The sequence below is a fragment of the Pipistrellus hanaki genome, assembly GCF_964339955.1.
Source record: "Pipistrellus hanaki genome assembly, chromosome: 7".
Lineage (NCBI taxonomy): Eukaryota > Metazoa > Chordata > Mammalia > Chiroptera > Vespertilionidae > Pipistrellus > Pipistrellus hanaki.
The window spans coordinates 46,864,653-47,153,010 of record NC_140509.1 but is presented as its reverse complement, the minus strand read 5'-3'; the positions used below and the strand labels follow the sequence as shown (position 1 = coordinate 47,153,010).

General features: G+C 38.7%; 2 protein-coding genes and 1 pseudogene across 15 annotated transcripts; 2 read left to right on the top strand and 1 right to left on the bottom strand.

Moving 5' to 3' along the window:
* Nucleotides 1-739: 739 nt before the first annotated feature.
* On the top strand, nt 740-96,157 carry MMS22L (MMS22 like, DNA repair protein). Of its 3 annotated transcripts, none has more exons than XM_084890824.1 (25): nt 740-850; nt 1,441-1,619; nt 3,033-3,158; nt 4,534-4,583; nt 8,294-8,381; nt 8,475-8,652; nt 12,859-12,949; nt 14,680-14,810; nt 16,652-16,765; nt 23,701-23,877; nt 25,890-25,952; nt 28,449-28,568; nt 30,756-30,979; nt 34,234-34,740; nt 65,810-66,003; nt 70,519-70,669; nt 74,010-74,161; nt 74,991-75,133; nt 77,726-77,885; nt 83,620-83,789; nt 86,229-86,437; nt 89,405-89,568; nt 93,784-93,880; nt 95,047-95,214; nt 95,918-96,157. In XM_084890824.1, exons 2-25 carry the CDS (start codon nt 1,456-1,458, stop codon nt 95,997-95,999), a joined length of 3,723 nt encoding a protein of 1,240 aa, XP_084746950.1. In that variant the 5' UTR covers nt 740-850; nt 1,441-1,455; the 3' UTR covers nt 96,000-96,157. The 3 variants fall into 3 exon arrangements, with proteins under 3 accessions (XP_084746950.1, XP_084746949.1, XP_084746951.1); XM_084890823.1 differs by having other exon boundaries at nt 740-854; XM_084890825.1 differs by having other exon boundaries at nt 744-846.
* A 3,053-nt stretch (nt 96,158-99,210) lies between these two features.
* On the bottom strand, nt 99,211-271,861 carry KLHL32 (kelch like family member 32). Of its 11 annotated transcripts, none has more exons than XM_084889267.1 (11): nt 271,454-271,861; nt 233,113-233,205; nt 225,556-225,736; nt 204,925-205,032; nt 185,088-185,186; nt 157,401-157,616; nt 131,867-132,593; nt 118,217-118,275; nt 114,726-114,918; nt 112,605-112,699; nt 99,211-103,344 (listed from the first exon to the last, which is right to left on the bottom strand). In XM_084889267.1, exons 2-11 carry the CDS (start codon nt 233,133-233,135, stop codon nt 103,183-103,185), a joined length of 1,863 nt encoding a protein of 620 aa, XP_084745393.1. In that variant the 5' UTR covers nt 233,136-233,205; nt 271,454-271,861; the 3' UTR covers nt 99,211-103,182. The 11 variants fall into 11 exon arrangements, with proteins under 11 accessions (XP_084745393.1, XP_084745398.1, XP_084745389.1 ...); XM_084889272.1 differs by having other exon boundaries at nt 157,401-157,454; XM_084889263.1 differs by lacking the exon at nt 271,454-271,861 and adding an exon at nt 259,817-259,914.
* On the top strand, nt 188,962-192,615 carry LOC311625706 (small ribosomal subunit protein eS27-like; annotated as a pseudogene). The gene is made up of 2 exons: nt 188,962-189,045; nt 192,376-192,615. The product of its transcript is annotated as a small ribosomal subunit protein eS27-like (transcript).
* Nucleotides 271,862-288,358: the final 16,497 nt, after the last annotated feature.

Below are 288,358 nucleotides of genomic sequence, written 5' to 3'. Positions count from 1 at the left end.
CCTCTGCAGGAATTAAATGCAGGACAAACTGTCTTGTGGAGGAATGTGCACTGGGGAATACTCAAATTATAGTAGCAGCACATATGAATGCGAAATTCTCATGTTTCTCTGGACTCTGTAGACAGGGATATACTGAAATGTGTTACCTCTGACTTAGACGGAACAGTCTTCTGAGCAGATTTTACAGAGCACTTAAAAACGTTGCGAATGGGCTACATGTTTACGTTAAACGACTGAAACTTGTCCGGATGTGTTGCAAAAAAAAAAAAAAAAAAAAAAAAAAAGTGGAGCAACAGTTTTCATACCGGTGTTTCCAGAGGCTGGATTAGCCTCCTTCTTGCACTTGCCTGGTCCACCATCCAGGAGCCACAGGCATCCTCGATCCCAGGGAAGAGTGGGTGGCACCGCGCGGCTCCGGGTGTGAATGTCACTTTGAACCAAAGTGCTTTTCCCAAACCCCACCAGGAAGGTAGCCTCCCTCCCTGGGCGCGGGTCACTTTCTCGGCGCGGGATCGCGTTGGTTGCCTTGTGAGGCCCCGCCTTCCGGACCAACGCGCCAATGAAAACGAAAACCGGGGACTGGAGGGGCGGGAGAGAAATTGAAGGCGGAAAGCAGCGAGGAGTGCTTGGCTGGAAGACTCTCGCGAGAACTCGCCAGTGCCGGCCGTTCCCGCGGAGGCCTCGCGAGCGCACCGCGGGGGGGCGGGGGGGGCGGGCTCAGCGGTGGCCCCGCCCTCCCAGTGCGCGCGCTCTGCGTGGCGGGAATTTCGCTTGTTCGGGTTTGGGGCCGCATGGAGTCCGGGGCTGCGCTGGGGATCGCCGGGGCGCCTCTCGGGGAGTGAGAGCGTGAGTAGGTACGACGGGCACCGGAGAGGGGGTGCCCTGATGCGCAGGACTGTGGCTCCTCTCGCCGGGCTCCTCCGTGCTGATTCCGGGGGAGACTTGCTCCGCGACCGGGAGGAGTAGTGGGGGTTGGCGCGGGGCCCTGCAGGTCCCCATTCGAATCTGCACAGGAGCTTCCCCGCGACGCTGCGGGGCGACTGGCGCAGTGCGGTTTACCAACGTGGCGCGGGGTGCCGGTGCCGGTGCCGGCGGGCTCGGGAGGGGAAGCAGTATCTGTCCCGCCGCCAACATTGCTCTCCTCTGGACCCTGCCCCGGGCTGCTGCAGGGTCAGACCTGCAGGGTTTAAGTTCCCGATGCAGCCTGCCGTGAGTGCTTTCTGCCTAAGTCCTGACAGCCTTGATCACAGCCTTGATCTTGGGGAGCCGCTGGGAGAAGAGTTGTGGGGAATATGGTTCTCGGTTTTCTTTGTGCCGGGAGAGGGGGGGGCGTTTGGGTAAGTTTCTGACGTCACCCGCCCCACCTCCAGGCATCTCCCGCAACTTCTCTAGAGCCCTTCCTGATCCTTACGGCGAACCTCCCATGCTTGTTTGTTTCAGGATATGAAGTAAACAATGGATATCGGTTCTGCCGCGCCGACGTACCTGACCGACAGCTTGGAACTGGAGCTGGGGACCGAGTGGTGCAAACCCCCCTGCTTTTCTTGTGCTTTTGACCACAGAGCAGGAGGGAAACGTTTTTCTGGAGAGTCCTACCTTTCCAGCGGAGCCCTTAAGCGGTGGGTAAAACACCGGAGGCTGTTTCACCCTCATCAGATTTTTCATTAGTTTGTTAGGAATGTTATTTAGTTAAGATTTCAGGCGGCTACACTTTTATGTTCAAACCATCTTTTTTGTAAATCGGCTTGGTATATCAGACAGATGGCAAGCTATTGCTAGCTCTGTTGTTGGCTTTCTGGTTCAGCGAATACCTAAAAGATTTTGGGTATGAAGGAGAACATTCTTGCTCCCTGATGTTCTCTTACTTCGCTGCTACCTCAGTTTGGCGGTATGGAGCTGGGCTTTAATTTTCCTTTTACTTAAAATGAATCCTGAACTTCCTGGGCTTTTTGAAGTGATGTTTCCTCCTAACCTAAAACATGGAATAATATTTTGGAGCTTCTTAGTAATCCTAAGGAAGACATGCACATCTTTTGTTGCCCCAGTTCCTTCTAAGTCTGTATTGTTACATATAGAAGTCTTAAAAAATTCTTTCCTAATAAATGCACTACTTTGTCTAAGTTAACAGGGGATGTTATTTCTGAAAGTTCTTGCCTTGGGCAGTTAATTATACACATATTTCTGTAAAACTGCTGTTATTGAAATATTTTAGGAATGCCTTCTGAGGCAATTTCAGTTAGAAAGGAAATAATTTTTGTGGTTTTATAGTTGCACTTTTTTTTTTGAATAATATATTTTATTGATTTTTTACAGAGAGGAAGGGAGAGAGATAGATAGAAATGTCGATGAGAGAGAAACATCGACCAGCTGCCTCTTGCACACCCCCTACTGGGGATGTGCCCGCAACCAAGGTACATGCCCTTGACCAGAATCGAACCCGGGACCTTTCAGTCCGCAGACCTACGCTCTACCACTGAGCCAAACCGGTTTCGGCTACAGTTGCACTTTGAGACCTAAAAAGACATTACCCAGTTTGATTATGCTCTTCTCCAGACAGGGCTCAGAATAACTTAGCTATTTTAAAAATTAAATGTCCCCTCAAAGGATGAATTCTACATCTGAAGGCTACTGTTCAACACAGACAAAAGTATATTCCTATTTATTAGTAAATAGTCACATCTATTTATTAGTATACTATAAATTATATACTAATTAATAAATAGTTATATTACTATTAGTAAATAGTTATATCTATTTATTAGTATATTCCTTAGACTTCTTTTTATGTTTTACACATAAGTTACATTGCTCTTTAGTTATATTTTTTTATTAGTATACAGGACTGGATTTTTAATATAGTATGCTTTATGCCTTTACTAGTATGTATGCATAGTACCAAGGCATATCCTGACTTTATAATATCATTGCTGCCATATCATGTGTTATAAGGGTTCCTAAAATGTCAAAAAAGACATGCTAAGTATGGGACTTAGTATACTTTTCATGAGATTTAATCATAGTTTTCATTTCAGATTAATTTTGAATCTTGATCCTTTACCAACTAATTTTGAAGAGGATACAGTGGAACTATTTGGCATCCAGTGGGTTACTGAAACAGCATTAGTGAATTCTTCTAGAGTGTTATTTAATTTATTCAGGTATGTTTTTTACATTTCCTTGGAGTAGAGATGCCATTGTTCACTTTTGTAAGTTACATTGCTGTGTGGTTTCTAATACTGATATTAACGGAAGCACCAGTAGAGTTGTGGTTGTAATTCACTTGATTATATTATCAATAACAAAATTAACAGTAACATTTTATGGAATAATGGTTTTAATGAAATGCTTTTTAGTGAATCTATTCTTTTCCAGAATCTTTATTTGACATCTTGTGTTCAAGACAAATCTTTAAGGCTTTAAACTATGTTATAGTTTTGGAAGAAAACCAAAGTACTTTCGTTGCTTAATAATCATAGTCTTAAATGATTTTGAGAGAATGAATTTAGACTTCTCTAATATATTTCAGACTGTGTAATAGAAGTGTGATTAATTACAATGATAAATTTGAACAACATTAAAAAATTTTAATGAAAATTTTCAAACATACACAAATATAGAGAATAGTATAATGAACCTCTACCTCTACCCCCTTCAGTTACAATAACCATCAAGGTATCATCACATTTCCTTCATCTGTACCTCCCCTCTTATTTTTTTGCTGAAGTATTTTTAAGTAAATTCTAGGCATCATGTTATTAAATGATGTATAATTATTAAATGATGTATTAAATGAAAAATACCTTTTTTCAAACATTAACATTGTTCATTATCACAATGAACACAGTTGAAATAATGTTTCATTTAAAACCCAGTCCATATTCAGATTTTAGATACTGTTGAAATAGTCAGTTATTGAGGGCAAATTAAATGTATCATATATGGTTATATGGTATATTTAAATGAAAATGGAAAGGTGCAGGAATTTCTCCTACCCTCATCCCATAGACCTTGGGAAGAGACATTCACTGTATGTGTGCCATGATGTGTGCTTTATTGGGAGACCAGGCTGAGTGAGTGATTTTCTAATTTTGAACATTTAGAATAAGTTGAGTCTTTATCTAGGATACAGATAGGAGTTGAAAGGGAACTAGGAAGATTACTCTCAGGAATTGAGGTGAAACATTGTAAGTATAACTTTTCCTGATTACTCTGATGTACCTTATTCCTTTTTGAACTCCTTGTGTGATACAGCTTAGCATTTTATTATATAACTGTTAACCTAGGATATTTTATATAAGTATTTTAAACTTCTTGAAGATTTAAATAGTATCTCATTGATAGTGACATTTATGACATTTGACATAATTTCTGAGATATATGCAGCTTTTAATATGTTATTTTTATATTTTCTCGAAGTCTTTGCTACTGAAGCTGATCCTCATAAACATTCATGAAGTATTGGGAACATTATCTGTGTGATTATTACATGCTTTAAAGTAATCTAAAATTCTCACTTTACTTTTTTTAAATTAGGCAACAACTCTATAACTTGGAAACCTTATTACCGGCCAGCTGTGATTTTGGTAAGTTGTGTATTTAAAGACTAGTTACGGTGAATTGCACGTGAGTTTTATGATGCATAATTGGGATATCATAATAACATGGAGGAATTGTTAAGTAAGAAGCTCAGGATTCAGTGTATGACACTTTCTGAACAATAAATACAATTTTGTTATAGCTGAGATTTACAGTATTTTTTCAAATCTAGGTAAAATTGATTTAAGGCTAAATATCTCAGAAATGAATTAGTAACAAGCTTTGGAGGTGGGGAGTGGGATAGGAAATCATAAGAGAAATAACACTTGACCTTACACTATCTTCTTGTTTTTTTTCTGCTTTCTTTTTTTTTTTTATTTGTTTGTCTGTTTTTGACATTTAATGGATTACTGATTTTTTTGGGGGTGGGGGCAAAGGTTACAGTTAAGGTAGTGAAAAGAATTGAAGGGCAGTCTTTTAGTGCAAACCAGCTGCTGCTCTTTTCTGGCAGTTTTGGTGCAGTTTGTATTTAGAATCATGGCTCTGTAGTCAGCCTGAGTTCTACCCAGGCTAATTATGGGTCTCAAATTAGGTAAGACTTCTCACCTCATCGAGTTCTTATGAAAATTAAATGACATAATGCAGGTTAAGTGCTTAGCCTAATATCTTATTAGTGATGTTTAGCAACTAAAGATTACCTAGAACACACTTTTTAAAAATATATATATTTTATTGATTTCTACAGAGAGGAAGAGAGAGGGACAGAGAGTTAGAAACATCAATGAGAGAGAAACATCTAACAGCTGCCTCTTGCAAACCCCCTAATGGGTATGTGCCCACAACCAAGGCACATGCCCTTGACTGGAATCGAACCGGGGACCCTTCAGTCATCAGGCTGACGCTCTATTGACCGAGCCAAACCGGTTTCAGCTGGAACACACTTTTGATTAAAGAAAAAAGGTTTAGTGGCTTACTAATATAAAATACTAAAACAGAACATCCTCCCCTTCCAGTTAACATGATTATTGCTTCTTAACTAAGTAGAACCTCCCTAGACTTCCTTTATTTGTCCTGCCTCTGTATAAAAATTAACATAATCATCAAATTGCCCCCGCTTCTTAACAATGTCCAATCCAGAACAAAGTCCTTAAACTCCCCCAAAACTCAGCTGGCACAAGCCCTAACCCTGTTACAATCCCTCCCCACTCCCTCTTATTGAGAGGCCCCAACTGTTCATGATGTAGATTTAATCTTTGCAGCTGTATCAGGGCTCTTAATAAACTCATGTAGCTAGTTTTGGCCTTCAGTCCTCACCAGAAAGCCCTTAGGACACTTAGTGAAGTGTATATGTTCTTTTCATTATGCTACCCGAATAGCTTTCCATTTGAGGCAGAACAAACAAAATAATGTATGTTTTACTGATCCCTGTCCTTAAATGTAGCTGTTGGTGTTATTCCTTTTTTAGATAATGTTTTGTTTGTTTTTTTGTCTACAGACATTATATTTGGATTTTTTAAATTTTATTTTCTATTGCTATCCATATATATATATGTATATATATATATTTAATCTAGAATATAAAGAGTGTATATATATATATATATATATATATATATATATATATATATATATATATATATTGCTGTTTTTTTAACTTTGTTGACTACATATTCTTTAATCATTGTCATTTCTGGGCCTGTTTGTATTGATTGATTTTTCTCTTATTTCTGTGTTACAGTGTTCTGGATCTTTGAAAATCTATCAATTTTTTATTGTGTGGTGGACATTGTAGTTTTTACATTGCTGCTTTCTGGATTTTAGTGTATTTCACTAGCTATTATTAAACTGTATTCTTTCTGGTTTGCTGTTAAGTACTTATAATCCATTGGACCTTTCAAATCTTGGTTTAAATTTTGTTAGGACTCTTAAAAAGTAGCCTTTAGTCTAATGTTAAGTTAGCTCTAATAAAGCTTCTGATGATTCTTTTCAGTGTGTTATGATTTTTTTAATTTTTATGTTTTCTGGAAGGAACTTGAACTATTCTCTGGCATGTGTAAGCTTTGTAGGGAATTGTTTTCCTATGTTCTTACCTGGTCTTGGGTTATTTTTTCTCATGCTTGAATAGATCAGTACTCTGCCAGAAATTCAGTGGGGCCCTCTACATTTCCAGAGCTTGTTTTTATTATTTTAATGTAGCTTTTTTCTTCTTTGGTACCTTTTCCCTATAAATTTAAACCTATGTCTCCTCAGCTCAATGATTTGGGCTCTTTTTGGGTTCTCTCTCTCTGTGCTGCAGCCTGGAAATTGTATTTGGATGGGAAGCTGGAACAGTCTTAGGAATCACCTTCTTTCTGGGATAGCAATCCTGCACTGCCTTGTTTCTAGTGTCTGAAAACTTTTTTTTTTTTAATGTTGATTTATTTTTATTTTTTTAGTTAAAGATGGGATATTTGTAAATCTGATTACTTTTTCTCTGTCTTGGCTGGATGCAAGAGGTCACAGCAATTGTAACAGAGTACTGCCTTTATGAACTGAGAATTGTGAAACAGTGATGATGTGATTTTTGTAGGTGAAATATAATTAAGCTATGAAAATGCCCTGTACTAATATGGAAATGTTTGCATTAACATATCCTGTTGGTTTTGACAAAGCAGTGGTCATGTTTACTTAAGTTCAAATTTAGAAATAAGTTTTGCTTTATGTGTAATAAGGTCGAGAATTTGTTGTCTTAAGTTTCATCATGGTTTTTTTTTCTGCTTTTGTTTAGTGATTGTTTCTTACTCATTTTTCTTATAGTGATTGTCAGTAATATGCATATAGTAATGTTACAGGTAATTTTTGCTGATATAGATGTTCAAGTGAGGGGAAGATGGCATGGGTTGAAGTTGGGAGAATGACAGACAATATTAATACATCATTTGGGGCCTTATAAATCACTACAAGAAGTCTTTATTTCCTTCTAAATGTAGTGGATAACCTTTCAGGGGGAAGGAATTGACATATATTTAAAGCATTTTTGTAATTAGAGTGTAGAGGGACAAAGGAGGAGAGTATGGGAAGACCTATTGGAATAATTTAAGAGATTATAGAGAGATGGATAGTTTGAAGGTATATTTTGGTCATAAACTTAAGTAGGACTCTGGTGGGTAAATATAAGTTTTAAGGAAATGAAAGAAGAAAGAATGAAATACAGGTAACTGTTGGAACCAGTTGTAATGAGTGGCAAAACCATGGGCATGAACAGGTTTTGGAAGAAATCATGGAAGTATTATTTGCAGTGTCTGAGCATTCTAAATACAAGATGTTAGGCAATCTCACATGCAAGGTCTGGAGTGCAGAATAGAGGTTTGGGTTATAGGTAAACTTTTTCAAGTAATGGTTTTGAAATAAAGTAACTAATCATACAGGAAAAGAGAGACGAGGACTCAGGACTGAGTTCTGAGGAGCCCCCATACTAGTGGTAAAATAGAGGAGGAGGAGCCAGTAAAGGAGAGGCAAGAGAAAGAACACATGAGGAAGAAAGAAGACTGGCACTGTATGGTGTCAGTGAAGCCAGGTGTAGTCAGTGCTACTGAGGGGCAAGTTACTTGTGCCCAGGTAGTATATCCATTGATTAGGTGACCTTCATAATGGATTTTTTTTTGGGGGTGGTAAGAATTACATAGAAATCAGTAGACAAGATTAAAAGAGAATTGCTGCTTGTATGTCACTGCTCACTAATTATTTAAGCTATGACTAACTTCTATTTTGGTTTCAGGGAAGATATCAACTCTACACTGCAAAGCAGACAATATTAGGCGTCAATGCGTAACATTTCTTCATTATGTTAAAGTTTTCATCGTCAGGTAGGACATCAGTTGAACCTTTTGACTACTTTGTGAATTTTTGAGTATGTAATCATCCAGACTGGTGGCTTATTGTGTCTAATTGTTTTTTAGGTTCCTGACAGTACAGAATACTGAGAATCATGGTCCTGTTCATCCCTATGAGGTTTTGGAGGCTCAGCTTCCCTCACTGTTGGTTGATGAGCTTCATGGATTACTCTTGTATATTGGACACCTATCTGAACTTCCCAATATTAATCCAGGAGCATTTATAAGTCAAAATCAGATTCAGGTTTGTCTTATTTAATTTTTAGGTTATCAGTTTTTCTTCTTATAAGGAATATTTATTCAAGAATGAAGGAAATTAGTTAAGAGTGTAGCTCTTCCAGATTGCTTGAGTTGAAATTCTGGCTCCTCCTTTTATTAATTATGTGCCGTTGGGCAAGTAATACCTCTTGTCTCATTTTCTCCATCTGTATAATTGGTATAGCTTCCTAGAGTTATTGGGAGAATTAAATAAAATTAAAATGAATAAAGCATTTAAAACATAGTATACACTAAATCTGATAACTTCTCTATTCCAATTTATAATAGTGCAAATGTTTAAAAGTTTCAAATCAAATAACCTTATTTTCTAAAATATGTGTCATCTTTCCTTTTTAAAAATATTTTAAAATTGATTTTTTGAGAGAGAAGAAGGGAGAGGGAGAAATATCAATGTGAGAGTGAAGCATCAATTTACTGCCTCCTACTCGGGGATCAAGCCCCCAATCCTGGCATGTGTCCTAACCAGAATCCCAACCAGCAACCTTTCAGTGCACAGGACAGTGCCCAACTAACAACTATACTGGCCAGGGCTCCTTTTTTATTATAGTAAATTCAAGAAGATTACCTTGTAAAAATTACACCTTCAAAACCACATCATTTTGTCTATTCTGACCTTTGAGACTTTCAGAATATGATTGATTTTTTTTGTTTGTTGTGTGTGTGTGTGTGTTTTTTAATATATTTTTATTGATCTAGGAAGTAGGAGAGAGAGATATAAACATTAACAATGAGAGAGAATCATTGACTGGCTGCCTCCTGCATGCCCCCCACTGGGTATCAAGCCTGCCCTTGACCAGAATCAAACCTGGGACCCTTCAGTCCCCAGGTTGACGCTCTGTCCACCAAGCCAAACTGGCTAGGGCTGATTAAGATGGTTTTGACTGCCCTGGCCAAGTGCCTCCATTGGTTGGAGTGTAGTCCCATAAACCAAGAGGTTGTAGGTTCAATTTCTGATCAGGGCACGTACCCAAATTGCAGGTTTGATCCCTGGTCAGGAGACAACCGATTGATGTTTCTCTCTCTTCTTTTCTCTTTAAAATCAATAAAAACATATCCTTGGGTGAGGTTTAAAAAAAGATTGTTTTGACTAAAGCCCCTTTCCCCCTACCTTTTATTATTCCATCTGAAGTTTTTTTTTAAATTTGTATTGTAGCATAACCCAGCTTCCTGATATAATTAACAAATTTTCTATAAGATAATGTGAGTTTAAGTGGATGACAAATTATGTTTCCCCATTGATTCCCTGAATTTTTAACCTCTTCCATTCTATTTGACCTCATCAATTTGAACATTTAGTTTTTAGGAACATATATTTGTCAAAATGTAAAGTACAATTAAGTGTTTATATATTTCTGTGAAATTTAACAACAACAAACAAATATTGACTCTTTTTAAGGGGTCAATATATCTAACAATAAAAGTAAATAGGGTTTCAGTTGAACTCAGGTTTATATGTATAATCCATAGAAAGCATATAGGTAATTGCCTTTAATTATATCACTTAATAAAGACTCATAGTTAGATCTTGGGGGAGGGATAGTTTTCCTTCATTTTAGTCTTTGTAAATTAAAATCATTTTTATTTTATGGACATCCATTAAATGGTTAAGAAAATAATTTAGGAGCAGAAATAAAGATTGTGTGCTCCGGTTCTCAAATTAGGTTTTGCCCTTCATAGGCTTTTCAATTTAGCAAACTTGAAAAGATAGGTTATTTGAAGATCAGAAGACTGAATTTTTAAAGCAGGGGAATGTAGTCTTCAACACATAAAAAATAAATTATACACTAAAATTCTCTTCTAAAACAATAGCAAAAACATCTTACACAATAAAAAGCATCTTCCAAGATTTTATGTATTTCTTCTATTTTACCAGTCTTATTTATATATGAAAAGTATTGATTTAATTGGTATTTTCTGTTGAGTATGTTTTATTTAGTTTTTTTTGGGGAAACTTTTTAGAAATATTTGGGTATTATGTATTACAGATATTTTATCTTTTTCAGCAATTAAGCTGACTTACTAGGTTAGATTGAAGTTTTTTATATATAATAGTTATTTTTTTTTTTTGTATCTCTGTGCTGATGTTAGAAATATACTTGTTTTTACATTTATCTATTTGATTTATTTTTTTAAAAATAATTCTGTGAGATGGGAAGTCTAACTTTAGTTTCTTACAAATGAATAAGTTAATTCTGTCTTATTAAATGACCCATGGTTTCCCCACTGATTTGGATATCACATTTATCCATTTCTCTTCCCTATGTTTGCTGTTTTTTATTATCTATTTTTGAGCCAGTATTATTTATTAACGTAGTGTTTTACTTTATTTGCATATTTGATATGGCAAGTTCCTTCTGCATCATTCAGTTGTTTTACTAGAACATGTATCATTGTGTGTGTGTGTGTGTGTGTGTATATATATACACATATATATGTATATATATGTGTATATATATATTTAAAAATATACTTTTATTGATGTCAGAGAGTTAGAAACATCAATGATGAGAGAGAATCATTGATCAGCTGCCTCCTGCACTCCTCACACTGAAGATCGAACCCATAACTCAGGCATATGCCCTGATAGGGAATCGAACTGTGACCTCCTGCTTCATAGGTCAACACTCAACCACAGAGCCATTCCAGCCAGGCCTCATTTTATTTATTTTTATAGTGATACTAAATGCTGACTGGGAGTAGGTTATTGATAGCTAATAGCACTGGCTTTTTATTTTATTTTTTTTTTAAGTATATTTTATTGATTTTTCACAGAGAGGAAGAGAGAGGGATAGAGAGTTAGAAACATTGATGAGAGAGAATCATCGATCAGCTGCCTCTTGCACACCCCCTACTGGGGATGTGCCCGCAACCACAGTACATGCCCTTGACCGGAATCGAACCCGGGACCCCTCAGTCCGCAGGCCGACGCTCTATCCACTGAGCCAAACCGGTCCCGGCAAGAGCACTGGCTTTTTAGTCATAATTAGATTTGAATACTAATGTGAAAATTGAGATATAATTTATTTACCTCTTTTAACTTAAAAGGCATAACAATAATGTCTGCATGATAGATTAAAGTTCTCTTGTTAACATTCTTTATAGGAGTTCCTGGGTATGTATTACATTTTTAAAGAAAATATGTTTTTATTTATTTCAGAGAGGAAGGGAGAGGGTGAGAGAGATAGAAACATCAATGTGAGAAAGAATCATTGACCAGCTGCCTCCTGCATGCCCTCCTACTGGGGATTGAGCCCACAGCCTGGACATATGCCCTGACTGGGAATCCAACCATGACATCTGGTTCATAGATCTATGCTCAACCACTGAACAACACCAGCCGGGCTAAAAACATACTGCTAACTAAAATTTAAAATTCATGCACATAAGTGTTTTGTTTTGTTTTTTTAATATATTTTATTGACTTTTTACAGAGAGAGAGAGAGAGAGAGAGCTAGAAATGTCGATGAGAGAGAAACATCGACCAGCTGCCTCTTGCACACCCCCAACCGGGGATGTGCCTGCAACCAATGTACATGCTCTTGACCGGAATCGAACCCAGGACCTCTCAGTCCGCAGACCGACACTCTACCGCTGAGCCAAACCGGTTTCGGCCACATAAGGGTTTTTAAAATTATTTACTGCTTCGCAGCTGTGATAGAATCAGAAGTTGGTTGCAAAGGTCCTTTACAAATCTTTTCAGCAGCCCCAAGGTGGGTCTGTCTTAAATTAGATGAAAATATATCCTATCCTGCTTTCAAAATCTCCAGTGAAAGGATCTTCTAATGAACATGATAAAAGTTTTTCTTAAGCTTAGTGGTAGATTAATTGATACAATGTCATGGTGCTGATAGAGGGTTTTTTGTTGTTTTTTTAAAAAATATATTTTATTGATTTTTTACAGAGAGGAAGGGAGAGGGATAGAGAGTTAGAAACATCGATGGAAGAGAAACATCAACCAGCTGCCTCCTGCACACCTCCCACTGGGGATGTGCCCGCAACCAATGTACATGCCCTTGACCGGAATCGAACCTGGGACCTTTCAGTCTACAAGCTGATGCTCTACCCACTGAGCTAAACCGGTTTTGGCTGATAAAGCGTTTTTGTGATATGCTATCAAGTACCTTGTAATGTATTATGAATTATCAGTCACAGTTGATAATGTCATTCACAGCTTTTCCCACCATCCTGGCATTTATTACATCTCCACTTGGATATCCATTGGCTGGTGCTAGAAATTCTACATATGCTTGGTGTAAAATTGAGTAAGTTGATAGATACTTGATTTATGTCCTTTTTCTAATCTAAACTATTATTGTGTTTTTTTTAAATTACACAAGTAATATGTTTTCTGATTTTTAGAAATCAAATAGTAACCTAAGTAAAAAGTGAAAATCTCACTCCTTTTTTCCAGAGATAACTACTGGGAACAACTTGGTCTGTTTATCTTTCTATACTTTCTATTTTATATATATATATATATATATATATATATATATATATATATATATATGGAAACTCATTGGTAGGATTTTTGTTTTGCTTTCTAACCACATATGCTGCTGTCATTGTTCTGTGTAGTGTTTTGTTTTTTTTTTTTTTTTAGAAATTTGATCATGTTCATGCATATGGTTTTACTTTATTTATTTAAGGGCTGTATGTAAAGGGTCTGTCATAATGTATTTAGCCAAGTTTATTTTTTAAGTATTTCAACTATTTCCATTTTTTGATATTATAAATAATATTACACTGACTATCCTTGTGTATATATATACATTGTTCAATATGTATATAAGTTATGCTGTGGAATAGATTCTTAGAATTGGGGTGGCATATTGCAGTTTTAATATTGTATATGCTCTTTGTTGCTGTAGAGTACATTTTCCCAATTTGTATACATTATCTGTGAACATTCCTTGCCTCATACTATTTCTAGTAATGGATATTATCAATTATTCTTTTTTTGCCAACAAATATGTGAAAAATGATACTGAATCTCTATTTTTGCAATTTCTTGATTACCAGTGAAGTTGAACATCTTCACATAATTTTATTGTCTCTTTATAATACATTTCCTTTATTACTTAGTTATTCATGATCTTTTGCAAATTTTTCCTTTTTAGTATAAGTTCATAATAAGATAGTAAACTTTTATTTCATATGTTGCTTGTTTTTTTCTTGGTCTTGCTCCTTGGCATGCTTAGGTTTTATTTTTTTAATTTAATTTTATTGTTTAAAGTATTACACATAGTAGTACATATATCTCCTCTCCCCCCTTCCCCCCAATTGTCCTTCCCCCAGTTTAGGTTCTCTTTTTAAGTTTAGTGATATTCTGGAAATATTTAGTTGTAAAGTAATTATTTAGGTTATAAAGACATCCATTATCTCAATATCTGCTTTTTAATTAATTAATAAATATAAAAATACATATATGTATTTATCTATGTGTACATATATATAATATACGCACACACACACAAATATGCAGCGATGTACACAAATACATACTTTTTTTCTCTCAGGTGAACTCTGTATTTTAAGTATTTTCTTAGAGCAAACTGGTGGATTTACTCTGCTCTAGGTAAAATTTTGGTATCTTACTTTTGTTTGCTTTATTTCATGCAGTTGGATATGGCTACTTTATCATTGTTTGTTAAAAGAATGTACAGGCTTTATTGGTTAGAAATGAGGGTGAAGAATTTCTAGTGTTTACCCTCTTCTTTAATTTATTTTTATTTTTTTCACTTAACTAATCTTGGATGGTTACTTCACAAAGATGGCCACATTAACAACAGAAAAGCCTATTTAATAGTAATTGGAAGGATTGAAACTTTTTTACATGATGTTTATCAGTGTTCATATAAGAAAGGAATTGTAAAATTTAACTTCTGCTTGCAAAAATTTGCTTTCAACTATGTTACAGTCTTGTTATAATTTAAATGTGTACAGTAATTCTACTGTAGATTTAACTAAAATTCATTTTATTACATTTTAGAACATGTTGTATATGGTCATCAGTTTATGAATCTGGCAGGTGACAATTTAACCAATGTCAGTCTGTTTGAAGAGCACTGTGAAAATCTCCTTTGTGATTTAGTAAGTTTGTCACTCAACAGGTATGACAAGGTAATGATTTAAGAATTTATTTGTATTTTTGTTACTTAATGGAATAGTCCTTAATCTATGTGATTTAAGCTTTAAGAATTTAATCTAAATTAAAAAATTATCTGGGAGTTGAATGGGAAAGAATTGATTTTAAACATTTAAAAGAGGCTGGAATTAGTGTTTTAGAGCTGTTTTAAGCCTTTTCATCTTGTCAAAAATAAATAAATGAAAACAGGATGTTTATGGTAATGACTGGAATTTAACTTTTGTTTATATAGGAGAGGCCAGCCCTTTAATCGTAGTATATTGCTATTGGATAATGAAAGAGATGAGTAATTAAAGTTGGTTGGCAAGCTTAAAAGGTGGTTTTTGCCCTAGCTGGTTTGGCTTAGTGGATAAAGCATCAGCCTGCATACTGAAGGGTCCCGGGTTCGATTCCAGTCAAGCACACATGCCCAAGTTTCGAGCTCGATACCCAGTAGGGGGGTGTGCAGAAGGCAGCCAATCAATGATTCTCTCTCAGTGATGTTTCTATCTCTCTCTCCATCTCCTTTCTTCTCTGAAATCAATAAAAAAAATACATATTTTTTTCAAAAGTGGTTTTAGTTGACAAATTTTAAGGGTAGTTTTCATGAAAGTTCTGGCATCATGGTGGAAATTACTTGTTTTTACTAAATTGTATTTATATATAGTGTTTAATAGAGACAGATTTAAAGGTATTATAGTACACATTCATTTTCAAGTAATGGAAATATATAGATTGTCATTACTTACAAGCAATAAACCTTACTAATAGAAAATCAGGATTTATAATTTTTTAAAATGTAGATTGTTTTATGTATTATCAATATCTCTTAAATTTAATCTACATATTTATAATTAACAGGAATGTATTAATCAGATATGATATAGTAATATCTTAATGTATTATGTTAGAAATGTATATGTAATGTATGTGAAATAACATATATGAGTTTTAGAAGTTTAGCTATAAGTATAGACAATATTAATATTCTCTGCATTATTTAGGGTCATTGAGGATATATTTTTTTATAAAAATGGTAAAGCCCAGCCAAGAGATCGCTGGTTTGATTCCTTGTTAGGAATGCACATGCCCTGGGTGCAATCTTGATCCCCTGTGGGGGCCATGCAAAACACAACCGATTGATGTTTCTGTGTCATTGGTGTTCCTATCTCTTTCCCTCTCCATTCCTCTCTAAAAATCAATTAAAAAAAGAAATAACAACAGCTTTAAAAAGAATATGGTAAAATTGCTTAACTTTTAGATAGCCCTAATAATTGTATTTATTCTGACTTGTAACTATTTTTAGTCTCAACAGTGAATCAAAGTTATTTTCTAATATTTTTTTATTACATGTCTTTTTATTATGTTTGATGAAATCGATCAAAGTTTGGAAACCATGAAGCTGAGGTCAAATCTAACATACCCCCTGTTTTTGTAAATAAAACTCTACTAGAACACAGCCTCATCCTTTTTTTTTTTTTTTTTTAATGAATTGTTAGTGGCTGATGCACAACAGTGGCAGAATTTAGTAAATATACAAAGACTGTATCATGAATAAAACTTCAAATATTTATTACCTAGCTTCTTATATACACGATGTTTGCTGAACATTAGACTAGATAATTAAAGCAGAGGGTTTTTTTAAGTTGAGAATAAAATTCTGTACATTTGGTTTTACAATGGGAATTTTTAAAAGTTAATGAAATGGCACATTTTTTTGTAAATAATTTTTTATAAAGCATAAATTTTAAGACATCTAAATAATTCTTTAAAAATGTTTAGAAAAATGTGTGGCATGTAAGATTCTTCTCTAACTCATTTTGGTTATTTTCTACAGGTTAGGCCTTCTGAAGCATTAACGAGAGATCATTGCCCATGCCCGTGCATTAAAGAATTATGGGTTCTACTCATTCATCTTCTAGACCAAAGAAGTAAATGGTCTCTCTCAGAAGTAAGTTGTAAAATTGATGTATTAGTTATTGTAACTAATTATATTAAATTTATGCAGTGGTTTTGGCCAGAAAAACCTACAACTTTCCTTCTTTATAAGACAACCACCACCATCACCAAAAAGAGCATTAACTGAAGACTAAATACCTGATACATTTTTAACCCTAAATTGATAATATGAAATATCTAAGAGAAGTGTAAAATATGGTTGTCTTATTTTCTGAAGGGTTTTTGGGGGTGGTGTTGTTCTATCAAGAATCTGTTAGGCTAAAATACCTATTAATCCCTTCAATAACTCAAGAAACATTTCTGTTAGGAAATGTGGCAGATTTAGATTTGGGAGGAAATAAAACAGGTTTCTGTTAATCAATTTTTCAGTATTATTTCATGGAGGGATGAAGAAAAGCGCAAAGAGGAAGATAGGACATTTTCTTTCACTTCATTTTGAGCAAAGTCTTCATAATGGGGCTTTATTTAATTTCGAGTATTATCGATTAGGAGAAAAAGAGAAATATCCATAGGCAGAAGTAAGTATAAACAATTCATTGTGAAATGATACTTAAAATGGTTTATGTTACATGAATAAGTACTTTCAATATTTTATGGGTCTTTTAATTTTCCCAACTTTTCACAATTTGGGGTTTGGTTACTGCTATCTAATTTTAATAATAAGTATTTTTACAGATTTACAAGCACTGTATTTATTTGTTGCTTTTTAATTGTTCACGTATAGTTACGCTTATTGATTTTAGAGAGAAGGGAAGGGAGAGAAAGAAAAGAGAGAAACATTGATTTGAGAGAGAACATCATTTGGTTGCCTAGACTGAGGATCGAACCCACAACTTGGGTATGTGCCCTGACTGGGAATCAAACTTGCAATCTTTTGGTATGGGATTACGCTCCAACCAACTAAGCCACCCCAGCTAGGGTCCATACACTATTTAATCTGAGTTATCTTAACAGTAAATTTGCTAAATACAAGTAAAATAAAGTAAGTTTACTAAGTATAAATTTCTTATATTTTTACTTTTGAGTAAGGAAATTTTTATTTCATGGTATTTTGAATTGTTAGTACAGTTCAGCTTTCTGCGAGATTTAAATATTACAAAGTCTTGCCGAAACCGGTTTGGCTCAGTGGATAGAGCGATGATGGCCTGTGGACTGAAAGGTCCCAGCTTTGATTCTGGTCAAGGGCATGTATCTTGGTTGCGGGCACATCCCTAGTAGGTAAGGTGACCAGATCGTCCTGCTTTTGGCGAGACAGTCCCGAGTTTTAACAATTTTAAAACTGTTTTAAAATGCCACGGGACGTGGGACAAATTGCTAAAAATCGGGACTATCTTGCCTAAAGCTGGATGATCTGGTCATTTTACCAGTAGGGGGTATGCAGGAAGCAGCTGATCGATGTTTCTCTCTCATTGATGATTATCTCTCTCCTTTCCTCTCTGTAAAAAAATCAATAAAATATATTTTTTTAAAATATTACAAAGTCTTAGGAATTTCCCCCCCCCCTTTGATTATTTGCCAGGGTATTTTATTTCAATGACATGGTAAAAATCAATTTTCTTATTTTCTGCAAAGCATCTTTATTATTTAAGAATTTTATATTTTTTAGAATTGTCCTTATTTTATAAATTTCAGACTTGAAAGTGTGAACCACATAAAGTGTAAGCATGTTTATACTTGTTATTAGAATTTTTTTAAATTTTAAACAGAGAGTAGGCATAATTTAAAATATTAATTGTAGAAATTTGTGTAGTAACATATATAACCTAAATGATTTGTATGCTCTTCATTTTATGTAATAACCATACTTATTCGTCTTAAAGTAATGTCTGAAGCCAGTTTCTTTTTAAAATAGTACTAAAATTAAGTTATATTATTCTCAGATTTCAAGGCCTTATTTTACTTTAAAGTCAAAGTAGAAGTTTATATTCTTGATAGTAAGGCAGTTTTATCTTCTTGTTAAAAATATATATATAATCTAACATAATGTTGGGTATCTTGTCTGAAGCATTTTAAGTGTGTCAGTGAGCTTATAGAAAGTAAGATGTACTAAGGCCAAATACTAAATATAGATGGGAACTCAGGTCAGTTGAACACTAAAGCTGCCTTGTCAATTTAGAGACAGTTGCTGAATTGTATATATAAACTTGAACAGTAGCTTTCGTAGATTATAAGGTACAAGACAATAAATCTCAGAGTTTACCCAAGTCAGTACCCTACTAATATACCACTATTCTTAAATCTGAGTTACCAAAAGAATGAACTCAAAACTCAACTAAATTTGTAAGGAAGATTGTCTGTTTTTTACCTGTGGTGTATTGCAGTTTAAAGTTATGAATTTATTACTGTAAGCCAGTGAGTTCATGATTCCGTAGATGGTACTAAAAATTTAAGCCAGTGACTTCTAAACCAGTGTCTAAAAACCATGGAGAACAGGTGGGTGCTTAAACTCTAAGCTTATATCCTAACCTCCAAACCATAGGACAGCAAGAACAAATAAAACTACACAAAAAACATGTTGATAGCATAACTACAAGATAGGGATATTCAAAGCTGTAAATTAAAAGTAAAAGCCACCAAAGCTCTAGTACAAAACTTTCTAGCAAGCAAGGATAGTCAGAAAAATTGCTCAGAGGAGAGAAGAAGGGAACTAACAGTAGTCATAAAAGTTGGTTTAAAACCGTTGTCAGAATGTGAAAATACTGAAAAAGTTCCCTTATAGATCAGAGAACTGATTATAGGATCAGAACATAAAAGTGTGTGCATTACATGAGGAGGCAGTCTTTGAAGGCAGAGCTTCTGGAGAGTACAGAGGCAAAAAGGAAATGCCTCCGCTTTGCTGACTGAGTGGTGACAGTGACAGGAAGTAAAAGCAGAAAATGTAGGGTCTTATAAAATAAGAGAAACGAAAACAAACAAAAGTAAACAAAACTAAAAAAAATAATAATGACTGAAACCCAATAAAGAATGGAGTTTTGGTACATTGACAAAAGAGTGCTCCACTGAACTAGGAATCTTAAAATAGTCCAAATCTACAAAATGAAAGGAAGGAAATGAAACAGGTCTTTCTAAAGTTACTACACAAAAATAGAATTGATATACTTTAGCCTATAATACCTTTTCTTCCAGAAATAACTATAAAGCAGAAGAAAATTATAAGACAACACTTCAGACTGAATTTAATAGACAGCATTTGGGTCTGTAAAAAAAAAAAAAAAAACACACACACACACACAAATGCCAAAATACAAACAAACAAACAAAAAACATGCCCTGAATGAGCTATTCCATTGTTGAAATAGATAGAGCAAAAGCCAGGAATGAATGGAGTAAATTAAATGCAACAGAGAAATGGAAATAAAAATCATTTAGAATTGACTAAATTATAAAGTCCCCAAGGAGGATAGTTCAACTGAAAAATGTAATAAGGGGCATATAAGAAAAGCAACCAAAGGAATAAAAATGAGATAAAGGAATATAAAGGGTTAGAGAGAAAATGTTTGAAGTTGAAGATAAGCAAAGAATAACTGTCTGTTTAAATGGAGTCCCTGAAGAAGAAAAAGCGATGGGACATAAACTGACATTCAAAACAATGAGTGAATCCAAGAAAATATTCTAGAAATAAAGAACTAAGTCCACATATTGAGAAAACCTACTGCTAACTAGAAAGATTAACTCCATATAATCCATGCTAAGACATATAGCCTGCTAAAACTCTGACCTCAGACATAAAATGTCTTCAAGTCCTCTAGGAAATCTGTGAATCTTCCAGGCAAAAAAGATACAATAACTTATAATTGCAAAATAATGTGACCTGCACCAGACTTCTCGGAAATGACATTTAAAAACATGACAACTGTGAATATATAAAAAAAACTCATGAAACCTTCCTCCTCAGGAGGACAGAGGCAGAGTCTGTGATCCAGAAAAAATCATCTAACCATGCTGACACTCTGATCCCAGACATTTATCCTCTAGAACTGAATGAATTAATACGACACAACAGAAAAAGCCTCATCTTAGAAGCAACATAGGTCCCACCTTTTACTCTGTGGAGATCATGTGGACAACTATGAGGTGCTCTCTCAATAAAAAGCTCAGGACTAAGAAAAAGGGACAAAACCAGAAGGAAACAAAAATGTTCTAAACCAACAAATAAGCAAGTTAAAAATGACTCTTCGCACTGACTAACAGACATGCAGTGGCTTTAGGGACCAATATGGATATGGATTAGCCATGAAAGAAAAACAGAAAAATCATTTGAAAGCTTCAGAAGGAACAGAGAAGCTTCTATGTTCATCTGCCTGGGAGTTCATGGTATCACAGAATACTGATAGTAAACTAAGGCTCATAGAGGGCCATTCTTAGGTTTCCAGACAGCGGAAAACAAATATTTTCTTTTTTCTATCTTATCAGTATACAAGGATTTAAAACATTTACAGTGTGACAATACTAATTTATACAGTATACTCAGTTTATTTTTACAAAAAGAAATTATATCTGTATTTGTGTGTACACTTAACATTCTTGCAGAAAGAATTATTTAATTCTTCCTACCCCCTGCCCCTACCCCATCCCTGGAAAGAAGGCAGGAAATACTGAATGAGATTTGAAGTTTCCCATTGAGAAAGGGACATTTTCTGCAACCCGACCAGTGTTTAAAAGATTAATGCTCTAAGGAAATTATCCAAAGGGGTGAGGCAGTTCAGGGTCATTAAGTTATTTCAGATGTCTAGGTTGCTACTTTGTGAAGGCAATAGGATGTTGCTTATCTCAGGATAAGAAACAATTGGAGAAGCCTATGAAAGGCTTAGGAATTTTGGGAAATTCACACATACCCCAAATTATGTGGGAACTCTAAGAATGAATATAAACTAATTTAATCAAAGACATACAGTGTCCCAGAAAATATTCCAAACATGTAGTTAATACTGGATGTATCTGTATGAGTGTTTTCCTAAAAACCCAACCCTCATTATCCAGTAGATTTCAATTAGACTTTAATTCAATTTCCCAGAAGAGAAAGAAAGCTAATTATTCCTTGAGTGATATTGCTTATGTGCCAGAAAACAGAATGGGTGTGAGGTAAAGTAAACTGTTCAAATATCAGTCAAAATATATAAAGGTGGGTTTCAAATGTAGATTTATTTGATGCCACAGACCATGTTATTTTTTCTGCTACATGATTATGTAAGGAAATGCACATTTTAATAGTTAGAAAAAGAAAATGAAGGAATAGCTGAAATAATTTACTCTTTTTGGGGAAACAGACCAACATATATTTTATATGCATGCTCATATTCCCCAAAGTGCCATGAATGGGTAGGGGACAATATGATAAGAGTTTTGGGCCTGTCCACATTATATTTCAGCTGCCTTGAATATGTGTATATGTATATACTTTGACACCTTTAAGCATTACAAACAGAATGTTGGAAAAATTTTCTGTAAAATATCAATACATAAATGCAAAAAAAAAAAAAAAGACTCAAAAAAGTTGAGATATTGTCAACAACCTTAGGCCTAATGTGAATATATAAAGTGACAAATACCTAGAGAAAAATCTTACTAAAAGACATAAAGTGTTCAATGTAAAGTAGGCAAATTGTTTTATCATATAGTCATATATTGGAAAATTCTGTTGAACTCTGATTGACCCCATTAAGTTGGATGTATCTCAGAAACACAATGTTGAGGAAAAGGGGCAAGTTACCAAAGAATAGAAACAGACCACTAAATAGACACTTCCAAAGAGGACATAACAGATGGCCAATAGACATATGAAAAGATGCTCAATATTACTAATCATCAGAGAAATGCAAATTAAGACCACACGAAATATCACCTGACACCTGTCATAATGGCTATAATCAATAAATCGACAAACAACAAGTGTTTATCCCTTTGGAGAAAAGGGAACCCTCATGCACTGTTGGTGGTAATGCAGATTGGTGGGAAGCAGTTTGGAGTTACCTCAGAAAATTATAAATGGAACTTTAGACCCAGCTATTCTACTTTAGGGAATATATCCAGAGAAACATGAAACACAAAAGAATAAATCCACCCCTGTGTTTATTGCAGTGTTGTTTACAATAGCCTAGATTTGGGAGCAGCCCAAGTGTCCATGAGTAGATGAGTGGATAAAAAAGCCGTGGTATATTTATACAATGGAATACTATTTGACTATTAATAAAAGGAAGTCTTACCCTTTGGTACAGCATAATGAACCTGGAGAGTGTTATGCCAAGTGAGATAAGCCAGTCAGAGAAAGACAAATACCATACAATTTGACTTACATGTAGAATCTACTGAACAAAATAAACAAAATAGAAACAGCTTCAGGTACAGAGAAGAGATTGGCAGCTGTTCGAAGGAAAAACAGGTTAGGGGATTAAGCAGATATACAACAAACAACACAGAAAACAGAATGGTGATTACCAGAGGTAGAAGAAGGTAAAGGGGGATAAATGATGGAAGGAGACTTGATCTGGGGTGGTAAACACACAATACAGTATACAGATGATGTATTCTAGAATCGAACATTTGAAATCTAGATAACCTTATTAACCAATGTCACTCCAATAAGTTCAATTTAAAATAATAAAAAACATGCATTAAAAACACACAAAACCACAGGTGAAGCCAAAAATAACATGATCTGGGCTTACATATGTATGTGGCAAAACTTATAAAACAGGGAAATGATTTATTATGGAACTCAGGATAATAGTTACCCAGGTTGGGAAAAGAAAAATACTATTTATGTTCTAATTCTTAAGATGGGTATTTTCTTTTATTCTTTAAGTTTTGTATATTTTATATTTTCTTTTGCATGCACAGTTCATTATAAGAATGGAGGGAAATACCCAAGTCAAAGGTTATTGGATCAGTGTCTATTTTAATTGAATCATATTACCTCTGTTTCTATAGTCGTTTTGGAACTGTTTGAATAAACTACTCAAAACACTCTTTGAAACACCAAGTGAGCAAAGAAGACCTTCTGTGCCTACAATCCAGTCCAGGGATCCATTAGGTTTTAGTTTGTGGATTATTACTCATGTAGCATCACTTTACCAATTTGATCGCCATGGAACACCAGATGAAATGGTAAGATATAATCTTTATGTTTTTATTGTTTAAGAAAAACACTTTGTAGAAGAGTTGGGATCTCTGGGCGAGTCTATTTTGAAGAAGTGGCATTAGAAGAAGTTTAAGTATAAAACATTTGGCTCTCAAAAGAAATTTCAATCGTCGTACTGTTGATATTTGGCTCTGTTGACTAATGAGTTTGATGACAACTGACCTAGGCCGAAGCTCAATTTGGTGTTTAGTTTTTTAAAAAATATATATTTTATTGGTTTTTTTTTTACAGAGAGGAAGGGAGAGGGATAGAGAGCTAGAAACATCGATGGGAGAGAAACATCGACCAGTTGCCTCCTGCACACCCCCCACCGGGGATGTGCCCACAACCAATGTACTTGCCCTTGACCAGAATCGAACCTTTCAGTTCTTAGACCTTACGCTCTATCTAATGAGCCAAACCGGTTTCGGCTGGTGTTTAGTTTTGATAGTGGGCTAAAAAATGTAAAACAGTCCCAAATTCATAACTCCCTACTTCTGTTTTTTTCCTCAGTGGAGTTAAGTTATGTATCATTTAGTATACAGAAAAATATGCTGTAGCTGTTGAAAGTTAAGTTCTATGGAAGAAAGTTTTAGAGTATAACCACAATATTGATCCATAAAGTTGAAATTCTTTGGACAAAAGTTACACTCCTTTATAATTCATGTGATTCAAATGCCTTGATAGAACATAATAATTGAAATATACTCATTGACACTATCAAATTATGAAGCTAAAAACATCAACCTGTCATGTTCCTGCCTATTTGGGCCTAGTGGTACTGTTTTCTTAGTACAGAATGATAGAACAGTAAATTGTTCAAAGCTGAGAGAAGGTTTGTTAGATAATTAGTTGCTGATAACTTGTTATAGCGGAAGGAACACTGGCTTTAGAGCCAGACCAACTTGCATTAAATCATATATATATATATATATATATATATCTTTCTGAGACTTAATTGTGTTATCGTTGAAATGGGTAAGATTTTTCTGAGGAAGTAATAATGTAAAGACCCTCCTTTTTGAGAACCTTTTAGGGCCAACTACTAAGCTTTAGAGGACAGTCCTTAAGGCTGCTCTCATTTCTGACACCAACTGCAAGCTCAGGAATTCCCAAAACTGTATCATTTACTTGGACTTAAAGAACTTATTGAATGCTATTATACTCACAGCTATGGTTTGTTACAGGGAAAGGATTTAAGTTAAAATTAGCCAAGGGTACATAATGCAGAGATCAAGGAAGTACCAAATGTGGAGTTTCTGTTTTCCTCTCCCCCTGGAATCAGTACATGCTAGTCTCCTGGCATCACTGTGTTGCAGTGCGCAGACTGAGTGTCAGTGGACTTAGTATCCTATGAGAGGTCTGCAGGCTTTTCTGTTGGAAACGTGGAGTCACTTTCCGTTTCTAGCCATTGTGGAATATTTTGGCTCTGAGAAAGCTCTTTCTGGCTCTCTTCCTTACTTCGGAGAATCTATTAGATAGTTATTGTTTCTACTCTAGTAAATGACCATTACCTAAATAAGAGCACTGTGTAAATTTTTTCTTTATTTTCTGTAAATTTTTTAGTTACTTGTTTACTGGAGTAGACTGTCTTTAGGTTGTTAATGCATAAAATGAAGGAAAAAGTCTCTGGTGAGTAAAGTACCAGAATAAAGGAAGAACATGCGGGGAATAAAAACTTCAAAATAAATAAATAAATAAAAGCTTTTTTTTTTTCCTGTTAGATTACATCTGACAGCAAAAATTAAATATTTGTCAAAACATAATTTTATAGAGGAACCATTGTTTAATGAAACAACTCAAAGGACTCTATTGAATTGGAATAGTTGTAAATTTTTCTTCTGAGTCTTAACTAGCTCTGCCCAAGTAATTTAAACATTTAAGAAGTTGTAGTGAGGTGTGATGTTGAACAGAATGTTTGTACTTCACCCTATATCATAATTTTAATTTATAATTATAAGTAGTAATTTTGATGCAATAATATTTTCTCCCTTCCTAGAGACAAATGGAATCAAATTGGAATTTTGTAGAAGAACTGCTGAAAAGGTCCATCAATGTACAGGTATTTACTCACTTAAAATGAGACGATTTGTGGGCTTTGCTAAATTTTTAGGTTACAGAATTTATTTGTAAGAACCAAGCAAACTTAACATGATTTAAATAACATACTTAGTTTACTTACTAATAACCTGTGATAGAAATCATCATTCTTTATCAATGAAGTATCAACATATAATAGTTCCTAATAGTGACTATCTTTTGAAGGTTTTTTAGTTTTAACACTGAGTTGCCAGTTAAAGGACAAAGATAATTATCCTAGTTGGTGACTTTGACAAAATGTATTTAAAGTAGTAGATGCTTCAGAACTGAGCCATTCCTTGACTGTATAATACCAAGTCTAGGAAACAAGATGAGGGAGATAGCCAGTGGCATTGGAAATTCAGCTCTGTTCTCATCACAGCAGGAAGGAGACTTGCCTTGCTGAGCAATTTGTCTTACAGGCCTGAATCATACTCTAGCTGATAAGGTCCTAGTTTTTGAGCCTTCATTTCATACCTTATCATTTTTCTTTCTGCAAAGCTGTTAATGTAGTGCTTTGTGGCCCACAGGTCAGATTTGACCTCCTTTTAAAATAGTTTTAAATGTGCTGTTCATCACATCTTTAAACATACTATATATTGTAGTTCTATACAGTTTTGTCATACAAATTATTTATGTAAGAGTTTAAGGGAAATTTTTAGTAAATAATTTTTTAAATGGGAAATAAATTACTTTTCTGTTTGAAAATAAAGATTGTTAAAACTTGAAAATGAATAAAAAGGAAATGTGGTAGTAAAAGATTGTTATATACATAGCACTCACACAACACAGACATGCACACCCATTTATTTTATAGCCATATCTTTGAGAATCATTTCAATAGCTTGACATTTTCTTTTCCCTTTTATCTATTAACGCTTAATATTTTTAGGTGAAACATATAAGTGCATTTAGTTATAAATTTTCTAAGTATGAGCTAAGATTTCTGGGTTAGAAAACCAAAGACCCTTACATCAGTTGTATCAGAAACAAAAGAGCTATTATCCCAATTATTATAAAAGTTTTTGTTTATATTTATTTTTTGTCATTTTAATTGGCTTTATTCTTTGTTGTTTTTAAGAATATGCTGACTTAGTAACTCAAAAGTTTCTTGCATGTATTTTTTACTTCAAGGTAATAGGGAATCACTAAAATTGGTCATTGTTTTTTTTTTTTTTTTTTTTTTTACAAAAGCTACTAATTCAGTCTTAATACCTTCGGATAGGTTAGAACCTCATAAACTTACTTTAAGCTCTAACAGCATTCCTTAAAAGACTGCAAAGATTCATATGGATACATATCCATTTACCTGTAGTGGTCAGGGACGGCAGGATAATTTATCATCATCTTTTTCCACAGAAAAGTTCTTTCTCCTGCTGCACTTCCTAAAAGTTTAAAATATATGTACTCTGCCAATCCTCTGGTTTTTAAATGAACAATTCTTAGCCTGGCCGATGTGCGTCAGTGATTGAGCATTGACCTATGCATCAGGTCACGGTTCCATCCCAGGTCATGGCACATGTCCGTGTTGCAAAGCTCAATCCCCAGTAGGGGTGTGGAGGAGGCAGCCAATCAAAGATTCTCTCTCATTCATGTTTTTCTCTCTCCCTCTTCTTTCCTCTCTGAAATCAATATATATATATATATATATATATATATTTTTTTTTTTTTTTTAAGAACAGTTCTTGTATTCTTACAAAGAATTTGTTCTAGCCTAGTTGATGTGGCTCAGTGGCTGAGCATCAACCCATAAACCAAGTGGTAAGGGGTTTGATTTCCTGTCAGGGCACATGCCCAGGTTGCAAGTTTGATCTCCAACAGGGGGCGTGCAGGAGGCAGCTGAGCGATGTTTCTCTCTCAACAATGTTTCTCTTTCCCTCTCCCTTCCTCTCTTTCTCAACATCAATAAAAACATTTTTTTAAAAAGAATTTGACCTAGTACTTAAATATGATCTTGGGATTTGTATACATCTTAATTATTAAATCATTTTTGTTACCTCTTCCTGGTTTGGGTTTCTTTTCCAATCTCATCATGAAAGACCTATTGTAATCTATAATAATAAAAGGGATAATATGCAAATTAGACCAGATATCCTTCAGGAAGAAGCCAGGGCCGGAGAGAAGCTGCCTGGGTCCCAGGTGCTGGAGCAAAGACGGTGCCGGCAGCTGGGGGAAGGAACGTCTACTCTTGCACAAATTTTCATGCATCTGGCCTCTAATTTTTAAATAATTGAGTTAAAAATCAAATTCAGTTAGTATATAATTTCCATGAACTGAATAATTAATAGTCTCTAAAGCATTTTTAGACATATACCTTGCTGACTTAGACTTTCTGGTCTGAAGATAATAGTGGATATGATTTGTTGATATGTATTCATGTTCTTTTTAGAAGCAGGTTATTTAATGCAGTATCATGTGATAATAATATTCATGTTGCTATTGTCCATTTACTTCTTCACAATTTAAGTTTATTTTTTAGGATGGTATACTAGAAGAGCAATTACGAATGCATCTTCACTGTTGTTTGACACTTTGTGATTTCTGGGAGCCAAACATTACAATTGTCACCATTCTATGGGAATATTATAGTAAGAACCTGGTGAGTAAACAATGTGAATTTGAAGCAGGAATTTGAAGAATTTGTTCATGATATTTGAGGAATATTTTTATAGCTTAATTATGAATAGTTAAAGATTTTTCTTAAATAATTAATTTTTCAAAGTAGATTAGGATAGCTCAAGAATAATTTTATCTTTCACAAACATTATCTAGAGCATTGTCATAAAGGAACAGAGCAAAGTAAGCAAAGTAGCTGAAATTACAAAATCTGCCATTAATAACCAGTATATCTAGTATACCAGAAAGATTTTTTTAATCCTTATTTATAAATATTTTTTAATAACTGTTGATTGCTTACAACACTTTGAACAATTAATGTTATCCTGACTAAGATGCAGTGTTGGCATTTGAGTAACCTATACGCTGTTTAGACAAAATAGATAATACTGTGGAACTCCAGAAAAGGGAGTATCTGATCTAGTGTATGGACTTTTGGAAGAATTTATGAAGTCATCATTTAAAACTTGGCCTAGGGAATGAGTGGAATTTTCCAAATACAGAAGTAAAAAGCATCCAGGCAAAGAGAAAGTATGAACAAATGTACATGAAAAAAAATAAATATGTTTATACAAGGTTTAAGAGTTTTGAGAGCTGTGTCTGAGATGGCTTTGGAGAGAGACAGGAAATCAGGACACTAGAGAGAAAGGTAGTCAGGGGCTAGAGTATGAAGATAACCATACAGTTGAATTGTGATTTATTTTGGAGATATTAGAAAGCAAGAATGTGGCATACTAAGTATGTGTTTGAGAATTTTTCTGAAAAATGGTGTAAATGAATTGGGGGCAGATAAGTTAGTAGTCCAGTTTAGTAGTTTACGCAAATAATGCAGTAAGAGACCTAAAATACAGATAATTGATTTAGAAAGGAGAGGATAAATTTTGAAGATAAAAATTTGAAAGATAGACTTAGAGGATTTAGTTACCTGTAGTGTGTAGAGACAAGAATTGGTATGTTTGGTTTTCTGAATAAATAAATAGTGAACCCCTCAAGACAGAAAATGGAAATGGAATATTTACAAGTAAATTTCAACTTTGGGTTGTACATAATGGAGCTTAATAAAAATGAGGGGGAAAAATACCTTTCTCTGAAGCATGATGAATGATTGAATTTAGTTCTGAGGCAGAATGTGTAAAAGGTGAGTATAGGTTGGTATTTTGTCATAACTGAAAGGAAAGGTTATCAAAGTAAACTGGAGTCATGTCAGAAGCACACAGGAGCCAGCCTGAGAAGCTCTCGTTACCCAATGCTGGCAGAGGAGGGCAGTTGGGGGCTAGCAGGCCGGCAGGGAAGGGTACTTGGGGGGGTATCAGGCCTGCAGGGGAGGGTAGTTTGGAGCAACAAGGCCTGCAGGGGAGGGCAGTTGGGGGCACCCAGGCCGGTAGGGGAGGGCAGTTAGTGATGACCAGTCTGGCAAGGGAAGGCAGTTATGGGTGACTAGGCCAGCAGGGGAGGGCATTTGGGGGTGACCAGTCAGATAGTGGAGAGCAGTTGGGGGCAATCAGGTTGGCAGGGGAGCAGTTAGGCATCGATTAGGCTGGCAGGAGAATTGTTAGGAGGTGATTGGGCTGGCAGGCAGGCAGGCAAGTGCTTTGGAGCCAGCAGTCCTGGATTGTGAGAGGGATGTCCCATTGCCCATTTAGAAACATCAATGATGAGAGAGAATCATTGATCAACTGCCACCTGCACGGGTCCCCCCCCCTCCCCGGGTTTTAGCCAAGGAGTGATAGCTTTATTAAGCTCCATTATGTACAACGGGCAGTTGAACATCTTTTGAGGAGTCCCAGATTGAGAGGGTAGTTTGGGCTAAGGGACACCCCCTCCTCCCCCCAATGTACTATGAATTTCAAGCACCAGGCCTCTGGTTGGATATAAAAATAAATGGTATGAACAAAGATTGGAAAACTTACAGAATAAAAGAGCTTTACATCAACCAAATGCAATGTATGGATCTGTATGAATCCTAACATTTTGTGGGATAAACCAGGAATTTGAATATCCCTTCATGTTTTATACTTTAATGGAATTTTTATTTTGAGGGAATATGTGGTAATGGCTATGTAATTTTTGTGATTAAGATGAGTTAGACATTTAATGAGCTAAATGGGATTTGCAGCTTTCCATTTTGATTTACTCAGACTTAATACTTGTTTTCTTTTTTGGCTTTTAGAATAGTTCTTTCAGTATTTCTTGGCTTCCTTTGAAAGGCCTTACAAATATTAAGTCACCCTTGTCTATGCTAGAAATGGTGAAGACCTGCTGTTGTGATAAACAAGATTCTGACATTTGTAAATCCAGAAGTAGTTACACCATTTTCCTTTGCATTTTGGCAAAAGTCGTTAAGAAAGCCATGAAGAACAATGGTCCTCATCTTTGGAAACAAGTCAAAGGAAGGTGTGTATAGTATTTTCTTTATCATGTTCACTTACATCTTTGGAAAAGTGTTACTCTTGGTATTTTTTAAGTTAACTTGTGCTTGGAGGTCTTTATGGTTCACACACTTAAAATGTATATCTTATGTAGGACAGCAAAATACGGAGTTGTTTGAGCCTGCCAATTTTTTATAGTAAGGAACAAAATAATATCTGTACCTTGTAGAGGATTTTAGTTTCTTATTTATCTCATCAGTCCTAAAAATTGAAATTTCATATACTATATGCAAGGATATTAGAGAACGGCTGTTTTTGTTTTTTCTTACCAGAATTAATTATTATGTTATAAGCATATTAATACTTCTATTTTATTAAAAACGAATTACATACAAAAATAAAAACTGTCTCCAAATCGTACATTGCAAGTAATACCCTGTTTCCCCGAAAATAAGACAGTGTCTTAATTTTTTCTCCCAAAGTTGTGCTAGGTCTTATTTTCAGGGGATGTCTTATCTTTCCATGCGCTAGGTCTTATTTTCGGAGGATGTCTTATTTTCGGGGAAACACGGTAGATTCAATCTCTAAATTCTGTGTTCTTTAGTGTCCCAAAACTTTGCATTCTTGAATGAAAACTAACCAGAGCCTAGTAGAACCAAATAACTACCCTGTTTCCCCAAAAATAAGACAGTGTCTTATATTAATTTTTGCTCCCAAAGATGCGCTAGGTCTTATTTTCAGGGGATGTCTTATTTTTCCATGAAGAAGAATACGGTACACATTTATTGTTAAATGAAAATAAAGGAAATTTATTACCTGTTTACGGTATGGTAGTATGGTAGTTGTCAACACAAACCAGACAAACTGTGAATCCTACAGTATCAAGAATTTACTCATTTATTCAATGACAATCATGTCATCGTCTTCTGGAACATCATCATAACAATCCAATTCCTGAATTTCTTGGTGAATTTCTTGTGACTCCCTTTCTTTCAGAATCAGTGGACCAAATCTCTCATGTTTAGCCTGGGGGGGTGCCTTATTTTCAGGGGATGCCTTATATTTCACTCAGAAGGAAACCTGTAAGTAGGTCTTATTTTCGGAGGCTGTCTTATTTTCGGGGAAACGGTAATATTTTCTTTTGGAGAGTGTGCCCAGTTTTAATTTCTGTGGTAAAATAAACTTTGGTCACATTTCATGTACTCTTTATTTTTTTTAGAGTTTTGCCTGTTACATGGCTATGATTTTTGTCTTCCCATGTACTATTTCCTTTGCCTACTGGCCCTTTTTCAAGCTCTCTTTGTGCACACACTGCCATCTACCACTTCCTCACCTTGTAGGGTAGGAATTCTCACAACAGAATGCTTCTTATTCAAGGTATGGACTTCTCAAAAATAACTAAATGAAATTCCTACTTGATTTTCACAATGAATGATTCTTGCAAGGTTATAGTGATATAGTTTAGGTTTTTTATTTAGATTATACTTTCTAATGGAAGTTTCTTTGTTAAACCGCTAGTAATTATGTGCCTCAGACAGTAGTTTTTTTCTTTGTTGTGTTTGTTAGTTTGTTTTTGAACCTTAATTCATTTTGTACAATACACTAGAGGCCCAGTACATGAAATTTGTGCACGGATAGGGTCCCTAGGCCTGTCCAGTGATCAGGGCCAATCTGGGACAACCAGTAGGATGATCGGGGGCCCCTGCTCGCACCCACCTAGGTTGGCCTGGTGCTGCCCACTTGCTGGCCCTGTACCTCACTGCCACCGCTGGTCAGGGCCTGCAGACTGGGGCAGCTCCTGCATTGATTATTTGCCCCCCAGGTGGTCAGTGCACGTCATACCAACTGGTCATCCAGCCAGTTCTGCCAGTAGGGTTTTATATAGATAGATCATCCTTAGAACTTTATTGCTAAAAGGAATCATTGGAATCCATTCAATAACAAGTCTCTTCATTAGGAAACTAGAGGCCCATTGCACAAATTCGTGTACTGGTGGGGTCCATCTGGCCTGCCCCATGGGAGGTCATTGGAGGCAGGCTGGCTGGAGCAAGGGGCTGTAGATAGTTTGCCAGCCAGCTCTGCCCCTGATTGGGGTCAGAAGCCCACTCGGGGGCTGAGTGGTTAAGATGAGGACCCTAGGGCGGTTGGGGTGAAGGGCCCAACCAGGGGTGGGGCCAGCTGGGTGAGGGGCTGTGGGCGTTCGGTCATTCTTCCGTTCGGTCAATTTGCATATTACCCTTTTATTATATAGGAATAGGATATTGTATACCAAGCACTATAGTTGGTGTAATGGAAGTTTTAAAGTTAATTAAACATTTTTATTTTCAGGAATTTATCAATTTTATTATTTACAAACTAGAAGCCCGATGCACGAAATTAATGCACTGGTAGGATCCCTAGCAGTTGCCTGCTGGGTATGCCATCCCTTCCCCTGGCCAGCCCCGCCCCCTGGTTGAACTCTAGGACAACTCCTGGTTGAGGGGATAATTTGCATACTGCACTTTTATTATATGGGATAAACTTAACCACTCTTGAACATTAATCATTTCTATCTTGACTTTACTAATTATAGAAGCTACAAAACTTAATAGTTTGTAAGTAGGATTTAACATGAATGATTTCCATTTCTAATCCCATAATTGTTGAAAGAAAAGACTATCAGTTATTAAAATTATATTACTAAGTAGTGTTGATGAGATTTTTAAATGGCTAGTCTTAGACATTTTAATAGGAACAATTTCTCTCTGTGGGTAGGTATGTGTGTATATAAGTCACAAAGAGTTGCTGCTATATATATATATATATATATATACACACACACACACACATGCACACACTCACATATAGCAAGTCTTTGTGAGAGCTAGAGTGAGAAAAGACTTAAGGAAAATTGTTATATAAAATTGTCCTATTAGGATTTTTGTAAAGCACATCAAATTGTACTTAAAATATGATATATTCTTTCTTATTTGTCAATAAAAAATTTGAAGGAAGCATGATGGGGGACTAAAAGGAAGTCATGTACTTTATGCAAAGACTATTTCTACTGTACTTTGACAACACCCTGAGCCCTTTGATTTACTTCTAGGTGATCTGCTACATCATTGAAATATTTGAAGGTTCATTTGTTTTCTAGATAAACAAAGTGATATGGCAGCATTGTAATGAATTAGCCAAAAATTTATGGTAATGAGATTCATGATATTAAGTGAAATGTTATTTTAAAAGATAGATTTTGGTGAATAAAAAAGTAATAAAACCAATTTTTATGTTTTACAGAATATATTCTAAATTCCATCAAAAAAGAATGGAAGAACTAACTGTAGTTGGTCTGCAAAACTTTTTCAATCTTTTTCTACTGTTAGCAGCTATTGCAGAGGTAGAAGATGTAGCAAGTCGTGTTTTAGACCTGCTGAATTTCCTCAAGCCTGCTTTGAAAACATCACCTCTCATTTGGAAGGGTCAGGCAGCTTTCCTCTTAATGTATACCCAGAAAAATCTGGACATTGGTGTTTTGGCTGAAAAATTTTCAGATGCTTTCCAGGCAAAAGCAAGGGAGTTCTTGCTTTTATCTAAGAATGATGAAATGGGACAAAGACAGACTCTCTGGACACTTCTTTCCATCTATATTGATGGAGTTCAAGAAGTATTTGAGATAAGCCATTGTTTGCATCCCTCCCATGAAAAACTGCTTAGTGATGGATTTAGTATGCTTCTGCCAGCTTGTCAAGAACCTGAACTTAGGACGGTATTGCACTTTCTACAAGCTGTTCTGGCTAGAATCAGGTATGTTTTCTAGTAATGTGCTTACTTATTAATTTGTTTATTATTGTTACCTGTGTTGATTCTATTACTTTTGACTTAATCATGAAGTCCAAATGTAGAGAAAGGAGTTGGTTTTAGTACTACATTGGCATAAATCAGTAGTTTTCAAACTGTTGCTTTAACAGTAGCTCTTTAAGAGAAAACTTATATGCAAACACATTAAACTCGGAACAGCTCTAGTACAGTCCCAGACCTGTGCCTTTTCACCCCTCCTTTCCTTTCTCTCTTTCCTAAAAGAGTGTTAATTATCTAGAGGTATGTTTTAGATATTCTAAGCAGGACCTGAGCTCAAATCTGAAGTGGCTTTTACTGAAACTATGTAATTTATTGCATATATGATTTTTTTAGTACCATTAAAAAAAGTAAGTTTCTTTATTTCGCTACAGAGTTAATAGCTTCAACTGCCTCAAATACAACTAAAACAATTTATTCTGAGTTTAAGATGGGATTGTTCCATTTGTAATGCCAATCGCCTATACAAAACTTAAGTTTTAAGATCCACTTAAACTATACAAATGTACAAATGCACTCAGATCTGAACAGTAATTAAGAGAACAGTGGTAATGAAATATATTTTCTGTAAGGCTGTTTTTACATAGCACTTTTATCTTTGAAGTACATGTTCTTAACAAGTTAGATGCTACGACTCATTGTACTTAGTCACTGTCTCTGAAAAGTTAGGTAAAAGTTATGTATAGAAATACTTTATTTTTTAAATTATGTCTGAAGTTAATGAACAGACTGCTTTCCTCTTCCTAAGACCACGTTACAAAAGTAGCATCTGTTTTTCAATGGTACTAAGCTTGACAAGATTTCCAAATTATGGAAATTTATTTATTGCCAGTTTTACTTATTGTTATTTACTTAATGTTGGTCTGTGTGTCATACTGATTAATCCACAGGTTTTCATTTCTTATTACATTTTATGTATCTTTATTGTTTATCTGCACTCATCAGTTTAGGTTCTAAAGGTTTATTTAGACTTCTTGATCAGACAGTCACTCCCTTTTCCCCCCAGTGTCAGATATATTAAAGTAACAATCTTAAAGCTCTCAAATTTTTGTACAGATGGATGGATGGAAAGTAAATGAATAAGCAACTTTATTAGAAGAAGCTTTTACTAATTCTGGATCTTCTCTATGAACTGTTTGTTTTTAGTCTAATAGAGTTTGTTAAACATACTTTCCCAAATGTCAAATTCATTTTGTTTGTACAATTTTTAAGTAAGTGGTAAGTAGTAATTTCCCTGTGTTTCCTGAGCAAAATTAGAAAATTTGTACCACTATTTCTGGCACCATTATTGCTTTATATTTGTCTGAATATATAAAATAGGTAGGAACAGGATTTGCTGGCCTAAACCATCCTGGTGATGAGGAACGATAGCCCCCAAAAGCTACAGCGTCAAAGGTATAGAAAATGAAGCTGGAAGTATGGGCATCTTGGGAAGAGGCAGTCATGGAAACTGTCAGAATCTGTATATTTTTCTGCTTTTTCTACTGAAGATGGGATAAGTCCCTTTTAATCAGTGATTGCATTACTTCTTATTAAAAATTTCTTAAAGACATAAAATTTATTTTCCTCAGACTGGCCTTTTCTCAAGGATTTAGTAAGAGAAGGGAAAAAAAATTCTGGTATCTAAAGATAAATTAGAACTGTATCATATTTTGGAGGAGAGGAAAGGGATGATTTTGAACTATCATTTTAATAACAATAGTTTATGAATAGGGTTGCATTACTTCTTACATATGTTTTTGTGTGTGTGTTTTTAGAAGATTTATATCCCACAAATACTGATGGTTTCATTTTCTTAGAAATTTGGAGAAAGCTTTTTGTTAAAAATTTTCTTTAAATTGCAAATATATTGTTATTGGTAAAAGAAAAAAATATGAGGTATATAAGGTGACAAGTAAAAATTTCTTTTCCCGCCTTTATTCCTATATTTTCAACTAAAGGTGAATTTATTCCAAAGGAGACATTTTGCAGTGTCTGAAGGTTTTGATTGTCACATCTGGAGGCTGGGGTTTGTTGCTAGTAATGGGTAGAGGTCAAGGATATTGCTAAACATTCCACAGTGCATAGGACAGAACACACAACCAGCCACAGTGGTACTGAGATTGAAAACATTCATTGAGTTCTACTCCACAAAAGTAAAATGGTTTCTATAGAACTTTCCAGATTTTTTCTCATTTATAAGCTTAAAACACAAAATGGATAATCTTTATTCTTCAACTTCTTCACTTATTATAGTATTTCCTCAGTAACTTTCCATGTGAGTATATGAAGCCTAATTTTTTTTAGTGGCTGCTTTAGTATCTTATTGTATGGATATACTAAACTTTATTTAACCAATCCTCAAATAATGGATATCTATATTGTTTAATATTTTATGTTATTAGAAACACAGTTTTGTTTATACATCTTTATACATGCATTTTCTGTGTACTTGGAAAGTATATCTATAGATTAATTCCTAAGTGTAAATTGAATTTTAAATGTGGATGGATATTACCAGATTCCCTACAAAAAATTTTTGCACCAGTTTTCACTCTTTCTAATAGTGTAGAACACATGTGTCAAACACAAGGCCCGCGGGCCAAATCCGGCCGGCCAGGCCTTGCAATGTGGCCCGCACCGCGCTGTCATCACTGCACTCCGCTGTCAGTTTATGACATTGTCAGTTTATGACTGTTCAGTAAACCATTCGGCCCGCGATTTAGGCTGGATTTTAGATTTTGGCCCCTTCTCTGATTGAGTTCGACACCCCTAGTGTAGAAGAAAGTATTCTTCCTCATTTTTATTAGATTAGTGTATGGAATATATTTACAAAGCATGCATTCTAAGATATTAAATACAGGAGTCTGCTAAAAATGTTAATGGAAACTTGGTGAAAGAAAAATCAGACAAAGTTTGAATAGGCTTTCAAAATGTAAATACAGCCATAACCGGTTTGGCTCAGTGGATAGAGCATCAGCCTGCCGACCGAAAGGTCCCAGATTTGATTCTGGTCAAGGGCATGTACATTTAGTTGCGGGCACATCTCCAGTTGGAGGTGTGCAGAAGGCAGCTGATCGATGTTTCTCATCAATGTTTCTAACTATTCCTCTCTTCCTCTCTGTAAAAAATCATTAAAATATATTTTAAAAATGTAAATATAAAGAAAGTAATAAAATGGAAAATTAGTTTTTAAAATTTCATTTTCATTTACTAATTTCTTTTTGTCTTTAACCTCCTAACTAGAACATGGTTCTTCTGCAAAACTGGTATCTAGAAACACAAGAATAATTCTTTCATTCTTTAAAAATGTTCAATTTACAAATATTATCTCATTCATGTCTTGACCAACCATATCATACTTTTTATAGATGAAATGAAAACTTGGAGACTTTTTATGATTTCCCTAAAATAAGGCCATTAAGTTTCAGAATTGGCAATCTGACCTAACCCACTATACCATAGGCATATTCTTATACCATTTTTATAATAGCTCACAAATAACCAAACAGAAATTAATCATACCACTACATTTGTTTAAAAATTAAGAGATAATTATATGAATGAAATCTGTAAAATGTTGCAAACCTGAAAGTATTACCACTACTCATATAAAATAGGTTTACAATTGTGAGTACACAAACACAGTTTATTTTTGTATTATTTTTTATTGTATTCCTAGAGGCCCGGTGCATGAAATTTGTGCACTGGGAAGTGGAGGGACGGTGGGAAGAGGGAGGGCAGAGGATCCCTCAGCCCAGCCTAGGCTCTCTCATGGTCTGGAAGCCCTTGGGGGATGTCTGACTGCCACAGAGGCCAGAAAGGCTCCCACCATCGCTACTGCACTTGCCAGCCATGAGCCCGGCTCAGGGCTTCTGGCTGAGTGGTACTCTCCTTATGAGAGCATACTGACCACCAGGGGGCAGCTCCTGCATTGAGCGTTTGCCCCCTGGTGGTCAGTGAGCATCATAGTAACCATCTTGCCATTCCATCTGCATATTAGCCTTTTATTATATAGGATAGGATTTTTCATACACTCTATTGTAAATCTATTTTTGTTCCAACATGTATACTTTGGAGTGTTTTGCCTTTTTTGCTACTAAAAAAAGGATGGTTGCTTATTGGGGAACTTTCATTACTATGTTTTCATAATTTTGCAAGTTGCTTATTTTTTAATGAGTCATTAGTTGGAAAAAATCAGAGAGGGATGTGGACACAAATCACATGTTATGTATAATAATAATAATTCATCTTTGGTTTATTAGAACTGTGATAACCATCTAGATTTCATTTTTTGTAATAAAAACAAATATTTGCTCTTTAAATTCAATTTCATAGAAATCCTTTAGCATTAAAGGAGTGTTGGAAAATATTGCTTACAAGTATCTTGGAAGCTATACAGCATCTCTGTTAATCCATGGGGATCACTATTCAGAAGTACTGAAGTAGGAATCAAGAAGATAAAGTAAAGAGTGTCAGTTATATAAGGTGAAACTAAGTTTACATTCATGTTAGGAGTATCTTTTAACTAGAACAGGCTTGAGTATATAGTTTGCTGTTATCTCGAGCCTGGGCAAGAAGTAAGATGTTGATCTTTAAGACTAACCTATGAAAAAAAGGACGTTTATGTTGATATTGCCTAATTCCTTGCACAAATGTTTTTTTTTTTTTTTTTATGCTGTTCAACTGTAATTGAAAACAATTGCTGTAAATGCATATCAAGTCATGTATAACGTTCATTGTCAAAATTGTAGATTGATTTTAGCAAGGAAGTATGAAGTCAGTGTGTAAGAGTGAATTAGTGTGCAGGTCTTTATTAATGCTGTCACAGTTTAGTCACTGTCATCTGTTAAATTTCTGAAACTATGTAGTAATTTGCACACAGTTCTTCAATGAGACTAATTATAATAAACTAGTAGCCCTGCTCATGGATGAGTAGCTCGCTGCCCCTTGCCTCAGCTGGACTGCCAACTCACCACCACTGGTAACTCCTGCAACTCTCTGCTGACTACTTGTAGCTTGCAGCCCCGACCCCTCCCTCCAGTAGCTCTGCGCAGCCCACTTGTAGCTCACTGCCCCACCCTCCCGCTGATCCGTGATCCGGTTGTTATGCAGTTGGTTGGTCGTTACACTTCATGGCATAACAACCATTCGCATATTACATCTTTATTATATAGGATAATAGGAGGGGCTGTGACTTACACAGTTTAATTTTATTCCGTCAGTCTTTAGCACTTCCAAGGTAGATAATGTCAAGGCAGACTTCCTTTCAGTTTGGAATCTTTTGTGGAAAGGTCCCAGAGATCATTCAGGATTATTTACCTTAAAGGAAAGAAAGAAGGATAGGAGACAGAGAGGGGAAACGGGAGAAAAAGTCCTTCAGATATATGATCATAGATACGTGTTCCTAATTTCTTCCCCCAAATCAGGAGCCTCATTGAAGATCTTTCCATAGGAGTCTTTTTAGTATGCTATTAAATTATTACTTTTAATATTATTAGAAAGTACAAAAACAGTTTGGATATTTGTTAAGCATAGGTTTCTCCCCCTTTTTAAAGTTAAGAACACAGCTAAATTCTTTGAATTTTGATTTAGACAGGGAAGATGAGTTACATAGATTGATGATATTTATTCCAGGCTGCATCCCTGACAAGGGAAAGAATGAAATACTTTACCTTGGCAATCTCTTCTGTTTTCAAATTCAGGTGGGAATAGGTACCAGTCCTTGCATAAATATGTGAGCAAGATGTGTGAGTCTGTATGTTGAACAGGGTAATAGTTTTATAACTGTATGACAGAGAAATTACAGGTAGGCAGGGACTAAGATCACTGATTAAGGGAGAAGCGGCTCCCTCTAGGCTGTTAAGAAATAATAACTTCATATGCCACTTTCCGCTAACTGAAGCTGATGGCTCACCAGAGCATTCTTTATTGCTGATTAAGTAGCATTATGAAAATACTGACTTGGTTATGTTAACTAAATGCCTCTGTGTGTAGAACTTCAAATGTCAAATAGTTTTAGCAGTCATCTTTAACATTTCACATTACCTTTCTGGAATCATATTTCTAGTTCTCACTTGCTGTTATTTGAGGTTAATGTAAAAATGCCAGTCTTTCATTTGTGGAGTTAGGTGTAGCCAAAAGCTTTCCTTTAATTATATCCATTCATGCTGCTATAGTTAAGGGTCTGTCAGCATTTCCATTATAAACCTCCATTTTCAAGGTTTTATAACACAGCTATGAAAATTAGCTTTGGGCAAAAACTTGACATACAAGGTCTCATGAAATTCTCCCTCCTCCCCATCCCCCTTTTTCATTTTTACTGAAGTAAGGGTGAGTGATTTCAAAATGCCTTTGGCATCTGCAAATATCATTTGGAGTTTAAAAAGAAACAAATTTTCAGGCTTTGTATCTGTTTGTTCTACCATTTAAGGGGGGGTTGTATACTTATGAATTTAAGCCAAATGGATATTGATCAACTGATAACCTATTTTGTACTAAACAGGAGTCTAGTTTCAAAGAAGTCTAAAGCAGTTGAAACTTACCTAAAATGTTAAATGTTGAGGCTAAGAAATAGTTCAAAAGGAATTACATATATATATATACACACACACACTCTATTTACTCAAAAAGAACTTCTTAAAAGATTAAAACTCTTTTTCCTGGCTCTAAAATACACTTTGAAAATAAATATATTTTTAAATCCCTTTTTTTTTTTTTCTTTTCCCTTGAGCCTAGAAGGTCATCTGTTTGTTATATATTTGTTTTGACATTTGGGATTGGTGTGTGTAAGAGTATGCATGCATAAATATCTGTTTATTATTTCTCAAATATTTTCCATGTTCAATAGTTCTAGTTATTTTAACCTTTATTGTATGGTATCATTTATTAAGACTTTTTTTTTTTTTTTTTAACATCTCCAGTGAGAGAACTGGGGGTTGTCTAAGTAGGTAGTACAAAAGGAAGACATTCCTCTCACAATCTTGGACTTAGTTGCTCACCTGCCTGCCGACGTGTCGTCCCCAACTGCCCCCCCACACAACCGGCCTGGTCGCCACAAGCAGTCTGCTGTAAAGTCGTTTGCTTGTGCTTTACTAACCCCCCTCCAGCCTGGTTGCCCTATGCAGCCTGCTTGTTCAGTCATTTGGTTGTCCCTCACTAACACCCCAGCTGACCCTGGGCAGCTGGGCAGCCAACATCTGAGGCTTGCCTGTGTCTCCAGCCTACCCTGGGCAACTGGGGCACTGAGGGGACTAGGCACTGCCATCTTGTGGTTGTGGGCACCACCATCTTTGAATGAGTGGTAGTCAATTAGCATATTCCCCCTTATTGGCTGTGGGTGCCACCTTCTGTGAGGTGTGATGGTCAATTAGCATATTCCTTCTTTATTAGACAGGATTACCCTTTTATTAGTATAGATGCCTGTTGTATGGGTGGGGGCCAGCTGGTCTGCCCTGAAGCGGATCCTGGATCAGGGTGGGAGGTCCTCTTGGGGGATGAGGGGCTTGGGGTGGTTTGCAGACCATCCACGCCCCCATCGGGTGGGGGTGTGGCCAGCCTGGATGAGGAACTGAGGGCCTTTACAGGCTGGTCACACTCCCTTCAGTGTGGGGTTACTCGCTGGCAGCGGGAGGGAGGAGGTGTGTGGCTGGCCTGGCCAAGGTGCTGAGGACCATTTGGGGGCAGTTTGCAGGCCAGCCAAGTCCCCGGCTTTGTCTGAAAGGTCTCTGGAAGGTCTTCTGGTCTGTTTTGCTTATTACCCTTTTATTAGTATAGAACAGTGGTCAGCAAACCCATTAGTCAACAGAGCCAAATATCAACAGTACAACAATTGAAATTTTTTTTGAGAGCCAATTTTTTTAACTTTTTCCAACACCACTTCAAAATAGACTTGCCCAGGCCATGGTATTTTGTGGAAGAGCCACACTCAAGGGGCCAAAGAGCCACATGTGGCTCACAAGCTGCAGTTTGCCAACCACGGGTATAGAAGATTTTTTTTTTGACGATCACTTCTGGTTTTAAGTAGGTGAATGGAGCTTTATGACCTCTGATAGTTCTTTAAGTTTGAAGTTAATGAAGATGTTTTTTTCTGAGATGAAACAATAAATCCACCTCTTACATTTAGAGAAGAAAAGAAGGGAAGGGAGGAGTAGAGAAAGAACACTGAAATAGAAATTGGGATGAAAGGACAAGGAAAACCAGAATTATACTCTGTAAAGGAAACATGTCATTCTTCTGAAGTGTATCAGCTCAGTTGTTTAGGGAACAGTAGTGCCATGAATATTTTCTGTACCAAGCACTGGGATATTTCTCTTTAGCAAATGGTAATAAATCAAAAGATGTTGGGGTGAGGTGAAAGCTACTTTTCCCTATCTTATTTATGTCACTGTAGTTCCTTGTCTGAACCCCATGGTTCACAATAGGTATTTAGACCCCCCAGATCTTTGAAGCTTTGGATGAACTCAGCAATGAGTTTGTAAGAAGGTATCACTACTTTGTTCTTGCATGGCACCACACTGCTCTGCTTTTTCAACCAGAGACATGTTGTCATAATAAATAGTGAAGGCTGGTAAATCCCATTCGTGACAGGATTGCTAAAGTTAACTCTCTGCTGTAAAAACAGTTGAAATTGTCATTTCAGTAAATGGACCCAGGCTAAGGAAATTAAGATAAATTGGTTATTGTGGCTTTTGGTTATCAAAGGGAAATAGAGGAAACAAATAATAATTTAAACTTTTATGTCTAATAAGTGTAGTGCTACTAGATGTATTTTTTAATGATGTGATATGTCAGTGAGGGAAGGAAACTTATCTCTTAATTATTCCATTAATTATTTTTGGATTAATAAAACCTCCAAAGGCACTATAAATTGTAGAAAAGTATATTCATTATAGTTGTAAAATATTTCTAGGTATCCTTACCATGTTCTGGTAATTACTCTAAAGTTATTTTCTTTAACTTGTGTTTCTTAGCATCAAAGTACCTATTTGTTTCAAGATATGAATTTACTTTTGCCACCATATGGCCTATAAGAACAATTCCTTACCTTTCTCCATGTACCTTGTGAAGTAGGGTGAGTAATTGCTCTGCTTCAAATTTTATTTATATTTTAACAAAATTGAGGACAAATATAAAGAGTGAAACTAGCATCTGGAATTCTTCATTTTCAATAGTTTCTTCTTTACCTTACAAGATATATATATTTTCTCTCTTTAGGATATCTCTTGTCAGATTTAAGGCTTATTTAAAATGGAAAGAAAGCTGGAGCAATTTTCTTTATTCCATTTCAGTCTCCTAAGGTCTCTTTCCCCCTGGTGAGCTCATAGCAACAGGGGGGTTTAAGGGAATTCAGCTTTCTGCAAATTAATGTCTCACATCATGAAAATTCAGGACTTTTTTTTTTTTTATCTTGAAAAGTAATACAGTGAGTGCGAGTATTATTTCTTGCCAGCGGGTGGAAGATGAATGATTTTGTCACAGTTTTACTGCTTGATGAGCAGTGTCCTGAGGGTCAGGCTTAAGTCTGTGTCACTATGCTGCTCATTACTCTTGAGCTAAATAAGGGCTGATTGGATCTAAATTGCCTAGCACATGGGCCACAGATGAGCTCAGTGAGCAGGGGATGACCTGCTATTCAGTCTGGGAGTAACCCCGGTGTGCAAATGCGGCATTAGAACACCGTGGGAGAATGAGAGGCTACCGGCTGCTGCCAGCAAAAGAAATCTAAATGTAAAAACTCTTTGATGCTGTGATGTTAGAATTTGAAATGTAGGAAGTGACAGGTTGATGGTACTTATCAGCTTTGGCTGGATTAGAGAACAGTGTCATCTTGCTTATATAATGACAGAAGAATGAAGCCAGCAGCTAACTACTGTGCAGAGGAGAGCCGCCACTGTTGCCTCCGCCAGTCCTTGCTGCCTCCTACTGGCAGTTTTCCTGGAAGCCAATACAAGAGAATGAATAAAAGAGCCTCCTCAGTGGACATCCAGGAATTTGGGACTCTGGTCATGAAAAGCTGCCCATAGTAGGATGCAAAGAAAAGTCTATTATTTTAGAGCATATTTAGCAGCAGGTGGCTTTAAAAAAAAATCATTATTGGAAAACTGGTTGTTTTAGAATTTTCTAGTTTACCAAGAGTAATCCATTTATGAAGTGAAACTACCCAGATCAAGAAACCCCAGTCTACTCCTTCTGGAACAGTGTTCTTTCATGGGGCCTCAATTGGGTTGGTTGACCTCTCAATTATGTATTTTTATCAATAGGGGCATTTTACTAACAACTAATCTTCAAGATCTAACAAAAGATTGCCAACCACAGTGTTAGCACAGTTTGAAAAATACCTGATAAAAATACAAAGTGAAAAACACCCTTGATGATGTAACTTATGCTGCATAAATCTCCCTCTTAGGGAAAGGGATGGAAGGAAAAGGTTTCTCACACAAGTCAAATTATTTTTTAAAAAACAAAAAACCAGAACAACACTATGATGTGAGACCTCTTTTGTTTCATTTTATTCCTGCAGTTGTAATTTCTTTTTTTTAAAAAAAAATCAATATTAGGCTATTATGTGTTTGTGATATAAACTTTTAAAATGTAGACGGGTTTATTTTTAAAAATTACTTATCTCACCTTGCTGAGAGAACTACTATTGATATTTTCTTATAGCCTTCTAGATATTTCTTATTTCTATACATTTTTAAATCCAAAATTGGGATTAAATACTGTTAATGTCTTGCTTTTCTCACTGAATATGTCATTGATGGCTTTTCATATCGGTGACATCTACAATGTTATTTTTCGTGGCTTCATAATATTCTACCATGGGGTATACCATAGTTTACTTGACCATTTCTTTTCTTTATAATATATTTTATTGATTTTTTACAGAGAGGAAGGGAGAGGGATAGAGAGCTAGAAACATCGATGAGAGAGAAATATCGACCAGCTGCCTCCTGCACACCCCCTCACCAGGGATGTGCCTGCAACCAATGTACACGCCCTTGACTGGAATCGAACCTAGGACCCTTCAGTCCGCAGACCGAGGCTCAATCCACTTAGCCAAACCGGTTTCAGCTTGACCATTTCTTATTGATGAAAGTGGATACTGTTTTGAAGTTTTTACTTTTAGATACAAAGTTGTGATGACTGTCTTTGTGTCTTGGCAGGGTTCATGGTTCCTGTTGTATAAACGGCACTGCACAATCCCAGGGTGCCATTTACAGCATTCTAAATGAGGCTTAGATCTTCCTGGACATGTTTGTTTGATTATGTGTGGAAGCTCTTTTTTAAATGAGTTGGTTTAAAATACAGTATCTTAGGTATACTTATTTTTTAAAATTGAGAGCTATATTTTAATTGTACAAATACAACAGACATGTATCCATAATTATATCTAGAGAAGCAAATTTTTACCTGGTTGAAAACTTTGGGAAAAAATTTTTTTTAAATTATCCTTTAGAACAAAATAAATTCTATATGTTGAAAACGCAGTGATAGAAAGCTTCTAGAATTTGGGATAAAACGACAGGTGTAAAACTCTATACTATCCCAGAATTGAAAAAAGAATTTTCTTGTATTTGTCAATATAGGTTCCCTACTATTTCCTTTAAGCCTCTTTTTTTTCTTACTATTAATATCAAATATAAACTAAAGTTTTAAATATAACTCTAAAGCACTTAGAGCTCTAGAGAGAGTTTTTACTGCATTTCTTTTTTATATTGTCAAAATTCACTTATTCTGTTAAGAATATAAATAATGCAGCCCTAGCCGGTTTGACTCAGTAGATAGAATGTCAACTTGCAGACTGATGGGTCCCATATCAATTTCAGTCAAGAACAAGTTGCAAGCTCGACTCCCAGCCCTGGTCGGGGCATGTGCAAAGGGTAAGCAATCGATCTATTTCTCTCATATCAATGTTTCTCTCTCTGTCTTTTCCCTCCCTTTTTTCCTAAAAAACAATGGAAAAAATATCCTCGGGTGAGGATTAAAGGTAGCTATATACATGTAAATAATACAGAAATGTATGCTGCAGAACCTAAAAGTCATCCCCTTTCTAAACCTTCCTCTCACAAAAGGAACCACTTTTGTGGAGAATGTTCTTCTAAACTGCTGTTACTTCTTCTTTTACCCACAGTACTTTTACCACCTCTTGTAATTTAAGAAGGAAAAATGAGATTGTACCTTGGAAATTTCTACAACTTCAGTTTTTCTATAAAAGATCAAAGACATCTCTGTCTGCACAAGCATTGTATAAGACTGCATAGTATCTTATTTTATAACTAGAGGCCTGGGTGCAGGATTCGTGCATGGGTGGGATCTGGTTGCCTGCCCCAATAGGGGCTGATTGGGGCTGGGCCAGGGGTGGGGAGAGGTCAGTTGGCCACAGCAGTGTGCGTCATAGTGACTAGTCATTAAGGTCAGTTGGCTTTTATATATAAAGTAGAGGCCCAGTTAATGAAATTTGTGCACAGGTAGGATCCCTAGGCCTGGCCAGCGATCGGGGACAATCAGGTTCCCCACCGCCTGGCCTCCCCGCCGCCTCCTTCCCTCGCCACCCGTGTGCCATCTGGGCCTCCCTCAGCACTCACATTGTCCTGGCGCTGCTCACTCACCTGCTCCACCATCCTGGCATGGTCCTGCTCTCATCGGGGCCAGCAGCTCCTCCACTGCCAGTGCCCCCTGGTGGTCAGTGCATGTCTAACTCCTGGTCGGTTGAGCTTCCACCCTTGGGGACAATTTGCATATTAGCCTTTTATTATATAGGATAAACCTTTAACCCCAGTGAACATTGAAGGAGCTATAAGCTTTACATGATTTTAAATTGGCTTGGTTCTTGTACCTATCGGATTTTCCAAGATCCTCATGAAAATTTGTCTTGCTCAGTTTATTAACTGGGATATTAGTGGTGGTTCAACTTTGTAAGTTATTAACATACCCAACACCAAAACCAGCAGAACAAATTTCTACTTCTGCAACTTACTATGTGTGAATTATGTATGGAATAATTAATTTTGTATTATATTCCACATAAAATTTTCAATTATATATGGAATAAATAATTACTTGTGATAATAGTAAAAGATATTATTGTATTTTTCAAAAGGCTGCAAATGTGAGTTTTAATCCTGACTGCCACTTTCTTCCACCTTATTCTTAAGTCATGTAATTTTTTTGAACCTCAATTTTTCTAATCTGTAAAATGTGTATAATAATACATATTTAAGAACTGGGTTGAAAAGTACAAGAGATAATATATGTCAGGTATCTAGCAGAGTACCTAATGATGGTTATTTTTCTTACTGTTTGTCCATTATTTTAGAGAAGTAAATGTGTAAGTAAATTTAATATTCAGAGTTTCTCTCCAAATTAAAATTTGTTAGAGCTCCATTCTGAAAGAGTTCATTGGTATCCCACAAAAAGAATACTGCTTATCCTTGAAATAAAAGTACTAGCACACATTGCTCTACTTTCTTGGTCGTGTCCCTCCTTCCCTAGGTTTTTTTTTTTTTTTGCTTGGAGAATTCTGGCTGTATTGATTTTGTGCCTGTGTCTGAAACAGAAAACTATTTTTAAGTCAGTACAGCCTTATTGAGAGCCCAGTGAGTACCTGTTGTGGCAGATGTCGTGCTGGTGTTCGAGAAAATAGACACACATAAAATCAGATCGCTACTCACCAGTGCCCCACGGTGTAGTGAGTCAGACATATAAACAAATAAAATACACTGTGAACAATAGACAAACGTTGAAAAGACTCTTAAAACTTTGTCATTTACAGAATTTAACTGAGATTTCCCTATACAAAATAAAGTTTGTGGTTATATCTCAATAAGTCAGAGACACTACATCACATAGTGATTGGTGGCATTTGTGTTAGAAGGGCACTATTAAAAATCTTTAGCAGTTGTGTTTATGTAGATAGCAGCACAAAAGTTGATTTTGAATCTTTAACACAGTCTCTTTTTTATTAAACCTAGTCACTTGTAAACACAAGTAAGGTCTTTAATAAATTGTTAATTATAGCACTCTCATTGATATATTTTTCTACATTTCTTTTTTCACATTTCTTTTGTTTGACATCTACTTTTTTCCTATTTTCATTCTCTGAAACTTTAATGTTTTCCCCTTCCCCCAATTTTTTACTTGTTTTATATAGCCTGCACAAAATAAAAAATTAAAATTAAAAAGAATTTTATTAAGCACCAACTTACAGTGCTAGAAATATTATCAAATATTTTTACTTTGGCCAGTAATTGGTGATTTTTAGTTATACATTGAAAAACAACTTAGTTGTTAAATATTGAGGTGGCTACCTTGTACATGGATTTTTTTTTATAGTCATAATAATCAAGTATTAATTTATTACTTAATAACATATTTATTATGCTGAGGCAGTTCTCATTTTCCTATGCCTCAGCTGGGAATAAAAATTTGAAGAATTCTAGATTTTAAGTAAGTAGGTTGAGTGGGCGAATGGTAGTACTTAGGCAGATATTTTTGGATGCTTTATGTGGGCTTTTCTTACCTTGTACTAGGTAGGACATGAGAGAGGCACCAGGTATTCTCTAGCTGAAGATTCAATTCCCGGTCAGAGTACATGCCTGGATTGCCTGCTTGATCCCAAGTAGGGGGCATGCAGGAGGCAGTTGATCCCATGACTTTCTCTCATGGATGTTTTTCTCTCACTCTGTCATCTCTCTCTAAACAAATCAATAAAACATTTTTTTAAAAAGATTATAGACGTGGACAAGGAGGAAATTAAGGACTATAGGTTTTTAATATAGGGACGTGAGAACAGTACTTTAAATACATCATGTTTTCTTCTCCCCCCACTGAATGATAAGCTCCTTGAGAAAAAGATGTTACCAGGTACTTTTAATCCCCCTTCCTGAAATATTCGTTGATTCCTTTTCTGTGTGGGAAACATAATTCCTTTCATTGAAAAGACTGTGTGAAAATACGCATTTCTCCTATGAGGTTTCCAGGCTCCCCAGGCAGAGCAAGTGGCTTCCTCCTTGGGGTACCCTGTACATAATTGTTCATCTCCTTTACAAGAATGGTATTTTTTGAGGTCAGGGAATATAAGACTCTCTATATATTTATTTTCAGCCTTAGGTATCCAGTTAAAGTGCCTCACATACAGGGTTGCTTAATAAAGTTTTTGTTGAATGAATGAATGAATGAATGAATGAGTACATAGATAGTTCTGGCAGATATATGCATGATGGATTAAAAGGGAAGTTGAGGCTAGGACACCAGGTAGGAAGCCATTGTGATTAAAAAAATTAAAAAGTCTACTAATCCAGAAATATATTTAAAAACAAAACAAAGTAATTGTAATGAAACATTGTGGTAGAAAGGGCTGTATTGAAAAGAACTAAAAGTAATTTAAAAGACAATATGGTATGGAAAGAGTTTAGAAGTCTGGGCTGACTGATAAAGGGACAAAAGAAAAATGATGATATAATGACTCAGGATGGCGCTCTATACTCGGACCATAATATTTAAACAACATTTTGAGCAATTAGGGAAATTTTAGATTTGGCTAATTTTTCCAGACTGCTAAAATTTTTCATTAATCCTATAGTCTAGGATTTCTCTCATGATGCTGTTGACCTCATTACCCTAAGGATGTCAAAATAATATCATTTGTTCTGTATTTCAGCCATATAAATGCAGAAATTGGTAGCTTTCAGTGACTTCATATCGTCCACAGTTCTCTTCTTTGTGTTACGTTGTTTTGGAGGGGATAGTCTTCATATGAGGCCTAGCTCTTCATTTTGGTATTCCTTCAGCAAGCCACCTATGTGTCTGTTCTCTCGTCAATAAGAGAAGGTCCTGTGGATCTATGGGCAGGGTTAATTAAGCCTTGGGGCAGTGCTTGTTAAAGATCTGATGAATAATCTCCCTGTGACTCCAAGACGCTGGCATGACCACTGTATTACTCCTAACCAAAAGGGGGTGCAGGGGAGCTCAAGTGAGCCCTTCTTTTTAGCTTCTGAAAGTTCCTTTCGAAATGGGGTCATGACCTTTAACAGATGGATACATTTATTTGGAAATAGAATTCCCACAAATACTACATTTTTTATTCTAGCTTGAAGTGCCATGGTGTCACCTGTGCTATATAAAATACTGTAATTTTAAAGATACTAGATGTCATATTTTGGACTGTACTTGTCTTTAACTTAGCATTAGGTTACTTTTTATTTATTGATGGGAAATAAAGAACACCAAGGAAATGTTAGCACAATTTAAATTACTGCTATATTAAATCTTTAAAAAGAGTAATTTTAGATAATTGTTATTCTATCTAAAATCTAAAAGTTAGATAGTATCTAACTTATCACACCCCTTGTATAAGTTTGGCATGGTCATGATAATAGATGTTTAGTGGGGGATTTTTAACCATTTTTTATGCCACATTGATCATTTTATTCTGCTTATCCCTTACCCCCTTTAGAATACATCTAGATGCTTCATTTTCTTTTGAGGCAAGTTAGAAATGAAGTGTTTAGAGTTTTGGTGTGGTTTGGTTTGGTTTTAACAAAGAGAAAACACCTTTTCCCCTTCCTCAGAGTATACTTTGATATGTATATAGTTTGGTTTATGACAAGAATTATGATCTATGCAAACTCCATTGAGTTTCTTAGTCTTCTAGAAGATTAAGAATATAGGATATAAAATAGAATTTTATTTTATTACTAGGGGCCCAGTGCCCGAAATTCAACCTGGCCTGCACCCTCTCACAGTCTGGGAGCCCTTGGAGGATGTCTGGCAGTCAGACATCCTTAGTGCTGCCTCAGAGGGGGGAGAGGCTCCCGCCACCGCCACTGAGCTCGCCAGCCATGAGCCTGGCTTCTGATGGAGCAGTGCTCCCCATTTAGGAGTGCACCGACTCCTGGGGGGCAGCTCAGGCGTTCAGCGTCTGCCCCCTGGTGGTCAGTGTGCATCATAGAAACTTTTCATTCTGCTGTTCAATTGATTTGCATATTAGCCTTTTATTATGTAGGATAGTTCATTGTAAAAAAAAAAATGTGTTAATGTAGTGTTTATATTGAAACTTTTAGTTTTGGTAATAATGTAAGTCCCCTTTGGAAAATGTGAAATGTAAGACATGTTTTCCTTTCACTTTACTGCAGATATCACGAGCATGCGCATGTGGGGGTTAGCAGAGACCAATTTTGAAAACTCTAGCCACCTTTTTTCTTTTTTTTACCTTCTGTTAAATGTATTCTGCAGATTGTGCTTCTAGAAAGGTAGCAGGGAGTGTGGTAAGAGAAAAGTAGAGGAATTAAAAATCATTCCAATAAAATGGTTTAATTTATGCCTCTGCAGTTAAGCAGTGCTCCTGGTTAACAGAAATACCCTTCAGCTACACAGGATTTTGAAGGGTTGGAGGGCACTCATTTGCACATAAATAGCCATTAACTGATAAATTCCCAGAGGTCTCCTGTTGCATGTTGGTGGTTCTGACCTACTTAGCCAGCTTAAATTTGTTTTACAGAATTATTATAATTCTATCCTTGGTACTTAAACTTTGTGATTAATGCATGCCTCACAATACAATTAAAATATAATTACACAGTTTTGCAGTTTTCTATTGTGTATTATTACAAAGATCTGGATTTTGCAAATATTAAAAGAGTTAAGATTTCGATATTTATCACTTTTGCTGTGATTATGTTAAATGGGACCCTTTTATGTCTGAAGAATGGATTAGAAAGAGGTGAATCATTAGATGCAGCATTTTTTCTCTTGGAAAGGATTGGAACAGTTAATGAGTGATCACTTTAGTGCGCTATCTAGATTGACATGTCTTAGATATTCTTGATTACCTTTTTCAGATGTTTCTGAAATGCAGTAAGTTATTTACACATTTTCTTTCAGAAATAATTTTGGGGTAAATTTGGAAGGCAGTAGAAAGCATCAGAGTGTGACTCCATGTATCTGAATTCTGCTGCTGACACCTGCTTGCTCAGTTAACACACAAGAACCCCTTGTTCCTCAGGGCCTGGGTCCTTACTGTACAGTGAGTAGTTTTGACTAGAAGGTTTTGGCAAACTAAAGTGCTACTGACCAGTTCTGGCCAATGTTCTGTTTTTGTACAGTCATTGAACTGTAAGAATAGTTTTTACATTTTTAAAGGTTTATAAAATGGCTAGAATGTGTGGTATCATATTTGTACTGCAGAGCCTAAATACAAAAAAAAACTTTGTACTCCTTGAGTTGATGTTCCATTGGGTTCCTCTGAATTATTGGAATTCAGCTTTAAATTATTTATTAGTTGATAATTTTCAATGCTGATTTTTTATATATAGCCCTGCACATCTGTTTTTGGTTTCATTTCTTTTATGTTTACTTTGAATAGTAACCTGTGATGTGATAACTAATACCTGCTTCTTCAGTGTCCATTATATATCCAATTGTATTCTTTTAAATTTGGGAGTGGTGGCTTCTTTCTAAAGCTTTACAACTTAAAGTTTAATTTCCTATTAAATTTCCAATAAGATGAGATAGTAAGGGGAAAGAAACACTTTTTAAAAAAAATACTTAATACTCTCATTTTGGAACTTTAAATGTTGTGTTCTGTTTTAATATCACTTTTGGCCAGCATATGGTGTGTTCACAGCAAGGCTTGGCCTTCTCCCTGAGTTATTGAGCATGGAAATGTGGCCACTGTTAAAACTTGGATGTATTTGAGCGGTGGTCAGCTGTTATAACTAGAGGAATTCAATTCCACATATTGTTCAGTTGTTAATGTGCATTAAAGATAATGAGCTAATTAATTTTTTATATCATTGTTATTTGATATTGTGTGGCAAAATTTGGGCCCTTCAAGAAAAAAAGGTTGGTCAGAAATAGGAGTTGCTTTATAAAGTTGGCCTGCAATCATCACATTTCTCCAGAGAGAAATTGGTTACCCTGTAATAATCAGCCTAATGAATTCAGAAATCCATTGATTGTCCCAGCTCTGGGTAGATTAGGTAGAGACTTGCTTCAAGGAGTGGAATTTATGAAATGTTTACTGCATCCAGCAAGCAGAGTCGCTATAATACAGCTGCCTCCTCAGTGGTTTGCTTTGATCCTGTGGAATGAAAGGACAGGAGGATCAGCTCAGGTCTAAATGAGATTACAGCTGGTTCTGCAGCTTATCTGGTCTATTGCCAACTAGTGTGGCTTTGCAAGTCCTAAGGGGTTTACAACAGAAACTGTTTATTGAGTAGCATCAGTTTACTCAACACAAGCAGGCTAATCCTTCCCAGCCTCAGCAGGTTGTAGAATTGTGCAGGAGCCAAACTGAAAGCTGGTGTAGCCAAACCCTCTAGAGCCCTTTGTCTCGCTCTATATTGATTTTTACCTGAGTTAAAGGCAGTAAAAAACATAAAACTAATAACCAGTCCTATTGTGAGCAAAAGGTTAATCTCACTTAAAATCTTACAAAAAGCATTTGTTAATCCTAGAAGGGACAACCTTCTTCCTTTTTCTTTTTATTTTTTTTTAAATTTTATAGTCAAGTGGGATTTTCTAGTTTTGAATTTTGAAGAACAAGATAAGAAAAACAGCTTAAAAGATCTTGCTAGGCATTCAAGTTAAATGCTTAAGTCTCTTCTATTGGGTCGGCAACTAAGTAATTGCGGATTTTTTAAAGAACATCAAAGACAATTTTTTCATGGAACTAAATAACTTTATTCTGTAATGTATTGCCCATTTTGATCAATGACCTTTTGCCATCTTTCAGGCAGCATCATAATCCCATGTTCAAAAAACTTCTGGTTTTTATTAGCAAAAAACTGAATCAGGTACGATTTGACATCATCATCATTATTGAAATTTTTACCATTCAAGGAGTTTTGTAAAGATCGAAACAAAAAGTAATCAGATGGTGCAAGGTCAGGACTATATGGTGGATGTGGCAAAACATCCCAACCAAGCTCCATTAATTTTTGCCGAGTGACCAAAGATGTGTGTGGCCTTGCATTGTCATGATGGAATACAACACCTTTTCGATTTGTCAATTCGGGCCGCTTTTCTTCAACTGCATTGTTTAATTTCGTTAGTTGTTCAATGTAGACATCAGAATTGATCGTTCGGTTGGGTGGTAAGAGTTCAAAGTAGACAATTCCTTTGTAATCCCACCAAACTGATAACAAAACCTTCTTTTGATGAATATCAGCTTTTGATGTTGTTTGAGTTGGTTCACCTGGCCTGCTCCACGATCTTTTCCGCTTGATATTGTTGTAAACAACCCATTTTTCATCGCCAGTTATCAGTCGTTTTAAAAATGGATCATTTTCATTACGTTTCTTTAGCAAATCGCAGCTGCTAATGCGTTGCGTTAACTGTGATTCTTTCAGTTCGTGAGGAACCCATGTATCGAGTTTTTGAACATAGCCAAGTTGTTTTAAGTGATTTTCAATGCATGTATGTGATACATGAAGCTTCTCTGCAATCTCACGTGTTGTACTGTGACAGTCTGAATTGATTATTGCTTTGATTAGGGCGTCATCAACTTCAACTGGACGACCAGAGCGTTTTTCATCTTTGAGTGAAAAATCACCAGAACGAAATTTGGCAAACCAATTTTGACACTGCCGTTCTTTTAAGGCTTCGTCACCATAAACAGCACATAACTTTTTATGAGCTTGCGATGCGTTTTCCCTTTGCGGAAATAAAAAAGCAAAATATGACGAAAATGTTCCTTTTGATTTTCCATTTTTCAACGAATGCCAAACGAAAACTACAAAACAGATCAAAAAACTTTTTTTACTGATTAACAGCTGAATAGCCAACTATCAAATAACAAAATGTGTTTTACATTTGTACTACGTCTGCAAACCTAAAAATTCAACTGAAGCATATATGTGTGAAACCCGCAATTACTTAGCTGCCGACCCAATAGTATTACTATAACAGATCGCTTTGTGTAGGATGATTTGTCTCTAAATAGTAGGTTTTTGCTTTATACCCATTTTGTACACTGCAGTCATTTGTTTTAATGTGGCAAACAAAATGCATGAAGACATGGCTAGAAACTTTGATTAAGGAAAACAGGTCAACTGTCAGGGTTAATGGCCAGTAGTCATTTTGCCGGATGATCCCTTGATTAGTAATATATTTCTTTAATGAATAAAGACTGGTAAATCAGGTATTATAAAGATATGCCTGTTATAAATAATTCTTTGTATGTTTAAATCTAATTTCACTTTTATTTGGTACCTTCTAAAACCTTCAGTTGTAAGATTTTAATTACTATAGTCTCATTTCTAACAAAGATCCTCATTATGGCTGATAGTAGAAGATGATTTGGAGTGAAACAGACCTGGGTTACATTTCTATTTTTGTACTTGTTGATCAAGTTATGTAACAATTGAGTTCATTTTTCCACCACCAAATTGGAGATAATATAATTTACCTTGCATTATCTAATTAAACCAAATTAGAAAATAGTAAAAAGTAACACTGTGTTAATCAGATTAGTCAAGGCTACTGTGGTTCCTCAGGAGCCCATGGCACTGAAGATATATGCATGGGATCCCTCCCGTGATGCTAGAAAGGATATTTAAAGGGCATGATATAGTAATCATGAGAGCTGTGCTCTGGATACATAAATCAGAGATGCCCATTTCCATCTTTAAAGGTGTATGGTCTTGGGAGGCAGATAGAGAAGTTGTCAGGTAAATATCTTTCCCTAAGCTCATAGCAGTAGCCATGAGTATGAAATCTAGTCTAGTTCAAATTTTCTGAGAGGGCCTGAATAGTAAGCTGTTATTTAGGATGGGTGGATGAGCCATGTATTTATGAAAGGGTCTGTTTGAGTGATTGATTACTTCATACAAAGCAATATATTTGTGTGTGTAAATACTGTCAACTGTATTAAGTACTAAGTAAAAGATAAAGGTAAATTATTTAAGAAGAGTTCGGTGGTCTCTCAGTTTACTTTCTCCTAATTGACAATGAACATGTACCCTCAGCTATATGTAAGCACAAACTTGTTACTATGGAAACATTCGGAGGCTTTCTAAATGTACTGTGTGATGGAATCAGCTAAGACTGATGTTTATCTTAAACACACGGTTTGTCCAATATTTAAACCTAATGGACAAGATGTGTACCAGTTGAAAATGTAATATTTATCCAATCATTTCTATTCTATCAAGCCTGATTCTAAAGCAATAGGTTGCACTCATAGAGTAATAAATTTTTACTGCATTTGGAGATAAAGGCTATTGGTGGTGATTGCTTAAACTCTTTTTGCTCAATCATCTGAATGGTGCAAATCAAAGCATTTTGTCAGACTGTGAGAAGTTTCACCTAGATATTGCTTCCCACTCACACAGGTCACCCTATAAATTATGTTCACAGTTTTACAGCATAGCTGGTGTTGCAAGTTAAATTGATGCCCACTGGTGGAACTCGTAAAACATTTTCCTGTTAACACAACCAGGCAGAGTTGACATTGTTGATGGTGGATTCGATCTAATAAACCATTGGTTCTAGCAGTGATTTTTACTGTGTTGCAGAGGTGATGATGATACAAGTTTAGTGATCCAACAGTTGTTCCTGAATGATAGAAAATTAGTTCTAATGTCTATATTACCAAATGCTGAGAAGAGGAGGAGTAGAGGTTTCTTGAAGTCCAATATAGCCTTATGCTCTGAAAGATGATGAATTATAGGAGCAAACTCTTTAACTTGATGTATACTTCACAAAGAAAAATACTGATGTTTCTCAAAAGAATGTTATATATCATCTGTTGGAAATTTGGAAATAACCTTGCTATTACTTTATAATTCAGATACATAGGTTATGCTCTTCTTTCAGAATCTTAGACACAGATGCTTTTAAGCTAATTATCATTTCTGAAAGGAAAGCAGTCTTACATTTGGTTATCTTTTTGTTTGTTTCTCTGTTGTCTAAAATTACTTTTCTATAGGAATTTAAGTTTCAGCAGAGGGTTTTTAATTGTGAACCATAGCGACAATCAATTTAAACATTTTCCCCCCACATGAGTAAATTTCAGGGGTTAAGTTTCTTTTGTTGGTTATAATCAATGGGGACTTTATTAATACTTATTTTGAAAGATTTCTTCTTTGGTCATAAAATTGTATGAACCATTGAACATAAAGTTTTATTATTGTTTGAAGTATTTTTTTTCTCTTTTTGTGTGTGTGTGTGTGTGTTGTAGCTGTTCTTATAGTTTTGTTGCACATTCATACTCAATTGGAGATCTTCCTTTAGTTTGGTTCCATTTTATGAGATATCCTCGGTCTTTTACTCAACTCTTCTTATCCCAGCATATGTGTAATTTTTTTTTACATGAGGTGTGTTTTTGATGTGCAGATAAATGTTATCAGCTGTGCTATGCAGATGAAACCTGTCATGTACAAATAGCATGTATCAAGCCCCAAGCATGCAGAGCCAGATAAATCGGCTCATTTGCTGAAGCCTTGCAAAAAAAATTAGTAACATAACAATCTTTGAGACTCTCAGCCCTAATAATAGAGCTTATAATAACCCCCACAGATCATTGACTCAATGGGTAATCTTTTAGGAGAACTTTCTTCAACCTATCTTTTCTTCCTTTTAAGGAATTAGAATAAAAATAAACAGGGCAAATAGCATCTCTAGAAAGAAATGTGTGTATATCTAAGTACCTGGAATAACTAAATTAAAATTAAGAAATTTATTGACTGTTAACTATAAATTTGTTTCAAATAAATTTATACTTCTGTTTCTTTTTGAAAATTACTCTTATACATTGACTAGTAACAGCTTTTTCTTTATAAAATTCAAAGTTTTCTTTTAGGTTAGTGTATTTGATATACAGATGTTACACTGGGTTGTTGGGGACAGGAGAAGAAGCACAGAGTGGGAAAATAAAAAAAGAGGGAGAAGAGGATTTGGGATAAGAAATCTAGAGGAGGCATTCAGGTTGTACTTAGATGTTTATAAGTGGTACGTATAAGAAAAGTGACAGACCTAAGTGGTAGGTTGCATTTCATTTGAGGTAGACCTTTTTGTGAAAACTATAGTCTCTTTTGTCATAAAAATAAACACATTTACATATGCAAACTTTACACATAATTTCCAGGGGTTTATAAACTTCTAGGACTTATTTCTATACCCCAGGTTTAAAATTATATTACAGTGGTAACTAAGCTATTATTTCTATTAAAATTGGTTATATTTTTTTATGAAGAAAATTCTTTCTAAAATATCCCTAGGTACTTTATGACTCTTTGTTTGACTGATTTTTTAACTGAAAACAGTCACTATTAGAGCCAAATATAAGATTTTTAGCTCCATTATCACAATTGGCAGTGGTTAGTAGTGTCTGATTGTTTTAATTTACTGCATTTCTTGAGTGTAAGGAAATATTGAGGATGCAGAATGCTTAAGAGGTTTTAAAAAAATTATTTATCAAAGAATGTCACTTTTCCCAATGCATTAACTATTGTAATTATACATTGAGACGATCTGTTGACTTAGAAGTGGGTTTGATTTAAATGGAGGGAAAAGAGACTAGACATTTTCAGTTATTTATTGAAACACCTAGTCCATTAAGGTAAATTACAGAGCAAATTTCACTGTGACAGGAACATTTGGGTACATGTAGTTAAAGAATCAGTCAACATTACCATTAGACGCTTTCTTTTGGGGAATTTATTACCACCAATTAGGAAAAAGTGCTCACAGGTGGAATTTAGACCTAGAAAACTTGTGGTAGAATATTTGACCTCAGAAAGTGTTTTGTGTCTTTATCTTTAATAAAATGATCTTGAATTCTTTTGAACCAAAAGCACATTCCCCCACAGAGCATGTGTAGTAAAATGTACTCTAATGATTGCAGCAGTAATTTGTGGATAGAGCTGACTGTGTGTAACTATAACTAAATTAAAATTAAGACATATATTGATGGTTGAATACAGTTTTCTTCTGAACAAGTCTGTATTTTTATTTCTTTTTGATGATTTTGATTATTAATTTTATACATTGACTAGTAACAACTTTTTAAAAATAAAATTCAGACTTAGTTGGTGATTGATACACAAAAAAGTGAGATGGTGAGACTTAAGCTAGGTTGTGGAAGATGTTTTTATTTTCTTTAAAAGATGATTTTAGGTTCATAAATATATTATCCTATATCTAGGGGAAATTTAAATGAAACTTATAAAAATCTACCAGTTATTAATGGAATGGTGAAAGCAACAACTGTATAAAATTTATTAAAAGTAAATATGATACTCGGCATAAAATGTTTCAGTACATGCTTGATATGGCTGTTTTGGGGGACAGGAGAAAAATAAAGTAGCTTTTTTTTCAAATGATTTTTACCTTTGCAATTCATTTGTCCTAAAACAACTATAGAATTTCTGAGATTATTATAGATAGTTCCTAGGAGCCTTAAAACATAGCTATTTTGTTTTAAGTCTGCCTTTGCTCTGTTGCAGATCTTACCCCTTGATTATACTTATAATGAAAAGAATTTGCTTCCCTCTTCCCATTTGTGAATTCCCTGAGGTCAGATATATATATCTTTCTCACCTTTTAATCCCTATTTGCTACATAGTACTTAGTATATAGTAGATAGCCATGACAAAACATAGTGGCATAAAATATCACAACAGCAGCTCTTTTATTATGCTTACGGATTCTATAAGGTGGGAATTGGAAAGCCAAGAACAGCTCTTCTCTGCCTCAACTAAGATGATTCTGTCTGAGGGTAATTCACAGGGCTGGGGACTAAACCAAGTGAAGGTAGAGGATCCAGTTCCTCTTCACTTACATGTTGAGTGTTTGAGCTAGAATGGCTGAAGACAGGCTTAGCCAGGACAGTTAACTCAAGTACTACCTATTTTTGAAAGTGTTTTTTCAGTGTAATTGTACTTAATACGTGGCATTTCAGTTCTCTTAAGACTGAGTTTTCCCAGCAAAGAAGAAAGAAGCTTCATAGTTTTTTATTACCAAGTCTTGGAGTCACATAATGTCATGTCTGTTGGTCATAGCAGTCACAAATCTGCTAGATCCAAGGAGTGGCAAAAAATTTGTGGCCATGTATAATGAAAAAAACAAACTGAGAGATTGGAGATCTCTGTTCTAAAATAAAGGCCATTTTTTTATAAACTGTTCACATTATTACCTGTGTTGCAGATAAATGTATTCTAATTTTCTTTTTTAGCCATTAGTTGCTAAGGATTTTTCCTTCTTATTTTTCTTCTATGCAAAATCTACACCTAATTTACTATTTTATGTGTATGTGTATGTGTATGTTTGCTAATTATAGTTAAAGAAAAAGAAAAACATATTTGAAATCCCAAAAGACTAGTGTGATGACTTTAGCACTTTATCTAATACTAGAGGTCCAGTGCACATATTCGTGCACCAGTGGGGTCCCTCAGCTTGGCCTACACCCTCTCACAATCCAGGACCCCTCTGGGGATGTAGTAGTGTGCAAAGGGACAGGTAGTAAGGGAGGAGCCCAAGCCCAGGCCACACAGCTCCCCCTCATCCCAGCCCTGCTTGCACCTCCCACTGCTCAGGTGCACTGCCACAGCTGTGCTCATCAGCAGTGAACCCTACATCTGGCGCCTGTCCGTCAGCTGAGCTGTGTTGAGCGTCTGCCCCCTGGTGATCAGTACACAACATAGCAACCAATCGTTTGGTCGTTTAGGCATGTGTGTGTGTGTATTTTATTGTGAGACTTCTTACAGAGATGATCTTACCTCTGAAGTACCTCTAACATCAAGGACAAAGATCCTGGATCATAACTCAAGATCTTATCCATGTGGTATTCTGCTAACAGGCAAACTTGGACACTGACTGACTTTATATTGAGACCATTTCTTCTACCACATACTTGCTATTGAATTTGGTGGTGAGTTTCTGGAAATGAGTGCCTAAACTGAATATAAACAGAACAAGGTTATGTGGCATTATGCCTTTGGAAATGAGTTGTCGCGGTCAAGTGGTGATTGCTGTCTTGTTTTTGTTTTTTTAGAAATCCCTAAGTCATACCATTCATCTGCCTAGAGTGTCTTATAGCTATAATGTCAAAGGGCTTCAACCAAGCTTAAATATGGTCTTTACCCTCAATCATCTTGATGAGCTGTAAAACTTAAGTCTGAATTCTAGCATGATAATTTTTCTTTGAATATTTGTGTTAAGTTTAGGACTATTACTTGTTAACCAGAGGTTAAACTTTAGCTCCAGTCACAGAATAAATGGCAGAAACATAACTTTGCCTAATCCATAGGGTGAGAAATAATGCTTATAAAACACTTAGCATGTTGCTTGGCACATGGTAAATTCCAATAAATGCTGGATGTTGCTATTGTTTTTATTATGTGAACTGAAATTTGAATTGAGACATTCGGAAAATTTTATTTTCTACTCTACTATATTGCACCTTTTAGAATATAAGTGGGCTAGTTATGCATGTATATTTCCATGTGTGTTTTTCCAACGTGATTTTAACCCATGGTAAGCTTGTCTTTACTCACAACATTTTGCCAAGTGTTGGGAGAGTCTACATCTCTTGTGATACCTTTTTTTTTCTTTTTTTTTTTCTTTTTACCTGAAATCACATTTTACCTTTAGTGCTTTCATATTTTTACTTTTATATATTGAGTTTTACTTTTCTACTGTTTGTAGAAGAATGTAGAAAATGGTTTGTAAAATAGCCATGACATCTAGAACTATATTAGATTCTTTATAGATTTTATATGTTTTGTGTTTTCTTTAATAATGTTACCACTAGTGACAGAGCTTCTTTCAATGTGTATGTTTTTATCTATGTTTTTATCTATTATACCTTCAGGAGGTATGCAGCCACGTCTAATATAATAAACGTATTCTTCTGTAATATTTGCGTAGTTAGTATTCTGGTGCAGAAAATGTGATTTAAAAAATTACCTATGACTGCATGGGTATTTCTAACTATATTTACTATAGTGCAGAAATTTGATTCTTCCCTCAGATCTACATTGCAGTAAATCCTTGGCATTTTCTGTATTTGCCTCTCTGATTTCTTCATGTTTACAGAAATGATTATAAGGTTTTAAAAACATTTGTATTGTGTTACAATAACAGATTATCATTCTTCTTATTCAGACTGACACTGCTTTAGCATACAAACCATGGAGCAGGAAGTATTTGCATATTCCAGGATATATAGCTTCTTTTCATACCAAAATACTAAGTGATTGCACATTTCTAAAACAAGTCTGTATAGGGGTCAGTGTCTTGTACTTAATTGAAACTTGTTTTTGCTGTGTTAACTCTTACATTGGAGAGTCTAATTGCTAGCTTTAATTTTTTAACCAAGGGGTTTGTGGTTGTTTTTGTTTGTTTCTTTGTTTGTTTTCAGAGTTCTGAATCAGATCCCCATAATACTCTTAGTTATACTCCCCTGTACCTCAACATTTTGTTGTGGAGAGGTAAAAAATGGTTCAGCTTTGTTGCCCATTTTAAATATTGCCTTGAGCCCTAGCCAGTTTGGCTCAGTGGATAGAGCATCGTAGGGGTGTCGAACTCAATCAGAGAAGGGGCCAAAATCTAAAATCCAGCCTAAATCGCGGGCCGAATGGTTTACTGAACAGTCATAAACTGACAATGACATAAACTGACAGCGGAGTGCAGTGATCATAGCGCGGTGCGGGCCACATTGCAAGGCCTGGCGGGCTGGATTTGGCCCGCGGGCCTTGTGTTTGACACATGTGACCTAAGGACTCAAGGGTCCCAGGTTCGATTCTGGTAGAGAGCATATACCTTAGTTGCAGGCTTGCTCCCCAGCCCTAGTCGGGCATGGGCAGGAGGCAGCCAATCAATGTGTCTCACATTGATGTTTCTCTCTGTCTCTCCCACTCCTTTCTACTCTCTCTAAAAATCAATGGAAAAATATCCTTGGGTAAGGATTAACAAATAAATAAGTAAACAAATAAATACTGCTTTTCAGTGCATTTTTCTTGGTATCTTATAGTTTTTTCCCCCATACAGAATTCTGGTATTGCTTCTGGCTCTTTGCAAGGCAAACCTACATAGGGCTTTTCCAGCTTCTTTTCCTATGCTTAGTGAAATTTTTTTCAACCCAAGTAGGGAGAGAATTTATCAGTGTTTAAAGTGTGCGTGCACATGTGTGTCTTAGTGCATAAGAGTGTATCTTAGTGTGTAAAAGAAAAGTACAGGATTCAGAATCAGATTTATGTTCAGATTTTAGGGCCAGCCCTTCTTATCCATGTGACCTTGAGGTACATTATTTTACTTTATCATTTATAAAGAGGATTAATGATACCTATCTTATACAATTGTTCTGATTTTTACTTAAAAGAATTTCTAGCACATAGAGGATGATCAGAAATGATACCCCTTCCTAGGAAATAGTTTTAGTTACTGAAGAAAAGCTTACTGATTCAGAAATAATGGGCAAAAAAATCCATCCTATCCAAGTAAAAGTTATTTATTATCATTTGAAACCAGTACTTTGAAAAAGCTATAAATGGGCTGTGCAAATGGTGGTATTATTTTATTTAGACTCTGGTGTGTTAAAATGTACTCATGAACTTTGCTATATTGATGCAAGCAGTTGAGTTAGTTGCCAAATGTATTTTAGTGGTTTGATATTCATCTTATTGAAAACTAAAGGACCTGAAATGATTCTCTAACCACTAGTTCAAGTTGAAAGCATGCCAGGCAGGTTTTTACACAGAGAGAAAATACCAGATATTTAGTTAGCTTTTTCTGAGAACTGCTTGCTATGATATTCTTTCCCCAGGCATTTATATGCTTTTCTTTTTTTTTCAGTACTTGAAGTAGTATTAGATATTACCCAAGAATTCCAGTGTAAAGTGTCACAGAGTCCAAATGTTGTATACTTGATTATTATAATAATAATATTTGCTTATTTGTAGTTACATGAAAAGGACTAAGATGTGGTCTTGCAGCAGTTTGATCTTTTTGTGGAATTGCTTTAGTTACATGTACTAGTTAATTCTGTGTTTTCTATAGTTATTTCATATGTCCCCTTCCCCTAGGTAAATTGATTTAAATCATCAGGAATATGGGATTAATGTCTTATCTCTTTGTTCAAGAACTAATTATTTTAAGTGAAATTCTACTTTCAAAAAGTCTTCTTCCTTAGTTTCATCAGTTATTTTCACCGATTTTCCTTTAATTGAAAAAAGAACATGTAAGGATGGTATCCATGCATTTGTGTATACTCTCAATTGATATAGCAGTAATGTAAACAGAAACAGGAATAATATCATAGTATGCATTTAGTTTTAAATAACCATTATTAATTGCTGGGCGTATTGCATAAATGCCTTCTAAATCCAGATCACTATGAAATATCTTAGTATTTCCTCTTCTAATATTTCTGTCTAAATTTTCAATTGAAATAAAAAAAAGTGAGCAAATCATGAGTCAAAATTTGAGACAGTACTGAATTCATGGTTTACTATTTTATGGAGAATAACTTTCTAACGTTTGTTTATTGTTATGTGCTATGTGAAAATGACGGGATCTTTCTGGACCACGATGCTAAGATTGTCTCCTTTACAATTTTGTATAATAGTACAAGTCCTATGTCTTTTCTAAACAAGGAAAATATTTTAACTTAGAATGCCACACATAAGCCACATATACTTACTTTCCTCTTGGTACAGCAGTGTCCTAAAGCTTTTAGGAGAAGATGGTTTAAAAAATTGTTTTCATGTCTAGATTGTAAGTAAAATCACTTGTCACAGTGAGTTGCAAAATGCAGACCTTCATTCAGAAGCTGCCTGTTTCTCATTTAGATCTGACATATTAAAAAGCATATAATTAATGGTTGACATTAGTAATTAACATTAACTTTATGGTGCTTAATATGCCATCATTCATCCATCAAATAACCAGAAATGCATAATGTCTTAGCATAAAGCTTTTAATTATATAAAATGGTTCTTCAGTTTTCATGTGGCATGAATGTTTAAAAGTCCAAAATGTATTTAAAGATTTTTGTAAGCGTTTGTCGGATGTTAGCTATATTTTTGTTTCTTTTTAGGAATATGCATCAACAATTGTGTCAGGAACTTCGAAAGGAAAATGTGGACCTAGTTGTGCAGTCTTCATTGTCGGCTAGAGAGCGCCACCTTGCTGCAGTTGCCAGTGCACTGTGGAGACATTTCTTTTCATTTTTGAAGGGTCAGAGAATGTCACAAGCAGTGCCTTCCTCTCAACTTGCAGATGCTGCTGCAGGTCAGCTTTGTAATTTGCTAATTAGTTTCTCATTTTTCAAACTCTGTCAGTTTTTCCTTCTGTTGTTTGGTAACAAACTTATAGCAGTGTAATAAATATTTTGATAACCAGATGAAAAAAATTACATTTGGCTTTGTTTATTATTTTCCTCTTAAAGGTAAAAATTAAGTGGTTATTTGCTAAAGATAAGATAATGTTCAATCTTAAGATTATTGAATGTAGATAAACTTTTCTTATGCATGCAATATTTGGAAAGTAAATAGTGTTTGATTTATTCTAGTCCAAGTTATTTTCAAATTATGTGTGTTGATATCTCAGTATCTGCACGTTGTGTCAAGAGCAAAAGAATGTAGCTGGAGTTTCATTTCAGTACCAACTAGGTGAAATCAAAGTAATGTCGAATATATAGAACATTATTGTTCTGATTCTATTTTATGTTATAACTTGTACTTGATTTGATTATTAAACTAACAACATTTTAGGCTTTAAGGGACTCTGAATTCGATGATATTGTAGGCATGGATTTGAATATATGAATGTGCATATATGCAGTTTTCTAAGAAGAGGGTTCAAGGGATATTTTGCCCAAAATATGTTAACAAGGACAGAATAGACAGAGATCAGTATGGTGACTGTATGTCTTTAAATGCAACTTATATGAAGGTATTTAATGTATTTTATTCTAATGCTTTAAAAAACCCAAAGTTTATTTTATTGTACCCTTGTACAGATTTTAAAAGATCTTGTATTCTGGTAGCACTTTGATAACTAAAACATAAATAATGATAGATTGAAAATTTCTGACAGGGCAATGGTTTTCCAACTACTGTAATGTCCATGAAAACACATATTGATATTCAATCAGTATAATCAAAGCAGTCATTAGTAACTGATGTTACTTATCTTCCATTCATCATCCCAGTGAACAAAAATGATAGCACACAAGTTTAGTGCTGTCCTAGGTGCTGAAAGTAAGTGGTATATAAATGTAAATCAAAATTCATGTGGGCTTAAGGTTTGTTTTGAAATAAAGATAAGTTAGAGAAAATTTTATAAGTTACGTGTTCTCATGGAGCTTATAGTCTAGTAGAGGGACAGAATAATCAATAAATAAGTAATGTAATATATAATATGATAATAAGTGCTGTGGAGAAAAAGAAAAAATATAGAATACGCTAGGGATAATATAGAATAGGCTAGGGTTAGGGTAGGCCAGTGGCAGGTTCTACTTTTTAAAAATATGTATATATATTTTTATTGATTTTAGAGAGAGATAGAAACATCAATGATGAGAAAGTATCATTGATTGGCTGCCTCCTGCATGCCTCCTGCTGGGGATTGAGCCCATAACCCAGGCACATCCCCTAACCGGAATTGAACCCAGGACCCTTCATTTCTCAGGTTGAAACCCTATCCACTGAGCCAAATCAGCCAGGGCTGTTCATTTAAATAGAGTAGTCAGGGAGGCCCGAGCAAACCCAATGGAGGAAAGAGATCCATGCTATGCAGAGGCAAGAGGATGTCTGGTGTGATTTAGGAACTACAGGGAAACCATAAAAGCTTGTATGGTTCAGAAAGGCAGAGAGTAGTCAGTAGCTTGTGGCTCAAGCTAGTTTGTATTCTACCTTGTATGAAGTTATAAAGCCTTTTGCTTTACTCTGAGATTGGAAACTGTTGGGAAGTTTTGAACAAATGAATAATATGATCCCTCTAGCTGCTAGACTGACAACAGACTATAGGAAGGCAAGGAGAGAAGCAGGGAGGCCATTTAGGGAACTATTGCAACAGCACAAAAATGAGCAGTTTGGGCTGAAGTGGTAGCACAGAGTTGGGATCAGTGGCCAAATTTCCAATCCAAAGGTAGAGAAAGTATTTTAAAGGTAGTATGGTAAGCAAAATAGATAAAAAGAAAATTCCCTGTGTGTGCTGAGATGAGGAAGATTGTGGCAGGAGCAGATTTTACGAGGGGAGACTAGGATTTTGACATTGGACATAGACATATTTTTAATATCCATTAAAATCCCAGTAGGGATGTAAAGTAGGCATGTGGATGAGCCTAGGCAATCCAAGCAGTCCAAGCTGGAAATGTAAATTTGGAAACTGCTGATAATAATCTGTAAAGCTATAAACTAGATGAGATCACCTGTAGAGTTAAGGATCGGTGAAAGGGAAGTTTGAGGACAAACTTCAGGTTTGTAAGGTACAGAGTAAGAAAGAAAACTACAAAAGGAATGCCAGTGAAATAAGAGAAAACCAAGAAAGTGGGATGCCCTGGAAATCACATGACAGCATTTCAAGGAAGAGGAAGTGATCAATAGCTCAGATGCTGTTAATGGGTCAAGTCAGATGAGGCCAGGGAACCGGTCCTTGGATTTATTAGCAAGAGGGAGGTCACTAGTAACCTTGAAGAGAAGAGTAGTTTTGGTGTGGTGGTAGAAGCAAAGGCCTGATTGAAGATGGTTCAAGAGAAAATGTGAAAATAGGAATAGCAGACTGCATACATAGATAAATCTTTCTGAGCATCGCTGTTTACAGGAAGTAGAAAAAGGAGGATGTTAACTAGGGAGAGATGTGGGGTCAAAAAGGTTTTTTGATAACCTGGGAGACTTTTCAGCATAATGTAAACAGGAATTTCTGGAGTGGGGAGACTTGATGGTGCCAGAGTGTCAGTACCCAGGAGAAGAGGGATCCTGTAGAGGACTTGGTCTCAGATTATCTAATAACAGAAGAGAAGGCAGAGTAAATGGGCCCCATGGCAGCGGCTGGGTAGATGTGGTGGGAGCTGGTGGTAGTTTTCCTCTGATGTTTCTCATTTTTCTGTGAAGTAGTAATTAACGGTATTAGCTGGAAATGAAGATGGGGAAGAGAGAGGAGAAAAAAAACTGAAATGAACTAGAGCAGTGGTCAGCAAACTCATTAGTCAACAGAGCCAAACATCAGCAGTACAATTGAAATTTCTTTTGAGAGCCAAATTTTTTAAACTTAAACTTCTTCTAACACCACTTCTTCAAAATAGACTCACCCAGGCCGTGGTATTTTGTGGAAGAGCCACACTCAAGGGACCAAAGAGCCGCATGTAGCTCTCGAGCCGCAGTTTGCCAACCATGGAACTAGAGAAATGTAGGGATGCTGACCAGTTCTAAGGACCCACGTAAAGTTTGTAATTAAAAATTTAAAGTGACATCAGTCAGCATGGCTGCTCACCAGCCATTTACTGGTGTGGATACATGTAGGGGGAAAACCAAGAGTTGAAATTAAACAGGTGGTGTTTTTTTCCAGGCAAGTACAACAAATCAAGTGAGAAGCAAGGGGTTTGATGATATACACAAATGAGTACAATAATATACAATAATATACACAAATGAGCCATGCAATCAAGCTGCCTAAAAAGGGAAATGAAGTCGGTCACAAAGGCAGTGAGGGACAGGATAAAGGTAGGATCAGTGAATTGTAGGTCGTGGTGGAATCAAAGATTTGTTGGGAGTTGAGAACCTACAGGAGGAGAGTTGAAAAGCTAGTTTGGTGTCTGAAAGTGGATTTCTCAAGAGTTGAAATTGTGGAGAGATTGAATTTATTGTTAATGCCAGGTCTCTTGGTATCATCACCATGGGAGATAGATTCATTGAGGGAGACGATTTCACAAAACTGAAAGGCCAGGACACTGCGAGAACCTCATCAAGGATTATGAAGAGTTCTGTTAGTATGATAGTGAGCTACAATCTTCAAGGAAAGAGCGCAGATGACCTAGGAAGCAGTAGATGTAACAAGGAGAGTTGGTGGATGGTATAGTCTGATGACATGAGAACCAAAGCTAGAGGTTTTTGGAAGGAAGAAGGGAAAGTATTTTAGAAGCAGCAGTAAACTCACCCTATCTATAGAGCAAGTTGTATGAGAGGTTTGGGAGAATAAATAGCCATCATTTAAGAATGCTGCATGGAACTAGTGCTTAATCCGGAATTTTGACCAACAAATTAATATAGTACAAATTAAGTTGGATTCCCTGGAAATCTCAAAGTAAAGTATATTTGTTTAACATGGTTAATTAAGGAATTCTAGTTCCTGGGCTTAGTGGGTTCTGAAGGAAGCATAGTGTCATAGATGCTCTGTAGGTCAAAGTTTAATAGAAGAGAATGTGCAGTGTCTAAGGTAAGAGTGAACTCTTCATCTGTGGCAGGTGGCAAGTAAATTAGCCTGATTGGAGAAGAGCAGATGCCAGAAATAGTTTTAGAAGGCACATTAGAAACACCCAGTTTAGAATTTGCAAATTGAGGGAGCCATTACAGATTCTGAGTAATGCTGAGATAAATTATCTGAGCCCTTTCTTAGAGATCTAGATGATTACAACAGAAATGTCTTTGAAAATATGAATTTAATTCAGTTTTTGCTTTTTCTATGTTTCTAAATATGACATTTATTATTTAGGGCTAATTCTTTTTATCACTGTTGATATAATTTTAGGAGGGCAAAGGGTTTTTTACAATTTTTCACCACAAGTTTCTCTCATTTTATATCTAGATTTTACTTTGCTGGCAATGGACATGCCCAGCACAGCTCCTTCAGATCTTCAGCCTCAACCAGTGAAAGCAATGATACAACTTTTTGGTTGGGATGATATCATCTGTCCTCAAGTTGCAGCAAGATATTTAAGTCATTTACTCCAAAACAGGTAATTTTATTTCAGGTATTAACATTAATGTATACCCATGATAGATTAATATACCAGGAAAGGAAAAAATTTCATAAATAATACCTGGTCTCTACTATACATGCTCTCATTTTGGCAGTTCCTTGCTTTTAGATTTATCAGCATTTTGACAGTAAGTAGCAGTAGAAAAAGCTAACGTATGTCTCATGACCTGCTTTATAAAAATGCTACTGGTGGGTGTGGCTCGGTTGGTTGGAGCACCATCTCGTGCCCCAAGGGGTTGCAGGGTCAATGCCCCGGTTATGGGTTTGATCCCTGATCAGGACAAGTGCAGGAAGCAGCCACTCCCTTCTGCAGTGCTTGGCTTCCTTCTATGCTGTCTTCAGTCTTCACTCCACGCCTCTGTATGCAAATGAACCGTCATCTTTGCTGGGTTAATCAACATTGATGTTTTTCTTTTCTTTCTTTTTTTTTTTTTTTTTTTAAGGTCTATTCTTTTTAAAAAAATATATTTTATTGACTTTTTACAGACAGGGAGAGGAATAAAGATTAGAAACATGGATGAGAGAGAAACATCGATCAGCTGCCTCCTGCAACACCTCCTACTAGGGATGTGCCTGCAACCAAGGTACATGCACTTGACTGGAATCGAACCTGGGACCTTTTAGTCTGCAGTCCGATGCTCTGTCCACTGAGTCAAACCGGTTAGGGCATCACATAAATGTTTCTCTCTTTCTCTGTCTCAGTCTCTGTCTCTGTCTCTCTCTAAGGCAATGGGAACAAATTCTCAGATGGGGATTTAAAAAAAAAAAAAAAAAAAGTTACTGCTTAAGCCCTTTTTCAAAACTGTTTTTGTGAGACTTCCTTTTTTCCGTCCTGAAATGACCTATCTACACTCACCATTGTGAAAGAAATTATACATTGATACTGTTGAATCTGTAGACACTGGTATGTTATTGAGGTTTTAGATTTAATAATAGCTTTCCTTTTGACAACTAGATTTCAAAGATTTGACTCTTAGATGATGATTAACAAGACACATTTGCACCATGAACATTGGTTTCCTTATCCATAAGTATCTCCTGCCACATTGCATAAGAAATCTAAGGAACCCCAGTAGGAAAAAATATACAATAAGTAAGGTTAAAATAGAAATAGTATAATTAGGAAGACTTAAATAAGAATATTAATATGATGAAAAATAAAATAGCTTAAGAGACCAGTCAGTGAAAATGAGTGATTCGGTGATAGATATTCTCACGAAGTCATTTCTCATTGGCTTTCAGTTGTCAAATAATGGAGGTCAGCTTCAACTGAATTACTTTTAACTTGAGAATTCTATAACAACAACAAACATGTTTATTTATTTAACACATTGGCTGAAATTATTTTAGTTTTAAAATAATAGTGTATTAGTAACAGTTTAAAAAATTGAAGTGCAAAGATAGATGTTAAGTAGCTTTGGAAAGGTTGTACAGATAATAAGTGACCAACCTGAGTTCTTCTGTATTATATACTCTTTTTATGACAACTTGTATTGAAAGTATTTTTTTAAATATATTTTTATTGATTTCAGAGATAAAGGAAGAGGGGAGAGAGAGAGATAGAAATATTAAAGATTAGAGAGAATCATTGATTGGGTACCTCTTTCATGTCCCCTACTGGGGATTGAGCCCAAAACCCAGGCATGTGCCCTTGACTGGAATCGAACCTGGGACTATTCCATCTGCATGCCAATGCTCTACCCACTGAACCAAACCAGCCAGGGTCAAAGTATTTTAAAGCAGTGTTTCTGGAATTATGATGTATAAGTATTTTTAAATTTTCTGACTTCACATAACACTTTATAGTGAGCTTAAGATCATCCTTACCCTTTCTATGCCCACTTATAAAATGATTAGAAATCAAATCAGCCAGGCTTTGTAGAAAGAATTTTTTTTAAAAAATCTGCCAGATCTTATTTTTGGATTATTTAATAATGACAGCCTCTATGTGGAGGAGCAAGAAAGGAAGGGACAGGAAGGGGATTGATCTATATATACACCCACACAGAAAACATTTTATCTTTAACTTTTTTCTTACATATGTAGGCATGATTTCTTCTCTATTTACTGTTTATTTTGTCTGCTTGGCATTTCCTTCATTATTCTCTCATCTAGTTAGTTATCAGCACCTTCCTTGCTTTCCCCCTTTAACTATATTCTTTTTTACCTCTTTTCCTTGGCAAAAACCCTACACATAGCCATCAATGGGAAAAATAAAATTAAATAAGAACATTACAAATGAAATCAAAAGTACAAGGTGGGCAAAAGTATGTTTGCAGTTGTGAGTATGCCAAACATAGAATTTATTCTTGTACTAGAAGCCCATTGCAGGAAGATTCTTGTAAGAATGGGACTTCCTGCAGACAGAGTGAAGCAAAGAAGGGAGCAAGGCCCGCAAGGTGGGCTCTGTTCCCATCTCCGCTGCCTTGGCTCACTCCCTTCTGCAGTGTTTGGCTTCCTTCTATGCTGTCTTCAGTCTTCACTCTAGGCCTGTGTATGCAAATTAACTGCCACCTTTGCTGGGTTAATTTGCATGCTCGCTCTGATTGGCTGGTGGGCGTAACAGAGGGACAGTCAATTTGCATGTTTCTCTTTTATTAGTGTTGCTTATTATTTACTAGAGGCCTGTGCATGAATTCCTGCACCAGTGGGGTCCCTCAGCCTGGCCTGTAGGATCGGGCTGAAACCGGCTCTCCGACATCACCCAAGGGGATCTGGGATTTCAAGAGGGCACAGGCCAGGCTGAGGGACCTCACCAGTGCACTATCAGGGCTGGGGAGGGACCGTGGGAGGGCTCCAGGGCATGTTTGGCCTGTCTCAGTCCCGATTGACTGGACTCCAGCAGCAAGCTAACCTACCAGTTGGAGCGTCTGCCCCCTGGTGGTCAGTGCACATCATAGCGACTGGTCGACCCGTAAACTGTCTGCCCCCTTGTGGTCAGTGTACGTCATAGCAAGTGGTTGAGCAGCCTTAGCATATCATTAGCATATTACACTTTGATTGGTTGAGCAGATGACTGGATGACTAGACACTTAGCATATTAGGTTTATATTATGTAGGATTGTATTATTTTCTATAAGGACACTGGAAACGTCTTTTTGCTCAACTCTGTATTTATGTATAATGTCTTACTGTGTGTATCTGTAGTGTTCATTTTCAGCAGTGTATGTCTGCATTAGTTAAATTTGTCTATGAGGCCAACAAGTGAGGAATGTCCGAATTTTTTTATTTTTTTTATTTCTAATCTCTTATACTACAGGAACGTAATGATGCCAGGTTTTATTTTTGTTTTTAATATTTATCAATTTATCTTTCAGCATGTTATGTGAAGCACTTTCTTATTCAGGCTGTGTATCTTTTCAAGCCTTAACTATAAGATCATGGATCCGTTGCATTTTGCAAATGTATGTAAAAAGCCTCAGCTTACCTGATGATTTATTAATTGATATAAATCTGGAACAGGCAGTTGGTAAGTATTGCAGGTGTTGTGCTTTTTAGTTAGCTAAATATATTTAAAATTTTCTGTTTTCCAAAAATTAAGAGAAAAAATAAGAAAAATATTGTAATTAACTATGAATATAAACAAAAATTTACTTCCTTTTGCAGCCCATTTCTGTTTTCCTGATATTTTCCTGTTACTATATATGATAATTTCTCTCCTGTAAAGATAAAAGAACTTATTTCCTTGGAAGCCAAAATACAAAAACAAAAAACTTGCTCTTGGGTGACAACCATCTTTTACCTTGAAGAAACTGATCACAAAAAAAGTGGAAATATGAAGTAAATAACCAGATATCACACAGTGAAAACCCTAAAAAGAAAAATATCCAATTATGATAATTTTCTCCCATTGTAGTAGATATTTTGCTTTGCTTTTGCTTTTTATTTTGTCATCGAGTGATATTTGTGCCTTTTTTTTTTATAATATATTTTTATGCAGTTCTGGTTGCCTGGAGGGCATGCCTTTCCTAAAGCTGTTCTTTATGGCCATTTATAAATTGCACAAAGTGTAGACTGAAAAATGCCTCAGACTTTCTTTGATATGTTATTACATTAGTTGGCTTTACATGAATAACTTCTTTAGGGCTGTGTTGTTCAAATAAGTACATGTTTGTTTTTAAATAAAACCTTTCCTTAGTGACAAAAAATTTGAAGTTTTTAATTATGTGGAAATTTGAATTTAAAGGAAAGCATGTCATAAATTAAGAATACTACATTTCCTGCTTTTATTTATACATATATAAAATATAAATTTATATAGTAAACCTTACATAAATATCGTTACTTTATTTTAACAGAAAAAGAGTACATGGAACAGTTGTCCGAACTGACAAGGTTGCTGTTTAAACTCTCAGAAGTAAAGAATATTTTCTCAGAGGCTCATGTTGAATGTTTACCCACCCCAGAAGACCCTAAAAGAGCACTAATTCAATTCCTTGAGGTATTTTTCAGTTAATATAATTGTCTAGATCAGATACAGTCATATTTCCAAACACCTTGAAGTATTTATACTGTTCTTATATAAAAGGAAATCTTGTAAATTGAATCATATTATTGGGTGCCCAATATTATGAAATTCTGGAGAAGTAAAAATATGGATCTAAGGTATAGTACAATTCACTCTTAAAGGCAGAAGAATTACATTTAATGAAATATAGGAGGAAAGAATGCTACATATAAGCCTTACACTTTACACTAAAGCTAACCTAAATTGTAGGAATATCTTATTGTTGAATTGTTAGATAACAATATTCTTTTGATACTTGGGAACTAAATTTTCTTGTATATGGTTCATAATACTTCTAACTTACTGTAATAAACAGTGTACATTTTAGAGTAAAAAAATTTTAATCTCTTCAGCATAAGCAGCACCCTACTTCATGTGATAGTGTGATTGGGGCTTTAAAATTTAATCTATTTATTCTGTCTCCATAAAAAATAGTTTCAGTCAACATTTTATTTTCAAATATTAATTTTGTAGGAATCTATGTGATAGTATTTGCTTTATTGCCTAATTGAGGTAATTAATGTGTTTGGATTTATGTTTCTCTAAGCTATTCGTAGTAAAAGTTGGTTTATTTTCCCACAAAGAGATTGGTTTTGACTGCAATGCAAACAATTAAAACCCATAAGCATTTTTTTTCAAATGAGAAATCTTCCATTGGTTTTCATTAAGTTAAAGTACAGTTTTATGATAATTAGCAATGCCATATAAATCCTAAAAATACCTAATAATAGTACCTGCAGATATAAAATACACATTTTTGCCTAGTTCGTGTGGCTCAGTGGTTGAGGTCATTGTGTTCGATTCTTGGTCCGGGCACATGCAGGCTTGATTCCCAGGAAAGGGCATGCAGAAGTTTCTATCTCTCCCTCTTTCTTCTTCTCTGAAAGCAATAAAAACATATTTAAAATAAAATACACATTTTTGTTCTTTTATTTGATGTTTGATTGGATCTCAACCTGTAATTAATTAAATGTGCTAGGCATCGCCCTGGACCAGAAAGGGAGGTAGAAGCCATGCGTTCCACTGAAAAGCTCTTTTAATTTAAGCCAGTCCACATTAATTGTTCTCTTGGCAACCAGTAAATAATCGTTGTGTGCTAAATGCTGGATAGATAGTACATACTATGTTAGGATTTCTTAGGGATTTGAAGAGCAAAAAGAAGTAGTCCCTGATCTTAAAGGACTTGTCTGAAAATATGGAATATACACAAAGTTTAAAATAATAAGACAGTACAGTATATGCTAAGTGCTAATTAGTTGATGGATCAATCAGTAGATTAAGAATTCAGAGCATCTTGGTATAAGTAGTTTGAATTTTATGCCACAAACAGTGTGAAGGCTTTATACATTTTTAAGTAGGCCTAATTTGATTAAATGACTTTTCAGGAAAATTAATAACTATAGAGTGGATTCTGGGAGCGTCTAAAAGCTCTTTGACTTTAACCACCTGTCTCTCCTGATCTCTGCGTGACATCATCATGACTTTCCACTCTCTTTTCTCCAAGTGCAACATCTTCTTAAGGTGTCACTTGATTACCTATCCACCTAGACTGTATCTCTGAGGTCTCACTTCAACTACCCTTACCAATACCCACAGAATCATCTACCCTTGTCTTTGGTCATATCTGCAAACACTCAACTTTGGTTTGGTGCAACCGCTTACTTTCTCTCTGTCTTATCTGCTGAAACTGCAGTAGAAAAATCACCTAATTGTATACATCAGTACCATTGTGTCCAGTTCAGGTAATTGGATTCCACCATAAGTTCCCAAAAATAGTTTGAAAACTTTAGTACTCAAACCTTCTAACCCATCTCTAGCTAGACTTTTTTGACTTCCATTCTTTTTGTGCTTATTTTCACCCTTCCTCAGTTTATTCTTTGATTTCCTCTTCTCCCCACTTCACCATTCTTACTGTCTCATCTTACATTTTCTCTCTTCCATCTCCTGTTTTTCCATCTCTACTCTTTGTACCTCATCCTTTTTTCCTCTGAGAAAGCTAAGCTGGCATCTAATGGCTCATAAGCACATTTTTGGGGGGCGGGTGGGGGGGGGAGGTGTCAATTCATAATCTCAAAGCTGAACTTTGTAGATACTACACTTGATCTTAGCCAAAAGGTCGAGAAGCGATTGAATTTTATAGAAGTCTTGTAAAAATTTGATAACCTGACCCTAGATGATCTTTGTATGAATTTGGGGATTTTGAAGTCCCAGTTTTATGCTAGGATATTTGGAAGTCTCTGTGATTTTGGTTATAAGCTTCTTTTACTTCTTTTTACTAATATTTTGCTGAGTCAAATTAATGAGTAATTATTGGTGAATTGTGTTGTTGTTTTTCGCTTTAAACTGTATTTTAATTATAAAAAGGCAATTCTTAGTTGCATTTTAATTTCTGTGAACATTTGTTGAAAAGTTAAGGATGAAGGCTTAAATATAAGGTATGTGTCTAGAGAGAGAAATTACCTTTATTTTTAAAAGTCTATACTTTATAAAACTTGGAAAGCTAAATCATGTTTTCCTTATTTATAGGCTGTTGGTATAACTTACAGGAATCTGCAGAAACATTCTGATAAATCTGCCATGGTCAAAAAGTCCTTAGAATACCTTGGTGAAATATTAAAATATATAAAACCTTATTTGGGAAAAAAAATTTCAAGTGCAGGGCTGCAACTGACATATAGGATGATGGGTATGTATTTCTGACATTATTAAAACTTCGTGAGGTTGAGTCTTTTTCATGATGGATAGGAATATATCAATATAGTAGCTAAATCACTGTTCTCACAATCATAAGAATAATCTGAAAGACAAAATAATTCATGTTGGCTTTCAAGTGTATCTCTGTCTTGCCCCACCTTCCTTCAGAACTTTTCTTGTTATGCTTGTGTTAATATTAATTTTTCACAGAGAGGAAGAGAAAGGGATAGTTAGAAACAGCCATGAGAGAGAATCATCGATCAGCTGCCTCTTGCCTACTGGGGATGTGTCCGCAAGCAAGGTACATGCCTTTGACCGGAATCGAACCCGGGACCTTCCAGTCTGCAAACCGATGCTCTATCCGCTTGTGTCAATATTAAAATTAATTATGATCAATACCGAAAATATGCCAACACCAATTTGCCATCAATAGTCTGTTATGAATCCACACATTGTGAATACCTAGATAACTAAAATGGACTTTTCTTTTTAGTGCTTACCTATGCTTTGTTAGGATTTGAAATATCAGAAAACCATCACTTCCTTTTATTTTTATGGTTTGCTCTCTATGAAGGAGGTCAGGAAAGAATTTATCACAGCACTGAAGATATTTATGCTTCAAACCTTGTTTCTCCCAACATTATGTTTTCTTCTTTCAAAAAGAAATCTTATTCTGTGCCCGTTCTGTAATAACAAAGTGCATCCTTCTTTAAGAAGTCACTAATTTGAATACCTTTGTTCTCTAAAGTCATGTTGCTAACCAAAAATAGAAACTGGATAAAAAGAAAGGATCTCCTCAGAAGGATCTCCTCAGAAGTTTTTATGCAGAATTGAAGGTGTTTTATTTTTCTTATTTCTCTGTGGCCAAAACTTTATATCTGTTCCCTTTGATCTTGTAAACATATGAATAAAACTGATTTGGGCTGTCTGAAACCTTTTATATTTGTTGTAAAATATAAAGGAAAATTTGAAATGTGTAAATATGAATGTCTTAGAATATAGTGAAAGCTGTAGTAGCAATTCAGGCATCTTAATTTCAGAGAAAAATGTGAGACTTTATCATAAACTTAACATAGTAGAATGTATATTAATAAGTGTTTTAGCATTTAGGCTTATACTTTATTAGTCTTCCAAGCTAATATGATTTCCAGGTATATCTTTATGTTTATGAAATATATAATAGACTTAACCAGGAACTGCAAAATCATCTTTGGATTGGTGATATGTAGACCCACAGCAAAAGTCTCCTGATCAAGAAATGAGTGCCTTATTTGTTTTGTTACAAGATTGTTTTTAATTTATTTGTGGATTGATTTGTATTCTTTTCTTTTGTATAGATCTCATAGAAGGGAATAGAGTATACTGCTACAATATTGCCCATTTAATTTATTAGATGTTAGGGACAGATAACTTATTGTCTTAAGTGTTTAGAAGAAAATGGAGAAATAGAAAGTTTAAACCTGTCTGGACTGGGATGAAATATCCTCTTGAGAGAAAGGGAGTGAATCACTGAAATATTGTGCTTTACATTGCCAGTTCCTAGCTGGGAATACTACTGCCATTCACTTGCAAGGTGCAAACTTTTGATGAAATCACACTTCAGATTAAGGCATCTGAGGTCTTCATTGTAACTCAGTGATTTTTTTTTTTTAAAGAAGAATTGATCAATAAGTAATATTTTCAACTTTCCTCCTCTTTATATCTTTTTGTGCCCAGTGAACAAAATTTGTGCACTTGGAGTGGGGGGATGCCTCAGCCTGACATGTGCCCTCTCGCAGTCTGAGACCTCTCGGGGGATATCTGCCTCCCAGCTGGCAGAGAAACATTTCTTTTGCAGTCCAGGGCTCTCGCAGTCCGGGACTGTAGTTCCTTACCACTCACCTACAGCGGAGTTAGGAGAGGCTCCCATCACCACTGCTGCACTCAGTGACTATGAGCCCAGCTTCTGGCTGAGCAGCGCTCCCCCTGTGGGAGCACACTGACCACCAGCGGCACCTCCTGCATTGAGCATCTGTGCCCTGGTGGTCAGCGTGTGTCATAGCAACCAGTCATTCTGCCATTTGTTCAATTTGCATATTAGAGTTTATTATAATATATTGGATACTTTATATTTTTTTACTTTGCTCTATCCAGGCCTTTCCTTTTGATCATCCTTCTTTCTTTGGTAATTCTTCCCCTTTTGTCTTTGTAATTGAAATTCTTCCCCTGTCCCTTCCAAGCCCAGCCCAAGAGTACCAACTTTCCTGCACCCCCAGGAGTCCTGATCTCGCCACTGTGCTTCATCTGTCCTGATCTTGTGGCGTTTTTTCATAGTTTGACATTTATTGTACTTATTTGTATACTAAGCATGGCTCCACTAAATTTTAAACTTATGGTGTTGGTCATATTTTTGAACTTTTTATTCCCATCATCATATTGTATTTTGAACAAATAAGAGCATTTACTCTGTGTGTGTTTGTGTGTGTGTGTATGTGTATGGGAACTGGGGATGCATCAGTTAAAGAGTTTTTGCAATGTAGGAGATGAAATATATACTAAATAAATGTTTCTGGAATTTAATAATTTTATAAACCTAGCCAATAGGACACAATGCATCTTTTTGTTATTTTATTTTTATTTTTTTTAAATATACAAAACAAATTGATTACCATATTGTAGATACAAAATAATTAGCCATTTACATGCAACACACATTAATATTTTAAGAAAAATGATTTTAAATATGTTATATTAAATAAATATTAATATTTTAAGAAAAAAGATTTTAAATATAATAATATTACCCAAACTGTACTAGCATAGGACAATATCACAAAAGTTGTCAGAAATATTAAAAATCTGCAAATAACAGAATTACTTCTATTGTATTCTAAGATTTTTTCCCCCCCCCCTCTGGCTCTATATTTGTTCATCAGTTTATGTTCATTATATTCCACTAGTGAGTGAGAGCATGTGATATTTATCTTTCTCTGACTGGTTTATTTCGCTTAGCATGATGCTCTCTATGTCTATCCATGCTGTTGCAAATGGTAAGAGTACCTTTTTTACAGCAGCGTAGTATTCCATTGTGCAGATGTACCACAGTTTTTTAATCCATTCATCTGCTGGTGGGCACTTAAGTTGTTTCCAAATCTTAGCTATCGTAAATAGCATGCTCTTGCCTCCTTTGTCAAATATTAATTGAGCATAATGGCTTGGGTCAATTTCTGGATTCTCTGTCCTGTTCCACTGATCCAAAGGCAGTTTTGAGAACAGTGGCTTTGTAATTCAGCTTGATATCTGGTATTATGATCCCTCCTACTTTGTTCTTTCTCAGGATTGCTGCAACTATTCGGGGTCTTTTTTTATTCCATATGAATTTTTGGAGAGTTTGTCCTAGGTCTGAAATAATCCTTTGATATCTTAATGAGGATTGCATTGAATCTATATATTGCTTTGGGTAGTATGGACATTTTAGTGATGTTGATTCTACTAATTCATGAACATTGTATATTCTCCCATTTATGTCTTCCTCTATTTCTTTTTTCACACAATGCATTTTTTTAATGTTCCTTAATGAGCAAAGTTACTTTCTAACTTTACATTTAAAAATATATATATTGTAATGACCCCACTTAACTTTTTTTTTTAAGGCATAATATTGTACATGCATACAGCAGAAAACAAGTAAATAAATAAGAACTCTTATAGTGCAGCACTTTTTCAATCGTGGGAGTATGTTTCTCACAACTTATCTGTATTTTCCCCTTCATCAATAAATAAGTAATATTTCTATAGCCAGGAAAATGACTTGTGGATTTGGTTTTTTGGTTTGGTTGTTTTTGTTTTACAAAGCTACTTTTATTTAAACTTTTCCCAGACTTTTTTACTTAAGATATTTTTCTTTTTACATTTTTACTACCACATGCACTGAAATGTTCTCTGCTGAAATTTAAAAAAATAAATAGGGGGTCTATGACAGCAGAAAAGCAAATGTGTCACCTCTTCCTTCAGTGAACTCATAAAACTTAAAAGGTCTTCAGAAGGCATTGTAACCATCGCAAAAGATGAAATATGAGTTTCGATGATGCAGTTTTGGTTGGAAGGTCCTTGCTCTTTATAAGTTAGTACCTGGGTGACACCTAAGAGTGATATGAATCATTTGAAATGTCGGTGATGATGGCAGTTCCTCTTATGGGCATATTAATGTTCGTTAGAATGTTAGTTCTTCTTACATTGCTGTCATTCTCAAGTTTTCCACCTACTGGAAAAATGAGGAGCAGCCAGCGTTATTTAAAATATTGCTAAGTGAGCATTGTGTTTCTTTATGATTGATTATTGCATTTCCTTTTACAACAGAAGATTAATGTTGCTGTTTGTTGTTCTTAGAAGTGATTATTGGTTAGGGTTTTGTTTTTTTAATGTCATTATACTCTGCTATATGCATATTTTTGTATTCCTTCAGAGGTTCAATTTTAAACTTTTTGTTTGAATTTTATCACCTTTTTGCTTTCTAAGATATGATAAAATATAAAAGCTTCTGCAGTACATATACCACTCCGCCATTTAGATTAGCACTTAGTGATCTTTTAAATGTTTTGTTTTGTTTTGTTTTTTTGTTTTTCAGTAAAGGGAGACCTCAATAGCAATAATACACTCTAATGGGAATTGTAAATCTGCTTTTAATTACTTTATTAAACAAAGGTTACTCATTTGTTAAGCTTTACTATCTTCAAATGTAGCAATTTACAGACTCCCAGTATTACAAAACCCATAATATATTTCCGGTAGTAAAGAACTCTGTTTCTCTTCTTTCAAAATTAAAATTTAAACTCACTATTTGTTTATATTAAACGATTGAAAGTTAATAAAAACTGAATTTCAAGGAGGTTAAATAATTGCTTAAAGGTGTTACAACTAATCATTTTTTCCTATTTTAACTATTTAATTATACCTCTTGTTGCAAACTGGGTTGAGTCAGCGTACAAAATTGTAAGATCCTATATAATAAAAGGCTAATATGCAAATCCACCAAACAACAGAGCAACAGTGCACTCCCACGGGGAGGAGGGTGGGGAGGAGCGCTGCTTAGCCAGAAGCCGGGCTCACGACTGGCGAGCGCGGAGCCTCTCCCGACTCTGTGCAGTGCTAAGGATGTCCGACTGCTGGCAAGGAGCAAGGCGGGCTGAGGGAACCGTGCCCACCCCCGAGTTCACAAATTTCAGGCACCATGCCTCTAGTGAAAAATACAAAGAAATAAGGGTATGAAAGAAATAAATGTGGAGTGCATAATGAAGCTCAGGGACAAGTAAGTATGCACGTGAAAACATAGTGTATGATCTCACAGTGTTCGTGAAGTTGGATTGTATTTGCCTCTGAGTTTCCTAGCAGCCAAAGCAAAGATAAGTCTTACTAATTACAACATTCAAGTTATGAATGCACATAATGTATACTAGTAACCAAATCACATTTTATGTAATGTGTATGTATGTGTTTATGTGTATGTGTGTGCATGTGTATATTAAATATCAGTTGCTCAGGAAATCTGTGTTTTCCTTGGCCTAGAGAAATTGGTCTTTTTAGTGAAATCCATGACTTGACAAGGTTTTTTGACTCACACTAAATGTTTCTTCCTAGTGCGTACTTTAATTTGCTCATGTATGCTTTGAATATCAATTTTTAGAGGAACGACAAAATTTTCTCATTGGAAGATAACCATAGCTGCTGTTACTGCTCTTCTCTGTTAGGAATTCTTGTTAAATCCTGGGCACAGATCTTTGCTACCTCTGAAGCCCAGAAATTACTGTTCCGGATCATAGATTGTTTACTGCTGCCACACTCAGTGTTACTGCAAGAGAAGGAGCTGCCTGCACCTCTGTTGACTGCAATTCAAAAGAGCCTGCCTTTGTATCTCCAGGTATAGTAAATGTGGCTGCTTCAAAGTTAAAAAATAAATAAATAAACTTTGTTTTAAAGCAGCTTACTAACTGCACATTTGAAACCTACATTGCCATTTCAATGTATGGGTGTACATGGGCACTTCCATTTAGCATGATTTTAATTCCTTTTGTGTTTGGCTCTAAAAACAAAGATGTAAAAGATAAAATTTCCACCCTTGAAAAGCTTAGAGTTCAGGAGAATGCTGATTACCATAGACACTTATAATAATGTGCTCCATATTTTTCTGAGGGGCCCCCTCCTTTGTCTGTCACCCAGACTGGGATAGGAGAAATGAGAGAGATGACACTGTACAGATACTGTTTGTCAAAGTGCAGAGTGGGTAGGAGTTGAAGTTCTACTTTTGTCAGAGGGAACAGCATTGGAAGGGCATGGTTTTTGTGAGAAATGGGACATACTGGGGAAAAGCAAATAATTCTGTGGTGGCTGGACACGCATATAGGAGGAGCCACGTAATGGGGGTTTATCTAAATTAAGAAGTTTGGACTTTTTCTTTTACATGGGGACTATTGGTGGATTTTGAGTAGAGAAGTGGGAGTGACATATATTTACATTTTAGAATGGTGATTCTGGTGACAGTATCCAAGGTAGTTGGTGCAGAGATTAAATTGGAGACTTGGGAAGGCAGTAAGAAGTACATTATCTGAAGGTTTTGAACTAAGGCACTGGGTATAGCATTCAGTAAATTTCAGAAACATTTAGGAGCGCCAGTCAGAAAGACTTGCGAAGTAAGTATTATGGAGCAACAGAAAAAATAGAATACTTTCTAGATTCTATAGTGGCTGCTTATGCAGGTGGTGGTACTATTGAAATGGGATATTCTGGGGATGAAGGTAAGACTTTCTGAACAGCATCAATTTGAGATGCTGGGACTATCTAGGTCATGATGTTTAGCAGGCACTTGGAAATATTGATGTATAATGCAGGAGAAAGGACTAGGCTGTACTTTGTTACAACTTAGTGTCTGATAATAAAGGTAAGTGCTTCTTAATTTGGGCTCTAGCAAGGGAAGCTGAGGCGGAATGGATTTTGATTAGGTAATAAGCAGCCTCTTTCACAGATGGGTTTTCTAAACATTATTATTTCTAAGACATTTTCAGTTGACTCTTTAATTTTGTACTCAAAATAACATTTAAAGCAAAGTTTAGGGTGTCTGCTAGCAAGATAAACCACTGCCAATCCTGAGGGGAAGATGTGGACAGGGGAGTTATAAACCACAGGAGAGCAGAAACCAGTTTGGCTCAGTGGATAGAGCGTCGGCCTGCAGACTGAAAGGTCCCAGGTTCTATTCTGGTCAAGGGCATGTACATTGGTTGTGGGCACATCCCCGGTAGAGGGTGTGCAGGAGGCAGCTGGTCGATGTTTCTCTCTCATCGACGTTTCTAGCTCTCTATCCCTCTCCCTTCTCTGTGGAAAATCAATAAAATATATTTTAATAATAATAAAATAAACTACAGGAGAGTCTGGTGTGCTTGTTCCATGCGGCTCCCTTAAACCAAAAATTGTAATTCTTATCTTGAATAAGAATTCTTATAAATATCCATAGTTGTAAATTGAAAATTTTGTTGAATTATCCATTTGACAGAAATGACTTGGAGCTATAACTTTAACTTCTTAAAGGTACCTAGCTCTTTCCTTCATAATTTCTAAAATGTATCCATTTATTATTTCATCTTCTGATTTAATATGCTTTTCCTTAAAACATTAAAGAAATGGGGTAGGGAGTACCCATTATTTTTTTTAATTGTTTATTTAATTGCTAGTGTTTTAACAGCTCTAGGCTATTTTTCATTACAAATAACCTTTCAAAATTTCTTATTGGGAAAATACTTGTAGCTAAAATGTAGACAAAAACATTTCTAATTATTTCTCTGGGGGAAAAAACATTGTGAATCACAAAATACCAAATTATAAATGAACTTTTAGATCATAATTTATTGTGTTGGTGATTATACTTAGTAATAGGGGACATTTAGAAATAAGTTTTGCCGTACTCAGATAACTGTAAATGATGAGTGCCTTCCATTTTAAAAACTGCCCTAAAATACATTTTGTAACTTGGTAAATATATATGCAGTTGAGTGTGGTGGTCAAGTTTTCTGAGGATGAGAAGAAGAAAGCTTCCTTTGTCTCTTACATTTCTCTCCTGCTTCATTTGTGCCCCAAAACAAGTATGTGGTTAGATACCACAGCAGGGGTATTACCAAGCTTAGCAACTCCCTGGACTTCATACAAACATTATCTATTGATAGTGGGCGGAGTCCTTGTTGGTTGTGATAAGTTACAAATTCAGACCAGTATTAATGTGAGTGACTAAATTAGTAAGTTCCTAAATTTTTTTTTACCTTTTGATATTAATTTGTTTTGTTTGTTTATTTGTTGTCTTTTCTTCCCGTAGGGCATGTGTATCGTGTGCAGTCAGTCTCAAAATGCCTATTTGAATCAATTGCTGGGGAATGTTATTGAGCAGTATATTGGGCGGTTTCTTCCAGCTTCGCCACAACATGTTTTAGATCTTGGACAACATCCTGTTTTGTTGGCATTAAGAAACTCGGCCACTCTTGCACTGATGCCATTTCTAAAGAAATGCATTGTACAAGTCATAAGGTAACTCTAAAAATTAAAAATAAGCTGTATTTACAATTTATTAATATCTATTGAAAAGAAACAAAGTATTTCAAAACTCTTGGCCTCCCTTAAAACACTAATAGTTTAGAAAAAAAATTTTCTGAGAAGAATTATCTAAGATTTTACTAAAATGATTTTTACATATGCAATGTTTTTTTTTAAAAAGTATATATATATTATTGATTTCAGAGAGTAAAGGAGAGGGAAAGAGAAATATCAATGATGAGAGAGAATCATTGATCAGCTGCCTCCTCTATTCCCACTACTGGGGATGGAGCCCGCAACCTGGGCATACGCCCTGACCATGAATCAAACCATGACCTCCTGGTTCATAGGTCAAAGCTCAACCACTGAGCAACACCCGCTGGGATAAGACAAAGCTTTTTGCTTGTTTTTTTCTACAGAATAATTATTTTCTAATATATGCCTTAAAGGTGTAGATATTTATTTTAGTTTTTTATCAGATAAACTTTTATACTATATACAATACAGTACTTATATTTTATAAAAGATAATAAGTGAAAATTGCTTAAAAAAACCAAAAGCCATATGAAGTACTATTTTGTTAGCCTATCCTCTGTCTAATAGCTCAGTGTTATTATTAGGCAGATGAATAAATGAAACTTCTAAGGCTTTCTACTAAACTCCTTACCTTTTAACTACCACATTAGGAGATTCAATAATAGAATTATCTTTTCTTTGCCATCATAAAGTATTTAACTTCATGTGAAATCAGTTTTTAAAGTTAAGATGCTATGGTGCTATGTATTCTTGTCTAACATTTGTTTTCTCTTTTTAAATTACCTCGTATTTTTAATAAACTGATATTATCCATCACCTCATTACAGAATTTGATGTTTAAAATCTGTGCTTTCTTCCAACCATTTTGTGTGTGTGTGTGTGTTCCTAGTGTTCTGTTACTCAAGTTTGGAAGTTTTATAGTTTTGTTCTCTCCCCTTTGCCGTCCTCTGGCAAATGATAGTTTCCCTTCCCTTCTTTTCACATCTCTCTTTCCTTATCACATTATACCTCCTAGACTATGCCTAACTACTTTCCCTATCTCGGCTTTTCTCTCAGCCCAGCCAAAATAGTGCTGCCAGATTACTTTTTCTGAAATAATGTTCCATTATGACACTTTCCTGCCCCCAGACCTTCATTTGCTCTTTTTTTTTTCTTTGCCTATGGAATAAACTTCATACATGATATGTCACTAACTTTTCCATGGCATCCTATATAAACCCTAATGAGATTAGTTTATTATTGCCCCTCTAAAATGCTTTGTAGTTCTTTATGTTACAGCATTTTCTCCATTAAAATGCCATCCATCTGGACTAAATTCCACATAGGCATTATGAGACCTACACCTAACATGTCAGTGTACCACGATGTTTCTCTCCTTCTGAAGTTATGTGCTCTATAGGATTCAATTCTCAAAATTGTCGTATTTTGTCTTGTATCTGAATTCCCATCAAGATGGTTGTAGTCCTCTACCACTGTGTGTAAGACAGTGTATAAGTAGCTTTAGTATAAAACCCAATGACAAGTGCTGAAGTGAAGTTAAATCCTTAAGGTCATAAAACTGTTTGAAAAGCCCAGTGATAAAGACCCTGGCTGACTTTCGTATTTGCCTGTGAAAACATTTTTCTCATGATTTCTAGTTTGATGACCCAAAATATAACAATTCTTTTTTCTTTCCTTTTTTTTTTTTTTTTAAGTACTCAGGATAGAAAGAGAGATTTCCTCCTATACCTTCTAACATTGCATGCTTCTTTACTCCTATACTTCCCAGTATTCCTGAGAATTCTGGACTTACTATTCAAAGCACCTATCACACTATCTTATGATAGCCTTTTTTTCTTGTCCAGCTTGTTCACTGGACACCGAGCCTCTTGCTTTCAGAGACCATATTTTACTTCACTTTACATTCTTATCCTTAGACTTGTACCTGGTGCAATATAGGTACCCAATATAAACGTCTTTTTTAGGCACTCGGAATTCAGCAGTGAGCAAAAAAAGACAAAACCCTTGTTCTAAAAAAAGAATGAATCTTCTTATATGTGAAATTTGTTGGAAGCCACATATGGAGTTTTAGAAATGATGGAGAGATAGTTTCTGTTCTATGGGATTTATAATTCTTAGTGATTTCTATACCTCCTTTTGGCAAATTATTATTATTGCTTTGCAAATATATACAGATGTCTAGCTTAGATTTTGCTGCATTTGACAATTTTTTCATATTGTCTAGACTTTTTAGAAATTGAGCAATCCCGCTTTCATTTATTCACCTAACAAATGGACACTGAGCACCTGTTAGGAGCCAAAACTTGTTGTAAGAGGTAGAGATGTATATATGAGTCAGAAAAATTACCTTGATGATCTTGGATGAATTCTACTGCTAAAATGTGTCCTGCTTTGAGAGAAGATATTAAATCCTAAATTACCTCTCTGATTATTTTACTTCCAAAGGAAGGAAAGAGGTAAAGCTAGAGTTGGAAGCGAATTCCCAGGACAGTCTTATTGAATTGGGGGTAGTGGAGACCCCTCCCAAATTCCTTAATGATGTAAGGAGAGATTTATTTATGCAAATTTGGCATAAATGTTGCATCATTAAACAGCTGGTAGAGGAGTATAGGCTTATATTAGAAAGGAAAAAAAATTTAACAATTACAATTTTATTTGGATTTTAATTAAGTTCATTTTTAAGGCCAGGTTGCTTAAAATTTAGTGTATGTCTATATTCAACATTGGTCCTTGTAGCACACCAAAAGAATTTGTAATCATTGCTTCTTAACATTCTGTGTATGGTAAGATATACATACTTTTTAGAAATTGTGCTTTATTAATTTGTGGGAGGTAAAATTTGCCAATATCTATAAAGTGTATGTCATTTGATTCTGCTCTATTGAAACAGAACAGAAGAACAAACGAAATTGTACTTCTTTTCAGGAAATTCTGCTTGGAAAGTAAACGGATCTTGCTTCCTCCACGTTTAGCATCCATTCTGGCTTTTATCCTTCAACTCTTCAAAGAAACTAACATGGATGTTTCTGATGTTGAACAACTCCTCCCTGTTGTCTTAAAATGCTTGGTGTTGGTCAGTGAATCCCAAGGTGAGTTTGAGTTTGTGTTTGTTATACTTTTCTGTTAATTTGAAAGTAATTGTTCCTGTCAGTTAAATTGATAGTTAAAACTGTATTTTTTATGTTATATATCAGTTTGTATTTATTATGGCTAAAGAACAAACATCAGCCAATAACTGAGGTTGAACATAAAAATGGTTTAAAATTGGCATGTTCCAGTCTAGTTTAGTTTAGTTTTTCGCAAGGCAAATAATTTACTTAAATGCTACTTCCTCTGATTAGACTTGTTAAGTTCTTAAAGAATATTTGTTAATGTGACTCCAATTATTAAATATATCTTGTTAAATATTAAATTGTGAAAAGTCAGCATACTTTCTCCCATTCAGGTTTCTGCTAGAAGATCTAAGCTAACTTCTTGGGTAGACCTGTAAGGATTCTTTGATCCTATTCCTTTTGTTTTCAGTGTCCCCAGCCTTACTGTCACTGATCTCTTTAAAACACCATTTATTTAATCCCCACTGTGAGTAGCATGCTTTAATAAGCTTATTAGAAATATGCAGAACAGTAGCCACAGCTCTATCTTGAAGGAATTTTAAAAATGTAAATAGAAGGCCGTGTGTTTGTGTGTGTGTGTGTGTGCAGTGTTTATCATTATAATGTGATTGTTCAGGGCAGGGCTTCCCCAATGCTTCTACTTAAGTAACTGGTGTGATAAGTGAGTACAGGGTGTATTCTCAGGAATCTGAGGGCTGGGCCCAAAGTGGTAGCTAAAAGCTCAGACACCTCTTTGAAATGTTCTGTTTTACCTCAAAAACTATATGCATAACTTGTTTAATCCTCACTTTAATAATTAAAAATATTCTTCTTGCTCCCAAGCTTGATTTTGTGGAAAATGGTATGTCTGTTAATTTAGAATACCCTTACTTCATAGTAACATCCCTTCCCTGAAGAATGCTCAGATGGGCCCAGACTTTTCGTTAGAAATTTTGTCCCCATTGAAGATTTGTACATACTTTTAATTTTAGTGAATGCTTGTTGTATTGTGCGATACAAAATTTCTTGAGACAATAGATAGTATAAAGTTTAGGTAGCTTCTTATTTTGATGATGATGATAATATTTATTATGAAGAAGACCATAGTTTGGAAGGTGAATTTTGCCTCTTGATACCTAGTGTAAACCAATTAATTTTAGACTTGTAATAAATAATTTTAAAAAGTATTTATTTGAGTAAAAGAAACTGTAGTTCGAAGACACAGATTCAAATAGCAATCTAAATTGTGCACCACAAAGACAAAGGAGAGGCCATCTAGTTCCCATCCATGTTCCCAATTTTATGCAAATGAAGTTTTCAAATTGATCAGTTCTGATGGAAGAAAGAGAAAACCGGGTTTCCTTGAGGTGGTTGACTCAGCATTAAAAAAAGCAGGACACAGTGCAGGAAGTCGAGAGTTCAGCCAGAAGTTCTTTCTGGTACATAGTATGTGAGGATCTCCTGTCAGCAAATGGCTACTAGACTTATTATTTATAAGATCTGGGCCCTTGGGTGACCCTAGGGAGTTCATCTCAATATCTAAATTCCTTCTTGAGGTTCACATCACATACATCTTTCTTCTGGGGTCCACATTAGCTAGTAAGTGCTTGACATAATCAACAGAGTTGGAGTGCAGATTCTCTACCTTCACATTACTGTCTTTGTGACCTTGAAGGAGAAATAAACGCAGATTTGTGTGCTTGGCTCAGAGAAAATTCTGACTTTTTTGTTGTCTCAGTGTCTAAAAGGACAGTTTGTACAGTCACAAGAGGTGTTATAAATGACTCAGCACATCCACTCCTTGGTAGGTGCATAAGAGTATTTTAAACACATGTCTGTTCTACAACCTGTACAGAGAGCTTGATGAGTTCCACTTTTTCCATGACAATAAAAGGACCTTTGCCAACCTGCTCCTCAACAAAACAGGTGAAAAATTTACTTAAAAGAAATCATTAAAGTCTCCAGAAGTAGCCGTAAGGGTATACAGCAAATGGAGAAATCTTTAAGAAAATCTATTAAAACTTGGTAAGAACAGCAAGAATCTGTAGTACTTGAACCAAGACCACTTCTTTTCCGCCAGCACAGTAAGACAGAAACTACTTCAGACTGGTAAATCCAAGAATATAGGGCTCCTCCTCCCCCCAGCTTCCAGTAGAGTCCTGTGAGAGGCAGGCTTCCTCCATTTCTCGTCATGACTCCAGGCTAATGTTAAGTTTCAGACAAGTACAGCTTAGAAGTGGGGGCTCCATTCTTCTGCTCAGCCCTCACTCATGGGATGGTTGCAGTGCATTGAGGGCGACACCACTGAGAATACAGGGTTTGCCAATCATTCTTGCTGCAGCTCAGAGGTTGCAAGCCAAGAGAAGGGACTGAGGGGACCTGGTGCAGCTGCCCCTCCTTCCACAAGCGCTCTTCTCCTAAAGTGGTGTGCCACTCAGAAAGTAGTGGGCACTGTTGTCTCTGTCCTAGCACCAGAGCCATGCCTGGGAGGTTGTGCATGGAACTCTGAGTCTCTCCCAAAAGAATTGATTTCATTCATAACACAGTGTGGAAAAGTTCAAGCCTAACATAACAGTACTGTCAAAAACAGTGGAGTTTGTGCTGAAAGGCAAAAGGTAGAAGAATAATGGACTCACTGGACTATAAGATAATCTGTAGGCCAGCCAGTTTGGTGAGAGAATTAGTGAAAGGGACAGCTGGTTAGAGCCCTCGGTTCAGAACAGATCTCAGACACTGTTCTCAGTGTTTTATCCTTTTTAAAAAGCCTGAACTGGATTAGATCAGTCTGTGAAGCACTTTATGCCCCAGGGCATTATTGAAAATAATAGCATAATCAGCCAGCAATTAGTGGAGTTTAACAGCTGGTGTCAACATGGGAAGGGACAAAGAGAACACTGTCAAAATCACTGTCCTCCAATGTAGACTAGGCAGACCTAAGGTTACACCTGAGGAGCAGTTTTAGAGGCTTCACACAGGGGATCAGGAAGAAGGCAAAAGAAGTAGACTTCGCTAAAAAAAATGTCCAGTTTTCAACAAAAAAATTACAAGACACAAAGAATCAGAAGTGTGATCCATTAGCTGAAGGAAAAAAAAGCAGGCAGCGGAAGCTGCCATTGAGAGCAGTCAAATACTGGGTTTAATAGACAAAGACTTCAGAATAGTAGAGGAACAGAAAACACAAGACATTTAGAAAACAAAATGTAAAAAGGCTAATGTAAATCCAACTATTCAATAGTGATAACAGAAAGGATTGAACAATCCAATGAAAGAGATTATAAGAATGGATTTTTTAAAAAGATGTAACTGTATTCTATCTGTAGGAAACACTTTCTACATTGTTTTTCAAATTTTTTTTTAATTTTATATACAAGCATGCAATTTTAAAGGATTTGGTTAAATATTTAAAGAATACAGATGTCCTTTTGTGACTTTGCTCTTTGAAAGGAAGTTAGCATCAAATATAGTTGATTTTAATATAAACATCTTTGACTAATTTTAAGTGAAGGTAAGTTGTTGGATTCTAATTGGCTATTTACATATTTGTTAGTGAGTGGGAGGAGTAGGCTTTTGAATTTTAAAAGATCTGCTCACCTGTAAATCAGCTGGATTATTAAAGGCTGATTTAATACTTTTGTTGCCGAAGCCGGTTTGGCTCAGTGGTAGAGCGTCGGTCTGCGGACTAAAAGGTCCCAGGTTCGATTCTGGTCAGGAATCGAACATTGGTTGTGGGCATATCCCCTGTGGGGGGTGTGCAGGAGGCAGCTGGTCGATGTTTCTCTCTCATCGACGTTTCTGGCTCTCTAACTCTCTCCCTTCCTCTCTGTAAAAAATCAGTAAAATATATTTTTCTTAAAAACAATACTTTTGTCAGTATGTAACAGTGCTTGCAGGATTAGGATCGGACAATATTATTGAATATGGGCTCTTTACTAAGAGAAAGACTTATTCTCACATGTATTTTTTTAGGTATAAGGTTGTAGAAAATAGACTCGAGCTTTTTATATTTTCTTAAAACGAGAGGGGGATAGATTGGGAGATATACTTTTGAAGAAAACAAAACCTCTTAATGATTTCATTTTGAGAAATAACAGAAAAACATATACATACTTTAAGAAAACAACATATTTTTCTGAATCAAGTGTGTTTATAAAAATGAGGATCCAGCTGGTCAATTCAGACACAATGTATAATGCTGTAAATTTTTCCTTCTAGTTAAAAGGCTAGCCACAGAGAACTTGCAGTGTATGGTGAAAACCTGCCAAGCGGGGTCAGAAGGAGAACCTGCCGCCCAGCTGACTGCAGTGTTTAGGTAACTGGAAATCATGCCAACTGGCAAGGAGACTATTGCCAGCCATTTGACAGCCAACATGTTTTTTAAATAACTAATTATCCAAAACATAATGTGTTACTACTTGTTTATAGTATTTTAATTATTGTATTTTTGGCAGTTTTGTTGCATTGTGTTGTTTTATTAAAAAAGTAAAGATGCATGCTCGTTTTGGCAGCATGTATAAAAAAATTGGAATGATAGCGAGAAGATAGCATGGCCCCTGTGCAAGGATGACACCCAAATTCATGAAGCGTTCCATATTAAAAATTAAATAAAACAAAGGTGCCAGGGAGAAAGATAAGTGAGCTACTTCAGATTACCTGTGTATTTAATAAGGAAGATTCTTACATGTATTTAAGAGGAAAAAGTGGGAAATGTGGGTCATTTTAAGTATTTCTTTCTCACCGTTTCTACCAGTTTACCTTTATTGTATGAATCTCTACCCTAGCACTGCCATAATAAGCAATTTACTGTAATTTTCTTCATCTATGCTGGATCTTTGATTCCTCAGTGTTTATTTTTATCACATAATTAGCACTTTTCAGGTGTCTAGTTTATTTAAATTGTGAGCATTTGAAATAAATAATGGATTTGTGAAAACTAAAACCCTAGAAGGGGAAAAGGAATTTAGATGAATAAAGCATGCATGTTTGTTATAGGGTTAAAATATGTAATTCTAATTTATAAAGGTCTCCTATGGGCCTAAAGTCTCTTGTTTAGTTCCAGAATACAAAAATATATTAAGAATAACTTGCTTTCCTTATAAAAATATTGTTTTGTTTATCTAGAGTCATGAAGAAATTTTTTAATACCTAGGAAGCCAGACTTGTTTTTTTCTTAGTCTCTTCCACATCTTTACCACCCAGATTTCAACATACAGACTGTAGCAGAAATCCCCTCCTGGGATTCCAACTCTTTCCGCTTCCTCTTGGTGCCTCTGCTTTCTTAGCTTACATTGAAATAAGCCATTTCTGTCCTTCCTTTTTAACTGTTATTTTCTTCTTACTCTTAATTCTAGATTCTTAAAGTATTTTTACATAAAATGATCTATCTTGTGTTCAGGTTATAGCTGATTACCATATAGATACCAGCCCAAGGAATTGATTGCCTCAGAAGTAATCCTAAGGAACTTGATTTACTTTCAGGCATTTTATCCAGGATTATGGTATGAGACACGATAATCAGATTTACAGCATTTTAGAAACAGTAGCAGCATTGAACCAGCAGGTTGTCATCCACTTGCTTCCTACCCTCACTCAGTCTCTGAAGGATTCAGAGCAGAAATGGGGCCTGGGCAGAAATATGACACAAAGGTAGGTTTGATAATTTGATTAAGTTCTTTTGGGCATGACTAAAAATCTAGATTCATTTTCTAGAAATGGCTTAGTTTTTCATTCCCAAAAATTTGGGGTGTATTTAATTAAAACATGTTTTAGTGCTATGATTGACACATCCATCCACACACATTGTTCATTTCAAAGTGACCGCCCTAGAAAGCTGTCTATTTCTGAAGCTTTCTTGTATTGCTGCTGTTGCTCACAACACATGTTCCTCATGGGGAAGTGGACGGGAAAGCCTTATGTGCCTTGTTTTTGTATAAATTCCATGGAGGCAAATCAGTCCTTAAGGATGCTTGATTTACTGGATCAACTTTGTCATGTATATCCAGTTAATAGGCTGAGTGCCCCAATTAGAAAATAACGTTTTTGGTAAAAAATAGATAAGGTTTTCTGTTTTGTTTTTTTAATAGGTTTACAACCCAACTAAGGATAGCGTTTGAAATAGTCAGGGTAGTACAACATTGTGGAAATACGCCTGTAGTTCCTAAAGAGATGGTTTTTGAGGTGTCAGCCTCATACTGAAATTCGTATGTCCCAAGGTTTGTTAAGGAATCAAAGTATTTTAATCACATTGTGGGAGTGTACGAACAGAGTCCAGCAAGTTCAGTTTGTAAATACATAAATGAAAAGTTATGGAAGAGGAATAAATCTATCTGCCTTCTTTTCTCTTACACAGGAAAGCCTATAGCAAACTTTTATGTCACCTAGGACAAGTGGGACAAGATGAGATGCAGAGACTGGAAAATGAAAGCAACTAATATGTTTGTGATTCATCTTTTTTATTAATTATAACTATCCTAACCCAGGTTGCATCATTCTGACCCCTTTTAATTAATTGTATGCTGTTCTGTTAAAATTATTTTCTAGGATTTTTTCCTTACATAACTAAACATAAACATATAAATAAGTAAATAAAGGTTCATTAAGTGTGTTTTGGAATCTCTGGAACTAAATTAAAGAAACTTTTTCTAACTGGGAGTGTTACCTGTGTATAGCAGTACATACTGGTTGATCCATGGACTTTTTACAATAATGTGACTTGGTGTCTTGTGACTTGTTTGTGTTTGTTGAGATTTTTTACAACTTATCTATAATAATAGAAGTATAATATGCTAATTAGACCGGATAGCCAAATGACCTTCCCAAGGAAACTGGGGCTGCGAGGGCCAAGCCCCTTGCAAAAATTTCATGCATCAAGCACCTAGTGTTGTAATAAGATACCTTCCTAAGTTTTTTTGGAATCGGGGAGAGGGTTAAGAGATAGAACTGTTTGTTAATTGTATTTAATTATATATGAGGCAAATGAATGAGTAAAACCCTTACCAAACCTACTTAACTCTGTGAAGAATGTGACCAAAAATCTGCCTGAATGATTGTACAGATAAGTGTGTTTTTGTTGTTGTTTTAATTAAGCCAACGGTGTTTAGGTAGATTCCAACAGTTGCAAGATGTTGTTCCTTACTCATTCTTTCTTTGACAGTTGTCATTAACAGATATATCAGAAAGAAGATAAACGAGAATCAATAAGGAGATGATAAGTAATAATATCCTGGAAAATCTTAGTATTACAAATTAGCTGAAGAGGTCTGAGAAGTCAGCTGATTTATCCCCTTACTCATCAATTAGAACCTCTTATATATTAGTATCTTTAAGCAGCTCTTACCTCTTAACTCTTTAACAATCTCATCCAGATTTATTTTACCAGTTGGGCTCTTGACTCCTTTTTACAGTAAGCATTATTTGATAAAAAGAGCTCTAGTCCTAGTGTTGGAACCCACCTGAGTCTCAACCCTAGCTCTGCTTTGTGACCTTGAGCAAGTTACTTAACCTTTCTGAGCCTTGGTTTCTTCATGGAGAAAAAAAAGAAGACTGCTTTTCCTATTTTACAATGTTCTGATAAGATTCAGTAGAAAAATGTAAAATATTTGGTAACTTGTATTCTGTTTGTACGTGCACAGATATGATTACTGTATTATTTATACACAAAGGTTAAAAAAAAAAAAACCCTCAACTTTGTTCCTCTTTCTTTAATGTACTGGATGAATGATCCTACTTTTTTTGTGATGTTTTCTTAATTTCTTTCTTCTGGGATTCTGGTCTTTATCATGGTTCTATTCCTTGAAGAAAACATTTCAACCCTTTTCTGGTTCAAAAGTATTTTAAAATTGCAATGTATTACAATCAGCAAAATAGTTATACTTAAGTCTGAAGTCTATAGAAGTATCTGTTATTTTCATATTATAATATACAAATGGTCTGTTTTTCCCCCCCAAATCAGCTTCTGTCCTTCAGTGAAATGAATGAGTCTCTTTGTGATCACTTAAAAGACTTCATATAAATGAATTTCTTTTCATTATGATCATTATGATAATGACTTGTTAAACTGTTTTATCTACTTAAAATGATGCTTTTAAAAGAGTTTTATGTATAGGTTATATATTTTTATTTTCCGAGGGAGACTGATAACGATATCTGAGAATCTTGCTCCTTGGAGTATGAAACTTAAAGGATAAGAAAAGCTGCTGCTGAGTCATGCATTAGGGTGAATAACTGTGGATACTGAGAATAACTAGCTGAAACCGGTTTGGCTCAGTGGATAGTGTCAGCCTGCGGACTGAAAGGTTTCAGGTTCAATCCCGGTCTAAGGCATGCACCTTGGTTGCGGCACATCCCCAGTAAGGGGTGTGCAAGAGGTAGCTGATCGTTATTTCTCTCTGTTTCTCTCTCATCGATGTTTCTAACTCTATCCCTCTCTCTTCCTCTCTGTAAAAAAAAAAAATAAAATATATTTTTAAAAAAAATAACTAAAGTTTATACTTAAGAAATCAGTTGCAACAAAAAGTCTGTTAGCAATACAGATGTGTGTGTGTGTGTATATATATATATATATATATATATATATATATATATATATGTTTTTTATTTATAAGGAACATTTTAAAGAAGCTGTTTTTAACTGAAGAAAAAATTTATGACTCAGTTCCTTTTCTTTTAAAATCTTCACTGGCCCTTCACTCATTATTATAATCTTATCTTTTTCCATTCCCAGACTTAAGAGTACCTTATAACTGCTTCCTTAATATCCATTTTTCCCAAAATACCGTATCTCTGAGGCTACTGCTCTTCTACCTTTTGTTTTGTAAGTCGCTCTCTTTTGGTGAAATCAGAAAGTACGTCCTCATTTTTCATGTTCTTTGGCCTCTGTGGCATTTTCATTTTCATTTGTTTTCTCATCCCTTCTCAGGGAAACTGCTCCTTCCTACATGCACTCAACTTGGAGAGCACCTTCACATTCTTTTTTCATGTCCCAGTGGTAAGATCTCTTCTTTACCTATTCTGCCTCAACATCCTTCTTGTAGTCTGTTGGTAACATTAGCTCAAAATTTTCTTTCTCGTATCTATTTCTTGGGCTAATTTCTCTCTAAATCATTCCTGAAATTTCTAGGCAACATGTCAGGCTGCCCTTGTCACCTTTTATTCCAGTCTACCTGTTTTTATTTTCTACCCAGGCAATACACTGTTATTTCCTTAGCTGTGAAACTTCAGGGGCAGCTTGGATTCTTCATTGTTCCCACTTTGTTGATCAGCAGCAGAGGCTCTTGCTATTTTTTTCCACTCCATGCTTCTTGGCTATTTTTTTCTTTTGAGTACTATAATCTCTTACCTCTGGTCTCTTTTTCTGCAGTTAATCCTTCTCCCAGTTCTGACATTAGTGTTCCTAAAATACTACTTTCCTCTTGTTACTTTTCTGCTCAAAGCCTTCGAATTACTTCACATTGTTAGACAAATCCTTCAATCAGACTTTCTGCCATCTGACTTTACCTTTTCTGTTCAAACTTACCTCCCGCAGAAGAATAGATGTCTAGACTGTCTGAATGCATGTTCATTCTATACACTGAGAGTATGCCAGTCAACTAACTTTTGTGAACTATTAGATGGAGTGTGAAGAAGATGATTGAAGCACAACAGTGTGATGAAGTGACTTTATTAGACATTCAGATTTGGTAATGATTGAATGCTTTTAATTGAACATTTAATGTTTCCATGGGAGAGAAAAAAATGGAGTATTGACTCTATACAAAAAACATTTGATACTGAGTTCATTTGCATTAGAAGAATTTCATAGTTTAAGACTTTTTTATCTCTACATATTCCTAGCATATTTTCTTTTCTTCTTAAGTATAACTATTTCTACCCGGGCATCTATGAAAAAAAATTAATTAGTTATAGGCTATTGACTTTTATATCTTTACCTATTCCTAGCGTATTTTCTTTTCTTCTCAAATGTAACTATTTCTACCTGGGCATCTATGTAAAAAAAATAGTTGTGGGTTATTAGACTACGTATATGTTGTCATTGTTAATTTTTCTCAGGCTTTATCACAAAACTTTAAAGCTACTTTGTTGTTAAAGAATTACATGGATCTGTCTTTGGACTTTGACAGTTTTTAATTTTGTGTTCCCTTTGTTAAGATTATATGTTACAAAAAAATTGATAAGCCTCTGCAGTGGGGAGAAGCTTGTATTGAAACCTACCTTCTTTAAATACTAAATCTTACACAGCACTTGTCTTTTGAAGATAAAAGATAGGTATCATAGGAACTTCACTAAAAGCTGTATTTATCAGTGCTAAACCACTGCTTTTTGAATGATACTTTTTACATAACTTACATTTTCCAAAAACAGATGTCTTGTCCACTCCTCCTAGGGTTAAAAATATTGCCTTGTCAGTCAAGTGTAGAGTATACCTATGTAAATAACATGCTTTGTTAGGTGGTTGATTTGGGAAGCTAAGTAGCACATTCTTTTACATATATGCGACTTGTATTTTGATTCTTTGATATATAAGGTTACCAAAATCAGTACCAAATGATTGGAATTGACCATTTTCTGCTTATTAAAGTTTTGGTGTGATAATAGTTATTTGATTATTGCATTTGCAAATTGTACTTATAGAAGAATTCTGACCATACTTGTATTATAAACATGTTTATAAGTTATTTTGTACATATATTAAGGATATGTAATAAAAATGTATTTATTTAACTTAGCCTGTACTCATGATTATTCAACTTCCCTTTTTATGACAGATTGACTACTTGAAAACCAAAATAATTTTTACTCTATACGATTGCTTTCATACTTTTTAGTTAAACACTAGTTTTCCGGCTATTGCAGTGTCTGAAGGGAATACAATATCCATCTAGTTTAACGAAGAAAGCATGAAGAGAAAAAGTGTAAAAAGTACCCTAATCATAACCTAACTGGCATTATGTTATTAAGGACCCAAGGAATTTTATTGCATTTTACATTTTAGAGATTCATATCTTTGCTGGCTTTTCCTCCCACACTAAGAACACTGCCAATATCTATGTAGTACTGCTTTTTAAAAGTAAAATACTAAAATGATGCTTAAATAGTTGGAGGTTTCATGATCTATGGAAATTCAAATTGATAATTTGAATATAAAAACAATATGGTCTTTAATTTTGAAGAGTGAAACTAGAAGATGAATTGCTATAGGATAGTACACTTAAATGGAAAATTGTTTGAATAGTTTCAATGGAATTTGGTTTATCTGACCACATAGTCTTTTTTCCTTTATTAGCTCTTACTATTGGTGATTTGAGGGAAAGGATCTAATTATAAGTGATCTCTAAGTTCTTTTTCTTTTTTAGGGGAGAATATAGTACCGTGTTTCCCCGAAAATAAGACATCCTCTGAAAATAAGACCTAACACATGGAAAGATAAAACATCCCCTGAAAATCAGACCTAGCGCAACTTTGGGAGAAAAAATTAATATAAGACACTGTCTTATTTTCAGGGAAACAGGGTAGTATGTCTTCTGTTCTTGGGCTATACTTTATAAAGTTTTTGAAAATCATGTAAAGCTTTTAAAAATTATGAGTTCAATTCTTTTAATACTATGTTCACCATGGAAGAGTTTGGTAATATATACTGATTTGTTTAAAATGAATAGAAATCCACACAGAAGAAAATCAAGAGTACTCTCAGGCTGTCTTCAGTTACCATTAAGCAAACTTATTTTTAGATCATTTCCCCTTCACTTGTTGGATATACGGTCTGGGGTTACAAATAGACTGTTTTACAAGGTAAAACTGCTACAGGGAAAAATCTGTATGTCAAGTAGAAGAATTGTTGAATCTGAAATATTTCTTGCATAGGTCCTTGTTGAAAACACTTCTGAAATGCTGTCCATTTTTCTGACCTGGTAAGGCATTTTTAAAATTTAAATTGGATTGTTTACACCTTTTAAAAAGATTATCTGTCATCCTTCTAAATATAAATTTATCAATGTCCCTTTCAGAACTGTACAAATACTCTCAAGATTTTGTTTCTCTAAACTAAATCTCTGTTCTTTAAAATTTACTTTGTTTTCTTGCTCCTAATCTCTCTCCCCTCCCACCCTTAAATCTGGGTAGCCAGAAAACATATATTTTAAGTATCTTATAATGTATAAGATTAGTGAATTCTGTATTTACAATAAAAATCTTTAAAGTGTTTACATGATTATAATTAGAATTTCCTATAAATTCAGGATTGCTGGATTATTAAACTATGTCTAGGGAAAATGTCAGTGAAGTCTTTTAATAGAGGTGACTTAGATTAGGAAAAAGGGAAGACACATTTTTTTGTTGTTGACTTTGTTCAAATTGATTATTGAGTTTTATTTTTGGTTATGAACAAAGCAGATCCAAAAAACCTAGCCTAAAAATATCCTTATGCATTATTAAAAGTGGTAGTAATAAAATGTTCATTGGTCGTAGGAAAGAATCCCACAAGCACTCAAGATTGACATAACCTTTAACAAAGTGAAAAAACTTTTGTTAGAATTACTGATTCTAGGTTCAGATTTATGTCAAAGCACTTTATGATACCAAAATTAGTACATCTAATTTTTTTGGAGTATAAAATGTCATTTTTCAATAAATGAACTTAAATGAGATGTTTGAGGGAGTTATTGTTTGAGGCAAGAATTTGTGCAAGTTTAGGATTCTTTGGGTTTGGTAAAGTCCCTTTTTTCTAATTAGCATTATCTCTTTCACCTGCTTTTGGAATCATTTATTCTATAGCATGTGTTTGAAATTCTACATAGTAATTTTTAAAATTCAATAATATCTCATTCCTAAGACAGTAAAATACCTTGGAATTTGAGTAACATTTTTTTCCCTTGGGTGAAGTACTTCAGTGCATTTGCCTAATCCTCACACCATTCTTCTAAATTTATATGGAAATCACTAATTATCCTTCTTAAACAGTGGGAAAACTGAAGCTCTGTAAAGTTAAGCCCAAGTTCACAGAGTAATAAAGGCGGAAGAAAACTCTGGATATTCCGATTGCTGATCCATTGTACTTCTATTATTCATATTAACTTAAATGCATTATGGCATTTTAAAATTCATGATGTCATAATGTTGGGTCTCCACTGAATAGGGTTGTATAATGTTAAATTTTTAAAGAAAAATTATAAACCCAGGTTTAAGTAGCAAAGGGATTGAGTACTGAAGTATTTTAGAGATCAATGAGGACAGTACTTGTAAATAAATTGACTTCCTAGTGCTGGCATGTTGTCCTAGACAGCTCTGGTTAGAAAAAGTGTAGAAAAAATGCTCTAAAGACCCATAAAACAGAAATGGACCATTAAGTTGGCACTAAGCTATACCACAATAAAAGTCATTCATACATATGCTATTGTATTGTACATTACACACACTGGAAAGGGTGACAGGAATTTTCAGTTATGTATTTTAGAAAACTGTTCTTTTTTTTTTTTTTTCTCTTCCTTTTTTCTAATGTTTATCTGAATATAAGACCTATAAAACAAGACAGGGAAGCATTGAGCACTCAGTCTTTTCATGCCCAGAAAGTCAGGCTTTTTTTCCTCCTGTTGTGATGGTAATTAACAGAGCATTGGCTTTTCAGATGGTGCCAATCCTGTGATGAGGCACTTGAAGAGTTTGAAGATTAGGGCATGTGAAATACGGAGCTGGAAGGAAACATGCTGCTATTCCATTGGAAGCAAAAGGGAGTGTAGGCCCATAGAATACTTCTTCCTTGCCTTCTCTACTTACATCCAAAACCTATAAAGGAAGAGAAGAAGCCTGCGTGTCAGACATGACTGCTCAAAATAAAGCTGTGTACACATAAAAGGAAGCCTGCAGTTAAGTTCAGTTACACCATCATGACCATACCTTAGCCATTGCTATTTTCCTTAAAACTAGAGGCCCAGTGCATGAAATTCGTGCATGTGTAGGGTCCCTAGGCTTGGCCAGTGATCAGGGCCAATTGGAGTCTTCCCTGGCTGCTGGCTGGGGTCTTCATTCAATGCCACCCCCTGGTGGTCAGCGAATGTCATAGTGGTTGAACTCCCGGTTGGTCAAACTCCAGAGGGGACACTGCACATTAGCCTTTTATATAGGATACCAAATATGTATTAAGTTCATGCTAAGTGTTTATATACTTGTGTGTGTACATACATATAATAATTTAATCTTCAGAGGAATGGTGAGGTAGGTAGCATTATCCTTAGACTGCTTAAATAACATGTTCAAACTAGTTAGTAGGTGTAGTCATATATTAGGTTACAGATGCTCAGTTGTAAAATGGGGAAAACAACATTGACCTTCCAGCATTGTTCTCAAAATTGGTGACATCCAGCTCTGTCTAACACACAATATACAGGACAGCTTAGTAGCAAATTCACAATCAGTTCCATTGATTCTGGAAATTTTCTCCAGTCATTTCTTTTTCAACCTAGAGTTCTATCTCTTCTTCTATGGAAGAGAGTCTCTTTGTTAGTCTGTGCCTGCTGACATTTCACCAAATCTGACAATCTTACTACTAGGACTATTTGTTAGGAAAGTTGGTTATACCTCATTTGTTTAATTCATTAAGCTCTTCAAAGCCTCAAACACCTAAATCTATCTCTAACCTCATTTAAAACCATTCGTGGAAGATGTCCAAGATGGCAGCAGCACAGGTGATGCAGCTCACCCTCAAACAGCGGGATTAACAGGTTGCCAACACACTTGTGCACTGGGTCACCACTCCCAGAGCCCACTGTTGCTCATGCACACGGGGCTGCCTCAGAACCCACACCAGCCAGTATCCCAGGCACCTATCCCACGTTCCAATGTGCCTTCCCAAACTACCTGGCACACTCGGTCAATGGCTTCTGTGTAAGGCCATTTTTTTTAGATTTGGAGAGGGAATATGCTAATTGACTGTCATGCCCTCATAAAGATGGCAGCACCCACAGACATAAGATGGTGGTGCCCACTTCCCTCAGCCCTGCCTCATCCAGCCGGAGTCCCCAAATCCCCTCAGCCCTGCAGGGGAAGGCAGTTGGGGGCTATTGGACCAGCAGGGGAGGGCAGTTGGAGGCATTCAGGCTGGCAGAGGAGGGAAGTTAGGCGTCAATTAGGCTGGCAGGGGAGTGGTTAGGGGGCTATCAGGCTGGCAGGCGAGTGGTGAGGAGCCAGCAGTCCCAGACTGTGAGAGGGATGTCCCAGATTGGAGAAGGTGCATGAGAGGGATGTCCCAGATTGGAGAAGGTGCAGGCTGGACTGAGCGACACCACCACCACCACCATAAAACCTCCCTCCCCGTCCCCCACCCCCGGTGTACAAACTATAAACCAGGCCTCTAGTTCATATAAATTCAGAAATACAAGCACAATGAGAAAAAGAATATGTCCCAGATGAAAGAATGAAACCCAAAGTAAAAACAAAACACCCTAATGAAGTGGAGATGAGAAATTTGATGATTCAAAGAAAAAGTCAAGGATGTTCACCAAACATGAGAATAGAAGTGAGAACTCCAGAAGAACTTCAACAAAGAGTTACCAAGTATAACAAAAGAGTCTATCGGAACTAAAGAATATAAAATAAATGAAAACATACACTAGGAGGAACCCACAGCATATTAGATAATACAGAAGAACAGATTAATGACGTGGAAGACACCCAGTTAGAATAGCAAAAATAAAAAATTTAAAGAGTCATCTAAGGGATTCTGGGACATCTATTCAAGCACATAAACATTCGCATATGGAAATCCCAGAAGGGACAGAAAATGTATTTTAAAAAATAATACCTGAAAATTTTTCTAATCTGGGTAAGGAAACATCCAGATCCAGGAATCACAGAGTTTGAAACAAGATTAACCAATACATATTGTAATAAAAATGGCAAAACTTGAAAGAGGGAAACAATTAGTCAAAAAAAGAAAACCCCAAAAGGTTATCAGCTGATTTATCAGCAAAAACTCTACAGCCCAGAAGGGAGTGGCAGGACATTTTTAATGTACTGAAAGGAAGGAAATCCACAACCTAGAATACTCTCCTGGAAAGATCATTCAGAATTGAAGGAGGGGTAGAGTATCCCAGACAGGAAAAAAAGTAAATTAATTCATAAAACCACCAAATCTGCCTTACAAGAAATGTTAAAGGATCTCCTTTCAGTGGAAAAGAAAAGATAACCAGAAATAAAATGTTTGAAAGAAAGAAATCCCGTGTGAAACCATTGTGCTGTATGCCTGGAACTAAAATAATATTGCGTGCCAATTATACTTAAATAATTTTTTACAATAAAAGTTAAGTAAGACCTTTTCTCCCTTGGATTCCATACTTATCACTGACATTGCCCTGTTAATAGCTTTCCACCTCTGGTCCCTTTTCCTCCACCTGCTTGCTAAATGTAGGAGTGATTCAATATTCCAACTACAGACCTATTGTTACTCTTCTTTAATAATCTTGTCCACTCACATGCCTCCAACTATCACCTCAGTAAATAATTCTGAAGTATTTAACTGTAATAATGCATTATTGCAGATGAAAGGGGCTCTTGAGATTTGGTGCTCCAAGCTCATAAAGGAGAAAATCACTAAGGCATAAAGTAAAAGAAAAATTACACTTGTTGCTACTTTCCCCCTAAGTGGAAACTAGGTATCTCACCCCATTTACTAAACAATTTACCCAGAGACTGCTAATTTAAAATATCTCTACTTAGGCTAGATGCAAACTTAAGTTTTTTATTTTTTGTTGACTTATGTGTCTTCGTGCAGTACTATGACTACAGTTATTTTGACTGGGTAAGGCAAGTTTCCCCCATTCACTCAAAATTTTTTCTTGGTTATACTTAACTAGAGAATGTTTGTTTACTTTCCTAGAGAATTTGATAATTGTTCCCCACTCTATGAAAAAAGGAAAATCTCAAATGGGATTCTGATTAGTAGTCATTGAATATAGAAAATAGGGATCTTTCTATATTTACCTCAACTATATAAAGTTAATTATTGTCTTCAATTAACAGAGAAGAAAATTGAGTTCCAGAGAAAGTTCAGTGACTTCTAAAAGTCACACAGCTAGTAGGTGGTAGCGCCAATAATGGAACTCAAAGTTGCATCCCAAGAGCAAGAATTTTGTGCCATTCATGACACCCCTTCATCTGAATAAATTTTTAGAAGGCAATATAATAGTTGAGGTCATTCAGAGAGCATTTTTTCTGGTTCCATGGAACAACAGGGACTGTATATTTTAAGCATATATATATATATATATATATATATATATATATATATATATATTTTATTATTATTATTATTATTATTTTTTTAATCTGTGAAAAGGGAAAAAAGTGTTGGCAGTTTTTCTCCAAAGTACTCTCCTGTAAACTGCCAGAAAGAAGGCATTGGAGAGGAGGAGGTACCAGCTTGACAACATACCCTCTAGCCAAAAAAAAAAAAAAAAAAAAAGTGAAGAGAGTGGAGGTAATCTGGAAGCACAGACTAATCTTGTGTACACTTATGCAGCTGCTCCCTTTTGTGCTGCTCATCATCCATGGTGCGCCAGATCGGAATCAACCTTTGTGCCAGACGTTTGCTTGTACTCCCACTGCATAAACAAGAGCACCTCATTTTCCAAAGGAGTCTTCTTAATATTTGCCATGAGTCTTCATTACTAGCAAGTCCAAATCTCAATCTTTAAACAAGTATGCATTGGAGAGCAAGCTTTTCTCTTGTTTGAGTTGCCTCCTATGTTAAGTCAAGTAGTAGAAGGAAATAAAATAATAGGCTTTCTCAACATCTAACATGCTTCATCCCTGTGTGGCTGAAGCCTCAGATGGCAGTTAAGCTTTAATTAGAGTACAGAATGGTCAATCTAATGTGACAGTTTTTAAAAAGTTTTAAATCTAATGGGCAATTTATTGACTGATATTTTAAATAGAAAGAAAAAAAAGACTTCAGTTGTGGATGTTAACAGACCAATGTGAACTGTTTAAGTGTGAACTTCACTAATCTTAGTCAACCATGCATGCCCTTAGAAAAGGAATATGTATGAAAAATTTAAGTGTTGATGTTTTTTTAGATGTGGACTATTTTCTCCACCATTTTCCTGTACTTTTCAACCTGCTGATTTATACTTAGGAATTTCTAATGTCTAGCCAACATGTTCTCATAAACACTATTCCTGTCTTCCATTATCTTGCTTGTCTTTGGATATTCTTCCAGCAAGTAGTAAAGAAGTTTGCTTCTGAATATGTAGCTAGTCTCTCCAACCATCAATACATTACTATTAGTGATCCAAAATAAGCACTTCCATCGTCACCCATAAAATAAGTAGTATTTGAGATTATGCAATCATAGTTTAGAATGAGTGATTATATCATCTGTAACCAGTTGCCAATAACAAAAATAATATATGATAAGTCCAGGAAGACTTCCATTCCAAATATATCTAAGTGGCAATCTGAATACTTATATGAACACTTATTATATATAAACAGTAAAGACTCGCAAAGGCTTTTATCAAATTTACCTGTGCTTTGTGGGATCAGTGTGCCAGCCGAGAGAAAAAACATAGCATTTGCAAAATAAATCATTTTGTATGTCAAAATGGCTAATGTAACATAGAACTAACCAGAATGCTGACTTTTTAAAAAGCAAGCATATTAGAATATGTGATCTCAAGTGGTAAAATGTATTCTAATACAGCTATTGCTCAAAGTATTTATGAATCACCTCTTACACTAGTAAAATCACCTTAATTCTGAGGCTACTCTAGAATAACTTCAGTGGTTTAAAATATACCAAAGTACTTCATCTTTTGAGGACAACAGATTTGTTTAGGAAGAGCCAAAAGTCATTAACAGAGCACTGCCTATTGCCGAGTTCAAAGTTTTAAATTCTGAGAAGCAAAAAATAAAAAGGAATCCAAAACTCAGTAAAGACTGGCAAATACATGTTTGGATGATAGACTAAAAGCACTCCTTGTGGGAAAGCAGTTTTCTTATTTTTATCCAAAAGATATAAGCAAGCACCAGTACAAAGCAGCCTTCAATTAACTAAAGACTTCTTTAAAGACTTTAATATCTTATAGGACTAACTTGTAGCTTTGATATTTTTCTATTGTATTGCTGTTTAATAGTCTATTGCTTTCCTCTCATTTATATTATCTCCTACCTTTAGTTTATTCTTTGGTTTATTTTCTAATGTATTATATTTATTTTCTAATCTGTCCCACAAGCTTTGCTATTATTTTTCACTATCCCTCAGTTCTGGGTATTTTTTTTTAAACTTCCACTATGACTCCTTTAAGTTATTTAGCAATTTATTACAAATTTGACATTTGTAAAACCAACCAATGTAATATACCATATTAACAAAATGGCAGATAAAAATCATATGTTTATCTCAATTGATGTAGCACAAGTATTTGGCAAATTCAACATCCATTCATGATAAAAATTCTCAGAGGTGAGGGGATAGGAGAGAGATTAACCAAAGAACTATATGCATACTAGAGGCCCGGTGCACAAAACTCATGCATGGGGGAAGGGGAGTCCCCTCAACCCAGTCTGCACCCTCTCCAATCCAGGACCCCTCGGACATCCCGATCCCTTTCATAATCCAGGACTGCTGGCTCCTAACTGCTCACCTGCCTGTCTGCCTGATCTCCCCAAAATGCCCCCTCTGCTGGCCTGGTCACTCACAACTGCCCCCCTGCTAGCCTGGTCACCCCTAACGCCTCCCCACTGGCCTGGTCACTCCTAACTGCCCCCCAGTTGGCCTGGTCACCCTTTATTGCCCCCCCTACCAGCCTGGTTGCCACCAACAGCCCCTGCCCCCCACCAACCTGGTTGCTCCTCACTGACCCCCTCTGGCGGCCTGCTTGCCCTGAACTGCCCACCCCCCCACCACCCGGGTTCCCCGCCAGCCTGGTCGTCGCCCTACACAGCCTGCTATTCAGTTGTTTGGTCGTCCCTCACTAACCCCCCTGCTGGCCTGGTTATCCCACGCAGACTATTGGTCATCCGTTCGGTTGTTTCAGTTGTGATGATCACTTAGGTTTTTATTTATATAGACTAGAGGCCTGGTGCACGAAATTCATACATGGGGGGGGGGGTGTCCCTCCGCCCAGCCTGCACCCTCTCCAATCTGGGATCCCTTTCACAATCCAGGACTGCTGGCTCCCAACTGCTCACCTGCCTGTCTTCCTGATTGCCCCAACCGCTTCTGCCTGAGACCATAAAATTAGAAGAAAACACAGTTACTGGTAAATTTATTGACATTGGTCTTGGCAATGATTCTTTTTGTATTTGACACCAAAAACAAAGTCAGCAAAAGCAGAAATAAACAAGTGGGACTATATCAACCTAAAAAGCTTATGCACAGCAAAGGAAAGCATTAAAAAAAAAAAAAAATGAAAATGCAACTTATCAAATGGGAAAAAATATTTGCAAATCGTATATCTGAGAAGGGTTAATAATCAAAACATATAAAGGATTCATACAATTTGTCTGTAAAAACTCCAAACAGCGCTGGCCGGCTTGGCTCAGTGGATAGAGTGTCAGCCTGTAGACTGAAGGGTCCTAGGTTCGATTCCAGCCAAGGGCACATGCCTGGGTTGTGGGCTTGATCCCCAGTAGGGGACATGCAAGAGGTGGCCAATCAATGGTTTTCTCACATCACTGATGTTTCTCTCCTTCTCCCTTCCTCTCTGAAATCAACAAAGAATTAAAAAACAAAACAAAATAAACAAAAAAAAACTCCAAACAATCAATGAACCCTGTCCATCTTCCAAGGTTTATCCTCTCCATTCTCTGCCAACTTCCTAAATTCACATGCAAGGTCCCCCATTTAAGAAACCTTAAAAAGGTAGCAGATGTCCCTCAAGGAATTAAAGATCATGAAAAGGCAACCTACAGAGTAAGAAAAAAAATACTTGCAAATCATATGTTTGATAGCCAGGTAATATCCCCAAAAAATAAAGATCTCATAAAACCCATCAAGAAAAAAAATAAAAGACAAGCTGATTGAAAAAATGAGGACAGGATCAAATAAATATTTTTTCCAAAGAAGACATAACAAACGGCCAACAGGTTCATGAAAAGATGCTCAACATCACTAACAGGGAAATGCAAATCAAAACCACACACAATAAGATGTCATCTCAAACCTTATTGTGGGGAAGGCCTGGCTGGGGAGGGGGCAGGAGCAGGGTGGAGAGGGTCAAAAAAGACATTTGTAATACTTTCAACAATAAAGTTAAAAACAATGGCTGTCATAAAAAAGACAAGAGGTAAGTATTCATGAAAATGTGGAGATATGGGAATCTTTGTGCACTCTTGGTAGGTAATATCAATTGACGCAGCCATTCCAGAAAACATGACAGTTCCTCAAAAAATATAATTTGCAAGTATTTTTCCTTTCTGCTGTACACTTTAAATTAATAGAATATTAAATATCAATTATATCTCAAACAGAAAAAAAACTACCCTCACTAATTGTTTGATCCACTCGGAAAAGCTTGTTAATTATGTTACAGTGGTCCTCCTTATCCATGTGGATACATTCCAAGATCTCCACTGATGCCTGAAACTGTGGTTAGTACCAGACCCTATATATATTGCTTCTTCCTATAAATATATACACTTCACATCTTCTCTTTGGAATATCTAAAATATCAGCATCACTTCTCTTGCACTTTCAGGCCATTATGACGTAAAATAAGGATTATTTGAACACAAGCACTGAGAGACTACGACAGTGGCTCAGATAACCAAGCTGGCCCCTGAGTGACTAAAGAAAGGAGAGCCATCTATGGTACGGTGTGGGTATGCTGGACAAAGGGATGATTCTAGTCCTGGGCAGATGGAACGGGTCAGAGATTTTATCACACTATGCAGAACAGTGTGCACTTTTAAATTTACAAATTGCTTATTTCTGGAGTTTCCCGTGTAATATTTTCAACTGTGGTTGACCATGAGTAACAGACAGCAAAAAGAAAATTTGGATAAGAGAGGAACTACTACTGTATTCATATCTATGCTACCCTTGCTAATTTTTATCTATATCAACACTATAAGTATGTTAAAGTCCCCAGAAAAATATCTGGCAAGACAAATCAAGAGAAGAAAACATTTTGAAAATTTAAGACAAATGAGAAAGTTACTTAAACATTTTTTTAAAAAAAGATTTATAAATTTTTTCTTCAGTCACAATCAGATGCCAGTTCGATTCCCAGTCAGAGCACATGCCGGGGTTTTGGCTCGGTCCCCAGTGGGGAGGGTGCAGAAGGCAGCCAATTGATGTTTCCCCTCTCACATAGGTATGTCTCTCTCTCTCCCTCCCCTCTTCTCTCTCTAAAAATCAATGAATATATTTTTTAAAATCATTCCACAAATATATCAGATAATATGAGTAGTTATAAGGATGTATTTTTTATGGAGATCAGGAAAAAGGTCAGGGCTAATACGTGTTAATATGATATCAGAGAATATGTAAAATAGAAGAACAACTAAGATACAAATTGTAAAAAATAAATAATAATAATTCTTGAATATGTATGTCAACAAAAGCTACTGCCGTTCTCAGCAGCCTCGCTGGCAACTTGCCCAGTCGGGCTGCTCACCTGCTGACCTGCCAAGACTATTATTTGGGGTAAAGGTGGCCCCATCAGACCAGTCACAAACCCCCTGCTTGTCACTCTTCGGGAAGATAGAACACCTCTGTAGATGGCATTTATGGAAATGAACAAATTACCATATAGAAAATAAGGAAATGGAATAGAAAGAAATTTGTGAAGTTTTAGGGTGTGAAAGTACTATTTCATAGATGTCTAGATTTTTCAAAGTTTTCATCTCTATTTTCAGTAGGGCTCCTTCTTATAATACATTCCATTTTGGGGATGCTGCATGAGATTTAGTGGCTGAACTAGCTGCACAGTGGGAGCTCAAGCCCCTTTCTACATGTAAATATCTCTGCCTTCAGTAGCAGCTCTGCAAAAAATAACCTCCCTGAACCGCTGGAACAAACTTCAAAAGGAACTTCCACCACTCACCTGGATACAAGCCAGAGGCTCATTTGTCCAAATCGAATATCCACCAACTAAATAGATCCTCTCATTATGGACAGCAACTCCAGATTCATTTTGGCCTAAAGTAAAGAGAAAAAAAGGGGAAAAAATAAATCCCTCTCCTTGCATGTTTTAATTAACCCTTTTGCCCCTGAGAGATACAATATGCCCTGTGGTGGACTTGCATACTCCACAGGATTTCTACAGCAACTAATCGCTGCCTCCCACGACTCGGAGGGAGAAATGAAGCACCATTTCTCAGCAAATGAATCTGTGTCGATCAGAACCAGGCCATACCACTGGTTAGCCACGTTAGTGAAAACAACATAAACTACAGTAAAAATAAGCCATCGAGAACTACCAGTATCTTATTGTTACATGCCATACATTTACAGTAGCAGAAAGAAAAAAAAAGAAATGCAAGAAACCTCTTGTACTACAAATGCTTTTAAGGCAAGTGCTTACACTTGTAAAGTAACAGCTGCAACCCCAAGAAACCAATAAAACAGAGCCATGCCCCTAGCGTGCCCCACAATGAAGACAAATGACAAAAAAGGCAGTCACTCCCCTTCCGCTCTTTACATACACAACAGCTTTAAGACTGTGTTAAAGTTTGTGAGCTGAGACCAGCCAGGATGGTCCCTAGATACTGTCATGCCAACATGATGAAAGGTCCCTTCCCCGTTTAAAAAAGAAGACAGAATAACTCTCTACCGCATATTCCTCCCTTGAGGCCATCAAAGAGTGAGACAGTCTCTTTTATTGATGGGCTGACACAGGATTGACTTGGGTAATAAATAAGCTGGATCCTGGAGCACACAGATCCAGGGACCCAGGGCTCACGCACCTCTACAGCAACTTAGACCAGAGTTAAGTACTGGCAGGTGGGCCTCAAAAATCAGTTTTTCAAAAAAAACAGAACAAAAACAACAGCTCAGTGCAAAATACTTGAGCCTCTCCCACTGGCTATGTATGCCCTCAAGGGTGTTTCCCCAGCAGCAGCAGGTGGCTGAGGGCCCGCTGGGCATACTAAACCTTCTCCAAGCACTAGTCCTGCCCACCATTCTGAGTCTGTGATTTTCCTATTAGCAGAGCACCCTGGAAAGGGATTTGGTCACCTGTGATTGTTAATGACGCTGCTGACAAGGGAGAAATAGTGTTCGACTCCAGAAAGAAATGTCTCAGGGGTAAGCTGTTCACCGCTTCCCTTTCATTCCCTTTCGGGACAAGGATGGCCCATAACTCGTCCTGCCCTGTGGTAAGGCTGAGATGGTTGTGTGTGCCCAGAAACACTGCCAAACCCCTAAGCTCAGAACTGCTCAAAGGTTTCATCTTTAGGAGGAAACAGCCAGAAACAACATTCAACACTGACAAATAATGAAAACCAGGGAGAGCCTCCCAACTTGCAACTGTGCCCTGCAAGCTTTCCTGACGGACTTCTCTCCTCACTCTGACACCAGAGCGCACTGATGCAGATGGTCACTCCAACTCTGGCCATCCCGCCTCTCGCTAAGTTACTCCCAACCAGAAGGTCTCCTCAGTGTCTGACTGTGGAGTAGGAACTGATGCCATTGGGAAGGATGTACCCTGACCATGAATGACTGTTTTGTTTTGACAAAACATATTTCATATTTTGCTATATGAAATACAAAATGCATTATAGCAGCAGTGAAAAAGCAAAAAAAAAAAAAAAATAAAGAGGAAGGAAGGAAGGAGGGAGGAAGGGAGAAAGGAAGGAAGGAAGGAAAGAAGGAAGGAAGGTAGGAAGGAAATGGCGACTAAAATTAATGAGAAATAAAAAAAATGATTTGCTTCTGTAAAGAGTCATTAACTCTTTCTGCACCTGGTTCCTCCTATTTGTAGTCCAGTTCCTATGTGAATATATTGACAGTAATGGACTTGACATGGCTCTTAGCCACATGGGGGCACACCCAAAGGTCAAACTAGATGCTCAGCCACCTGACGGGGTAAAATTTTATGAGATAAAGAATGTGCACCTTTCCAGTTAATAAAAGCAAGTTGTTCTAGTGCCGTGTACTCAGTATATTTAGAGAGGAAGCTTCCTGAATCTTAGCTTTTCCTGATTTACTTAACAAAGCTACTTGCCAGTCAACAGGTTGAAGTTGCAGCGCGTCCACTGGTCGGTGTCTATATTGTAGGAGTCTATGTGCCGCACCAGGATCCGGTCGTTGTTGTAGTCCAGGTCGTTGCCTCCGAGGACGTAGAGCTTCCTGTGGACGGCCGCCATGGAGTGGTACACCCTTCTCTGCAGCATGGGGCTGCGGCTTATCCACTTATTCTGGAAAGAGAAATTCAGGTGAATCCTGTGAATAGCAGAACTTCCTGGCAGGGAACAGCTGTGCCTCGTTAGCAGTGGGGACCTAATGCTTGTCAATCACCTTTCAAATGTCGTTCATAAACTTTGAAAGAAACGGGCTTCTTCCCTGAGAACAAGGGCAGAGACACCCACACAGTCCAGCTCTATTTTTCCAATCACATAAAGTGTTTCCTCTGGTTTAGGTTGCATTTCATAGGGCCTTTCTTGTTTGTAAGGAAAGGATAGGAAAATATAGAAATTGAGAGAATTTACGTATGCTAATTACCTCAGAGTGAAAGTGCATGGCTAAGTATACGGACTAAGGTGGTGTGATGATTAAGAAACAGGCTCTGGACCCGGAATACCGACTTTATAATCTGTGTGTAACCTTGAACAATTTACTTGACGTCTCTGTGCCTATTTCCTCATTTGCGAAACACAGCAGCTCAGTGCAAAACACCTGAACCTCTGTCATTGGTGATGCCCTCACTGGTGCCTCCCCATTGGGGCAATAATAGCCACCTGCCGAGCCTGTTGTGGAGGTGCAATGAGCTATCACACACAGCATTTAGAACAATGCCTCACACATAACAAATATCCAATAAATATCCACTTTTAAAAAAGCATTGTTTTAATCACCGACTACCCCCACCCCCTACCTAAGCTAGGGTGAGGGTGGCTTTGCTGTTCTTCTAAGATTAAGCTCTTGAGATCAAGATGCAAGCTAAGATTTGGTTCGGCAATGAATTCCTTCATTGCCTTTATCGGCCTCCTTTAATGTATTTGCAATCACATTTCCTGTCAAACTGAGAAAAGTTATTTCTAGGCATGTATTGGTTTTTGTAGAAGGCCAAGGTTTATATGATAATTTTAGGCAATATTTGGTTCTGGGTTACTCTTAATAATAAGAAAGTATGCTTAGTACCTCTTACAATAAGGCTCCTACTTAAAATATAATATAAAATTAGATGAAAATAAAATATGACTAATTTTATATCTCAACTAAGTAATGGACAGGTAAGTAAACATAACCATTTTTCTTTCTACATAAACACAAAACATACAAGAACAACCAGATTCCTTTTTGCCAAGGAAAATTTTGAATTTGATCAGAAAAAAAAATTATATGATGTTTAGAATACATAGAATTTCAATAGTTCACGAAGCTGTAAAGGAAAAAGAAGAAAATGTTTTTTATAATATTGAGTATTATCTAAAGGTATATGTATTAGCTTATTTCCAATTTCTCTTTTAAAGACACATTAAAAACAAAACAAAACAAAAATGAAAGTGGTTTGTACAATTTGAAAGGCTTGCATTTATCTGTTTCTCCTTTTTTGTTGTTTTTAATCCTCACCCGAGGATATTTTTCCATTGATTTTTTAGGGAGAGTGGAAGAGAGAGGGAAAGACAGAGAAACATGTTGATTGGTTTCCTCTTCCAGGACCCAGGCCAAGGAGAAGTCTGCAACCAAGGTACCTGCCCTTGACCGGAATTGAACCTGGGACCCTTTGGTCTGCAGGCCACTGCTCTATCTGCTGAGCCAAACCGGCTAGGGCTGCTTCTCCTTTTTAAACATGTCGTACTAAGAATCTCCTTCCAATTAAATGTCTTCTTTAATAAAATAGTCAAACCTTGCTTTCAGGTATTCCACTAGTAAATATCTTTAATACATTACGTGGGAGTGGCTTTACCTCAAAACCCTGATGACACTTTCCTTAGGATGCTTTCTATGGAGCAACCCTGTGTAATGTCAGAAATTGGTGCCTGCATTAGCAGTCCGGTCCCCTGCCATAGGACTGTAGACTCCATCTGGTTTGCAAAGCCTGCCTGCATCCCCTGATTACATCTTTAGCCTCCTTCACTGCCGTGCCTGCCAGGTGAGCCGACAACCACTGCAAAGGCAAGGAAACAGAGAGGCCTGGTGGGGTCAATCCTAATAAGCCAGCACGTGAATACTAATCAGTGCTGGGGAAGCAGAGGTCACCCCAGCCTGCCTGTTGGCAGGTAGCGATGTGCTCTGTGGCAGATGGCAGGCATTATCGACTCTCCACAAAGGCCTAGCAGTGAAATAAGCACCGGGGCTGAATGATAGCGTTATTGAGATTCCGAGCAAGATGCAAGCAGATGTGATGTTTGCCAGGACCCACTGTAAACAATATGCCATCAGAATTCTTAAAAAGAGCATGTGTGTACAAACATGAGACAGAAGTCATTTGAGAAATGTTAACGCCTTCTTCCTCTTTAACCACGTGTGCACTGAACTCAAGCAACTGCAATTAATGATCTCTCTTGAGACAGCTGGCCCCCATGTGCTCTCTGAAATCTACAGCCCCTAATGACATCAGGAGACACACTTGCAAAGACAGAAATACCTTCGTTAAACTCAGAATTAAGTAATTGTAAAAATAAAAAGACCCCAAATGGACTGAGGTCACTTTGGACACATTTGATGGCTAATCCCAAATGGACAGCCAATGCCAACCTGTTGTTTCATGTTCCAGTATTTCCAGCAGACAAATATTAAACCCCCAGGTGAAACCATTTGGAATATTGTCATAATCATGAAAAAATACTGACATGACCAAGATCATAGAAATAGCAAGTTTCAGCATATATTTGCCAAAGTCACAGGTATTTTGGTAGAAGAAAAGAGAATAAAAAATAGTTCTTTTCTAGGGAGTGGAGAAGTTATGTGCGCATGAGAAGTGGCAGAAGGAGGGTCAGGCGCCACCATAAAGCTTTCCATTCAGGCCCCAGTTATCAGATGAAAAACAAACTCGTCAGCCACTTCTGTGTTGGACATGGCCAGGACCCTGTTCTAGGACATTTTGGCTACATTGAATTAAATTAAAGTCATTACTTTATTTTGGAATAATGAAACCCTAAGCAAGCCCACCCCCGTTGCCCATGATATGCCTTCTAAAAGGACATAGCAACAGGACAATCTAAATCCTTTCTTTAGATGCCTCTAAATATGAACAGCTACTTGAGATTATGGAGATATCTTCCCCTTTTTTCTACATTGGGCAAAACTCTAAAAGAGTTAAACATGTTGTATAGAATAAAACTGAAGGAGCTGAAACTTTATGAGAAAAAAAAAAAAAAAGCAAAAAGCAGTTTATCCAGATGCTTCCTTTTCTATATAGGTTTTAGATGCGTGTGTGTGTGTGTGTGTGTGTGTGTGTGTAGACTTGGCATTCCAACTACTAATTACTGTAGACATCTTTTAAAATTCATTTTTACTTAAGGTAATGAGCTCTTCCTATAGGATTCTTACCTGGTTAGGTTCATACACCATTAGTCTATTCTGATACTGTGCGGTGTTAGTTACTCCACCTGTAATGGATTAACACGTGTTAGAGCTTTCATGAATAAGAAATAGGATATTCCAACATGAGAACGAGATATAATTAAAGAAAAATTAGCTACTGTTGAGAATCTGTTTGTATACCTTTACGGTGAACCTATGACATAAGTAAGAAGCTTATTTTGAAGCAGTTTCATTTTCAAGAGACATTTCAGAAGCAATCCAGTTGAGAGCAAGCAGCAAGTATGCAGAGATTAGTAAGAGATCCCCAATTCTGGCAAGCTGCTCAACATGGCCAGAATGAGGGGAAATGAGTAAGAGGGAGCGGGAGTGAATACAGCACACAGACAAATCTCTGCAATTTATGCTAGGAACATAGTTCTTCAGAAAATTCTTGTCTTTAGCTAAATAGACAGTTCTACGTCTCTAACCTTCTATATACTAACACAGCGATATCCTCATATCTCTTTAGAAGAACCATATCTAAGAAAAGACATTACTTATAAAAAGAAATCTAGCTGTGGCCAGTATGGCTCAGTTGCTTGAGTGCTGTCCCATGCACCAAGAGGTCACTGGTTCAATCCCTGTTAGGGCACATGCCCTGGTTGCAGGCTGGATCCCCAATAGGGGGCATGCAGGAAGCAGCCAATCGATGTTTCTCTCTCTCTCTTCCTCTCTCTCTAAAATCAATAAAAACATTATTTTAAAAAAGAAATCTAGAACCAATGCTATCTAATAGTATATAACAAGACTCACAAATGTTGAGTCACATATGCAATTTTAACTTTTTCTAGTAGCCACATTAAAAGTAAAAACAGTGAAATTAAACCAAATATAAATTTCATTTTATTAAAAATAGCCAAATAGCCAAAATATTATCTTTTCAACATATCAATGTAAAAAATATTGACTTTTTTTCATATTAAGTCTTCAAAATGTATATTTGACAAAGCCTATCTCAATCCAGATTTAGCCACATTTCAAGCACTCAGTAAGCTACAAGTGACTAATGGCTACCATACTGGACAGCATACTTCTAGAGCACAGCTGCTGCTGTCCTCAACTTTTTTTTCACCCCTCTTGAAAACTGCTTAGATTAAAAACAAACAAACAAACAAAAAAACAACAACACACACACACAAGCTGAAACCTTCTGCTTAATCAAGAACAACTAAAAAATCCTTACATGTTTAGCTAAATTTCTCATACTTCTTTTCATGTTTGTGGTATACACTGAGCCCTAAAAAACACAGGAATACTTGATTCTACCTTAATTTTTACCATTAAATGGAAAAGCTAAAAAACAAAACAGCAAAAAGAAAACAACATAATATCAAATGTTAGGTAATAACAGAAATATAAGTACTCCCCCTCCAATTCTATCTTTAAAAATATTGCCTCACACACATTACTAGATACTTGTTTTTAGCTAAATTGACATCCTTATTTTAATAAGTATCACAAAGAAGCAGCTACTTTTGCAATAAATATCTAAAGTTGAGCTAGACTAAAATGTTTCCTATTGAATTTTTTTGAAAGATCCAGAGACATGGAAGCATGAAATAGATCAGGAAGTGGGGAGAAGGGCGAGAAGAAATTAACCAAATAATTTATATGCATATATGCATAAACCATGGACACATATAATAGTGTGGTAAAGGTCTGGGTGTAGGGGGTGGTGGGAGCAGGTGGGGAAGGAGTCAGTGGGGAAAAAGGGGACATCTGTAATACTTTCAACAATAAAGATAACTTTTTTTAATGAGTACTGTTCCAGTACTGTCCAAGACATCCATATCCCTGTCAGCCTGACTATACACATGCTCCTTCCTGCCTCTAGGCCCCTAACTTCCCTTTTCATAGAGCACACACTTTAGAAAACTTGTAATTATAAATTCATTCTCTGTCTCCATAAGATGTAAATCATTTAAGAAGCTTCTTGCACGTTTTAGACTGAGGAACATCTTCCTCCAAGACCTGGAGCTATCCCGTTGAAATGTAATCATCAAGGCAGACAAGGCCCCTATCTCCCATTTTCTACGGAGGGTAGGAGCCTAACTTCGGGGGTGCCAATCAGCAAACACAAATGTCCCAAATACAGAGAGAAACATTTACCAACTCAGGGGTAACAGAACGTGCTCAACAGACCACATTGATGAGCCTTCTTCTCAAGTCCTTCGGTACTTTTCCATGAGTTCACCCCTCTGCTTAAAACCCTCTGGCCTCTTATTTTTCAGAGGAGTTGATTTCAGACTGCTTTCTGGTCTCTCTCCACTAGTGCAATAATAGTCTTAGGTAAAGTCTTCCTTGTCTGTTTTACTTTGTTCATTATAACTTCTGCTTTGAAGGTTCAGATACTTTGAATAGGTCACCACCATCAACTCCACCGCAGGTGTCAAGTCAACCAGAATGCAGAGAGTTAGTACATAGCCTTCAACTGAACTGAAATAATCAATTAATACTAAGGATACGTGAAGGGCAGGGAACCTGTCCAGGCCAGTCATTATTCTCTCATTCAACTCTAGTAAGGAGATTACATCTTTCATGTAATTGACCATGGCTGTTATTAACTGAGGGCTTTTTATTTTTGTAATTCTCTCTGAAGCTTGCAACCACTTTTTAAGCTCAATGAAAGATTTGTCCAAGGAGGAAATGCAAATAACAGAGAGAAATTAGTTTCCTGCCCTCAAAAAAAAAAAAAGTCTTCTTTGTGTTTCTCATTGAACGTCTCATTTTAAAAATGAAAAGAAAACACACTTGAGAAAGCTGAGGCTGAAGTGCCTACATGGAGTGAAAATGCATTGCAAAATAAATACAGCGGTATGTTTGATTTTTCCTCCCAACCTTCCTTTTCTTATCTGATTAAAAACTGAATGTCCAATAATTCTTTCTACACAAGAATAATCAAACCTATTGAGACCTCGCAAGTCTTCAGTATGAAAATGATTGCCAAGTTTTGATCTGGGCCATAACCGCCAGATTAATAGCCAGCTCACCCGTAATCATTTCTCCAAATGAGAGGGAACAGAAGGTAAGGCTCCCACCCACTATTTCAAAACTCTGATGGTTTACCTACTTGCTTTAGAAATATGGGACAGAATTAATATCTACTGCCGTAAACTATCTGTTTATGACACTATTTGAAAATATTTACACTACTGTATGCACCAAACTCTGCCCATTATAGATTAAATGCACCACCAGTGGATTAGAATGTAGCTATTACATCCTCTCTCTGAAGCAGGGCACACAGTTTATCTTTACCCTCTTCAGAATTATTATTTACTGTCTTCCACAGATGCATCAGCTGCAGTAAAATCTGCACTCAGTAATTAGATTCTTTACCCTTACAAACAAATTTTCACTCACACGACAATGTTTAGAAATGAGATATTGGGTTACTAGTTGGGAATAGAGACTTAGTTAGAATAGAAGTCCTAGTTGCTAAACCACAGGAGGCGCCTAAAAAGCCGAGTGCTGTAATTTTCGCCAAGTCAGGACTGTAAGGGAAAAAACCTTAGAAATTGGCTTTCTTGTGTTTCTCTTTGAAATCATTCACAAATGAGCACATAAATAAAAACAGCTCCTTCTCAGTACAAAACATACGTTTCTTAAAAAGCCCCCCAAGTTCTCCGTCCACATGTCTCTGGCAGCGTTACTCCTTGGCAGAAAGCTTGGTCATTACATTCCCTTCACATAACCCTCCTCACGTTCAGATTCATCTGCTGAAATGAGATGCTGAGGATTTGCATACAGATTTGACTATACAAAAATAGATATGGAATTAATAACAGGCGCTATATGTTTTAATTCCTCCCAGACGGGAGTACCCTTGCCTGCAGCGGTGTTCCTGCCTTTGAAAGTCATCAGGCTGATTTGTCTGCTCTGGGTTACGATGCCTCATGCTGCTCCACTGTCCCCCGCAATCAAAGGCTGGCAAAGATAGATTCCGGGCCATCGAGTATATTTTATAGATTGGCAGTTTTGATCTCCCTCCCCCACCCCAGGGGGGGAATAATCTGCATCTTAACAGCTTTCTATAGATGCATCTGTCATTAAATATGCCATCCCGTATCAGCATCCGCGTTTAAAGCCAAGTTTCCCCTAACTTTGAAGTGCCACCGTCAGAGTGAGGACTCTCCGCCGAAATTGAAAATGAACGGCCCTGTCTCATACTTTTCTGCACCGTGACTTAAAGATATACAGCAGGTTCCCCCCAAAGTCAAATAAGTCTTTAAAAACTGCCAGGAGGAATGAAAAGTTACCACCATGCTACCAGCGGTGAGCAATGCTTTCTATCATCAAGACAAGAGGAAAGCATTTTTCTTAAGCTTCCCGGCTCACCTCCCTACAAAGTGTTGTGACAAATGGAAGCGTGCGTGCCGGAGAGAGGATGACAGGTGACTGCCAAACAAGCACTCTTTGTCTGCACCACTGAGAATTTACCGACTCCCAAAATCCACTCTGTTCAGCAGCAGCCGCTGGTCAATGCGCGTGGAGTCTATAAAATCACGTGTTTAGGAAAAACAACTTTCAATATTTGGTGATCAAGGTAGGTCACGTCTGGGAGCTCTGCTATTTTTTTTTTTCAAGGACAGAAAATACCTCTGTTGACAGAGTCCCACACTAGCACAGCACCGTGATGCAAAAACTCAATGTGCCCGTGCCCTCACGGGAGATGCTCCAAGCTGGAATTCTGCGGGCCAGTTCAAGGTTGTGGAAAACCATCTAGGGTGCTCTGCACGTCTGCTGGAGGCCTGCAGTGCCCAGCTTCATGCTAGTCGAGGGGGAGAGTTTATGGACAGACTGTGCTATCAACAGGCTCCTTTATGACTCTGTTCTTGGGGGGATCATTGAACATTGCCAAACTCGGGTTCCTCATAATCAACGCGGAGGTGATGAGGTCTCTCACTGGTTTCAGACGAACCATAGTGCATGGTATAGAGGCAACCCATAAAGGTAAGTTTAGTTGGTTTATATAAATTTCTTTTTTTAAAATAAATTTTATTGATTTTTTTTTTACAGAGAGGAAGAGAGAGGGATAGTTAGAAACATCGATTAGAGAGGGAATCATCGATCAGCTGCCTCCTGCACACCCCCTACTGGGGATGTGCCCACAACCAAGGTACATGCCCTTGACCGGAATCGAACCTGGGACCTTTCAGTCCTCGGGCCGATGCTCTATCCACTGAGCCAAACCGGTTTCGGCTTATATAAATTTCATAAAAGGTACAAATGAGTATGTATGGAATATTGAAAAAATAACTAAGTATGTAATATTGAATTAATTAATAATGAATTAATTTTGTATTGTGAAATAGATTGTTTATAACTTTTTTCCTCCGATAACCAGAATTACTGGCTGGCTTATAAATAGGATATCAAAGGTTGTTTTCTTCAATAGTTTAAGCATCTCCTCTGTAAAATCACTCTAGTTTTCAAAAGACTAAAACTTCACACTTACAGTCTAATTATCAAAAGAATGACCTGATATTAGGTGTGAGTTCATATTAATTATTTTTTATAGAGTCAAACTCAATATTAATCCTTGATAAAAGGGACATCATGGGAATATTTGCAATAAATGCAAAAATAAGCTTTTTATTATCTATTTTACAGATTAGACTGGCCATATTTTTGGAGTGTTTATAATGCTACATAAACAATTAAAGCCAAGAATCATTCTACTAAATTAGCATCATGAGTAGAAGTATACTTAATCCATGCATTAAATTGAAACTAGTATCCATATTATTTCTGTCACACTTGAGCAAACCACACAAATGGATGGCTAATTAATATACTCAAAATCTGCAAAGAAAGTCTCAAATTTACAAACTATAAAGGAAGGGTTGATGCAGCTGAAAATAAACTGTATTTATGTTACCTAGAGTGAACAGATATAAACTTGTGACCCAAAATATGTAAAGTATGCCAAATGTGCTATTTTAAATTAGTGAAATAATAAACAAGGGTAAAATCTACCACAATGCAGATGTCAGCTGCCCTTCAAAATCTTAATAAAATTCCCTCTCCCATTCCTCATTTATCGAAAGCTGAAATCCTGCCTCCAAAGATTTCTGCATGTTCCTCGCAGGGTTAACCTCTGAAGGTCACCTCTGCTTGTCTCTGTTGCCCTGGCTTAGCTGTGTTGTTGCTTTTTATCACCCTCCTGCCATTTGCCAATTATTCAGCCCCCCCCCCCCCCCATTTCTATGATGAAGCTTTAACCTTCTCTCCTCTTAGGAAGAAAAAAAATGACTTATTTCCCATATTATTAGGTAGAGGAATTTAGCTTACTATTTATTCTACCTTCTTTTTCTAGGTTCATCTAGAAACAAATGAATCAACTAACCAAAGGCTTTTCTCTTTTCTCTCCTGGAGAAGAATTCTGGAGTCAATGGGTTAGACATTTTTTTTCCTAATTAACTAAGCTAACAATTTTAAAGGCTATTGGATGACTATCCTATATAATAAAAGGCTAATATGCAAATTGTCCCCCCAGGAGTTTGACAGGGAAAATGGGAGTTCAATTGCTTGCTATGATGTGCGATGACCACCAGGGGGAAGAACATGGCAAGTGACCACAGGTGGTGGCAGGGTGCTGAGGGAGTGTGGGAAGGAGGGGGCGGGGAACCTGATTGGCTCTGATCACCAGTCAGGGCTAGGGACCCTACCCATGTACGAACTTCATGCACTGGGCCTCTAGTATTGTATATAACATGTAATCCTTGCAGAAAACAATGTTGTTGTTTTTTGTTTTGTTTTTTTGTTTTTTTAAATATATTTTATTGATTTTGTACAGAGAGGAAGGGAGAGAGATAAAGAGTCAGAAACATCGATGAGAGAGAGTTATCGATCAGCTGCCTCTTGCACACCCCCTACTGGGGATATGCCCGCAACCAAGGTACATGCCCTTGACCGGAATCGAACCTGGGACCTTTCAGTCCCCAAGCCGACGCTCTATCCACTGAGCCAAACCGGTCCCGGCGAGAAAACAATGTTCTAATCTAAAACAAATGCAGTTTAGAGTTAGCTCACTAAATTTCTTTTTAACTTTGTATTACATTTATGGTTTAGAAACTGAACTACAGAACCACAGAAAGGAAGACGCTATGTGGCTCTGTTCTGTGTCCTGTGAAAGACGGTCAGTTAAACCATAAAAGATAATCAAATGATTGTTGATTCTAAACAGCTCTCCAGGTTTGACTGTTCTCCAGTGTATCATGTCATTTGGAAGTTCTTCTGACCATGTGGGCGTTTTGAGATCTTCGTTGTAGTGAAAAACAACTAGTTTGTGTGGTTTCATGGGAAAAACATGGCTTTTCAGAAGCCAAAAGCACAAATTCCAATTTTGTAAAATACTATAATAACTATGTGATCTGAAAAATCATTTAACTACTTTAAGCCTCATTCTCTGAGCAGCACTCTGAGGGCAAACAAAATGCTATTTCTTCAGGGGAGCAAGTGAGGAGGAAAGCTTTGTTAATTATTTTGGAGAAAGTAGGTGATCTGATTGTTTGGCTTCCATCTTAGCTCAGTACTGTAGTGGGATTTTAAAAAAAATATATTTTTTACTTTTATAATGATTTACTTATTTTTTAAATATATTTTTATTGATTTCAGATAGGAAGGGAGAGGGAGAGAGAGATAGAAACATCAATGGTGAGACCTCCTGCATGTCCCCTACTGGGGATTGAGCCCACAACCTGGGCATGTGCCCTTGCCTGGAATCGAACCCGGGACCCTTCCATCTGCAGGCCAATGCTCTATCTACTGAAGCAAACCAACTAGGGCTTTTTATATTTATTTTTAATAAAATTTATTGGGGTGACACTGGCTAATAAAATTATATAGGCTTCAAGTGTACAATTCTATGATACGTGGTCTGTATATTGCAGTGGTTTTGTTTCAATCTCTTTCAGATGGGGCGTAGTAAAGGTTGGGGCAGCAGTGAAAGAAGAGGAGAAGAAGTAACTGCCAGGGCAGCTGCTTGCTACCATGAAGCAACAAAGATGGATTTTAATGTTAGTGGACATTCCAGTTCTCAAGGAACCTGTAAGTGGACAGGCCAAGTGATAGAGCTCCAAACCTCTACCAGGCAGGTGACTTCATCTTGTGGGAGCTGCCTCTAGAGGCAGTAAACAGACGCTGTCTTCTGTGCTCACTCCCTCAGCACGCCTGATTCTCCCTCAGCAAACCTTAGGCCCTTGACACTCACCTAACTGGTATTCCCACCCTAAAAACCATCCATCATGATTGAATCCAAGGATCTGCCTTCTCCAGTTCTCTGCTGAGCACGACCAAAAAATAGGACAGATATTTGCCATCCTTAAAAAAAAAAAAAAAAAAAAAATCCCTCCTTTGACCTTGGATTTCCTCCTCTGGCTACTCTCTCTCTTCTCAGCCAAACTTATGTCCTTTTCTTTCCTTCCTACCCTCTTTTTTCTTCTTAAAGCCAAAGCGCTATTTATTAATTTACAATAAAAAAATGTGCTGTCACATGGACAGAAGAAATATGTGTGTGCCTAGAAACAGCACATTCTCTCCCTGTAGGCAGGAGCATAATGATCAGAAAATTGTCTGGTGAGATCAGATACAGTTAGAAGTTTAGTCTAAAGTGGAAGCTAGAATGCAGTGGAAGCTAGAAGGCAGTTTTCACTTCCTCGCTTTCCTTTTATGGCATTCTAGCCTCCAATTCCTAGCATTGCGTTCTAGTTTCAACCTTCTCCACTCCCCTGGCATGGCTTTCACTGAAATTACCAAGTAGCTCCTGACTGAGAAACGCGGAGGAGGTATTTTGGACCTGTAGTCATAGATGCCACTCACCCGCCCTTCTGTAACATCCTTCATTCCCCTCCTCTGCATCCTCCTCCATAGTGTTTCCCAACCTCCCGCCCTTGTCCCCTTTCCAGAGCACCTCTTGCCCATCTGTCTCCTCACACTCCCCACCACCTCTGCGCATCTCACTAGATTTGCGGTGAGAACCTCCTCGCTTACATTTGCTCTGAGAAACAGAAGGCAAGACCCCCTCTCTGAGTCTGAGGGGAGGGTTTCTAAGGGAAGGGAGGAGGAGAGTGGAGAGAGGTCTTGGAGGGCTCCTGTTACCCGGCTCCTCCCACGGGGCTTGCTGCCCAGCCACAGACACAGACAAAGCGGACCGCTGAATCTGTCTACCACCGTGCTTGCCAGGGTGCAAGGGAATGACGGAAATGATTGGACCATGAAGCCCCAGCATGAGGACAGGAGGGCTCATGAGTAAGTAGGAAGTAGCCAATGGATCAGAGGCCTAGTTAGGCGAAAGGTGCTACAAAATTTTTCGAACTCTCTCATGCCCTTTGCACTAATGCCTCCCTGCTTTGCACTATTTCTGTACCTAGGAAAGACTTCTACCCTCACACAGAGCATCTGCTATACTGAAATTCTTTTTTAAAAGTCTGTTCCCTCTGCTGTACTAAGAGCTCCAGCATAAGACCTACGTCTTCCTCTCCTTTGTCCCTTCAGCACTAGCCCGAATAGGACTTAATGAGCTAGGAACCTTGCTCAGCATCTCCTGGTCGGTAAGAAGTAGAGCAAGTTTCATGTGTGTGACCTTAGTCTGTGACCTCAGTGCACCACAATCCAGCCTCTGCCATGCCATCTGTGAGTTCCCAATATTTTATATACAATTTTTTTAGATGCAAGGACAGTATTTGCACAGACTAAAGCTGATGCTATGGCAGTTAAAATAATGTTAAGGAAAATTTACATTGTTCTCGTTTTAATGAATACTAGAAGAGCCAAAGCCCCTTTAGTAGGTTTGAATAAATTAAAGTTATTTAAAATGGGGCAATGCAAGCTTCACCTAAATTTACTCAAAATAAAACTAAACATATGTTCTAGAGAAGCTTTAACAACTGTTCTCTCATTAATGAAATATCTGCAAAAATCTTTGACTGTCAGCTCCTAGAGGACAGGAAGTATGTTTGTTGAATTAGTTTTATTTATCTATGAGCCAGCATTAAACTTAATAAGAATGTAGCATTCACCAAAGGAACAAGACAGCACAAAACATTGCATTTGGGTAAATGCAGTAGCATTTGTCTTATTTTTATAGTTTTAAAGCACTGATTTTGTCATTACCTTCCCATTATCCTGATGCTTTTTGACAAAAATGAAAAGTTAAGTTGTTCTGCAAGATGAATTCAGGATTAACTTTCACTCACACACACACAAAAGGATCTTTTTAGTACTTCACAGGCGATACCTTACAATGAAGAGCAGACTTTTCAAAGCACAACTGGAGGATATTTAATTCTTATTTTATTTCGGTATTGTGAATTTCAAGTAGAAATGATGTGCAGCATTTGTGAATTGGGTCGCAATGTCAAATATTACAGGAGCCTGTAAAATATGACTATCTCTAATATTCTAAATCGAATGCTAATGGGCATATCCATACAGTCTGATTTTCTGAATTCATCTCTCCTTGTCTCACTTTAAAAACCATGAGAGGGTGTTCAAGGTGTCCTGACCCCAAAACGAACAGAGGAAGGGAAGGGGGTGTGAGGAGAAATAGGGCACCCTGAAAATTATGAGTCTCCGAAGAACATTCATTTTGTGTTCTCTGGCACAAAAAATAAGGCCTAAATCCACATTCTGTAATCCTTACTACCTCTACCTCAGGCAAAGCGTTCAAAATGCCAGAAGAATGTCAATGACCCAATCCCTCATCAATTAAATTGGAAATAATTGATTATTTAGTAAAGGATAAGGAATAGCCTCAAATAGTTTCATCTGCTCCAATAAATCAGGGTAGCCCTTCAAAATCAGTGATAGTCAGGGTGAAATATATCTGTCTTTTTAAAAAGGGCCCATTGGCAAATCTTATTGCCCGCACTCCCTATGGATGGTTAGATCCACAATTAATTTATTATAAGCTGGGCTTGAAGAAAGAGGCAGCCGACTTAGAAATGTCACTAGTGATTTCCCCTTCTTTCTAATTAAAAGTACTGCACTATACACAGGGAAGTGGGTTTGTCATCTCAAGTACACAGTAGGGAGAAACAAACCTGAGAAAATTGTGATTGTTTTCATTAAGTATGGTTAACTCAGGCAGCGTACATTAGTGCCAAAAAAAAAAAAAAAAAAAAAAAAAGAACAAAGAAAATGTATTTATTTTTACAGTAGGGAAAAACAAAGTGATATAGCAATAAGGGCTGTAATAAGTTGATGCATTTAATATAATGGAAAAGAAAATATATGGACTCGTATTGAAGTAGAAGTCAGCTTGATACCAGGTGATAGATCTAGCCTGTCTAAGGTAAGCTTCAGTGCCTTTTTAAGGCTCCACTAAAGAAAGCACTAAGTAAGTAGTTATATCCTTAAAACTATGTAAGGAAAACTCCAGCATTTTTTTTTAAAAAAAGCTATAGTTTTGTAGTAAAAAAAAAAAAAAAAAAAAGAATATTTATAAAACTATTTGTGAGAAATTCATGCAAAATTCAGAAGATGTTGTTAATGTAGGAATACAGTACATTAATAACATATGAAAACTAAATGAGTCAATGGAAGGAATATAAACTGGAAGAAAATATAAATTACATTAAGTTCATAAATTCATCATTGCTTTGTTATCCAAGTCAAGTAGAGATCTGTTCTTTCTAAACCAAAGACTTATTTATAGCCAACTTTGAAGTTTCTTCAGCAGAGGGTTATAGCCCTGGTAGTTATTTTCTTAGCTATTTATACTTAAAGAGAAAAGAACAAATCACCAAATGAGTCTTATTGAAATATATCTATATATGCTAACAAGTACACTTATATATAATGTTTGTTTGGTATATAGGAGCAGTAATTGTTGGGTCCACCTCACTATCCTCTTCTTTATTCATAATCTCAGCTTCATTCATTTATTACCAAGCACTTAAGCCCTGACATGAGCTAGGTTCTTCAAAGAAAATTGGTAAATGGAAAATAACTGAGGCATTACCCACAAAAAAGCAAGACTGGGCTTTCTCCTTCGTTACTGAGGACAGCGGAAGGAAAACATGGGCAGAATCCAAACAGATTTAGTTTAAATGCAAGGGAGAATGCTGTCAGAGCAGATGTTAAACAACCAGGGAAGATTGTTGGAGGAAGCTGAGACGCATTCACAGGTGTACTTAAAAACGAGTGTTTCTTCTACCTGCAAACATCTCAGAATTACTCTTAGTACAGCAGGTCCTCAAATAACATCATTTCCTTCAATGTCATTTTGTTAGGATTTTGATGAGATGCCACAGGAACTTAACTCTTGTTTATATCAATCACCTATGGTAAAATAGATTTCCTTATATATGTCATTTTGCTTAAAGTCACAGACCCTATTGATGTCATTTATTGAGGACTTATAGTATTTGATTTTCCTCTTTGACCTTGACATAGAAATTCAACAAGTTCTATTTGAGTTGTTTAACATCAAGTCAGGGCTTAAGTGCTTGAGTATCCTCCAACTAAGAGAAGATACAACTTTCTTCCCCAGTAGGCAAGGATTTCAAAGGAGAACATTTTAGGTCTTTTCAATAATAGAACTGGAAACACAGGTTGATAATGGGATGCTAATATACACGCCCCACAGACTCCTTCTGCACAAGTAAAAAGGCAGCCCTGGGGAGTTTGAAGAAGAATGTGGGTGTGGATGAAACAAGAGTGGAAAAAGCCAGTGCATAATTGCTGGGGCTAAGGTTATGGGTACATGAAGTTCATTATACTAGACTCTCTATTTTTTTTCATAATCAAAAGGCTTTTAAAAAATGATGAAAAAAGGAAACTAAAATAATAATGCCTCCTAAATGATCAGAAAGAATGAAGACTAATTAGGAATGAAGGATTGGGATGACACAAGCCACTACACAGGTAATATAAAACACTATTTTAGCCAATAGTTTCAATCCCTCAATGCACAGCCATCCTCTTACCCGGATACCTATTGCTATACTCATCAAAATGGGGTTACTGGGCTCTTATTTTGCCTGCCCTGTCCTTGATGAAAGACTCAAAGTCAGGTAGCCCAGGGTAAAGGTAAAAGCAAAGGTGTGCAATACAGCTGAAACCGGTTTGGCTCAGTGGATAGAGCATCGGCCTGAGGACTGAAAGGTCCCAGGTTCAATTCTGGTCAAGGGCATGTACTTTGGTTGCGGGCACATCCCCAGTAGAAGGTGTGCAAAAGGCAGCTGATCGATGATTCTCTCTCGCCGATGTTTCTAACTCTCTATCCCTCTCTCTTCCTCTCTGTAAAAAGTCAATAAAATATATTTTTAAAAAAATGTGTGCAATACAACCCATGAATATCAAAAGCTGACAATCTAAACAACAGAAGGTTTGGTTAAAAAAAAAAAAAAAAAAAAAGAAGAATTTCGATGGGCTATTAATTTCCATCTTGAATTTTTACTCCACTAATCACTCAGAAAGTCATAGTTCTGTATAGAGTCGGTACTCAATCAATGAATGTTAATTAGCCAAAAAATAGCAGTTCTGGCGCATTCATTCAATTACACATGGGCCACCCCACCAAAAAGCTTGACTTTTAAATGTATCCCACCATGGAAGTGTTTTTTTTTTTTTTTTTTTTTGATACATCCCACAGAGGAGGTATTTTCTTACCTGATATCCAGAGAAGACCATCCGCCACGTAGCCAGCGTGACAGGAGAGGGACCTGTCGAAGGACTGCACGAAGGTCCACTTGTTCTTCTTGGGACAGTACCTCTCCACGGTGGGCAGCACCTGGCGCAGCTCGTTCCTGCCGCCGACCGCGTAGAGGTATTCCTGCATGGCGCCTAGCACGAAGTGCTCGCGGCAGTTCTTCATGGGGGCTATCTCGGCCCAGGAGTTACTGCGGGGGTCGTAGCGGCAGGCGGTCCTCACCGCACACGTCCGGCCCGTGGCGTGCTCCACCTCCCCGCCCGCCACGAACAGGAAGTCCCCCATGACCGCCACGCAGTGGTGGCTCCTCCCCACGGGCATGGGCGCCAGCTCGCTCCAGTTGGCGATGGCAGCGATGAGGGCGTTCTCCTGGTCCACGGGGTTGAAGTACCGCAGCTCCTTGACCTTGCACACCTCGCGCTTCTTCCCGCCGATGATGTACAGGGTGTCCGACTGGAACCGGGGCTTGGTCCTGCGGGTCTGCCACACGGGCTGCGCGTAGATGCTCTGGTGGTACTCCAGGGCCTCGTTGACCAGAGCCGTGGCGGTCTCGCTTGCCTGGACCAGGGGGTGGGACAGGGCAACGGTGTGGAGGGTGTCCACGTCCATCAGGCCAAAGCGGATGTACTGCAGCAGCTCGTCCATGTACTGGTAATGGCAGTTGTGTTCCAGCCACCTCACGGCTAGCTGAAACAGAGGGAGGGGAGGGGGGAGGGCGATACAAAGGTGAAAAAGAGAGCCTGAGCAAGGGCATATGGAAGGCCACTGGGTATTCTTTCAGACACTTGGCATTTTTTCCCTACAAATCGTATTTTGATACCTGTTGAGAATTCCCACCTCCCTGCATCAGCACAAAACAGAACATGAAAGAACTCAAGACACTGTTGTAGGCGCTAGAAACAATGTTAAACAACAGTTTAAGCTATCACTTGGAGTGAACAATAATCATTTTTTATTTTACTTTAGAAAATATTTTTATTGATTCCAGAAAGGAAGGGACGAAGGAAAGGGAGAGATGGAAACATCAATGATGAGAGAAGATCACTGATTGGCTGTCTCCCACTGGGGATGGAGCCTGCAACCCGGGCATGTGCCCTGACTGGGAATCGAACATGATCTCCTGGTTCATAGGTGTTCATCCACTGAGCCACACCAGCCGGGCAATACCTGGCAATCACTTTTCAAAGAATAAAAATACTGCTGGGAGACAGCCTGTCCCCTTACATTTCATGCATAAGAGGCCTGGCACACCCCATCCCCAAGAAATGCCACTGGTGAGTGGTGTCATCACAGCTCAAAGCAATATATGTCAGCCCAGGAGTCAAGGTGCTATATCAATGTAAGTAATGTAAGAAAACATGTGATCATCCGAGACCACCGGGTACACTTGAGAGAAAATCAATATGACGCTAGTAGAATGATTTAGAAAGGAAAAGGACTTTTCCCCCTGCCCCTTTGGTTAGTATATCAGTCAGGAAGCAAGAGAAGAAAAAGGAAGATTGAAATCTATCAATTTAATTTTCTTTTGTCAATTAGTTTTCATCTTCAAGACAGTTGTTATTTGCCCATGTAAGATATTGGCAATTTGTTAGAGCCTTTCCCCCAGAAACAGGATATAGAAGAGATTATCTTTGTATTATGAACAACGTAGCACAATGCGCAAGAATTACCTGGGGTTTCTGGTCAAAATGCAAATTCTAATTCAGTAGATGGGGTGGAGGGGATGGGGAGTCTACATTTCTAACTGCTTCCAGCTGATGTGTATGCTCTGGGCCGCAGACCACCCTTAGAACAGGAAAGTTTTAGATAGCTTCCCCCCCATTCACGAAATAGCAAAATGCTGCTTTATTAGAGTAAATTAAGTATGTTGTTTCCAATTTAAGAAGGTTTAAATCAATGATGTCTAAGTAGGATCCTTTAGCAAAGATACAGGATACTTATAGCTTATTATTATGGGTAAGACAGCATATTTCCTACATAGTAAGATGTGGGTAAGTTCTTACTATGGGCAAGGCAGCATATTTTGAGACCTTGGTTCTATTAAGGTCTATAACTCAACAGCTGATTCTGATGGCACAAGGCAAGTCACAGAAAATAGATAAATAAATATAATAGGCAAGTCATATAGATAAATACATATAATAAATATAATAGATAAATTAATATAATAGTGTTATTGTACAGTTTTTACTTTCTTGAAAGTATAAAAGAGGAAAAAAAACCCACTAAAACCATGGATAACTCTTATTTATCCAAGTAATGAAAGCACTGTCAAAAAATTTTAAAAAATGGGCGACGTCAAAATCACTTCTCCCCTGTGAACTGGGCCCACCTAGCACTCCCTATTCCCTGCCATGCTGCATTACAGGCAAGGCAAGGCGGCAGAGGGAATGCTGCAGCCCATTTAAGGGGTTTAGAGACTACCATAAGCAGAGGGCTGATTCATCATTGGGGCATCCTAGGATCCAAAGGCACAGTTCGCTTTGTAGTGTATTTTGATGGTTATGTTCTCAGGGAAGGTTGAAATCCTATTCTACCTTACTTATCCTGGTGTGATGACATCCCCATTACCCTAAACTCTAGCATATATCGACTGGGAGGGAAATGGAGCATTCAGTGCAAGTCTTATCTCCCTCTTTTTGGTGAAATAGCCAGCAAGAATGGGAAATAAATAAAGGATTCAGTCTGGGAGGACACAATAAAGAGTACTTAGGAAAGATGATCATTAGGCAAGATGTTTCCTTAGCCATCTGAAACACAGGGCACTGTCACCTCCAAGGACCACAGGGCATCACCCAAGCACCCTGCCTGACGCAATCTCGTTTATCTTATCTTAGTGGTGACATGTTGCTTCCTAAGGAAGCATTTGCTACAGCTTATTTGTACCTCAACTCATCTCATCCTCAGATCCTCAATGAGAACAGTGGCTGGTACGTAGTTGGCTATAAATACTTGTTGCATACACTGAAAATTCCTAGGATGTTCTCAGGCTATTTCTCATATTTCTCTGGAACAAATAATATCAAATCTTATATATTTTTATTTATCTGTAACTAGGCTTCAATTTCCTAATTTATTATCTCATCTTTGTATCTTCCCTATATAAAGTCCTCATAAGCTCTCAACTCCACATGACAATTCTTATTTTACTCCCTCAGGTAGTTGGTACTGCCACATCTCTTTGAGATTCTTGGCAATGCAATAACCACTGTAGTCTTTTAAGCCCTCAAATAAATAATAAGATACTAGGGCAAGAAGCAACTTTAGAGTACATTTGGTTCAAGCATCTCAAGACAGGGCTTTTGATCCACGGTTGGGAATTCATGGATGTGGAGGGCTGATTGTATGCATTGTTTAATGCCATTTTATGTAAGGGACATGAGCATTTGTAGTTTTTGGCATCCTTGGGGGTACCTGGAACCAATCCTCCATGGGTACTAAGGGAAAACTGTAAGTAAGTTACGGGGCGTCAAAATGTATATGTAGATTTTCAACTGCATGGGAGGTCAGCGCTCCTAAGCCCCACAATGTACACGTGTCAACTGTATCTATAAATGCCTTTTACCAAAGCAGTTCTCATCAGATGAGTTTTTAACCAACACTAACAAAAGATAAAGTGCTCACAGCATTGTCTGAAAGCAATAACTATTTCACAGAACTTCTCTGCCAGAGTTGAGTAAGCAAAGAGTGATATTTTTGCCCATAGCCTTATTCCGCCTCTCAGCCAGGGGTAGCTGTAATCGTTTTCCTACTTAAAACTTGGTTGCAGATAGCTTTGTTGTAGGGCACACTGAGCCCTCCCTGTGGCAGGAGCACACATGGCTATCTCCTTGCCAGTCCTGTCATGCCACTGAGATAAACCAGGTACCAGTCTCCCCTCAGTGCCCATAAGGCAGCATGCATTCCACGATTTCAAAAAGGGATAAAGGAAGGCCACAGGAGCAAACCAGCAGAGACCTGGCATTCCTGAACCTCCACCAAAGCGCCAGGCATGTCAAAGAACTCTTGGGCAACAAGGAGTGGGAAGCCACAGAATGCGCTTTAGTAGAATGAGGGACGATGCCTAGATAGGATTTGTTTGTTTCTAAAAGGTAGCAAGCATACTCTCCATCTTCTAAAATACGCCCTCCAAGGGAAGTTGCATGGACTATTTTATAGATTATTTTTATAATGCCTTAAATTCTAATAAACAGAAGCGTAAAACTTTAGCAATATACCATTTTATTATCACACACACAGCTTCTTCAGATGATGAATATGAAAAGGTCCCCAAGAGCCAGTGAGCAGAGGTTAAACTCCACAGAAGCTCATCTCTGTAAGGTGAGTCACACAAGGTCCAGACAGTGACATATTAAACCAGAATCATGACTGCCACAGAGAGAACAATTCATGTTAATAAATAAATGCGCCAAATTTTAGACTCATATTCTCTTCTTTGTGACCACATGAAAATTTTCTGTTCAGAAAGACAGCATTCTCAAAAAAGACAACATCCCTGTAAAATCCAAAAGCACCAGAAACTAGGGACTCGGGACCAGAGCATTTTCCTCCACCAGAACAATGGAAACGTTACCATGGAGGAATATTAAAAATTATATCAGTGCTCACTTGAGTGCTATAATTAAAATCGTGTCAACATTCTGCTTGTAAAACACATTTTTGAAGGGAGGTTGCACATTAACCATTATAGCTGACTACAGACTTATGTCAGACACCTAGGCTGTTTTTCCTCTAAGAAATACATTTCAGTAGAATCAAATCTGATGAGGCCCCAGGTTCATGTTCTATCAGAAAAAAACGACTTGACAGATTTTTAAAAGAATGTTCAGCTTAGCAGATATGATAATAACATATGTTCTTTCATTGTTCATTTAAAACTTTATAAAGTTGGGAGACAGACAAATGTTCTTATTTTTATCTTCAGAATAAAATGTGTGCCTGATAATACTCTGGTTTCTCTTCAGATTATATAAATCCTTCGTGATTTACAACAGATTTCCACGAAGAGGAGCAGTTATGAGGTGTTTTTTAGAGATCTAAAAACAAAACAAAACTTGATATATACAACTTATTCTCAAATGGCTCAGAAAGTAGTGCCCTCCCCTTCTCTCCCTCTCTGCTCCTATATATATCAATACTATATCCTGTATATATGCTCCTACTACATCTATATCTACATTCTATCTATCTATCTATCTATCTATCTATCTATCTATCTATCTTTGGATTGATAAATAAATATCTAGTGAGAGAGGGCATATGATAAAGCAAATAAGGTAATATGAAAATTATATGGGTTTCTCTGTATTCTTTTTTTATTACTGCAACTTTTCTGTTTGAAATTATTTTTAATTAAGAATTGAAAGAATAAAATATTTGCCTAATAATCATCTTTATTCATATTTTTTAAATACATACTGCAGAGCATTGAAAGCAAGAGCTCTTGCAGCCAAGGGTGTCTCTTACTCATAGACAGGGACAAACCATAGGACTGGAAGGACCACAATAATGACTGTGAGGCCTGCTACTGTGAGGCCTGCTACATTTAAACCCCAGGTATTTAGGAGGACAAATAAAAAGTGCCATGGGTTGTCCTTGGATTTAGTCTTATAACAAAAGAGGATTTTTGAAAGGTGCATTGTATATCAAGATGAAGAGGAAATATAGGAAAAGAGATGAGGTTAGTGTACTGTAATGTCCTGTCTACCTATGAGAATTAACCACCAATTTAAACTGATTTCTGAAAAGTCAATACAAAGAGCAGCATGAGTACATGGCTGACATTGACCAGTCACTTCGCTTCTCATCAGTAAAATGAGTGAGTTGATGAGAAAGTTTCTTCAACCTATAGGATATTTGGCACCTATGGACCCACCAAAAAAGTAATATTTTAAAGTAGAATCCTCCAAATTTCTTATTAATGGGAGAAGCAACCAAAATTAATCACTGTGTCTAGTATCCCATGCACATTTCCACAGCATAATTTTTTTTAATTTTATTTATATTTTTAGAGTGTTTTTTTTTCTTTATTGTTTAAAGTATTACATATGTTTCCCCTCCCCCACTGACTCCTGCTGGCCCACCCTCACCGCCCCCCCCCCCCCAGGCCTTCACCACACTATTGTCTGTGATATGAGTCATGCATATAATGCATACAAATTCTTTGGTTAATCTCTTCCTACTCAGCCACCCCCACCTTCCCTCTGATATGTAGTGTTTTTAATTGTGTGTTTAATTCACAATTTAAATCTGAGTTTGAAGGACTCTTATTTTCACATATATTTACCCAAGCATTTGAGATGTGAACCTACAATCAGCATTGTTTTCTACCCTTTTTTATTTTCTGTTCTACTCTTTTTCTTATTTTCTATTCTTATTTTCTATTCCACAGTACAAATCTGGCCTGAGGGCTCTGGTGACAATCTCATATGAGCTCTAAATGTCCAGTTGGTCAATGATAGGTCTATTTCTATTTGTTTTGTTTTTTTTTTAATTATTATATTTGTCTTTATGATTTGTTAGCACAATTCGCCATAGCTAAGATTTGGAAGCAGCCTAAGTGCCCATCAACAGATGAGTGGATTAAAAAAAAAAACTGTGGTACATCTACACAATGGAATATTAAGCTGCAGTAAAAAAGAAGGAATTCCTACTATTTGTAACAGCATGGATGGACCTGGAGAGCATTATGCTAAGTGAAATAAGCCAATCAGAGAAAGAGAAATATCACATGATCTCACTCATCTATGGGAAATAATGAACAACATAAACTGATGAACAAAAACATATTCAGAGACAGGGAAGCATCGATCAAACTGTCAAACCTCAGAGGGAAGGTGGGGGAGGGTAGGGGTAAGGGGAAGAAATCAACCAAAGGACTTGTATGCATGCATATAGGCCTAACCAATGGACACAGACAACAGGGAGGTGAGGGCCATGTTTTCATGTAGTGGGAGGTTCCCAACTACACAGGTGGGAAGGTAATGGGGGGATGAGGACACATATGTAATACCTTAATTAATAAAGAAATTAAAAAAAAGAAATACAACTCATTCTAGGTACACTTAGGAAATGTACTGGAGGAATATGAATATGCATAAATGTATTATTCAAATTCCCCAGGTTTATACAGGGTAACATTGGGGAAAAGAGCTCAAAGCTGTATTCTACAAATCCACAGCACAGTTTTGTAGATCTCTTTTTAGAAAATGAAATGATGTTCTTGGTCTATAATTCTGTACTCACCAGAAATGCAGGCATGTGTGTGTACACATCCTAGTTACACCTAGTCTTTTCCTCCCTGGAACAACTCTGTTCAGATCATATCACTGCATTGAGTAGCTAAAATCATCCCAGTCAACGGACACATTTTACATTTGCACAGCAACTGCTTCAAGGTACTATCTACTTAGAATCCCAGAATAAAATTTTATATATGAACGCAAATATTTTTTAAACTACTAATATAAATTTTTACCTCAGGATCACCTTTACTTAAATATGCAATTCCCATAATAGTATATACAAAGCTTTTGAGATAGGAAACATATCCCATAGGACAAGAAAGGCAACCACCTCTGCCACCTATGCCAGTGATGTTGCAAGGAAAATTAAACCCATTATTGCTCTCCTCATACTTGTGCAGAATACAGGAGCAATTAGAAATAACTTCCACCCTGGACAGGTGGTTCAAGTTGGTTGGGCATTGGCCCATGCATTGAAAGAAGGCCGTTTTGATTCCTGGTCAGGACACATGCCAGAATTTTGGACTTGATTGACCGCCCTGGTGGTGTGGGGAAGGGGGGGGGGGGGGATGGTATTTGCATGAAGCAGCCGGTCAATGTTTCATTTTCACATTGATGTTCTCTTTCTCCCTCTCCCTTCCTATATCTCTAAAAATCAATGGAAATCTTTTTTTTTTCCTTCAAAAAAAAAATAAATAACTTCCTATACTTGCCCTCCAATGCCCTGACAATAGTTTCTGAGCCAAAAGATAATACTTATCCATCTAATCATTGATGGCGTCAGAGTATTACTTGGTACTGGACTAAAGACATGAGACTGCTCAATAAAATGTTAGTGTCTCCCATATTTATATATGATGTTCTTCTGGATGTAAAAGGGCCTTAACATGTGGTCGGGGAGATATGAAGTCCAGATTAGAACAACACTGGAAAATAAGAGAAAGCCAGCTTGGTCAATAGAAGACAATCCCATTGGCAACAGGAACTAAATTGATCCCACATGGCTTACATGATTTTGCATTAATTCCCCAGCTAATTCATGCAATGAGGGTGCATTATCAGGGCGAAGCCAGCCAAAATGGCCATGGGCATCCAGATGCTTTTTCCTACCACTAATTGGTACATGCCCATGAAGGTGAACGTGACACAGTGAATATGAGGCAGGATCTGATGTCAAAAGACCTGTTTCTGCACCTTTATGTGTTTAAGCAGTTATGAAAAAGACAAACAACTTGCTGTTTCATCATCTGTAAAGCAAGGATGATGTTAGTTATGTCACAAGACTGAATACCATGTCAAAGTGGTTGGTAAAATCTGACATTTAGACAACATACAGAATTAATATAATTACAATGTACCACCAAGAGATGGTGCTAATCCTCAATTCAATTACCCTTTTGAATTCATGATAAAGCCAGCACACTGCTATGTAATATTGATGTAGATTTTGAGAGATTACTATAGTTAATATAATAGAAATGTGCTACACAGGTATTAAATACTTCACATGTTACAAACTGATAATAAAGTAATAATAAAAATATGGCAGATTATCTGATGCAGATTATAAACTTGCCCTTATGATGAGCCTATTTTCATATAAATGAATTCCATAATTTAAGGTCTGCAGCTTTGTTAAATCCAAAGTGAGAGAAGCATGAATAAAGGAATGAATGAATGAATGAATGAATGGAGAGACAGAGACATACACCCACTTATCTCTGCATAACACTTAGTGTATATTTAGTTCCTTTACGTGGCTTGAGTCTCCTATTAAAAATACTTGAATTTATGTCCGAGTTCCCTCAAATCTAAACTCATTTAACTTAGTGGCAAGGAAAAAAATATATATAAACCATCTGTCTTAAGAAAATGAAAACAATGATTGAGTTGATTACTTTTCATTTTGTTTTGTTGCTCTGGGGAAAATGATATAACTATGAATCTTTTATTTTAGTTTTTTTTCATTCACTTATTTCTCAGATTTTTAATGAGTGTCTATTATGTATCAGGAACTTACTTGATGAGAAAGAAGATTCTAATACGTATACATAGTCTTACTTGCCATTCAATTCAGTTAATAAAACTCAAGGCTTACTCTTCACCTTTATGGTCTTAATGTATTCCTGTAAAATATATTTACAGAATATGAAACTGGGGGGGAAAAAACCTGCAAATTTGGGAGTTTCAGCCTATTGTAGGCAGATTTTCAGATACAAGTCAAACCCATCTTTTTATGTTCACAATTCCCTCATAGGTCTTTTAAATATTGCTGGTACATTTATAAATGTTATGTTTTTTTAAAAAGCTGTTTAATTTGTAAACATGCCCTGGAGCATCCTGAGAGCATCACGCTCTTGACTATTTCTTTATGAACTAATTCAATAATAATGAACCAATAGCAGGTTCACTACACACATACTCCCTCCTGAAATTAAACTTTTAGTGACCAAAAGGACCTCACAGGCTCAAGCAGCAGCCTAAGGCCACAGACACAGAGAAAGTCGGACTCCTCACACAAGGGGTATGATGATTAATTTGGATGTCCAGGAAGTATCTACTAGTAAGCTGCACTGAAGGTTTGATGTTGGCAGCCTCCAAATAAAAAAGAAAAGGATCCTCAAAGGCCACTTTAAACATTAATTTATAGCTCAGGAGTGCAGAGCTTGGAGTGGGGAGCCCGCTAACTGAAGCGTATGACTAAAAATTGTCAGGGGCCAGACCCTGCTATCAAGGGATGGAGCCGGTGAGCTGGGGCCGAGGAGCAGGGGTTATACCCGCAGTAAGTTGCAGACAATATACATAAACCCGATGCCAACCTTTGTCACTATGTGAATTCTAGCCTGGCTATGATGTTTACATAAACAGATTATCTCACACTGCGTTCTCTAACTTCATTTCGTCATCATATAAGTAACTGGAAAGCAATGAATCCTTTATTCGCGCCTTGCAACACTTTTGATTATATACATAATACACAAGTAATATTTTTGTCAAAGAAGATACACTCTTCAGCACCATTATTTGTCAGTTTTGGGGTGGGGGAGTGGCCTAAAGAGCAGATCTATAATAGCAATGTAAGGAAGAGATGAAGATGTGGACAGAAGGGCCCAGGGCAGGACAGCCAATGGCTTGACAATCTCGGAAGACTGGTGAGGGAAGAGGAGGCTGCAATGGATGAAGGAAGGAGTAGGCAGTAGCCATTCCAATGGCTATATTGAGAGAAGGATTGTGTTTCAGCCCCAGTGCCTGGTGTCCAGGAGGAAACCCACAGTGTTTGCTGAATGTCAGGTAAATGGGAATTAGGAGACTGCAATCCGGAGAAACACAGATCTGAGACATCTTTATCAGCTTAGAAGAAGCAATGTGTATGAAGAGCAAGGGGAATTTGAAAGGGCAGATGGGAGGATTGCAAAGGAAATAGAAACTGGACCCACAGACCAGCTCCAGCCCTGGGAGCAGAGAGGCCAGCACATGCCAGGAGGCGAAGTGTGGGGCCTTCTGAGGGCAGCATCACTGCTGAGGGATACAGCTTTGGTGAGAGCACCAGGTGAGAGCCGAGGTGGGTGTGAGGTGGGGGACTTGAGAGGACATAAGAAGGTCCTTCGTTCTGGACGTTAGTTTTCCACAGTTAGATATAAAGGGTAGAAAAGATTGGGGAAAGGCAGGAATCTAGGCTTAAATTAAAGACAATTTGAAATAACAGCTATATTTCCTTTAAGAAAAAGCAGTCCTTGCTTGAGTACCATTAATTTGCAAGCATACTAAATCTATAAAATAAAACCACTCATTGTCATATATAAGACATTGTTAATATTAAAATGAAAATCCACACTACTTTCTAAATACCCAAAAAACAATACTGATCGAGTTGACTGACACATTTCTCTCCTACTTACTTTTTACTCCCAATACTTAAACAAAACAAGACCTAACTAATCAATAACTTTACTAAGTATTCCTAAGGGCTATTTTATCCATGCTGTTCATGCAGCTAGACAGAAATTAAACATTCTTGTCCTGGTGTGGAGAAGAACCGGGTGAGATTATAGCACAATCCTATGCTCATTTCTTTCTTTTTCTTTTTTAAAATTTTTATCATTTATGTATTTATTCTTATTGAATTTATTGGGTGATATTGGCTAATAAAATTATATAGGTTTCATGTATACAATTCTGCATATTGTCTTGCGTGTTTGCCACCTAAAAGTCAAGTCTCCTTCCATCCCCATTTATTTTTAAGTACACATTTTAAACATCACTGTGGCTTATAAAACAGCACTGTGGTTGCATAAAAACAGTGACTGGATTCAATGACTTAATTCATTTTTTGGAACCTCTTCAGGTGAGACTAAATTATCGCTTCATGCCTCTCTTGATCATTCAAAAACAAGTAGCATTTTTTAAAAGCAAAAAATAATGTGAAAACAGAACACTTGATGTAGAATTATAATCACTATGATGCCATCCCTTGGACATCTATAGACTTAATTGCTTTACAATTGACTGTGAGACAAAATGGCCAAGGTAGATAGAAATATGTTGCTGAATGTTCACTGGGGGGAAAAGAAAATGAAGACAACATACATGAAAAAGCAGAACGAGTCTAGCTTTTGGGAGCCTAATCTGTGAGACCACCCTGCTCAGCTTGGAGACAGAAATAAAGGTTTTCCTTTTCCTCTATTTTTCTTTTTTTTCTTAAAGGGTACGCATAAAGGAGGATTGCAATGAGCTTAAATATTGTAAACACTAGCATTGTTAGGTGCCTTCATCTTATTTACCCTGTGCTTCCAATAGCAACAAGATCAGGTGTTGGATTTATACAAATTGAAATCTGCAACTTTTAATGGCCTTACATACTTCACAGACACATATATGTGTGTGTCCCTGCCTCAACCCCCGCCCATACTGCCTGAGAAGGGGGGAAGAGGAGTAAGATGCTGAGCTTGGAACCAGAAATGCAAACACCAGTTGTGAGGAGGATGGGGCCTTCGCTCCCGTGTGCGCCCCTTTGGAAGTGACTATGCTTGCTGGTTAGTGTGGGAAACTGCAGAACGGCGGTGTGAGCTGCTGCCTGAGCTAACTGACCAAAGCACCCTGGCGTTTCTGCTTCCCCGCCGCACAATCGGAATGGAAACATTTGCTCTAGTGGAAGGCAGTGATAAGGATGGATTTTTAAAGTTTCCATTTTTAAGTGAAAATGAAAGAAAAAAATGCTCTTCTAGATGTGTTGTGCCTTTGAGCGCCATTTGAAAAAAAAAAAAAAAAAAAAGCGAAAAGGAAAAAGAAAAAAAAGGGCAGAGAAAGCTGCTGTGAAGGTCACCAAGTGAAAGAACTTCCTCGGGGCACAGAATAAATTAAATCCCGAGGAAAAAAATAAAATGTGATTTCCGGAGTGTGAGGCACAAACTCCAAATGACAATGATTGACAGCCAAACTATATCCGTGCAATATCCAAGACTGCACGTTCTCATTTACCTCAGTGTAGCCAGCAAGCGCCCATTAAACATCCGTCTGATGCCCAAATTAACCTTCTTGGCAAACTGAAAGAGGCACAAACTATCATAATCAACCTTTCATTATCACAGCAGCCTCTAGTTAAAGGGTCAGAATAATTGTGCCTTCAGAGCCTTGATTGTTTTCAATCAACAGCCGGCTGGAGTGACAGCTCGGTGATGGAGGGGTCTGATGAAACCGCACCAGGCCTAATCAGAGCCGATGAAAGGAAGGCATGATTGGTGCAAATGAACAGTCGTGCCTCTCCTTTTCATTTACAATCTGAAATTACTCTTAAATGTGTGGGGCTTTTTTTTTTCTTCCCTCCCTCATGAGCACCACTGAAAGAATGTTTGACTTATTATGAGTTCTGACAGTGCCGAGTTATAAAACACAGGTAGGGTTATCAGCTGAGGCTTTAAGTGGGTATTCAGCATAATTCTAACAAATTCCCTCTTGAAAAGCACAAAATGACTAAAAAGCTTCCAGTGACCTAACCTCTCAGTGCTGTTTGATTAACAGACCCATTTATTCCGCTGGCATTCTAAATGACAGGAAGATAAAACCCAGGGCAGGCACACAGTATCTGTGACTGTTTTTCTCTCAACCCTGCTGCTCCTTTTATTTCAGTACTAGTTCCTCTGCCCCAAGTCCTCACCGTTCTCTCAAAGAAGCCTGCGTTAACGGCTCAGACGAACTCATCCATCAGAGGGCTTCGATCCACAGGGGTTATGGTGGGTGAAGACCATGGAAGCCACACTGGGACTACAAGAGTAAGAAAGGGGCTGGAACCCACCAACTCCAATGCTGATATATCAGAAAGAATATGTGAGAAAAGAAATAAAAAATCTGTAATAGGACAGGCTAAATGTATCATAAATATGAGTTTTTGGAGACATTGGAAACAATATCAAGCTGCATTCATACAGCAGCTATTGTCCACAAACTACAGACATGAACATCCTTGTAAAATTTAGTGAAGAATGGGATATATACATTCGGGGTTGCAAAAATAAACTTCTGACTTCTATTTTCCCCGTTAATCCTGAGATCACCCAGCCATTCACGAGAGTACGATGAGTTAGCATCGCAAAACAAAGGAAATTCTTTCAGCTGCCAAGATTAATAAGCACATGCATGTGTGTCTCTCTGCAAGTATGGGTATGGTGTAAACCCCACCTACATGTGTGCAAGAGATAAGGCCCGGGTGGCTGTTGGCTCAGGGTTCAGGGTAGTTTTTAACCTCTCTACTCAAAATGCTTACATAAAACTTCGGCCATTTTACTTGCCAGATTGTGTGTTGGAATGATGAGATAGAGATGCATAATTAAGAAAGTAAAAAAAAAATAGGTTCTTTTTTTTCTATACACAAATTAGCAAAATGTATTACTTCATTGCTGAACCCATGTACTCAGAATGTACAAAATTCCCATAGTTTAAACTGCATGTAAACACGCTTCAAGCAGGATATGCTAACTCTCTCACACGACATTCTGCGGGATCACAAAGCTTCATTTTGATTGTTGTTTTTTTTTAGGAGACAATTCTCAAAGAAAGGTGTCTGGAAAATGCGTCAAACACAAGTATTTCCCAAACCCATCCCTGCCTTCTGCCACCTTCCCAAGTGTCCATGATGCTCAATGGGCACTTTCCTTCCTGTGTGAGCACTGGTACCTCCGGCAAGCTCTACCGATGACACATGTGCCATCACCGCCTGGTTCCGGCTTTCCAAGGCACAGCCTCCTTCTTTCCAGGAGGCAGTTCATGTACTGTTCATATAGGACTGGCTTCGGGGTACTGACAGCACATGGGATTTAGAACAGGATTTCCTAGCTGGTTCACAGAGCGTGGGGAGGAACAACAGGCCAGCCTAGGCAAGTGCCTGTTTTAACCCCTAGAATCCAGAAGGGTGGAAGTACCATTCTAAGGCACTACATGGCCCAAACTGTATATGAGATGAGAGCAAGATTCTTCAGAGGACCTGGCAAGCCTGACCGTCACCTCTCATTTACCCTTAATGCTAACATTTACCCTTAATGCTAACTTCACTCCAAAGAGTGAGTATACATACGGGGTGTCCCCCCAAAATGTATACGCACTGTAACAGTTGGTAGCTCAATTTTGAAAATGAAATGTATTTTAATAAAACCTGTCTTTGTAACTATTCAAGATGTGTGTATACTTTTTTTGGAGGGACATCCTATATTTATTAATAGAAGAAATGGTTTTTAGTCCTCAGCAGGTTCAATGCCATTCTCACAGCCAACGAGAGAGATGCCTAAATATTTGCCTCTTAATTAAGCACAGTCCTTTCTGGATGGGGAGTTTCAGTCTTTCATTCAGCTATGGGTAATTTCTTACTGTGATTGGCTGGCTTATAGTCAATTTAGTAAAATTAATGCCAAATCACATTGTAATTCACATAGAATTACAAATTAAAAGCTATATTAAGAGTAAATGAATTAATCAAAATTAATTGTATTTTGCTCACTTGTTTTAAAGCGTTAAGAAGATAAGTCCTCCTAAAACACTTACACTTTAGCGCACCGTCCATCACTCCTCCAATTACCTATTTTCTTGTGTTGCCAGAGGAGGTGACATATGGGCATTTCTCTTCAACAAGAACACACATTACATAGATCTGTGCAAGTGGATGGAGATGGAAGGGGGTACAGGGCGGATAAATGGTGTTGGAAGAAGAAGGAGGAGAGATGTGTGCATTTAGCTTCCAGCTGGTAGGGCTCTTTTTAGCTTCTGTTCTTGTAGCATATGATCCGTGCCATTTATGGAAACTGACTTATAACCCTTCTTATAGACAGGGGAATCATGTAAAAAATCTGTGATATCTATCTCTACAACCCATTGAGGATTTTCTTCTCGAAGATATTTTTCTCCCTGGTTATGTTGCCTACCAACTGAAATCTGTTTTCTTTTCTTTTCTTTTCTTCTTCTTCTTCTTCTTTTTTTTAATATATTTTATTTTATTTTTACAGAGAGGAAGAGAGAAGGATAGAGAGTTAGAAACATCGATGAGAGAGAATCATCATCAGCTGCCTCTTGCACACCCCCTACTGGGGATGTGTCCGCAACCAAGGTACATGCCCTTAACCGGAATCGAACCTGGGACCCTTCAGTCCGCAGGCCAACGCTCTATCCACTGAGCCAAACCGGTTTCGGCTGAAATCTGCTTTCATTCCTCCACTGTGCCACCTCAAATAATGAGGAGGTGTCCGACAAAAAGAGTAGAACCTCACCACACAGAACACATTGCTCTGTATTATGGGCACAAAAGAAGCCCACGAAACACCTTTACTTATGAATGCTTCCCCTGTTTACCATCTTAGAATGGCCACCTTTCTCTCCCAGGTGTGTCAAGTCGAGGTGTTTTTCATTTGTGCTTGTAGCAAAGTTCTGGAAACAGGGGTGGGAGAAGCAGGGTGTAAGGGCACCAGTATTCAACGGTAAACATCAAGGCTTCTCCAGATGTCTCTTTGGAATATAAATAATTCGAGAGCCTCTAGGCCACTCCACAGCTGAGTTCAGATCCCTTCTTTAGAATGCCCAGAACAAGAAATGACTGTGGCCTGCCGTGGCCAACTCGCATGGACACATGGTTACTGGGCACTCGCCTGGCCTCCTAACGATTCCCATAGAAATAACCTGGGGATGCAGGATATGGGCTTCAGGCTCATTGCTATTGGAAAGAGACTAACACTTCCAATAAATTAATATATTTTTCTCCTGAGGATGAAAAAAAGGGTTTGTACAAGTTCAGTGAACAAAAGCAACTTCACAGGATGATCTGATCACCAATTCCTAACTGGGCAGATCATGGTGGGTTAACCACATCCCAGGCCTACAAAAGGTTCATTGTCACAGTAAGCAAGCCCTGCCCATTGTTTTGGTGCACCTAGGTCAGCGTTTTTCAACCGCTGTTCCGCGGCACACTAGAGATGTTGCCTGGTGTGCCATAGGTGCAGACAAGACAAGAATTTTATAATTTTTCACTATTTTGTTTACTTAATATTTCATAATAAAGTAATTATAAAATACTTTCTTTGTGTTTATTTGATTCCTATTCAAGAGAATTACTTTATATATAGTCAATATAGGCACAGAGTTAAATTTTTTAACATTTTCTAATGGTGGTGTGCCTCGTGATTTTTTTCATGAAACAAGTGTGCCTTTGCCCAAAAAAGGTTGAAAAACACTGACCTAGGTTAACACGCCTGTGAAACGCCTCTTTTTCAGGCCCCTCAGAGGTGTAACCACCCTCAAGGGAGACCATAAGCTTGTTAACTATCCTGTGCCTTGCTTTCTCCCACCTTCACGTAATCTTCCGTATGTTCCCTCCTTAATCCAATTGTATAAAAGAAACTGAAAAACTGTCATTCTCTGGAGCATTTCAGATCTTGCTTCTTGGCATTGTCATCAGTTTGGCTCAAATAAACTCTTACAAAAATTCTCAAGAGGTTTGGACATTTCTTATGTCAACATTCCCTGTCTCATAAACCCCACACCAGGCCATCACATGACTACTGATTTCTGCTGCATAACTTTCTACATTTTCAATCTACTGGGTGTAAAATGAATATATAATGACTAATCATTCCCATTCATCCCATCCAGTCTCTAACAGCACCTGCAGATTTTCATCACACTGTCTACCCAGCGCAGCAAAAAATAATGGCACTCCAGGTTCTCTTTCACGCTGATCTAAATCTCTCTCTCTCTTTTTTTAAAAAATATATTTATTGATTTTTTACAGAGAGGAAGGGAGAGAGAGAGTTAGGAACATCGATGAGAGAAAGACATCGATCAGCTGCCTCTTGCACACCCCCTACTGGGGATATGCCCGCAACCAAGACCCTTGACCAGAATCGAACCCGGGACCTTTCAGTCCCCAAGCCGACGCTCTATCCATTGAGCCAAACCGGTCTTGGCTGATCTAAATCTCTTGATCGGATTTTAAAGTGATCCTCCTTATGGGCCTTTCTTCCTGCTTTATACTCCATCATTTTGTACCTTAAAGGAAGGAATGAAGAGCTGTTCTCTGCCTCGGTCAGAATTCTCTATCCATTCTTCCTGAACAAAAACAGCTAAAATGCCGATTTTCTTTGCTCTGATATTGAAAACCCTCAGCACACTTTCTTGTACTACTTTTATTGGAGTAATTTCTGCAATTTCCCACAAAGCTGCACAATAGGTGAAAACAGAACTAGGTGATTTATTAAGAAATGTATACTGTTGATTCACCCACTATAGGTTAGTGTAACCTCTGACTTATGACAAGATGTAGCTGGTACTTTGAGGTTCTGTTTTCTTAGAGACTTGGTGTATTTTCAAGAGAACACAGTGAGACCTACATTAAAACTTACACTGTGAAGTGAGTTAATCACTTAACCTCTGTGAGCTTCAGTTTCCTCACTTGTTAACATGTGGATAACACTTAACTTATCAACCTTAAAGGTTGATGAGAGACTCAAATGAAATTATGTGTAAAAGTGCTTTTAAAATATAACACTCACTAAGACTGTAAAGAATTATTATTGTTACTATTTTTATTATTTTTTTAATGGGGAGGATATTTTCTTTTCAGTCCTCACCCAAAGATATGTTTTTATTGATTTTAAAAAGAGGGAAGGGGTGGAAAGGGAGAGAGAGAGAGAGAGAGAGAGAGAGAGAGAGAGAGAGAGAGAGAGAGATACATTAGTTGGTTATGCCTCCATACACACCCTAACCGAGGATCAAACCCTGCAACCTAGGTATGTGCTCTCACTGGGAATCGAACCCGCAACCTTTTGGTGTACAGGATGATGCTCCAATAAACTAAGCCACATTCCCAGAGCATTTTGTTATTATTACTTATTAACTTCTGTGCCTGGCCTTGGGGTTTCTACCTCATGTATAGCTCATGGTTGGGTTTTCTTTTTAAATCCCTGATAATCCTGGTAGCAGCAATATTACTGCAGGCCACCAATGCATAAGTAATATTCTCCAGTCATCCTTTTTCCTTCTCACAGCAGCAATAACAACATATCAGTCTGGAAACAACATGAATCACAACGAAAATTAGAAGCAGGGAACATAAATACGTCATATCTCATGAATCACCTTGTTACGCTGTTGTGCTCATTAAAAAAAAGAAGAAGAAAAAAACAAAAAACAAAAAACTATTAACTCATGGGAATGGCACTCCATGAATACAAGTCAGGTCTCCTGTAATTTCGGATAATCGTTGTCCCTCACAGCTACTTGAGAACGCACAGCTCTGGCACCGAGGAGAGCGGAGGATTAGTTGGAGCACAGTCCCTCGGAAATGAATGTGTCATGCGTCTCACACAGGCACACAGCCCAGGCAAACAACTGCAAGACCACTGTCAAGCTCCTTGGGGATGAGTCCTCACAGAGGAATTAGCTGCACAGAGATGAGGATGGATGACTAAATACACACGCAAGCGCCAAGCCCTGAAATAGCAGCGTTGCTCGGTGCCTAGCTGGGGGCCCTCAGAGGATAAAGCATCCTCCAGCACAGTGCTACTTGGGGTGTGAAGGAGCCTCTGTTTATTCTCTCCATTAGTGTCTCATAAAAAAGGAAGTGGAGATGTCCTCATCACATTTGTAGAAAATATTGTATGTAGCTGGGAGGAGCTACCAGAACTTCCAGGAAGAAAGTAGAGAAATGGCACCCAATTAGTTAGTTTAAGGAATAGTAAGTAAAAAATAAAAATAAAAGGAGACATCATGAAGATGCTCAAAAAGTGCCTACTTGGAAAAAAAATAGCAATGGCATACACATAGGACGTTGCATTGAGGAAGAGCAGGAATTTGATGAAAGATGACAATCTTGTTTGTGGATACGTGTTCTCAGGCCATAGAATTTTATTCCATGTCTAGTAACCAAGGTCCAAGTGTTTAAACTGAGAACACTACGGGGAAGTTTTTTTTACTCAATGATCACCCACAGTCTGATTTCTTTGAGGTGTGAGATTCACCCCATGGACTGACAATGGTTTGCAAAGCTGTTTAAGGGCACAACAATAAACAGGAGCTAACAATGAATAAAGTCGAGGTTGGTGTTGAAATAGCCAAACAAAAGCATTGTATTTTCTGATATAGCAGTACTGTCTCAACAAGCCCGAAGTCAGCACAGAAATCATTAAACTGTTTGGCGCAGGTGAGTCTCCCGTGGGGAGGAACTGGGCCTGCTGAGGAAGAGCTGCAAGGAAAGCTCCACATCCGACTCCAAAACCCGTGAAAGCTGGACCACGTCAGCCTTTTCCCCTACGGCCCGCCCGGCACCCGGCACGGAGCAGTGGCCGGGCAGAGTGGGTCCTCAGTAACTCTCTGACACGAGTGAAAGAATGAACGAAGATCATGTCACCACGCACAGTTAGAACGAGTCACATGGCAAAGACAAGCAGGCAGAGGAGGCCACTCAATGCCCTCTTCATCTGTGGGCACCACACCGAAGAACAGGAATGTTCAGTCAAGCCCTTCCTGATTTCCTTTAAAGTCACAGGATTAACTTGATTCACCTCTGTACCCATCACTCCCAGGTATTTTTGAGTTTCTCTTATGAATTCAGTAGCTGTGGACCAAAGTAGAAACAGCCTCCAAATTAGAAGACATGAATTTGATTTTTAACTTTGTTACCTCCGTTTCCCCATTTGCACCACAGGAGAGCGAAGCAATGATACATGCAGAAGCATTCTCAAAACTGGTGTGATAATCAAATACAAAGTATTAAATGTAATATGATGATATTGTTGGGCATATAGTAAGTGCTGTTTGAAGTCCTAACTTCTCTCTTGCCAGAGGTGTATTTGGGTCAATTTATCATCTAAGAGATCAAATATAAAAACTGAGTACAATACTAGTGTCTTCTATTTTCCACCTGTTATGAAATACTACAGTAGCTTTTGGTTTGGGTTCACCTGCTGGAACTTCTTTTGAGGACCATGATTAAATCAAGCTGTGAAATGAGTCATCTTGTGGTGTAGATAAAAGCCCAGGAAGGACCATAAAAAACACTACTTTTGTGGTTCTCTATGCAACATGTGACTTACATCTCTAGGGAAATGCAATACATGTGCTATTGACAATATGACTTACGGATGCAAATTTCCAACAAAAATACAAGAAAAGATGCAGTTTTAAAAGGCCAAAATCATTTTGTATACCAGTGTTCCTAGAATAAATCCAACTGTTTATAGGAATAATAGGCTGTCTTATTATCCATCCAATATATTTTAATGTGAAAACTCTACATTATTGTCCTTATTTATTATTTATAGAGTGCAAGGGTAAAACATGGCAGCGTTCAATGCAAATAAAATAGGCACAGCGTCTGCCTCTGGGGATGTAGACTCAAAGACCAATGTTCACACAGGATCAGCCCCAATCCCAAACCAGGTGATTTGGTCTCTCTTGCCGTGCTAAAATGGGATATAACTAAGATAAAGCAGACTCTCCCTGCTAAGGTCTGATCATGTTTGATGTCAGTGATGTGACCACTGAAATGCTTGGTCCATTAAATCCAGGCAAAGTTAGGCTCAAAACACAAGGTTAAAAAGGAAGAAAAACATTAATACATGGATTGTTCTGATAAACAATATGCCCTTTTCACTAAGAGTAGAAAAACAGTTAATAAGTTCATAATTAAAGGAAACGACAACTTCTCTACATTCAGAGAGGAAACCAAATCTTTCTAAGCCAATCACTAAACATCTTTATAAAGCTTTTTACTCAAGATCTGGCTTCTAATCCTGTGCATAGCATATAATAGACACTCATGAAATATTCATTTTTGTTTCCACACAATATCTATAGCCATTTAAAAAGATGGTTCTTGGTTTTGCTACTTTAGAAAAAAAAATAATAATCCAGGGAGCTGAATCAATGATTTGAAATCATAAGGATCCCTCCCAGATGGGGTGAGGCTGGAGAGAGGGGAATGGAGTTAGCAAACCTGTACCGCACCTTCCACTGCAGTGTGGCTTGGGCCGTTTGGTAGGTGCTCAACAAGTCCTGAAGGAGAGAGCCACACCTTTTCCCTGTGCTAGCAAACATTAGCACTTATATTATATTCAGGCTTTTTCTAAAAACTGTTCTCCCATGGGAAGCAATCTCCCCCTCATTCTGCTGAGAGACGATCTTAGGTAGGAAAGGCAGAGATCCCCCTTTCCTCAGAAGAAAACTGAGATTAGCCAGAGCTTCCTGTGCAAATGGAAACAGGCCCGATGTGTGGGCGTGGTAGGAGATTGTTTCACTATTCCACTCCAGACTTTATAGCAGGATCCTGGCTCAATAGTCTGAAGCTATATGTTGAATCTATATGAAGAAATTTAACAGGGTCCTACTGAAACAAAGCCCTAAGTTAGGTCTAAATCCCAAAGCAGAATAAAAATGGTGGAGACTCGCCAGGTCATGCCCCATGCTTCCTCTTCAGCTGCTTTGTCATTTTTAGCCCCTCCTTTCTTGAGCCCATAATCAATTGTGTCTTCCATCTGGAACCTGAGAAATTGCTGGCCTTGAAACTGTAAAGCCAAATTGTTGAGCTGAACTGAATTGAATTTTTATACAGAAATTTTTTTGAGGGGACTTCTGTGTCCTTATACACCACATACCTATATATAGGGTGCAGTATCTACATCACCTGTGAATATAAAGTGAAGTTACACTAACAGGACAAATAGTTGCAGGTGATGGAAGGGAGGAAAAAATTGTCTATGGGGGATGAAGAAACCTTCTGTGAGAGAAGAGACTTAAGATAAAGTTTGAAAAGGTCAGATGAAAATAAAAGAACAGATATAAGGCATAATCTTGGGGGATTTCACAGGTTTCCAGATCCACAGAATGGCTATTATGGCCTGCAGCACATTTTATCAGGAAAGAGACTGAATAAGGGACAGGAGAAAAAAAGGAAAAAGAGTTTGTTCAGTGAGGATAAATTGAAGGTCCTTATGACACGTCTTCAGAGACAGACTGCTTGTAGTCTAGTGAATGAAATTAAGACCTTTCACCAAAATAAAGGGAATGTCCCAGATTATATTGTCAGTAGATTGTGGAAGTGCCACATGTATAAACACACACACACACACACACACGTGTGTGTGTGTGTGTGTGTGTGGGGGGTGTTTACTGGGCTCTCCCATAAGTTACCAGTTGCACACATTAATCAAAGTTGCACTACCCTCCATCCACTTTTATATTACCTATCTGACTTTGTGCCAATTTCTTTTCTCCTCGCCAACACCGTGAGCCTCACCGTTCTTCTTTAAGACATGGGATGGGGATTTGTCAAAGTCAATGAGCACTTTATTACAGTGAGAACACTCCGTAATGAACAATTCAGCAATTTAATGAGATTCTGTAGATCTGTCTCCAGCCTGTCCATCAAGTTTCACTTCTATAAAGCACCCTGACACTAATCCTCTGGCATACCCAATCTTCACCCTGGGCTGAATATTAGATTCTTCCATGGTATATTGCATTACTAGTATAACCTCGGCAAAAATGATGAACTTAACTGTACTTGAGGCAATATAGCTGGTCTGATTTGATTTTTCTCTATTGGGTTGAGTATGAGGGAATTACTTATATACTAAAATAAAGCACAAACAGTTTCTTATTGCCTGCTGAAAGCCTAAATTGACCATATTTATGTGAATCTTTTAATTCTTTCTTGAGGACCAGGTGTAAAAAAATTTGCCTGCAGCCAAAAGCCGTTTTTAAAATTTGACATTATAATATTAGTAACCTTTAGAGAGGCAATTGTGGTAACTCATAAAAGTGGACAGTGTGGATTTTTGGACACTCAGACTAGACTTGTGCATATTGCCATGTCCATCTCTGGCAGTGCCTTCATCCATGATCCCAAAAGAAGCAGAAGCCACAAGGATGATGGTTGGTTCAGATCTCAGTTCAGTTATAAACAATTAAATGCAGAATTCATTCCAAGTCTTTCTTTTCCCCTTTGGGAAAGCAAAGAAAAATAACGTAGCCATTTCCCACTTTGAATTGCCCCCCAAATTCTGATGATTTGTGTTTACAGGGAGAATACCAGATAATTAAAATTTATATCCAAAACTCATCTTCCACAAACACTTTTGACCTCTGTCTGAACAAACATTATGAGAAATACCTAAGAAGCAGAAAAAAACACACAAACTAGAGCTTATTTTTGTGCCCGATATTTTGTTTTCCAAGGTGGTGTGGAACACGGCAGCAATGAGGGCAGGCTGTCAGCAGACTTGGGCTCGAAGGCTTGCTCTGCTCTGTAACCCTGAGCAAGGCACTAAAGCCTTATTTTGCTCATCTGTTAAATGGGGTGATAACAGCCATCCTTCAGGCCTGCTGGGATGAGTCAAAAGTTTGAAAAGAACCCATGTCTGGAAAGTCCTCAGTACACCACAGCTCTCATTACCATCACTGATGGAAGCAACAGTGAAGAAAGAAGTTGCTGATTAAAGTAATGCAAAGGAAGAAATAAGGAGAAAGACATCAGAAAATTAATCTGCAGAGTCAGAACTGGATTTAACTAATGGCCAGGTATCACTCTGTTTTGGCTATTGGTTCTCTGAATGCTATTTGGTAATTCACTGCCTTATCAGTTTATAGAAAACTTCCTATTTTCCCCAAAGTAGTCTGCATGTATTTTTTCACATGAGCATGACATTTTGAAGGTATGCTGCCCTACGAGTAACAAGATGGCTTGCCCGTGTTTCCGAGAGTGAGACAGCCTTTAGACACAGGGGGAAGATGGGCTCTGACGGTTTCCCAGACATCAAGCAGATTGTTCGAGGAGAGCCACTGGGGCCGAGCGAGCGGAGAAGAATTTAAGTTGAACAATCAACTTGAAAACACAACACAGCCTCCTTTCCCGAGACAAAGGGCATTCAAAAAAGAATGCCATGCCGGTGAAAAGGCAGGGCTCAGGAAACAGCGATGAATGCGGCATGAAACCAAGGAGGGAGATTTTCCACTGCAGTGCCAGAAGAGCTTCGTTGGGTTTAAGGTCTCAGTTGCTCTCCGCTGCAACAAAGGACTGTTTCTGAAATGTTTATAGGCAAGCCCAGAACTTATTCTGATTCCATTAGTCTTGAAACTGCCTAAGTACCACTTGACAATCCATCCTTCTCATATTCAATTTAAGAAAATACTTTTATCGGAAGAAAAAACACACAAAGCCTTTGGCTTGGGGATTTGGGAAGTAACGGGGAGACCCTGAGGCGTCTCCCCAGCGAATCCCGAGGGGAGGCTGAGCTGGCTAAGGCCTCCAAGCGTCACAGGCTAGCTCTTCAGTTACTTGTCCATCAAGGAGCATGACTTCTGAGACTTCGAGTCCAGTAAGGACCAAACCAAACAAAATACTTCTCATTGTCCCTCAATACTTTAACTTTTTTGTTGTTAATCCTCACCCAAGGATATTTTTTCCATTGATTTTTAGACAGTTGAAGGGAGGAGGGAAGGGGTGAGGGAGAGAGGAAGGAGAGGTAGAAAGGGAGAGGAAGAGAGAGGAACATCAAAGTGAGAGAGACACATCAATTGGTAGCTCCCATGTGCCCAGGAGTGGGGCCAGGTATCGAACCTGCAACCCAGGCACATGCCCTTGATCAGGAATCGAATCCATGACCCACAGCTCTGTGGACCAATGCTCTGACCACAGAGCTACCGGCCAGGACAATCCTTTAACTTTTAATCATTTCGTGCCCTCTCCACACCCACAGAGCCCCATGCAGAGCACCCTTACCTGCCAGATCTGCTCTTCACTCAGGGAGGTTAGGCGGTCGCTCTTCAGGACCTCCTGAAGCAGACAATAAGGAAGCGTTAGAACGTCTTCTGGGCGGCTCTTCAGGAGTTCAGAGAGATGCTTCACTAAGAAATCGATCACTGCCTTCTCCAACAAAGTGAGGTTAAAGAGGTCAGCAAGTCTGTACAGATCCAAGTAATTAAAGATATTTAATTCCTGGGTGCCAAAAAAAAGGGGGGAAAATATCTTAGAAATCAATCCAAGGAAGAGCAGGCAAGAAATTCAGATTGAGGTTTGCATGACAGGAGTGGGACAAATGGGACTGCACTCCATTGAGAATTTAAAAAAAAAAAAAAAAAAAAAAAAAAAAAAAAAAAGCACCCAAAACCTTAATTATAAGGCTCTGAGCAGAGAACTGCTATTTTAGAATTCACCTTTTCCCCTCAATTTGTCCCTCTTAAAATCTATATATTTAAAGACATCTTAACAAAGGGATTGAAAGGGGTTTCTGGTTCCACTGACTAAGATACTTTCCAACTTTTTAGAAACATTTACCAATGAAGACAATTTTCCTACCCTTACCTTATTTGAGAGCTCTTAGGCAATACGTTTTTTCCACTAAAGATGATGTGAGGGCAGGTACAATGAGAGTCATGAGTAGATAACACAAACTATATGAAAATAGACTAATTCTTCTCTTTTTCCAAAACTTCAAATTACATCTTTGAGTAAAAATAATCCACCCTGATTTAATGAAATGAAAACACAGATATTTACATGAAAGGTCTCAGGAAATAAAGAACTCTCACAGAAAAGATTCCCACTATAAATAATTCTATATTGAGTCCACCTAAGACGGACGATTTATAATATAATAGTTCTTTGTTTTTTTATTAGCCTCAGACAACCAGTGGTAATCTTTCCCTTTTTTTCGAAGAGTTTCTGTAGCAATGTTTCATTTTGGGGGGTTTTTACTTGTCCCTACAAGTTCTCACACTCATAACCAGGCCTCTAAGATCATGCTCCAGAGAGGCCTGGCTCCTTGGGAAGCTTTGTCTTGTAACTGCAGGAATCGGAGTGGGCACACAGGCTTGTTGATAGAAAACTTACTCGTTACAAGGCAAACTGTGTCCTAGTTTGCCCTAATTTTTAACTTGTGATCATTAACATGTGATCAATATTTTCCAATAAGAAATGCAGACTATTAATACATCAGATAGCTATTTTACTCCACTGACCTATTTAAGTAGTTTTCAACATACTTTCCCCCTTTTCTAGTTGTCTAAAAGTATTAAGAACTCTTTCTAAAATAGTTTATTCTATTTTAATGTACTTATTTCTTTAATATTTGAAGGAATATGTTCTAAATCTGTGCTGCCGAACATGGTAGCCACTGGCCACATGTGGCTACAAGCACATTGAGATGTGGCTACTCTGATTTGAGATGTGCTGAGTTAAACATAAACTGAATGCAGGAAGTAAGAAAAATAGAATATAAAATATCTCATTCATAATATTTATATTAATTATATGCCAAAATAATACTATTCTGGGTATGGTGAGTTAAAGATGTCATTATAATTAGCCGAAACCGGTTTGGCTAGATGGTCTGCGGACTGAAAAGTTCCAGGTTCGATTCCGGTCAAGGGCATGTACATTGGTTGTGGGCACATCCCCAGTAGGGGGTGTGCAGGAGGCAGCTGATCGATATTTCTCTCTCATCAACGTTTCTAGCTCTCTATCTCTCTCCCTTCCTCTCTGTAAAAAATCAATAATATATATAGATATATAAAGATGTCATCATAATTAATGTCACCTGTTTCTTTTTACATTTCTTTAACTCAGCTGCTAGAAAATTTAAAATTATGTATGTGGCTTCCATCACACTCCCATTAGACAATGCTGCTCTAAATGATAACATGCATAATGAAGATATTGTAAAAACAGCTCTTCAAGTAACAGCTGCATCATCACCACGGCTACCTATTTTTTATTTTTTTTTATTTTAGATTCTGTATCTTTTGGTGGGAGATGACACTTTAATTATATTCCTAACAGGAATCAAGTTCAATGTCAGGAACCAGCCATAAGAGACCAGTGCTTAATAGCTGTTTGCCAACACAACTGAAAAGTAATAAGTGTTTCTTTACAATAAAGGTTACCTCAGGTGACCACTAAAATCCGTTGCAACTCAAATACCCAAGAGCCGGCTGCTCCCAGCTATTCAATAAAAACATCCTGGCTTCTCATTCAGCAGATTTTATAAAGTGAATGTTGAAGATTTTTACTTCAGCACCATTTTTCCCCCCCAAGTAATGTTTAAGCTCATTCTCCAAATATTATTTTTCAGGATTGATAAATTCTTCTGTGAGGGGAAAGTAGATGTAACCCTGGTATATAGAGCTTCTGTAGCAAACTTGAATACCATCTTCTGGATGAAGACATTATTTCTGGTCAGTATATCTATGAAGCAAGCTTAACTGCTTCAGGACCCTGGATATGATTTCAGCATCCCAGTAAATTACTCTGGGGTGTGATGGGTTGTGGGTGGGTTTGGGGTCAGTGCCTTTCAGGTCCCTAGGTGCATAGCCAAGACATGGCTCAAGGTGTTGAGGCAGTGCCTGGCAGCACCGCATGAGAGAGGAGCACGTGCGGAGGCAGACAAAGCCAAGCTCTGCAAAGTAAGAGCGGAGAACACAAACAGCTCAGGAACGGGATTTTCCCACTGTTTCCACAAAGAGGGTGCATGCAACTTGGGACTGGAGTATGTATTAGCAACCAAATATTCTTTCTTAAGCATCTTTACAGAGAGAAGCTGGGTTTCTTCCCATTAGATGCCTCCACTTAAAAGCAGGCCAATTCAAAACTCTGAAGAGCCAGAGAACTAATTTAACTTAATTGGAAATATAAACATTGATTTAAAAAACTGAAAGCTCACCCTAACCGGTTTGGCTCATTGGATAGAGCATTGGCCTGCAGACTCAAGGGTCCCAGGTTTGATTCTGGTCAAGGGCATGTACCTTGATTGTGGGCACATACCCCATACGAAGTGTGCAGGAGGCAGCTGATCTATGTTTCTCTCTCATCGATGTTTCTAACTCTCTATCCCTCTCCCTTCCTCTCTGTAAAAAAAAAAAAAAAAAAAAAAAAAAAAAAATCATATATATGAAAGTTCTTCCTCTAAAACCAGGAACAAAAGAAGGAAGTCCAACCTTACCACTCTTATTTAACGTAATTTTAGAAGTCCTAGCCAGAGCAATCAGGCAAGAGAAAGAAATAAAAGGCACCCAAATTGGGAAGGAAGAAGTAAAAGTGTAACTTTTTGCAGATGACATGATTTTTTTATATAGGAAAGCCTAAAGACTCCACAAAAACACTATTAGAAACAATAAACAAGTACATTAAAGTTGCAGGATACAAAATCAATGTACAAAAATCTACTACTTTCCTATAAACTAACAATTTAACTTAAGAAAAAGAAATGAAAAAAATAAAACAAAACAAAAAGCAATTCTTTTTACAATTGCAACCAAAAGAATAAAATACATAGGAATAAACTTAACAAAGGATGTGAAGGACATACTAGTATAATTTCGAGAGAAACACCAAAAGTGCTTTATTCAAAGTGATGTCCATCGCTAGCTACACATTTCCCCCATCTTTCAGGTAATCTGTGATTACCGTCCCAACAGAACTTTTCTTGTTTTGAGTGTCTTTAACTGGTTGAAGTGTGTGATAGTGCGTCATCATGAAGCAAAAGTACTTTGCTGTGTCTTCTGGAACATTCTGGTCGTTTCACGATCAAAGCGTGGCTCAAATTGATTATTTGTTGTCAGTAGCAATTAGTATTAACTGTTTCACCTGGTTTAAGAAGCTCATAATACATCTTCCTGATTCCACCAAAGGCAAAGCATTGTCTTCTTTCCGAAGCGATTTGCCCTTGCAGTCGATGTTGATGGTTCACCTGGATCAACCCATGATTTTGTGCATTTGGGATTCTCAAAATAAATCCACTTTTCATCACCAGTCACGATTCGATGCAAAAAATGCTTTCTTTCGTGCCTTTGAAACAACATTTTATTGATGATTTTTCAGTATTCCATTTGTTTTTTGTTCAGTTGATGTGGTACCAATTTTCCTTCCTTTAAAATCCTCGCCATTGCTTGAAAACGATCAGAAATTGTTTGCTGAGCAATGTTTAATCTTTCTGCAAGTTGTTTTTGAGTTTGACACTTATTTTCATCCAATAATGCTTGTAATTGTTGGTCTTCAAACATCCAGGTTGACCTGGATGTTCTTTGTCTTTCACATCAAAATCATAACTTTTAAAACATTTAAACCAGTGTTCTCAAGAACTTGAGATGGAGCATGTTCATCATAAGCTTCCCGAAGTATTCAGCAGCACTTTTCTTCAAAATCAAGTAATGAATTATAACTTTCCACAAATGCTCTTTTTTTTGGCACAAAATTCGACGTTTTTAAGTGTAAAAATATCTATGAAATTTTTACACTTAAAAATTTGACGTATGAAGTTTTGAAGCTTGTTGTCAATACAACAAAATAGCATACATATAAAATCACATATATATCAACATACGTGTAATTCCATCTATTGAAAAAAATCTGCCTTATTAACCAGTACACCTAGTATACTGAAAATTATAAAGCATTATTAAAAGAGATTGAAAAAGAGACAATAAAATTGAAAGATACTTTGTGTTCATGGATTGGAAGAATCAACATAATTAAAATGACCATATTACCCAAGCAAAATACAGATTTAATACAATCCTCATCAAAATCTCAATGTCACTTAAAAAAAAAAATAGAACAAAAATCATCAGATGTGAATAGAACCACAAAAGACCCCAATAGCCAAAGCAATTCTGAGAAAAAATAATGAAGCCGGAGGTATCACACCACCTGCTTTCACATTATACTACAGAGCAACAATAATAAAAACAGCATGGTATTGGCAGAAAACAGACACACAGACTAATAGAACATAATTGAGAATTCAGAAATAAAATGACATGTATATAAGCAAATTATTTTTGACACAGATGCCAAAAATACACAATGGAGGAATGAAAGCCTTTTCCAGCATTAAATGGTGCTGGGAAAATTGGAAAACCATATGCAAAAAAACGAAACTGGACTACAGTTTGTCCCCATGTTCAAAAATTAATTCAAAATGGATCAAAGACCAAAATATAAGATCTGAAACAATAAGTTACATAGAAGAAAACACAAGTAATAAGCTTATGGGCCTTGATTTTGGAGAATATTTTATGAATTTGACCCCAAAGGCAAGGGAAGTAAAGGTAAAAATAAATGAATGAAACTTCATAAAATTAAAAGCTTCTGTATAGCAAAAAAACCCCACAACAACAACAAAAGGCAACCAACCAATTGGGAGATGATATTTGCAAACAACAGCTCCAACAAGGAGCTAATATCCAAAATATATAAAGAACTCATACAATTCAACACCAAATAAACTAACAATCAATTTTTTTTTTTTTTTTTTTTTTTGCTGTTTCATTTGAAGGTAATTGTTTAATGCTTGTCTCCACAGTCCTGAAATGTTTTCATTTCCAAAGGGTATCATCCTATATAATAAAAGGCTAATATGCAAATCAACCAAGTGGCGGAATAATCAGTCCCCATGATGCACACTGACCACCAAGAGGCAGACACTTAACGCAGGAGCTGCCCCCTGGTGGTCAGTGTGCTCCCACAGGAGGAGCGCCATTCAGCTGGAAGCCAGGCTTATGGCTGGCCAGCGCAGCCTCGGTGGTGGGAGCCTCTCCCATCTCATGGCAGTGCTAAGGATGTCCGACTGCCAGCCAGGCTGAGGGACCCCTCCAGCCCCCGCGTGCACGAATTTCATGCACCGGGCCTCTATAATGCTCAAGTCCAATCTAATACAGCACTGCACACTGGTAGAGAACTAAGAAGGCTAAATGGACAAGTGTCGGCGGCTAAATAAACAGCAAAAGAATCAAACTGACACAGGTTCATGTGCAAGAGAAACATCAACCACAAGTCTGCTCCCTATCTTTACCTTCCTATTCTCCTCTCTTCTGCTCATAAACATGATTTCCCCAAATCTCCAGCACTTTCTATACATGTCAAAGGTTTTCATTCCCTTTGCTATGCATACTGAGCACTTCAGTAGTTAAACTGTATAAAGTGGAAGGTTGAGGGGAAAAAAGAACCCACCCTCATTGAGGTGATGAAGCCACCGTAGACATTCCTCTTACTGGGGCAGACAGGCTTTGTAAGCTTTAAGCAAAATCATCACATCTTGTCTTGCCTCCAGTATCAAACTCTCAGCCATCAATTTTTACAAAAAAAAAAAAAGGTCATATGGATCACCTGTTTAAAACCCATTCATCAATCCCCATTTGCTTATGGTTAAAAGTCTAAACTCAGTATCAGTGTAAAGCCTTCCATGGCCTGGATCCTGCCAGCCTTCTTCGCCTGAAGGGTGACAATCCCACACCCTGGCTTAGCTTCCACCTTACAATGGCCTACTCAGTCACAACACGTGCCAGGACCACACCAAGCATTGAGGAAAAACAGACAAGGGCCAGGCCTCATGGAGTGTAGAGTCTATTGGAAAAGCATGTCATTAATCAAAACATACTACAAATAAATGGAAACGTAGGTTACCATAGGGCTATGAGTGCTCGCATGGGTGATTTGACTTACAGCAAAAAGTTAGTAAAGGCTTCTCTGAAAAGCTACATGGAGTTGACAGCTAAAGGCAATGTTAACTTGGCAAAGGGTGGGGTGAGATGTTTATTCACTTTATTTCTGAAATTTCTGTATTCTGGATGCTCTGGCATTCGGGACCTCACTGACCAAGAAGAGACTGTCCTTACCAGGGCCAGCCAACTGAAAATTGTTAGAGATAGCAAATGACTTGCATATGGACATACTCTGAACCACCTCCTGTCTCTGGCTCCTACACTCTAGGAGGCAATTCTCCTTCGCCCTAATCATTCCAGGTCCAAGGACAAGGCACTGCCTGCTCAAACTATTCAAACTAGACAACCATAGGCCTGGTTACCTGCCTTGTCTTGCCTTTCCCACAGAAGCCACAGCAAAGGCTCTTAACCCATGCTTTCCCCTCACTCCTTCTACCATCTGACCAGCCCGGTTGCTTCCCCCCATCTTGGGAACTGTGAGTGTCAACGTATCTTCTTATTGGCAATTGTCTTCCTGACCTGTTGCATTCACCATACCTGAATAATAATAAAACCCATATTTTAAACACAGGATGGTACTGGGATTGCAGGGAGAATGTTCCCAACAGAGGAAGCAGGATATGCACGATTCCTGTGGATGAGGAATCGTGCTCCCCTCATTCTGGCTGACCATCTACCTAAATCAGTGCACCTCCCTTCCTCTCCAGCTCACCGTCCAGCACAGTACTCCATGTTATTTGCTTTGGCCAACTCACCACCATCCATAATTATCTTCTGCATTTATTTGCTGACTTACTTACAATGTGTTTATCCTCTAGCCCCCAAGATGATGTTCTACAGGAGGAAAGGCCAGTCTGTTTTTATTCACTGTTGTGTTCTTAGTGCCTAAAACAATGGTAGGAGTATGTCACAAACTAACCATGTTCTTGTTTGTGCCTCCAGCCCTCCCTCTGCAGATTTCTATCCCAGCACTTGTCCCTGTCAGCACCCTTTAAGCATAACTCTGTCTCTCTCCACTAACTCTAAGCTCCTTGGTGCCAAGGACTGTAATGGATCCTGGTATCTAGCAGGGAGAAGATGCTCTATACAGATGAGTTTAATGAAAGAACAATCATGAGCTTTTTAAAAAAAACCCTCACCTGAGGCAATTTTTCATAGATTTTTTTTAGAGAGTAGAAGAGAGGGAGGGGCGAGAAGGGAGGAAGGAGAGAGAGAGAGAGAGAGAGAGAGAGAGAGAGAGAGAGAGAGAGAGAGAGAGAGAGAGAGAGAGAGAGAGATGTGAAAGAGACCCACTGACCAGTGGCTATTACGTGTGCCCCAACTGGGCTGGAGAGCAAACTTGCAACCCAGGTACACGTCCTTGAGCAGGAATTGAACCTGCAACCTTTCGGTGCACAGGACAACGTTCTACCCACTGAGCACACTAGCCAGGGTGATCATGAGCTTTTTCTGTTATTTATAACTAAGCAAAGCCAGAACAGACCATGTCTTTCCAACACGGCTATCCAATTCTGAACATCATCCAAATCAGGCCATTTTCCAAACCTCATTGGCCTCCGTTGCTTCTCCTTCTCCTTCTGGCCTTCAAACATATACACAAAAAGGCAAAGCCAGTGGCCATTCAGTTTTCCAAGTGGAAAATTGGTATTAATGACCCAAGTTGAAAATGTTAACAGACAACTGCAATGTAACTGCACTACTGTGAAAAAAAAAATCAATCTATCCAAGTTTTTTTTTTTTAAAGTTCAAGAGAGAATAATTTTCTCTATCAATTGGCTATTCAGATCAAAGTACCTTTTCAAATGATACTTTGTTCTAATTATGAGATTGCCTTTGTTCTCTCACATTCTGTGACTTAAAAAGGCAAGAACAAAGGAAGAGGCGATAGTTTTGAATAAAAATTATAGTTAAGCAATAAGGAACCCTCTTGAGTAAAATGAAAACATATTTTTTCTAAGAAGATTTAATTTCTATCACATTCTCACTTGAAATTTACTTTCTACTCAGAATTATAGTATATGCATTGTTGTTCTTTGGGGAATCTTTTTAAATAGTACCTATTTTCCTTTGGTTTGGGGCTATTTGGATTCTCTCTTCCCATCTATTTGTTTCTTATAGTGTGAATGACAAGTTAACAGAAAAAGAGCCTTAAAATATGTTCCCAAATACTATACTAGCTTTTGAATAAACACCAGTTTTCCATGTGCATTAATTCTTAAACATTATATGCTTCCTAAATTCAATCTTTCTGTGTGATCAATTCCCCTAATTAAATCACTAAAATAGTTATTCCCCAGATTAACTGCTGAAATTACCTTCTTTGGGGTTATATTCAAATGTAATTACATTTGTGAGGCAAATTATGAGGTGGTGAGAAGATGGCTAGGAGGATGTGGGGCAGTTAGGGGCTGTGGGGAAACTCTGTGGCCCTTCCATCACTCTTCCCATACCAGGGGAGGAAGCAGGAGAATGACAAGTGTGGGCTTTGTATGTCCCTTAGTAGGGTTCTCAGACGGTGACTTCTGTTCAAGATGTCTCAAGGTCAAAATAAAAGTAATACCATTTTGATCTCCTGAATTTTCCTCCTATAAGAGGACCAAATGTATCAGGATTCCAGATTTTTCTGGCTAATAAATAGTACTCAACAGATGTGACTATTTTAACAATACTGTGTTTCACCATTGTCATTACAATCTTTCATTTCCAGGGACGGAGCCCTTCGCTTATACTGCCCTTCCCAGATGTCACCATAGGTACCACATGTCAATAGTTTACTGCAGGTAAACATGGTCAGGAGACAGTGGTACTATCCCCAACAGGAAGGACACCCATAAAACTTGACCTTCTACTATAAAACGGTGACACTACATTACATTTTGAGAACTCCTCTAAATGAAAAGTCACCCTCACTCAGGAAGTAAAGAAATAAAAAATTTAAAAAAACACACCAACATTCCAGAGCCTATTCCAAATAACTTTATACACCCTCTCTGTGTATAAAACCAGTATGGTTTCATTTTTTTTCAACAACGTTAACTAAAAGCTAAATCAAAACATATCAGTATCCGGTTTTAGGAACCAAGTATCAAGTCGGGCTTTGTATATATAAAGCCCTCCCTCTGTCACTGACTGAATCCTAAATCTTCCCACTTCAAGTGTCCTATCGCATGCCAGTCACTGTCACCGATCTGTTCATGCATGTATCTCCTAATGTTCCCAGTAAACTAGTGAAAACTGTTTTGTATCTGATGCTTTTTTTGTATCCTTTTTGTACAATGCCGTTCATAACACCTTTAGCATAGATTGTAATTGAGAACTATTTGTTAGATAAGGAATTTTAAAAAGCAACACTTTTTAAAGTTCTTAAAATAAACGGAAGGAGGAAATGACACTTGGTTGTAGGTTTGGCTCTACAACTGGGCGAAAGGAACCTATCTCCCGCCATTAGCTGAGAAGGGTGCTCTCAAATATTTGATGTGAGCTTATGAGATTCATTCTCTTTTTAAAAAAATATTTTTTATTGATTTCAGAGAGGAAAGGAGAGGGAGGGAAAGAGAAACATCAATGATGGGGGAGAGAGGCTCTCTCTTGATGCTACGTCACGCCAGGGTCCTCACACGATTGGGAGGTGCGGTGGAAGGGCCATGCGAGGTGGCAGGTGTACCAGGCTTAGTAGCTTTCACAGTGAGTCACAGGTCTCTCTCTCCCTCTCCCTTCCTCTCTGAAGTCAATAAAAACATATTAAAAATAAAATAATAATAAAAGACATACAGATGGCATATAAGCATATGAAAAGATGTTCAACACCAGATGCAATTAAGAAAAAATAAAAATAAAAGTCCATGCCTGAAATGTTGGTCACACTGGAGAAAACTACGGCAGTCTAAAGGGTAGGGGGAGGAGTTTATTGTCTAAACTGTTCACAATCATATGCTATTTTCAGGCTACCATTCAATATAGGTTTATCGCCATTTTATTCTTTATTTTTAAACTCTTCGTTGTTGAAAGTATTACATTTGTCTCCTTTTCCCCCAATTGACCTTTCCCCACCTGCTCCTGCCTCCCAGCAAAGGCCCCCTATTGTCTGTGTCCATCGGTTATGCCTATATGACTCATACAAGTCTTTTGGTTGATCTCTTACCACTCCCCAGCTCTTCCTTCCTCCCTCCCCACATATACACACACTCTCCCCATCTTCCCTCTGAGGTTTGATGGTCTGTTCGATGCTTCTATGTCTCTGGATCTATTTTTGTTCATCAGTTTATGTTGTTCATTATATCCCACAAATGAGTGAGATAATGTAATATTTCTCTTTCTCTGACTGGCTTATTTCACTTAGCATAATACTCTCCAGGTTCATCTATGCTGCTGCAAATGGTAAGAATTCTTTCTTTTTTACAACAGCATAGTATTCCATTGTGTAGATGTACCACAATTTTTTAATCCACTCATTTGCTGATGGGCAATTAGGCTGTTTCCAAATCTTAGCTATTGTAAATTGTGCTTCTATGAACATAGGGGTGCATATATTCTTTCTGATTGGTGTTTCTGATTTCTTAGGATATATTCCTAGAAGTTTGATTACTGGGTTCATGGGAGTCATTTTATTATTTATGGCTCAGAATAATTATAAGTACAACTGGTTGTGCATATTTATTTGGGTTTATAATTTTATATTTTTCATCTCTTTCACTAACTTGTGGGACAAGAACCTAGCTGACCCTTTAGTCTGAAGGTGGGAAAGCATGTGATTTGAAGCTGACCATTTGAATAGCCTCAATAAATAGTTAGCTCTGAGTCTAATGTTCTCATCTAAAAAAAACGGGAATAATGATCTGTGGCAAGGATTCCCGAGAATATATGTAAAGTGACTTTCAGATAGTGATGGTCAACATACAGTTGCTATCATCATTATTATTCCTTTTTAAAATTGCTACCAACAGTGCTTAAACTCTAGCTTTTCATTTCTATAAATGCTATTCACTGATTGGGTTAAGGAAGAACACATAACATATTTAATATGGACTTTTTCTGCAAATGTCAGCAAAAATCATAGTTGTCATGTAAAATCTTCCATTCTTTTGTGCTTAAAAAAAAAAAACTTCACTAAAGATAAACCAGGAGAACAGATGAGACACTATATGGACCTTCACCAAGTATGCATCACTGTAATACACTCTGGTTCCCAGGCTCTACATTACTCACGGCAGAGAAGGCACATGGAGAAATCTAAGGGTGCAGGAGCTGCACTGCTTTATGACCTTATTTGAAAGATAAACTCCTTGGAGAAATACAATTTATTCAGATTATCAAGACCCTGCTGTGCAAATCTACAGTCTGGGAGCACGCTATGGAGATCAAAAAATATTTACTTTATTCTGTTGGGTATAAAAGCTTTTAATGAATGCATAATTAAGGCCAAAAAAAAGTGTATACAGCTTTAGAAATTCCACTGCTGAGCCAAGCTATTAATATCCAAGGCACCATATCCAGTTGTGATTCCACCTGTTTCCAATTTGGATTACAACCTGGCTATAAATCAAGGTGTTACACGACTACACACCCTGGTGCTGCAGGAGAGGACTGCACTCCAGGACTAGAGGAGGCAGCAGGCAGGGCTTTGTTGTGGCTGTGAAGGGCTGGCCCTTTGGGACAGGTTGTAATGAATAAACAAAACCCAAACCTTTTAACAGACTTGGGGTGAATCATGTAGGGGGAAAAAAATAACCACACATATCATATACATAAAGGATCTGTGAGTTCTGTCCATAATATCTTATATTCCAGTTCCTAGGATAAAGTCCAATTCTTATGGAAGAAAAAGTGAGCAATTCATGGACAACTCAGGCCAGATTACTTGTGATGTGATAACATAATGTAAAAACCAGGTATTTTATTTAGAGATCTATAGTTATATTTGTATATAAACATATCAGGACAACTATGAATATGAATGTGCAACTGTATATTCATATTTTGACAAAGATATGCACATGATACAATTTGATTAAAATAAAACAAAATATTAGCAGCAATTCAAAATATAGAAGAAAAAAACTCAGCATGCTCTAATTCTGGGAGTCTTTAAAGGCCTATTTAAATATATCTGTGTTGTATAAGAGAGGAATTCTACAATTAGGTTACTAGTACATTTTCATAATCAATTGTATGCATAATATCCCAGGCTCATGAATAATTTTATATTGTTCCTGGGGAAAGTCTGTAGTAAGCTGAAAATCCAGGAGGAAGGGAGCACAGAGATGCAGCCATCGTCGACAACTAATAATTCCAGGCGCAGTCACCATGAACTGCAGAATGCTACTGCAAAGTTTACTAACGCTGCCTCAGCACATCAGGTAATTACTACTAAATTATGGATGAGCTAGAGGAAATTAACGTACACTTTTCTTTCTTTAATTGAAAATAGTTTACCTGTGCAACTAGGACATTACAATGAAAATTTCGATAACTACAAGCTTTTTTTGAACTATGAGAGACAAAAATCAGGTAAAATTTTTTAAAAAATAATAGTGGAGTATAGAAGTAATTATGATATCTTCCCGTAGCTCTGGTATGCAAAGTCAGAGTGCTGAAAATTAGACCAGTTCTCCACACTCTGAGCAATCTTCCAGTTAACCATACAGACTTATTTGTCTTAGTCAATTATTATACATAAGAATGGGGATTAGAAGAGTCTTTGTGTGTGTGTGTGTGTGTGTGTGTGTGTGTGTGTGTGTGTGTGTTTGTTTCAAATTCATATTGTTTGGACTTTTTATATTTTCAATGTTATGAAGGATACATAACATCGACACTTTTATCAGTATAAACCAAGGTCAGTTCAAATGTATCTACATATGACACTTATCTAAGTATCACTGATTTAATGGCAGGTAATTGGTGTGTAGCAGTGTGGCAACGGTGTCTAGAGTGGTGGATCTCAATCTGTGGTCCCTAGCTCAGTAACATCAGCATCGTGGGAACTGGTTAGAATGCAAATCCCCAGGCTCCTCCCCAGACCTCCTGAATTGGAAACTCTGGGTGGGGCCGGCAGCCTGTTTTAAGCAGCCATTCAGGTGATGCCATGCGCAGTCAAGTTTCAGAACCATTCACATGGAGTATGCATATGAGTGAAGAAAGGAATGATTCTAACCTACAGAAACATATTTTTGTAGCAAGACTAATTGTTTGACACCAGACCCTCATCCTACCCTGTGAAGTGGCAAACATTTCAATGAATGTATGGAGCAGAATCCAGGGTACCTTGAGCTGAATTAATGACACAGAGATAAGCAGTCATTTTCCAGGGGCTGAGCATATGCCCCTCGTTTGCAGCAGGGACAAGGTCTGCAGCCAGCTCTAAAGGATATCTGTAGCTAGGAGAGTGAGAAAGCGGGTGGGAGAGAAGTCTGGGATAGAAAGACAGCTGGTGGGAGGTGTGCATGCAATGGCAGTCTCCTCATAAGAAACAGCATGTGTTTATTTATTTAAACAAAAGCACTGCTTTATTTCCTCTGATCAGGGGGTTTAGGACACCATGCAACCATATCATAAAGTGTTCCTATCAGAGGAAGCTCTCGTGGCACATGTAGAAGAAACCCAAGCAATATGGGTTTTTAAGCAAAAAGGTTTTTCCTAATTGTTTTTTGGACTCTGTATAGGAGGAGGGGGCAAAATGTTTTATTTTTAGGAAGGACAGGGGAAATAATAAAGCAAAACTTCCTATTTATGAAGCATCGATACCATCTAATGTGTTGTTATTTAAAAGCATTGATTTTACTATTTATTAAAATCCAATTTTATCGGAATGTTTTCACATTTCAGAGGCAGGGGAGAAAGTGATGGTTCATTTTTTTGTGACTTTTTTTTTGAAATAATATATACACTCCTACAAAAATCAAAGAGAAGTGGCCGAGAGAAAATACACCTTTTTACAGAATGGTGATCACTTCCAAAAATTTCAGGAACAGACTTATCATGTTGTTGATTGATAGCAGGTAATAAAATTGCTGATGTTCCAGGAATGAGAAAAAATGGGGGCACGGGGAGTGGGTAGGAAGATAACTGGAATTAACAGGGGAATTCACAGATGAAGCATCCATTCTATGGGCTCAGGGCACCCACTGCATGTAGGATCTCAAGCTGTAAGATACTTTACTAGTACTGCCTCATTGAATCCTCCAATACCTCTAAGAGGTAGATTGTATATAGGACACCATCTCTGAATTTTACAGATGAGGAGTGGGGGCAAAAAAGGTTAAGTAATTCACCCAGTCACATAACTCTGGGACATGACCTTATATTAATCAGGGGGAGAAAGATAAGTGTATCAGTGTGGTGTGATGAGCACCCCAGAAGACTGCCCATCATGAATGAAAAGGAGGGAACTTTAACTCCAATGAGGTGGACTGACCAGGCATCTCTGGAAAGGGAGGTGAGCAAAGTACCTGAGGGTCAAACAGGAAGTCAGCAGATGACAGAGTGATGGAAGACTAACCCATGAAGAAGGAGGCTTCATACGAAAATCTTTCAGTACGGGGATACATGAAGCTCACAATCACTGTGGCATAGCATGTAGGTAGTAAACTGTTAAAAAAAAAAAAAAAAGACTAAAGAGCGAGGAAATTCCATAATAAAGATGGGACCTGTGTGCCAAATTAAGAGGGATAACCTTATCCTGAAGGTAATGGGGAGCCACTGACAAATCAATGACTTAAAGCAAAAGCATGACATGATCAGTTTATTTATTTATTTTTAATCAATGAACAGAATTTTTCATGGATTTAGAAAAAAACTTTAAAAAAATCAATCAAACAACATTTTTGAGAGGGTACTGGAGTAGGGCAAGAGTGAACACAGGCTCACTGGTTAGCAGGGAGTTTCTCTAGTCCTTCCTGGAAGTAATTGACAACAGGCAGGAGCACAGCTGAGCTACTGCAGGAATGTCCAGGAAGAAGAACCTATACCTGAATGATGTCAGTGACAATTAAGAGAAAGAGAGGAAGGCATACTTGAGAGCTACTTAGGAGCCTCACCCAACAAAATTCAGTGGGATCACAGAACAGTGTGAAATATGTCAATGTTACTGGTTTGGGTTACTATAAAGATGGTGGTTCCTTAACAAAAATAAGGAGACTCAAGTGCATGAGACAGAGTGCAGATGGATTTGAGGTGCGTGGGAAATGTCAAGTGGAAATGTTGGCTGGTTGTGGAGATCTGGAGCTCAGAAGAAGGGATTAGGATAAGTAACTCTCCACCCGTGGATAAAGGAGAGTGAGAAGAGAACCCGTACACAGCCACCATGACCACAGGGATGTTCAAGGAGCTGATGAAAGATGAGCTAATAAAGGAACTAAAAAAGAAGTAAGAGAATAGGACAGTCTTTAGAAAAGAGAGGCGTAGGAAAGAGTGGAGCTACCAGTGTCGACATGCAGTGGAGTGGTCGCATTCAGATGCCATAAAAGGCCCACTACATTTACATTTAGAAGGCATGGCGACCTTTGTTAGAATGGCTTTTTAGGAGTAATGAAGGCAGAGACCTGAGTTCCATAGATTGAAGAGTGAATAGAAGAAGGTAAGGAAGTGCACACACTGATCACAGGTTGGCAGTGATTGGAAGGAGAGGGTTGCAGTAATGAGATAATAAGAAAAGTTTCTCTCATCTTATTGCTCCTATTTATAAACTAAAGAAAAGGTGCCAGTGGAAGGAGGGGACACTGAAACCATAGGGCATACAGAACGTGCCCAATGGAGTAAGGAGCATAAAGTTGGGTTAGCCTTTGAGAAAACGGCAGACTTAACTGTGGGTAGAAATATTTGTGGGTAGAGGGTGGGTGGGGAAGATAAATATCTCAAATGAAACTAATTGTCCTACAATGACCTTATTTTCCAAGTTTTAATAATGGACTTAGGTAAGCTTGATATTTGTTTGCTTTGTTTGATTCTGTACTCTAGCATTAATAAAATCTTAGAAACATTTTATTTTTTGAGAAAAATATTCTGAGAATAATTTTAAAATTTCCCAGCCAGCTTAGAATAGAAATGACTAATATTAAAAAAAAAACAACAACAAAAAAAACTCTTTCAAGATCTCTTAAGCATTGATCATACTGTCAAACCTCAGAGGGAAGGTGGGGAGGGTGGGGATAATGGAGAGAGATCAACCAAAGGACTCTTATGCATGCATATGAGCCTAACCAATGGATACAGACACAAGTGGGGAGAGGGCACGAGTGAGGGAGTGGGGGAGCAATGGGAGGATAAAGACACATATGTAATACCTTAATCAATAAAGAAAAAAATTTTTAAAAGATAATCTCTCTTAAAAGGAAAACATAGTCCACCCTAGATTATCCACATAACAAGTTAAAATTCCTGAATGACTTCCCTGGCCAGACAGCATGCCTCTGGGCTGTCACTTACTGACATCCTTGGTGAGGGCTTAGGGAATAAGAGCCAACGTAATGGCATAAGAAAAAATTAATTGGGATCCTAAAATGGCTACTAAAGGGTTTTATGATATATTTTGCAGGCAAATATTAATATTAATGACATTTGGCAAATAAGATATTCTGGATTACACATGCCAAATAGCAAACAGTCTTGATTAGAACAAATAATTAGCAGTTGGCTATGATTTAGTAGGGCTGATACATTCCAAACATTTCTAATCATTTTCACTGATTAAATACAATTTCCAAAAGACTAAATAATTTGAAATATATTTCCCAAACTTTGTACTGTAACTTTCTTCAAATGTGTGGATCTGCTCTAGTGAACTATGAAACAGCATTGTATTTTGGATGAGAGGCATATTAAATATATATATTGGAACAATTATTTGTCTTCGCTAATGTGAAAAAAAATAGCTCAGTGTTAAAGAAAAATGAGCACGAGTTATAATTTCTCAATCTCGGGGATAAATTATTCCATATGAAATATCCACTTCATATTACGTATTCAAGAAATACTGCTAATTTAAAAATTAAAATCATAATAATACATTGTTTGGGAGAGATAACTTGCTATAAGTCATTGTAGTACTACTTAGTTAAAAGTGATAATTTAGCCCAGCTGGTGTGGCTCAGTGGTTGAGTGTTGACCTATGAACCAGAAGGTCACGGTTCGATTCCTGGTCAGGGCACATGCTCCAGCTGCAGGCTTGATCTCCAGTGGGAGGTGTGCAGGAGCAGCCGATGAATGATTCTCTCTCATCACTGATGTTTCTCTCTCTCTCTCTCTCTCTCTCTCTCTCTCTCTCTCTCTCTCTCTCTCTCCCTCCTCTCTGAAATAAATGAAAATATATTTTAAAAAATGATTATCTAGTATAACACTGTAAAATACACAAGATCCTCAGTGTTAATTGCAATATTCACAGAAAGTGTTTCCAATTAAAAAACAAACAAACAAACACAGAACTGTGCACTGTGGTGGGAATGTAAATTGGTGTAACTACTATGAAAAACAGTATGGAGGTTCTACAAAAGTTAAAAATAGAACTACCATATGTTCCAACGATTCCACTTCTGGGCATTTATCTGAAGAAAATGAAAACACTAACTCTAAAAGATATATGTGCTTCTGTGTTCATTGCAGCATTATTTACAATAGCCAAGATATGGAAACAACCTTAGCATCCATTCATGTACGAATGGATAAAGAAATTGTAATACATAAGTGGGGTGGGGGACAGGAGAAAGGACTGAACATTTTTTCTTGGTTTTAAATTGGTGAAAAAAGAATATAAAGGGATTGCTGGGATGCAGGTGTCAGGGCCCCTCTCACCTAAGACTTTGAGTTGCTTTGCTAGGGCATACTTAAAGCTCCCTAGGTGTGTGTAATTGGCACCCAAGGTTAGATATGAGTACCCCAGACAAGGGCCTGAGCCATTTCTCCTAGCTCTGTATCCCTCACAGACTTGTGGGTATTCTTTATTTCTCCACTGAGCCCGTTGATCAGATGTTGAACAAGGTGGAATCAGGAAGCACAACTGTTTTCTCCTCCCAGTTGACAGGGCTAGTTCCCTGGTCCAGAATAGGCCCTGGCATTGTGATCTGTACTCTTATTTCTGAGGGTGAGCTGTCTCCACCCCGCTGTCTACTCAGTTTTAGGTTCCACAAGAGCAGGGGCCTCAGTTGCCTTGTTTATCACTGCATCCCACTGCCTAGCACAGCACCTGGCATGCAGCGTACACTCAGCATGAATATTTGCTGAATGAGTCCACTGAGAGCCATTGAAGTATTTAATATGGGGAAGTATCATGGTGAAATATGCATTTTAGATAGATTCTCCATCTGAAGTTTGTGTATAAGAATTACAGATGGATATAGAAATACCTTTTTTATATTACAGTATTCACAGTAAAAGTAACAAAAATATTGGAATGGAAGGAATAGATAAGGTTAAAAGTTTTGGAGGTAAAATATATAGGATTCAGCCGAAACCGGTTTGGCTCAGTGGATAGAGCATCGGCTTGGGGACTGAAAGGTCCCAGGTTTGATTCCGGTCAAGGGCATATACATTGGTTGTGGGCACATTCCCAGTGGGGGGTGGGCGGGAAGCAGCTGGTCTATGTATCTCTCTCATCGATATTTCTAGCTCTCTATCCCTCTCTCTTCCTCTCTGTGAAAAATCAATAAAAATATATTTTAAAAAAATAAAATATATAGGATTCAAAGGCAAGAAACATGATTTACTGCTTATTTTACAAGCATCTGTTGGTTTTAATTTACCAACAGAATCTTCAAATATCTGATTAAGATACATTTAAAAAAACAACGTCAGACTTCTGAATTCTACCTTCGCCCTAGACCCCTGCTTTCCTTTTCTTGCTCTTCCTCATGAACTGGATGTTGTTTGGTCCACAAAGTCATAAAACTGGGCCTGCATAGCAGCTCTCCACCATCAAGCGGAAATGACAAATGCTAGACTAGACTGAAGTAGATTCTGAAAGCACAAATTACATGAGTAAGTGGCTTAGATTCCCCTAGCTCCCACTCTGCCACACAGCATCCTCTGTCCGCCTTCTCTTGTGGCCTCAGGAAGAGTCTCCTGCTGACTTAGGAAGGAAGGGCTCATGCCTGGTGTACAGATGCGTGTGCACAATGTGCTGTTACCACCCCACACGGGCACCTGGAGCACGACAGCCCCACACGGGAGGGCTCTGAAGGGTGGTGGTCAAGGGTAGTCCTCTCAGCAAGTGGAATTTGAAGCAAAGCATCTGCTTGTTCATTTTTCCCAGAAGGAAATATGGCCAGAGATACCTAGCGTCCAGGCTATCAGTTTAGCAATCAAAGAGCTGCTGGAGGGAGTACAACTGGAAAACGTAGTAAGACAGTCTTGGGAAGAAACATGTGGATAGACCTCTCCAATGACACAGAGTGTGAATATATTTGTGTTCCATGGGAATGCTTTCCAAAGGGCAAGTTCATCAGATAGGGACTAGGAAATCAGCCCCATGATGTGTCTGACAGCCTCTTTCCCCAGCCACCATGGCCTTGCTCCCTGACCTTGTCAAACGGACTCTTGAACAGAAAGAGGTTAGGTGTAGGCTCAGCAACAAGGACTTCCACTCACTAAGGCTGAGGAGGCTACAGCCACCAGTAGGTGCCAAAATGCCCACCGCAGAGATCAACACCGAGTCCTTAGTGGTACCAGATCCCAGGACAACCAGCACCCTCTGATGGCAGGCCGACCGCATATCCATCGGGGGAGAGGTGAACTATCTTCTCTCTGAACAGACACATTAGAGGTTTGGTATCCCAGCCCACAGTAATTTTGCCAATCTCCCCATGGATGGAATTATAAAATACCTTTTTTTTCACCAACGGGTAGATTGCTTCTGACCAACAAACGAATCTTACAGAAATTAATGTGTGGCATTCGGCTCCTGTCTGTGAAGTTCCCGGGTGTTACCATGTTGTCCATTACCCTGAGCTGGAGGCCTATTGTAATGGTAGAATGGCCTTTTCACTACTCAGTATGGCATGAGGAATGTCGGAATATCCCACAGGGCTGGGGTAATGGCTTCCTGGATGTGTACATGCACAGAGTCAGAGACCAATATGAGGTTCAAAGTTCAGCTCAAGTACAGACCCCAGGACATCTTTTCTGACTTGGACCTCCCCCAATGTGCACATACTCAGACTGAGGTTCTCCCACATCACAGTATACCCCCTTGTCATAATCATTAGTATACTTTTAAAAAATTATCTGCCCACATATCTTTCTCCCTCTGCCCTAAAATTCAAAATGTTCAAAGGGCAGAAAATGTCTTATCCATCTTTGTATTTCAAAAAGTTAGCATGGTGCCTGTCACATATATAAGTCAATAAAAATTATCATAAAAATGAATTTGATGGGTAAAGCTGACTTATTAACACAGGGTGGGGCAAAAGTAGGTTTATAATTGTGAGTATGCAAAACAGAGTTTATTCTTGTATTACCCTAACTATTGTATTATTTTCCACATGAACAACTGTAAACCTACTTTTGTTCTGCCCTGTAAATTGTCCTAACATATTGTAAAATTTCAGTGTTTTACTGAATGGACATACCATTAATTCTCTGGATACATACTGCTATGAACTGTTCTGTGTCCCCCAAAATTCAAAATGTGAAGTCCTAACCCATTATGTAGCAGTATTTGGAGATGTGATCTTTGACAGATAATTAGGCTTAGATGAGGTCATGAGGGTGGGGCCCTCAAAATGAGATTAGTGGTCTTATAAGTTACACCAAAGAGCTTTCTGTCTCTCTACTATGTGAGAACATAGCAAGAATCAAGCCAAGAAGAGAGCTCTCACCAGAACCCAACCATGCTAGCACCCTAATTTTGGAAATCCCACCTCCAGAACAGTCTAAGTACTTAATAAACAAATTTCTGTTATTAAAATCACCCTGTCTAGGATCTATAATACATTTTCCAACCACGTTAAACCCATGAGGAAATTGATGCAAAAGCAGCACTTAGATACTTGAAGTTTCTTTGAAGCTATTTTAAGGATCCAGTGCTTCTCAAAGTTCAAAGAGGGAAAAATGTATTTTTAGTAAAAGTTCAGTAAAATTGCCATTTATGCAAGAGAAGAACAATATGCCCAATATTCTTCCTATGCACATGAGAGAATAACATTCTTAAAATCTTTATATCGGCCTTGGCAGGGTGGCTCAGTTAGTTAGAGCATCGTTTTTATATGTCAAGATTGTGGGTCCGATCTCTGGTCAGGGCACATATAAAAATCAATGAGTGCATAAAGAAGTGGAACACAAACTGGTGTGCGCTCTCTCTCTCTCTCTCTCTCTCTCTCTCTCTCTCTCTCACTCTCTCTCTCTCTCTCTCTCTTTCTCTCTCATCAACACACACACACACACACACACACACACACACACACACACACACCTTGTACACTGAAGAGAGAAAATGAATTCTCACAGTTGCCCATTTAGTGTAAGACTAAATGAAGACACGGGATGACTAATACGATCAGTCACAGAGGAGAGAGATGCAGGCAGGGAGTTTCCTCCCTCCTGCTCCTTTTGAGTCCTTGGCGTCTGAATGATGAATAGTAAGAATTTTGGCTTTACTTGATGTTCCAACGTGCACACTGTAAACAGAACAACACCTTCAGTCTGGGGGAATGGTCTTTAATGCTTACAAAAGCAGAGAACACCACAAGTGGGGGAAAATGAAATAAGCCTTCTCTGTTTTCTTGCGGTGATAAATGTTCTACCTGAGCACTGGATCCCTTTCCTCTCACATCCCAGCATCACGTCTCTTTCAGGTCACGTCTTTCCCATAAAAGTGCTAAACTAATGCCGCTTAATGACAAATTAATGTCCATGAATAAAAAATACACCTCTAATAGCATGGAGTAATTTGCCATTACAATATCATCATTGGACATGCCCCTGGTTTAATACGATGTATTTAATTCATAACCTAATGAGTGATATATAAAGAGAGGGAGATGAACCCTGCAATTACATTTATGTGAGTCTGTCACCTTATTTGTAAAACCTTAGAGTCATTTACATTCAAATTAGAACAAATGAGTGATTTCACAAAGTGCAGTGATAAATGACCACAGCAGCCCGAGACAGAACTGTATTTCCTGTGAACACATTAACAGTTTCCTATTATTTGTTAAAAATTACAATGCATATTGCCCAGTGTGATGTGAATAATGACTTTTTTACTGATTAGGTCAGAAGACTAATATGTAGCAAAATAAATAATTTTTCTTTTCATTTTTTTCCCCCCTGATTTTTGCTTTAAATTAACTACTGAAATCTGGTGGATTCACACTGCCCCCTGCTGCCTAGAAATATATATTAAAAGTATATTCCCATCCAAAGGGGTTTCTTCATCACTTTGTTGATCTTATTTGGAAAGTCTACTTGATGGGTCCTTCCTTATCAATATATTTGAATTGCATAACATAATAAAGGCTGATACTTGGTGAACACAAAGAACACTTGATAATCAAACAATACAATATACTATTTGCTATTTGAGGGAGGTGATGCAAAACATACAAATTTTCTTTGTAAAGCTAACTACAAAGAAGAAGAAAAAAAAGACATTTTCAGCAAATCAACTTTCTCCTAATGCATCACTTTCAGGGGCTACAACACCTAGTCCAGTGGGGTCAGTACCCCTGATCTTAGCATAGTGTGTGTCACAGAGGGGAGGGTGTGTGTGTGTGTGTGTGTGTGTGTGTGTGTGTGTGTGTGTGTTCCCTACTCCTGCCCCTCAATACCATCGAAAGGAGATGACTGAAGGCTCCGTCTATCACCGAGGATCTTCCCCACCTTGTCATCTCCCCTTTTGTCAGGTATCAACATGAGAGAAGGCCTTAGGGCCCAGGACACAGCAGGCTAGGAAAGACACTAGGGTAAGCGAGAAACAGGCCTAGACTTGGAGACGAGGCTAAAGACTTTTGTAGGTGAAATGATGAGTTTGAATGGTGGTCAGGGGAGGAAGTGGTGGTTTCCAGGCGGGATCAACATCCTAGTTCTGAATTTCAGTTTCTATATCTGCAAAAAGCAAACAACACTGACCCGCCTGAAGGGATTACTTTGCAGAGGAGAAATGGGAATCCTTGTGCAAAACCCAGTATAAACAGTCCTCCCAAATGCTGGCTCCCCTCCCTGGGGAAGATAGCGATGGCTCCGGGGAATGTGGTTGTGGACAAAGGCTAGAAACAAGCAAACCCCTGGAGGAGATCATGAACTCATCATAACCGATAGCCAGCAATGGTGTGAGACTAAAGACAGGGAAGAGCATTAGGAATGGAGAAAAGGATCAGGTTTGAGAGGTATTTGGGAGGTAGAATCAACCCCTCTTGGTGGCTGACTGGATATGGTGGTGAGGAACCTAACACTATGTCCAAATTTCTAGACAACTAATGGATCCATGGGACCATCAATAGAGAAAAGGGCAGGTTTTCTCATGTTAATTTTCAATCCTACGTGATTTTTAGGTAGTGATGTTCAATTAAAAAAAAAAAGGCTAGGAAAAAAATCAGAGTTTGGGAAACAATCCGGATTCAAAAGGTTTGTAATGTCTGTCTGAGGGATTCAGTAAACCAGTAGACACACTGAAACTACTTCATGTGCAGAGATTCCTTTATGTGACTTAAAACAGGGAGTGGCATGTATGGACACATGTACTCTGAAAAGCAAGGCAATCCGTGCATTTTACCGGACCCATTTTAAAGACAATGATTGCTGTTTAATGAATTGGTACATCTTTTGATGGGATTTTAAAAAAGGGCACAGTGGACGGGGAAGAGGAGCAGAAGGAGGAAAAGGGAAGGGCATATTCACATTTTATTTGGGACTAGGTGGCAGGTAGCACATAAAAGCCTGATGGGTCATGCTTATTAATATACTAACACAATAGTCTCCGTAGGACAGTCCTATGAAATGTCACTGCAGAAGGGTGAGAAAGGATGCAAACTTGGGGAGTTGTTTGTAAATCCTTTACCCTGGGATGATGGGCTATTGTAGCCCCTGCCCACCGCAATCCCATCCCCATCAGTTAGCATCGTTTTCATTGCTCATCTGCCCGTTCATTCCACAAACATGCACTGAGGACCTGTGTGTTCTCAGTGACAGGCCCTGGGGACTGAAAACTAATAAGGTGGAGGCCTCATAAGCCTGGGAGGCTAATTCAATGCCTGTCCTCACTGACACTGAGGGGTAGTCGGGGTCCCTGCCCTCAGCAGCCTCCCGGAGGACACACAAGACAAAGGAGCTCACAGTGACCTGAAAGTGCCCTACCCTTTGCTGGGTGGTGGGAGAGAGCAGCATCCATGCATGTGCAGAAGAGCTTCAGGCAAGGCAACAGCGGTGGTTAGGAGGCTCAGGGAGGCTTGGGGTAGGGGTGGGTCATTGAATATCAACCAAGGGGCTCTCCTTGAACATGCTTTTTAATGAGCCCTGGAGGACAGCAGGCAGTATAAGAGAGGGTTCTACCCTGCACACCTCCGGAAGAAAGCCAAAGAGAGGATGGTAAGTTGATAACAGCAGACATTTTAGTGAGGAGAATGGCTTCACAGACTCCTAGTTGAATCAAATACTAAACAAGGATAGAGATTATCCTTAATTGATGGAGCGTCATTTCTAAGTACATTTTAAGCACTAAAGATTTTTCATTTTAACGAAACATTTGTATACTCAATAAAATGGTTCTATACGAAATTAAAACTCAGTTGAGCAATAATACAAAAAAATGTAAATAAGTATTGTTATAAGACTGTGTCAAAATATAAAAGCAGACTGACCCAGTCTGGTAATTTTAGAATCCCCAAGGAGAGGGAGGGTATATATTTTTAAAAGACTAATGAAGGTTTCTACATACACATGGTTTCAGTTCTCTTATAGTCAAAGTTTCCTTCCATGCACTGGACATCTTGCAATGGTCACAGATGAAACGGAAGAGTAAAGTTACACAAGAGAATGAGATGAAAGCATATTGGTGAAAAGAAAGTAAAAATTTCAACCACTGTTCAAGCAAGCTAATAATAAACGATGTGCCCACAAAATATATCTGTATGCAAGCTACATGTTTTCCTCAGCAAAATAATAAACTGCAAGAATTAAATTCCAAAGACCACAGTCATTTGATATTTCAACAAATTCATCTGGTGGGGTAGGGGAAAATATTCACGACCTTCTAATGTTCGTCTGGAATTCTCATTTATAGAAAACTAATATATAGGTGAACACACACCTGTACAGACACACTATTTTAACACGCATCATGATAAGCAGCAATATACAAATTTTTGTCCACATATATCACTGATTACACCTGTCATGGAAAAAGTGAATCAGGTGATGCTGTTGAAAGCTCAAGTTACAATATTTGATGTAGAAATGTCATATAAAAGTAATTTCAATTTCACAAGTCTAACCCACACCTTTGAAGTCAGGTAACCTTTCTACATTTGCTACTTGCATAAAGAGATTAAAAATCTCTCCCCCGTATCACCCAACAATATCGAGGGGGGAAAAAGAAAAAAAAGATAAAAATAGTTAAACATTTACTATTAGATTAAATGTGTTGAGATGATAAAACTTTCATATTCTGTATTTGAATTGTTCCTCAGTTGAACACAGCTGACATCCCTCACGCCATCACCCTAGGAAGCACTGGTTCCTACTTCCCAAGGTGGCTGGGAACATGAAGTAAGATGATGCAGCAGAAAAAGAGATTTGGAAACTGCCTAGTGAATAACGGAAGTCAATAATCAAGGCCATATTTCAAATTAGAGAGAAAAATCAGGAGGAAAATAAAATAACTGAGCAGGAAACAAACAAAAAATTTTTTTTCTATTTACTAACCTCATGTCATATTCACAAGGATAGCAGAATTAAATTGTGTGGACTTATCATTTTTTAAAATTTTTTTCCACTGTCTCTATAATGCTGTAACAAATGCCAGCAAAATTCATACAAGTGAGGGAAACGGGAGGATCCCAAAACAGGGAATTATTACTGAACTCTCTGTAAAATATCTCCTACTATCTGCCCAAGAAGTCCCCTATCTTCCTCCTGAGCCAAAGGGTTTTCATCCAAGAAGAAAAAATGGTCTTCGGAATCAGAAAGGCCTACCACTCATCAGCCATGTCACCTTGGATCTCTGATTTTTCGCCTGTAAAAATGTGCAAAGAGCCTGGCTGGCCTGGCTCAGTGGTTGAGCATTGACCTATGAAGCAGGAGGTCACAGTGGATACCTGGTCAGTGCACATGTGTAGGTTTTGGGCTCAGTCCCCAAACATCACTGATGTTTCTAGCTCTTTCTCCCTCTCCCTTCCTGTCTGAAATCAATAGAGGTATTTAAAAAAAAAAAAAAAAGAAATAAAACAAAATACCTAAAGTTGCTGAGGACTGAAGGTGAAACATTGGTGTGAACTCACAATAGGCTTTTTTTTTTCTCCCTGCCCCTCACAGAGCCTTCCTGATCACCCCAGCAAGTCAAGGGAAGAATGCATAGATCACTCATTTTTCCAGCATGTATTGCCTGGGAAGTTCATGTGCTAATTAAATATATATGACTTTGTGATATATTAGCTTCTGTTACTGAATTCTTAAAGGACTATCCAACTTGTTGTGCATTTGTGGTTATTTCACGTGGAATCCAGACAGCACTGCTCAAATCAAGATCTGTTCCTGCGTCATCTCTCTGACCCTGGCAGTGACCCCTGTGCGTGGTTGTTGAGTTACTCTGCTGCCCTAGGGTGGTGGGGATCTGGGGTGGGCAGGGAGGGTGGAGGCCATGAGCTAGGACTCGAGAGCTGCAGCTGCAGCTGGCTCCTAGGACCTCTCAGCTTGTGTCCTGGAGAAATTCTAAGAGCAGAGACCACATCCCTCCCCCATTCCATTTTACCTGTCAGTTGGTGAGTTACCGCCTGTCACGACAGAGGGAAGGACTGTGAAGGGCGTGTTGGCAGGATGCTAGCTCACATACCTGGATGAGATAGTGGGAACATAAACTGAGGAGCTCCAACAGCTGCAGGTGGCTGCCAGCCGCTAACACATCCTGGATCACGCCCGGCTCCAGCAAAATCTGTTATTTAATGAAAGGAAAACTACCAGTTACTTAAAAATTAATACCAGCTTAACATGGAAAATAGATAGCTATATTTAAATTGCCACCTCACATGCCCTATCTTAATTTGGAAGTCAGTTCTTTCCCACATGCTGATTAACAAGCTGTGGCCCTCGCTCTAATAGCAGACTTCTCATTTCCTATACTCATTTCATGTGTGTAAGGCTCTGCACCTAACAACTTGTTTTTGTAGGAGTATATAAACCATTTGCAAAGAATAATATAATAGTATTAAAATTCACTATTTAAAAACAAACAAATTTTACTTTTTCTAAAAACTAATCTCATAATATTTAAAAAACAAATTTTAGTTTTTCAAAGTATATTTCAGAATTTTGTAACAGTATGATTAACAGATACTTCAGGGGTAAGGACTTATATTTCTATTTGCAATATGAGACCAGAGGTGATATTATTTCCTTTTACTTCCACGTCCAGCAACAGTAAATTTCAACCATAAACTCCCATTTTTCTCAATCTCCGATTCTCTAATACTTTCTATTTCTAATGAAAGATGAAGAAATAGCATCCTCATAACAAAGACATCACAGAGAAGTAAAACTTCTCAGATATACTGATGATATCAACTCTTCATTTTTTTCTGGTGAATTCCAACTTTGTGCTCCCTGCTGCCAGCTCTTGAGCTACAGAACAAGGCTGGAGAAAAGCCCATAGCCACGTTGGCTAGCTTCACTTTACAGGGATGACTGCCAGACCCAAGAAGGCCTTAGTGCTGCTCCCAACCTCTGAACTCATTTCCCTTTCCCAAGCCCAGTGGTTCCCAAAGTGGAGTCCCTGTTCCAGCACCACTTGGGAGCTTGTAAAAATTGCAAATTTTGGGCACCTCCCCAGACCTGATTGCATCAGAAACTTCCAGGGGAGGCCCAGACTCCGGTGCTTTAACAAGGCCCCTGGTGGTTCTGATGCGCAGGGCAGCATGAGAAACACTGACGTGGTCCATTCAGTCCCATTCTGCTACTTCCCACACGTATCGCTCTCCCCCATCCTCTTCTTACTCAAACCTCATGATCTTTCAAAGGCTCTCACCACCACATCTACCAGCCACCTACCCATATCTGCATTAGCATACAAATACGACATTCATAACAAATTTCCTCAGGAAAAGTTGTCTAAATAATGCCGCTATATGCTCTACGATGTTCTCTCTTGAACCCACCCCTGTTGAGTTTTATTCAAATGGTTCCTCTAAAAGTGCTCTTGATAAAGGTCACAAGTGACCTTCAAATCCAGTGGCCAAACCCAATGGTCATTTCTCAATAATTCATCTTATTCAAGCCAGCAGCAGTCAGCAAAGTTGATTGCTCTCCTTCTGGAATGATTCCTTCCCTTGCTTCTGGCACAAGGTTTGTTGGTTTCTTGTGCTTTACTAACCACCCCTCTCCATCTCCTTCCCAATCTGTAAGCTTTGGAGATGCCCGGAGCTCCATTCTCAGATCTCTCCTCCCCTCTCTCCACTTACTCTGTGGATGATGCCTGCAATCCCATGGCTTTAAAACTATTTATGCTGATTATACTCAAGTTTGTTTCTTCAGCCCCAACCTCACTCTTGAACTCCAGACTATTATATCCAACTGCTTATGACATATCACCACATGAATGTCTGAAAGGCAGCTCAAACTGGGCGTGCCCCATTCTGAACTCTGATCCTCTCCACCAACCATCAAACCTGCTCCAGTCTCAATCCTTCCATCTCAGCAAACAGCTGCTCTCAGTGATTTAGGCTAAAACCCCCAAATCATTCTTGACTCTTCTTATTTTCCTCCTATCTCACATCTGACCCACCAGCCACTCCTGTTGACTCTACCTTTAAAATAGTTCCAGAACCCCAATCACTACTCAGTACTGCTCCCAGTGATATCACTCTGGTCCAGCGGTCGCCGACCGGTGGTCCACGGACCACTGGTGGTCATGGGGTCCAAAAAGTTGGCGACCACTGCCTAATCCAATCCACTGTCTTCCTGGATGAAATGTAATAACCTCCTAACCACTGAACTGTTTTCTCCTTTGCCCCCTCATGCTGTTTTTACTAACATCAGTCAAGTTGATCCTTTAAAAACATAAATAAAATCATGTCACTCCTTTATTTAAAACTCGCCAATGATTTTTTACATCATTGAAAAAAAAATCCAAATTCTTCACTGTAACATAAAAAGGTCTTTGAATACACTGTGGACCCTAGTGTTTACAACTAGCTGCTTTCTTTGCCAATCACTCTTCCTCCATATACCAGCGTGGCTCCCTCGCTCATGTCCTTCACACCTCTGCTCAAATGCCATCTTCCCGAAGAGGCCCTATCGGACTCCAGCCCTCCTCCTTCCCTATCTCCTTATTCTGCTTTATCTTTTTCACAGCGTTTACCACCTTGTGACTTAGTCCATATTTGTCTATTTGATTATTTTTTTTTGTTTCCTCACTCAAAGAAGATACAGAAGAACAGAGACCTGATTTATTTCGTATCTCCAGTGCTTAGAACAATGCCCAACACATAGCTCTCAATATCAGTGAATCTATTTTATAACAAATTATGGATAAATTAACTTCTAAGTATACTTTAAGATTCAGAATTAATTTTTAATCTAATTTTAATTAGTCTATTCTATTAATTAATTTAACCTAACAGAAAAGAGGGAGAACTATAATCGTATACTGAAAAGTCTTTATAGCTCCTTTTCCTTCTAGTCAGAAGGAGAAACCTGCATTTCCCCAACTCCTCCAGGAGAGAGGCTTTGACTGACAGTCGGGAAATTATTGCAGCTCCCATCACAGGCGCAAGAATGCAGTATATTCTTGCAGAAGAGGCATGGCCTGAGGCACGGAATGGGGAATAGATGGATTAGAAAGGTTAGGCTTAGCCTTTAAATCCTGTCAGTTGCGCTTATTACACAGGACTGGCATTCACGATAACCTCCCAGGCTCGGTAATGCCAAGCACAAAGGCAGATATCACAGAGAGACAAGAGGAATATTCCACAGCACGTGCAACACGTCCAGCGGGCCCCCTTGGAGAACCCCTCCCCTGGAAAACCCCTGCCGGGATGGGTTTTGCCTTTGTTTCACTGTTCTGTAGTTGTTGTTTTTTTCTCCCTCATTATAACATAAGTTTTTCTAAAAGACACTGCATCACAGAAAATCCCTAGGTGCTCTTAAAGGACCCACTTTGAAAAAAACACACAAAAAAACCTACCAGGAAAGCTGGGTCTCACAGATGGAAACAGAACCAGCGTTTGCAAGCACCAGTTGCACTAGAGTCTTTTCAGTTCAACTTTGTTGATCTTTGGTGACTGGTTCTGGTGTATTTTTTTCCCAGAGAATCTGTGTTTGGGCAGGAATACAAAGGCTTACAATTTACAGTATCATGAATTTGTCTGTCACCTGCCAAGGATCATTGCCCAAGGAAGAGCCTCCTGCAGAAGGAAGGGCTCTCAGACAAGCCCATGTACGGAGGACAACGGAGGAAGCTAAGGTCCAGTCCTTCAAAGCCTATGCGGGTCCCATTGAGGCCTTTCGGAAACAAATGTCCGTCTGCATCCAGTCTGGCACTCAATGCAGGACAGATGGGAGGACAGGTTACTTGAGGAGCACCTCCAGGGAGGGAGGGTGTCCCCAGAGAGTTCAGACCACAGACTGGAGGAGTGGAAGCTAATGTTTGGTATCTTGATACATCCTGTCACTCAGCAAACTGGAGGAGTTTAGCTCCGAGGGAGGCATTAACAATGGACAAAACATGTCTGAATAACAACAGAGATCAAGAAATACAAGATGCTAAAAGCCGAGTGGTCCAGGATGCAGTGGGGAAGGTGAGAAACATTACAGACACCTAACGGGGCTGGGCACTGCCTCTGCTCAGTGATGCTCACCTGCTCACGTGGAGGCAGGCCTGGGGCTTCTCCAGGTTAAACAAAGAGGCTGTGGTACAATCTCAGGCGGCTCACGAGTGCCTCTTGGCACGGAATATTATCTCCCGGAACCCACTCCCCCCGGACCTCCACTGGCAGAATGCAGAGGGGTTGAACTTGAAATAGAGGAACTGGACAGTGCCAGCGGGGGAGCTGACCATCTCATGGTACAACCTCTCCTGCAGCTTATGGCAAGCTAGGTCATGTGACCCGAGGAAAGGTCCACTGCCGAGCCCTACCTCAAATGCTGAGACTCCACTCCTTTTGATCAACTTGGGATAACACCCGGCCAGGGGCTGTGGTCAGGGTGACACTGGCTGGTGTGACAAAGCAATAGAGGTAAGAGCGACAATTGCAGTAGAAGGTGGTGGTCTCTAAAGTTACCAGTGAGCGTTATTAATCAGAATTCAGTCATGAAGTGGTCCCATTGCCCTGCTGGAAGGAGGCACCCTTGAATACTTAGCCCAAATGTGTCCTGAGCAGCAGGGGTGGTTAGTGAGTAGTTGAAACTGTACAAACTAATGAAGACCCTTCACACTAGAATGAGACTAGGGCTCCTGGTTCCAGTTCCTCAGGCAGGACATGGGACCCGAAACAAATGGAAGAGGAGTGAGGGGTCTCGGGTGATACTCTGCACAAGGCATGATGGGATAGGCCACCTCCACCAGTGCCCAAGCGTCACCTGGCTGGCTCCGGGAGGGCAGGGCTAGGACTGATGTGGTACACAGACCCCATGGCGTCCCTGCCATTCATCCGGCAGCTCCTCTTCCCACATCACCAAGCGTCCACCCTCTCAAATCGGTCTTGTTATTCTTTTTCTTCCCTTTATTTTCCCTCCCACGTTTATGTTGCTTCTTAAATTAGTTGCTGGTAGGGATTTGCTTGAATCAGCATGACAAGTCGTAGGATGACCTTTTCCCCTCCTTTGTGAACAGTAAGTCAGCATCTTCAGAAAATTTTATAGCTCATGTCTTCAAAGCTATCTTCCTCATTTCTTGCTTTAGGAAACTTTTTATTTTATTTTATTTTTTGTAAGGTATTTTTATTGATTTCAGAGAAGAAAGGGAGAGGGAGAGAGAGAGAAACATTAATGAGAGGGAATCACTGACTGGCTGCCTCCTGCATGCCCCCTTTAGGGGATCGAGCCCGAAACCCAGGCATGTGTTCTTGTCCACAATGGAACCCGGGACCCTTCAGTTTGCAGGCTGACGCTCTATCCACTGAGCAAAACTGTCTAGGGTGCTACAGGAAACTTTTAAATTGCTTACTTCTGGATTTGTGGATAGAGTAGCCTGAAGGAATTGAACATGTTAAATCTAGACAGCTAAGCTCTTTACTAAACACACAACTGTGCACACAGGAACACAAGCACTCTTCAACTGAAAATTAGAGGTGGCCTAATATTGTTTATAGGAATAAATGAGTACATTTCCCCTCTTTTTAATATTTTGTTTATTTGGGATTTTTTTTTTCTGTATAGTAAAGCAAAATGTCAAATTACCACAATTTTGAATTTATAGACCATCAGGTAAATTAAATACAGTTGAATAAATAAATTTTAAATGATCATATATCCAAAACAAATAAAACCATTTGCATAAAGCTCTTCAAGAGACTTCTGTAGACAGAACATGAACCATAAGATCTATTGATAGCTGTAAGAAACTGCCATGAATGTAATTTTTGTTTCTAAGCCATTACACTAAGGATATGTTTCTCCACAAGGTGGCGCCTATGTTAAAAGCAAAAGAACTTTCTAAATTATTCATGTACAGCACCTCTACCACTGACGCCTTAAGTTTATTTTTAGAAAAGAAAAACAAATCAAGTAAGGATAATAAAGCATATGAAATCTACTTTTAAAATGTTTCTATCATTTGAGAAATGTCCATAAATATTTCTGTCGAAATGCTTGATTTAAGCAATACTGATTAGAATTCAGTTTTCCATAAATCAGATACTAAGATTTTAATGTAGTTCAAACTTTTTGTCCTTGTATTTAGAAACTCTCATGATGTGACCCCCAATTAAGTTTTTACAACTTAATTCTGCATTCTATGCTCCCTCTGCTAAAGCCAACAGTCAACTGTTCACACTCAGGCAATACTGTTTTCTTCACTTTGATAATCTTCATCCTAACTTCTTCAATATCCATATGTCAAAACCCTACCCAGTCTTCAAGATCCACATCCTGTACAAAGATTTTCAAGGTCTTCCCTGCATGCAACCTCCAGCTGGGATTAATCTCCTGGGACTACAAACTACCACAGACATTGAACTAAGGCCATGGGTGCTAGGTCACTCTGTCTGACTTCAAATCCTGGCTCATCTACTCCTGGAATAATGAGATTGGGAAAATGATTCAATTCTATGTGCCCCCGTACAATGAAAATTATACCTATCTCAAAAGATTGTTTTAAGAACTGAGAAAATGCTTTGTATCACTACAGCTGTGTATGGCTTTGTGTCAACAAAACTGCTTAAACAAGTATGGGTTTATTTTTTCCACAACACTTGGATTAGGCAGCCCAGCGTGCAAACAAACCAAGCTCCTTGTATTTTCCTATGTGGCTAATCTTAGCCTATGGTTTCATGGCAACAAAACAGCTGCCATATCTCTGGACATTGCATCTCCATTAGATGAGAAAGAAAAGAGAAGGCAATACAACAAAAACCACGTGCCAGCTAAGTCTGTCATTACTCAGCAGAAAACAATAGGTTTCCTACAACCACTGCCACATAGACTTCCATTTACATTTCATTTGCCAGGTCAAGGTCACATGACTACCATATCTATAAAAGAACTCAGGAAGTTGACTTTTTATGGCTAGAAGCACTACTGTCTCCAATCTAATTGAAGCTCTGTACAAAGAAAAAAGAGGAAATGGATATTGTGTAGGCAATCAGAATATAGACTAAGGCTCTGAACACTGTTTCTACGATGGCAAATCTGCAACAAATGCTAATTACCATGTTTCTTTTTCATGCAGGTATGTGCTTTTGCTGTGAATGAATTATGTGTGTGTATCTTATCTCATGTTTTACCTACGAGAGATGGATGGCAGGGTCCATCCTATTTTATGTTCATGGCTGTTGTACATCCTAGAAGAGAAACTACTAGAATTATTTAGTAAAATTCACAAGTTTGAAAACTATAGTCCCTGAAAGAAATGTTTTAAAAAAATGTCAAAAGTGCCTTTCTAGCAGTGATTACTTTCCTACAACCTGCCTCTCGCTAAGGACCTCCTCCACCCCTCTCCGAAGAGAAGAGGAAACACACGAAGCGCCTAGTGCAGAGCCCCAATTCCTACTCCATGGATGTCAAATGCCCAGGATGCTATAAAATCACCACCATCTTTAGGCATGTGCAAACAGTAGTTTTGTGTGTTGATTGCTCCACTGTTCTTTCCAACCAACAGTAGGAAAGCAAGGCTTACAGAAGGATGATCCTTCAGAAGGAAGCAGCACTAAAAGCACCTTGAATCAAGATGAGTGGGGAACCATCCCAATAAACACATTTTGAATTAAAAAAAAAAATGATGTCAAAAGCCTTCATAGGGAGCCTGGTCATGTGCTAATCCTCATCAAGGACAATCTAATTGAAAGTGCTAAATGAAGGGACACAGACATTTCAACTAAGAGTTGTAATAATGTATCCACATAAAGGTAACCATTGGATTGTGTTGTATATAATACAATTGTGATTTGATGATTGAGCTTTAAAAAAAAATATATATATATATATATATATATATATATATATGTATGTATTTTATTGATATTTTACAGAGAGGAAGGGAGAGGGATAGAGAGTTAGAAACATCGATGAGAGAGAATCATCGATCAGCTGCCTCTTGCACACCCCCTTCTGGGGATGTGCCCGCAACCAAGGCACATGCCCTTGACCGGAATTGAACCTGGGACCTTTCAGTCCGCAGGCTGACGCTCTATCCACTGAGCCAAACCGGTTTTGGCGAGCCTTTAATTAATTTTTTAAGGAGGCTTCCTTCCAAACACAGCAAGAACACTTCTACAAATTTCTAGAAGATTCATATCAAATGTTTAAAAGTACTACTTTGAGCCATTTCCTTCCTTTACTCCCCCCACAGGCACATATCCCTTACCCTCTAAGGGACCCCATGAGACTTGTAACCAGGGCCCCTTTTCTCTGACTCCCCAGTGAGACAAAGCAGCCCAGCCTAGGCTTTCCTGTTCCTTCTATGCCCTTCCTTGTTTCACTGTTCTGAGTTTTTTTGTTTTGTTTTGTTTTGTTTTTCTGCAGCCAATACATTCTTATTTGCTTTTCTTAATAAAAAAAAAGGACTAACTTATATTCATTAGAATATGAAAAAAAGAAAAAAACAGACTTGATTTTCAGACTATTTTAAAGACTGTTAAAAACCACAAAGAAAAAATAATATAATTAAAACATCCTAATAAAAAAAAAAAAAAGAATGGTGTAGCCTGGCCAGTGTAGCTCAGTGGTTGAACATCAACCCATAAACCAGGAGATTGGGGTTTGATTCCTGGTCAGGGCTCAATCCCCAGTAGGAGGTATGCAGGAGGCAGCCAATCAATGATTCTCATCATAGATGTTTCTATCTCCCCCTCTCTCTCCCTTCCTCTCTCTCTCTCTCTCTAAAAAATAAAAAATAAAAAAATCCATCAATAAAAACACTGTAGTTGTTTTTAAAAGGGAGGTGTACTTATCACTTTGAGATTCTATTATCTTCCTTCACACATTTACACAAGATCGCGTAGCCTAGCGTTCTCTAAGATGCCAAGAAGAAACCCTGGGATAGATGAGGATCTAACATTGCACTACCAGGAAAACTGGTAACTTTTGCTATCCTGCAATAATTTTATTACCATTAATGTGAATTAAGGAATTTTCCAGTCCATCGCCCCTGAAACCGATTCTTTCTTTCCTATTTTAGAACAGTGGAAGGATGATGGATTAAATACTCTAGGTGCCTGAGAAGAGAGGGAAGAATGAAGTCAAATGGAATTCTTAGATGTGGTATGATTAATGCTAAGATAGCGGTCGCCACAGGGAGCTGTCACAGCACTTGCCTTGGGATGCCTCACTTAATGAAGTTGCAAGTAATTCTTCTTATGAGAAAGCAGAGTTTCTTCACATTGGATGAACAAACCCTACTTTTTTTTGGCTCCTTCTCCATTAGTGTGACTTTGGCATTTCAAAGCTGTGAGATTAATCATTCTGTCAGCTAGTCATGTCCAATACAGTGTTCTTCATTATGCTTAAATTAACAATATATATTATTTAGCAAAATGTAAAGATAAATTATATACACTTACATCACCTTTAAAAATAATGGCCTCATTATTTGAGAAAGCAGAACAAATTTTTGATAGTTTCTAACATTAAGAGAAAGAAGTGGTCCCAGCAATTAGATATAATGAAACATGATGGTCATTACCAGTTATAAAAAAGCCAAATTAATAATTAAGACTTACTTTTATAACTAGTGCTCTTTCAAGGTGATGAACACATCCCATAAAGTTTTACTGATGAAGCTGGGCTTCTCCACACAGAACTAGTTTCTTATAATGCTAGCATGAGCAGAGAAGAAAGAAACATGACTTAAAATACTGACAGCCAAAGATGGAAGGTCTCTGAAAAAATGAATAGGGCTGAAGCCACTGTTCATGTGTAGCTGGCCACCGTTATGTTACTAATGCGTGCTGGAGCAGAGACAGAAGCAAAGAGCCAAAAGGAATGACTGCAGTCCATGCTGAGAGAGTGGTGGACACGGGGTGTTCAGGAGCACCTGGCTAGGGATGCTTCATGTCATGGAAGGAAGCTGTGAAGTAATTCTTCTTATGAAAATTATACCATTAATATCCAGGAGTATTCTACAAAGCACTAAGGCTCTATTACCCATTCTCTTATCTGAACTAGAGTAACTTTTGGAGCATTGAATATCCTCAGGTACTTCACTGTGCTCCATACACAGTAATAATTCAGGCCGCTGGAAATCCATTTCTAATAAGTGCAATAGTGTGTTGGTCTGGAAATTTGAATCACTCTGAGAAAACATTCCCTGAGCATTTTTTCATCAATCCATCCTTAACTTCTAGTAAATCCTAATACATAGTAGGTGCTCAGTAAGTACTTGATGAATTAATGGATCTCAGTTTGAGAGTAAACTACAAATGGATGGTTTCTGTGAAGTACACAAAGAAAATAAATACTCACAAATTAATTTAGGACATTCAATGGATATCTAGCTAAAATATAAGTCTTCTTAAAAATTGATGTTTGGCCAGTTATGTTTTTTATCTTGAAATTAACCACAAAGACCATATATTTTGCCATCAATTGGTTTTCTTTTTAAAAATCTTCTATTTAGAATTGTAAAACTCCTATACACTACTACTTCAGACAGATACTAAATGCTTCCAGCAGAGGGCTCAAGAATTCTATTTTAAGGAAAGAAGTTTAAAAATTTTATTATCCAACAGCAGCTATTATAAAACTCTTCCAGAAGGCAATTCACACACACGAATAAGAAGTTCCTTCTCTTGATCAAGTAATCTCAGATCTATAAATTTATTTAAAACAATCCAAATAAAAGGAAAAAATTGATTATAATAAGAGATTATTTACATATTATTCATTTATGGATAAATGGATGTTTACACCTAATTTCAGAAAAGAAATTGAAGTAAATTATAATCACAAAAATCTTTATATAATTACTTAGGCATATGGAAAAATACCAGGGAAAACATGGACAGTTAATATAGAATGTGTAAGTAAGTGAGAATTTTGGTGAATATTGTTTTACACTTTTATTCTGGTTTATGTTTGTGTGAACATCTGAGCGATTTTTTTCATCTTCAAAGATGAAAAATATAATTTATTTTTATAGCATTTGTATGTCCCATATTTTTAGTGATAAAAATAAGGATGGAAAAAATTTAGGAAAGAGGTGAAATGGCTTATTTATGGAACAACTCAGAAATTTGGAAACATTTTATTTTTGTAGGCAGAACGAACTGGGTGTAGCATTTTATTCATGCCTACAAATAACATTTAAGTACCCCCGAGATTCCAGAAACTTCCAGACAGAGGTCCCAGATCTCTTTATTCACTTCATTGATTTACTCATAGTCTATCTTATTTTGAGAAGAATCTGAGGTATCAACCCAAGCATTTAAAAATTAGGAACTATAAGTATTTCAAGCTAAAGAAAACAAAAAGTATTATGAGATTAAAAGAGGATATTTACTTGTTCTTTATATATCGTTAAGGTATTCTTATCGATAGATAATTTGTGTGAGTAGATTATATTATCTAAAACTTTCATTTCAGGATATATATATATATATATATATATATACACACACACACACATATATATATTATATATATGCATATGAATATGTACTTATAACTATTAAAAACGAGCCACAAATATGGCCCTAAGCTCCCTAGCATAAAAACTAAAAAGAGAATCATGAAATCTAAGACATGAAAATATCAAAATACTAAAATAATCCTAGCTACCTTCTCCAGGCCCTGAGATCCAATGGAAATGTTCCTGCTGACATTAAACGTATCATTACAATCTACAGATGATGTCTTATAGAATTATATACCTGAAACCTATATAATTTTATTAACCAATGTCACTCCAATAAATTGAATAAAAATAATTTTAAAAATCAAAGAGTATCATTGAATGTCTGCACTTTCAATACCATCAAAAGTGTATTTTTTATAGAAAATTGCATAAAAAGTAAAAGTTAATAATAAAAAAAAAACAACAACCTTAAAACCCAGACATTCTGTTTTCATTTTCTACCATGATCCAGGTATAAAATTAAAATAGCTGAGCAGTGGTTCTTAATGACGGCAACACAACTTTCTTGGGAGCAATCTGGAAATTTGTTCAGGTATTTTTGGTTGTCCCAGGAGGGGGCGCACTACTGGCATCTATTGGGCAGCAGTCAGGGGTGCTAGATGTTATGCAAAATGTAGGACCAACCACAAAGATTTGCCTTATATCCTGCACATGTGAATGCCTGCTGGACGTGCACAGACGTACAAACAGTTTATAAAAATCTAAGCCCAGAATCTAACTCTGTTTCATATGTAAGCACAATTTTGTGTGTGTCAAAACACACTAAAATTTCCAGGAGTGCTACCACAATAAAAACCAAAAGAAGACTATATTTTTGTATATATTTTAACTAAGAGTTGTTCACTCTTTTAGAAAACCATGTCCCCTAGGGCAGTGGTCTGCAAACTGCAGCTTGTGAGTCACATGCGGCTCTCAAGCCGTGGTTTGCTGCTCTGTTAACTAATGAGTTTGCCGATCACTGCGTAAGGCATTGCCCTTACCCAGAAGTTTTGACTTAAGGTGAAAGACATTAGTACATTATTAAAATGTTTTTTTAAGTGTTTTTTCCCTAAGGCAGTGGTCGTAAACATTTAAGTCAACAGAGCAGCAAACCTCGGCTCAGGAGCCCATGCAGCTCTTTGGCCCCTTGAGTGTGGCTCTTCCACAAAATACCATGTGCGGGCGCGCACGTACAGTGTGATCAAAACTTCGTGGCCCATGCGCAGAAGTCAGTTTTCGGCCTGGGCAAGTCTATTTTGAAGTGGCATTAGAACACTCAAGGGGCCAAAGAGCCGGATGTGGCTCCAGAGCCGTGGTTTGCCGATCACTGCCCTAGGGCATACCTCTGAGGTATCTCGGTTTCCAGTAAAACATTTAGGTGTCAGTCTACATCTATATGCAGGAGCCCCGGCATGGCCAATCCACCTGGAGGTGTAGATAGGTGACTATTTCATTACGTCTTTTGAAAGGGTTCTGCCCAAACATTTACATACTGAAATATAAATTATTTTTATTGTAATTTCTTTCCTTCTGTTTGTTCTTTATATATCATTAAGGCTTTCTTATCGATATTAGGGTAATTTGTGTGAGTAGGTTATATTATCTAAAACTTTCATTTCAGGATAGTAAAGGTGGCCTTTTTATATTAAGATAAATATAATAAATGAGGTTGAGAACCTAATAGATGAGGTTGAGAACCACCAAGTTGGACAGACTGCATATCTTCTGGGAATCCATTATGTATATAATTCCTCTCAAATGAACTTTTAGTAAGAGCTCTCCAGCAAACAGGCTGAGGCTAGGTACAATTGTTACTGAACAAGGGGAAAGTTCATATACTTAAAGAGGCGTACTTCTTCTTATCAAAAATAAGGATCTAATCAAGATTCTTCACTAAATAAACTGTCAATCTCCCTCCACTCAGAGGTGATTTGATGGAGCACACTAAGAATTTCCTTAGAGAATAATTTTGAGTGCAGCCCAAATTCCAATGATCAAGAAAGAACACAATTGTAATGATTTCTGCTTAGAAGTATTCCAAAACAGGAGTTACTGAGCAAATGGCTCCTCAAACCTAAGAAAAAATTCCATATGGACACCATCCTATATAATAAAAGGCCAAGGGTGTCACAACCGAAATGATTAGAGATCAGACCACCATGGCCCTTGTGGGCTGGCCCCACCCCCAAGCAAACAGTTAAGGGCAATCAGGCAGGCAGGCAGAGTGGTTAGGGGAGATCATGTAGGCAGGCCAGCAGTTAAGGGTGATCAGGTAGGTCGATGGCCCATCACAGAGAGGCCCAGGCCAGCCAAGCCATAGCACCCGAGCCTGTTGCCTGCAGAGGGAGGCCACTGGTGGCAGGGGAGAGGGAGCAGTGCTGCACAGATGGGTAGCAGTGGCAGCGGCAGGGGTGGGGCCAGCTGCCTGTAGCCAGGAAAGGAAAGTCCCAACAGGCCCTGATCTCAGGCCAGGCCTAGGGACTCTACCTAAGGGGTCCCAGAATGTGAGAGGGTGCAGGCCGGGCTGAGGGACCCTCCTGAGTACACAAATTTTTGTGCACCATGCCCTAGTAAAATATAAAATGCTTGGCTACAGAACTTGGTACCGAGACATTCAAGAGAAACAAGTGCACATCCACTTCCAATTAATTAAGTGGGGTGACCTTCTATTTTGAGTCTCTGGACATTAGCTGTTTCTACTTTGAAGGATGTCAGCTGGGGAAGGACTGATTGTTTAATGCTCCACTCTGACAATAAAGCCATTAACAAGAGCATTCAGGAAAAACTTCCCTTTCTATTCCGCATGCTGGCAGTAGGGTGCGGTTGGGAAATAGACAGAGTTGAAGGGAGAGTGGAGGAAGAAGGGCACCAAATCCTCCTCATTTGAAGGGAGTTTTATATATAATGAAGATGAGGTTAAAAGGCTGGGGCCCCACCCATCCTTGTCATCTACCATTATCTCAGATACTCAGAGACTCTCACAGGGTTACCTGTGGGCATGTTCTATTCACAAGAGCTCAAGCACCTTGGCCCAGAACTAATGCCAAGGAAGCTGATGAATGCTATAAGAATACTGTTCAAATACATTTTGTTTTCAGTAAGTGACTGACTTTCACAATGTCCCAAAGGAAAGTATTTGCCCACGATGTGACTATTACTCAAGGAGAATACCAGACTAATGGGAGAGAGTCTGACTGCATTCTGGATGTGTGGGAGCTGACAGCTTTGAAGCCCCGCCTCTCCCTCTTCCCTGCTCGCCCCACACCTGGGGAAAAGCACAGGGAAGCCCAAGTACTCTGCCTCGGCGCTGGTGGGAGGTTCAAACCATGGAAGTCCCTGCCTTTGTGGGGAACCTTTAGCTCCACCCCATAACCAGAATGAATGCTGAAGTCACTCACCCCTACGTTCCCTTTCAGGCCATTCTGGACCTGCTTGTGAGCCTTGTAGATTATTAGGGAAAATCTAGGAAACATGATCTTAACCAAAATAGCGGATTTATTACCAGATTGGAAAGCTGATGTCAGCAGTTTGGCCACAGTTACACTTCCTCCCACAGAGATATTCCAGACATTGAAGCGCTAAGCAGATAGATTTATGATTCCTGCAGAATAAACTACACCCTGGGTACATGGTGAGCAGACAGCACATGCAGATTTAATGAGAGAGAACCTGGAGGTACTGCCGGGTGAAGGAAGGACTCTGCAGCTAAAATGTTTAACCACTGACTACCTTAACACTGCTCCCAAGAAAAGCATTTAAGAAAATTCTCTCCCAGATTTGTTCCATGTCAACCATTTATTGCAGCTGGTTATGTTTATAAGTAAGTCTGATGGGGACCTTTTCCATGCAAAGCGACACATCTATCCCTCAAGGGATGGTCCACGGGAAGACAGTTCTCACCAAGTTTCCTATCACTCTGCAGCCGGGCCTGATGCTCAGGTATCCAAGGAGAAGTATTCTGCTCTGGAGAATAAATACCGTTTCAATGATCATCAAAATGCAATGCTACAGTATTTGCCTTATCAGAGCTAGCTACAAAAAAAACATGTGGAATGTATTAGGGAATCAACTGAGAATCATGAAGAAAAACGTTGTAATGTAAGGCCATGGAAAATTAAGGGGCAGTTTTCTTTAGTTTTGGATTTCATGAGCATTTTGACATGACCAAAATTATAGCTTTAAAAAAAAAAAAGTTGTTTTCACTTAATAGAGTACCACACTTGTTTGGAGTTCCAAAGACTTCAAACAGTAACATTTATGGTTACACAAAATAGCTCTGTGAATTTGGTGCTAAAGCATCCTTCTCTGGATCAGGGAAAGCCACGAACAGAGATTGGTTCTTCCATCACGTGGAAGGAGTAACTGGATAATGAAGAGAAAACAAGGGGATAGAGATACCAAAGAAACGTTTTTCTTTAGTTGCTCAGAGATCGCACAGCTGTTCATGGCTGACCAAGCCAGCATTCTCTGGAGCTGGGACATTTTAAAGGGACTACAAATGTCACTATCAGTACGTAGTTCCTCTTTACTGGGTTTCTGGAATCTCTCCATCAGACTATAAGGGATGGAACAGGAGGACAGTTCTCCGGGAAGTAAGGGGAAGCTAACTAGGTTTAATGGGAGGTACTTATCACAGTACTTGGCATACAGTCTCTCTCCCTTGGTGTCCTCATAGCCAGCGTGCTACACGTGAACCTCATTGTGGTTCTCAGACCTTCCGGCTTCCATTTTGGGCCAGTAACTCAAATTCCTAGAGGCTTATCCCAAGTCCTTTGGGGCTGGAAGTCCTCTCCCGTTCAAAGTAGTGCTCCTTTCTCTATATAAAAGGATCTCGTCTCTGTTCACCTGCTCCTCACAGCTGGCTGGGCTTTCTTATCAACCTCTGCTTGCTGACCAGTTTCTAGGATTTCTCCTCCCGGGCCACATCTCCATCAGAATCCCCTTTGCCCCCTTCTTCCTGGTGTCTCTTCTACTCAGGACTGGTCCCAAACATGAATTAATTCTTGGCCAGAGTTGGAAAGTGAAGAGATTGAGGGAGGCCAGGGCAACAGGGTCTTCTTGCCCACAAGAATTGAGAGCCAAAACCGGTTTGGCTCAGTGGATAAAGCGTCGGCCTGCGGACTGAAGGGTCCCAGGTTCGATTCCGGACAGGGGCATGTGCCTTGGTTGCCGGCACGTCCCCAGTGGGGGGTGTGCAGGAGGCAGCTGATGGATGATTCTCTCTCATCGATGTTTCTAACTATCTATCCCTCTCTCTTCCTCTCTGTAAAAAAAAAAAAAAAAAAATCAATATATTAAAAAAAGAAGAAGAATTAAGTGAGAGCTTGTGGGTGCTTTTAGGTTCACCTTTCTCCCTAAGGCAGATCTGCCCAGTGACAGTTCACATCACACCATTTGCTTCTGGCCTAGCTCCCAGGGCCAGCTTAGCACAGGGCCTGCCCTGTGTCCTCTGCCCCCAGTGGCTGGCTCTGCTGGGTATGGCTGTGCAAGGTCACCATGGGGGATGCAATGCACGCTCTGCTCAACCTGTGTCCCAGGGAGGGTGTTCCCACAGAGAGGGCGTGCCCCTAATTAGTGCAAAGGCAGAGTGTGTGCTTGCTCAGCCCAGTGATAAGAAAAGTGCATGCATTTTCAGAGGATGAATTAGCATTAGGGGAAAGCTCACTTTTTCTTTAAAACCTCCTAGATAAAACCTGTGACCAATTTTAAGAAGGCTAGGTTGTAGAGCAGTGTGTAGGAGGAACATGCACACATCTTGCTACACTTGGCGACATTCATTCATCACACCCCCTCTATACTGCCACATCTCTCCCAATACAGCAACCATTTCCAGACACTAGAAATACTTACATTTTATACTGTGCTTACTACAACTGACTAAATGTCTACTCAACTGTCAGGAGAAATGCTATAGTTAGAGAAATTCAACGTTATCCCAGATTTTTACAAGTCTAATAACATTTTACTGTGCACAATGTTCACAATAGTAAAAAACAATTAACAATTTGAAAAAGTATGAATTTATTCACACTTTCATATTCCAAATTCTTTGCTCAGGGTTAATTTCAATTCATAGTGAGAGAAAGTAGCTTTTTATATTTCCTAAGCATACTCTAATTTCACTTTTTGCCATCATCTGTGTCCAGGTCTCAAAGGGAAGACACGTTTATTATATATAGTTATTTGCGTGTTCAAGAACCCACACTGCCATAGATATTGTCCAAGGAACACTACAGCAACCTCCACTCTGCAGCAAAGAATCATCACATACAGAGTACAGAGCAGCATCTCGGGCCCTTGTGAGCTGATGTTGGAAAGGTGCCCAGGTTGAGAGAATCATCCAAAAAGTTCACGCTCCTGTCTGGCCAGTGTGGCTCAGTGGTTGAGCACTGACCTATGAACCAGGATGTCAGGGTTTGATTCCCCGTCTGGGAACATGCTGGCTTGATCCCCAAGTGGGGGCTTGCAGGAGGCAGCCAAACAATGATTCTCTTTTATTGATGTTTCTATCTCTCTCCCTCTCCCTTCTTTTCTGAAATCAATACAAATATATATATTTTTTAAAAAGAGTTCACTTGCCAAAAACTGGTTTGGCTCAGTGGATAGAGCGTCGGTCTGATGACAGAAGGGTCCCAGGTTCAATTCCGATCAAGGGCATGTACATTGGTTGCAGGCACATCCCCGGAGGGGGGTGTGCAGGAGGCAGCTGGTCGATGTTTCTAGCTCTCTATCCCTCTCCCTTCCTCTCTGTAAAAAAAATCAATAAAATATATTTTTTTAAAAAGAGTTCAATCTCTAAAATGTCTAAATACTTTACCTCCTTCACCAAAGTATAACAAGTATGACTTAACATTTTCTAATGACACAGCACATTAAGAGAGAACAATGGCTGTGAAGGGAAGAGAACTGGGTTTGACTCATAGATCACTATGCACTGGAGAATAGCATCAGTCATTTACCGCGCTTCCTGGGCTGGTCGGGTTTTGATGGGACCGCTGCATTTCCAGGGGCTGTCAAGAAGGCTGGGGTAAACAGCACACAGAAAGTGCTCAGGGCAGTGCCTTGGCTCTTGTAGGAGGTGCCCGATGAAATGCCAGCCCCCTGCCTGTCCCCTCAGTACATGATCTGAACAGTGGAGTTATTACCGCACTAGAGGCCTAATGCACAAAATTCATGCAAGAGTAGGCCTTCCTTCCCCAGCTGCTGGCACTGGCTTCCCTCTGGCACCCGGGCCCCAGGCTTCCTTTGCAGCCTCGGCTTCATCCGGAAGGTTATCTGGAAGGATGTCTGGTCTATAGCATAGTACGCTTTTATTCTTATAGACCTGTGCTGCAGGCTTCTCACCCTTCTGTGGGTGGTCAACAATGAGTCACTGGGCAGAATAAAAACAACTTCAAATCTGGCCCTAGGATTTGCTTTTTTCTTTTTTTTTCTTTTTCCTTTTCTTTTTTCTTTCTTTCTTTCTTTTTTTTTTTTAAAGCACTAATACCAAATATCTAACTATATATTTTTCACACTTGGCTTTCTTTCTCCTCATACTGTAAAAGTGGGATATGAGCATATGACTTCTAAGAAATAGGATATGGCTGCCCTACTGCATAATTGTTTCACTAACTTAAAACTACTAGTAGCTAAGAACCACAAAGTTTGAGATCTGAATCATATTGTCTTTATGCAGTTTTATTTTGATTTGCTGATAGCTGTACACTAACATGGCTCTTGTATTCGAGAGGCAGGGAGGGAGAGAGGGAGGGAGGGAGGGAGGGAGGGAGGGAGGGAGGGAGGGAAGGAGGGAGGGAGGGGGAGGGAGGGAGGGAGGGAGGGAGGGAGGGAGAGGGAGGGAGAGAGGGAGAGAGAGAGAGAGAGAGAGAGAGAGGGAGAGAGAAATTGTTCTCTGGAGATACATGTTAGTTCCACAACAATTTCAGTAATGAACAATTTTGCCTTTTAAACCATCACATTCTAATTTTGACACCTTAACTTTGAGATATTTGAAGAGGACAGGGTGCCAAGATGCTAGACATAGTCTTTCGGGGCTTTACTTTTTTTTTTTTTTTTTTGGGGGGGGGGGGGTCTTGTTTTTAAGCCAAAACTGAATCACTGAGCTTCAGTGATAACAACGAGAATTCAAGTTATCTTGCAAACTCCTGTATAATAGTCCTTTAGGATGTTTTAAAATTATACCAACAAACCACTGAGCTAAGATGAAAATATGTTCCCTGGTCCTATTTAAAAATCACAGTGCTTTACTTACCTTTCCATCATGTAGCTATAAAATTAAAGATGTGAAAATTTGTTAAAACATCGAGATGCATAACAAGAAAAATAATGACGTCTCCTGCCTCAAGGAGAATCTCCTCTGATTAGCTACAGTTAACATGTTCGGCCTCTTAGATGCCCTGTACCATACCTGTCCTGTGTATGCGAACTCCAGAGCCTGCTTTAAGCCAAGGCTGGTCACACCATGCAAATTCACCTCATCAGCTCCACTTTCCACCATACAAAGACTGAACATGGCCTGAGGCGGGGAAAAGGAAGAGACAGAGAGTTATGGAACTTAAAAAGCAAGGGAACAAGGAAAAGTCCTAGGGAGGCTAGGAAAGAAAAAAGTGTTATAGGTTCAAGACTGATACTGGTTTCTGCACTGCTATGACAAAGCTTCATTGACACAAGCCACTGCAAACCACTGTCTCACCAGGTACAGCAATACACAAAGAGCACTGCACACCCCACACGCAGACTCTCATTTACTCCCACAGCCCTTTTCTGGGGTGACTGTGTTTAGACTCACTCCCTGAACTCCTTCTCTGGATCCTGGGATTTCATGAAATGTGCAGCACTCCCAAACACTCTGGTCAACAGGACATGGAAAGCACACCCTTGTCTCCAACTGTTCTTCCTTCATTCCCCGTCTCCATGACACAGCCCATTCCTCTCTTCTGCTACGTCATCACACACTCTAGTCCAGTGGTTCTCAAAATGTGGCTCCTGGGCTGCCAACATCGGTACAGCCCAGAAAATCGTTATAGATTCTTGGGACGTGTGTGTGTGTGTGTGTGTGTGTGTGTGTGTGTGTGTGTGTAGGGATGGCGGGGGAGTGTCCCAGGACCTGCTGAATCAGAAACTCAAAGTCGGTCTAGCAATCTGTGTTGTAAGGATCATCCAGGTGACTCTGATGCTCACTGGATTTTGAGAGCCACTGTCAAAGTTATTCAGTGAAAGTCAACATGCTCCTAAACTAACTCTTCAAATGGCCTACATCAGTCCTTCCACTGAATGACGAATATGTCAAACGGAAACTTGAAAATTAAACCATAAAAACTTGCCACATTAAACAAATGCATAGGTTTGCCTTGCCCACCACAAAAGCCTGTAACAAGTTTGACTTTGTGTTACTGATGATGAAATACACTACTCTGTGTAGTGAAGACTTAGCCTCACCCAATGAGAGGTCTGCCTTTGCCCTGTGTTTCTGGGACGTGATCTCTAGGCCCTCAGATTATCCTGCTGATCAGAGTGTCTTGGTGTGTCTGAGGCTTTGACCACTGAGTCTAGGGAACGTGATTTATGATGGGGTTTGGAGCCATACCATATCAGTTCTGACCTCAGCAGAACTGGAGGTTAAAGGTATGAACTGGAGGTCCAGGGAGAGGCTAGAGGGGAAAGGCCAGACATACAGGCAGCTTGCAGTTGGGCCCCAGTAAAAACTCGGACACCACAAGCCTGGGCGAGCTTCCCTGGTTGGCAGTCCCCTGTGCACACGCTGCACAGCATGGCCGGAGGAGGTAACACGGCCCCACAGGAGGCGGGTGGCCAGAAGCACCGTATCTAGTCGCCTTCTGCACTCTGCCCTACGTGCCTCTTGCCTTGGCTGGTTCCGATTTGCATCCTTTCCCTGTAATAAGCCAAACCCACGAGTATGAAAGCTTTCAGTGAGTTCTGTGACTCTGTCTAGCAAACTATTGATTATGAAAGTACAATAGCTTTAGAATCCCCTCAAACTTGTCATTGGTGTCTGAATGAGAGAAGTCTTATACTGTCCCTTGAGATTTTATAATTTGGCTCATTCACACACACACACACACACACACACACAAAAAAAAAAAAAAAACCAACAATACAACATACCTACCTCATTGTTCTATGTGGTAATAGTTCAGCTCCCCTTAAATCTTTTTCATTTTAAAAATGTCATATTTTGTTCTGCCAAAGTATTAATATGTACCTTTAGGAATTTTCAATTTTGATAAATTTTTTTGATGCTCATAATTCTATACATTTTAAATTAAGAATATATTTAACTTTCAGAAATTTACTTTATCTAAAATAAAATCTAACCTTTAAATTTTAACCTTCTAAATTGATCCTATAGAATCTGTTAAAGGCCTATGGTCAATGGGGTAAATATGGGAACTGGTTAGTTAGTGACTTGATCTGGCTTCCCACTGGTGTCACCAGCAGTTAAGACACTGTTTGGCAGGTTTAAAAGACTATATTTGAAGTCACATGATCCTTGGTTTGGTGAAGCACAGTGTTTAAAGCAAACTTTAACAAAACAATTCTGGGTTTGATCACTGGCAAGTGAGAATGACAAACATGTAACCTGACTCAGTTTTCTTACCTGAAAAATGGGACTAGTAACTTGTTTGAAGATTATATGACAGTATATATGTAAAGTATTCAGCACATGATATATGTCCTGATAACAGGCGTGCTCTTGGTGAAATTTATATTTTGTGATAATAAAATAAAGTTTCTTTTATTCATTCTCTGGTTAAAATGATTGATACATTAGAAGTACCAGTTTCTGGGGGGTTTTGGAAATCAAGTGTGGGCTATACATTAAAAAATGCTAACAGGAAATTGACTTTAATGTTAAGTGTATTATGCTTATATATTTATAGAAGATCTAAAATCTTAAAATTAAAAAGTACAGGTCACAATAAAAATAATTATTTCAATTTGTGTAATTCTGAATTTGCTTCCAGACTTCTTATAGCCACTTAAAAAAAAAAGAAAGACATTTCAGGTGTTTTCAATGCCTTTTTTAAAAATTAAATTTAGTGTTTCAGGTTTTAATGTTCCCCGCACGAATTTCTTTTTTCAGATCCTCTTAAGTTGAAATTGCACCTGACAGGGTGACCAGATGCTCTCCATCAACCCCATATGCAGAGCAAGAAGAAGTGACTCAGACTGCAGGACAATTATCTGGGTTAATGAAATGGAAAAAAGTTCCTGGGAGCAAAAGTTAAATAACAGAACAAGCTGCCAAGGGAGTTTTTTGAATTTGCTTTCGTAGGTGTCTTTCAAAAACAACCAGGGCAATTGGCATAGAACAGGCTTCCTCAACTAGAGGGTTGTGAGCTACTGAACGTGAAGCCTGGCCTGGAAGAGTTGGGGCAAGAAAACAACCCCTTAAATAATGTGCATATGCATTTGCATCAGCAATAAAGGAACACCAAATTGGTCACTGGGGTTTTATTATAGGTTATGGCTGTAGAGGAAGGAAGAGACTATTAATTTAGTCCATTTGCATAGTATTATTTGGACCATTACAATGGTCATGTTACCGGTCTATTTCTAACAAGTGCCTTTTGAAAACTTTATTTCTAATGTCCAGGACTATATAGGAAGACACATCTGGTTCGACTCCTAGTTCTACAACCAGGCAATTTACCTTGAACATGTGATCCTGGCTAACTTCTCTAAACCTCAGGTCCCTTATTTGTAAAATGAGGATAATACCAACTTCATAGGGTTGCCTTAAGGTTTAGATCCAGTTTTGCATAATACATGCTTAATAAATAGAAACTGCTATTCTAATCCACTCTGAATGTCCTACTCTCCCATGCATCCTTTTGATCCTCATTGGACTAAGAGTTAAGAAGCAGCCCTCTCCTCTCTCCTCTGTCTAAATCCATTCCTTTCAAATACTTTCCTAATGACAATCCTACTCAAAATTGATTGGTTGCAGTACTTCACTTTCACCCCATATTCCTAACCCTACTTTAAGGACAGACCCCATCATAAAAACCATCACCGCTATCTCTATAATCACGTAGTTTCCATTCTGTTATCATATCATAGAGTTTTAGAAATTTGTTGTTACAAACTTAATGCATCACCATTTTAAAAAAGTAGAAAATTAAAAAAAAAGGTAATTATTAAATCAAGGTCAATGTCTTGAGTTTAACAACCTTACAAGAAACCTCAAATAGGAAAAGGCTCACAGGATACCACCAAAGTAAGAAAGAACCTGGCCATTTGACAGATTAAAACACCAGCTGACTAGGCTGCCCGAGCTTGTGAAACAATGTCTGGAGATCTGCCCGAGTCCATGGGGAAGGACAAAGCCTCTTTGGTAGCAAAAGAGGTGAGGAGACCAGGAGTGCTATCTTTTAGTTTTAGCATTGATCTCCTTGAAAAGGTAACAGCTTCATGAAAGTGAGTTCCACGTCTTCCTAATTCACTGTGGAGATTCTAGCCTTAGCAAATACAGGTGAATGAATTGATGAACAAATGAACAAGCTCTTCAGAAATTCATCTGTGGATGATGTCCAGCTGTTCTACACTGCTATAAACAAAAATAATTTGACATAAGAAATAATTTTCAGCCGAGACCGGTTTGGCTCAGTGGATAGAGCGTCGGCTTGGGGACTGAAGGGTCCCGGGTTCGATTCTGGTCAAGGGCATGTACCTTGGTTGCGGGCATATCCCCAGTAGGGGATGTGCAGGAGGCAGCTGATCGATGACTCTCTTTCATCGATGTTTCTGGCTCTCTGTCTCTCTCCCTTCCTCTCTGTACAAAATCAATAAAATATATATTTTTTTTTAAAAAAAGAAAGAAATAATTTTCATGATGTAAGATGTTTTAGAACCTGGGATATAAAACATAGCTAAAGTTAAAGAGTATCTACCATAAGTCAAATACAAGTATGTTCAAAGATAGACATTTGGAAAAAATTAAGAACATATGGTAATGTCCTCCATTAAGCCACATATCCCAAAGCATGGGATAAGGTTCTGCCTATAAATATGAACGCATTGCATAGGTTCTTCTTTGGTCCACACTGTATTGTCTTTGGGAAAGCCTTGGCCGGGTTGAGATTTACAATTTTGTCATTTCTCACTCTTGGCTGATAAAGTACTGCCACCTCCACAAATCTTTCTAATTGAAAACCCAGTTTGTGAGACCACAATCCACTAAGTGCCTACCTCAGAGAGAGAGTTATGGATTTATAGTGTGTCATTTCTCCTATATTTCACACAGAAGTGACACAAATTGAGTCCTAACATCACAGCCCATGAATTAAGTTCCCCTGGGTCATGTTAGTTGTCATGCAGTCACAAGATGAGCTATGACCAATTTTAGGTTGGTACTTTATGCCACAAAACTGACCAATGAAAAGTCTAGATCTTCAAAGATAAGTAGAATGACAGCTGATAAGACTTTTTTAAGCACTTTAAGTTGGTGAAATATGTTCTTTTTAGTAAACTATTATATGTAGCCTTAGAATTAACGCTAGACATGAGCAAAATGTACTCCCAAGTTACAAGGAGTCCAATTGATTTTCCAGGTGAAATAACTGGATTGTTTTGAGCACATCCAACCCTTATCTTTTTACAAGAGAGTTAAATAAAAGTAAACAAGAATGTTTATGAAAGTTATTGAAAAAAGTAATTTGCGTTGATTGCAGCAGATCTAGCCTGATCCTCCTCCTCTTTTATATGCCCAGTGTTATACAATTAGCAATGTTTACAATGGCCATGAGGCATTACAGAGACTGGAGCTAACTTCTGAATCAACGAAGATTACATTTTGCTCAATTTAGCGTTAATGGTGATTATCCTTTATTGAATTTTGGTTATACGTCACAGATAAAATTTGTAGTAAATTCCAGTTAATGATACTGTTTAATTAACCATAATAACCCATCCCCTAGCATTTAGTTGAGAAGGGTCCTGACCACAGTTGAACTGGATCATTTATCTTCATGATCTCCCAAATGCAAAAGTAATCCAATCTGTTGGGGGAGCTTAATGGTCTGAAAGACTGGGGTGGTTGGGTTGGAGGGTTTTTTTCTCCCTGATATATTTTTTATAGCTGTTTTAATTCTTCCTCAAATAGTATAGTAGTCCTCTCAGAGAATAAAATATCAAGACAAACAAAAGCAGTAAGATTATATCACTGTAATTATAATTAGACTGCTAAAATACCAGTTTTCTCTCACCTTAACCATATAAAGAAAAAAAATCTCATATACTATAAACTATAAAACATATTGGTTTTCCCAACAGCTTCAAACATGTAGCTTGTTTATTTTTAAAAAATTCTAGTTATATTTCACGGCTTTGCTCTTGGCACGGTTGCTTCTTAAATTAACTACATGGTGATAATGAGCCCTTCAAAAGCAGCATGATTATGGTTTTCTATTTCTCTTTAGAATTCTCCTCCTCCTGAATGTGACCATACCTCAACCACTGGGGTCTTCTGGGAGAGAATGGAGTGGAAATAGACACAAATCAAGTTGTTGTTTTCTTAACTAAAGATTTGGCAAGTGTGTAGGCCAAAATCTGTTGCCCATCATGAAGTCAGACTATCCATGAATGGTATTTATCCTTGTTACTACTTGTTACATACTCTGGAAAACAGCATTCACACATCTGCCTTTAGCCTTGGGTCCCCCTCTCTGATCCCTTGGCTTCCACTCATTCCTCTAGTGCTCCTCTTATCTTCTAGTTCAGAGGTTCCCAAACTTGTTTGTGCCGTAGACCCCTTGCCATGTTTTTCGGTTTTGGGTAGACCCCCTACTTACCTGATATTGATTTTTTTGTAAATTTCTAACTGTAGTGAAGTTTAGTGTTAAAATTTAATAAAAAATAATGTACCTACTTTTCTCCGGCATTCTCAAACAAAATAACACTGATTCACCATAATTTGTATGATAAACTACCAGTTTATATTTTTTAAATATTTTCTCAGCACTTTCCTATTCAAGATTCAGGAAACGAATGAATGTATTTTTCTCACATTCATATTTATAGAGTGACGAACTGAACAAGTCGGTGCAAGTTCGTGAAGCTTTGAGACAAAAATTGGCAAGAATGTTTACTGCGTGTATGCTTGTAACAAGATGATACTGGTATATCATTATGTGCAGGTTTTTATCCTACAACTTACACAATTTTATAAACATATATAATAAATTTTTTACTTCATAGGTACTTTTATAAATAATTTATATGTTTTTATATTATAAGATAATATGATGTAAGTAAATAGGTACTATCAGTGTATGTTGAGATCCACTATCGTGGACCCCCATTTTCATTTCATGGACCCCCAAATTTTTTTTTCGCTGACGTAGACCCATTGCAGGTTGTCATAGACCCCTGGGGGTCGATATAGACCACTCTGGGAATCACTGTTCTAGTTTATGGTTACATCTCTTGGGTATGGGATTTCAATATTTTGCTACCCATTATGTAAAGAAGTCCATTCTCTTATCTTTAAATATTTTAAACATATTTAGGGATGATATTTTTACTCTTCCTTACTGAATATATTCTATAAGTCATTTCTATTATTGACTTCAGGGAGAGGAAGGAAGAGAGAATCATCAATGTGAGAGGGAAACATCCATTGGTTGCCTCCCATGATTTCAAGAATAAAGTCTTTGAAGGAGTAAATCTATCACACCACCTTCCTTTTCCCAATTATTTCATTTGACTTTCCCTGGTCCATCTCTTTTTTTATAGTTTCCTGAAGAGGAATTTTGCCTGGCCAACTCAGAGCTGCTATTGTCACAAATCCCTCATACCTATTCTAATGGAATTCAGAAGGCAGAAGCTTTTAAGTAGTTTTGATTTGCCACAAAGAATGAAAAGGCAGTTTCTTGCCTGCCCCTCAAAGGCTGGCAGTGGCTGCCTGCAGTCCTTTTGAGAGCTGTGGGGCCATATTCAGGCTCAAGTGAGAGTGCTCAGAATCTAGTTACGGGTGTAATAACATATGTGCCAGCACTGCATCATGAAGTATGTATACGGACAAGCACAGGCCATGCTGTGTCTGTCCTAGAATCCATGGCTCCATCACATACAACCTGTTAACCCTTTTCTATGGAGGACTTTTTGGAAGAATGATGAAGATAATAATTGTTCTACTCTTTAAAAACCCATTGTTAAGTTAACAATCACTCTTAAAATTTTAACCCCAAATTTCAGTAGTTACTCTTCATTTTTAATATCTTTTTCTTCAACATACTAACATAAAATAAGGTGTGTAAGACTATACATACAGGCTCCCAGCCCAGCTGTGGAATCTCTCTTCAATCTCTCATTTTAATCGTCAGTTTGGTTTAATAGCTGCAAGCCAGGCTCCCATTATTAGGCAAACACGCAGACGGGGGCAAGCACCCCTGCCAGCACGGTTTCTTCTACGGTAACTCCATTAGTTACTAAGCAACCACTCATGATCCGGGGCAGAACAGGCCAGTTCAGCATGAAGTGTTCAGTTTGTCCCATATGTTACTCCTTTTGCAACCACGTTTGTCCATGCAGACTACACAAAAAGTGTCCACATTTTACAAAATGGGGGGCGAGGGATGTCGGGGGGGAGAGTTTAAGAATAATCCATGAGAGTTCAAATATCTTTCAAAAATAACTAAGGTGCAGGACTTCTTTTAATACCATGAAGTTGTTGATACACATATATAATTTCAAAAGTGATAAGAACGACTTGATATCTAATCACTTTACCGTGGTAAAACCACACGTCTCTAAATGAGAAGAATAACTGGTAATTCAATCTTTCAGGAATCCAGGCATGCAAGGCCCAAATCCAATCAACATCAGATGGGCTAATTAAAAGCAATTGCTTCAACAAGCAGCTGGGTCATTCCACAGTGTGGACAATTCATTTTGGATCAGTTTTTATAAAAATGATATGCAGGAACAAGGCATATCTATAGATCTCAGTAAGTCTCCACACCAATTCATCAGATTCACATGATCAGCTGTCTCGCCCTTCTTTTTATAAAACATCTGTCTTCGCTAATTACTCCATTTCTAAAGGTTTAAAATTTTCATCAGCTTTATTATCCTTCACACATGTGCTCTTGCTCTTTCAGAGGGAGCTATGGTTGACTGTATCACTGCAATTAAATAAGCATGAGTAAAATTGTGATTTTAAATAGAACAGTGTAAAAGTTATCATTTCAAAGGCATAAAAAAGATGTGGCAGAAAATGTGAAATAACCTTTCAACGCACCCTTGAAACAAATGCATATGAAGAGCTTAGCACAATGACAAAAAAGTCAGCTATTATTAATGCTTTATAAATATTTTCTAGCTTCATAGTATTTATATTTAGTAAAAGTGAATCCATATTAAACAAAAGAAAAAAATTCAAATCAGAGTTCCCCATTCTCCATTCACTACATTGAACACAGTGCATTATCAGCACACTAATGAAAATAACAGTCATCTGACCTGAAATGTTAATGATTTCCCTGGCATCGATGCAAATAATTTAAAAAGGGAATGTGACATTGATTCTTTAGAGGCTCTCAGCTTTCCATTTAAAAAGGAAATAACATTTGACCACTACCACTATTAGCTGTCACTTTACCTTGAATTGACACAGGGAATTCTATTTTTTTAATATATTTTTATTGATTTAAGAGAAGAAGGGAGAGGGAGAGAGAGATAGAAACATCAATGAGAGAGAATCATTGATCGGCTGCCCTGACCTGGAATCGGACTGTGACCTCCTAGTTCATAGGTCAACACTCAACCACTGAGCCACATCGGCTGGGCAAGGGAACTATATTTTTAATGAATGTGTTCCATTAAAAGGAAATTATGAAACCTGATTAATTTTAAAAAACAAAATAAAATCCACCCACCTTTTGGTGCTCACAAGGTCCTATCCCACAAAACATCTCAAATTAACCTTCTCTTATTTAGTTCATCATGGCAGGTTCTATAACAGGCAGATGTATAGCTGTTCATCGCCAGCCAGGCAATCAATGCTTATTGAACATCCACGGGGTGTGAGGCTCTATAACAGTCTATAAAACATCAGATTGACTGCTTAATTTGGCTTTGCTGAATGTCAAGGCCATTATTAATGGTGCCATTTTTTTCTGGCTAATTTTAAAAGCTATTTCATTAGGCCTCTTCTTGGTAGATACTAACTGAATAATTAATCATCAGATATAAGTTGTAGAATGCCAACATCTACTCATAGACAACAGGTGATTATTACTTATGGAAGAAATTGAGCCCATTTTCAACTGTGGGCAATTTTTGTCAGTTTTCACAGTTTCTTGGACTATATTTGTTTGTAAGTGTTTGTTTTTAAGTCACAATTGCCTTAAGAAAATAAAAGACAAGAAAACAAAACAAAACAAAACAAAACAAAAGACAAGAAAAGAAAAGAAAAGGAAAGAAAAGAAAAGTCCATTGCAGCATTTTAGGTTCCTCTCCTAAATCAGATTCTGGAATTTTCAGAGTTACAAGTTGAGGGGAAAAGACCATTCTCTGCCAATTAGTCAAGAACTCCAAAACCTGTGAGTAGCCAGGTGTCCAGTTTTCCCTGGCTCCTCACTCCCTAGTCACTTCAGGTGACTCAGGAATTCGGGCCAGCTGGATCCGGGAAAACAGCCACATGTCTGTTAGGTCACAAGTCCTTTGGGTTCAGCACTTAGATCTCTTTTCCAACAGTACACATCCACTAGGACTCTAAGAAGTCCTACCTTGGGGAGTGGGTATAATCATTACGCTCCTGGTTTCTGACGCACTCAGCATCGGCAAGGCCATATTCTCATGTGTGGGAAGAAAGCAGATATATGTGCCCCAATGTCTCTGAGTCTCTTTTGCTCCCAACCCCCACACCGTCTATTACACAGAGGGTTCTGTATGGATACATTTTAAAAAATTTTGTTTTAACGGAAGTCACTTTTACTTGAGAAACAGAAAAAAACGGACTGTTTTTATATTTACAACTGTATCTAGGGGCCCAGACATTCTTGTCACAAATTTCAAAAGCAGTTTTCTTCTTAATCTGCACATTAGTCTTCTTAAACTTCCTTAAGCTTTTCTTGCCCTCCTTCTTCTTGGGATCTTCACACCAACCTCAAAGCTGATAAAGGCATATTCTCTCGACATACTGTGTAATTCCTACAGACATTGCTCTACTTTTCAATTATTTCTATAAACAGATTTTATTACATTTAATGTTAAAATAAGTATTCATTTGATGGAAAATGGTCAATTTACCATATAATGTATAACTCAAATGTAATATAAGAATGATACTGTGATCCCCCATGATTGACACATGAAATAAAGATGAGAGGGAAAAGCCGAAACCGGTTTGGCTCAGTGGTAGAGTGTTGGTCTATGGACTGAAGGGTCCCGGGTTCGATTCCGGTCAAGGGCATGTACGTTGGTTGCAGGCACATCCCCGGTGGGGGGTGTGCAAGAGGCAGCCAGTCGATGTTTCTCTCTCATCGACGTTTCTGGCTCTCTATCTCTCTCCCTTCCTCTCTTTAAAAAAATCAATAAAATAAAAATAAAAATAAAAATAAAAAGATGAGAGGGGAAAAGAAAGGACACAGCAGTGTGCAAATATGCAAGAATTAGCAATGCTGCTGTTTCAGCATAAACACCAAGTACCCACAGAACTCAGTAGTGTTTGCTTGGCCTTGAGCAAGTAATTAATCACAGGACAGGCCAGTGAAATATCCACTATGAAAAATATTGAACATCCCGTGATTTAAATTTTAGTGATATTCATGCATCAAGCACTGCAGAAAAACGCTTTGCTATGTAGGACAGGGGTAGATAGTTATATCCTTACAGTAGCACCCAAAAGATAAACCCAAAATAATGCCTATACCATTATGTATTAAGAACTTGGGGATGATTTTGCTATTATTTTTATTCACTTTTTTTTCCCTGAAAAGGAGGGTAGTTGTAAGTTGCTCCCAGCTAAAATTTAAATTTTTGTGGACTGTACTATTCAGACTTGACATTCCCAGAGGTCAAATGAGTGAATCCTAATTGCAGCACTAAGCCCAGGAGAAAGCTGTGACAAAGGTGACTGAGTAAGAGAGAAAAACTATGAAAAGTCCTTTAAAATTCAGATAGCACTTGACGGTTTAGAAGGACATTTATTTTCATTCTTAATTTTAGTTTTTCATCTTCAGTGGGAGCATATTGGGGGCTCACAGAATGGATGGAGGCGGAGCAGCAGACCAGAAGAAAGACAGGAGGCTGCAGGCTTGGCGGCTAGAAGCAAAATAACTGTCAATGTTATGTCGCTGTTTATCCTTCATGTGATAAACACAGTATGTCTTACACGTATATGATTTCAGAGAATCGGAAATGTTAATGAAGAAGCTATAAAACCACTAAGCAGGAGACAGTGGAAACGTAGTAATGATCTCACTTACGTTTTAACCTCAGCAATGCTATCACCTTCGAGTCTTTACAGGAAACTTTCTCAGGAAATGAGACAAGCTAATTGTTAAACAAACAGTACCTATAATGGGTGTTCTTAGGGGGGAGATTCTGAGGAGGGTGTTGGTGAGGCCAGGCACTGTAGTGGTGCTAGAGATGCAATGATCAGAAAAGAAAAAAGGTATTGGCTGCATACACCCCTCAAGGGGAACTTGAAGTCCTCAGGCCTCCCCGGCTGGCTCCACCAACAGCACAACTGTCTTCAAAATGCCTCGCAGCTGCTCTTTTTCCAACACCCTCCGGACTGCAGGACTGTGGTGAGTGCGAGCACCCCCGCTTCCCTATTTCCCGGTCCCCAGGCTCTCACTTAACTGCTCTACATGCCCCTAGTGTGAATTATTTACCTGTGGACCTCCTTTTCTTTATTTTAAAAATGGATATAATAATAATACTAATACCTACCTTAGAGGTGTCTTTAGAGGACAAAACGAGTTGATATACACAAAGCACTAGAGTAAGTGCCCATAGCACAGTAACTACCCAATCAATGGTAGTTATTATTATTATTATTATTGTTATTATTGGTTGAGAATGCCAGAGAGAGGAAGAGGATAAAGACAAGGTTCAAGCCCCAAAACACAACCCAAGACCCAGGAGATTATTCTGTAGGTATCTGTTCACTTGTCTGTATCTCCTACCAGACTATGAATTCATTCTGTGTCTAGCAAATAGTAGGTATGTAACAAATACTTATTGAATTTTTTAAAAATTCACTTTTCATTTAATAGCGCTTTAATCAATTTTGATCTAATAGTGACTAAAGAGTCTCCATATGTGTGTGTATTTATATACCATATATATATTCATATATATATATATATATATATATATATATATATGAAGAGATAATATGCTAATTAATGCTAACTGTGTCCCAGTCATGACCTTTTAACAGGCTACGTGCACACAGAGCTGTTGGGTGGGCATGGGGGCAGGGACTTGTGCCACTGGGACATAGAGCTGCTGCTGGGGGCAGCCCCTCTTCCCCCCACACACTGGCAGAGGTGCAGGCCTGACACACCACCTGGCCCAGAGGGGGACATCAGGACAGGTTGCGGTGTTCCCCCCCAACAGAGGTGCACACAGGACAACCATGCTGCCCAGCCTGGAGGAGGGGGGGCATCAGGATAGGGGGAGGGCCTCGGTAGAGAGCTCTCAACACTCTTGCACTGGGCTCTGAAGGTGCAGAGAGGAAGGGAGAGCAGATGGGCAGTTAGGGGGATCAGGCCAGGAGGGGAGAGCTGTTAGGGCCATCAGGTGGGGAGGGGAGCAGTTAGGGGCATCAGGCAGGCAGGCAGGTGAGTGCTTAGGAGCCAGTGATTCTGGATTGTGAGAGGGATCCCAGATTGGAGAGGGTGCAGGCCAGGCTGAAGGACCCCCCTCTCCCCCATGAACGAATTTCATACACTGAGCCCCTAGTATAATTATAAAAATATATGAAACACCATTTTTATCATGGGCTTTACTATCATCTTCTCTCAAAACTAAAAATTATATAGGCAGAGCACACTCAGGCTCTAATGGAAAATGATGCTCAAATATTTAACTTTCCGAAATGTCATATTTGAATCACTTTACCATCACATATGCGAAGCTGTGTTAGACAGTGAAGACATCTGCTTCCTTGGCCAGAAAGTGTAGGCGTTGGTGGAGATTTAAGATGGAGATAGCAAATGTTGAACAACAGTCTCCAGGGCAGCCTGCAGCCCAGAACTGCCCACATGGGGGACCTGCAACTTTTGTGCCTACACAGGCAGAGGGGCTGCCACAGGGAGGAAGGTGAGAGGTTGACTAGCCCCTACGTTTCACACACACACTCTTTCAGATCATAAGGTTGCTAATTTCTCCTGATACCTCTGGTTCAATACATTCTCATTCAACATTTTTTAACAGCATGTTGATGAACTAGTCCTCAGTTAGTCACAGTCCCTTTCAGAGAAGTTACTGGTGAAAAGAACTATGACATAAATTAATTCCTTTTAATTTTTCCCCCCTAGTTTTATTGAGGTGCAATTAACATATACCATTGTGTAAGTTTAAGGTGTACAACATGATGATTTGATACAGATCTATGTTGTAAAATGATTGTCACAATAAGGTTAGTTAACACATCACCTCACCTTGTGTGTGCATGCACACGCTCACGCGTGGGTTAAGGACTATAAAATCTACTCTTTTAGCAACTTCCAAGCCTACAGTACAGTTTTGTTAACTATAGTCACCCTGCTTTAGATTAGCTCTCCAAGACTTACTCATTTTTGAAAGATGAAATAGAGTGGGGCCTGAGACCAGGATGCCAGGACACAGGCTTTATTGAAGGGAAGAGTACCACTGCCAGCTGCCTTCTGGAGGAGAAAGAGAGGAAAGAGAGCGAGGGCCGGGGTGCAGGCATCTTTTAAGGGGAGGAAAGAGAAGGGACGGGACTTAGGGCACTCAGAAGACGCTGATTGGTGGTTTCATGATAGGCATATGATTAGGGACTTAGGAATTGGGGGCTTAGGATATTTGGCAGGTGCTGATTGGTGGTTCAGTGCTCAGGAATGTCCGGCTGCAGGTGGAGTTTACGTCATTCTCCATCCATCAGTTAGAGGAAGGGAGGATCTATCAATTTTATAACTGGAAGTTTTTACCCTAAAAGTCAACATCTTTCCATTTCACCCACTCCCAGCTCCTAGCAATTACCATTCTACACTCTCTTTCTCTATAAATGAGGTTATGCAATATTTGTATTTCACTGTCTGGCTTACTTCACTTAGTATAATGCTTTCATCTTTCACCCGTGATGCTGCAAATAGCAGGATTTCCTTCTTTCTTATGGGTAAATAATATTCCATTATATATAAAAGCACATGCACACACACACAACCACATATTCTTCATCCATTCATCCATGCACAGACTCTTAGTTTGTTCCATGTCGTGGCTATCATGAACATGGGTGTGCAAATATATCTTTGAGTTTCTGATTTTATTTCTTCTGGATGCATATTCAGAAGTATAATTGCTGGATCGTATATAGTAGTTCTACTTTAAATTTTTGAGAAACCTCAAAAATTTATCTTTCATTTCCATAGTGGCTCATGAAGTTACATTCTCACCAACAAATAAAAGGGCTCCCTTTTCTCTGCATCTTTGTCAACATTTTCTATCACCTATATTTTTTATAATAGCCATTCTAATAGATGTGATGCGCCATCTCATTGTGATTTTGATTTGAACTTCCATGATAATTAGTGACGTTGAGGACCTTTTCATGTACCCGTTGGCCATCTGTAGGTCTTCTTTGGAAATGTCTATTCTGTTCCTCTGCTCATTTTTAATTGGATTTTCCCCCTAATATTTTCTCCCATTCCATAGGTTGCATTTTAATTCCTTGAGGGAGACAAGATACAGTCTAAAGATTTCATAAAGGGGGGGACTTGCATATGAATTTAGGGAGATGGCAGAGGGTAAAGCCTGTGTGAAGGACACTTGCTGTTAGCTGCAATACATGCTGGTAGATGCACAGGATGAACCAAGAAAGGAACAGGAGTTCCATGTAGAAGAAATAGTCATCAGCAAGGAGGCTGAGGAGGCTGAGAAGGGCAAGGGCCCTCAGGTGGAACACAGTGTGTTTAGAGAACGGTCTGGCTGCAACATCAAATGAACAGGTGGGAGAACAAAGATGAGGATAATGATGATGGCACAGCATGAAAGCTCGCTCCAGGAGCCTGGCAGACTGGCACTGAGGAGCTTTGGAAGACCTGAGCAGGGCAAGTAATCACACAGTCGTTTGTACAGTGGTTAGCAAAGGGACAACCAAAAAAGGAGAAATGTCAGACGGCTACTAGAATGTTCTACACAAGAAGGAAGGGGTTATCAGATTCAGAAAAATGAAAAGATGATAAAAGGATGCAACCAAAAAGTTATTCTCACCCATCAAAAGGAAAATGAGTCTGTAATTAGGTGAGCCTAAGTATGAACTCTTCTCTTTTCCTACAAATAGTCAGGTAGGGCATGACAGGAATTGCAAGTTAGTGCAAGGAGTGAAACAGCTAGTGTTCCCTGGAGGTCTTCTTTGTGTCAGATACAGCACTTAGTGCATTACAACAGATCCTGTAATCTCTATATCAAGCCATTCCGAGAGCTGTGCTTTATGGTCATCTATTTACAAGTGAAAAAAACAAAACAAAAAACACGTAGGTTCACAGAAGTAAGATGATGTGTCTATGATCGAAGAATAGATAGTAAAGAGAGTGAATAATCCAATATTAATTAGAATAGCACCTACTATTTGTCAGGGATTGGGAGAAACTGTGGTGAACACAATCCCTGCCACTGCATTCAAACTTAGATCTGATTCATAAGCTTTTCCCTTCTTTCCTTCTACCACTGCTTTACATCCTTATTTTAAAAGTCCCTGGTCTGAGTCAGTTATCGCATTTGGCGAATCCCACACCACTGCTGGGAACCAATTCCAGAATGTAATAATTATAAGTTTCACCAAAAGGTTGGTGAAGCTTGGGCGGCTCAACAAGGGTGAGCCACATATATAGTCTACCTGTTGGAAACAGCTAAACGGCACTTCCCCCAAACCTGAATAGGATTGTTAACTGCCAGACAGCTCTGGGCATTTTATTGCCTCCTGTTGGCCAAACCCCTGAACATCTGTAGGCTATTCCTGAAACTGACAATCTGTGTAAACCCTTTGATACTTAACCCTTTGAAGTGTATATTTCCACCTTGCTTTAGGATAAATTGTGTTGAATAAAAGCACCAGTCCTTGGTCAAGGGAGAGTCTTTAGCTTTCTTTAGCTAGAAATCCTCTAACTCCCAATGCCTTTCAAAATTATCTTTCATCTCCAGATTCTTTAATCTTCTACATGCAACCCCTTTCTCCAGAATGTTGAACTGTTTGTAAGGCTGGGAAAAGAACCCTGGCACACCACTAGTATTAAACCTTATTTTAAAATCATTATTACTTGGTCAAATACTTTGTTTTCACCCTTCCTTTTAAAATGTTGATGTTCACAAGAAGACACAGTACTTTATGCTCAACTGCTCATTATTCATATTTTAATCAAGAAAAGCTGATGCCAACTCTCAGATTAATGTACAGAAACTGTTTATGTAAAAACTGGGGCCTTCTCCTCACTTTTGCAGCCCCACCTCTCCTGAATCAGAAACATTACTTCAGTTTCAAAATAATCTGCCAGATATCAGTATACAGAGTACAAGAATCTATTTACATCGAAGTACTTAATTAACCTGAACAGATCACACTAGAAGAAACCACTCATGAATAATTTGCATATTTTATATGCAGGATATTAAGCATTGAAATATACATATATTCTATGACAATTAGAAAACATTTCTTTATTCACTTAAATAAATATTAATTGAGCACTTATTAAGCCTGAAGCAACATTATAAGGCTTGTGAAATACACAGGACTGCTTCCAGATATTTCAGTGTGGCAGTGCATAAGACACAAGAAAGACAAACATAATGTGAGTTAGGGCATGTGGTTATTGGGAGACGATCCTCCACAGGTCTCTTGCATTTATGCATGTATTGAGAGTGAGACACTGATTGTCCTTTGTTCTGAATTCTCTTTTCAAGGATGTTTCTATAGCAAGCAGATTTGAATGACAGAGTGGTTTTCCCTTTGGAGCAAAAGGTAGTCTTGCTTACAATCCTGGAAGATACCATTCTCCTGCTATTATTCTGTCCAGTATAATAATGTCTCTCTCTAGTGTAAAGGACAGTCATACTTACTACCCATTATTTAAAAAAATTAAATTTTTATGGACTGTACTATTCAGACGGTGACAATTGTTCCAACTTCGTCTCAATTTATTGATCAGAACAATCAATACACAAGTCACTTAAAATTTTTTAATATATTTTATTGATTTTTTTACAGAGAGGAAGAGAGAGGAATAGAGAGTTAGAAAGATCAATGAGAGAGAATCATCGATCAGCTGCCTCTTGCACACCCCCTACTGGGGTTGTGCCCACAACCAAGATACATGCCCTTGACGAGAATCGAACCTGGGACCTTTCAGTCCGCAGGCCGACACTCTATCCACTGAGCCAAAACAGTTTCAGCAGTCACTTAATTTTCATCTCACAAACAGGTGATGACATTGAAGGAATTGTGTATGAACCCAGCAGGACATGTGGTTAAGTGGAATAAGTACATGTGGTACTCAAGGAGACAGATGCTCTGGGGTGTGAAAATCAGCTCTTCTCCTTAATGTCTGGCAGTCCTTGGGCAGGTTATTTACACATATTGCACTTTAGCTTCCTTTTCTGCAGAATGGAACAATAAAGCTTTCTTCATAGGTATTATAACACAGGTATTGTAAAAGAGGCCTAACATATCAGAGTATCTGGGGCATAAAGGTGGAAGAGATGAAGAACTGGGTAACAAACACTATTAAATGCCAACAAGGAAAATGTTCTCTTGTACTCACATGCATGCTCTGGCTCACATATACACATGCACAAAATCAAACTACGTATTTTCCAAAATTAAATTAAAAACCCAATCAGGAGAGACTTCAGAGGAGAGCAGCTAAGCACCAAGACAGTACACAGGAAGACAGGACACCTATTATGTAATGTGCACATGTTATATCTAACAATTCAAAGTACGTTGTTTGAAATGACCTCTAATTAATCTAAACTTTCTGGAAGATCAATGCCCAACAATTTGAGAGTGCATAAAATATATCATTATACTAATGAAACGAAAGGTCACTTTTCAGATAGTCTGCTTCATTGCTGCAGTTTATAATTAAATCCCTACTTTTTATTTTAGATAGAAATTTTAAGTAATTACCTATTTATCCTCTACATTACTAGGTTTTACCACACTTAAAACCCTTTTTGTAAGTGTTTTAAGTGTGTTAATAAGTGGTAAATCATAAGTCTACTTTTATGATTTGGCACCTTTGAAAATTCTCTTTAACTGCTTGATCACAATTGAGTGCAGTTGATATTGTCTCTTAATAATAAAAAACAAGATTATTGGAAACATACAAATCAAACCAACAAATTGCCCATGTGCCTAAGTTGGTTTCTATATCATTTTTGAGACTTTCATAAGGGAAATTTACCCCAGTGCCTCACTCCCTCACACACACATATATGTATATTCTCATTTATATAGATTGTACACTGTAATGTTTTGAAATTACCAACCAAAATAGCACTGAAAAAAAATAAATATGAATTAAATAATGTATATTTAGAAATTAATATTTAAAAATATTCTGGTTAATGATTATCAAGATTTTTTTCTTATATCCATATTTTAATTTCACTTAGGAACTATGTGACTTATTACTTAACCTCTGAGTTATCTAAAACTAGAGGCAGGGTGCACAAATTCATGCATGGGTGGGGGCCAGCTGATCCCGCCCCCAATTAGAGTGTGTGGGGGTGACTGGGAGTGGGACTGGCCAGGAGGAGGGGCCATGGGCTGTTGGCCAGCTGGCCCCACCCCTGATCGGAGTAGGATGGGTGACTGGGGGCAGAGGTGACTGGGGGGAGGGGCCATGGGCAGTTGGCGGGGCTGTGGGAGGAGCCAATTGGTGGGGCTGGACAGGGGAGGGGCTGTGGGAGGAGCCAATTGGTGGGGCTGGACAGGGGAGGGGCTGTGGGAGTTTGGCAGGCTGGCCCCACCTCCTGGTAGAACTCCCTGTCCAACTCCTGGTCGAAGGGACAATTTGCATATTAGCCTTTTATTATATAGGATTACTTAACTTCTAAGACTCTGTTTCCATATATAAAAAATGTTTATTTTTATAGCACTTGTATGTGTTTGTAAAACGGGTTGTCAGGAGGATTAAATGAGATATGCATATAAAATCCTTTTCTACCACCTGAATCACAGGAGTGCCTGAATCACCTGAAGTACTAAACAGATGGCATTCAACTAGCTATAACCTCACTGTACACATTCATCTCCAAAACAATAAGCACGCCACCACATCTTATTCGCCACGAGCACTCAAACTCCAGAGTCCTGCTAAACAAGACAACATGTCTTCTTCAGCCGTTGTGGACACACATGTCAACCAGAAACATCCATGAGGCCAATTGCATTGCTGATCCTGGAGCAAATATTGGTAAGCACTAAGACTGGAACATGCATAAAAACCAAATCAGAGGCATTACATATCTTTAGGGGACTTGGTTTATTTTAGCAAATTGTTTTCAGATTCTCCTTCTGATCCTGAATCTAGAAACATCCTAATCCTAGCTCACACCTCCTGTGATGAAGCACTACAATACCACACTTTCTTAGGGCGGTCACATGTTAAATGCCCCTCATCTCAGACACAAAGGAGAGACATCCAGATATCCAGCCGAGGACAGATCCCAATGGGGCCCCGCCTCATTCTACCCCAAAACCTACAACTCTGAGAACTGTCATCTAGTTGGCTGCTGGTGGTGTAGCCCTTCAGGAATGTTATCATCCTCTGCTTAGCTGGCATCTGAAGAGAAACAAACAGGCTGGACGTACCCGAAAGTAGTCGCTGCAGGCCGCCAGGACGGCCTTGTGGGCGTGGAACTTCTGCTCCTCCGCAATCAGGGTGACGTCGCAGAGCATGCCGTCGCTCCTTTGCTGGTTCAGCGCTGCCAGGACACTGTCGTTGTGAGATTCCGAGTGGCAGAGCCGCTGGCCCGTCAGCATTTCCTGAATACTGTGAAGGAGAGCAATCCAGTCAGCGTGTGTCCTCCACCAGCCCTGGCTGCCCCCGTGCCTCACTCCCTCAACACCGACAGGGAACGGGGGCTCCAGCGTACTACTAGAGTGGGGTTTTGGACTCCCCCGTTTTCTTTCTCTCTACCATGCTCTTGCTCCCCTTTTCTAGAATTCCCTTACCTCGCCCCCTCAGGGTTCTTTTTCTTTCCTACTCATGCTTCTCTTTCTGAATCGTGTCCGTGTGTGTGTGTGTGTGTGTGTGTGTGTGTGTGTGTGTGTCTACCTGTGTCTGTGCACTGACCCATGCCCGTGGGCCTGTGAGCCTCTGCGTCTAAGCCTCTGTCCTCAGGACGTGCACGTCTCAGTGAAAGGCCATCCAACTGGATGTCTGCAGGTGTTCCTGTCCACCCAGGACCCCTCCCGAGCTCTCTGCTTCCTTCTCAGCTTTGCACCAACTCTGTCCTCCGAGGACACACGAGCTCAGGGCGAGGTCACAGCCATGCACGGGTCCAGCACAGAATCCACTGCACCTGCCTGACTCACCAGAGGTCCAGCGCGTCACCAAGCCCCCCAGAGCACACAGTACTCTATTGGTAAATAAAACAGAACGAAGCAAATGCCAGTAAGAAAAAACAGGGCTGCCTGTGACCGTTCCATGCAAAAAGCAATTAATTTAACCACAGCTGCTTATTATTCAACTTGGGAAATTATGAACATCAAAGGCAATGCCATTGTAAGTGAAAAACACTTAAGGCTGAAAGTAAAATATATCTATAATTTCAGCCACCAATGTCTCTATGTGATCACTGAGCTAGATTTATGAATGACTCTACAATTTTATTTTCTCTTCTGTTCTTCGAAGTTGCTAAACTTATCCATTGTGAAACTTTCCCCCTTCATTCCCTACTCCATTCTAAAATAGTTTTTCCATATCCTTTCAAAACTCCTGGGTGAAACCTCTGATCTCCCTAAAATAATGTGTAAGTGATGCCATAAGCACAAACGCAAACGGCATTTGCAGGCAGCTATGAACAATCCCAGCTCAGATGTGTGAAAATCTCCACAGCCCTCTAACTCTCAGAACGGCACTGGGCTGAGACAGAGGAGTGGCACCAGTCATAAATCACCCCCAGGACAAGAACAAGGGCCATCACCCTGTTTCAGGTCTGCAGCCTCTTCGTCAAGCTGGGGAAAGATCCCACATGGATGTTTGAGCACTGTCTCTCCTCTCCTAACAACTCCTGTGGCCCGCCTCTGGCTGAGTGAGAAAGAGCCTCTCAGAGGACTGAGGGAGGAACCGCTGGCTACACTGCATGAGTAATGCATTTGACGTGGCTCTGCCCAGCCCGTGGTGCCAGGTGGCTGGTAGGTTACGATTCAGCACAAATCACACCTGCAATGGAAGCCAGTGCTTCCTGTCAAACGCCCGAGAGCAGCCAGGAAGCTGCATCGGGCACTTCTGACTGGGGAGCCTCCGAAATGTCAGAACCGTTGAAAGAAAAGAAGAAAAAAAAAAAACTTGACAGGAGGTGATGATATAGGAAGTTCTCGTGGGAAGGTGGGAGGATTATTTTCAGTTGAAATGCAGCGGTGGGTTTTGAAGTGGTTATTGTCATCAAATATTCATCTTCTAGTGGCTGTGGCATTCGGCAGACTTTTTAAATCAGCAATTGAAAACTGCATTCAGAAGCATCAATAACTGTTCAATACAAATTTCTATGCAAAGCCTAAAATGGAGATTCATTAGCATGGCTCAATTAAAGAAATGAAGGAATACAATAGCAACAGAAATATTGTATCATATAAGTAGAGCTTTAAAATGATTTTTTTTTAAATCTCTCCTAAATAAAAGAACATTTTGATATATTTTACAAACACAAAGCTCTTACCAGGCTTCATGAATTACTCTTAATGACTTATAATTATTAATTCACTTAACATTCATAACAATCCTATGAGGCAGAGACCATCATTATCTCTGTTTTACAGGTAAAGCTGAAAGTCTAAGATCAGGCATTTTGAGTAGCTATCACCAACAACACAATAATGTAAATTCATCCTCCTGCTTACAAAACAAACAAAAAAAGACAAAACAAAAAATGTGATCATCTATAAAAAAGACATCAAGTATCTATGATTGCAAGGAAAGAACATCACAAGGTCTGCAGTAATTTTATATTTATATTATGCATGGTTTAATCGCAAAATCAAAGTTGCTTTTTAAAAATAATATACATGAACATATTCATGTAATAAGAAATGTTTGAAATCGTGATTCAAAACATTTATCTTTGCACTATAACTAAGTTTTAGACTAGAGGATAGATTTTTTTTATAACCTTAACAATTTTATTTAAAACCCTCATAACTTTTCTCCCTTTTAATATCATCCTAAATGCTTAATGAATGTATCTTGAAATTTCATTTGTAGTGGAACAGAAGAATATATTAAAATAATTGCCTTAAAATGTTTCCTTACTCATTTTCCAAAGATAGTGCCACAATTTGTGTCCTTTTATCAAGACTGAGTCAGTATTTGAATTTCAGATATCAACTGACAGGGAATAAATTTTGCCGGGGAAAGAACAGCTGTAAACTGAAATCTGCCCAAGAATAAAGGACTTAGCTCTGAAACAATGGTGATGCTGCCCAATTTTCCAGGATCATTCAGCTGGGCTGGAAATAGTCAAGCTTAAAGAAAACAACACACTAAATATTTAAGGCAAAAGATTTCCAAATATTTTGGAACCAATATGCTAGGAATTCTTCAAAGCAGAAACAAATACTGCAACATTTGGCGAGAAATAAAGGCCTATTAATCAACAAGCCGTCATTGTAGTCTGAAAGTAACTTCCCACTTACTCTCAGATGTAAATCTGCAGAAGACCTCAACCCTCTATGTTAAGGCATGGGTGGCCACAGAACACAGCTGGAAGATGGCAGGCCCGTTTGAAGCCAACAATAATAAACAAGGAGGAGGTGCATCAGAGACTATAATGTGCCATGACGACATTAAGGTGGGGAGAGACACATGCTTGCAAACAGCTCCCTTGGCATCCGTAACTTATACCAAATTAGCACATTGAACCTCCCCACTGAGAGTCATGTCTTCCCAGCGTGAGGGGGACAAAGAAGAAGGTAGGAAAATCATATTCCTAAAACTTCCTAAAGTACTGGGAAAGACCAAAACCTGAGGCACATTTCCCAAAGATGTACAGATTTGAATGTCTTCCTAAAACTGGGAAAGGTCTTCCATGAAAGTAATGCCACCCCTTCCAAATCCACAGGTGAGTGCAGAGGGAGCCCCTAGCACTGTGCTATCCAACACAACCCCCACTGCCTGTGGCTGCCGACCCCTGGAGTGAGGGCAGGCCTGGTTGAGATGTGCTGTAAGTGTGAAACGCACACCGGATGCCAGACGTAGTGGGGCGGGGGGGGGGGGGGGGGGGGGGGGGAGGGGAGCCTGCCAAGTATTTTTGATATGCTGGGTTAAACTATATAGCAAAAGTTCATTTTACCTGTTTCTTTTTGTCTTTTTTAAAAAAAATGTGCCCCTCTGAAAAATTTAAATTATAAATATGCATTGCACTATGGTTCTTCTGGACAGTGTACAGGTTCCTAGGGGGATGTGGCCCCATTTCTTTCCGCTGAGCTCCACGAGAGCACCAGGCACCCTGGAGCTGCCCACGAGCATAGCTGCTCCTTTCCCTCACTGGGCCCACACGCTGGGTTACAGCAGGGCAAGCCCCAGATGCCCTGAGCAGCAGATTTGCTTTTTGGTGATGCCAGGGAGCAACTGTTTGATTGGCCATATGTCAGCAGCCAGGAACAGGGAGGTAAATAAATGATGTCTTGGGGAATAGGGCTATTCATGACTTGAGTCTTTAACTTTCATTTTGAAATTGAGGGCAAAAGCTAAAAAAAATCACATGCAGAGCATGCTGTTCATGACATGGTCCTTCCAGAAATATCTATTCGTCCTGTGCCAGGTATTGCACTAGGTCCTGGAGATAAAATGGTGAACAAACCAAGCTTGGTAGTACCCCTTGTGGAACATTCAGTTTAGCAAGGCAGTTACATATTAGTCAAATAATTTGGCCTTCCTGAAGTACAGCTGGAGCTGACAGGAGAGAGAAGAGGTTTCTAGTGAGGAGAACAGCAAGTCCTAGAATCCCCTGGCAGGAGAGAGCATGGCCCTCACACAGAATGTTAATGGCCGGGATTCTGAGGACAAGGCAGGATACGGTACAGGACCTGAGCTCAGCGAGAGGTCTTGGCTAGAGGTGTAAATCTGTGACTCCTCCATAGAGAGTATAATAGAAGCACAGCCAGCTGTGTCTCCAGAATACAGTTGACAGGCAATCCACAGTCAAAGGTTGCTGAGAAGATAAGAAAGATAGAATTCAAAACACAGAAACAGGGCTGGGCTCGGCTATGGAAAAGGACTGCCCTCTGGGTGGCAGGAGAGAGGGCATAAGTGGACCAGAACATATTAAAACTCTGGGCATTTTGGACTGGTTGAATCTAAAGATTTAGGGGAACCAATCTCCATAGGACCTGGATAGTTGGGTTTATCTGAGTTGTGATTTTTGTCAGGGAAATGCATTGGAAATGCAGGGAGCCAGAGAAATTAAGGATTTAAAAGAGTGGTAGAATCTCAACCGGATGAGAAAGGGAAATGAGGGGACAAAAAGGTTGATGGGTAGTAGGAAGTAGAAGGGCCAGTAGATGAGACACTGCAATGAGTATAACCATGGTGGATGGAGGCAGCTATGAGCAAGCTAGAAACAGTGGTCCTGGAAGGAGTAAAGTGTTTGATGTGGTTTCAGAAACAGAGCAACTACTGGAGATTCAAGGTCCGAGGTGTGAGAGCGGGAGAGGGCGGTTCAAGGAAGGGAGAAGGACTTCGGGATAAGCAGGTTGAAGATCCAAGGCCACGAAGTTGGACAGATTCTCCATGCAAACAGAGAGCACGGGGAAGTTGTAAAGGATTCCTGATGAGGAAGGAGGCTGAGACCAGGTGCTAAACACTCAATGAATGAGGAAAATGGCCCAGACAATAGTGCAGTGGAGGTGAGGGTGAGAGGCGAAGAGCACCACCTTTAGAAGCAAATCTTTGATGTTTTTGCTGTTTTTTCCCTTCAAATAACCAGTGTGAGAAGTAAGGATCTTGAAGCAAAACAATGTTCCAAGGTGACAATAATCTCTCTACTTATCCCTGAAACACACAAACGTGAGGAGATAATAATGCCACCATGTTGGAAGGGCTACGAGAGAAGTGATGCCTCAGGAAACGGTGGGTCCCAATGAAGTGAAGAGGCGAACAGAATTTTTCAGGGTGAGGGAGATGATAATAGTTCTACAGCACACAGGGGTTGTTTGAAAGGCGGGGAAGGAAGGGCTCTGGGTCTGAGCAGAGAAGGAAAGACCACTGTGGAGATGATAGTGCTGTGGAGGACAGATGGCAATGGGGGTTGATCAGTAAAAACAGAGGTGGCAGATTTAAAGAAGAAGAAAATCATTTTCAAAGGAATGCACGTGGGTCCTAGTAGCCAGAAATAAAGCACTTGGTTGAGGTGGTAGCAGACAGATACCATGATCTTTATTGCCTAGAGGCCAAATCTAGAGCAGGATTTCTCCATGTCAGTGAAATCCATGTTCTGGGTTAGATCTGTTTCTGTTTTCTCTTTCTTTCTTTCTTTCTTTCTTTCTTTCTTTCTTTCTTTCTTTCTTTCTTTCTTTCTTTTTTTTTGCTATGGGGGAGAGCATTGAGGAAAGGTTATCTTATGCATTTTAAGATATTCAGCATCCCCATCCCTGAATGACAGCCAAAAATGTTGCCAGATATTTGCATAATGTATCCTGAGGGCAAACTCATCCCCCTAGAGAGTCACTGTTTAGAGCAGCAGAGTCCCTTCGCCGTGCCATCAGCAGCAGTGCCTCAGTTTCGGAACACATTTTGGGAACCGGTCATCCCTAATAGCTTCGGGGTTTGTGGAGGAAAGCTGGTCTCATTATTTCATAGACAAATCCAATTCTTAATGTTTTTAGAAAGAAGGTATTTCCCAGGTTTATCACCTTTCTTATTCTTTGATCTGAAGATCCATTTGTTTCCTCAGAGGCTGATGAAGACTTGCCTCCACTGAAACTATTCAAAGGAACATGCTGCATATTCTAACTGACTGCCTCTCGGTTTGGGGAACCTGCCAAGCTCCATTCTGCCTGAGGCATTCCCCCTGGTCATCCCATCCTGCAGAACTCTGATCACAGAGCACTTCTTCAGGAAGGCACTTCCTCATCCCAGCAATCCTGTACTCCTCCTTCAAAGCACTTCTCACGATGGCATTTGCATTATTCCTGGTGTGATTTGACCATAGCATATACTACATCTTATAAGGGCAGTAACCTCACCTATGATATTCACTGCTGGATACTCTGCACCAAGTAGGGTACTTAGCTCAATAAATATGTTAAATAAGTAAATTATTAAGAGAAAATGTCATGAGTATTTTGAGAATACGTATCATACTCCCCAGTGATTGCTTGACGATGACAGTCAAATATATATATATATATATATATATATATATATATATATATATATATCTTTCTGATGATTTATTGACTTGAGAGAGAAACATTGATTTATTGTTCCACTTATTTATGCATTCATTGGTTTATTCTTTTAAAAATACACACACACACACACACACACACACACACACACACACACATATATATATATATATATATATATATATATATATTTCTTTATTGATTTCAGAGAGAAAGGGAGAAGGAGAGAGAGATAGAAATATCAATGATGAGAGAGAATCATTGATTGGCTGCCTCGTGCATGCCCCTCACTGGGGATCAAGCCTGCAACCCAGGCATTGCTCTTGGCCGGAATGGAACCTGGGACCCTTTAGTCCTCAGGCTGAAGCTCTATCCGCTGGGCCAAGCCAGCAAGGGCCATTGGTTGATTCTTGTATGTGTCCAGACTGGAGATCGAACCTGCAACAGTGGCATGTGGGGATGACACTCTAACCAGCTGAGCTGGGGCCTGATACTTTTTAAAACCATATATCTTTATAGCAGTATGCCTTTTGTTTGAGGGAGGTTAATAACCTAAATAAGAAAAAGATACAAACGGGTATCAGTCCAAGAATGATGAAACATGTCTAGGTCTGACTAGTAACCAGATCAGAGCACTTAGCCCTGTGCTACCAGACGAAACTCATACACACCCTGACGGTCCCGGCTTAATTCCTTCAAATATGTGTTGCACCCCTGCTCTGCACTCGGTCCTGGGATGTGCGGGGTGAAGACTGGGGGGCTGGCTACACCACGCAGGACAGACGCTGCGGGGCTCACCTGAGGCAGTGTTCAGACGGCATTTTCCAGCAGGGGTCTGGGGTCCGCAAGGTCAGCCTTAGAGGTCTGCAGCAGAATTGGCAAGCATTCCAGCTGAACAGAAAGACACGAAAGAAAAGCACAGTGAGCTAAACGCAAAAACGCACCCTTTGGGCCTCCAGATCCCCACAGAGTTTTACAATTGAGACATACATTCCGACTGAATGCTCTTTTAATAAACAATAGTTCAAAAGTTATTAAGTGTTCAAGCTTTTTCACTTTATTGGAACTTCAGGGAATAAGAAGTAAAAATGTGTTAGAGAACCCAACATTAGCTAAAATAGGGCTACAGTAGAAATTAAAACAATAGGCAGCCAAAGGGAAAAATTCACATTTGATAAACTAAAACCTACAAAGTTCTAAACCACAAGTACTAGTTGACTCATCCTTTATGCGATTTTACTTTCCTTCCAAACATGAACAATGGGGAAATTAAGATTTTAAAAAAGGATGTCTTTGTTAAACGTCTACAGAAATATGATTTTCTGTTCAAGGAGATTTCTGAAAACTAGATTTAAACGATAACATACAGAGAGGATGAAAATGAGTAGAAAATAGAACACAGATTCTCAGAAGAGCTTTAGGATTAGCATAGTTGGAAATATATAATAGGATGAAGTTATCAAGCTTAAAATTGTTCCTTGCCTATATATTCATTTAATCTCACCCCAAACCTTTAACCACCCCCTCTACTCCCCAGCCTGCGCTTTCAATCACTGGTGTAACTCTAAAGAGAAAATTAAATTATTTGAATAGTCTGGCACCTGGTCCATGGCTATGCTTTACAACTCTCATTAGAGGGTCTAGCACCTACTTTCTAATACACTCAAGTGGAAAAATTAATTCCAACCTGGAAAATCTTAAGCAGATTCTCTTCTGCCTCAATTATATTTTGAAAAGCAATAACAAGGTAAAAGCACTTATAAAACTGATGTGTTAAGCTGTGCCTATTTCTGCTGATTTGTACAAAAGAGGAAACTATGGCTTCCAACATGACTAAAATACAGCATTTGTTACAGTGTATACAAACCCTCAATTGGGCATGACTATATAGTAATTCTATAGATATATCATAATTTGCTTAAGTATCCCATTGTTATTGAACATCAGGTTTTTTTCTAATATTATTCACACAACTATGTTTTACATTTCTTGCTTTCTTTCTTCAACTATAATTATAAAAAATAGGTTATCTATACTTTCATTTATTTCAAATTTGTTTTGACAAACCTAAATCATTTTCAATGATTCCATTATGACTGAGTAGGGCAGGGGCTGAGAATAATTCAAGGCTCACTGTTTTATGGCCTAAGACACTTTCTTAGTGACCTATCACTGCTACAGTTTCCTTTCAGAATCTAGGTTATCATCTCCAGGCTGTTATTGCCTAACGCAAACACTAACAGGGATGGTCACTTGAACTTTAAAATGGCAAAAGAATATTTATTATTACAGACAGGAAAACAGACTTAACCTTTCTGAAAATCAAATATTTTTAAACTCACCCAGTAACAAGGCAAGTGAAGAACAATATCCTAAAAGTTAAAATCATCCAAAATTAAAGGACACATTGAACTTGATATTTTTCAGACACTCCAAAAATTATAATAAAAAATCATAAGATAAATTAAATTCCCTTACTATTTGGAAACCGACTCACTAAATGAGCTATGTTTATACTAGCCCTACCTTTATTTAAAATTTTGATATTGTGCTCATCATTAACTTTGAAATATTACATTAACATATTATTTCTCTCCATCCAAAATTTGTTGGTTCGCTCTGAAATTTTGCACCTCATTCACCTCATCCTCATCTCAGCTCTGTTCTCTGTCATGTAGATTAATAAACTAAGAAAGCAATTCTGCAGGAAAAGAAACAGAAAAAAAAACAAAACGCGGACATACAGAGAAAAGGCTAGAGGCAAGAGATGGAAGGAGAGGACATTCTGGATTTTCCATGCATTCCTGCCTCTGGGGGTACATAAATAACCTAGACCTTTATAACAAATTCCATGTCTTATTTAGGCTAACACAGCTGGAGATTAAAAGATCCCCAAGAAAATCAAGCAGAGCACAGTCTGAGATTTTGTTTGGGGACAGTGGGGAGCAGGGGAGGGGGGCGGGATTCTGCTGCTTTAAAAACACAAGACACATATTCCTATTGCTTCTCTGGGAAAATGCATTCCAAGAACTTTCCAGAAAAACATAGGTTTAAATAAGTAATGTACACAATTTTGTGACACTTAAAGCTATTTCCCCGGCATCCTTTAAATGACCAAGCTACTGAAGACACCGTTTAACTGCTTTCCACACAAATTCATTATATGAGAAGGCAAATGCTGTCTATGCCTGTGGCCTAGTGGTCAAGCAATGAACGTATAAAATATGATGTTGGTGGACAGAGAATTTACTGACTTCACTAAACATAACTGAAAGGCAAGGCTTCGATTTATAAAAATAGGAAAACATATGTTTAGATTTTAAGTATCTTTGAATCAGCTTTCAAGCTTAGCCTAATGCTCTTGGGAAAGGAGAAGGGGATTTCCCTCTGCAGCTTAATTACTATGTGAGAACAAGGCAGGTACAGTGCTGTCTGTTTATCAGTGTAGAACTGGGTGCTAAACAGTGGAACCAACAAAACATGTACTGTCCCCCAAAGACCAGTGCCACAGATTTCCGTCTTTGTGGTTACAAATGCAACCAAATAAGCTTAGCTTGCGAACACAAGTAAAGCAAAAACTTCACAAAATGGAGCCATGGTCACACATCAACGTGCAGTCATGACAGCGGGCCCAACCCACGCCGCCCACATCAGTGTCTCTCCTTTTATTCACAAGCCCGAATCACACGTAGTGACTTGCTCAGGGGACAGGTATGTAGGTGAGTTTTTACTTTTGTTTCACTGTTTGCTAATGTAGTTCGTGTGCTAAGTACTATTTTTTTTTTCCATGCCAAAACTATGGATGGCGGCCATCCTCCCCGGACTGTTCCCATGGCCTCAGCAGCGTGGGATGCTCCGGGCCCTGCTTCAAGCTCTCCAGCGGAAGCCTGCACTCATCGGGGGACACACAGAAAGCGTTTCTCAAAGCTACAGTAGTTCTTGCACATAGGTGATGTTACTCCCTGGCATCGCTCTTAGAAAATGTTCATGATTGCAATCCCCTCTCTTACTGGGGAGCTTCTTCTCCCATATCTGTTTGGTACGTGGGATGGATGGGGTTTCTTTAATCTTCATAGCTTTTATTTTCATTAAAATGCTTCAGGGTTGCCAGGTCTTCACTTAGAATGAAATTTTTTGGACATTGAAAATAGTACTTTCAGAAGAAAAATATCTTATTAAGCCATAACAATGTGAAAAGGAACGAATAAAGTAAATGTCTAACAGGTCTGACTTAAGTACAAAGAAAGACCATGGCTACTAAGTGACTAATGGGTGGGCAGCATATTCAGTATGGATAAGTTGGACAAAGAGAGGATGGTGTGAAATATTATCACACTACTCAGAATAACAGACAATTTGAAACTTATGAATTATTTAGTTCTAGAAGTTATCATTTGATATGTTCAACAACAGTTGACCATGGAAAGTGAACCTGCAGAGAAGAGAGGACTACCATGTCAAAAACTAAAAATACACATTACACGAAAATTATAGAAGAAATATAGTCAAAGAATGCTTAACAATATAAGACACAAATATATATGTAATGGTATACAAAGTATTTAATAATCATATGAGAGAGAGAAAAAATATCAAAAGGCAAAAGTCAAAATATCTTTTTGTAGATGGATCTCATCAGAGGTTGCCTGAACGCACGAACAACCACCGTCCATTGGCCTGGTATGATAATCCAAAATGAACAAATATTTGTAATAGGGAGAGAGCAAACTCCTTTTAAATTATGAAACACACTAAACCACCAATTGTTTTGAAGAAGATGGTAAGTGACCATATTTCTTACTGTTAGGAAAGGAGAGCCAATGCCCATGGAATTTAGGAAAGCTCATGCAGCAGAGCTTCAAGGTCTTCTATTCTAGATATTTAACACTTCACATGTCTGAAAGCATCAAGTGAAATGCTTCATACACAGTGGTGCTCCATAAACATTCATTTGACTCCCCTTCCCTGTCTCCCACATGGAAATATAGAGGCCACTCTCTACAGAAGTGTAGATAGGAGCATGGCTGGGAGAGAAACTGAGCATATCAGATGTCACAGCCAGCCCCAGGTAGCACCTGTTCAGATGAAGTTAACAGGGCTCAAGAAATTGTTCCGCATTTCATTAGAAAATAATTATCAAAATGGAGCAAGTGTAACTTATCAGCCACACAATTTTTTTTAATCCAATAGTTTGTACAACTGGAAGTAGTTGTCAAAAGAACAAGTGTTAGAAGACAAGTAATTAATATTGTTTATATGTAAAGTACGCACACATCAATAAGAAAAAGATTGATCATGCCATAGGAAATAATGGACAAAGAGTATAAACAGGCAAATAATCAAAGAAGAGATATAAAGGAACTGAAAACATATTAAAATGTTCCCTCTGGTTAGGAATAAAAATGCAAATGAGTCATCAAGATACCATTTCCTTCCAAGCACATTGGAGAAGAAGAATGGCGGCCAATGGTAGCAAGGAAAATGACGTTCTTATGCATGCAGCTGGATATCTAAATTGGCACAGGCGTTCTGGAGGGCAATTTGTAAATACATATCAAAGGCCTTAGAATGGGAAAATCCTTTGGTCTATAAATTCCACAAGTAAAACCCACCCAATAAAACTAATCAGGCAAGTGTGCAAAGGTATGTATGTACAAGAAGATCCACTGGAGTATTGTTTATACAAGCAAAAAGTACAAGCAATCATGTTAGGAGATGAGTTAAATGCTGTATTTCCTTCAATGCAGAACCAAAGAGTAATTCAAAATGGTTATGTCCTATATAATAAAACCCTAATATGCAAATTGACTGAACAGTGGAACAACTGGTTGCTATGATGTGCACTGACCACCAAGGAGCAGACATTCAATGCAGGAGCTGCCCCTTGGTGGTCAGTGCACTCCCACAGGGAGGGTGCAATTGAGCCAGAAGCTGGGCTCACAGCTGGTGCAGCAGTGGTGGCAGGAGCCTCTCCCACCTCTGCAACAGCACGAAGGACCCCTTGGGGGATGTCTGTGGGAGGCAGGCCTACGTTGACAGGTGTACATCTCCCAAGGGGTCTCAGGCTGCGAGAGGGTGCAGGCCCGGCTGAGGAGCCTGCCCCCTCAGTGTATGAATGCTGTGCACTGGGCCTCTAGTATATACTTTTTAACATTAAAAAATGCATGCTTTAAGAGAAAAATAATAAATCAATACATATTGTAAAACCACTTGTGTAAGAATATATATTTTAGATGTCAATGATTATTCTTCATTATAGAAACGCTTTTTAAAATTAATTATCTATATTTTTTACCATTTCTATGGTAAACATGTGCTATGTATATGTGTAATTAAAAACAAGGATGGACAAGAAAATGAGGTTTTGTGTCCAAAATCCAATACTTACCAGACATATAACTTAGGTAAGTCAGTTAATTCCAAGACTCGGTTTCTTTGTATATAAAATTGGTAAAATAACAAACGCCAGGGCCAGTATGAGAATAAAACTAAAAGCAAAAAGCACTTTGAAACTGTAAAGTACTTGATGAACATTGATTGCTGTTACTGGCTGACAGGAAGTCCAATAAAAGACAACCCTATAAAGAACGTACCTGAGAGACTCTCAGGTGACATAAGAGAAGAGTGGAGGAAATGCTAGTCCCCGCCCCCCACACACCCCCCCCTGCACAGTTCATCACAGGTGGCAGTGTAGTTGTTTCTTAGTGTCACGTGAAAGGGAAGGGGTCGCGATGATGAAGATGACAGGACAACCTTGATTAAGCACTTAATAAGTGTCCAGCACAAGAACTGGTTTGCTTACCTGATTTAATCCATCAGGCATCTTACTATCCCCCTTTTTATGAATCAGTACATTAAGGCTTAAAGAGGTCAGGTAATATGTGGAAAGGTGCACAACTGGTAAGTGATGAAACCAGGCTTTCAACCCAGAAGACTTACTCCAGAGTCCACACTCTTCACTACACCTGACACTAATAAGAGGAATGTACCCCAGGACACAGTGCTGAAGAGGGCAGGACCAATAGCCACAAGCACCAGGGCCAGAGGGCTAAAGCAACATCAACTTGGACTCGAAATGAAGGAAGTTTCCAATAATCTAAAATGACCAAAGACTGGATAATTTACCACGCAAGGTACTACCTCCATCACTGAAAGTAAAAGTGAGACTATAATGCACATTCAAGGTTGTTCCAAAGAGAACCCAAATGGGCCTAGGCCTGCCTGCCCCATAGAAGCCCACGGCAGGATCAGTACCTACAACCACTGGCTGGTGTCTCCTAAGGAGGTCCCTGTTATGGGGTGAGCTGTGTCCCTCCAAGCTCACATGTTCAAATGCTACCCCCCTTAGAATGTGACTGTGCTTGAAGATAGGGCTTTTAGAAAGGTAACTAAGTGTAAAATGAGTTATATGGGTGAGCTCTGATCCAATGTGACTGGTGTCCCTATGAGAAGAGATTAGGACACACGTGAGTACAGAGGAGACACCATGTGAGGACACAATGAGAAGGCAGCAGCTACAAGCCAAGGAGATGGGCTTAGAGAGAAACCAACCCTGTGGACACCTTGACCTTGGACATGCAGCCTCCAGAGCAAACAGAAAATAATGTTTGTTGGTTAAGCCACCCACTCTGTGGGACTTTGTTAGGGCAGCCCTAGCGAACTAACACAGTGGGGCACAGCCCACTATGGGCCAGTCCTTGCCCTTGGCTGCCCTCTCACCACCACTGTACGCCGGAATCACCCATCTCCAGCCACTGCTGACTTGGCCTACCCGTCTCTTCCTTCCTCATCTGATAGACTGTGCAAGGCCCTCTAGGTCTGGGACAGCTGAAGCTCTGCTCAAAGCTGGGACACTGGTCACTGAGAAACCGCCCGCCACAGGGAACCCCTGGCCTGACAGGTGCCTCTCAACGCATGCTCCCCAGGAGCATCTGGCTTCACCTTCACATTTCCAGCCAGTGTTCACCTTTCTCCGCGTGCTACCGCCCACCACTTTGCAAGGAAATTCTCTCTGGAACATTGCTTGGACTCCTAGGCACACAGTTTGTTTGTTTTACTGAAGCCATTTCCTTCCCAGGTCAAGCAAGTACTGTGGGGGCCCCAGCAGCCAGGGAAGAGAGTCCTGAATATGTGAGAGGGGCACCTGCCATCTCCCTGGGTCCCAAGGCCAAGCGCTGAATACCTGTAAGCCTTCTCCACAACTCCAGCGATGACTTTCCTTCAGGGGCCTTCTACCAGGCTGCCTCTCAAGGATAACCCCGCCAGTCTGTCACACATGATTACAGATGTGTACACCCTTTCCCACTCAGTCCTGCTGCTGGATCCACCCTCAGAGGAGAGGGAGGGACACTGCCCACTTCCACATGCTGTGCACACCCAGCTCCAGCCAAGATACCCAGGTACATGGCAGTCAACTGAATATAGGCAAAAACCCTTAGCCATCTGATTACCTCATTGCTCTGCTTCAAAAGGTTGTGATAAAGTCAAGTTCCCTAAAATGGCACTCCTGCTAACAACATCTCTAGCATTGTATCCTGACACGTGACTTCTTGTTTTCTGGTCACAGTCATGCAAATCTACTCCTCCACACTGCACAACTGTTCTCTCCCTTCAGGTACCTCTCCTCTTTGCCCATTTAGCTCCTATTCATACTGCAAGTTCCAGATGTTACTTCCTCTGGGAAGCCTCCCGTAACCTCCTAGGTCTAAGTTAATTACTCTTCTACATGCTCCAGTAATACCTAAACACCCACACGCACAGAATCAACACTCTGTATAATTACTTGTTTGGAGAAACACTCTGTATAATTACTTGTTGGGGGGGGGGGGCAAAATCTATTGCACCCACCTCATTCCCACCCATACTCTACCCCCAGGTAGTAAGCTCTTTAAATGAGGGTGACTATTTAACTTGGGATAGTCATAGTTTTGCCTGGTTTTGCCTAGTTGCATCCCTATTTGTTCTCTTTTGTTTCCCAGTTTGGATGATACATTTTTTTTTGGCCATCTTGACTATAGAGGCAGGATCCACATCTTTTTGTTCACAGTCTTGAATCTGTTAGAATGACAATTGTGCTCACAAAAATCCCCAAAAGCAGACAGAGTAAAAGTACAATACATCTCCATTTTAGAATGAAGAGAATGGCATCTTAATCTTAGATTATTTGCATATATTGAATCACAACATGTTAACTTATATTACAAAATTCATGCCCTAAAAGAATAAAGTGCTGCACTGAATATTAAAAAAAAAGTTCTCTAATAAGAACAAAGATGAAGTTTCTAGCTACCCTCGTGAATACAGCTAAAGACCTTGGGAACCAAACTGAAATGTAGTGTTTAAGTCAGTTCTTCCAGTCACATTAGCACACCCCTTTTCAGTTCTTCCTTTAATTTAATTTTTAGCTCCATCACTCCTCTATGAATAGAAGCACAAAATGCTTGGATCAGTTACACAGTCTTGTCAAAATAACCTAACCTGCAATTATAACATCCTAAGGTGCTTTTGAAAAATGCTGCCATGAAAACTTTTTTCTTAAAGAATATTCTATAGAGATCACTACTGAAAATTTTAAATCTTCCAGCTGAATATTTATAGATGGCACAATGTAGACCTTGAAACTTATGCTGATATACAAATCATTTATATGATAAATAACATTATTATATGGCAAAACATCAATAAGCTTCACTTACATAATTAAAAAACTGTATAAAAAGTTATTCATCAGACAGTAAGTGAACAGTCCCCTCTGATTAATAGTTATTCTCTAACAAACAGAAAATATGGTTTACAGTTCCCCAACCTATGACCTAGATGTAACCCAGACTCTGCCCTTCAAAGAGCTTATAATCTGCAAAGCAAGACATAACATCCACACTTGCATTCTGCGTTTTCTTCTATTGAGAGACGCACAATATTTTCCTCATTTTAAAATGTCTAAAATTGAGGTTGTACCTTAAATCAGTATATTTACTGGTATGCTACTATTTTCTCCCTTGAAAAGCTGTTGTGTATCTTACATCTGCAAGAAGCATTAGCACTGGGTAAGCACTGTAATTTATGTACCTACTTAAGGAAGCTCAGCGCACAGCATTACATTTGATTCTTACAATGATCTAAGAACTAAATAGGCCCATTTTTTTTAAGGAGAAAAAAACAGAGACTCAATAAGCTGAAATGCTTGAGATAAAAAGAAAAAGACCTGGTAACTGGTGAAGTTGATGTTCAGATCCAGCTCTGTTACATTCTGCTGCACGCATTGGCTACCAAATGCGAGATGGGTGAGTTAGAGTGGTGGAGGAAAGTTAAATGAAGCGAGATGGGTGAGTTAGAGTGGTGGAGGAAAGTTAAACTAAGTGAGATGGGTGGGTTAGAGTGATGGAGGAAAGTTAAATGAAGTGAGATGGGTGAGTTAGAGTGATGGAGGAAAGTTAAATGAAGCGAGATGGGTGGGTTAGAGTGGTGGAGGAAAGTTAAATGAACGGAGATGGGTGGGTTAGATTGGTGGAGGAAAGTTAAATGAAGCGAGATGGGTGGGTTAGATTGGTGGAGGAAAGTTAAATGAAGCAAGATGGGTGGGTTAGAGTGGTGGAGGAAAGTTAAATGAAGGGAGATGGGTGGGTTAGAGTGGTGGAGGAAAGTTAAATGAACGGAGATGGGTGGGTTAGATTGGTGGAGGAAAGTTAAATGAAGCGAGATGGGTGGGTTAGAGTGGTGGAGGAAAGTTAAATGAAGGGAGATGGGTGGGTTAGAGTGGTGGAGGAAAGTTAAGTGGAGAAGCACTGAAGAACATGGAGAGGAAGAAAAGGCTTTCCCCATTAAAAGATATGGAGGCTTCCAGGTTATACTTCTGTAAAATAAGAACTATACCAACTGGAGATGCAATGTAGACATATCTTCAATCAGCTATCTTTAAACAGGAAGCCTTTGGGTTACTTGCCTTTTCATACCCATTTTACTGATTAGGAAATTGAGGTTTAGAAAAATGAAGTAACTTCATGAAGGTCACACAACCAATGTATATGAGCCAGAGTGAAAACCTAGGCCGTCTAGAACCCACCCTGAATCTCCAGTGGGTAAAGGATTCTAATTTTATGAAAGTGTAACTCAGAAAACTCCATTTCTTTGAATATGTAGCACTTCTCATCTGGAAAGACAGGGATAAACATGCTAATTCTCTCAGGAAAACACACACACACACACACACACACACACACACACACACACACAAAAGAAAACTTTTGTTACCAGGGCCCTAGCTGAGAAAAAATACTTTTTTCTCCCCTGCATACAGAATAACAAAGCAGCAAGATGAAAAACTTTGAAAATACAATGGGCGCTCAAAATATACTAAAGTCATAATTTTACAATTATCAGAGAACACAGAATATTTATTTGAGCAACAATTTCTAAAATCCAAAAGTCAGTAGTGGCAAGCCTTCAAATACTGAGTTTCTTTTTCTTAATTTTAATTATTGATAATACCAATCTTTGAGAAATATTCAAATATAGGGGGTAAATGAAGATAAAAATTTATTGTATACTTTCTGAATCACAATACCAAGTACACTGTGAATACTTATTTGTAAACAATGCAAAATCATTCATCAGACTGGGGAACTCATAAGACATTTTCTTATGAAATTAAATAAGAAAGGTCATTAATTTGCACAACCCTGTTATATATGATTCAATCAAGTAGAAAATATTAATAACTTTAAAAAATTAAAATGAGCCCTGGCAGTGTTGTTCGGTGGTTTAAGCATCACCCATGCATTGAAGGATATCAAGTCCATTTCCTGGTCAAGGTCAGGTATCTGGGTTGCAGGTTCGATCCTCATCCCCATTGGGGTACGTGTGGGAGGCAACCAATTGCTGTGTTTCTCTCACATCAATGTTTCTCTCTCTCTTTCCCTCTCTTCCCTCCCTTTCTTCCAATCTCTCTAAAAAGTATCAATAGAAAAAATATCCTCGGGTGAAGATTAACAAAAATAAAATAAAAACTAAAAATGAAATTATCAAATTTCAAAAAATGTGTCAACATTATACAAAAAGATGGTGGCAACAATGGACGATGGACTCAGAGACTCTGGATCTGGGTTAAAGAGTAATGATGACAGGTGTGGTCAGATATGAAGTATGGCAGAAAAAGAATGACAGAAAAACAAGACCAATTAACCACAGTATCAGATCCGGATCATCTTACTAAAATTCACATGAAGTAACATGTATGAGGATGTTACTCATCCATTCACAAACATTCGTTAGCTCTGTGTGCCACGCTGTCCTCTAGTACAAGCAGTTTCAAACAAGACAGATGATGCCCCTATTCTCATAGACCTTACTATCCAAGGGGGGGATGAAACAGCAGATAGACAAGAAAACACTGCTTAGTAATGGGTGCTATATTGAATAATGGCATGTGGTGAAGTCAATAGGCATTCAGCTTGAGTGGTCAGATAGTCTCCCAGGAAATGAGGGTAATCTAAATATATCACTTGATTACACAAACGTCAAAATACTAAAGAATATTTCAAGGTCAGAGACAAGAAAGCTTTCCACATTGTGTTTTGTGATTTGAGACATGTTTGGAATTGCTACATGACTTTTTGGCATGAGTCAGAAGAGGAGGAGGAGAGTAGAGTCTGTTTTCTGGGCTCAGTCAATAGGCTTGGGTGAGCTCAATACGTGGGAGGATGGATTCAGAGAGAATAGTGTGGGAGAGCCTGAGGGGGAATATGGCTGTCAAATCCATCATGTTTGATATTTCACAATGACTGAGGTAGAATCCCTCCTTTATCAATCCTAGGTTTCCCAATGTACAAAATCTATATTCACATAATGTTGATGTTTCTTTTCTAGTGTATTTTCTAATGCATGTATTATTGCCCTTTGGTAATATCCTTTTTATACAGAATACATAGTATTTAGTGCTATATACTATTAGTAAAAACAAAACCATTATTTTATTTCATGAAGAAAGCATGCTAGAATTATAACCCATGTTTTTAACCATTTGTACACCATAAGCATCTACAGATGCAAACAGCGGACCTTTTTAAATTAAATTCAAAATATTGTGGCAGTTAACTGGTTAATAATTGTGTATCACAGAAAAAATAGACTTGCCTACCTACATCACAAAATTTTTATTTATATCTCAGGAACTAGCTAATGTCTTAGCTGAATATTTTTTATCCACATACCATTAAAAAATATTTTTGGTTTCTGTGGAGAAATTTCCAATAATGCCACCTATAGTAATCTACTAGTACCAAGCAGAGGATATGAACCAAATCTCAAATTTGAGGTAAAGTAACTTTCCCAAGTTCATGGAGATAATACCCAAGATTAGAAACCAGGCAAGTCTGACTAGATTACATTCTCACCATAGACTATACTGCCTCCAGCATTAGCAACAAAGAATGCTTGGACTCTAGAGGTTTTCCAGAAAGTAAAATCTCTATTATAGCTGCTCAATAATTTCCAAGATGTCAGCTATCACAGTTAATTTTCTGGAAAATAGTCAGCATAACCATTTCCCTTGTGGACCCTCAAAAATCTAGCCTTGGGCTCCAGAAAGGCATTAAGGAGGAGGATAAGAGAGCAAGCATTGTAGTCAAACTGTCTGGTAACACCAGCAGCCCACTAGCAACATGACCTTGGGCAATTATTTAACACCTCTGTGCCTCAGCATCCTTATCCTATAAAATGGTGTTGATAACACCACCCACCTCACAACATAGTTATAAGGGTTTCATGAGTCAGCATAAGCAGAGAACTAAGGCTGGTGTTAAGAACATAAAATCTACAAAAGTGTTAGCTGTCATCATTATTATGCTAGACTAAAAAAAGTCTACAGACTTCAACCCTTCCCTACCTCCTGTCTGCAATTCCTAATTACCATATCTTTATATACTGAGGTGTTAGGTAAATGAAAGTCCCAGAGAAGGTGACGTGATAACTCCATAAAGATGCCTGTAAGACATTGCTCATTACATTCACTACCTCATCATCCTTTTCAATGAGAATCTTAAAAGAGATTTCTTTCTGGTTCTATTGATAGTATAAAGAAAGGAATCGTATTGATGCTCCTAAACAATTGGTTTTGTTTTATTCACAAATGCATCATATCAAGTGACTAATCAAGATTTGCATTTTACAATGATTGTCAAAAACAATTAGAATGAAACACGTTCCTACTCTGTGAATACCTAGAACCTAAGAGTAGGCACTCTTCTATTTATTGTTCATGACTCATTTTATGGCCATTTCTTTCTCCTTTGTCAGCCACTTCTCATTTAAGTTAAACTTATTTTTTTAAATAAATAAAATATGAAATAATCTGGAGGAATCAGAAAGGGAAAGAAAGGAAGACATAAGAATGATTATCTCATTATACTGTCAGGTCTGTGGGAGCAGATTGGAATCTACTTCTGAGCTAAAAGCCTAGGAAGGGCAAAAAAGTGAGTTGAAAATCACAAATTCAGAAGTTGCCTGCCACTACCATGCCCTCCCCCATACTCAAATCTACCCAGTGATCAATATCATAAAAGAATTCTCCAGGACCCTATTCCTCGCTATCTATTCCTCAAAAAATAAAACAGGTACAATAAATGGAATTATTGTACCTGTTTTATTTTTTGAGTAGACAGTGAAATGACATATTCTTGACTTAATACTCAACAAATATTTGCTGCACGCCCAACCACTACAGAAATTCTTTTAGGTTCTTGGGATATATTGATGAGCAGAAAAGACTAAATATGCCTACCCCTTTGAGCTTACTTTCTATATGAGAAGACAGATAACAATTAACAGGGCAAATAAGTAAATTTTGTAGTGCACCAGGAGGGGCTAAGTGTTATGACAAAGTCCCGCAAGGTAAACGAGCTCTGGGTGAAGGGTTCATGTAAATAATAATAATTGTATTACCAGGAACTGAAAATAGATACTATCCTTTATAATAAAAGGCTAATATCCATGCTGAAACCAGTTTGGCTCAGTGGATATAGTGTCGGCCTGCAGACTGAAAGGTCCCAGGTTTGATTTAAGTCAAGGGCATGCACCTTGGTTGTGGGCACATCCCCAGCATGGGGTGTGCAAGAGGCAGCTGATCGATGTTTCTCTCTCATCGATATTTCTAGCTTTCTATCCCTCTCTTTTCCTCTCTGTAAAAACTCAATAAAAAATATGTGTTTTGGTTTTTTTTTAAGGCTAATATCCAAATCAACCAAACAGCAGAACAACCAGTTGCTATGTCACGCACTGACCACCAGGGGGTAGATGCTCAACCCAGGAGCTGCCCCTGGTAGTCAATGTGCTTCCACAGCTGGGCTCATGGCTGGCGAGTGCAGAGGCAGTGGCAGAGCCTCTCCCGTTTTGGTGGCAATGCTAAGGATGTCATCTAAGCACCAGCGCTGTCCCATTCACCAATGCCACTCAAGATGACAGAGGAGGTTCAGTCAAACAATACCTTTTTTAAAATCTTTCTTGCTCTTTTAAAGAATCCTCCTCTTTCTAGAACTTGGGCTTTGAGTGCAGGTGGACTTGGGCTAGGGGACAATCTGGGTGGAAAACACTGTGCTGTGTTTGGAATCAAGTTTTATCTTTGACACAAACCATCTGGACTAAAACTAAGCTTGTAAGCTTTCTTCTCTCTACAAGGTCTGTGATCTCCAGAAGAGCATATCCCCAAGTTCTTCAGACATGCCCCAATCTTAGGAAACATGCTGGGATTTCTGGCCTAAGGGAGTTGGATATGGGCTTCCAGCTCTTTGGAAGGAAAGCATAGTCATGGGTTATGTGGCATGCTGGTGAACACTGGAGAGTGTTGGAGTTAGCCCAGCCACACACTGCCCACAACTAGCACAGCGAGTTGGCACAGCAATGTGCTGGGATGAGGGGGTGACAATTAAAAACAGCAGCAAATAAAAATGAAGTACGGGAAGCAACATCAAATTTATCAAGGAAATGTTTGCTTTTCAAATAAAAATAAAAATGTTTAGCGTGGTTCATAATAAGATCTACAAATTCAGTACAGAAATATTAGAACTACCAAATAAAGGGCAGAAGTCATAGCCAAAGGTGGAAAAGTTATCCATGGGTGTTGTCTTCTTAGAATTAAAAATTTCAGAGCAAAGATAAGCATTATTCCAATGAAGAAAACTGTCTATTAAATCTTTCTTTCCTGTGACTATTTGCTCTTCTGATGAAGAGTGGATCCAGAAGATCCCACCAAAGAAAATGCCTTCATTTTTGGGAAAATATAAGAAACGTAGCAAGAGTATATTATAGTTTCCTACCACCTTGCAGGTTTGGAATGTGTTATGAAATCACGAACAAATCTTACATGCTAACCCAACCTCACAACTTATTATTTGTGTAACTTGGGCAAATCACTTAGCCTTTCTCAGCCAACATTTACTCCTCCATCAGTTGGAGGTAAAAACTATCTCCTCTGCAATACTTTTGGTGAGGCTAAATGGAATAAGTTTGAAAATACTTTCTAAACTATGAGGTGCAATATACCCTGTTTCCCCAAAAAATAAGACAGTGTCTTATATTAATTTTTTCTCCCAAAGTTGCGCTAGGTCTTATTTTCAGGGGATGTCTTATCTTTCCATGCGCTAGGTCTTATTTTCAGAGGATGTCTTATTTTTGGGGAAACATAGTAAGTATAGAGCTTCATCAAACTCATTCTGCTATGATGGCAGATGGGGCATTTCTCTCCTAATAACCTCAGATCTCTGAGAAAACTGACTTGTTCCAGCAAAAGAGTATTGCTCCAGATACTTTTTTTTTTTTTACATAATTCTACTTTATAAAGAAGTTATAAAAGTCTGCTGGTTAAAATTGAGGAAATTTATTATCTCCACAGAGCATTTTTAGCCAGATTACCTGAATAAAACAAGAATGAAGACATTTTACTATTGCCTGGACGATTCTTGATCATGCCCTTTATTCTGACTCCTTGATCTATGCTTGCCCCTTAGGTAACATTTTCAATTATTTAAGTTCTACTTAATATTGTTGGTGTTGGCATGATAAGTAATTACCGTCTTAATAATCACAGGCATCTGATTCCAGCTGCTCCCATCTTTGATATAACCACGAGCCTGGAGGACAGGAACCGACAGGGAAAGAATACAGCCGGGGGTCAAATTAATGCTGGCGTTACACTAGCTTTCACGGAGCTACAATAAGCAGAGACACATGCCGACAGTGGAGACCACAGACTGCGAATGAAGAGATGTCCTGAGAGCTGCATACAAAATAAAATATTTTGCGAACATCAGAATGGCTTTTCAATCTAGATCTGAAGAACTGGCTAAATAAATCATACCTTCAGCAACCTTCTTTTTTGAGTAATTATAAAAAGAATGCATTTGCATACTCATTTCTCTGACAGATATGCCTTTTCCCTTCTCCAGATGGCTGGGGTGAGTAAGTGTCTGTGCATATGGCAAGGGAAAAAACAGCAGGAAGCTCAAAGTACTTAATTGTAAAAAGAAGCAAAGGCTTACGAAACGTGTACTGTGTAAGACAGCACTGGGGCCATGAATCCAAAGAGGCCCGGCCCAATGAAGGCCAGGCTTTGGGAGACCTGCGTGACAGTCCAGCTCTGCCAGTTGCCCCGTCTAAGCCAGGTCACTTCTCCGGATGTCTGCTTTCTCAGGCAGAAAGTAAGGGATCCAACTACTAGTAAATCACTAGAGTTTTTGTAAAGTTCTTTGCAGCCTAGGTGAACTCCAGCATTGGGAGGCAGCACAAACAGGTAAGCAGGTGTCAGCCTGTGTGCAGGGGAGAAAGCTCCTTGGCAGAGGAATATAACGTTTTTCTCCTCCTTTGAAATAGAAGTAAAAATCACACGACTGTATGGATCCTGTGTGAACAACTCCAAGAGACCCAGCCCTTGAAGAACTGTTTCTGGAGGGATATGGAATCCGCATTTCTGTAAACCCCATCTGTTTTGAGAAGGTTACTGGACCCATCATAGTCCCTACCCCAGGATGGGGGAATGAGAATGTACATGAGTGTGCATGCGTAAATGTGTGCATGTGTGTGTGTGTGTATGTGTGTGTGTGGGGGGGCTAGGAGTGTGTTATGTATGTGTATAGAGGGGCCCATTGGCAATCCATTTGGTGCCTCTTTTCTCCCTTTGGCCTATTGTCTCTTCTAAATCTCTGGCATTGTGCTTAATTTTTAACCACAGCATGCAGACCAGAGAGAGGTGAAACAAGGTGCCTCCATATTACTCAGACTAGCTCCGAAGCCATTCCACATTAGTGAGTGGTTCTCTGCAAAATGGGGACAACAAGGAATTAATGATGGAGGTGGTGGCATCAGAATCACCTAGGACAAGGTTTTTCCCCACTGTTTGCCTCCCTCCTTGAGATTTTAAAATGATGCTGATCTTAATGGGCACACACATGCACACATATGCACACAGCTGCAGGAAGTCACTGCTACTGACTTGTTGCGGTGGAATAAAAGATTGAGGATCTCAGTATTAATGTCCTTTCCAGTGCCAACACTTTAGGACATAATTTCTACCATTTCTATGCTTTCTAGTTACGGAGAGACTACTACATTAGCTATATAGCAAACCGAGTGGTAGAGTAAAGACTTCTAAGGGAAGGAAAAATATCATATGGTAGGGCTAATCAGGAATTTTCATGGAGGGAAAGGGTACTGAGCTCGATGCTGGTGCACAGGTTTTGGACTAATAGAGAGAAGTGAGGAGGCGAGCCAGGGGATCAGGCACAAGCCGGAGGAAGTGAGGAGGACAGCGTCTATGCCAGAAGCAGTGCCAGGTTGGGCTGACCAGGATAGGTGGGGCTAGCTGACCTCAGGCTGCAAACAGTGCAGAGCCCGACCTCCCACAGCAACTGTGCAGCCACCAGCAGCTGTGACACAGGAGAAGGCTGGGATATAACATGTGGCTCAGGAAGCTCCTTCAAGGCCTGTTGCCTAACCTGGGACCCCTGAAAAGACTTCTAGTGTGCCCACAGCCCCTGCCATTATGTCCCACTCTTCCTCTGAATCTATAAGCACAGGGAAAAGGATGCACACCATTTATTAAATTATCAAAAATGTGTGTGACACCCCTTACTCCCCTCGCCCCTCATCCCCTCCCCACACACACAACACAGGAAAACTGCGATCAGTAGAAAAAGATGCTGCAAATATTCCTTAGGGTCTTCTCGTTGTCAGGTAGGGTAAAATGATAAAGGGTAAAAGAGAAAGAGCAGCGAAGTGGTTCCATCCTAGTGATGCTCGTCCCCCAGAGGCTCCAGAAAGGAGGACTGAGAACGTACTTTCCTGGGTTCACATTCTCAGGGGGTGTCTTTAAAGGGGCCTCCACTGATTATACTATATTGGCTACAACACCCAGTCTTCACCTGAAATTTTTTATGACGATTATCACCTGATAGTAACCCTTTGCTGCTTAATAAAAATCAATGTTTCACCCGGCCAACATGGCTCAGTGGTTGAGCATCGACCTACGAACCAGTTTGATTTCCAATCAGGGCACAAGCCCAGGTGTGGGCTAAACCCCCAGTAGGAGGCGTGCAGGAGGCAGCCCATTGATGTTCTTTTTCATCATTGATGTTTCTATCTCTCTAACCCTCTCCCTTCCTCTCTGAAATCAATAAAAATATAAAAAAATAAAATCAGTGTTTCCCAGAGCTTCATTTGATGAAAATGTGCCTAAGTCATTCAGAAAACTAATTTAAGGAATTAAAGCAAATTAAGTATGGTTAATTATTTTTATTTTTTATTTTATTGATTTTTTACAGAGAAGAAGAGAGAGGGATAGGAAGTTAGAAACATCGATGAGAAAGAATCATCGATCAGCTGCCTCTTGCACACCTCTTACTGGGGATGTGCCCACAACCAAGGTACATGCCCTTGACCGGAATCGAACCCGGGACCTTTCAGTCCGCAGGCCAACACTCTATCCACTGAACCAAACTGGTTTGGGAAAGTATAGTAATTCTTAATGGGGATACCAACAGGCTCCTCCCTCCCCGCAAAGTACTGATTTTTTGGCTCCTTCAGTAAAATTTAGTTTGCTATTGGAACATGTGCATTTTATAAGCTGTACCTTGAAAAGCATTTTCAGATAACTTTATTTTTTGAAATTTCACCCTGGTAAGCAAGTCTTTGAAAATGACTTGAAAAATTTGTTTGCAAAAGTACAAAGGAAGAAATGACACCTAAGAAAGACTAATGAGCTATGCGTGGCAGTCTAAATCCTAAAGTGTTAAGTATCTTGCATTTCCCCCAGGCTTCTAACCTTGAGGTAAGCTCAATCTCTGGTTGTGCATTTCATGTCTTTCTATTTGTGATTGTGCATTCCACCTCATCTACTAAGCTTTCCCTTCTTTAAATTCCAACAATGTATGCCTGTGTTAGGGATGCTTCCATTAGGCCCAGGTGACAGTTGTATAAATCTTACAGTTATATCTGCCCTCTGCTGTTCTGGGAGTGTGTTCAGGACAGGAGCACCTATAACTGAATAAATGAGAGTAGGTAAAATCTTACTGCAGACTCTGGCACGCAAGAAAATTAAAAGCTCCTCCCCCTGTTTCTCTAACCCTATTCTACCAGCTGGAAGTTCTGCCTTCTTGAGGTTGCTCAAGGAGGGCATGGCACGGTTCTGGAAGTAACATGGCAAAGTGAAAAGGGCTGGGTTGCCGAGTGCCTCTGGTCTCCAGGCGACGCACGCATACCTTAGCTGGACGCTCACTAAGTCCACTTGTCATTGCCAGTGCTTGACCTGGATACTGGCTGCACTGAACATCGACACACGGTCTCTCCTTCCTGAATCATACTATTTCCTTGGCTTCTGTGACTCCATCTACTCTGGTTTTCCTCCTTCCTCATTGGTCACATATTTAGTTTACTCCTATGTGCTCCTCCTTCTCTATCTATCATTAAGTGCTCCTTGAGTTTCATTTTAATGACCTACTCTATCCCTAGGCAACTCCAACCCAAATAAAAAATTGTATCACAGAGCCATAGATAGAGAGCAGGCTCACAGCTCTGGGGAGGAGAGTGTGCTTGGAGAGATTGCACAAAAAGGGGAAAAAATAGAAAGAACTCATGAACAGGGACAACAGTGTGGTTGGTGACTGTGGGGAGAGATTTGGGGAAGGTAGAAGAGGATATAGGGGTATAAATAGTGATGGAAAAAATATTAAAATTGTATCATAGGTCCATTCTTCTACGATGTCCAATCATACAATAACCTCTTATTTGGCATCCTCATTTAAACATTGTAAAAACAGTTCCAATTTAATATTGCCATCACTACACTGGTAATTGCCTTCACCCATCCCTCCCCATCCCCAAACTCTTCCAGAATTCATTTCTTTGTGAAAAGTACCAACATATACACAGTCTCACAGAGTGTCACCACCAAGCAGTTATATAGATTAGTACCACCACCCATGCAAATGGCACCTTCACCCACACAGCTGTTTGGAATGGCGCCACCACCCACACAGATGTAGGAGTCTCTAGGTGTCTCTTTCCCTCACCCTCAGTACCCAATCCATCACCAAGATTTGAAAAATTTACCTCTTAAACCTTCCTTCAATAGTCTTCTCTCTTCCTCTCTCCCCATTTCTCTAAGCCAAGCTGCTAGCTTCATCTCTGACCAGAACCGGAGCGATGGACTCAGTGTCTTCCTATACTGAGGAGTACTCTCCTCTAACCAGAGCCACTGTTAGCCTTCCAGGTCCTGTCACTCTCTGATCAAAACCCCTCCTCAATGGCTTCCCACTGTTCTTAGGAAAAAGACCAGTATCTTTACAGGCCCAGGTGTGGTCCTGCCCCACCCACCCTCCAGCACCCTCCCCCACACTCTGCCGGGCTCTCTGCACCCTTCCTTGTGAGGTGACAGCAGTGCACACCATTTTCCCCTTTACTGCAAGCATTTTTTTGTCCTCTAACCTTCACTGCATTGACTTGTCACATCCTTCAAACCCCAATGCCACTTTCTCGGGGAAGATTTCATGCCACTCTACCCTCTTTCCCAGAGCAGGTCAAGACCTAATATCACAAACCTCCTCATCCTAGCATTTATTTCTAGGGGCATTTACCCTCACTTGTGAGATCATCTGAAGAATGCCTGTCACATCTACGACAGTGTCAGCTCCAAGACGACAAAGGTCTGGTCTGTCTCCTTCACCCCTGGCTCATCAGCACCTGGCCAGCGCCTGCCATTTAACGGACGCCCAGTAACTGTGTGACAAGTATGCATTCTTTACAGAACAGAATAGCTGTCACGACAAAACTGGCGGTGCTTTTTAAGCAAAAACACCTGACAGCATATTTAAGAAGAATAACAACAGAGAATACTTCGTGGCTTTCATCCTGAAGTGAGCTAGCGGGGAGGTCACACAAGCAGACCTGGTGTGGTGCATGACTCACCGCTGTTCATCAGCACTTGGGGCCGAGTCCTGGAAAACCCGGGTGGCGGTCAGAATGGCACTGTCCACATTCTTATCACCACCACCTCCAGGGGGAGATGAAACTGGGAAGAAAGGCTTGCTCTCCCCCAGCGATAGGGGAGCGACCATTATTTCCCAGGGCTCTCCTGCTTCGGCCTAACAATCTCAACAGCAAAAAGTTACTGAGTGCCTACTTTGGGCGGGACAAGGACACTTATGTACATTATTGGACTTGATCCACATGATTATACGGCAAAGCGTATAATTATACGGTATCACTGTCCCCAGAGCACAAATGAGGATACTTAGGTTCAAAGAGAGAGATATGTTTCCCTAGACAAAACAACTAGTAAATGAAAAGAACTGGGACTCAGCCTTAGGGCTGCCTGTCTTCAAAGCCAGTTCCACGTGTGCAGGCCCCACTGTGGCTGGTGCACAAAGGAAGATAGGCAGCTACAAGCAGCCAAAGCCCACGGGCGATGGGGGAGGAAAGTGGCTGGTACACAGGGGAGCCCAGAGGCAGCTTTAACATCCCTGGTCATCAGGGAGGACCTGAGCAGCCCCAAGCGGTGCACAGCATGGAGAAAGGTGGATGTGGCATTGGTAGCACTGGCCAAGCACAGGAGAGGCTGGATTCCAGAAGAAAAGACCTCCACTGGGGGGCGCCCTGCCTGCCCAGGACCTCAGGCAGGGAACAACAGTGAACCCAACAGAGCTGAGGTCTGGTCCTGACGCTGGAGGGCCTTGGCCAGACGTGTGTTGTTTTGTTTCCACGATGGGATTATTCCCATAGCTTTCCTTCATCCACTGGTGGCCAGAGAAACCCCTGATAAGAAGCAAACAAAAATCCTTGGTATGAAGCACATTCGGAAATGTGTTGTGTTGAGAACACCCAATTTGGGAAAATATAATACAGGTAAATTGTTGGGTTTCTTTACATAGCCAATTCCTGGAGGCTTTAAGGGTTTTGTTTTTGTTTTAATAAATGGCACATTGCTTGACAAAGAGGCTTAGGAGTCAGACATACATAACACTAGAGGTTGTATGGAAATCAATATTTCCCAAATTCATATTTACAGAGCCTGGGAAAGAGAGCTGGTTGGCACTGAGCAGAATTAGAAGGCAAGTGGAAAAGTGCTTGTTGATAATAATTAACCCATAAAGGTCTTAAAGAAATCACTGGCAGTTTTTAGACAGGAGAGTGCAATTATAGAAATCAAGTTTCTAACGATTATTACTCTGACAGCAGTTTACAGGAAGGGAAAGGAAGTGGCTCAGAGACTAGCAAAGAATCTGTAGCGCTGAGCACCTGCATCAGAGAGCAGCCAGGAGATGGGAAGCGGGGAGGCGCACAGGGAAGATTTTGGGAGGGAGACTGAGAGGCCCCGGTGGCTGAATACTGAGATAACACTCCAGTTATCTTCAAATAAGCTCAGATGCCTATGAAACATGGACCTGTTTTAATTGTATGCAAATGAACATATTTGCATACAATTTAACACACATTTGCTGAGCTCTGTTAAACACTGGTGGTCTGAAGTCAGAGGAGGCCAATATCCAAACGTCTAGAAAAGGCAAGTTTATTGGTCCAGAGGCTGAGCAGAGGCTACCTACGATAGAGTGGAGAATAACTGAAACCGGGCACAAGTAAGTTTTAGAGGATGAGGGAAATATTCTAAAAGTGGATTGTGGTGAGAGCTGTGAAACTCTATATACATGTGCTAAAAATCCAATACAGTGGGTTATGTTTATGATATATCCATATCCCCCAGTAAAAAGTGCTAGGAGCTGTGTAAAACAGTAAGACAGGTACGGTGAACTGGGAGGGAAGTGGTGGTGGTGGCAGGTAGATTTCTGTTTTAAATAAGGTAATAATCACAGTGGGCCTCAGTGAGAAGGTGGCATTTAAGCAAAGGCCTGAAGGAGGTGAGGGACAGGCAAGAGGAGGGGCATCCAGGCCCAGGGAACCAGGAGCTGAGGGCACAGACTCTAAGCAGAAAAGCCAGTGAGACCAGGGCAGGAGTGGACAAGGAACGGATAGAAAGTGAGGTCAGGGGATGAGAGAGGATGGATGGTGCCAGAGTATTGATTTGGGGTGGCAGCTACTGCAGTTTTGAGCAAAAGTGTCAGATGACTTAACTCGTGTTTTAAAAGGATCCCTCTGGCTGCTGTATTGAGAAGAACCTAATGGGAGGTAAAAGAGACAGGGGATCTGTGGCATTAATTTAAACAAGAGATGATGCTGATGGGGACCATCGTGTCCGCAAGAGGTGGGGAGAAGGGTCAGGTTCTGAGAATACTTGGAAAGTACACAATTTCCTGACTGCTTGGATGTGAGCTGTGAGAGAAAAGAAACCTACAGACAGAAGCTATGGACAAGGCAGGTTTGGAGAAGGAAAACTTGAAAAGGACGTGTTGGGGACTTGCCACTCGGCTATATTACATATGCCCAAATCCCTGCACAAAATTTTAGTAACTTTCTTTTAACGATCAACTTCACTGTAAGGTAGGTTTCCTCCCAATACATTCATTAGAAATGAATTGGCCCTGAAAGTGTAGAAATGTTTCTTTTAAAATTCCGATTCTTGGCCTTCTTTTATCTTTGGGGCTACGCAACAGCAGATAATCTTGTAACTTCTTAGTGATCCTTCTATGACATTAGACTTAACCTGCTGGAAAGGTCCCGCTCCCGGTCCAAGTTAACCAATGAAAAGCACAGTGACCCCGAATGGCAGTCACTCATCCCCAAGCGATTCCCCTTAAAGGGCCAGCTGAGCTAGGAAACGATCCAATCAATGGAGGTTGGGATACATTAATGAAATCCAACTCCTATAAAAATATCAATGTCAGAGAGAAATGTCAGCGTGTGAAGCATTTCAAAGAAGTGACAAAATACACCCAGCCAGAGTGGCTCAGCAGCTGAGCATCAACCCAGGAACCAAGAGGTCACGGGTTCGATTCTTTGTCTGGGTAATGCCTGGGTTGTGGGCTCACTCCTCAGTAGGGGACATGCAGGAGGCAGCCAACCAATTATGTTTCCCTGTCATCAATGTTTCTATCCCTCTTCCTTTTTCTCTCTTTAAAGAAAACCAATAAAGTCTAACTTGACCTATGAACCAGGAGGTCACGGGTTCAATTCCAGGTCAGAGCACATGCCGAGGCTGCGGGCTCCATCCTCAGTGTGGAGCATGAAGGAGGCAGCTGAGCAATGATTCTCTCTCATTATTGATGTTTCTATTTCTCTCTCCCTCTCCTTTCCTCCCTGAAGTCAATAAAAATGTTTTTTAAAAAGAAAATCAATAAAAACTTATTTTAAAAAAAGAAATGTCAAAATTCAGGGTCAATCTTTCGTATGAATCATTATTCCTTAGGAGAAAGCTACTATACTGAAACGAAGGTAGAAAAGGTTAAATTTCTACCTGGAGATTTAAATAACACCTAAGTCTCATTTGCCAATGTAAAAATACAGATTTTCTTTCTTCCGCTTCTAAATGTACATGCATGAATTGGGTTCTCTATTTGTTCTGCACACTGGGCCACCGGACTTCTCTGTGTGAACATTATCATTAATACGCCAGTTAGAAATACACATTAAACTCAGCAGCTGTGCCCAAGGCCATTACTTCCTATAATTTGGCACAGATGGCCAAAGAGATGATTTTGGCAGACTGGCCCAGTGCTAACCACCTAATTGATGCTGCAGCCTCAAAACCAGCTTATCTAATTTTATAGTTATCTTCACCCTTCTTCTCTTTCTCTCCCTGTCTCTATTTGTCTCTCTCCTGTCCTTGACATAAAAGGCAGGAGAGTACACCCTAACTTGAATTTAGCAACACAGCATTTCACCTGATTTCCTAGGGAGGAAAAGGTAAATCAATAAAACAATTCCAGTTCTGAAACAGTTATTCTTTAAATCAAAAGACTTTTTCTTTAACTCAAAAATATTCCTAAATATTAAAATAAAGAAAGGTTCTGGAAGAGCCGAACCTTTCTTTCAAGAAATCAACCTGGCCAGAACTGGTTTGGCTCAGTGGATAGAGCATTGGCCTGCAGACTGAAGAGTTTTGGGTTCGATTCCAGTCAAGGGCATGTACCTTGGTTGCGGGCACATCCCCAGTGGGGAGTGTGCAGGAGGCAGCTGATCGATGTTTTTCTCTCATCGATGTTTCTAACTCTCTATCCCTCTCCCTTCCTCTCTGTGAAAAATCAATAAAATAAAATAAAAATAAAAAAGAAATCAAGCTGGCTTGTACCTAACACATTATCAGAGGAACTACCACAACAGTCATAATAAGGATTAAATTATCAGGGATGAATAAATATAAGTATGGTATCTGCTCTCTCACACATATACCTCAAAGTGACTTCTCTTAAATTTATAATTAGGCAATATCCTCACCATGCATAACTGATTATTTTCATACACATCAAAAATTCATTTATAATTTCACAAGCAGTCGAATAGGCAAGGGTTATTTTTCTCCTTATCTAGATATTGGTGTTTAACATTTGTATATCTCTTCAAAATGCCTGGTATTCAAGTGTTTTGATGCTTTAAGATCATGATAGTTAAGATCATTGCCAGCTGGTGTGGCTCAATGGTTGAGTGTCGACCCATGAACCAAGGGGACATTGGTTCTATTCCTGGTCAGGGCACATGCCTGGGTTGTGGGCTCCATGCCCAATAGGGGGATATGCAGGAGGCAGCCAATTGATGATGTTTCTCTCTCATCGATATTTCTGTCTCTCCTTCTCCCTTTCTCTCTAAAAATCAATAAAAACATATTTATAATAAATAAAATAAAAATAATTTACTACTGGGAAAAAAAAGGTCATAAAATTCCCCTCGGGGACACACACACAGTCACACTCTGTTTCAGCCAATCTCTAAGGACAGAGAAGTCTATTAAAAACCTGCAAAGCACATTCTGAACCCTCCCAAAAATAAAGAAAAATGACAACTAAAACCATACCTTCTCTGTTCCCAAAATCCTGCCACAAAGATCTATAGTATTCTGCGGCAATTCACTACTGACCTGTTAATCAATGACTCATAACATTTCATCCACAGTAGAAATAGCATTCTTCAGTTGGCTTACATAATGCCATATAGTCACCATCAATGCTCTAAATCTAAAAAAAAGGAATAAAATAAAAAGCATCTGATTTTATCTTAGGCAAAAATGCACACAATTCAATCTACTTTGATGAAGACATTTATAAAGAAGCTCTCTAACACAAGCCACCTGATTGTTGTGCAAAAATTTGAGTGGAAAATCCTAACTTCTGTCTCGGCATGATGATGTTAATCGCACATCACAGCTTCTATCCACACAGGGAGCCTGGTTAGTAAAGAATTGCCTACAATGTTCAAATGTCCACCGAGCATCCGGAGAGCTGCGTGAGCTCAGAACTGAATTGACTTGTTATCTTTTGTTAAATGTAAATGACAAGAAAGCTGAGAGGCCTAGTTCCAGGTGGCACAGCTGTACTTGGGAGGGAGGAAAAAGAAGCAAGAATGTGAGCAGGTCACTGCACTCGGACCCACGGCTCCCAAATTAGACCTGCATCAGAAACGCTTTGGGAAGGTTTTTCAGCGCGCAGAGGCTTGGCACCAATGCCGATTCCAACATAATGATCATAGAGGTTTTGGGAATCTGTATTTTAAAAACAACTCCAGGGCATTCCGAGGGTCAGCCTGGTTGCGAACAGCTGGGCTGGACTTCTTTGTAGAAGAGTGGTAAAACATGAATTTCTAAGGCAAGGCTGCAGGCTTGCCAATCAAAAGCAGTAACAGAATACTCTTAATATAAACAGAGCACTTTAAAATTATGTCTTATTTTGTTCTCGTGATCCTTAATGTAATCCCAATCGAGAAGACTTAATTAAGCACAGAGTTCTGAAATCAAGCCACCACCACCCCGGCCACGGGCAGAGCTAGAAACCCAAGAAAGAAATAGGACTCTTGCTTTCCCAACCCACCTCACTATGCCCTGCCCAGTCTCACTTCACCCCACAGAATACTACCAATGAGAGTTCTGCTGTGACTAGCGCAACCATAGGTGTGAGCAGCCTTAAGAAAAGGCCTTATCAACTCTGGCACTGGTCTTAGGAAGCTGGGAGCTGGCCCGGGAGAAGTGGCTGGCTCCTGTGAGATAATCCTCTTTCCTGGCTGAGGTACTATAGAGTATTGTGCTACCACATAGAAAAAGCCTTTCCTGAAACTCTCAATATGTTCCCATAGGAAGTCAACCACGAGGCTCCAGATAAGAAAAAGAGAGGCACCTGATCTTAAAAAAGTTCTTAAGTCAGTGAGACCTGGGTTTCCTAAATAACTTGGTCAACAGTTGGCCCAACCCCTTCAGCAGGCTCACTTAATGTTGGCATGCAGCAAGTCCTCTTACACCCTTGCCTCTGTCTCCTCATCAAAGAAATGAACAGAATACCAATGGCTGCTGATTGAAGCATTGCAAGTTTGCACATGAGCAAAGAAAATTTGGAAACAATCATTTCCCAAGAACAGGTCAATCTACAGGAAGTGGAAGAACCCCAAGAAGACTGTGACCAAAGAGGAAAATGCAGTAATTAACACATATGTAGAAGGTCTGGGAATTTCATGCCTCATTAGGCCCAGGGGTAAAGAAAGTCCTAATTTTAAAAGACAATGTGTAGGGCTGGCGCTACTACATACTTAAACCATGTAACTAACTTCTGTCCCTAGTCTATGCTCACCAAACACTCGGCCACAAGGAGAGAATATGCTCACCAAAGAATTGCAGCCATATCTCCAAACTCGTTGATATACATCAAATATATTAGTGCTCCATTTGATAGCAATTAACAAAATACCATGATACAATAAATTAACTGCAGGCTTCTATATTGATAGAACAACATACAATGCAGAAATAAAAAACCGTTAACTTTGTGAAAGATTACAAGGTCAGAGAAGGGAAGCTTATCATAAAACCCACAGATGACACTGAGATACACAAATTAGAATTCCAGTAAAATGGCAAGTGAAATGCTGTGTATAAAGGCCTTAAGGCTGTGCATGAGTTTCTCAAATGACATTTGATCAATTAGGAAGACCTTTAAGAAATGATAAATTGCTCTGTGACCGAAGCTAAAGAAGATAAACTGTGCCCAAATTAAATCTGATTGTAGGTTACTAATGTTTTCACAGAAGAAAAAACCAAAACTTCCATTCCATATTTCTTTAGGCCCTGAATTCTCAAAACACCAATCAGCCATATCAGCTCAAGGTCATCATCTGGGAGAGAGTAGTGAATCTTCACAGAGAAAGGTTATTGGATTTTATCTACAGGACACTGCTGCCTATCACAACAGCAGGGTTTTAAAAAAACATCTCCTTTCAGGAAATGTCAAACGGATTAGATGAGGAAGCAAACAGACTCTATCAAAATAAATCTCTTCTATTCAGATACCTACCTCGATTATGAACCTAAATTTCTTAAACAATAACCGTAGCTGTCATGTAAGAAGTGGTTGAAAATATGCTCATATTTAAAGTGGGCATATGATTTTGTGACTGCTGGCCTGCAAATTGGACGTGGAAACAAGATCTGGCACTGCTGCCATCTTGGCTGCCATAGTTTTTGTCTGAGTATGCACATATGCACACCTAACTATGATTAATATCCACTACATACTGAATCTTTAAAAATTTTTTACTGTATTCTCTTCTGGATTCATAGAGGTTAAAGGATATTCTGATTTTGACAAAGGATCACAAATTTAGCATTATCAATTTCCTAAGCCTTTCTTATTTTAGGTATCTAAACTAACGTTACTCATTAACTATTAAAACTAGTGCATCTGAATTATTAAATTGCAACACATTTAAAGAAACATAGAAACGAATACTTACACATATCCATGCCTGCATACATACATACATATAGACATAAACACCTACATGCCACAGCACACAAGAAGCAGTATTTTCTGGAAGGATGTGCTTTATAATTTATGTGATGAATTACATAAAACAGAACTTAGCTTGGTATACGGGTTCCTAAAATGTACTGCTCAGACTACCTTCCTGTAACCATTCCTTGTTATCACTACTACAAAAGTCACCAGCACGGTGGTTTGCTAGTAGTACCCACTGCTGTCTAGGTTACCCCAAGCCCAGGAGCTGAGAGGGTGACCTTGAAAAAAGTCAAAACACTATAATCTCATCTGCATTCCTTGGTCATCAGAGAACCAAACGGTATCAAAAAAAAGCAGCAAAATTACTCTGCCACTTATGAGAGTAAGGAGTTGCTTGGCAGGGGTGCAGGAGAGGACAGACAGTGGTACAAAGAAAGAAAAAAAAATAGATTTAACTAAGAACGTATTCCCCTTGGGAAGGTTTTAATCCTATCTGACTTGAATTTTTCTGTTGAGCATGGTGGGCTTTTGACCTTTTCATAAAATCGTCATTCAGCATAAAGAGAAGCCTGTAATTGTCTAGAAAGATGTAGACAACTAGAACTTGATCTCACAGAAACGCTAGGAGGTCTGTGACTGCTTGGTGCTGCTTTTGTCAACCCACAGGGGACACAAGGGGCACCTCTGGGCTTTACACAGCTGGGGACCCCTGAAGAGACCCAACAATAGAGCCCCGGTGAGCTGCCTGGACAGGAAGCAATGGGCCCTCCCTCCTTTTCCCTGGGCCAGGCTGGGGCTACAGGAGCCGCCAATGTGAGGGGGAGGTGGCTTGCCAGAGAGGTGACACCAGTAACCCCAATCCATACATGCCTCTCCCCAGGAGAGTCCACGCAAGCAGCCCACTGCTCACTAAGCGGTAATGCAGGAAGAGGGTAGCTGCTACCCTCTCGGGCTGACAGCCAGATTAAGACATTTTATATGGTGCCCAAATTTTAAGTGAATTCTACCCTCATTTTGAGGAAGGTCAGGAGAGGAGGGGAGCGACAAAGGGAAGGAATTGATAAATACTGAGATTTTACTACGCGCCAGGCATTGTCCTAGATCCGTGGCCGGCAAACTGTGGCTCACGAGCCACATGCGGCTCTTTGGCCCCTTGAGTGTAGCTCTTCCACAAAATACCATGGCCTGGGCGAGTCTATTTTGAAGAAGTGGCGTTAGAAGAAGTTTAAGTTTAAAAAATTTGGCTCTCAAAAGAAATTTCAATCGTTGTACTGTTGACTTTGCCGACCACTGTCCTAGATGTTTTTTCTATGTATATCTTATTCCACCTCAGTGTAGCCTATAATCTAGGTAATAGAGTTCCCATTTTACAGATCAGGAAAATGAGACCTAGAGGGGATATGTAACTAGACTGTTAATAACAGAGCCCAAAAGTGTCAAATTTAGTATTCAAATCTGGCTCCCAAGGCTTAGGTTCTTTGACGGCCAAACTACATTGCACATACACGTGAATAACTAAGACTCACAAATAACAAGTAATGATTTTAAATGAGGTACCAGAACCTATGTCATTTTTTTTTTTTAAATGGCAAAATGCCTCCTCCTCTGAGCTTGGTGTCTATTCTATTAGCATTGACTGCGTTCTCAGGGAAACCATCAGCCAGGATCAAACTACTTATCCCATCGATATTCTCTGTGCCAAACCGGTTGTACTGTGGGAGGGCGGAGGGAAGCCCTGCTTCGAACTGGAACTGGCTCATCTGGCATGAGAAGCAGAATATATTATGCCTCAAATAAACATGTAGGAGAAAGTCAAGCGTCTATGAAAACTGCCAAAGATTTTCCTTCTTCATTTAAAAACCATCTTATCAGGTTGGCAATTTCAATCTTGCAAAACTATTTTAGACAAATTTACAGCTTCCAGTGCTTTTGCCATATGCGGAATTAACCTGAATCCAAGCAAAGTTTGCAAAACTGTTATTTCTTATGCATAGTTCTTTTAAAAATCTCACCCAAATGTATAGTGCCACACGTCTAAATCGAGTTGAATTCAGTGCAGTAATGCATTACACTGTGCACAGGCAGCAATGCAAGGACAAAAGAAATGTGAAGAAAGTTGAATGCTTCATCTGTCTTTTTTTTTTTTTTTTAACATATTTTATTGATTTTTACAGAGAGGAAGGGAGAGGGATAGAAAGTTAGAAACATCTATCAGCTGCCTCCTGCACAACCCCCACTGGGAATATGCCCGCAACCAAGGCACATGACCTTGACCAGAATCGAACCCAGGATGCTTCAGTCTGCAGGCTGACGCTCTATCCACAGAGCCAAACCAGTTTCGGCTCTTCCTCTGTCTTAAAGGGTAAAGATCTCAGCTAGAAGGGCATGGGAAATGAAGGAGCCAATGAGAAATGACAGAACCAGAGAAAAGGTGAACAAAAGAAATCCCATCTATTAATTTCCAATAGGAGGGAAAGTAAGATTCTAGGATAAATTATCCAGTTCCACTCCCCAACCTGGAAGAAATTCTGAAATAATATGAACCCCTGACATAAGGACAAGAAAGGGGAAGGAAGGCACTGCCCGACAAGAGACATAACCAGGCCTCTCTCTGCTGTCCTCAGATAGCCCCGTGGAAGAAGATGGGCTCCTTACATTGTTGTTTCTAACGTTTCCCATTAGTTGCCCAATAAAGGTGTGAAGAGCAAATCATTATTGGTTTATGCAGTAGTGCCCCTTTATCCACAGTGGATGTGTTCCAAGACCCCTAGTATATGCCTGAAACCTCGGATAGGACCAAACCCTAGATAAACTATGTTTGTTTGTTTTTTGTTCCATACACACCTATGATAAAGTTTAATTTCTAAATTAGGAACAGTGCGAGATTAACAACTAATAATAAAATAGAACAACTATAAAAATATACTGCAGTAAAAGTTATGTGAATGTGATCTCTCAAAATATCTTATTGTACTATACTCACTTTTTCACTTCAAGGAAGCACTTTATAGCTCCTCTTTGCCATATCCAAATTGCCAGCATCACTACTCTTGTGTTTTGGGGTCAATACTAAGTAACGTAAGGGTTACCTGAACACAAACACTAGTATACCTTGACAGTCAACCTGACAGCAGAGTTGGCTACTGAGTGATCAATACGTAGGTAACATATACAGTCTGGATTAACTGAACAAAGGGATGATTCATGTCCCAGGAGGCATGGAGTGGTCAAGTGTGAGATTTCATCACACTACTCAGGATGGCCTGTAATATAAAACGTATGATTTATTTATGGAATTTTCCATTTGATATTTTTGAACTGTGGTCGACTGTAACTGAAACCATGGAAAATGGAACCACGGATAATGGGGGACTACTGCATTGTGCTTGATGGGAATTAAAATCCCTCCAACTTTAAAGCAAATCCCTGTCATACCAAATGTCCTCCGTGCTAGACTCTAGCTAGCTATGACACGTTTTCTACTTTATTTCATCCTGTTACCTTGTGGCCATCATCCTAACACGTAGCCCTCCCAACCAGTCATCACAGAGCTAGTACTCGAATATAAGTCTCACTTCCATCTGCTCATCACTTTTTTTTTTTTTTTTCATATTTCATTTCAGGGTAACAAAAATGTCCACCCAATCAGGATCAAGAGCAGAGTCCATTCATCTGGGTTTTAGTATAGATTTTCAAATAGCTAACACACAGCTTACATTTCTCCTTACTTGTCCCACAGATATGAGACATCATCAATAGTGCATTCAATGTTAAAATCTCTGTAAGAGCCTCCCTAATCTTCGAGTCTATGACGCTACAAAAGAAAATGTTTACATTGATACATTCTTCTTTTTTTTTATATAACTTGCAGAATCCCTTTCCCAAGTTTTGAAAACCCAAATATTTGTCTACTCCAATTGAATTCATGTAAAATATATAAGTAGGCTCCCTTTCCACAGAAAAGTGGTATCAAAAGAGGAAACTGCATGCCAAATGTTGTATGTTAAGAAGACAGGCACGCCATAATAGTTCACGGGTATTTACTGTATATCAGACCCTGTATAGAGAATCTAATGCTTGTTTCCTCCTTTGCTGTTTCCTTTCAGCCTTTTAGAAGAATCCGCACTGTACTCTCCAGATGTTCCTCTGTGTCTACAAGCTCCCCCCTTAGCCTCCTTCACCAACTTGTCTTTTTCCACCTCTCCCCACACATTCCAGTTCCATCTTCTTGCTGCACTACATCTTACAGACTGTATTTCCTCTCACAGTCTGATCATCCCTTGAGCTCATCAGTATCAGACCTCTAGTACATTATCCTCTCAACTCCCATTTCCAACTGATTGGCAGTGCTTCCCATCCTGCCACAGCTAACGGGATCATTTACTGTCACCAGACTCAGCCATCCAAGTCCAGAACTAATTCTCCTACACAGGACTTACCTGATCGCCACAATCAGGATATTTTTAAAAAAAATTTTCCTGTATTGTGCTATATGGGATATTGTCTCTGTATTGTATAATTTAACACACAACTGTCTCCTGATCACAATTCTATACATGTCTCTAACCTCATCAGGTAATCGGCAGAGAAGGGTGGGTGTGAAGGAGAGGAGCTGCTGAGGTCTAAAGTTTTATTTCATTGATCCAGTTTAACTTCATAAAGTTTTGGGTTCTTTATCGGTGAAATGGAAGTAAGATGCCCACTGATAGGGATGTTGAAAAGACAATATGGAGTAGGCAGTTTGTAGGGACTGGGAAAGTGGAAACCGCAGGAGCAGTTGTGTATGTTTGCTGTGAATCCTTGAAGGCAGACATGTGACCTCCAGAGCACTCAGCCAGGACTTTGTTATGCTATTGACTAACATCTGCATGTCTCCATGCCTGTGGCTTCTGCTCCTGCGTAATGTAATTATCTGTGTCTTCCAATGGTCTTAGGCTCTACAGCAGAGGTTCCACAGGTTAACTGCTAGCACGGTCGCCTAAGACCATTAGAAAACACAGATATTTACATTATGATTCATAACAGTAGCAAAATTATAGCTATGAAATAGCAACAAAAGTAATTTTATGATTGGGGGTCACCACAACATGAAGAACTGTATTAAAGGGTCGTGGCATTAAAAAGGTTGAGAACCATTGCTTTAGAGGATGATTTTAGAGTAAGAGAACTATTAGAAGTCCCTGTCCAAATCTTGGCTTTTTAAAATTTATTGAGAAACTTGCCTTTTTAAAAAATATATATTTTTATTAATTTCAGAGAGTAAAGGAGAGAGAAATATCAATAATGAAATAGAAGCATTGATCAGCTACCTCTTACACACTCCCTACTGGGGATCAAGCCTGCAACCTGGGCATGTGCCCTGACTGGGAATCTAACATTGACCTCCTGGTTCATAGATCAATGCTCAACCACTGAGCCATGCTGGCCAGGCTTGGCTTTTTTTTTTTTTTCTTTTCTTTTTTTTTTCTTTTCTTTTTTTTTCTTTTCTTTTTTTTTTTTTTCTTTTCTTTTTTTTTTCTTTTCTAAAAGACACCTTTTGGGATCCACAAGAAACAAGGTAAATAAAATAACTTTTATCATTTCTTTTTTATTTTATTATTTATTGTTGACAGTATTATAGATGTCACCCATTTCCTCCCATCCCCTCTCCACTCAGCCCCACCCCACCCCAGGCCTTCCACACACTATTGTCTACAACAATGGACTATGTATATACCCATGTATGTTCTTTGGTTAACCTCTTTCTGTCCTCTCCCTTCTTTCTGATTACTAGATATGCCTCGGAGAAATCTCCTGACATCTCTACAGCTTTAGAAGGAATGTGAGAAAGAGGCAGCTTCTCAAGAGGTATTTACTACATTGCAAGATTACTTAAGAAATAAACAGACTTTCCTCTGCCAGGGTCCTGGAATGAATGTCCCTTTGAGTTCCCATTTATGTTTTTGTTCCTTTGGAATTTGCAGTATTCTGTGGTGGCTTTAACTACCTAAAATCTTAAGAGGAATTTTTCATTGAAAGGTTTAGGATACTCTTTTAAAAAATGTATATATATTCAGAGAGGAAGGGAGAGGGAGGGATAGAAACATCAATGATGAGAGAATCATTGATTGGTTGCCTCCTGCATGCCCCCTACTGGGGGGAGTCTGCAACCCAGGCATGTGCCCTTGACTGGAATCGAACTCGGGACTCTTTAGTCCCCCTGTCGATGCTCTATCCACTGAGCCAAACAATCTAGGATACTCTGTTTTCGGACCAACTTTTTATTCCACCTATTTCTTCAACTAACATTTTCTATACTTTCTGGCCCTATGCCCAAAACAAAAATGAAGCCAGGAACATAAGATATTTAAACTTCAAATGCTTTTGTTTCACCCGATTGAAACATTCCTATTTTGGAGCACTTCATTCTCTTTTATATTCTCTGAAATACAATATAAAGGACCAAGGAACCCTCAAAAACAAACTTGGACCTGTTTATTGGAGAAATGATGAGGAACATTTTTAGAGATTTTAATATCAAAATCAGAAAACTTTTTTAAAAATATTTTTTTTATTGATTTTTTACAGAGAGGAAGGGAGAGGGATAGAGAGTTAGAAACATCAATCAGCTGCCTCCTGCACAATCCCTACTGGGGATGTGCCCACAACCAAGGTACATGCCCTTGACCGGAATCAAACCTGGGACCCTTGAGTCTGCAGGCCGACACTCTACCCACTGAGCCAAACCAGTTACGGCAATCAGAAAACTCTTAATGACTCTTATAATGATGGATGTATTTGTTAGAGAAAAATAGTACAGAAATGAAGGAGACCTAGTAGTTATGGATTGATTGCAAACTGGCAGGCCACAGGCCACATGTGGCCTAGATACATTTAAAATGTGGTCCTTACAGTTTTTAAAATTAAGGACATATCACATAAAAAACATCTGGAAACTTCGGTTTTCTGTGAAAAAGCATGTTTAGAACTGTGGCAACAATCAGCTACAGTAGGAGCAGCCCCATTTATAGTGGTTTTCTCTTTCCAGAAGCCAAAATCCACATCTCCCTGCCTCCCATGCGTCTCCTACCACTCCTTCGTCTCACCTGTCAGAGCTCTGCACACTCTGGCAATGCAGGTACGGGAAAGTTTTAAAGGCAAAGAGCCTGGATTTAAAAAAAAAAAAAAAAAAAAAAAAAAAAAAAAGCTAGCTCTGTAGCCTTCAGCAAGCTGTGAGTTTTCAGGCCCTTCAGCTTTAAAATGAAGATAATTCCTTGACCTCACAAGGTTGTTATGGGGATTCAAAGGGGAGTATACAGAGAGCGCTTTGTGAACTGTCATGTCAAGTGTTTGTCATCGTTATTCATCTCCCAGGCCCCTTTCAGCTGCATAAATCCCCTCTACCTACCTCAGCTACATTGGCTTCCTTGATTCTCACATTATTGCATTCTGTACAACACAGTTTAAAATCCAAATAAAAAGAATTTTATATATGCACTTACATCACTTCATAAAAAATAGGAAAGATGGACAAATATTAAAGGAAAACAAAATGAATTGTTGAATGCCACTGGATCTTTACTAGGTCATCGCTGTTTGTGACGAAGGTATGAAATCAGTGCAAAGTGTAATGACCAGATGGCCGACCCTTTCCAATGCTGTGTTATACGTTCCCCCACGAGGCACCTGAGGCCTTAAGGTAAAACCCACAGCCAGTGATTAGAAGATCCTCTAAGATTAGAGCACTGGCCTCCTCCTTAGGTCTCACCCAGTCCTCCAGGAACGGGCTCACTCCATCAGGAAAAACAACAGCGTGGTCTAAAAAGCTTTCTCTGTGTGTCCTTCCTATGTTTTAACAGGAGCTCTGAAAACTTAGAACCTGGAGTAGTAAGACATGGCACACATTTTATATCTACATCTACCTACATATGTCAAATAATCAATAAGAGACTGGAAAAAAATCTCCGAAATGGAAGAGCTGCAGAAAGCTGCCCTGAAATAATAATGCAGTGGATAGAGAAATGTTAGCAAAGACATGTGTTATGGATGCTATCTCCTCACATTAGGCAATCTCGCATATGTATTCCTGTTCTGGCCAATTTACAACAGAAGGTCATCCTTATGTGATAAATGTATTTATCTTCTGCTTTTTCAATGTTAAGATAATCACGCCCTGTTGAATGAACCGCGGAATACAATGAAATAGAGAGGAAGACAGGATTTTAACTGGAATCAGCTTTCTTTATAAGATCACCAAAATGAGAGTAATGTATGATTCAAGACACACACCCGTTGAAGAAATTTCATCTGACGAATCTTCTGTAAAGCATATCATATAGTGCAATTACCGCTTTTCCTAAAGTTGAATGAAATCATCGCCTGAATACAGATTAACGAACGCCAAATTACCACATGGTTCTCAGTGCATATTTTTTTATTTAAAAAAAATAATAATCAAAAACAAACAAGAGCACCAGGGGAAGACATCAGTTCTTTCCACAGATGTCCCAAGGCTGATGTTTCAGGAAGTCTCCTTGGCAACCAAGGAGCACAGCATACCTTGGGCTGGGGGGAGGGGAGGAAGGCGATGGCAACTCCAGGGCGGGTAGGATAAGTCACCGGGAGTAAGTCCTGGCTCCAGCCAGAGGAAGACGCTGCGTGCCCCTGAAATTTCAATCAACTCCGGCCTCGCCCCACCCCCACGCCCCTGGCGCCCCGGCGGCAGCAGCTTCCCACCTCCTCCCTCCAGTCTGCAGCCAGCAGCCGCGAACAGGTGACCGGGAGGGAGACGGACTCACCCGACGTGGAGGAGAGCGTTCTGCTGGGCTCTGTCCCCGACGCGGCAGGCGGCGCGGGCACCGGGCTGGCTCTCCCCGGTGCACAAGGGCCCCGCTTCGCCCCGCGGTGCTGGGGTTCAGAGAAATCGCAGCGGCTTTTCGCTCTGCCGGTTTGGAGATGCGGTTGTGAAGAAGGAGCGGTGTGTGCGTGAGCGTGTGTGTGCGTGTGTGTGTGTGTGGAGTGTGTGTGTGTGTGTGTATGTGTGTGCGCGCGCGCGGGTGTCAATGAGTGAGTGCGCGTGTGCCTGCGTGCGCGCGCGCCCCTGCGCGCTCCGGGGCTCCCCCGCGGCGAGACCGTGTTTCCCAGCGGAGCCCCCGCGGCGGCCGGTCCCGCAGGTGGCACGTCCGGCTCGCTGTGCCCCGGGCGGCGCGGCGGCTCTCGGACGCACCTCGGCGGGGCCCCGGGCGGGCGCAGAGGCGCAGACAGCCCGGCGGCTCCGCCCCTCCCTCCCTCCCTCCCGCCTCCGGCGACCGGGCACACACGCCCGCCCCCCGCCTCCCCTGCCCCGGGAGCGCGCACGCCGCGCACCCCGCACCCCCGCCCGGTGCCCAAGGCCAGCCCGGCGCGCGCCCGCTCCCCCCGGAAGTTCCCTTCCCCTCGGGCACCTGTGCTGCAGGGATGCGGGGTCACCGGCCGCCTCTGCTGCGGCCCCTCTGGCGACGACCGATACCGGGAAGCCAGACTGCTGGCTTCCCTCTCCCTTACCTGCGGGAACAGACGCTAGGAGCCCAACTTGGTGTGTCTGCAAAGCACTGGCCCTGCTTCCCTCTCCAGGACCCGACTTACGGGGTCAAGTTCAAAATGCCGCTATTCCAACAGGCTACTTTGGAGTCCCCCTTAGGATAGTAGCCTTTATGGTACTGAAGAGACCGGCATCACTGTGACCTTAAGAAATGATAGGGGACTCAAAGGAACTATTGACCCAGAAAGGAACTCACTACAGACTGATTCATTTGCCTCTCAGCATAACCATTATTGCTTGTCGCAGTTTAGGTTTTACAAGGGTATTTCTTGGATCACATGATCTCACACATCTAGAGGAAATAATGAACAACATAAACTGATGAACAAAAACAGATCCAGAGAAAGAGAAGCAGCGATCAGACTTTCAAACCTCAGAGGGAAAGTAGGGGAGGGTGGGGGTAAGGGGAAGAGATCAACCAAAGGACTTGTGTGCATGCATATGGGCCTGCCCAGTGGCCATGGACAACAGGGGGGTGGGGGCATATGTAAGGAGGGAGTTGGGATGGGAATGGGGGTATAAGGACAATTATGTGAGGCCATAATCAATAAAATAAATTAATTAATTAAAAAAAAAAGAAATGATAGGAGATCACCAGGGGTGGATGGAAGCCTTGAACCTTAGGCATGAGGAAGGGTGTGTGGTTACAGCCACTTCAGCATGAAAACTGCAAACACCAAACCCCAGACACCACCATTAAATTCCAGGGCCTGGCCCATTCTTGTGCCACTTGTGGGTCTTTCATATTCCTGTGAAAAATATGCTCAGAAAAGTACAGTTGGGCATAGTGGGTTGTTTTACTAGATATAAACATACCATATTCCACTTTTGAAATGAAAACCTTGGCCCTATGTGGAGTTAAGCTACCAATTGATGCAATTCTAAATTAAAATAAACTATTTGGTCGAAGTTCAAGGTTTAAACTACTGCAAAAAAATGGAATTTCACAGAATGTTAAGTCCCATGTCTTGGAGGTTGGTGTTCTTCCACACTTGGGCTAGGAACAGTACCCTGATCTATTTTGAGATGACCTTAACATTCTCATTAGTCTCAAATCAGTGGTTCAGCAATTTTTCCACTCTCAGACCTACAGGTTTTCTGAAGCTGTGTGCACCACACCTCACTCCTTGTGGCCTGTAGGTCTGGCTGGCTCCCAGGGCTTGATTCACATGGTCTTGATATTTGAACTTTAGGATTCTGGGGACCTACTTTATCTGACAGTCCTGGACACCAAGCTGAGAGCAGGAGGAAGAATGACAAACGACTGATGGCAAACAGTAGGTGCAATGCAGTTCTCTGGAATTTTTCATACACAACTTGACATTTTTCATTGGATGCTGTGTTATGTTACAAGTGTTACAGCATATTTGAACTCAAAATACTGACAATGATTGCTGTCAATAAAACACGCCTTTAAGATTTATAAAGTATTTGTCACTAAGGTGGCTATCCTTAAAACCTGAAACCCATTTATATGGACTGGTTTATCTGTTTGTTTAGAATAAATAGAAGCTGTGTATCATTAAATACAGTTAAATAGAAAGAGCAAAGATATAGCTATTTACACAGAAATATAATCCTTATTCCACCAACTCACCATCTGTGTGACTGCAGAATGGTCTCTTTCTGCCCTAGCCGAGTCTGTTTGTTCATTATTGTATTCCTATGTGTAAGCACAATGTCTGTCACATATCAGCGGCTCAAGAAATATTGCTGACTAACACCTAGATGTTGAGGATTAAATAAGAAAGTGTATGTTAAATGCCTAGTAAACGTCTAGTTCAGAGAGTGCGATGTTTTTCCTAAATGACTTCATAAGATTGATTTACTGTGTTGTTGTTTTTAATTGAAAAAAAAAAGTTTACTTCTCTAAAGTACATGAGTCCATAGTTTGTTAACTAGCCTTCAAAACTCAACCAACACGAGTGTGTTTTCTGGTATACTGTTACTAGAGGAACGAATAGGTTTTAGGCACTATTTCTCTCTTGAGTACCATTATATATGGTCTTTCCTTATTAAGACATAGCTTAAAACGATGCTTCCCAGAAGCTCTGCTTTGGAACACTAGTAATTTGTTCAACAAAAATGTTCTGAGCTCTTAGGATGTGTTAGGCAGTGTTATTAGGATAGGGCTTTCAGTTGTCAAAAAAATAAAATGAGACACAGGCATTGTCCCTGTTTTGATCTAGTGTTATTGACAAGTAAGCTAAGGAAGAAAATGTGTGGGTCCTTTGGTTGCAAAGCAGCAGAAAACTCCACCCCGTGTACATAAAAAGGACTCCGATGGAGGAACAACAGGAACTCTGATCACTGATGGGCATCTTACCTAGATACCCAAGCTAGGAAGCTGCAGGAGTGAGAGCAACTCCAGAGAGCACAATGGCAGTGACAGCCGGATGGTGTAGGGGCAGAAATGTCATGACCAGGTATCTCCCATGCTGGAATAAGTGGACCCCAACCTATTGTTCTTTGATACTCCCAATCAGATTCCAGCTTTCAGGTGTCTTAACTTAGTGCACTACCCAGTCCCTTAGCTGGGAGAGGGTAGGCCTCCTGAGCAGAGCCCCATCCGATTTAAGAAGGAAACGTGGATCCTGGGAATGTCTGGGAAGCACAGGAAATTTTACCATAGGAAATTGGGGCTGGGGTCAAAGGGGTTGAGGAAACACTGGAAACTGGCTCCCAGTCACACTGTGGCATTAAAGACCCTGAGATCTCAAAGTAAAGGAAGCTCGTTCACTTTCCTAAACAACTATCCTGGAGTTTGGCTGAATATGGAACAGCTTACCTCCTAAATCAATTTGAGAAGCATTTTGGAACATGCTAGTATTTTTCTATCTATCATCAGCTTGTCCATGGACCAAGATATGAAGTCATAGCATATATTCAGTGTTGTCAAAGCTTTTATAAAATTGTCATTTTTAACAGCTCTGTGACAGAGTTGAAATAGTCTCTAGATTGATAGGAATTTAACTTAAAAAACTACAACATAAAAGAGCTATGCCATAGCTCCTTCTTCAATTCCAGAATAAACACCTGTCACAGTTGCTTTGTCCACAGCATTTGAGGAGGTGTCATTCTTAATGCCAATGTCATGGTTTCCTGTCACAAACAAGTAGTGACATTAGAGCAGTACTTTATTATTGTACATTATTCTACTTCCAGGGAGAACAGATCATTATTAATTGTGCCAAAAAATTATTTTTGACTGATAATATCCAATTTTCAAGTGCAAAATACAAAATAACTCTAGCTAACGCTTCCACTTATTCAATTGAGGGTATATTTTGTAGCTAATTCATTCTATTCATTAGGAGCCACTGCCACTCAAAACCAGTTCTGCTGTGGGAAAATATTTTACTGTTAATATTTTTCTCTTGTTATTGTTAATCCTCACCCAAGGATATTTTTTCCATTGATTTTTCAGAGAGAGTGGAAGGGAAGGGGGGAGGAAAAAGAGAGAGAGAGAGAGAGAGAGAGAGAGAGAGAGAGAGAGAGAGGAGAGAGAGATGAGAGAGATGCATCGATTGGTTGCCTCCCACAAGCACCCAAATCTGGGCTGGGGGAAGAACCTGCAATCCAGGTATGTACCTCTTGACTGGAAATCTAACTGGTGATCCTTCTATGTGCGGACCAATGCTCTAACCACTGAGCAACAAGGGCCAGGGCTACTGTTAACATTTTTAATGTTTATATTCTCTGTTATGTTCTATGGTATTAAATGCTAGGGTTGTTTATATTGTTTCGGTATAATTTAGTACAACTAGACATGTAAGTATTTATTGCATTGAATAGAAAATAGTCCTTATCCTCAAGACAGAATATTTTGATTGCACTACTAAATAGGTAGAAACAAAATACAGAAGGGATTCTTAGTAATTATGAGGGTAAGACAAATTTTTTAATAAATTATATATTTTTTCATGTGATAAGATAAGCAAAGATGTGAACAGATGATAATACCCAGTGTTAGAGAGAATATGGACAAATAACGTATGAGATTCAAGTGGATACAAACATTTTAGACGACAACTTATTAATATTTGTGTTTGCTTTTGTTCAAATGCACGTACTTTTTGGTATAGCACCTCTATGTCTAAGAATGTATCCCAGAATTCTCTCAAACAAAAGCACAAAACAGTGATACCCAAAAGAAAGAGAGAGAAAGGGTAAGGGGAGCAGAATAGGGAGGGAGAGACAAGTAGAGAGCTACAGTGCATCACTTGGGGACCAGCCAAATTATTAATATACTAAGTGGTCAGTTAAAAAATTAAGTAGATCTTTATACATTGATGGCAAAGATATATCACTAAGTGAAAAAAATAAGCAAGTTGAAGATCCATATGTATAATATAATTAATATAATATAATATAATATAATATAATAAATATAATATAATATAGTTTACGTAAAAGTAGAGGAAAGCAGGGATGGAAAGCAGTAGATACGTGAGCGATAGTGTGTTTTTTCCATTTTACTGGCTCAGAAGGACAGGGGTGAATCTCAAGATGGCTTCATTTAATAAGATGCTAGGATCTTCCCTAACACACCACTGCCCTAGACCCTATGGTCCAGTTGGCATATATTTTAGGCCAGTGGTCGGCAAACTCATTAGTCAACAGAGCCAAATATCAACAATACAATGATTGAAATTTCTTTTGAGAGCCAAATTTTTTAAACTTAAACTTCTTCTAACGCCACTTCTTCAAAATAGACTTCCAAATATTTGTGGAAGAGCCACACTCAAGGGGCCGAAGAGCCGCATGTAGCTCGCGAGCTGCAGTTTGCCAACCACGGACTTAGGCCATCAACAGCGTCCATATAGACCCCTCTCAGGACACAGATGGGATCTTCTCTTGCTGGATGTTGGATGGTGGTGTGACATCAATGAAAAGGAAAATTAACACACTCTCAAGCACAGGTGGCAGTTGCATTAGGCTCAGTTGAATGAAAGCTGGGTGACAGACAGTGCTCACAGTGGTGAAGAATGGTGTCTCTGGATACCAGCTCTGCTCCTGTCTAAGGATTCTTCATGACCAATCCCCTATGTTCCTATTATCCCAACTCAGGGAAGCCTACCCAGTCTCCTAAACTAGGAAGCTCCACTCCCATCATGTTCTTCCCCTAAACTTTCTGGGCACACAAGACCCTCCTTTCCTCTGAGGCCTTTTGGAACCCTTAAACTTAGGAAGCAAATCTGGTTTGTTTGTTTCCCAAGCTTCGTCTCCACCATCATCCCTCCTCTGAGGCAAGCTTTATAATAAGCCTACCTGTTGGAATGGTGGTGAGTAGGCCAAAGTACTAGGGAACACCAGGAACTAGAAGTGTATCAGTAACATCTAAAAGTAGCCTAGATAAAAAATGTATTCTTTTTGGGAGAGGGAGTGTTATGGATCTTTCATCATTCATTTTATACCTTTATTGTTGATGTTTCTTATGAGGAACACATAATATTAAAATGCATTGGTAAATAAAAAGTATCACTTTTTAGAACTGACCTATAAAATGGTTATTGTAATATTTATAACTGCATTACTGAAAAATAGTAAGCATTGTAGTTAGAAAAAAGTTAAATATTTTGGGAGTCCTGAAATTAATCAGGCCAATTGGCAACTATACAGCTGTACCTGCATGTAAGTATGGTGTAGGTAAAAGATAATCAAACAACAGAAAACACAAATAAATGGACCCCATGCTTCCAACACTTGGTCAACATAGAACCAAGATTTCTACCTTTCAGCTCTGACTCCGTACTCTTTCCCGATCCTCTCCCTGTCTCTTTAGCATAGTGACCAACTAGTTACAATATTTTGGTCAGAGTGTCCTTAAACAGTCATAGATCTTTGACTTCCGTTTTAAGCATCAGAAACTGATTCTGGATTACTTCAGCAAGAGTGTGCCTTATTGGAAAGATACTGGTGGCTCAGAGATTCAAAGAACTGAGGGAAAACCTGAATCGTCAAGCTTTAAGAAGGATCAAGAACCCAAATAATATCCCTCTATCCAAGATTCAAAGTCTCTGGAGAGTATAATTGGCTCAATCTTGGTCCCAAGCTTATCGCTATGCTGGGAGGAAGAAAGGGAGCAATAGGACCATATGGAATGGAATAAGCAAGGAATATTTCCCAAAAGGAGCAGTGATGTTCTCTTGCCTCAATAAGGGGTGAGGAATTCAGCACAGGAAAAAATAAATAAATAAATAGATAAATAGATAAATAAATAAATAAAATAGCTGTTCGTTACCTCCATCTTTTGAAGGGAGATTTAAACTAAATAATTGTATTACTATTTCCTTTCATTATCTCCTCTCCTGCCTTGTTACTGCTTCAAAACACATTTCAGATGGAATCAAAATTATTTTGTAACAAATAATGAAAGTTCTTTGTCATCGCTTTTTAAGATAAAAACTATCTTAAAAAGCGATGAATAACCACTAAATATAAAGATGATATTGCAGCAACCTTGTTTGGAAAATTTTCTCTTTTATGTTTAGGCCATCTATCACAGAATTCAAACTTAAGACTTGAAGATACATCAAAATCTTAGTTTTTAATCTTAGAACTCTGTGTGGTATCAATTTTCACAAGAGATTTCATCACTATTTTACAACAGTATAATGTAGATTAATGTACCTGATGCTTCTAAAATTCTAATTCCACAGCAGTAATGTATGAATTTAACCATGTCATTAAGAAAAACACACTGTTAACTTTATTCATTAAAATCACTTTTTCATTCAAACTTACTTAACTAATGTTTCCCAGGTTACATCAGGCTAAAGGTAAAAATAGGTCATGAGAGAATCCAAGATGGCTGCTCGGGTAGGCAACTAGCCGCAGCCGCACACAACAATTTTAATAAAATACAACTAAAATATAAAATGGACATTACCCAGAACTACAGGAAAGTCGACTGACTGGAAATCCTACAACAAGAAGCAAGGAGAAAACCAGAAGGAAGCACGGAGGAGCTGTAAAAGCCTAAGGTACGGAGACACGCGGCGCACGCGAAGAGGACGGAGCCGGAGAGGAGGGAGGCCGAGTGCCTGGCGGGCGTTCCCTAGCGGAAAGGAGATAAAACTCCGACTGTGCTGGGCCCCCGACTGCTCTGAACCCCAGATCTGGGCCAGACCCCGGGGACTCAGGCTCAGCCATAGGGAGCTGGGCTGTAAGTCGGAACCCCGGGGTAGCGGAGAAAGGAGGTCCCGGAGGCGCGCACACTGCCCCCAGAGAAGGGACGGTCGGCTGTGCCGCGGGATTGCCCTGACGGGAAGGAGACTGGGGCTCCAGACTGCTCTGAACGCCACCTCCAACTCCACTTCCAACTGAACTGAACCCCAATACCGGGCTCATTGTGGGAGAGCATAGACTGTTTGGCAGCAGGCGAAAATCGAGGGCACCTTTCTCTCAGAGGCGCCGGCAGCGAGCACTGAAGGACCCGCATAGGGCGGGGCTGACGGAAGCCAAAGCTGCAGGCTCCACCCTGAAACCCCGTCCCATCTGTAACTGCGAAATGCGACAACAAAATAGATCAGAAACGAAAGAAATGGAGGACAAAAAGCGTCTGGATATAGAGTTCAAATCTACACTTATAAGGTTTTTCAAGAATTTTCTAGAAAAGATGGATAAGGCCTATGAGGATATGAAAAGAGATCAACTAGAATTAATAAGGAGTCAACAAGAAATGATAAGGGATCAACAAGAAATAAAGAATACATTGTCTGAAATAAAAAATATTCTACAGAGTCCTAAAAACAGAAGAGAAGATCGCAAGAATCAAGTCAAAGATTTGGAACATAAAGAGCCAGAAGACACTCCTCCACAGAAGCTAGAAGGCAAGAGAATCCAGAAAATTGAAGATAATATAAGAAACCTCTGGGACAACTTCAAGCGAACCAACATCAGAATTATGGGGGTTCCAGAAGATGAGAGAGAGCAAGATATCGAAAACATACTGAAAGAAATAGTGACAGAAAACTTCCCCCACCTAGTGAAAGAATTTGACTTACAAGTCCAGGAAGCGCACAGAACTCCAAACAAAAGGAATCCAAAGAGGACCACACCGAGACACATCATTATTAAAATTCCAAGAGCAAAAGATAAAGAGAGAATATTAAAAGAAGCAAGAGCAAAGAAGGTAGTAACTTATAAAGGAGCACCTATACGATTGTCAGCTGACTTCTCAACAGAAACCATGCAGGCCAGAAGGGAATGGCAAGAAATATTCAAGGTGATGAATAGCAAGAACCTACAGCCAAAAATAAGCTACCCAGCAAAGCTATCACTCAGAATCGAAGGCCAGATAAAGAGCTTCACTAATAAAAAAAAGCTAAAGAAGTTCATCACCACCAAACCAGAATTATATGAATTGCTGAAGGGGGTTCTTTCAGAAGAGAAAGTAAACAAAGATAAAAATTATGAACAACAAATACGTAATTATCAACAAGTGAATCTAAAAACCAAGGAAATTAAAAAAATCTGATGAACAATATTAACTGTTGAATATAATAGAATCAGAGGTATGGAAGGGGAGTGAACTGACGATTCTTGGGGAAAAGGGGAGAGGGGGGGCGTGGGAAGAGACTGAACATAAACTGTGCACCTATGGATGAGGACAATGGGGAGAGGGGAAAGGGCAGAGGGTGGGGTGGGAACCTGGTGGAGGAGAGCAATGGTGGGGGGGGGGGGGGGAAGGAACATTTGTAATAATATGAAAAATAAAAACTTATTAAAAAAAAAAAAAAAAAAAAAAAAAAAAAAAAAAAAATAGGTCATAATAACTGTCAAATACAACAAAAATGTTTCCCCAGCTCCACCCACTTCAAGTTGTCTCAACGGTGTTTTACCAGGAGCTTTGTTGACTCACCCAACACACCCTTGGAGCCCAGGAGATGGTCCTGTGGTTGCAGACACTGTAATTGCTGCTTCCATTAGTGCCTTGTAAGCTAGTTCTTTCCTTTTTACTTACCTTTAATAAAAATAGCTCCTTTCTTTCAAACCAATGGTTCTAAGACAATGTAGTCATGCCTCCCAGGGGACATAATGTCTAGAACAGTGGTTCCCAATGTGGGGCACACACCCCACAGGGGGGCAATTTGATTTTTAAGGGGGGAAATTTGAGAATGAATTATTAACAGTGAATTTTTTGAATTTATTATGATTCTAGGGGCCTCACCTACAGTATATAAATATATAGTGACATATTTATGCATTTCAGTTCTCTATTATGTTTTGAAACTTTATTTGGTATTTTTTCATATCCCTTCTTACTATTATTAATTTTAACAATTTCTTAGTGATTTCTTCCTTGATACTTAAACTGTCCTTTCGTTCTTTTACTTTTCTCTTTCAATGGTTGCCATGTTCTTTGGAAACTTGTTTAGACCAACTTAATGGCCTTTTAGGCTTCCTCCATGTGAATAGGAGTTCACTTTTTGAATAATAAGAATTATATGTCTCAGGGGGAGGGGACATCAGGATTTTAGAGATGCTTAGGTGGGGCATGGACAAAAAAAGATTAGGAACCACTGGTCTAGCGATATTACTGTTTTTTCATGACTGGAAATGAGGCATCTAGAGGGTAGATCCAGGGATGCGGCTAGGACATTCTAAAATACACAGACAGCCCCCTGTACAACAAGGAATTTCTGGTCCCAAATGTCAATAGTGGCATGTTTTAATCTGTTTTGAGGAAACTTGGAATCATATACATATAGTAGCTTTAAGATTTCAGGGCATTGTTAATGCTCACTCTTACTACTGACAGTTCTATGAGTATTATCCATCTTTCTCTCCCCCCCCCCCTTCATGAATGAATGCTCAGAAACTCACCTAATTCGCCACAAAATTAATTGCAGAACTTGGGTGTGAAACCCAGGTTTCCAGCTCCCAAGCTCAGTGCCTTTCTTCTTCCGAGTGGAGGAAACAATCACCAAGAAGACAGGCTAGGCCACTGCGTCCACTGAGCCCCAGGGTGCCTGGCATGTACCCCTATCCTCCACAGTCGTATTTCACTGAACTTTTTATGCATAATGTCCTCCATTAGTTTGTGAGCTCTTTAATAGCACAGCCATTGTTTCACTCTTTTGGTCTTACTTTTTGTGCTGTTTGTAAATCTAGGCCAAGCACAGGTATTACAAAAGCACTCAGTAAATTTGTTAGGTGATAGATGGATAGGTGAATGGATGGATAGGAGTTAAGAAGCAGTGAAATGGAAACAGTATTAGGCATCATTGTGATGAAATTATACACCTCAGGAGGGGAATATTGAGAAATGAGGAGCCCGGTGCATGAATTCGTGCACCTTAAAAGGAACTGTAGGCTGCGAGGCTGCAGTGGGCACAGGGGCGAATATCAGCCCATCTTCCACACCCCTGCCCGGCCCCTCCCTGCATGGCCCCTGGTCCCCTTTCTGCTGGCAGCCCCATTCCTGCAGCCGCCACTCCCATGCACTGAAGGCACAGAGAGATTGGGGCCAGCGCCAGCAGCAGGTGTGAGCAGCAGCTGCTCCCCCATCTCCACTCAAAACCAGGGGTAGGTGGAGAAGCCCTCAGGGGCGATCAGGGCCGCCGCTCGCACCCGCTGACGGTGCCAAGCAATCAGGACTGGCGCCAGGTGCTGGAAGCGAGTGCAAGCTACAACTATAGCTACAACTATAACTACAGCACCAGCTGTGGGTGCAAGCGGGGCCAGCGCTGGCTGTAGATGGGAGCAGGGAGGTATGAGTGCCGGGCAGGACCTTGGCATAGGAGCAAAGAATTTTCACTAACCACTAGAGGCTCACCCCAATGACAGCAACCACTGTGTGCCCCCTGCCTTGGTCTGGCACCCCCCGCTCACCTGCTCTACCATCCCTCTGCGGCAAATACCAGCCATGTTTCACGCATGCCCCCTGGTGATCAGCACACGTCATAGCAACCAGTTGTTTGGTTGTTCTGTAGTTCGGTCTATTTGCATATTAGGGTTTTATATTTATAAATACCTTCAGTAAAGTAGAGCAGAACAAAATGGTAAATGCCAACCTAAGGCATTTGCACTTATTCAGGGGGCACAGTGACATTCATTCTTTCTCTTTGGGGGAGTTACTTTCCTAATGATTTGGAGGAAGGATTACTGTAATTGTCTAGGATTTAGGTGCTAGGAGCAGGGCACACAGTGGAGACCGAGGAAGTAGAAAGGAGAGGAACAGTGCTGAGGCTATGATGATCTCAATCTCCTTCTCCCTCAGGAGAGATGTGATGCAGAGTGACTGAGCTGTGTACCTGCTAAATAGTCAGTGGTACAGGGAGTTAAAGAAATTTTTCTATTTGGGAAAGCCACATTCCAAATGCCAGCAAAGCCAAGGACAATCAAGTACAAGACCAAAGGGCCAGAGTAGAATCACAGTGAAGTTTCAGAGCCAAGGATTCGGAGCCCGCTGGATAAGGAGCCAAAGGTATGTAGGTCCTTAGCAAGTACAGAGGGACCTTGGTAGTGCTTAATAGCGATACCCCTTTGTATTAGTTTCTTATTGCTGTATAACAGATTGCCACCAATACAGAGGCTTAGAGCAGCACAAATTTATTACATTACAGTTCTGTAGCCTGGAAGTCCAGCATGGGTCTCATTGGTCTGCTCTACAGATGTCAGCAGAGCTGAGTTCCTAGGAGGGCATCTCTTTCCTTGCCTCTCTGCTGGCTTCAAGATGCAGTCCACATTCCTTTGCTCATGGCCCCTTCCACTATCTTCACATCTAGCAACATTAGACCAAATCCTTTTCATGCTGCCATTTTCTGGCTCATACTCTCTGTCTCTCTCTATTACTTTTCAAAACCCTTGTAATTACATTGAGCAGCCCCACCTGCAATCCCAAATAATGAAGAATATTCTCCCTATTTTAAAGTCAGGTAATTAGCACCCTTAATTCCATCTATACTCTTAACTTCTTTTTGTCATGTAAGACAACAGAGATTGCAAAAATTAGGATGTGGATACCTGTAGAGACCATTATCCTGCCTACCACACCCTTCCCCTAGGGGACAGGCCTCCAAGAAACCTAGATGCTAAAGTCCACAGACATTAAGAAAAAGCCTGGAGATAAGTACAAGCCAGGCTACTCTCAAAGTCATCACTTTCAGATTTTTTCCCCCAGTCATGAACAGTGCACTCTGATGTACTTAAAGCGAACAATTATTCATGAAAATAAAGTTCACAAAAGTTCCCATACCCACCCATCCAGAATGTGCTGTGCTGGAACCAGCCTGTACCACTTGCAAAAAATTATTATTACATTTTCAGAAAGTTTGCAATATCAGGTTTACATCAGCCAAGGAAGAACTATTTATATTACACCATGGGAATGAGCAAACATGAAAAATCAGAGCCCCCTACTACCCTCCAGGGGAGACCATGGTATTATACATTTGCTATGCCGCTGGGTATGTATAAATTTAAAAGTAAGTACCAGCAACAGTCAGGCTGGAACCCACATTACATTTCAAAGACAGTGACTAGCTACTGCAATTAGTCTGCATCTCCCAGACAAATTCCAAGACCAAATGGATCACAATTTTGTCTAATTAGCTTCTGCTGTCCAGGAGAACATGCAGGATCCAATTTATTAGCTGCTGCGCTACTGCCAAGGCTAATCGGAATTATGATGTATCTAAATAGGACAGGCATGTCAGGAAGGTGCACTTCATTAATAATACTTCCTAATCTTAGCAAGATAATAGATAGCTACAAATTCATACTTGATGAGGGCTCAAGCACTTCAGAGCTGGTCCAAGAAGTGGAGAATTAGCAGAAGTAGAAAGTAATAACACATTGAGATTATGTTGCACCCATATTCTTTCAGTCAACAGAGAATTTTGAGTTTCTGCTAAAAAACAAACAAACAAAAAAAGAATACTACAGTAAAAATAACAGTATGGTTTCTGCTCCCACAAGGCTCACATACTACCTTGGTGGGAGGTGTGTGTGTGTGTGTGTGTGTGTGTTAAAATATAAACTGAGCCCAGCAAGTAATACTAGGTAGCTAATATTTATTGAGTACCTTCTATGGTTCAGTTGATGTCCTAAGCATCTAAACTTATTTTATTTCATTTAGTTCTTCTGACACCCATGGTGTAGGTATAATTATTATCCCTGTTTTACAAATGGGAAAACTGAAACACAGCTAAGTTACATAAACTGGCCCATGGTCTCACAGTGAGAGGTATAACTAGGAAGGCAGGAGTTAGCCATTTTAAGGGATAATGGAGATAAGAGTATTCCAGTAAAGGGAACAGCATATGAAAACCACAGTGGGCTCCAGGAAAAAATTATTTGAATAAAGATTCAAGTGGAGGGTGATAATTCTCTCTCATCATTGATGTTTTTATCTCTCTCTCCCTCTCCTTTCCTCTCTGAAATAAAAAAGTATATATATATATATATATATATATTTTTTTTTTTAAAGGGAGGTGGGAGACTTGGACATAGATATTCATACAGGAGAAAGCCATGTGTAGGAGAAGGCAGAGATGGGGTGCCCAAAGGACACAAAAAATTGCCAGCAAACCACCAGCAACTAAGTAAGAGGCCTAGAACAGAGGTTCTCTAGCAGCCTCGGCAGGAATCAACCCTGCCAACACCTTGACCTCAGACTTCCAGCCTCCAGAGCTGTAAGACAATGAATTTCTATTGTTTAAGCCAGCTTGTGGCACTTCGTTATGCCAGCCCTAGCAAACTAACCCAGAATGTCACAGTACTATCTGAACTGCTTTAAAAATAAAAACTTAAAATACAGTTGTGTCTTATTTTCTACTTATAGGCTTTACCCTAATACAGATTCACATAGAATTAACCTTATATAAGGTAAAACTAACTAATTTTAGTAAGTAGTAGTATATTAAGTAATATAAGCAATTATTTATCTAGGATAGTGTTGGCTTGAGAACCAAAACTTGAGTCTCTTCTAGCTCTGTTTCCAATTTATGAGAAAACAATGTGCCAAATCTAATTGCTGCATGGTAATCCAGATTAAAATCATATTCCCATTAATACTGAGGATTTACCTAAAAGGCTTAAGGGATTACATGTGGAAATGCAGCAACGACTGAGGAATAAATCAGTAACTTCCATTATGATACACTGATTTTGAAAATAAACGAAAATTGCAAACTTGCATTCTATTGTCAGTAACAAACATTGATTAAGCATGAACTATTTGCAAATCACCCTATAAAGTGCTGTAGATATATAAAGGCAAGTTATCACAATACTTTGCCAGAGTTAGGGAAGCCAGGGCAAAAGTCAAAACAAATAAGCAACAAATAAGTCACAACAAATAAAAAAAATAAGTCAAAACAATAAGCAACACAAGATAGCATATTCACACAAAATGCTGTAGCTTATGTACATTCCTGTTGACATTTTCCCTCATAAACAAGGGAGCCAATCTTCACTGTCAAATAAATGCATCCTTATATATTCTCCTTTGAGTAATCTTTCTGACTTAGACCCAGAAAGAGGAAATTTTTTGTTTACTTCTTGCATTATCTTCTATTGGAATATTTCTCTTTCCCACCCAGACCAAGCTTATTAAAAACAGGGTAGTCCTAGGTTTGGGACTCCTCAGATGCCTCTTCTTGGTTCAAAAGGAGGGAGACTCTATGGAAGGGATGTGCTGTGGGTAATGAAGAGGTGGGTTGTGGATACAGGATCCTAATATAGCTCTTCACTCCCAGAGGGAGGGGCTGTAGTCACTGGGTCTAGAGAAAGTGCCACGTTGCAGTAAATGGTAACCTGGCTACCCTCCAAAGATGGCTCCATGTGTGTTGTCTCTGAACTCCTGGCATATACATCCAGTCCCGCTCCTGCCCCTTCTTTCCCACCTGACTGGAAAAATGCAAAGTCCTCTAAAAATGTATAATTTTCTTAATTATACAATCCTAGCAGGACAACATGTTGACATTCTCTTTATAACTTCTAATGTGTCCAAAGCACAATTCCAGTCCTACATATAAAAGGCACAGCACTTTCAACCTCTTCTGAATATGCTGATGTCCTGGAAAGAACTCTATTCTCCTTTTCTGGTTCGCTCTCAAATGCTGGACTGAAAAGAATCCCATGCCATAAGAAAGAACACTGGTTGGTGAATGAGCATACCCGTATTCCAGTTCTGAACATGCCTCTAAGCATTTTTGGGATCTCAGGCTAGCCACCCATCTCTCTGGCTTCAGTTTCCTCTCAGCTTGTTCATTATGAAGCTAAGAGATGAGACTGTCTGAGCTAAAGAGTGACCCAGAACAAGGTAAGCAGGGTAGCAATAGATTTGCTCTTTTTAAAACTGTGAGATAATCTGGTTTGTAAAGCATAGGCCAAAACCCAAATCAACACAAGGGTGTTAAATTTTTCCACAATGCACTTCTTAGCATCTATCAATATTTATACATACTTATATATTTATTATCTTTACTTACCTGGACATAAGCTCCACGGAGGCAGGGATGTTTATCTTTTTTAATCAGTACTACAATAGATCTCCATTTGGCCTGCATAATGCCTGGCACATAATAGACCCTCAATACATGTTTATCAAATGACTTAATAAATTCAAATACATAAGATAGAGTACTCCTTCCCTCTTTGAAGCTTTGGATGAGTAACCTCAACCTCAAGTAGGCAGATTTCATTCCACCAAGATATTTGAGAAAATAGATCAGGCCCCCTTGCCCAGGGTATATCCATCCCTATAGGCTCTTATAAGCTGAAATTCCATTATGAGAAATTTATCACTTGATTTAAAATCTGTCTATTAGGGATAGAATTTTTATCACTAGCAGCTAAGGGTGAGCACTCAGATGCTTGCCTCCAAGCCTGCCTCTGAGGACCAAGGCTCTGGGAAGATTTTAGCCACTTGGAGAGCCTGTGACACTTCCAGGTGGCAGGCCTGGCCAAGGCGTCAGTAGCAGACCATACGTGGACGTGGCACAGACTGAGGCAAGGGAAAGAGTGGCAGAGGCGTCTGAGAGGGAAGGTGAAGCTATGGCAGATTAGCCTGATCCTCATGATTTCCTTTCATCCTAACTCAATAGAGGCTACTCTTTAGCAAAAGAATTGATAAAGTCGAACTGTGAGCATCCAAAACTTAACAAGGTTA

Bases quoted from the DNA above. Each gene is read 5' to 3' on its own strand.
- MMS22L (XM_084890824.1), top strand. From the start codon at position 1,456: ATGGATATCGGTTCTGCCGCGCCGACGTACCTGACCGACAGCTTGGAA. The intron at 25,953-28,448 runs GTATTTACTCAC...TTTATTTTTTAG, and splicing joins AAAGGTCCATCAATGTACAG to GATGGTATACTAGAAGAGCA. The intron at 34,741-65,809 runs GTATGTTTTCTA...GTTTCTTTTTAG, and splicing joins GCTGTTCTGGCTAGAATCAG to GAATATGCATCAACAATTGT.
- KLHL32 (XM_084889263.1), bottom strand. From the start codon at position 259,863: ATGCTATTTCTACTGTGGATGAAATGTTATGAGTCATTGATTAACAG. The intron at 185,187-204,924 runs GTATGGTACAGG...ATTAAATAACAG, and splicing joins AGTTCGCATACACAGGACAG to ATTTTGCTGGAGCCGGGCGT. The intron at 112,700-114,725 runs GCAAGTAGCTTT...TCTTTACTTTAG, and splicing joins CAACTTCAACCTGTTGACTG to GCCAAAATGAATCTGGAGTT.